This window comes from Oryza sativa, chromosome 6 (assembly GCF_034140825.1).
Source record: "Oryza sativa Japonica Group chromosome 6, ASM3414082v1".
NCBI lineage: Eukaryota > Viridiplantae > Streptophyta > Magnoliopsida > Poales > Poaceae > Oryza > Oryza sativa.
The window spans coordinates 27132441-27408801 of record NC_089040.1 but is presented as its reverse complement, the minus strand read 5'-3'; the positions used below and the strand labels follow the sequence as shown (position 1 = coordinate 27408801).

General features: G+C 42.4%; 26 protein-coding genes, 2 long non-coding RNA genes and 2 other non-coding genes across 38 annotated transcripts; 18 read left to right on the top strand and 12 right to left on the bottom strand.

The window, feature by feature from the left end:
* Positions 1-6833: 6833 nt before the first annotated feature.
* Positions 6834-15553, bottom strand: LOC4341679 (transcription initiation factor TFIID subunit 5). Its single transcript, XM_015788606.3, has 19 exons — positions 15327-15553; positions 14385-14466; positions 13779-13857; positions 13582-13679; positions 13398-13454; positions 12727-12814; positions 12508-12617; positions 12224-12325; positions 11818-11969; positions 10907-11017; positions 10762-10831; positions 10632-10671; positions 10054-10218; positions 9876-9952; positions 8440-8556; positions 8036-8301; positions 7421-7516; positions 7271-7337; positions 6834-7178 (listed from the first exon to the last, which is right to left on the bottom strand). The coding sequence occupies exons 1-19, from the start codon at positions 15458-15460 to the stop codon at positions 7125-7127; spliced, it is 1965 nt and encodes a 654-aa protein (XP_015644092.1). The 5' UTR covers positions 15461-15553; the 3' UTR covers positions 6834-7124.
* A 17698-nt stretch (positions 15554-33251) lies between these two features.
* Positions 33252-34853, top strand: LOC4341678 (WRKY transcription factor WRKY28-like). The gene is made up of 3 exons (XM_015786092.3): positions 33252-33479; positions 33587-34009; positions 34091-34853. Exons 1-3 carry the CDS (start codon positions 33336-33338, stop codon positions 34535-34537), a joined length of 1014 nt encoding a protein of 337 aa, XP_015641578.2. The 5' UTR covers positions 33252-33335; the 3' UTR covers positions 34538-34853.
* Positions 34854-40801: 5948 nt separating this feature from the next.
* TRNAS-AGA (transfer RNA serine (anticodon AGA)) lies at positions 40802-40883 on the bottom strand. The gene has a single exon. It is a non-coding gene; the product is annotated as a tRNA-Ser (tRNA).
* A 5546-nt stretch (positions 40884-46429) lies between these two features.
* LOC4341675 (protein POLAR LOCALIZATION DURING ASYMMETRIC DIVISION AND REDISTRIBUTION) lies at positions 46430-48322 on the top strand. The gene is made up of 4 exons (XM_015785849.3): positions 46430-46770; positions 47013-47485; positions 47561-47856; positions 47973-48322. Coding segments are annotated over exons 1-4 (1059 nt in total). The 5' UTR covers positions 46430-46481; the 3' UTR covers positions 47974-48322.
* A 2534-nt stretch (positions 48323-50856) lies between these two features.
* LOC136351149 (uncharacterized) lies at positions 50857-56694 on the top strand. The gene has a single exon (XM_026026319.2). The coding sequence runs from the start codon at positions 51131-51133 to the stop codon at positions 51677-51679; it is 549 nt and encodes a 182-aa protein (XP_025882104.1). The 5' UTR covers positions 50857-51130; the 3' UTR covers positions 51680-56694.
* A 4619-nt stretch (positions 56695-61313) lies between these two features.
* Positions 61314-73140, top strand: LOC136356927 (uncharacterized). The gene is made up of 2 exons (XR_010741950.1): positions 61314-61567; positions 72515-73140. It is a non-coding gene; the product is annotated as an uncharacterized lncRNA (long non-coding RNA).
* LOC4341670 (uncharacterized) lies at positions 69475-71669 on the top strand. Its single transcript, XR_010741948.1, has 2 exons — positions 69475-70538; positions 70618-71669. It is a non-coding gene; the product is annotated as an uncharacterized protein (transcript).
* Positions 73141-75262: 2122 nt separating the features above from the next.
* Positions 75263-76462, top strand: LOC136356925 (uncharacterized). The gene is made up of 2 exons (XR_010741949.1): positions 75263-75617; positions 75799-76462. It is a non-coding gene; the product is annotated as an uncharacterized lncRNA (long non-coding RNA).
* Positions 76463-83025: 6563 nt separating this feature from the next.
* Positions 83026-88546, top strand: LOC4341667 (lysosomal Pro-X carboxypeptidase). 2 transcript variants are annotated; one of them, XR_001546367.3, is made up of 10 exons: positions 83026-83558; positions 83635-83815; positions 84737-84870; positions 86028-86140; positions 86856-86979; positions 87174-87329; positions 87403-87555; positions 87662-87741; positions 87812-87910; positions 87986-88474. XR_001546367.3 is itself a non-coding variant. In NM_001421667.1 (10 exons), the coding sequence occupies exons 1-10, from the start codon at positions 83067-83069 to the stop codon at positions 88120-88122; spliced, it is 1620 nt and encodes a 539-aa protein (NP_001408596.1). In that variant the 5' UTR covers positions 83053-83066; the 3' UTR covers positions 88123-88546. The 2 variants fall into 2 exon arrangements, 1 of the variants encoding a protein (NP_001408596.1); NM_001421667.1 differs by having other exon boundaries at positions 83053-83558; positions 87861-87910; positions 87986-88546.
* A 65-nt stretch (positions 88547-88611) lies between these two features.
* On the bottom strand, positions 88612-94181 carry LOC4341665 (two-component response regulator ORR25). 2 transcript variants are annotated; one of them, XM_066311170.1, is made up of 6 exons: positions 93974-94112; positions 93720-93872; positions 91927-92277; positions 91755-91831; positions 90224-91541; positions 88612-89602 (listed from the first exon to the last, which is right to left on the bottom strand). In XM_066311170.1, exons 1-6 carry the CDS (start codon positions 94095-94097, stop codon positions 89553-89555), a joined length of 2073 nt encoding a protein of 690 aa, XP_066167267.1. In that variant the 5' UTR covers positions 94098-94112; the 3' UTR covers positions 88612-89552. The 2 variants fall into 2 exon arrangements, with proteins under 2 accessions (XP_066167267.1, NP_001408597.1); NM_001421668.1 differs by lacking the exon at positions 88612-89602 and having other exon boundaries at positions 90039-91541; positions 93974-94181.
* A 5942-nt stretch (positions 94182-100123) lies between these two features.
* LOC4341664 (large ribosomal subunit protein bL35c) lies at positions 100124-102135 on the bottom strand. Its single transcript, XM_015786148.2, has 3 exons — positions 101840-102135; positions 101640-101756; positions 100124-100363 (listed from the first exon to the last, which is right to left on the bottom strand). Exons 1-3 carry the CDS (start codon positions 102083-102085, stop codon positions 100286-100288), a joined length of 441 nt encoding a protein of 146 aa, XP_015641634.1. The 5' UTR covers positions 102086-102135; the 3' UTR covers positions 100124-100285.
* Positions 102136-105514: 3379 nt separating this feature from the next.
* Positions 105515-109474, top strand: LOC4341663 (homogentisate geranylgeranyltransferase, chloroplastic-like). Of its 2 annotated transcripts, none has more exons than XM_066311169.1 (14): positions 105515-105845; positions 105958-106014; positions 106875-106917; positions 107011-107194; positions 107276-107359; positions 107509-107583; positions 107671-107754; positions 107859-107948; positions 108051-108152; positions 108232-108327; positions 108449-108520; positions 108622-108717; positions 108829-108933; positions 109069-109426. In XM_066311169.1, the coding sequence occupies exons 1-14, from the start codon at positions 105761-105763 to the stop codon at positions 109069-109071; spliced, it is 1176 nt and encodes a 391-aa protein (XP_066167266.1). In that variant the 5' UTR covers positions 105515-105760; the 3' UTR covers positions 109072-109426. The 2 variants fall into 2 exon arrangements, with proteins under 2 accessions (XP_066167266.1, NP_001408594.1); NM_001421665.1 differs by having other exon boundaries at positions 105548-105845; positions 109030-109474.
* Positions 109475-117027: 7553 nt separating this feature from the next.
* Positions 117028-123299, top strand: LOC4341662 (uncharacterized). The gene is made up of 5 exons (XM_015788869.3): positions 117028-117643; positions 119404-119484; positions 120172-120234; positions 120348-120407; positions 122698-123299. The coding sequence occupies exons 1-5, from the start codon at positions 117209-117211 to the stop codon at positions 122863-122865; spliced, it is 807 nt and encodes a 268-aa protein (XP_015644355.1). The 5' UTR covers positions 117028-117208; the 3' UTR covers positions 122866-123299.
* Positions 123300-130076: 6777 nt separating this feature from the next.
* Positions 130077-133365, top strand: LOC4341661 (homeobox protein knotted-1-like 11). Of its 3 annotated transcripts, none has more exon segments than NM_001402899.1 (6): positions 130077-130476; positions 131532-131652; positions 132115-132305; positions 132380-132511; positions 132596-132732; positions 132833-133365. In NM_001402899.1, coding segments are annotated over 6 exon segments (936 nt in total). In that variant the 5' UTR covers positions 130077-130125; the 3' UTR covers positions 132837-133365.
* A 629-nt stretch (positions 133366-133994) lies between these two features.
* Positions 133995-136747, bottom strand: LOC4341660 (ATP synthase subunit O, mitochondrial). Its single transcript, XM_015787525.3, has 6 exons — positions 136561-136747; positions 136250-136306; positions 135499-135742; positions 134968-135080; positions 134445-134531; positions 133995-134363 (listed from the first exon to the last, which is right to left on the bottom strand). Exons 1-6 carry the CDS (start codon positions 136615-136617, stop codon positions 134244-134246), a joined length of 678 nt encoding a protein of 225 aa, XP_015643011.1. The 5' UTR covers positions 136618-136747; the 3' UTR covers positions 133995-134243.
* Positions 136748-139635: 2888 nt separating this feature from the next.
* Positions 139636-145539, bottom strand: LOC4341659 (uncharacterized). The gene is made up of 9 exons (XM_015787524.2): positions 142976-145539; positions 142735-142883; positions 142588-142656; positions 142353-142505; positions 142116-142279; positions 141852-141999; positions 140736-140858; positions 140559-140646; positions 139636-140425 (listed from the first exon to the last, which is right to left on the bottom strand). Exons 1-9 carry the CDS (start codon positions 145248-145250, stop codon positions 140256-140258), a joined length of 3339 nt encoding a protein of 1112 aa, XP_015643010.1. The 5' UTR covers positions 145251-145539; the 3' UTR covers positions 139636-140255.
* Positions 145540-159198: 13659 nt separating this feature from the next.
* On the bottom strand, positions 159199-159864 carry LOC4341658 (uncharacterized). Its single transcript, XM_015787526.3, has one exon. The coding sequence runs from the start codon at positions 159774-159776 to the stop codon at positions 159468-159470; it is 309 nt and encodes a 102-aa protein (XP_015643012.1). The 5' UTR covers positions 159777-159864; the 3' UTR covers positions 159199-159467.
* A 6017-nt stretch (positions 159865-165881) lies between these two features.
* Positions 165882-168973, top strand: LOC4341657 (uncharacterized methyltransferase At2g41040, chloroplastic). The gene is made up of 7 exons (NM_001428231.1): positions 165882-166117; positions 166816-166916; positions 167002-167224; positions 167420-167613; positions 167989-168100; positions 168266-168379; positions 168463-168973. Exons 1-7 carry the CDS (start codon positions 165962-165964, stop codon positions 168598-168600), a joined length of 1038 nt encoding a protein of 345 aa, NP_001415160.1. The 5' UTR covers positions 165882-165961; the 3' UTR covers positions 168601-168973.
* Positions 168974-170240: 1267 nt separating this feature from the next.
* LOC9266475 (transcription initiation factor TFIID subunit 1-like) lies at positions 170241-185288 on the top strand. Of its 3 annotated transcripts, none has more exons than XM_015787779.3 (21): positions 170241-170512; positions 171675-171787; positions 172749-172811; positions 172897-172939; positions 173104-173355; positions 173475-173584; positions 174009-174174; positions 174745-175750; positions 176483-176685; positions 176867-177104; positions 177372-177708; positions 178696-178902; positions 179028-179120; positions 179422-179628; positions 180555-180758; positions 181192-181675; positions 181767-181942; positions 182045-182164; positions 182734-182787; positions 182875-183828; positions 184320-185288. In XM_015787779.3, exons 1-21 carry the CDS (start codon positions 170461-170463, stop codon positions 184668-184670), a joined length of 5433 nt encoding a protein of 1810 aa, XP_015643265.1. In that variant the 5' UTR covers positions 170241-170460; the 3' UTR covers positions 184671-185288. The 3 variants fall into 3 exon arrangements, with proteins under 3 accessions (XP_015643265.1, XP_015643266.1, XP_015643264.1); XM_015787780.3 differs by having other exon boundaries at positions 174006-174174; positions 182740-182787; XM_015787778.3 differs by having other exon boundaries at positions 174006-174174.
* Positions 185289-185868: 580 nt separating this feature from the next.
* Positions 185869-189438, top strand: LOC4341654 (uncharacterized). Its single transcript, XM_015786469.3, has 8 exons — positions 185869-186090; positions 186183-186313; positions 186444-186646; positions 187004-187288; positions 187389-187447; positions 187552-187588; positions 187679-187750; positions 188459-189438. Exons 1-8 carry the CDS (start codon positions 186003-186005, stop codon positions 189234-189236), a joined length of 1653 nt encoding a protein of 550 aa, XP_015641955.1. The 5' UTR covers positions 185869-186002; the 3' UTR covers positions 189237-189438.
* An 8407-nt stretch (positions 189439-197845) lies between these two features.
* Positions 197846-198842, top strand: LOC4341653 (uncharacterized). The gene has a single exon (XM_015787236.3). It carries the CDS (start codon positions 197927-197929, stop codon positions 198641-198643), a length of 717 nt encoding a protein of 238 aa, XP_015642722.1. The 5' UTR covers positions 197846-197926; the 3' UTR covers positions 198644-198842.
* Positions 198843-199694: 852 nt separating this feature from the next.
* LOC9270869 (isoleucine--tRNA ligase, cytoplasmic) lies at positions 199695-212078 on the bottom strand. The gene is made up of 27 exons (XM_015788356.3): positions 211313-212078; positions 210854-210919; positions 210630-210773; positions 209687-209883; positions 208856-209018; positions 208426-208539; positions 207898-207995; positions 207257-207335; positions 206785-206943; positions 206520-206609; positions 205376-205509; positions 204627-204786; positions 204390-204473; positions 204087-204299; positions 203853-203978; positions 203074-203211; positions 202885-202988; positions 202404-202467; positions 201982-202070; positions 201765-201906; positions 201299-201362; positions 201147-201214; positions 200778-200900; positions 200630-200695; positions 200337-200442; positions 200132-200223; positions 199695-200056 (listed from the first exon to the last, which is right to left on the bottom strand). The coding sequence occupies exons 1-27, from the start codon at positions 211844-211846 to the stop codon at positions 199955-199957; spliced, it is 3519 nt and encodes a 1172-aa protein (XP_015643842.1). The 5' UTR covers positions 211847-212078; the 3' UTR covers positions 199695-199954.
* Positions 212079-215606: 3528 nt separating this feature from the next.
* Positions 215607-217146, top strand: LOC107275651 (uncharacterized). Its single transcript, XM_066311771.1, has 5 exons — positions 215607-215708; positions 216314-216406; positions 216519-216704; positions 216822-216941; positions 217051-217146. Exons 1-5 carry the CDS (start codon positions 215607-215609, stop codon positions 217144-217146), a joined length of 597 nt encoding a protein of 198 aa, XP_066167868.1.
* A 3711-nt stretch (positions 217147-220857) lies between these two features.
* Positions 220858-222123, top strand: LOC136357127 (uncharacterized). The gene has a single exon (XM_066311902.1). The coding sequence runs from the start codon at positions 220858-220860 to the stop codon at positions 222121-222123; it is 1266 nt and encodes a 421-aa protein (XP_066167999.1).
* Positions 222124-225996: 3873 nt separating this feature from the next.
* Positions 225997-228912, top strand: LOC9268424 (protein OS-9 homolog). Its single transcript, NM_001424253.1, has 8 exons — positions 225997-226168; positions 226571-226647; positions 227044-227244; positions 227355-227426; positions 227675-227790; positions 227877-227943; positions 228023-228129; positions 228209-228912. Exons 1-8 carry the CDS (start codon positions 226069-226071, stop codon positions 228363-228365), a joined length of 897 nt encoding a protein of 298 aa, NP_001411182.1. The 5' UTR covers positions 225997-226068; the 3' UTR covers positions 228366-228912.
* Positions 228913-230005: 1093 nt separating this feature from the next.
* LOC4341650 (amino acid transporter AVT6E) lies at positions 230006-232186 on the top strand. The gene has a single exon (XM_015788117.3). It carries the CDS (start codon positions 230406-230408, stop codon positions 231864-231866), a length of 1461 nt encoding a protein of 486 aa, XP_015643603.1. The 5' UTR covers positions 230006-230405; the 3' UTR covers positions 231867-232186.
* A 408-nt stretch (positions 232187-232594) lies between these two features.
* On the bottom strand, positions 232595-241175 carry LOC9270402 (U3 small nucleolar RNA-associated protein 21 homolog). Its single transcript, XM_015788116.3, has 19 exons — positions 240894-241175; positions 240489-240516; positions 240309-240409; positions 239740-239943; positions 239396-239639; positions 238902-239077; positions 238451-238533; positions 238292-238364; positions 237604-237669; positions 237481-237523; positions 236560-236699; positions 236209-236421; positions 235818-235902; positions 235447-235741; positions 234189-234444; positions 233849-234062; positions 233387-233598; positions 233090-233245; positions 232595-232862 (listed from the first exon to the last, which is right to left on the bottom strand). The coding sequence occupies exons 1-18, from the start codon at positions 241020-241022 to the stop codon at positions 233096-233098; spliced, it is 2712 nt and encodes a 903-aa protein (XP_015643602.1). The 5' UTR covers positions 241023-241175; the 3' UTR covers positions 232595-232862; positions 233090-233095.
* A 554-nt stretch (positions 241176-241729) lies between these two features.
* On the bottom strand, positions 241730-248295 carry LOC4341648 (protein S-acyltransferase 24). 2 transcript variants are annotated; one of them, XM_015788830.3, is made up of 13 exons: positions 247790-248295; positions 246759-246899; positions 246353-246465; positions 246116-246195; positions 245808-245971; positions 244948-245086; positions 244772-244871; positions 244336-244393; positions 244100-244177; positions 243923-244021; positions 243564-243642; positions 243325-243473; positions 241847-242770 (listed from the first exon to the last, which is right to left on the bottom strand). In XM_015788830.3, the coding sequence occupies exons 1-13, from the start codon at positions 248108-248110 to the stop codon at positions 242342-242344; spliced, it is 1950 nt and encodes a 649-aa protein (XP_015644316.1). In that variant the 5' UTR covers positions 248111-248295; the 3' UTR covers positions 241847-242341. The 2 variants fall into 2 exon arrangements, 1 of the variants encoding a protein (XP_015644316.1); XR_010741956.1 differs by lacking the exon at positions 243564-243642 and having other exon boundaries at positions 241730-242770.
* A 3259-nt stretch (positions 248296-251554) lies between these two features.
* LOC4341646 (uncharacterized) lies at positions 251555-265566 on the bottom strand. Its single transcript, XM_015787728.3, has 7 exons — positions 264848-265566; positions 263641-264771; positions 259569-262367; positions 255651-256796; positions 252581-254243; positions 251970-252076; positions 251555-251879 (listed from the first exon to the last, which is right to left on the bottom strand). The coding sequence occupies exons 1-5, from the start codon at positions 265145-265147 to the stop codon at positions 252606-252608; spliced, it is 7014 nt and encodes a 2337-aa protein (XP_015643214.1). The 5' UTR covers positions 265148-265566; the 3' UTR covers positions 251555-251879; positions 251970-252076; positions 252581-252605.
* A 1019-nt stretch (positions 265567-266585) lies between these two features.
* LOC4341645 (pyrophosphate-energized vacuolar membrane proton pump) lies at positions 266586-272053 on the bottom strand. The gene is made up of 8 exons (XM_015787596.3): positions 271702-272053; positions 269261-269835; positions 268719-269098; positions 268546-268632; positions 268118-268448; positions 267537-267947; positions 267395-267454; positions 266586-267286 (listed from the first exon to the last, which is right to left on the bottom strand). The coding sequence occupies exons 1-8, from the start codon at positions 271997-271999 to the stop codon at positions 267080-267082; spliced, it is 2349 nt and encodes a 782-aa protein (XP_015643082.1). The 5' UTR covers positions 272000-272053; the 3' UTR covers positions 266586-267079.
* Positions 272054-276361: the final 4308 nt, after the last annotated feature.

Sequence of the window (276361 nt, the reverse complement as noted above, 5' to 3'; positions counted from 1 at the left end):
TAGTGTAGCCAACTAGCTTCAACTCATCTATAGCCAATCTAATAGCTCATTTATATAATAATTATCTATAAACATATACTACATCATTAATATATGATCACACCTCTCATACACACGTAACATATTGGAGTCCGTGCTGTAGTTGGCTACAAATCTGTAACCCGTTTTTCTTTAATCTCTTCTCTTCTCTCTTCCACGTGCCAATACAGCAGACTTGTGGCTGCTATTGTACTATCTCTTTAACAGTGGCTGTACCGTACGGCCGGCTGTGCTTAATTTGGCGTGTACTAATAAACCACGACAAACGTCAGACTCTGAGAGTTCGAGCGGTTCGATCGATGCAACGTGTGGATGCAGTGCCAATGGTAGGGCCAATATTGCAATGCAAACAGCGGCTGGCAGGAGTGGGTCACCTGCATTTGCCGTGCTCAACAGGATGGTTTTTCTGATCTGCAACAAAAGGATAAGGAGGAGTAGTAGAAAAAAGACAAGCTGATCATGGTAGATCAGCATATGCATGGCTGGCCAAGAACAGTTTATAGTAGAAATGGTGAGAAGGAGTGTGATATATGGTCAGGGGCAGATCCAACATGGGTGCAGGGGGACTTGAGTCCCCCTACACCCACAAAACCTATAAATACTTCCCGGAGCACCACTTCGATTTTTTTTTATCATGAATGATAAACTAAAGATTCCTATATAGCTGGAGGTTGAAGAAACTGTGCAATTGAGTCCCCTAATTTTTTTTCCTAGATCCGCCTAATATGGTCTGCATATATAAGTGCCAACCCATTGATCCCAGTTCATTGGGGCGGTGAAACATGCATGCAGTGGTGCACAGTTATTTTTTTTAGATAATGAAACATGTACAAATTAATTACTGTGTTGGACTAAGGCTTCATGTTATTCATGATGTGCAGAGTGGTAGCTGCTACTGTCTAAACTATGCAGTCAAAACGTTAAAGGTTTGACCAAGTTTAAACGTTAAATTACTGTGTTCGTTTGGGGTTGGAAATCCTTCGCGGCACATAAAAGAAACAACAAATTAGTATTAGCTAAAAATTTTAAAAGATAACTTTTCTATAATTTTTTTAAAAAAGTTAAAGGTTTGACCATTTTTGGTTGTGTTCGTTTTGAGGTTGGAAACCCTTCCCACAACACATGAAACGGAACGATAGGTTAGTATTAGCTTAAAAAACTTTAAAAATAGATTAATATGATTATCTTTAAAGCAACTTTCCTATTAATTTTTTATGATAAAACGCAACGCCAAGCAAATTAAGAAGCGTGTGCGCGGAAAAATGAGTGTGTGTTCGTAATGTGGGGGTTGGAAACCCATCTCTCTACACGGAAAACGGAGCAGTCCATTAGCATGTGATTAATTAAGTATTAGCTAAACTTTTTTTAAAAAAATAGATCAATTTGATTTTTTAAACAACTTTTGTATATAATTTTTTTACAAAAGACACACCGTTTAGTAGTTTGAAAAGCGTGCACGTGGAATAGGAGAGAGAGGGGTTGGGAACCCCCTCATCCGAACACACAGCAGTAGAAGTTGAAAAAGGTGTACTGTTGAATTGGAACCTCTGTCCAAACCCACATGCATTATACAATAATGTATGATACATTTTTACTAAGTTTTGAATATAAGAGGAAGACCAGACCGCACCGCAAAGTAATGTTTTCACAATAATCAAGTAGAAAATATTTTGCATCATAACAGCAAATATCTGGCACAGTCATTATAGGTTGGGGGCACAGTAGGTGGACCACTCGGGTTTAAATCATGATACTCGTGAATATTAAACCGCGAATATTACACGCGTACACAATAGCATTTTCAGCCTGAGTTTACTAGGCTTGAAATATGCGGTTGAATGTTTTTTATGGGTGTATTCGTGGATATGTGAGGTGCGCACACGTAGTGGTATATATACATGTGTACGTATGAGACATCTTTCATGTAATCGCACAATCATTAACTCCGAGCATATGCAGATTCAGCATTCCAATTAAATGTATATATGTTCTTGTAATAATCAAATAACATTTTTTTAATTCATTTGGATGTACAAACCAATAGAGACCATATTCACACGAGTATACGTTCTTACACACTTAAAAATACATCAAAAGTTCAAAGCCCTTCAGAGTGCAGCAGGCATATAATATCTACACATTCACCGCATATATATATCTATAGATATTAACAGCTCGTAGGGTAGCGTTTTTCTCCGATTTTACATTTTTTTTGTCCTCCTCTCAAAACGTGACACGTAGTTTTTTTTTCGCCTGCGGCTCCTCGGTGGGGAATCCCCAGCCAGTTCCTCCGGTTACTAGTGTATATATACACTCCTTACCTACACAAGAATATTGTCAAAGGCATCACACTCTTTAAAGAGGCATGCAAATATCAACTTAACATGTGCATATGTATATATGTATATTCCTAGAATTGAGAAGTACCAAACCTCATGGACTAAAGTTCTGCTTGTTACCACACTCCTCCGGATGGAAAAGGACATCACTGTCAGTTTTGCATCCAGCACAACAGAACAAACTAAACAAGACTTTATGATTGCAACCTTAACAATCTTATCAAAATTTGGTGATTCCAAAAACTTCTTCACAAATCTATACCAAAATTTGATAGGTGTCAAACCAAGTACAACAACTTCACATTTTACCCTTTTCAATCTTTTTTAATGAACCGATACTTAGGCGGTATGAAGTTTCATTGAATAAAGCAGGAGTAAATTAAAAAACTATAATGCTGAAAGATTATAGTCAGGAAAAGGAAACAAAAACACCTCCACCACGCACTGACGTCACCTTTTTCCTACACAACCAAGGGAAGGACTAGCACTGAACCCGACCGCCACTACAACTGTACCCCCAACACTGACTCAAAACAGCTAAGCAAAGACTCCTAGACATCGCTGGAACAAGACGCTGAAGAGGGAGAGGGCGAGAGAGAAGAAAGACCCCTCTCCCTTGCGTAGACCCGCCAACTCGTCATCATCCAAGGGCTTCACACTAACTATCCGAGAGCAGTTCTGGCGATAGAGAGGCCACCTAGACGACGTCTCTAGGAAGAAAAATGACGAAGAGCACTGCCGCCGTCCGTCAATGTTTCAGTGAGATCCAAGACAAGACTTTCACCCTATGGCCCCACTAGGAAGGGGAAGGGACGTCTCTACAATGCCCCCATTAGAGGAAATAGCGCCCAAAGCACCGTCATTGTCGCCCTAGTAAGACCAGGCTAGGCTTTCACCTACTGCCTACCCCCTAACAAACCGTATATGTTGCTCAACTCCTCCATCACCAACCATCCATTGTCAGTCCATGGACTCCGCTACACCGACCCCCCCCAACCCCGCGCAGCTAGCATTCGGCAGCGTGACACACGCTGTCACTAGCCCACTGCTACCGTTGGTGCGCTGGCGTTCCTACCGCCACCGTCAACTAGGCCGGCCTCCCTGCCACCCGCGCTGACTTCCCACTGCTGGTTGGACCAGCCTCCCTAGGCCTTGTTTATTTTCAAACTTTTTCTTCAAACTTTCAACTTTTTCATCACATCAAAACTTTTCTACACACGTAACTTCTAACTTTTCCATCACATCGTTCCAATTTCAACCAGACTTCTAATTTTAGCATGAACTAAACACACCCTTAGTGTTGCCCGTGCCGACCTTCCGTCGCAGTTGGCCGTGCTGGCCTCCCTACCATGTCATCGCAAGTGATGACCTCCTGCGCCAGATCTAGCCGCGTCGGCCTCCCTGTCGTCACCCACGTTTTGCTAAATTTTAATTTTTACCAAGGAATGAGAAGGTTTATGTTTTTAGCAATTAACTGAACAAGCCCTAGGTGCACAACCGCTTTCCTGCATCATTAATACACATGTGATGGCGCTTGAGAGTTGAGATGAGGTGCAGATCTGTGTAGTGACAGTCCAATCATCAATATCCTAGAGTACCATGCAGTGGTCCACTCTCACTAGTGCTAAACTCTCCTTGGAGTAACCTGCTTGGTGGTAGTCAGTGTTCCAGGCTTTCAGAGTTCAGACCACCATGCATGGGCAATCTTGTCGGGTGCACTGTGCATCGTTTCAGGAGATCACCAAATTCATCAATCTTACATGGGCAGTAAAACGGAATAGTATTGGCAGTGAAAACTTCATTATTGATTTTCAAGAAAAATCTGTGTACAAGATACCCTGACCCTTTAGCTTAATTTATTGAACACATTTCATGCATGTAACAGTTTACTTGGTCACACTTTACAGTTGCTGGGTTGCAGATTATGCTAGAAATACACTGAATTCCATGCATGTGGCCATGGAAGATAATGTCCCCTGGTCAAGGATGGTTTCTTGACTTATCACTGTCAATGCTACAGATCCTCCACTTGCTAACCTTTTCACTTTCTTAGAAGGTGTCATGCACGAACCTTTTGATTCCTTGCGTCTTTCCAACAAGAATATTGACCCTAAAAGGCATGTTAGAGAAATTCGGGGAGAACTCGGAAAATGGTACAGAGAGCTCGGTAAACCATTTCCATTAGGTAAATTTTACTACAAAACTGTGACTCTACGGTTTTAGCTTCTGGACACGGCAAAAATCAATCTTTCAAAAAAATACTTTCAAAATATAGTTATTTGCTATTAGACACCATAATCACTAAAATATATATTTCTAGTAGAATAGAAGAGAGAAATAGCGTGCAAGGTAAAAATAACCTTGGACCCATCTGTCATATTCTTCCTCTTCCTCCCTACTCTCCCCACCCTTGGCCACTCTACGATACCATCACCGGCCACTCAGCTAGTGTGTCCTCTTCGTCGGCCTTCTTCTTTCTCCATCACCATCGGGTAGTGTTTCAATGTAGATCTGGGAGCTTCGACACCAGTCAGCCCCTTCATCATCGTCAACGCGTTGTAGCATGGTGCTTGACTGCTAGCTGATCAGCGCTAGGCATGGTGAGGGAGGGGAGGGAATATGGAGAAAGAGAGAAGAGAGATGGGAGACCCCTAGCGATGGGGCCAGGTCGCATAACGGCCGACGCAAGCACGACACCACGCGACGAGGCCGAGGCATGGCGGAGGCTGTGGCGGCGTGGTCGTGTGCGCGGAAACGCGGGCTGCTCTGTGCGACGAGGCCTAGCCAGGTGGTGGCCATCGCATGTGCAAGCGGCATTGCGCGGCGGGACCAACCAGAGACCGTGGTCACGTGGGCAGAGGCCAGTGCAGGGGGCTAAGTGCAATGGGCCCAGGGCATGTGGTAGTGGCCGGCGCGAGTATAGGCCAGGCGGGTACGGGCGGTGCAGTGCGACAGGGAGGGCGGCGTTGTGCAATAAGTCCGGGCGGAAGCCAGGCCGGCGTGGACGCTAGTGGTGCCGCGCGGCAGGGGCAGGATGCGCCGTGCGATAGGGGTGAGCTAGGCCGATGTGGGTGGTTCAGTGCGACGGGGCTAGGCCTAGTCGTCGCGGGCATGTGATCGCGAGACACTGACGCGGCGGAGGTCCACGAAGCTTGTCCCGAAACCGTCACCGTGGTCGGAGTGCAGTGAAGGTTGGAGCCATGCCACGGCAGGGCTAGGGAGCCGGTGCCGCGTTGGGGAAGGGAGGGGAGAGGAAGAAAGAGAGAAGGTAGATGGGGGACTGACTTGTGGGGCTAGGGGTATTTCTTACCTCTCACACTATTTCTCTCTCTTATTCAACCGAAAATGTATACTTTTAATGGTTTTGGTGTCCAACGACAAATATCCATATTTCGAAAGTGTCTTTCCGGCCCCAAAGATTGACTTTTGCAGTGTTTTAAATGCTGAAACTACAAAAGTCGTAGTGTTATGTAGGGAAATTTATCTTTCCATTATTATCTAAAGTGTTGCCATTTCCCCATTAATTAGCTAGCTATATGGATGCATAGATATCTTACCAATAGTAATGTTGGTACCTACATCATGTTGGATAATAGATGAATTCTTGTGATGTTGATGAGAAAAGCTTGTGGTCCTGATGAGATGAGATGAACTACGCTATATAGATAGATATATAAAAGCCGGGTTTTAACCTGTTTCTTAAGAAGAAAAAATGGTATTGCAGCGAAGGGTATGCGCAGAAATCACTTGATCCATTACTATTTTCTGATGCTAACCTATTAAGACTTTTTTTCCCTTTGCTCCTGATTGTAAGGTAATATGTAAGAGCAAGTTTAACGGAATAGTCAACTACAAGCTCTAAAAATTGACACATCATCTTATAACTAATCTAATAACCTACACATAAAATAATTTTATATAAATATATATTATATCATTAATAATTGGTCCACCTGTGATACACACTTGTGCTGCATCTGACTTTAAATTTAGAAGCCGCTTTTCTTCTCTCCTCTTCTCATTCTCCACGCTTTCAGCAGCTTATAGCCTTCTTGTACATTTGTACTTGCTCTAAGCCGATTGGTCTTCACTCTTCAGTCTTCACTAATGCAGTTGATAACTAGATATTGTGTTAACCAAGCACTTACCTTACATTGGGTTACACTCCCTCTGTTTCAGATTATTTATCACTAGCATTCAATTATTTCTTCCAAATACATTGTACTTATCATTATCACGCCAAAGCATTTTTAGAGAGCATTTCATCCCTAGCTAAAGAAATAGCTAAAGAAATAGGCCATGTGGGTGTGTTGCTCAACCCTTTTGACACAAGCAGCTAGCCGAAAGGACGCGTCCTAGCCTCCTAGGCCACAAGCCCAAATAGTAAACATGCAGATACAGTAATACAAACAGTAACCATATATATCCACTCCGTATGCTTTCGAAGATCAATAATTCTGACAAAAAAAATTAGCCACGTTGTTTACCTCTTTATAATTCTTCCTTCCAGCAGTACCCATCACCTCCTTTTGGTTTTTCACCGCCAGAAAAAGAATTACATGATTTAAATAAGGCGATTGTTACAACTTACAAAGTCACAAGACAACAAACATTGGAACGAATTACAATACGCGCGTGCTACAGATTAACCTTAAAAGCAGGCTCACTACTCACTAGGCACTAACTTCACTTGAGATAAAACTGAAAGAATGTTTGGTAGTTGTATTCTACAGAACATACAGAAGCTTAGGAGCCAAGTGAGAGAGCACCAGCCGCAAATAAAAGATTTCGCCGAGAAAACTACAACATCAAGAAAGCAGTTTCATTTAAATTGCATACAGTATAACAGCCTTAACTTATGCAACATAATGCATGGACCGAGAGATTCTCACCCGCAGAGTATAAACAGGAGTTGATTTTGTACGGAGAGTTTTGAGCATCCTCAGCCGGTTAGTTGAGCTGTAAGTATATTTTACAAACAAGAGTAAGGCAATGATTTATATGTATAAAGCATCTTTATGAGCAGTTCAAAACTAACTCACGTATCATCTGTCTTAAGGACCTTCGTGCTGGAGGCAACATCCCAGAGTTTCACAGTGCAGTCGGCTGATCCAGATGCAAGCAATGCCCCTTCACAACTACAACAGTGGCAGAACAAGTTAAATAAGAGAGCTCTGCATGACATCACAGGACAGCATATTATAACTTCTCGCTGAAAGGAATAACAAATGAACATACATAAACAGAGTCCAGGAATGTGTATACACCATTTATGGAAAGCGTCCTCCGAATAAAGGCGGCATCAAAATGCAGCCCTTAAGTAGCTTAGGAAGCAAGGCATAATACACATTTACAGGCTCATTCAAACAATAGGTTTCATAAGAAACTAATTGAAACCAACAACTGAGTGGGCTGCAAGGTTGACATGCCTATGCAATAACTCTCTGAAATATGTACTGATATTCTTAGTTTTTTTCAAGAATAAAAATTCAAACCAGATATTCAAGGGGATAACAAACTGTCACTGTCAAAAGGTCTCACAAGATAGCCCTTCAAATTTCTCTCAACAAGGATAAAAGAATCGGTTAAGCCGATTCTTATATGTAAACAATGTGGATTAAAGCTATTATTTACCCGCAGCAACAAACAATGATTACCTGTAAGCAAGTGACCACACACAAGAGCTGTGTCCCCCAAGTGGTGAAACGCACCGACCAGAAGAGAGATCCCACATCATGATGGTTCCATCTTCATCTCCGGAGGCCATGTATCGCCCATCAGGAGACATAGCCAATGATAAAACCATACTCCTATGGCCAATGAACATCCGTATACATTCACCAGTTTGAACATCCCATAATCTTACAGTTTTGTCACTAGAGCCGGTGGCAATGTAGTTACAGTTAACATGCCACTGCACACACTGTCAGCCAAATATTATGTAGTAGATAAAGCTCAGTAAGAATATGCAGGCATCAGCACAAAGCATTAAAGAATAAGCATCTATCCAGCATCAAGTGCTCCAATATAAGCAAATGATTTGAACCAGAAATACACTTACATCAACATCAGAGAGATGTCCAGCCATTATCCGCAAAGGCTGGATTTTATCCATTGACCAAATTCTAGCAGTCCTGTCATGAGAAGCGCTAGCAAAATAATGACCAACTGGGCTAAACTGACAAAAGAAAAAAGCAAATGTATCAACATGTATCATAGCACAATGTTTACAACAACAGAATCAGAAAACTTGGCAGTTGGGACAGTAAAAATTGATCATAAGCTTTTTAACAGGGTGCATAACCCCATAAAACTACTCCATCATGCAGAACATTGAAAATGAAAAACTGGCTAGGGATACATTACAAAAAGGGAGAGCACAAGGGGGTACACGAACCTGTCAAGGGGGTGCAGCACATAAACTTATTAAACGTTCATTTTGGTGCATGAACTTGTCTGGTGCGTGTGAACCAAGGCCAAAAGGGCATGGCAACTTATTACCAAGTTGGATGCTCATTAGGACATGGCGTGCACATGTGAGGAGGGCACATAAACTTATTAAACGTTCATTTTGGTGCATGAACTTGTCTGGTGCGTGTGAACCAAGGCCAAAAGGGCATGGCAACTTATTACCAAGTTGGATGCTCATTAGGACATGGCGTGCACATGTGAGGAGGGCATGATACATGTTATATTTGCAAATAACCTTGTACTTGGTTTCCACTTTGTCCTTCCTTTGTATCCCTTGCATCCTTTATCGGTTTGCTATATGTCTTTCTTTGTTCAATCAGTATGTCTTGTTCTATGTTTTACTCAGTACATGCATATGTATATGGCATAGTCCTAACATGCATGCTTACATGGCATCCTAATCAACACTCAACTCAGCAAGATTAGCCATATTTTGCCCTTTTGACCTTGGTTCACACAAACCTCAAGTTTGTGCACCGGAACGAATGTTTTACAAGTTTGTGTATTATAATGCAACCACCTCGCAAGTTCATGTAATATATTCACACCTCATGCACCAAAATAAGCACTGATGCAATAGCAGGCAATGCATATTGATTGAACAATATAATCTGGAGGCATCCATTGCCACCTAATTTTTTATTTACATATTGAAAACTGAAGGCAGTGGGATCCTTAATAAGGTCTCATTATTTAACAGCAATGGCCAACATACCAAGATGAAACAACAGACTCAAATGGCAAAAGCTTATTTTATGACATGATCTGTGTTTGAAGCTCAGAATAGTTGTACATAGTCTGTCTCAAAAGCTGCAACCAGTAATTCAAAAACTGGTTGTAATGCCTAAGAGATCAGTACACTAGCTTCCATAGATCAGCTCAATTCTGATTTAAGTTATGCGAATCACACAATCATTTTTCTTTTCAATACAAACACAAGGCGTTTAAACAGTTCATGAAAGTAAAAGCACCACAGATATGTTGCACTTGCACATGTGACACAAAAAAAAAAGGTTAATCACATACTTGTACATCCCAAACAGGGTAGTTGTGTCCTTTGTAGCAAACAAGATTAGCATTCAACTTGGTACTCCATAGTCGAACTGTAAGGAATAAAAAATATATATGAAAACGATATGTTCAGTTGAAAAACGAAAAGGAAAACAAACTATATGAAAATAAGCAAAATGTAAGGATGTTTTACTTGTTGAGTCTGAGGATGATGACAAGAGAAAATCTCCGAATGGGCTAAATGCAGCGGAATAAACTGGTCCAGAATGACCTTGGAATAATGTATAAGGTCTTTTTCCATAATCTGATGCTGATGTGCGCTCACCCTGGGAAAGTCCATTCTCTCCTTGTGGACTAGCTGAAAATTAAAGTTTCTTCAATCAGCAAATACCACCATTATATAAAACAAAACACTCTCATGTTAGGACTTAGGATAATTGACATGCTAAGACTATTCAAGAGTCCTGATTCCTGAACAGGTTATGGAATCAAGTATACTGCTATGTCATAACTTAGTGCACTAGTATGACAAAAAATCATTATATGTCGGTAGGTCGAGAAGACATTTTTGAATGACAGATCCACACAAGCATTAATATGGAAAAAATATTTCAGTACTTGTAAGTTGTAACATCAACTAAATGAAATGAATAAAACTATGTTGTTCTGTAAACTTAAGGCAATTATCAAAACATTTCAGCACATAATGGAAGTATTTCAGCATAACACAAGGTGGAATCAAACAACATTAAGTAGTGAAGAACAACTAACATGTTTTCGGCGGTTGGCCAATCTTTGACATATCCCAAACCTGGTGAACACAAAGTTTTATTGTTACAAAAATAATACAGAAATCACATATATAAGAACAAAGTACCAAAAAGGGACAAAAAGGACTAGCCTTCACTGATGAGTCAGAGAATCCACCCACAACCAAAGAGCCGTCATGTGAAATTGATGAGCAATTTAGCCTATGTCCACAGATAATGATCAGAGAAAAGGATGCAAATTGGCAGTGTCAGATATTAAGCCACAAAGAAATTTACCCATTATGAGTATTAAGGAATGTGTAGAAGCTAACAGATGGCAATGCCAGGCTATTCAACTGTGCACGGTTTCGCAAATCCTCAAGAATTGACTGCTCGACTTCAACAGGACTGAAATAAAAGGATAAATATATCTCAGATTCTTACAACCCAAGGTTGAAATACTTCTTCCCAGATAAAAATGTAGATAGATGAGCCACCTAGAAATAAGTTGCATGACTAAGAGGATTGGATGGTCAATTTTGTTGATTTCTTGAAAAGCAAAAAAGGCAACATGCCTTTGTTCAGTGTCTTACAAAAAGTAATTTTGAAGTGTTGAAATGTACTGCAGTTAAGCAAACTGGCAAAGAGTCAGGTCCACATAATCGTCATCAACAATCTAACGAATAAAAATTGGCCGGTGGATACAATTCCACCTTCCATACTATTTGAGTTGGCTTAACCAGGTAATTTTAGAGAGAGAAAAAACTAGCAGAACAAACATTGAGCAGCATGTGTAATGAAGCATGTTGTGTTGAACAATATATGTTGGTCCATAGTGTATGTACAGGACAGCTTTGAATAAGTTCTGGCCTTGTCCTGGATTAGAAATTCATAAAGAAAACAAATGGAATAGTAGGTGCATGAATTGAAGCAAAACATGGTTAATATGGACTGGCATAAAAATGGGAAACATAATCAGAATATCACAGATAGGAAAACGCAACGGGCAAAAAAAAAAGAAAATAAAATTAAAATTAAAATTGTCCTAAGTTGGAATGACGAATCCATTTAAAATAACTTATTATGTCCTGAAAAATCCACAGGATGGAGAATTTTAAAAACTTTAGGTTAGAGACCAGGCTAGATATCAAAGTCAAACGACCAAACTAGATTTTTCCTAAGAGAGATATGAAGGGATTTAAGTGTACATCACTGGAAGTGTAAGCTCTGGTTTCACACGAGGTGCCACCGAAACTATGCTTGTTTCAGATTTATTGGTTTTCCCTGTGGCTCCTGCAATCTTATCTTTTTTGACCTTTTTAACAGAACCTCCCTGCTTTCCACCTTCCGAAGATTTTCTCTGCAGCAAAAATAAGAAGATAAAAATATGAAGCTAAAATACTAAGAAACATCAATTTGGACTCAAAACTGGGAAGCACAGGAACATGCAGAGTGGAGCTAAGCAATGCATATTTTCTATGGACTGCTTAAGGAAGTATAAGACAACAAGCTGCTAATAGCCTGGCCCAAACAAAAAGAAATAGATGGCTCTTCTATCAGTGGCTGAGGATATAGGTAGTAAACTTAACAAATCTTCGATACGATAAAGAGTACCTTATTGTTATCTTCGGCATCTGCATCCTTGCTTTCTGCTTCAGTTTTATCTGATTCTAAAAGTGTTTTCTCCATGCGCTCTTCAACTGAATCTTCAAGCAACTGCATACCAGAATTTAATTTTACAAAAATAAAATGCCTGAGCATAGTTAAAAGTTCAATGAAAATGATAGAATCCCATCAAATAACTGATTGGTGTGGATTGTTTCGATCTGTTGAATCCAAATCATCAACAAATAGATAGAACAGGCAATAGCGGTCAACAAGACTGATGCAGACCATACCCCCCAATGCACCTCCTTCAGATTTATTTGTTTTGCCAAATCCTTCTTTGTTCCAACTAGAGCAACAACATCCGTGTCATCAGAGATTAAAGATGGCTGACCAGGGGATACTGCCAATATTGAACAGGGATAAGTGGCACAGTAGACAAGAGAAGTGTAAACGAGAAAATGCATGACAGAAATTAGGGTATTAATCTGAATGATATTGGGGAATGTTACCGTCAAAAGTTGTGCGTTCATTTATTATTCCAAGAACCACAAGAGCTTGTGTTTTCTGGAGATACTGGAGGAGTAACTCATATGAATACTGCAACCAAATTCAATAATTGGATCACGAGATGTGTTTTTTTTTAAATAACATTGCAGCAGACAAGAAATTTGAAATTATAAAAGCTATCTGGGAGACAAAATATGAAAGCTTTATCTCAGGAAAGTCATTAAACTTTTTTATCTCAAATGGTGGAAGAACATCAAATGTGAAAACTTTAACTCAGGAAGAACATTAAACTTGATCTTGCTGTAACCTTATAACAAGGATAGTTCAAAAACGAAAAGAAAAGAAAAGGTCCACTAGTTCCAGTCAATACAAATCAAAATAATCATATTTTTATTTGACATTAGCTGCCTATCAGGATCAATGAGTAACAGTAAGTAATGACTAACTGACTAAATGGTGCCAATTTTGTGCTCGGTCTCTAACATTGCTAAGCCAATAAATTGAAAAGGGTGGTAAAAAAACAAAAACACCTGGATATATCATCAAAACAACAAATATTAAGCTGTCAAAACGTTTTGTCTTCATAAATTGGTTAAATTATTAAAAGGGTCAACTCAGAATCAAAGTTCAAAGAGATAAATGGAAATACAGCAAATTATTATGTGGATACAACCTCACATAACTTAATTCTGAATTGATTTTTCCTTAAAGATCTGGCCAGTTCCATTTCCTGAAATATACAGCATGCAGAATGATAAGCGCAGTGTATGAATCATGAGAAGATACAACCAAATAAATAAATGAAGATCTTCAATAAGAACAGAATGTTACAATGTAAGAGAACTAAAAGTGTTGACCTCCAAATGTGAAGGAGAAAGAATGCCTTCCAGTTTCTGGAGATCCCTAGAATGCATCAGTTCATGGTCTTCATGGAACGTGTGGAAAAAGGACCGAGCTGCAGGGCCCGCAAGGAAAGAAATTGCCCAGAATAAACTAAAAGAAAACATGACATGACAAAGAGGGTTTATCTAATCTATCTGCCAACTAACAATACCTTCCTGTGTATGTCCCTCTGCCACTAGATCCATGAAGGAATGGATAAACACTGGGTAAAGGACACGGAGTAATTCATGCTACAAAAAAGGGATGAAAATTCAGAAACATAGTATACATATAACCAAATTTAAGAACAGAAATATGCACAAATTGAAATCTAATATTAACATGTCCGTCGGAGGCAAAAATATATTCAGTGTTTATGATATAGTACTCTGTCCCAAAATATAGCAAATTTTAGTTATGAATCTGGACAGGTACTTTAGCTTTGTAAAATGGCCCATATTGTGAATGCATGCAGAGAACACAAAGAGTTGCTAGGAAAGTACTCCATCAGAAGTTAGCATGCAGGCAATAAAGTATAATTCTAGAAGCTTTGGTTTATGACAATATAATCCTAAAAGTGTTCCATCTGAAGCTAGCATGCAAACATGAAAGTAATTATCCATAAATAACATGAAATCACTCATTAAAGAAAGACTATGTAACAAATGGACAGTTAGAAATCACTCATAATTTTAGCTAACGATGTTTGATTGTGAAGCACAATAAAATGTACTGCAAGATCAAAAGGTGAAGTCCAATCTATGTATGTGTAGCACACCTTGTACTGATCGAGAGAACTGTATGCCCATGTTCTTAGTTTACTATAACCATCATAGTATCTTGCCGGATCATTTTCCGACCTATCATTGCAGAAGATAATGCAACCAAAAGGCATTAGTCGGTAGGATTATAAGAAAAATAAACCATAGCCAGAATTATTGTGAAATAATGGATGCCACAACTATTGGAAGCTGACAAAAAAAGACAGAAAAGATGGAAGAATTACTCTCTCCAATCAAAACAAAAGGTGACGTCGCATAATACATACAGTCAAACCACATTACTTATGAACAGAGATATTCTCTAGTATATCTGGTCTTCAATATATGAAAATAGTATGACTAAATTTATCAACAAAGCATACTTCCATAATATTAAAGTTTTCTCAGTATATGACAAGAAAATTTAGTTTTAATTATTGTAATCTGGAAAAAAAAGGTTATAAAGTGGCATCTTAGTGACCCAAAAATCAGTTTAATCACTTGAGGTATTAACTACAATCTAGATATAAGTGCAGTAGAACCATCTACGGACACTACTTAACCCATTATCAAGCATAAGCTGCATACTGCCCTGAAATGTCCTTATCATCATGGGAATTACCAGTAGAGAGTTCATCGTTCAAAATTGGTGTTACTCATTGCTACGTCCACAAAGCAATTCCCAACCCTCAATCAAGCAACTTTTAGCTCTCCAAAAATGCCGCAAACTATTTCCTCGTGCGGAAAAACTCGCACCCGCAACCCAATCACGGGCACGTGTGATATGGCACCTCGATGCCCAAAAGCGAGCTGGACAAAATTGCACAAAATCCACTACCTAGGTTTCCTCGATCCGAGAGGTCCGAGTCGCAACGGGGCAGAGTTAGGGGGGCTCGCCCAGCTAGCTGGCGGAGGAGAGGAGAGGAGATTGGAAAGGGCCCGGCGGCGAGCAGGTGTACCTGGCGAGCGCGACGTCGGAGACGGAGGAGGTGGAGATGCGGTTGCGCTCCTCCTGCAACGCGAGCTCGGTGAGGCGGAACCCCTTCCGCTGCAGGTACTGCTGCACCTTCTTCTCCATCTCCTCGTCCTCCATGGCGCCGACGCGAGGGCGAGGGAGTTCTAGGGTTTAGGGCTCTCGGATCCGTCGCGCGGGAGGGAGACGCGACGCGACTCAGAGCAGCGAGACGGGGGGAGGAGACGAAGTGGAGCGGAGGAGAGAGAGGAATCCGTCGAGGCTGCGTGCTGTCACTGTGGGCCGAGTTCAGGCCCAACTACAACCCCCATTATATCTATTTTAAGTTCACTTTAAGCCCTCAATTCTTCCTCTATATGAAATCACATACCTTAACCGTAAAACCGGGTATAACGCCTCCCTCAACATATAAAACCAGTATAAATCAACTCATTTCGGTGATTTTGAAAGCGGATAAGTTTACCGTGGTTAGACTTGCTAACTCGATGCTTGCGCCCCATGTGTCAGTTACATTCATTTCTCCTTTCCAACCTCTCCCTCTCCTCTCTTCCTCTCTCTCTCTCCTTGCAGGCAGCAGCGGAGGCGAGACAAGCCAAATGACGCATGTGTTATGTTCCATGTTCCTAAGTGTTGCGGCGTTCGATGGCAGCTTCGAGGCAGCGGCGAAGGTGCTCGCGTTCGTCGCTGGAGGTGACGGCCTGATGGGGTTGTCGTCGAGGTGGCGAATATAGTACTCCTGCAAAGATTTCGTCAATCGGTCAGCAAGACGATGGCCCTAATGGCTGTCATTCCTGAGGCAGTGCTGTGGCTGTAGCTAGCTGCCATGAAGGGGCGGACCCAAGCCCTGGGCAAGCTGGTCCACGGCCTAGGGCCTAGGATAAAAGGCCCAATGAGATATATGCATTTTTATAAGGAATAAGTCTATTTTGCCTCCTTTCAGCCATGTAAACTTTGTGTTGGGCCAAAATTCCCATGGGGCGGCCCAGGCCTTGACCCATTTCTAGGTCCGCCCCTGCTGCCATGCAGCTATAGAAAATACCAGCCGAACAGACCCGATGACGACGGTGTGTTAGCACACATGCGTTTCTCTTTCTACAGCTAACAACAGCAAAACAGAACACTACACATGCCTAATAGACTTATTCCTTTGAAGTCGGAATAAGTTCACTTTGGGTCCCTCTATTTGTTGCCCAGTCCGATTTTCGTCCCTTGGTCGCAAAACCAGGTACGAAGGGTCCCCCAAGTTATAAAACCGTGCAAAAGAGGTCCCTCGGCAGTATTGTGCCCGGTTTTGGATGACGTGGCGCCTACGTGACTCCCTTTGACTAGGTTCTCGTCCCACGTGGCATTGACGTGGCGCTTACGTGGCAATTGGATTTCGGGAAAATAATTAAAAACCGTGGGACCCACATGTCAGCTACACAAAAAAAATTAAAAAAAGGTGGGACCCATGTGGTCCCACATGTCAGTCTCCCTCTTCTCTCTATCCCCTCTCTCTCTCCCCTACACGGCAAGCAGAAGGACGAGCAGCAGCGGCCAGCGGGCGGTGGACGGAGCGACGGCGACGGGCGGTGGGCGGAGGGATGGCGGGCGGCGGGCAGAGGGCAGAGCAGAGGGGCGGCGGGTGGAGGCGGAGAGATGACGGGCGGCGGGCGGCGTGACGAGAACGCTGCGAGGGAGGAGGCGAGCTCGTCGGGGAGGCCGGTGGAAGAAGAGGCGGCGCGAGTCGGCCAACGGGAGGGAGGGAGAGGAGCGGCGGTGCGTGGGGGTCGGCAGCCGATGGGAGGGCGAAAGAGTAGCGGCGGCTCGCCGACCTCTCCACGCTAGTCGGCATCCCCGTCTACTCCCTCTACAATCCGGTGATGCTCGACGGCGGGGAGCCGTGGGTAGGGCTCGACGGCGACGGGCGGAGGAAGAGGTGCACAGCGGACGGCGGCCAGCGACCGTCTCCGCCCCCTAGCTGCACCTGCGAGTGAGCCCTAGTGGACGGGGAGGGGTCGGCGGTAGGGGGGAGAGGCGTCGACGGTGGTGGAGGGGCAGAGATGGCCGCATCGATGTCGAGAACGGGCGAGCGAGGCGGGGCGGCGAGTCGCCGCTCCTCTTCCGCCCTCCCACCGCCATGGCACCGTCGCTCCGCCCACCGCCGGCCACCACTCCACTTCCACTAGCGGTCCCTCTGCTCCGCCCGCCGCCCGCCGTCCTTTCGCCCACCGCCCGCCACCCCTCTGCCCTCCGCCCGCCACCCCCTCTGCGCCGCCGCCCTTCCATCCACCGCCCGCCGCCCCTCTGCCCTCCGCCCGTCGCCCCGCCGCTCACCGCCCGCCGCCCGCCACCCCCTCTGCGCTGCTGCCCTTGCACCCACCGCCCACCGCCCGCCGCCCCTCCGCCCGCCGCCCGCCGCCCGCCGCCCGCCGTCACTCCGCCCGCCACCCCTTCTGCGCCGCCGCTTGCCCTTCTTGCTGTGTACGGGAGAGGGAGAAAGGGAGGATAGAGAGAAGGAGGCTGACATGTGGGACCACATGGGTCCCACCTTTTTTATTATTTTGTGTAGCTGACAGGTGGGTCCCACGGTTTTTTATTATTTTCCAAGGATCCAATTGTCAGGTAAGCGCCACGTCAATGCCACGTGGGACGAGGACCTAGTCAAAGGGAGCCACGTAGACGCCACGTCATCCAAAACCGGGCGCAATACTGCCGAGGGACCTTTTTTTGCACGGTTTTGTAACTTGGGGGACCCTTCGTATCCGGTTTTGCGACCAAGGGACGAAAATCGGACTGAGCAACAAATAGAGGGACCCAAAGTGAACTTATTCCTTTGAAGTCGGACGAAAAATTTTCGTTTTATTTCGTTCAAAAGAATTCCTTTCAAGTCCAGAACGGCCTTAGGAACTGGGCCGTTGAAATTAATGGGCCTCCGTGTTGTTCGGCCTCCCAACAATTCACGTGCTTTTGACTTGTTTGATGGGCCTCATGTTTGGGCCGGCGAAAAAATGGTGCTTGACAGGCCGAGCGAGCGGTAGCCGTCAGGCGAGCCGCCCCCCTCCGCCGCCGTCGCCGCCGCCGCCGCTCCACGACGCGCGCGTGCCGGCGGCCGCCGAATTTACCGGGAGGCGGCTTCAGTGCGCGCCTGCACGCGCGCGGCTGGATCCGATCGCCGAGTCTGACCCGCAACCCCCCCGGTGCGTCCATGCGCGGGTGACCACGACGGCCACCGCCGCCGCCGCCGCCGCCGCACCGGACGGCTGCTTCGACCATGACCAGCAGCATCTGATCTGTTCTGCTTATTGCCGGTAATGGGATCCCATCTGATTCTGGTCTGATCTACTGCTGCTAGTGGTTTTGCCACTCGTTTTCGACGTGACGCGCATGAACTCGCGTGAGATAAAAGTATGTGTCAGTTCCGCTGATGATAAGTGATATAACCCCAGAACTCACGAAGTTCCGATTTCAATTTGATTTGGTAATTTCGAAAACAATAGCCACTACTTTGGAAGACAAAAGCTAGCAGCTGCAGCTGACCGATCGACCAAGCTAGAGTATGGCTTAAGCTTCCATTGCCATTTAATTACAGCGAATGCGATGGAAGAAGGTGGTTGTGTTCACCTGTGTGAACCAGAAAAACATCAAGTTTTTTTAAGATAATAGATATAAGTTCGATATATCTAATTATGTTCTTTCATTTTGTTCAAAACAGCAATCTATCCAATAACCTAATTAAACGAATCTGGGATGGAAGAAGAGAATGTGTCAATTAACATCGATCGAACCAGAACTCTCTGGAATTGAATGGGCAAAAAGCTAAGCCATTTGTTTGCAATCTGTCGGTGCTCGTGGGCGGCGTGAGTTTTGACTTTGACGTCGAAAAGTCACTTGCGCCAGCTTGGTCGTCGCGGTTGACCATGGCCCGTGGACCACTCGCAAAGTCATCTGATCAAAATGTGGCTGGATTTTTTTTTCGTTCTTCTTTCCTTCCAGATATGTCGTCCATGCATGCGTTACATGCGTACGTGGGCTAGCTAGCGTTGACCCGTGCCAAACTGATAATAGGCTGGCCGGTCCAACGTTGAAACTTGAACACATAGTGCATCAACATGGGAAACGTTGACATGGCCGCAAGAAATTAATTCAGCTCATGGAAAGAAAGGCTTTTGTAGTAGTAGTAGTAATGCGAGGGAAAGTGTATTTATCCCTCGAAAGGACGTCCCTTTGTCTTCGTGTGTCGTCTAAAAAATAACTACTCTTTGAAGTTTATAAATATTTAATAAGAAAGATAAGCATATCCCACTTAATGCTCATTCTGTTTTTTTTCATAGATGACACTGGTAACTTTTAGACACACGTTTGATAAATCGTTTTAATCTTTTTTTTTTTGCAAATGCGTAATGTCGACGGGTGATTCCCGTAGACCGGATATAGAGGGTATTGGGGTACATTGGTACAAGGGTCCACGTAATACGACATCAAGCAAACAAAAGACGAAGATTATACTGGTTCAGGCCCCCTAATAGGTAATAGCCCTAATCCAGTTGATGTGGGATTATATGATGGAAAACACAGGTTACAAAGGGAACAATGGAACTCGATGGATCCGGCGAGATCGTAGTCAAGCTGGTTCGACTAGATCCCCGGCGATTTGGCTCCTGCAGGCTCCGACTTTGGAGGCTGTGGGGGTTGTGTTGGCTCTGAGATTTGATGCCCTAGGTCCTCCTCAAGAGGTCCCTTTTATATCGCAGGTCAGGCGGTTTCCAAGTAGAACTCGGAGACATCAGACCCTACACGATACATTGACGACCCAGTCTTGTCTGAGTAGGACTCTTTTCGTCCGTAGACTCCGTGAAGGATTTCCTTAGTGTATGCAGAGAGTATCCGTATGCGCGTGGGCATGCCATACCGATATGTGACGTATATCGAAGGGTAAAGGGTATACCTAACCCGCAACCCTAACACGTAAGATATAAATATGCTTAAAGTTGATAAAATAACTGACAATAAATTAAGTAATAATTATTATTTTTAATAAGATGAATGATTAATCGTGTGTCTAAAAGTTAACGGTATCATCTATAAAAAAACGAAGTTAGTTACTCACTCAACAAAACATATAAGTAAGTTTAAGTTTAACTTATAAAATTAGAAATAGATTTGACTATAAATTAGGTTAAAGTTAAATTTACTTTTTTATAGGTCGAATTTTGAAGGTTAACATATCACATACTCCCTCCGTCCCATAATATAATGTATTTTGATTTGATAGGATGTGACACATCCTAGTATTATAAATCTGGACAGTACTAGGATGTGTCACATCTCACCAAAATCCCTTATATTTAGAGATGGAGAGAGTATTAAAATATTTTGATGATTTTCTACATGAAATATACAAAATGAGATAAAAAGTCCATATCCATCACCATGCCAGTTGCACAACACATGCTGCAGGTACGAGGCATATATGGAAATGTTTGACATGAACACACACATATGGCGCCATATTTCTAGCAACTCCGCACAATAAAGTCCATACATCTTTAATGCGGTAATTGATCAAATCCATGTCAACCCCGTCCAGGCAGCAAACGTAGGGTACGGTGCAGAGCGCCAAAATTAGTCAGGTTTGAGAAAGCTTCTCATGGTTTGACCTAACTAATTTCGCCGATCAGTTATTCGTCTTCAGTAGATTCACTCTACAATTTACCGAGACTAATTTTGACCGTGTCACAGACGAACCGAGCTACTACAGCTTTTATTAGCCAGTATATTTGAGTTGAACAGTGCCGGCCGGTAATATGGCAATATGACTCACATGTCAAAACAACGACGAGAGGCTGGAGTTTATAGCGCTTTAATGAGATAAAAATGAGAGAGAAGAGCAGCGGGCTATAGATCTGTAACCAGCTACAGCACGGACTTCAAGACGTAGTGTGTATAACAGGTGAGACCATATATCAATAGTATAGTAAGCAACTATTGTATAAATTGACTATTAGATTGACTATAGATAAATTGGAGTTAGTAGTGGGCTATACTATTAAACTTGATCTGACTGAGATTTGTTCCTCCTAATTAATGTAGGGCAGACATGAGGGATCTTTTTCATTTTTGCGGTCGATTCTTTAAAAAAAAATCTGGTGGATTACCCAATTGACACGTACTCATTCGGTTTGAGCAAATTAAGTACTACTCCATGTGGTAGAATCCTAATCAATTAAACAATTATGCTTAACTAGGAATCTTAATTCTAATGATCCACACGTACCTAAACCAGGGGCAGTTGTGTTTTATTAAAATTTCTCCCTGTCTGCTCAACTGAAAACGTGATAAACGGGCACGAGATTAAAGTACTACAGTAAAGTAGTATGGCGCGTGCAGCAGCTGGCATGTGGAGCACAGGTTCCACGCGCATGATCAGAGAGATTAGACAAGAACCTTCAGGTACATGTTGGTCATTTGATATGATTGGTAGTACTACTACCATGGTACTAGTTCAGCACCATTCATCGTACTGTTCGGTTGTTTAGCCCTTCCTAAAATTAAATGTAGGGTCTGTGAGTTTATAACGGTCCATATTTGCCAAGCCGGGCTCATCCTTTAAGTTGTTTCTCCATTTAAGGTCGAGTGAAGAGTTTATTTGTTGTAAGCTAGAGACAACTAATTCTTCGGCTAAGAACAAGATTAATGCCCTGTTTGGAGAGTTTAAAATTCCGAGAAGCAGCTGGTTGGTAGTTAGCTTCTAAGAATCCGGAAAATATGGGTTTACCAGCTTCTGGCTTCCAATTCATTTCCTGGATTCTACAACTACAGCTTCTCAGAATCTGTACCAAAAGCTGTACTGTTTGGGGAGCTTTTGATTTTGGGACAAGCTATTGCAACTAGCAGCTCCCACAAACAAGCCATAAGTCGGACTCAACACAGCCATGCCGGAGGAGCCACCGCTAATTCAAGTCAAAAATTAGGGCCTGCTTGGCACAGCTCCAGCTCCAGCTCCATCCCTCCTGAAGCTGGAGTCCAGCCTCCACTCCCTCCTGAAGCTGGAGTCCAGCCTCCACCAGAACTAGGAGTGGAGTTAGGTGGAGCTCTCTCACAAAATGTACTAGAGTTGTGGAGGCAGCTCCACAACTCCACTCCAGATTTAACTCCTGGAGTTATATTTAGAAGTTGGAGCTGTACCAAACATGCCTTTAGACAATGAAGGAGGAGGTCTTGTTTTTAGATGGTATTTATTGGGTGCGTTTTTCAACAAAAATATAGGTTGTTATGGAGTAAAATCTCGAAATATGGGTGACATGGATGGTTTATACAATTTTACCAACGAATTGATTATTAGTGCTACTCTGAATCAAAAATGATATGGCGTCAGTTTGACCTATACGACCGATCGATGGTCAAAGTCGTCACAAGTCCACCAACAAACTACAACAAAAACACAAAGGAAAAAACACACACAGACGACGTACATACGCTATATGAATTCTGTAGCGACAAGTGCACGTACATTTACCAGTACGTTCCATGACTTTCTCTCTCTTATCTGTCTACGTCCGTATAAACAGAAATACCTCGAGTGATACGTACACCTTGATCGAGCTTGCATTTCACGTACGTACAGCAAGTCCGATCAGACCGATCGATTGGTCGTCGTCGCCGTCGACTTTGATTAGTTAATTCACTAAAAAAAATGACATGTCAACTCAACGCTCGCGCGAGCTACTAACAGATGAAGCACGCATGCACACGAGCGCACAGGAGGAATAAGAAGATCGAAGCCCACGACGGCGACGGATTAACGACCGCCGGAGACGACGACGACGACGACGACGACGGCGTCCGGCCGCTACTGCTGCTTAGGAAAAATAAGGCCCAACCTGAATCAGATACCGTTTTCAAAAACTCGGTTTTTTCGTTAGCATATTTTTTAAACTGCTAAACGGTAATATTATCTTATAAAAAATTATTGATATAAACGTTATTTTAAAATATCAAATAAATATATTTTTAAGTTTTAAGTAATCAAAGCTGCTATTGTGCTAATATTTTTTTTTGTTTTACGTGACCTTAGTAAGTAGTAGTTTTGGACGGATTTGAGGGTACTAACTACTTTCTCTCCTCCTCTCCTCCGTACTATAAAAAAAATTAACTTCTAATTACGAATTTGATCGAACAAGTGTAGTAAGAAGCTGGTCTTTTACGAAGGGAGATGAGGTGGGCAAGTCATGAATTCGCTTCGGAAAAGGACGGGGGACAACGATGGAGGTTCTCACCGGTCGTGTGAACGCGTGCCTAGCCAGGCAGGCACGGTCGCGGCCATTTTTTCTCACTGGACGGAGAAAATGCTAAGCAATAATTCATTATAGTCACTTGGCTAGGGGCACATGACCATGATGGTCACCAGTGGCTCGATCTGAAGTTGTGTGTGGTAGCTAGTGATTGGCTTTGAAGATCGGTTATGTCATACTTTTATACTCCCTCTCTACTCGTAAAGAAAGTTATTTTGGACAGCGACATGGTCCACAAAACACAACTTTAACTTCTTGTTTCTATAAAAATATTTATTGAAAAGTGATATATGTATACTTTTATGAAAGTATTTTTCAAGACAAATCTATTCATATAATTTTTATATTTTCAAACTCAACAACTTGAGAGTTATTCATGATTTATATTCTCAAGGTTTTGACTTAAACATTATCCTAAATGACTTACTTTACGAATATAGAGGGAGTACAAGCTAAAATAAACAGATTTGCTAATAACATTCGAGACAAAAGTCAGATAAAAATTATAAATCAATGATCTTGAAAATTCGTGGTCGATGATTTTATGCCTCGTGGCTTCCTTTTCTAAGTTCAACAAAGACTGTTCTAGTATTTGGATGTTTGGCTGAGCCTATCAACCGCGCCTAAAATAAGGTGAGTGAGTAGGTTACGATCAATTATTATAATCTTGGAAATGGATTCTTTTGATTTTTTTTCAAAGAAACTTTTGGATAATTTTTTTTCATAAATTCATATTGTTTAGCAATTTGAGAAACATGTTCATTATAAACGAGGAAAAATAACCACGAATATTAGGGAATGACCTAATATCAAATAATTAGAAGAGATGAGACTTCAAACCCAGATCGTCTAGCCCACCACCTTGTAGAGTTAGTCGGAAGACCCCCGGGCGTTTCTCATAAATGAGCAAGGATGAGGACAATTTCATCGAGCTTACCAACGAAGTCGAGAACAATGACAGTTGGTGGCAATGCCACCACTGAAGCCGTGGAGCATGGAGACTCGGTAGATTTACCTCGTACCGTACCGTGGACTACTCATACGTACTCCTAACAGACAACTCTACGCATGTTCTAGAGGAGAGAGCGAATGTGGACCATCGAGAATAGTTCCGACGAAAATGAAAAAAATAGAGAAAATGGAATGCACCACTAAGAGAAAAGGGGATATATATGTATTTCAAAATAATGTGTATATATAATGAAGACGTGATAGAAAGATTAACTTATTTCAATTCCGATGCTAAAACAAAAATAACAAAAAAATATTGCCTTTCAAATTTTAAGCAAGGCTATGAAAAAACTTGGCTTTTAGAAGATCTGCCGCTTAGATTTTTCTGCTGATCATGGAGTAAGTTGGTGAAATAGCTACTACAAATCTGGGTGGCATGCAGGACCGGATCAGGAATATATCTTTGCGTTGATTAATTGATCGAGTCATCCTAGCTGGATTTCGTGATCTTGATAGTCCGGGTGATACACATGTACGCCCACGGGGATTAATTTCCACGCTGAAAACGATAGTCCAACGCGAGCAACTTTCGATTAATTACCAAAGAGCTGAGCTAGCCGCCATGGTCAGGTCAAGGCATTGGAGTGTTTCTTGTTTCTTCTTTCTCTCCGTCCTTTTCCATTTCTCCTTAATTTCCACGGCACCTTCTTTGGCTGACCTTTGGTTTCATCGGTGGTGATGGTCCTAAACAAGCTAATTTACTCCAGTATAATCGTGCTGCACTTGACTCGGGAGAGCTACACGTCTTCTAGAACTTTTTGTGCATCAAAATAAGTAGGCTTAAGGCTATATTTAATTGGGACTATTTGTTGGATTATGGCTGTGGATTATTGATCTGAGTATATCAAAAATTAAATATTCTTAATAAGGAAACAAATAGCTTAAAACAAATTATCTAAACAACACAATATAATAGAAGATTTTTGGGGGAAAACATAATTTTTAAAGCACGGAACAAATAACCCGTTTCAATAATTCGATAAATAAAGTAAATAGAAACCGACTTAATTTTTTTTAGGGGGGGGGGGGAAACAGACTTAATTGACGAAGTGACTAGGAATTCATTACATTTTAGGCGATTGTTCTATCTAGAACTTACATCCTCTAGAAACCAGTAACTTGATCAATTGACCAGTGATACTGCAATATATATACTCCCTCTATCCCCAAAAGACTCAATTTTTAAGTTTTCGTGTCCAACATTTAACCGTTCATCTTATATAAATTTTTTTAATTACTATTTTTATTATTGTTAGATGATAAAACATGAATAATACTTTATGCATGACTTATCTTTTATTTTTTTAAAAAAAATATTTTAAATAAGATAGACGGTTAAACGTTAGATACAGAAACCCAGGAATTGAGTTTTTTTTTTTACCGGAGGAAGTACGCATTATTATCGTTTTCTCTGACCTTGTCGCATTGTCAAATTAATGGTCCGGTCTTACGGAGCACTATCAGAAAAAGTACCGTTGAGTACATGAGTTACTACCCAAGAAAAACAGGTAGTATTGCACCTAGCTAAACGTACAGATGCAGGAATATACTCGTTTTACAGTTTTACTCAGACCCGCACGTGCCTAATTACTCGATTATATTGTCAAGTATGAGTGGTTAGTGGCAGGCAGATCGTAGACAAGAATGTCACCGGTGTTGAAATTGCCGGGTGAAACCATGGGCCGAAGGAACTGGGATAAAACCTTCGGCGAGAGTCTAGTAAAAACTGATAGTGTAACTAGTCAACTTTTTTTTTCGTCTCGTATTTTACAGACGAAATCTATAATTTATTTTGTTATTAGTTTACGTCTAATATTTCAAATGTGTGTCTATATACTTTAAAAACTTTACACATATAAAACTGAACACACCCTATATTAGTATGAGTAAACTGCTAGACAGTGTATATGTAACAGGTAGAATATCGTAGTTGTTACGAAAGTGAGCGTATGTAGCTATGTTCAAGTCTGATATTTAGCACAGTTGTTCATATTTATGACTAATTGATTTGTTATTTTACATGTGATAATTTTTGAACTACTACCTTTCAATTTTTCTTTCACAATATCTTGCATCAAAATTCATGTTTATGTAATATATCCAACTTGCAGTTACACTGTTACAGTGCACTTACACTCTATTACATATCACTTACACTCAGTTACACTCAGTTACAGCTTATCAAAATTAGATTCTACAATAGTTTTTGGGACTATCTAGAGAACTGTCGAACTTTTAAATCTAACTATAGTATAATTACAATATAATTTCGTATATAAGTATAATGTAACTCGTATATAAATATTAACATAATATATGTAACACTATATCTAAATTATATAGAGATGATAATGTAGTTACAGTTCAGTTACATAATAGTTACAATGTAGTTACACTGTAGTTACATTACAATTATATTGTAACTAGAGTGTAACTGGAGTATAACTAAAATATAACTCATCTAACTTCTAAAATCCATGCAACACATCAAGTAGCAAGCATGCACGCCTTCCAGGATGGAGGTCCTGGTTTCGAGCCCCTGCAAGCGCACACGCGCCGATTTTTTTTTCCAAATCTCACACGAATCACGGCGCAGATCGCACGGTCAAAAAATCAAAAACACGAATCACGACGCGGATCGCACGGTCGAAAAATCGAAAGTTTTCAGCCTCAAAAACTGTCAACAGCTAGCTAGCAAAACCGATAGTTTTTTCCTCTAGATTTATGATTTATGATAATTTATTTATTTTAAACATGTTATATCTATTGGTTGAAAATTCTGTAAGATTCAAAGTTATATACATCGAAAGTAAGTAGTCCATTATTATTTTAGTGGTAGAATGGTGGTTCGTAAATTGTAAGTTTGCATCGGAAAAGTGATTGGAATAACTGGTGATCGATGATATGTCAGCGGCGGTCGCAAAAGGATTGCACGTCAATATATTAGAAGAAATGAGTGTTTGATACACACCGCAATCAGTCAGACCGACTTATGCCAAGAAAAGAAAGACAGAACAAGAACAAAAACCAAGGAAAAGGAAGAGACTACTACGGTGACTAAACGCGACTCTAAATAGTAAGAAGGGGGTAGAGCCACACTACCCTCCCAAGAAAACTTCAAAAGTAGCAACGCCAGCTAACGACCAAATATAGTCCTCGGAGAGGATACACTCTAGAACTACTGAGACCGAAGAGAGGGTATAGTGCAAAGTCTACTTTTCCGGAGGTGAGTTATTCTGGCGATTCAAGCGAAATTACCACGAAAGAAAAGTAGAGCAGGTAGGTAAGAGCATCTCCAACAACTTTTACATCCCATTCTCTAAACCAAAATTTAGGCATTTTGAACGAAAATCGCACTCCAACAGTCTCTCCATCCCACTCTCCAACTATCCGGATGGCCAAATTACTTTCCTCACTAGCCAAACTTAGCCAGCCTACTCCACTTGCCATCTGTGGGTCCCACCACCTTCCATACCCTTTTCCTCTGTTGGGGAGCAATGTGGCCAAGAAGGAGAGCCGATGGTGCAACCTCATCGGTGACCGAGGGCGTGGCAACGGCGCCGCATCGGTGGCCTCCCGCCGATGGTCGAGGCAGTGGCGCCTTGTAGTGCAAGCCGGAGAAGCATGCAGGACCACCGCCATTGTCCGTCGGTCCAGCGTCGCCGTCGCCCTTGCCGACGCGAGCAAGAGGGCCCACGCCGCCATCTGCCTGAATCCGCGCCGCCACCCGAATCCGGCTAATACTTTGCGGGCTTCCGCCAGTGACCTCTTGGGGAACAAACAAGCAAGTGGTGCCGTACGTGCAGTCGCCGCGTTCGCTCACAGCTTTCTGATTTGATTTTGATATATGCAGTTAGTTTGTGCCCAGTTTTCTGCACTGGACTACTTGGTGGGCGTGGCGGCTGGTGCACTCCTCGCCGAGTGCAGCCACTCCGTCCACCACCCGACCTCGCCTCATCGCTGTGCCTGCTGGATTCCGCCCCGCTGTGCGACTCCGCCCCGCACGGATTTGGCCGGCGGCGTGGATTCGGGGCCGCACGGCCTCCGCACCCCGGGTCGTCGTCGAGGTCCCCGTTGCCGAGGTCGTCGTCGCGAGCCGCCGCCACCGCCATCGTCTACGCCGTCTCCTCGAATCCACGGCGCCCGTCGTTGCCTCCACGTTGTCTCTGGTGGTGTGGAGTGGGTGGAGAGAGAGAGAGAAAGAGGGGGGAGGAGAAAAGAAAAATTAGAGAGGAGGGGTGAATAAGAATAGTAGGGAGGCTGACACATGGGACCTACTGTCATACACTTAAAATGGATAGCGTAGATGGAGAGGCGGTTGAAGTGGGTAACGAGTTTTGACTGGCTATATGGGTGTTTGGAGAATCTAATTTGGAGAGATTGTTGGAGATGCTTTAAGTACTACTCCCTCCGTCTCAAAATAAGTGCAGTTTTGCACTATTTATGTTTAACGTTTGACCGTTCGTTTTATTTGAAATTTTTTTATGATTAGTATTTTTATTGTTATTAGATGATAAAACATGAATAATACTTTATATGTGACTAAATATTTTTAAATTTTTCATAAATTTTTTAAATAAGACGAATGGTCAAACGTTGGGTACGGATATCCACGGCTGTACTTGTTTTGAGATGGAGGTAGTAGTATTTTTACCTGTCATAGAGGGTTGGGGGTAAATCTAAATTTACCCGTGTACGGCACGAGAATTCCATAGAGGAGGAGAATGACGGCCCCCAACCCCCATTGAGTCTCCTTTATGGAACAAAATAATAATAATGATTCCAAGCCTCACGACTCACGTCACGCGACAGGTGTACCACTCGTACCTTCTCGTTGGAGAGCTTTTTTTTTTTCAAAGCTCTGGCGCACGTGACGGATGGCGGGCCGGCCGGACGGACGCCGGGACCGCACCAGCAGCAGCAACAGCAGGACTAGTTCGATTTGACGAACCGGACGACCAAAAAAAAAAAAGGCACCCACCCACCCACCACGCGACGCACGGCCACTCGGACAGCAGCCGCCGCCGCCGCGAGACGGCGAGAGGAGAGAGCGAGTCAAGGTCCAGGACCGACAAGTAGTAGTAGTCGCCTCGCCTCGGTGGTGTGGTGGCCGGCCATTCCGGGAAACCAACGGCCCAAGTCCCCCGACTCGCGTCGCGGCTGGCGGCAATCGGCATCGCCTTTTTTTTTTTTCCGCTGCGACGTGACCGCGCGCCCCCAGCCGCTGACGCTGCGAGCAGGGCCCCACCACCCACCTTTCGATCCGGTCTCGCGGCGACTGCGTCCGTCCTTCGTCCTGGTAGCTCTCTCTTCGACTCTTCCCCTCCTCCTGCCACGTGGAGCGCGCACGTGTTCCACGAGCCAACCGCTACCTGCTCTGCTTTTGTGGGCTGGGTGCTCATTCAGGAAACTCCAAATTACGCAATCCATAAGAGTATCTCCAATACTCTCATATAGTTATATATATTTTCTTCGTTCTATAAAAAAAACAACCTTATATCTGATATTGATATATTTTAATACTATAGTTATGGGGATTTATGGTATATATTATGATATATCTACATTCGATCCTAGGTTGATACTTTTTCATGGATAAAGTAGTCTTCAATTAATTTGGCAAACCAAATTCATTGTTCATTTCAATGGTCTCCCCATCTACCTTATATACTTTGAGTTTATGATAGCGGCGACACTCGAGCTTGCGGGGCTGGAGGCGGCGACAACGGAGCAGAGCAGGAGGCGCACGGAGGCGGTGTTAGACGACGACGGCAGCAGCGGAATACGATAATGACGAGGCGAGCAGGAGGCCACGCAACGGCGGAGTTCCGCTCGCTGTGCATCACTAGTGGGAAGAAAGAGAAGAAGGCAATGGGATCTGCATGGCAAGTGAAGTAGGCTAACCAAGTTTGACAAGTGAGGGAAGGAGTTTAGATAAAGAGTGGGATGGAAAGGCCTTTGGAGGATTTTTTTTGTCTATAATAATTATTATTTTGGTTGGAGAGTAGGATGGGATGCTCTATCTTCCTAAAAATATCATCGAATAAGTGTCTTTTTTTCTAGAAATATCATCGCCGTTTGGTTTTCATTGATAGCCCTTCATTCTGTAAAAAAAAATCATTTTATTCCTTCGAATTACTGAAAGCTGATGAAAACTTCTGCTCTTTCGTTCAGCTTTAGAAAAAGGTAATTACAGTAAGAATATGGTAAAATTCGAAGATGTTCGGTATAAAAAAAACATTTCCGTTTCCATGTTCATATGTTTTACCATTTTTATTTTGGTTTTCATCGGTAACTATTCTCGGCCGGTAAAAATGAAAAACGAGCGTCCGATGATTAGGAATTTCCGTAAGCTTATCACCCCAGTGCCACCAACATAGTCCTACTGTAGTACTTTACCAGTCCATTTGCATGGATTCCTCCAACTAACTGCATATGCTAAACGTGAGAAATGTGAAGATAATGCTGTTGATAGATTAATTCGACCATGCATCTCATCCATGGATCACACACTAACTACTAGGACTACTGGCATCTTGCTTGCTACTACTACTAACCAAAAAGGTTCCCTCGCAACAAGGACACCACCAGAATCTGTATGCATGGCGGCCGTCGCTGGCCAGCACACAGTTTCGGCGAGGCCAGTTCACATGTGACGAAAAATGTGGCTCACAATGCAAATCTGGACAGCATCTTCCATCCCTAATTAGGGTCCTGTGTTGACTAATTAATGGTTTTTTACAAATTGCAATCAGTATTTGGTCAAGACAAGAGGAGTTACAGAGTTAGTAGTACAATGCATCTTCCCCGGGGAGATTTAATGCGCAAATGAGCCTTGAATTTAAAATCTACGACTTTCTTCTAGATTCAGAATTCTGAAGTAGTAGTGCAGACCAATTTTGCCACTTTTGGTTTCGTCCAGTCGAATTCAAGAGAAGAAACCTGTTGAAACAATCCTAGTACCAGTTTCCTCCTCTGCTCCTGATCCATACCTTACCTTTTTTATTTTAGTAGTTTCAACAAACTTTCAACCTACAGCCATACCAAACAAGTAACTAAAACAGTTTAAAAATGGTTTACGGATAAAGTCCATGGCAGCCATTGACTAGTAGTAGTACAAACGCACAAACATACGCATTTGCACCCATCTTTCCACAAAGAAATGAGCAAAAATTTTAAGAAAAGATCAACAAAACTGACCTGGTCTCCGTGATTTCTCTATACTCACCATCGCTGCCAAGTTGCCTAGCTTCCATCGAACATGCGATCGAGAAGAGATCAAGCCAAATTTGTTCTTGGCAACCGGCAGCCTGCACAAGAGGTCCAAGTCTTTCTTTCTTTTGCTGTTCTTGTTGTCAATTGAAAGTCTCGGTGCGTGCTGGGTCCAGATCCAATGAACATTTGGAGAAATTGGGGCTAGGCAAAATCCAAATGCGAGGTTCTAACCGATTCTTTCCTTCCGTGGGAAATCTGTAATCGGATTTGCGAATCGCATGCAGCCCAGATATTCTTGACACAGTTTGAAAGTTTGCTCAAAATGATTTTGAACATGTAAGTTCTGTTCATTAGTGCTAAACTGGTCCTAGAATACAGTGTTTTCTTAATATAAAAACTTATTACACTGTACTAACATTTCTATAAAAAAAAAGAGAAGAACTTTTTCTCAGAGACAGCATCAATAAGACAAAAAAAAGTTACATGGGAAAAAGAGAAAACACAACTAAAAAGAGAAAAACACATATTACCACAATTAACTATTCTCTCTGTTCCTGAAGACATACTTCATTTTTTTCATATTTTAAGTCGTTTTAGTTTTTTCTAATTAAACTTTTTTAAGTTTGATGAATTTTGAAGAAAAATATAGCAATGTTTTCAATATAAAACAAATATGCTATCAAAATATATTTAATATTTAATGAAACTAATTTTATTTTGTAGATGTTGCTAATTTTCTCTGTAAACTTAATTAAATCTTAAAAATAATGGCAAATAAATGACTTGTAATATAGAACGGGAGAGTATCTTTTTTTAAGCTAAGGATCGAGAGCAGAGTGAAAGTAAAATAATAGGGCCGGAGTAATAATTACCAGCTGGTTCATCCCAAAAGGTAGTAGTGAAGGAGTCAACAAATGAATCCAAATTAGCTAGCCTAAATTCTTTCAAGGAGGGCCAAATTGTAACCCTCCTGGTTGTTGGCATGTGGTGTTTTTCCTTGACCCTGCTTGCAGATGCAACCAGCCAGCCAGAAGACTCTTCTATCCTCTTAATTTGACAGAATAATCCCAGATCTAATAAAAAACACAGTTTAATCCTCCTTATTTTCTAAAATGAAAATAGTAGTACTACTACTAATTATCATCACAAATGACATGATTGATGCTACCTTTAGTCTTTAGACCCTAATTATCCTCCACATGCTGAAATGAAAACCACACTGACATTAAAAAAATAAACAATTGATGCCTTTTCCGGAGCAGAAATGGTAGTAGTACTACTAGTAGTAGTATTCTACTGTCAAGACCAAGACGGCGACAATGGCTAAGATGCTTCCTCCTCCGAGCCAGTCAGTCCCCTCTCGCCCACCTTCTTGGCTATATATTCCTCCTCGTCGTCGCCATGGCACCTTCACTAGCTCATGCGCATTTCGGCTCTCGCCTTCTTCGCCTTCTTCTCCTCCTCCTCCTGTTCTTGATTTTCAGTATATTCAATTCATGGATTCGTGGATTGAGCAGACTTCCCTGAGCTTGGACCTCAACGTCGGCCTGCCGTCGACGGCGAGGAGATCATCGGCTCCGGCGGCGCCGATTAAGGTTCTCGTGGAGGAGAACTTCTTGTCCTTCAAGAAGGATCACGAGGTGCGTGGAGAGATTGACAGCTGCGACGACATCGATGAGAATTTGATTGGGAATATTGAAAAAAAGTTTGATTAATTAGTTGTTCGATCTTGTGTCCATCGATCCAGGTTGAGGCGCTGGAGGCGGAGCTCCGGCGAGCGAGCGAGGAGAACAAGAAGCTGACCGAGATGCTTCGGGCGGTGGTGGCCAAGTACACCGAGCTGCAGGGACAGGTCAACGACATGATGTCGGCGGCGGCGGCGGCGGCGGTCAACGCCGGGAACCACCAGTCGTCGACGTCGGAGGGCGGCTCGGTGTCGCCATCGAGGAAGCGGATCCGTAGCGTCGACAGCCTCGACGACGCCGCCCACCACCGCAAGCCATCCCCTCCGTTCGTCGCCGCCGCCGCAGCCGCGGCCTACGCCTCCCCCGACCAGATGGAGTGCACGTCGGCGGCCGCCGCCGCCGCCGCGAAGCGCGTCGTCCGCGAGGACTGCAAGCCCAAGGTCTCCAAGCGCTTCGTCCACGCCGACCCCTCCGACCTCAGCCTCGTAAGCAACGAAACAATTAGATTAATCCATTGATGAGGTCTCCTCGTAATTAACCAACAATTGGTTTTGTAAAACCTTCAGGTGGTGAAGGATGGGTATCAATGGCGGAAGTACGGGCAGAAGGTGACGAAGGACAACCCGTGCCCGCGAGCCTACTTCAGGTGCTCGTTCGCGCCGGCGTGCCCGGTGAAGAAGAAGGTGCAGCGCAGCGCCGACGACAACACCGTCCTCGTCGCCACGTACGAGGGCGAGCACAACCACGCCCAGCCGCCGCACCACGACGCCGGCAGCAAGACCGCCGCCGCCGCCAAGCACTCACAGCACCAGCCGCCACCGAGCGCCGCCGCCGCCGTCGTCCGGCAGCAGCAAGAGCAGGCGGCGGCGGCCGGGCCGTCGACGGAGGTGGCGGCGAGGAAGAACCTGGCCGAGCAGATGGCGGCGACGCTGACGAGGGACCCCGGGTTCAAGGCGGCGCTCGTCACGGCGCTCTCCGGCCGGATCCTCGAGCTCTCGCCGACCAAGAACTGATCCATCGTTAGAACGCCGATGAACTTTGCTCGATTTAGCTGAGATCGATCGATCAATTTACACGGTAAAATTTTAGAGTTGATCGATTTGCATGGCTTTGATCGGAGTTAGGCTAGAGAGAGAGAGGATTAACTGTGTATATTTAGTGATTGATTTTAATTAGCTCGCTCTACACGTGCCAAGGTGGCAGTTTAAGCAAAACGTACGATAATTCGTTGCAATTTGTAATTCAGCTAGAAGATTAGTGTATTCATGGAGATCTATTCAGAGTCTCCCAGATATATATATAGAGAGAGAGATAGTAGCATTGATGTTATCGCATGTTGTTGCGATTGAACGAAAAATTAAGAAGCTAGCACATGCAAATACTTAAATTGGAAGAGGAGACTCTAGATATGAATGAGGACGAAATGTAATCAACATTTGCCGGAATAATTATGTAAGTGAAACCAAACTGAATCAGGATATAGTGTTCAATAATGTTTTAAATTTAGGCTTAGGCCTTCTTTGTTTAGGCTTATAAGCCAACTTATAAGTCGAAAAGTCTAAGCCAAAACAAACAAGCAGCTTTTTTATTTGGCTTTTTTGAAGCCATAAGCCACTCTAACACTATTAAGCCAAAAACTAGGTTGGATAATCTTTTTTGGCTTATATGAGATAGATGTATGACTCCACCACTAAACTTAGGACATTAAATCCACTGGCTTATAAATCATATAAGCCAATAAGTTGACTTAAAAGTCTAGGCCAATAAACCTAAGCCTAAATAAAGAGGGCCTTAGTCTATCAATTAATTAGCTTCCGGCCATTTTGATGCATTTAAAAAAAATATGAAAATAATCAGCCTGTGATTAATAATTAGCCTTCAAATTCCAGTAAATTCCCAAGTGAAATGTTGGATGCATGCATGAAATTATCAAGCATAACTCTCCGGCTACATGGGTGGGATTAGGATAGGTACGATGCGGTGGCCGTTTACGTGCACGGTGGACTAGTCGACGACGAGACGAAGACCAAAAGACGGATCACACGACTACAAAAACTAGCTACAGTAATTAATTACTTGCTCGTACAGACTAATTTACGTGCTGACATGGCAGGAGGAGTGGGCCCCACGTCTGGTTGAGGCGGCGAGGGAGAGAGCCTAGTCCCGGCGTTTATTAGTCAAACACGTGCGGGCGGCGGTCCGGTCAACCGTCAACTCGTCCACGCTGGCTGCTCCTGTACTTCCATCCATGCAGCTTCGATTTTCTTTCTTTTTTTTTTTAGGGAGCTTACGGGGTTGTTTGTTTTGCTCCCAAAGTTTGCCAAAGGTTACCACACATCATGTTAGGCAAGTTTGACTAAGTTAGCATATTGTTTGGTTCATAGCCATACTTGTGGCACGATTCCTTCTCATCTATTTGGACCCCACATGTCATCAACTCAACAAAGTGTGGCACAATCCAATTTTGCTAGCTAAGGTGTGGCTCACTTTTTGTAAGCCACAACTTAGACAAGTATAGCACAAAAAGTATGGTGAATGGTGGCAAACTTAGTATAGCATCTAAACAGCCCCTAGATCTCCTTGCTATCCTGCTAACGTTCGGATTCGGTTTAAACTACATAAAAAGTTTTCCAATAAGGTTTTATTTTGCACACCATTTTTTAGAAAAAAAATGTAGGTATTGTTAACTTCAGAAATACATGGAATCTTCAAAGATGACTATATTTCTAAAACCATTTTAAAGAAAATATAAAATTTTAGATCACTGTTCAAACTTTAGATCCATCGTGGATATGAAATATGGCGCTATATGTTAAGTGGGACTTGAATTTTTATCAGAAATTTCAGACCGGAGATTAAAAAAACATGAATATTATGAAATGACCTAATATCATATAATTAGAAGGGATGAGGGTTTGAATCCGAATCGTTTGGCCCACCACCTTGTGGAGCTAGCCGAAAGTCCGACCGGAGATTTAATTTCTGCTAACAAAAATAGTGGAAAGATAGGAAACAAGACAAAAATTAAGCCAAGAAGAAGGAGCCTAATTAATCCAGACAGAAATAAATCTGCAGGCCAACCTAGCTAGCTGCAGGCCCTCTTCCTCGCTGTCACGAGTTGGTCTTCTCCTTGCTACTTTTTACTACTGCTCCCTCCGTTTCACAATATAAGTTATTATAACATTTCTTACATTAATATTAATGTTAATGAATCTAAATAGATATATATGTCTATATTCATTAACATCAATATAAATATAAAATATGCTATAATAACTTACATTGTGAAACGGAGGAAGTAGCTAGTAGCTGCACGCAACCAGCCAGTGGAAACCAACGCAGTGATGAGAAGCTTCTTCTCCGATTCAGTCGTCGTCGCAGTGAGCTCGTCGCAATCCGCGGGAGATCCATCCATGCATGCATCTGTGATCTCTGTGTGGTGGACTGAATGTCTGAAACACTCAAACACACATACACTTCCGTAGTTTCGTCTGTAACTTTCAGTTCTTCTCCCCACTACTCCTGAATCCAGATATCCAGCTTGACCAAGATGGCCGTGAACGTCACATCGAACGATTGCATCCAGTCGTCCACGGATTAATTAGCTACTACTACTCGCAGTCACCAAGCTGGACGCCAAGATCGATCAATTAATCCAACAAGTCTGAAGGTTCGTGTGTGTGACAGTGACGAGCCTGGAATAATAATCTGACTGATACATCCATGCAGATTATTGGGAATTTACCAGCTTTCCTCCTCGTCGATCTTCTACTAGTAGTATCATTGCATCAGCTTGGTAAATTAGCATCAGTCAGAGAAACGACCAGATCTAGCTATCTAACGAATCAAACGGAGTGAAATAATGCATGTGCGATATAGCCTATTTCCTTTAATCTCATATGGCTACCTTACTAGGACTAGTATAATTACCTACTTAACTTTGGTAACACTAAAACTTTGAAAGTATGTAGTATACGAGTTCGTTTTGGACACGCAGCTTAAGTCAAGGGCACACACGCATACAGCTGTAAATAAACAGTTTGCAGTGGTTAGTAACACACCTGCAAAAACTGCAATTAACCTTAGTTAATTGTAGAGCTTTGGCACTGAAGTGCTCGGAGTAGCTAGTACTTTCAGTGTATTGCTTACTCGCCAAATTTCTCTGAATTTTTTCTCGGTGACCATTGACCAACAGGGCAATATTTAAAGCATGCGTGAAAGCAGATAAGGAAAACGAGAGTTAAATTAAGGTTACCCAATCCAGAGGGCATGGAAATGGGATGACTGAAGCGACGGTTGTTTACTCCTAATTTTGGTCTGAGAATATTCTCGCATACATGCATGTAGACAGTCGGGTAGTGCTGTTGAATTTCCACACTCTGCTAGCTTAGCTTCTGCGCTTGATCTTCAGTTATTAGCTGCCAAAACTTGACAGAATTTTGTTAGGTTTGTTCTTCTGAAGAAAGAATACTGCGCAGTGACTACAGCTAGCCAAGCTAGCATGCATGTACGTAGGACAGTTTATTTTAATGTCATTTTCAACCTTACAAAATATTAGTAAAGTTATTAAAAAAGTGGCTATATTTAGTTTGCTGCTAAATTTTGATAACTATATAAGAAATCCTATCAAAACTATGCCAAATTTTAGGGTAAGGTTGAAAATAACAATAAAGTGAACAAGCCCATATTGACTGCTACTTAATTTTATTTGGGGCCATCGGGGCAGTGTCCAGATAATTCTAGAGTGACCTTGTGAATTGTGAATGTTCGTCCACGTCGGTCTCGTTTGATTTATGTTGTTGAATGGATTATATATGTATTTAATTATATATTTATAGATAAATTTGGAATAAAGTTGACAAATAGAACATCAATTAAGTGGTCCAAGGCTGCGTTCTTCATTTCAATTTCCCAACCTCGCTCTCCCGCTTACCACGTGCAGTCGTGCACGCTTCCCTATCTGCTAAACGATGCGTGGTTATTTTCTATAGAAAAGCTGCTTTAAAAATTCACATTAATTCATTTTTGAAGTTTTTTTAAGCTAATAATTAATTAATCATACACTAATCCATTGCTCCGTTTTCCGTATCGGAGGCGAGGGTTCCCAACCCTCACCTAAGGACACAACCTAAGTACTCCCTCCGTCCCACAATATAAAGGATTTTGAGTTTTTACTTGCAACGTTTGTCACTCGTCTTATTCAATTTTTTTTGCAAATATAAAAAATAGAAAGTTATGCTTAAAATATTGTGGATAATAAAGTAAGTTACAAATAAAATAATTAATAATTTTAAAATTTTTTGAATAAGACGAGATGTCAAACGTTGTAAGCAAAAACTCAAAATCTCTTATATTATGAGACGGAGGGAGTAATACAGTAGAAGACTTATTTTGAGAAAACATACTTATGTAAGAGTTGGTCATATAATTCATTTAAGACAATAACTTAACTTCAAATTAGTTTAGGTGTTTTTTAATGATATTTTCTTTACGTTCATCCTCTACGTTAAAAAATACAAGTATTTATACCCGTTTTCTGAATATATCTGTACATCCATTCCCTCCATTCACATACATTTCTAGGAATACAAACAAACTTTTATATTTTTTAAACAGATGAAGTAGTTTTTAAACCGCCAAGGATGATAGAAGTATAAAAGCCAAGGATAACAGCATAAAAGCCGTACCCTACAATTATTTTCTGTTGCTTATGTCATTGTTTATATTCCATGAAAAATAACTCACCGTATGTATATGCCTTCTAATCGGAAAAAGAAAAAGTTTTTTCATGCTATCAGGTTAACAGCTCGTGGAAATTGAATAGGCTAGCTGTTGATTTTTACCCCCTTGGTATCATAATATAGTAAACCAAGATTAGATGCGATACATTATAATTCTACGAATCTGAATATAAGTCTATTTAAATTTTATAGTGTTAGAATGTGTTCTATCCGATTATAGATTGCTACTCCCTCGGTTTTAAAATGTTTGACACCGTTGACTTTCTAGTATATGTTTGACCGTTCGTCTTATTAAAAAAATTTAAGTAATTATTTATTCTTTTCATATCATTTGATTTGTTGTTAAATATACTTTCATGTACACATATAATTTCACATATTTCACAATTTTTTTAATAAGACGAATGGTTAAATACGCACTAAAACGTTAACGGTGTTAAATATTTCGAAACGGATGGAGTATATTATAAAACGGAGGATCGGAGGAACTAGTTTCTTAGCTTACTGTGTTCGTCTTTGGCCGCATGCATGCAGAAAGAACGTGTTCGCTGGTCGTTCCATCTCGCGATTTCTCCGTCCTCCGTCGTCGTCGTCGCCGCGCGATCTGCCCGTGGATTTGTTCCAAGGAATCCTGGGGGGGATTCGCGCGCGGACGTACGTGCGGCGAGGTGGAGGCATGGAAGGAGGAGGGGATGGGTGTTTCGGTCGGGGTACGTGGGGGCCATGTGCTAAGAGGTTGAACCCGTGAGCGTGAGTGTGTGACATGACATGCAAATTGCAATGTGATTGACATTTCTGATGGTACAGAGAGAAAATGCGTTCGTATAGGAGAATAGGCCAAGTCCAGATCGAGGTTGCTAATTAACGGGCGATCGAACACCCCTAGCGCGCCCCCTCTTCTCCATGGGTTTCTTTTTTTTTTTACCGTATTATTTTTTTATTTTAGTAAATTTGTTCACCTAAAGTTTATACACCTCGAGATTACACATCTAAAGTTTAGAGATCTAAAGTTTATAAATCAAAAGTTTATATATCCGATTTAAATTTGAATTTGAATTCAAATATTTTTTTATATATAGTATTTCTATACATCTAAAGTTTATAGACCCAAAGTTTATAAGTCAAAAGTTTACATACCTGATTTAAATTTGAATTTGAATTCAAATATTAGTTTATAGACCCAAAGATTGTAAGTCAAAAGTTTACATACCCGTTTCAAATTTTTTATATATAGTATTTCTATACATAAAATTTTTCAACTTTGTGTTTTTTATTTTTAAAAAATTTATAGTGTAGTAGAAAGAGAAGGAGAGGAGGAAGAGAGCTTTGTATAGGGGGGATTGGGGGGGGGTGTTGTTATTAGTTTACACGGCCCAACAGTTTTGGTTTGAGCCTATTAACCCTTGGAAGGCCGAAAGGAAAGGCCTGATAAAGTTTGAGCCCAGTGACTAGTAAGGTGTTGAAAGCCCCAAATCCCAAAAGACAATTAGGCGGAAACGCTGCATATAACAGGACTACTGGAGAAGATAAAAAAACCGTGGTCGGCAGGATTCGAACCTGCGCGGGCAGAGCCCACATGATTTCTAGTCATGCCCGATAACCACTCCGGCACGACCACCTGCCGATGCTTACGTCTTCCAGATGAAACAACTTAACGATTGTTAGTACTACTTACTTACCATTTTTACAATGTTGAAGTCCAATTTTAAAAATTTTAGTACTAATAAATTTATTGATACTTTACTTTAAATACAATAGAATTGTATGTATATATATTTGTCTTACAAAATAATATAATAAACTAAAAATATTATATTTATTTTTTTAGTTTATTATATTATTTTGTAAGACAAATATATATAAAAAAAGGATAATGGCAACACAGGCACACGGCAGACAGAGGAGGAGCAAGCAACCAGCGTGTTTTATAAGATGGTGGGCTATCTGATCTGGGTTTAAAATCTTGCTCCTCTAACTATTTCATATTATGTTTTTTTTTAACCAGCGTGCTTTGTGTTGTGATCTTATCCGCATCTACTAAGCTCCAGCCTCCAGGTAGCCAGCAGGTCCCTGTTCTTCCTAGTTGTCACTCACGCCCACACCGGATGACGGGGGATTCCCTTCGCCCTCGTTTCGTCTCTCTTGTCGTCTCATCCGCGAAGCTAACCAACACACTCAGCTTCTTGTTGTTGTCGCATTGCTCGACCCCTGCGCTCCGTGTGCCTCTCGTTCTCGTGGCGTAAAGCCGCAAACGAACCAAAACCAGCCCAACCGAAAAAACCAGCCCAACACAACAATCCTGTGCTCTGGAAAGCAGCAAGCTGGCAAGCAGCAGCCTTCTATTCCCTCGGTTCTATCTATTCTTAAATAAGTTTATTTTTCAAAATAAAAAAAGAATATCTTCGCTTTATTAAATCCCAACATATTATATGCTACTTCCATAAACTTCGATTCAATAATTAAAAATAATAAATTTATTAGAACAAACGTGACAAACTAACAATAAAAATATTATGGGATGAGTTAACGAGAACATAATGACTATACATACGATCCTGTCTATTCGACCTACATATAAACTTGTTTTTTTTAGCTAAGCCTAGGTGAATGACAATGAGCTCCATGATTGGCTGATTCGGCACGGTCATATGTGTTCCGGATGTATATATTGTATAGTCCGATATTAGTTGTTAAAGGGCAATATATCAAATATATAAGTGGGGGAACCCTCATTTTATTAGCTAATTTTTTGGGTGGTAAAGACTCTTTGCTATACTAGTACATTATATAACATAACTCTAATATAACTCTAATGATAATAAGGCAGAAAAGCTAGAGAGAATCTGGAGCGGTTGATCCATCCTGTTCGTTTGCAGCAGAAGCTTATTCCGCAGGACCGGCCGCCGGCGGTCGGCAGCTCGATCGGCAACAGCAAGACGACAACCGCGGGTAGCAGGCCATTTCGACGCCATACTGATGAGCAATGATTCGTAATACTACTAATTAATCTAGCAGCATGATACGGAGCATCAACGTTAAGTAAGATGAGCAGCATCCATCAAGAAGAAGGAAGCGTCTCCTCCACTGCCGAGTGACACCACGCTCTTGTCCTGTACCACTATCGCTACTTAATGCCTAATCCTCCTCCTGTCGTACAAGTACCACGAAACAGAATATAAACAATAAAGACAAGTTTTTTTTAAAAAAAATTGTCTGAAGATTAATTAAGAGTTAGTGAGATGACGCAGAGAAGAGCATCAACAGTTGCCGACGGAGGAAGGAGAGGGGCGGTCAAATGGGCCGGCTTCTCATGATAACGACGATTAATTGCGTACTATTTGCGTCCTATCCAGCATTCATTCCTTCATTCGCCTCCGGGGTCCTGATTTTTATCCTGCTATTTGTTCGTGGAGCTTGAGATTTAGGCTGTGTTTAGTTCACACTAAAATTATAATTATAAGTTTAATTAAAATTGGAACGATGTGACAGAAAAGTTGGAAGTTTATATGTGTAGAAAAATTTTGATGTGATAGAAAAATTTAAAGTTTGAAGAAAAATTTTACAACTAAACACGGCTTAAAAGACAAGTTAAAGATTTTAGAGAAGTATAGTCATATGGTTGCGTCTACAGATGATTATACCTCGTAATGCTTATTACAGAAAAATAATTATAAATAAATCTTTTATACATGAATTATGGATAACTTAAAAAAAATAAATTTCACAAAACTACAAATACAATAGCCGAAATATCGTAAAACCATATATATTTAAAGTGATGTATAAAAATATATAGATTTAGTAATAAATTTATCACAAAACTAGAAGTTTAAGGTTAAGTATAGTAATATTATAGATTTTATAATAAAATTACCACAAAAATATAGATTTTGGGACTTAAATCCTTATTGTTAGTGTTATGTTTGAGTTATAAATGTACAATTTTTTTTGATTAAATTGATACTAAACCTATAAATTTATGATAAATTTGTTATTAAATCTGTAGTTTTGTGATACTCCACCTTTAATCTATTGGTCTATAATAAATTTCGTATTAAATAGGTAGTTTTGTGATACACAATCCTAAATTTATAGTTTTGGGATAATTTAATCAAAATTGGGTAGTTTTGTGAAATTTACTCTTACATAAATAAACTATAATAAAAGAAATCAAAATAACTATAAATTTAAAATTTGACTACGGCTAACAAATCTAAGACCTGGTTTACTTCCCAAATTTTTTTTTCCAAAAACATCACATCAAATATTTGGACATATATATGAAGCATAAAATATAGATTTTAAAAAAACTAATTGCATAGTTAGGGGGAAATCACGAGACGGATTTTCAAGCCTAATTAGTCCATGATTAGCCATAAGTGCTATAGTAACCCGTATGTGCTAATGACGAATTAATTTAGTTTTTTCATTCGTATATGAAAACCCCTTCCAATATTCGGTCAAACATCCGATGTGATACTAAAAACAATTTCTTTTCGCCAACTAAGAGCATCTCCAACAGCCTCCTTATTCCCCTCACCAAGTTAAATTTTGGCAATTTTGGCTCAATTTCACCCTCCAACAGACTGGCTATCCGGATGGCCAAGCCATCTGGCTGGCCAAAGTCCTCCTCCCACTGGCCAAATTTGGCCAGCCAAAATAGCCTAGCCAATTGTGGGTCCCACGCCGACAGCATTCCTCTCCCCCTTTCTCTCTCCGCTACCATCGTCGTCGAGATGCCATTGCTGCAGTTGAAGTCATCGTTGCCGGACGCCGCCGCCGTCGGCACCAGCGCCGTCACCGTCGTCAGTTGTCGTTGCGCTGTCGCCAGATCTGCTGTTGCCGGGTGCCGCCGTCGTCGCGCCGTCGCCAGCCGTCGTCTCTGAGGTGGCCGTTGGCGGACGCCGCCGTCGTCGCCGTCATCCGCGCCGTCGCCAGCCGTCGACGACGCTGTCGCCAGCATAGTCGCCAGATCCATCGCCAGCCGAGGTTGCCGTCCGCTACCGTCGTCTCCGAGGTCAGCCCGAGCGGCGGTGGCGGCGGATGGGGATGGGGCGGCGGCGGCGGAGAGGACCAACTCTCACCTGCTGCGAGCTGAGCGGAGGGGCTTGGGAAAAGGGGGAAAAAGATGAGGAGGAAGAAATGGTTGTAGAGACTGACACGTGGGTCCCACTGTCATAGGCTTAGAATAGAGAGGATGAATGGAGAGGTTGTTGGAGTAAATAAGAGTTTGACTGGCTAAATTAGATGGAGAGTTGGCCAAATAGATATTTGGAGAGTTAGTTTTGGAGAGACTGTTGGAGATGCTCTAAACAAGCTCTAAAAGCATCTCCAACAGCATGGCTATTTTTGCTCTCCAAATATCCTATTTAGCAAATTGCCAAAAATTTAGAGAGCCAAATTTGAGTTTCACTCCAACAGTCTCTCCATTTCAATATCCAATTTAACAGTGGGTACCATATGTCATTCTCTCCCTTCCCTTCTTTTCTTTTCTTTCTCTTCTCGTTTTCTCCCCCTCCTCTCACTCTCGATTCCCCTTCCTCCTTCTCTCCTACCGACTCCGGGAGGGAGCCACGCTAGGCGGCGATGGGCACGGCGACGGCGGTCGGATCAGGGCGGCGGTCGGCGCGGCGACGGTGGAGGGCGGTGATGCGGAGGAGGCGGGAGCAAGGGGGCGCCGGAAGGAGTCGATGCGGGGCGACGGTTGGCGGAGGCAGCCACGGCACAATGACGGCGACGGCGAGGTGGCGACCCGGCCGGACAGGGACGGAGTGAGGAGGCGGCTTCGGGGCCTGCGACCCGTGCTAGGGAGGGAGGCGGCCTCGTGGGCGGCGCTCGGCTTGGCGCGGTGGCGGCCCGGAGCAGGATGAAGTCGGCGTCGACGGCAGCTTCGGTGGCCTTCGGCCAAGGGAAGACGGAGGCGGTGGGTGGCGGAGACCGGAGAGAGCAGAGCAGCGGACCGGCGGCGCTGCTGTGAGTGAAGACGAACGGCGGTGCGGCGGCGCCACCAGTTCCCCCGAGGCCGATGCAAAAGGAGAAGGGGAACGGCGGTAGGGATTGCGGCGGTGGCGGCGACGGCGGCGGCGGAGGCGGCGGACGGCGGTAGGGACGGCGGCGGGCGGCAGCAGGGATGGCGCCGGCGCCAGGCCGCCAGTGGCGTGCTCACGAGTGCGGAGAGAGGAGATGGGGAAAAAAGCGTGGGGCCCACGATTTGGCAAGGCAACTCTAGCTGGCTAAAGTTGGCCAGCCTGGGGAGGAGTTTAGCCAGCCGTTTAGTAAGTCTGTTGGAGCCCGTTTTTTGCTCAAAATTACCAAAATTTAAATTGGAGAGTGAGATGACAACTCTGTTGGAGATGCTCTAATGCTCGCTTTTTGCTTCTAGCTAGTGTTCATTTTCTACTGTCATAAACAGGCCTTCGCTTGGTGTGTCAGGCAAGTGATGGAGATGCCTACATGGCTCCATGTTTTCGTGGCTCCTGCTTCCACCTCGGCGCCTCCAGCGCTCGACAGTGGCAGGGGACCCCGGAAACACGACGCGTGCAGCCTCCCAGCAAGCAAGCTTGCGTGCTTTGCCAGCCATCAACTCCCATTGGCCAAACCATAATTCGCCGGATTATGGCCAACTATGTTTTTTTTCTTTAAAACTCAGATTTTAAAACCACGGCGACATCGTAAACTTGGACAGAAAATTTCTATGCCTGGGGTCCTACCAATAGAGTCGGATGGTGGGTCATGGATGGAAATTTGGAATGGAACAGACAAACAAATCTGAAACCTCAGAATACCCAGCATTTCAAATCACCAAATTGCAACACCGGACCTACACAAAAAAAAATAATCATCAAACCTGATCCCCATCTTTTCTTCCGGGAATATAATTCCATCTCGGAAATATAAAAATCATCGATAGATATATCCTCTCTTCCATTTTTTTTAAATATAAACGATGATATCATGTGTGATTCCCTGGAGGGGGAGAGCTAATAATGGTGCCGTCCCATCTAATCGGGCTCATCGTGGCCGTCGTCGATTCGAGGATGGACGGCGGGATCGGGGGTCCAGTTCGCTGTCGGGTGGGGCCCACGGTGAGCTCGCCACGACGACCACGATCCACGCCACCCGCTCCAATTTGAAAACCCGCTTTGGCTTGGCTTCGTCTTCTCTGTCTCCTCTGCTTTTGCGCTGCTCGCTCGCCTCATCGGGCGCCGCGCGCGCCATGGCATCCGAGGTGGTGAGGAGGAGGAGGAGGATCGCGGACTACCTCAACGACGGCGAGGAGCTCGGGATCGAGGGGTCGCCGGCGGTGACGCCGCGGTCCCCCGCGCTCGCGGCGGCGAGGTCGCTGCTGCCGAGGTTTAGGTGGGCCCGGGCGGCGAGTAGGATTGGGAGGAAGGGGAAGGCGGAGAAGGAGGGGGTGGTGGTGGTGGAGGAGGAGATTGCGGTGGAGAAGAACGGCGAGCCCGTCGCCGCCGCCGCCGCCGCCGCCACCGTCGCCTCTACCTCAGGTGCGCCATCGGTCGAGCTCGTCGCTGTTCGATAAATCGCAGTTTCTATTGGGTTTCTTTGGGGATTTCCTCGTCGAATCATCTCGCGTTGGCTGTTCGATTCGTTACCTGTGCGAGATTGCGATCGTATTGGCTGGATAGAGCCCTGAAATTTCGGTAGCAAAAGATAATGATACGTAGCAATCACGCGATTCTGGAGGTAATTTCAATTGATTTCTCCCCTTTTTCTTCTTTGCAATTAGTGTTCGACAACGAGAGCCACACGAGGACTCCCGACCTCGGCGTTGGCCTGAGCCTGGTGTTCCTCCTCGCCAAGACATCCGACGAGTTCAACAAGATGGCGAAGGTTCGCGCGGAGATGGAGACGCTGCTGAGAGAGATCAAAGAGCAGGTGAGGCAGAGCAGCAGCGGAGGGGTTGGTGACGACGACGCATCGAAACCCCGCTGCAACCTCGAGTCCGCCGCGTCGAGCTGCCTCACGGACACGAACGAGAACGAGAGGGCGAGCGCGCGCATGATGGAGGATCAGGCCACCTCGTCGTCCAACCACATGGAGGAGGAGGAAGTGAGCTGCGAGAAATCAGCGGAGGAGTACGAGTGCTGCTTCCCGAGGATGGATGTGCTCGAGGAGGAGTTCCATGCCGAGCTCGATCTTCTCCAGGTTAACTATGGTTCAGATGTTCAGCTGTTCTTGCCTGAAGAACATGATGCAGAGGTATGCTTCTGTGAACAGAATGTTGCAGTGAGATTGATTTGAGCTGCGTCTAATTTGTGTTTGATTGCGATTCAGCAACCGGATGAGATCACTGAATGCCGGGAAGAATTCAATGATGATGTTGGGAGAGAAGATGAAGTAGTGGAGGACGAAGACTACGACGATGAAGCTGAATACAATGGTGTCAATGCCGTCGAGCTTGAGAGGAGGCTGCACGAGCTCCTCCATCAGAGGAACCAGGAGCGGATCGAAGAGCTGGAACTCGCGCTGAAACGCGCGGAGAAGAAGCTCGTCGAGAAGGAGATGGAGGTGTCCATGTGGAAGGACACAGCGAAGCTCGCGCTGCGACAGGACAGTAGTACTATGTTGTGGTAAGCACGTCGAATTATCGACCTTCCCCCTCCACTGGAAATCACTGCTAAAGATGTGTGTTCTTCGTGTTGCTTGCCCTGATGATTGTATCTGTTTGCTTTGTTTGTTTCTGCAGACATGGTGATTGCAAAGCTGGCATGCTTCATGTGCGCAATACTGCAATTTGTACATGATTTAGGATTATTGCTTCATGGGGCACACACGCAGACACGCTGGAGCGTGGCACTTGCGACGTATTTTTGTAGAGTTTTACGCCAGTTATAGTGAACAGTTCATACCGAAGTTTAGTGTTAGCCTTTCTTAGGTGATCTCTAAGCAAGTTTGTTGTTTCGGGTTTGGGGCAAATGCAGTTCAATTAGTCTGACTGATGTCCGGTTCTATATTTGTTTGTACCATGTGTACGTCTCTTCGTATTTGAGAATTCAGATGGCAATTTGGTTGCCTGTTTTTAGGCTTTTAGCAACATTTTGCTCATGTTACATTTTTTCCCCTCTGGTTAGTAAAGTTGGTTTACTAGAAGATCATTCCAAACCATTTTTATGAAAACTCATCCTTAATCAAGGTGATCCAAACAACAACTAAGATAAATCGGGAACACTACCAAGTTACACTCTCCCCGCGTCGTCTACGCGCGGGTGACACGGGAAAAACCCTAGCCAACCATCGCCCGCCCTCCTCCTCATCTGCGCTGTCGTCGGAGCATGCCACCCAAAAACCGGGCGGCCTGCTAGGAAGGCAGTGGCAGGGCCATAACCCGGTGATGCTCGGTCTCTAGCGCGCGAGAAAAGAAGGGAAACTAAACCAACGCGGTGCACCCCGGTGATTGAGCCCATGGATCCGAGGGCGACGCCACTGGATCAGACCTCCCCGTGGCGGGATCCAGACACCTTGGGATGGATCTGGGCGAGCGGGGCGGTGGGGTGAAAGGGCGACATGGCTGGCGGTGGTGGGAGGCCGACGTGGTGTAGTGCGCAGTCGGCAAAGGCGAGAGGCCGATGTAGCATGGAGGTTGCAGCGGGAGCAAGCCATGCGCGACCACCCACGGGAACCAGTGCGGTGGTTCGCGTGACCGGTGGCACAACAGGGGAACTGCATGGCGCCGATGGTAGACAGAGCTGCCACGACACGGGTGCGAGGCTGGACGGTGCTATGGCAAGACCAAAGGCGACAGGGGACAGCGGGGCGAGGTGACGACGATGTGGGCTGGCGGTCTGAGGTAGCGGTGATACGGGCAATCCGACCAAGGTGGCGGTGATATAGGCAGTCAGCCGAGGCAGCGACGACAGTGGTGCTTTAAGGTGAGCGTTGCAGGCCCCCGACGAGCTCCGATCTAGCTGACAGTCCTCTTGTGGTGACGGCACAAGATGCCCTTGTTGGGGCGGGCTAGTGTGGGGGATAGGGTATCCATTCTTTTCTCTCACCCTCTTCATATCCAACGCAACTATGTGTATGGACTTGGAGCGCGCCGAATGTTGAGCTCCTCCTTGATGGTCGGCTGGCACATTGGCTACACATCAAAGGTGTAGTTGGTGGTGGCCACTGTTTTTGGCAGATAACCTTGACATAAGAGGACAGAAAGATCACAAGTGAAAGCACAGCCCTTTGGGCTAGCAACGGCGACGACTGCAGGCATCACTTTTCCTATTTGGGAGTGTTGTTTGCTTGAAGTTCGTGTCATGTGATGGATTTATTTAGGTGAAAACCACGTCCTGTCATCTCAGAGCAGGTGGTGGGAGCACTCTCGGTGCCACATTCTTCCTGAATACGCCATTTAGAATATCCATTCCCTTTGGGATATCGTAGTTTGCTTTGATCTTCGGTGGTGGATTTTGGTCGTAGATGCGTGGTGTGACTGTGTGTTTTTTCTTTCCTGGCCATAGCCTCTTAGGGCTGTAGACTTGTAGTCTTGTTACTGCTACATTGATACGAAACATCGCACTATCCTGTAAATGTTGTTTTTTTAAGAAAAAAGGAACACCGACCATTTTGATTACTTTTACTAAAGATGTTGAATATATCTTTTCTATGCCAGACCTGATCACACAGTTCAACACGTTGTTTGTAGCGTGACTCTAACCTCACATGCAAGGCGTCTTGCATGTATTGCATGCTGGGGCGATGCGTGTGGTATCTTCAGCAAACCGTGAATTTGGGGGCAATACATTCACTTGAATATTATTGCACGTATTACTACATTGCTTCGATTTTTTTTTGTTTTATCCTATATAATGGATCGATTAAAGAAAAATGCTATACCCAAGACTATTATGTCCGACTCTTGTACGACCGTAATGCATGCAAGTGCATGCCATCGATCTAGGACCAACCCATGCTGTTGCCTCACGCCGTCATGCGCCGAGCTGTTCTACCGTTTAGTCGTATACCGGTTGAATAAATAAGTCGGACATATGGCAAGGTTATTTATTGATTAAACCCAACATCTACATAAACCACATAAACCTTTTTCAAAATAGCGCACATGGACATGCACTACATGAATGCATTCTTTCTCCACACACGCCTGACATAGGGGGTGTTTAGATCCCACTCCAAAATTTTACATGCTGTCACATCAAACATTTAACACATGCATGAAGTATTAAATATAGGCTAAAAAAATAACTAATTACACAGATTGCGACTAGTTTGAGAGATGGATCTTTTAAGCCTAATTGCTCCATGATTTAATAATGTTGTGCTATAGTAAACATTTGCTAATGACGTATTAATTAAGCTTAATAAAATCATCTCACGGTTTACTGATGGATTATGTAATTAGTTTTTTATTAATACCCAAACAACCATACAATACTCTATATAATATATATAATATCAGATGTGACATGCCAACGCCGCTTATCCCCCGTATTGTCCATCGAAGCATAGGCACACCGCACACGTGTACACCGGACGTGCACGGACAGTGTTTGGATGGGCCGAGTCGCCGAGACCGATCTTTCCGTCCCCATTTATTTCCCTCCATCGATCTCCCCATCTCCATCCCCATCCCCATTCCCCACCGCCGAACTCGGCCCGTTCTCTCAAAAAAAAAAAAAAAACTCGGCTGGGTTCTTCTCAGTTCTCTCCTCTCCTCTCGTCTCGTCCTCCGCCTCTAGCGAGAACTGAGACGGTGAAGGGGTGGATACTGGAGACTGGAAAATCCATGAATCCATCCAGAGTCGGATTGGTTTCTCGCTCTTTCCCTCCCTCCTGATCTTATTTCAAACCATTCAGTTTTTGTTGCGATTTTGCTGCTTGGGTGGTGGTGGAGCAATGGAAGGGTTTCTGCATCGCCGGAAACCAACCACGACGATGACGACGACGAGGAGGAGGAGGAAGATGCCGTTGCTTCCGGCGAGTCTCCCGAGCAGCGGCGGCCGCCTCGGATCTCCGCCATCCCCCCCGCCGAGCTGCGCCTCGCCGGCGTTGGCACGGAGGCCACCGCTTCGGCAGCCGCAGATGCCGCGGGCGCATGCGGCGGCGGGGGATGGGGGACCCCGTGCGTCGGCTTCCTGCTCGGGGGCTTGGCCCGGGCAACGAAATCTGACCGCCATTGATGGTTTTCCCCCACCATTTGGTCGCCATTTTACTGTACATTGCCTGCGCCGATCTCCATCCATCCCGCGAGCATCCTCGCTCGCTGGCCAGTATCTGTACTTTGTCTGGAATTTGCTTGCGTTAACCCTAGCTTCTCTTCTAGATCTGGAAACTGCCTTTTGTCACATTTTATTTCCCCCAAAATGTGGGGGTTCAAGTTCAGCTGAACCCCATGCTCAGCGAGTCGCGAGGCGATTGCAACATCGGCCATTTCATCTCCGCTAGCGGTGGCTGATGATGGCATTCGCTCCAAAAAACCGCGGCTCGTTTGAAGAGTTGCAAATAGTTTACACCCCTGGATCTAAACACACCCTGAATTCCCCGCGGCGATGAGGAATGAGGCCGGTTTAGCTCCGGCGCCTCTCCTGATCGGTGGCGGCCGCCTCGGATTTCCGCTTTTCGGGGGCCAATCCCCAGCCGCGTCGCGCACGCCGTGCGGCATTGGTCTGGAGGCCACTGCTTTGGCAGCTGCCGATGTCGCGGCGCCTGCGGCGGTGGAGGATGGGGACCGTGCGTGGCGGTATCCGCGTTGGCTTCCTGCCCAGGGTTGGCCGAGCAACGCAAAATCTGAGCCGCAATTGTTGGATTTTTCACTAGCCCGTGCGTTGCAATGGAAAAAAAAAACAAATTGAGTTTCTAGCTTATTTAGTATAAGCACAGCAATACTTCTATGATGATTTTCCTTATTGAACAAGTAGGTGATTTCGAAATTCAAAAGAACCAACGGTGAAATGGAAAGGGCTCTTTGGAGGGTGGCGTGATAATATTGTGGGTAAACATTTTAAGTAGGATTGATTTAGTCGCCATTTTGTTGCACATTGCTACCCCTCTTTCTCCTCCCTCTCTTTCTCCGCGTGCTTGCGTGAGAGAGAAAGCTGGTACTACTTACTCTGCTTAGAGCAAGTTTAATAGTATAGCTAACTACTACTCCCTCCGTTTCACAATGCAAGTCATTTTAGTATTTCCCACATTCATATTGATGTTGATGAATCTAGACATATATATCTATCTAGATTCATTAACATCAATATGCATGTGGGAAATACTAGAATGACTTACATTGTGAAACGGAGGAAGTACTATCTTCATGGGTGTGTGTTTTGAGCTCGAGCTGAGCTTTGACTGCCCTACTTCCAAGTTCCAACCGGTCTCTGCATCAGTTCCCCACCTGTATGGTGCTGCCTCTGCTGCTCCATTGCCTTGGATTCGTAGCAGCCAAGGCTGGGAACCTTCAGTGGAGTCTGATGCGGCTTCCGCGTCGGGATTTGGTGGGTAGATGCGCGATCTGATCTGATCTCTGAATATCTGATGGATGGATGGATGGATGTGTGGTGGTGATGGATTTTATTTGCTAGTTGCTCCTGCTATTGCGCTTGCTGTTGTGGCCGACACAATCTCCTCTTGCTCGTCTCTGTATATAGTGTGCTCTGCTGCCTGTGTTCCTCTGGGGATTCTTAAACTTGGGTCAGAATTCCTGGCAGATGTGCAATATTACAATAATTTCCAGTTCACTTCGTATTGTGGTAATGAGCAGTGATGATCACAAAAGCATGCTTGCTGTTGGACATTCAAGGTGGCCATCTGATGCCAAAGTACCTGGACCAACTTCTCCAGAATGTTGGAAACATGGAATGGAATGTGAGAGTGTGGATGAGGGGCGATGATGATCAGCCTTTTCTGACAAGCATGCCTTTGAAAAATCAAGGCAGCTGAGGGTGTCAATTAGACTTGATCCTATCATCTCTTGTGACCTATTCACTCACTAATGTTAGGTGGTTCTTGCACCTAGGATGGTCATTCTGTTAATGATAACCAAGGAAGGTCCACTTACATTAGGATGAGTAGATTGTGGAGCAAGATATATAGGGGTTGGGTCTGTATGATTGATCAAAGGCAAATCTGAGCCCACTTAGGCCTCTTTTGGAGTGGAGGATTTTTTTGGAGCATTTTCACGGGAATTGAACTATTTTCTGTGAATATCCTGTGTTTCAAAGGAGGATATTTTTGGAGCATTTTCATGGGAATCGAACTATAGTGGGGATGAAAACGGTCGGGAAAGTTGTGTCATCTGTTGTCGTTGTCAACAATTCGATGGGAAAACTCATCTATTTATCTTGTCTAAATTTTTATGTTCTGATCTAATATTGTTGGGCTTGAAGCTTGAGCGATAGCCAAGCAGCCATTGCAGGCCTGCAGCGTGGTTCTGGCTTCAGTGGCTTCGGTGATTTGTACTGTACTTTCCCTACCTACTTTTTTTCTTCAGCATCTCGTTTTCTCTTGTAAATTCTACAGTGTGCCTGCCCCTAGTGCGATTCTCAAATAGTTACGGTTGAAAATTTGTTCAAACCCCATAGTTTCGAATTTGAGAAAAGCTTTTGTTTTAGATCTGATCAAATTTCATTGTTTTTTATTAACAAGTGCACTATATTGCAGTTGTGCAAACTCATGTTTCTTACGTGCCCTGAAAATTTTAAGCTTATTTTTTTCGCGGGCAATCCGGCTGAAATTTTTGTTGAAACCGTACTGTTTTAAATTTGTTAAAACCTTTTGCTTCAGATTTAATCAAATTTCATTGTTTTTAATTAATACATGCGAATTTGCAGTGTTACCCAATCTTATGTTTTTTTTCTCTAATAATTTAAAGACGCAGTCTACCTCCGTTTCCTACTGCGTGTCTGCGGGCAGATCCCGCATTACTCCAGATCCCGTTGCAACGCATGGGACAGTACTTGTCTCGGGAAAGGAAAAAGTACACCGAAGGTCCCTCAACTTGTCATCGAGTTACAAAATCGTCCTTGAACCGCAAAACCAGATACAACTCATCCCCCATCTTGCATCCCCCCGATCCATCCACCGGTGCTACCCCTACCTCCGCGCGGCGATGCTGCGGCCGGCTTGGGATGTTCCCCCTGGAGCCGCCGCCGCAGCGGATCCGGCGGTGGTGCGGGTTGGTGCGGGTTAGGGATCCGTTGGTCGTGGGGGCGCGGTGCGGCCTCCCGTCGTTGGAGTGGCGGGTGGCCTCGCTGCCACGGCGAGATCTGAGCCACCACCGCGGCAATGGAGGATTCGTACGTGTTTGTTTCAGTTGCAGTTTTGATTTGGTTTGGTATGCTTGCCATCACCATCACCAGATTTCGATTTGTTTCAGTTGCATTTTCTCCTCCTTCCAGTTTCTCCTCTCCTCTCCTCGCAGTGTACGCTTGCGTGTGTGTACAGTTCCACGCTCTACACACGCTGAGCTAGAAGAGAAGAGCACTGGGGAAAAAAAACTATGGGTTAATTGGATCAATTGCAAATTATAACTACTTGCCACTGTTTGATATATCCGTAATCTCATCTTTCTCTCTCACAACACCCTCTCTGAACAAAGTGGCAACTCACTTGTGTTCCAAGGGATCTTATTCGGGGCCGCCTCCTCCGCCATGCCCGTATGGCTGCTTGGATGCTCATCCATGGCTGTGCAGGCGGTGGTGGGGGCAGGGAACCGAAGATTAGAGCAAGTTTAATAGTACAGCCAACTAATGTCTATAAGCCACATCTGTCTCAACCTTGTTGGAAACGTGGCGAGAAAATTGCACATCTACCATCAGAAAAGAGTGGATTCGTTGGAAACCTGGGAATGCAGAATGCCATCCTCCTCCGCCGCCGCCACCACCAACACCACCCCTTCTCCTCCTTCCATTCTCTCCTCTCCTTACTGTGTTCTCTCGCGGGCGTGCGTGTACAGTTCGACGCACTACTGCAAACTGAGCTATAAGGGCAAGCAGAAAATAAGGGGAAATTTAACTATTTGCTATTGGATCCATGCCATTGTAACTATCTGCCACTCTTTGACAGAACTGTAATATGTCTATCTCGCAACACCCCCTTTGACAAAGTGGCAACTCACTCACATGTGTTCAAGGGATCTTTGGGGCCGCCTTTGGCACGCTCATGGCTGCCAGGATGCTCATCCATGGCCCGTTCGGCGGTGTTGGGGGCCGGGAACCGTAGGTTGGTGGTGTCTGATGTGGCTTCGATGCCGTGGTGACGGGTAGGGTTTGGTCGTCAGAATTCTGAGGCCTGAGCTCCTTTTAGTGATGAATGGCTGGTTTGGACTTTCGATCTCGAATTTGTGAAGCTCGCTGTTTCCACTGGCTTGAGCTCTCCTTGGCATTCAGCTGCTGTTGCTGTGATGATCTGATATATACTGTTGTTGCTGCTGCTGCTGCTGGTTGCTACCCTCGTGTGGTGGAGACACCTCCTGCTCACAGGTCGAGGAGGGGGGGGGATGGGGTGTCTGCGTGCCTAGGCTTGATGTTGGGAGTGCCATGGTATGTTGCCGGAAATCGCGGCAAGAACATTTGACAGCCATTGGGAGCTCCCTCGCTGCCTGAGGTCCATGGCGCCCCTGGTCCCTGATCTCCATCCCGTGAGCAGTGGTGCCATAGTACTGCTGCATACTCGCTGGTGAGCATCCATACGTGCATCCTCTGTCATCCCTCTGTACCCACACCTTTCTCTCTTTGCCTTAACCTTTAACTTCTCTAGATCTGTGCATGCGTGATCACAGTTCGCTATACGCAAACTCCAAACCCTAAACCAAATCTGCCCTTCTGTAACATATTCACCTGCTAATGTTAGGTGGTTCTTGCACCTAGGATGGTCATTCTGATAAATGATAACCAGGCAGATCCATTTACATCAGTTGAGGGACATAAAATAGACTTATTCCGTGTCAGTTTCCTGCCTGGGGCTGGTCGGGCAATGTGAAATCTGAGCCGCTGTTATGGATTTTTCACTCTTTAGTCACCATTTTGCTCTATACACTGCCATCCCCCCTCACTCTCGCTGCGCGCTTGCGCGCGAGAGAGAGCTTGCGAGCTGATCTCGTTGGCAATGTACGTACATTCTGCTTATATTTTGGAATGGAGGGAGTATATATGTATGGTTTTCTCATCTGTGTGTCTCTAGAATGTTGGAAACATGGAAAGGAATGTGGATGAAGGGCAATGATGATCAACCTTTTCTGACAATCCTGCCATTGAAGAATCAAGGCAGCTGTGGGTGTCAATTGGACCTGATCCTATCATCTCTGGCAACCTATCCACTCACTAATGTTAGGTGGTTCTTGCACCTAGGATGGTCATTCTGTTAATGATAACCAGGGCAAATCCACTTACATTATGATGGATAGATGGTGGAGCAAGATATGTGGCTGTTGGATCTTTACGGTTGAGTAAAGGCGAATCTGAGCCCAATTAGGCCTCCTATATAATGGCGGATTTTTGTAGGATTTTCACGGGTATTGAACTAATTCATGGGAAAATCCTGTGTTCCAAAGGAACCCTTGTTACTAGGATGTGTCACATCCGGTCAAAGTACCTTATTTTTTGGGACGGATGGAGTACCTTTTCTATGTGAATAGTGTGTCTATGCCAGCATTTTCTTCTTCACTTCCCTGTTACAATGGACTTGGTCTTGTTCCAACGGAATGCAATGATGATGGTGATGATGTTAAACCTTTTCTGAGGCAGTTGTGGTTTTAAAGAACCAACTCTCACCTCTCTTGGAGTCAGTTCAACCATTCACTAGTGTTAGAGCAAGTTTAATAGTATAGCCAACTACTAGCTCCAAATAGTATATAGTCAATTTAATAGCCAATTTATACAACAGTTACCTATAAACTTATACTCCTACACAAGTAATACATGGTCCCACCTGTCATACATATATTACACCTAGTCTGTGCTGCAGCTGGCTACAAATCTGTTGCCCGCTGCTCTTATCTCTCCTCATTTATCTTCTCGATATGCGTTTATAGTTGGCTTATAGTCTGCTATTGTACCTGCTCTTAGTGGTTCTGTGCCTAGGATGGTCACTCCGATGACTGATGAGTGACAAGCAGTGCAGCTCCACTTATATTAGTATGAGTAGATTGTGGAGCACGAGGTTTGAGGAGGAAAGGCGAAACTGAGCCCGTTCAATGCCATTACACTATTCATATTGCTACTGTGCTGGTAAATTTAACATAGCACTTCTCTGTTATTTTTTGAAGCTAATTGCCAACTTACAAGTGGTCAGTTTGCTGTGTTGGAAAATTAGCTACATGCTGATTTAAAGCTGAAGTTAATGAGTATTGAGTACTTAATGCTGCCTATCACTCACTTCCATGGTGAATTGTTTGAATGAGAACTCTTAATCATTTGCCCAGATGATCAGTGAGCCACTCATCTGTGGACACGGGGGACATTGGATGGTGACTCTCACGAGCCCTGTGCAATTGCCACGTGCATGCTCCCGCCGTAAAGGACTACAGGTACATGGCTAGCGGTGATCTCCACCCCATGAGCAGCTGTTCTGGTATCCCGCTGCTTCCTTCCGCTGAATCCTCGCTCGCTCGCAGGTGAGCACCCATACAGTACGTGTTCACATGCACTTTTTCATCCCTCGTCCATGATTATTTTTGGGGAATAAACTGTGTTATTAGTACTGAGGAGAAAAACAACTTCTAGATCTAGAAGAGAAGGTTCACGCCATCCAAACCCAAAATCATAAACTAAATTAGCGCTTCTGCGCTGAAATACTCTTCTCCAAGAGTATTTGTTTTGAGCTCCAGCTGAGTTTTGACAGCCCTACTTCCAACCGGTCTCTGTGTCAGTTCTCACCTCCAGGGTGCCGCCTCTGCTGCTCCATTGCCTTGGATTCATAGCAGCAAAGGCTGGGAATCCACGGTGGAGTCTGGTGTGGCTTCCGTGTCAGGATTTAGCGGGTAGTTGCGAGATCTGATCTGATCTGATCTTAAAATCTGATGGATGGATTGGTATGGTGCTGATGGTTTTGATTTACTAGTTGCTACTCCTGCTGTCACCACTGTAATCTCCTCTTGCTCATCTCTACATATGGTGTGTTCTGCTGCCTGTGTTCCTTGTGGGATTCTGAAACCTCCAGAATGTTGGAAACATGGAATGGAATGTGGGAATGTGGATGAGGGGCAATGATGTTCAACCATCCACTAATGTTAGTGATTCTGTGCCTAGGATGGTCACTCTGATGACTGACGAGTGATAACCAGTGCAGCTACACTTACATTAGTATGAGTAGATTGTGCAGCAAGAGATGTGAAAATCGGGTTTTGTACGATGGAGGAAAGGTGAAACTGAGCTCACTCTGCCATGGTGATTTTTTGAATGGGAGCTCTGAATCATTTGTTCCCTTCTAGTTCTGATTGTATCTGTTGACCTGTGTGAAATTGAATTGTTTTGGATTTCTTGCTTTATTTCCTTTTAGCATTTACTGAAGGTTGGCTTCACATCTTTGTGTAATAGTGTTACAATTGCCCTACATCACATGTTTGATTTGTTTGCGTGCTATGGAAATCAGCATTTGGTCATGGATAAAGGGACCATATAATGCCTTGTTTGAACTTAGTTCATGTATTTTTGGTATATGCTGTGATAACCTGGGTGAACAAATGGCAACAGTTCCTTTTGTTGACACTAATGCAGTGCTTCAAATTGATTTCTCAGCAAAACACTTTACCTTTTGTTTTGTTGCATTTCCTTTCTATGTTACCTGTTGAATGGCTGTGATGAATTTGGCTGCCCCTTTGTCGGTGTTGGGAGATCTATTAACACCTCCTGAGTTGGTTCCTTGCTAAATTGATCAGCTGGTCGCCAAACTAGGAGGGCTTGCTTTGCGGCAGGTTACCAGTTTGCGGCTATTTGCTGGCGGTGGCGGTGGTGGTGGCGGACTGAGGTTTTTATTACTTCTATGATCTAATTCTATCATGAACATGCCAATCCCATTAGATGGTTCATGCACATAGATATATATATATATATATAGAGAGAGATTGAGACAGATTCTATTGCATTGTTCTGCTACAGTGGCATGATCCAACTTTGGTGATTCATAATGGGGGTGAAATCTGAGCCATTCCGTAAAGATTTTCTAATTTAAATTTCTAGTGTATATTGATTTCCTCGTTGTTTGTTTGTTGCACTTGCTTGTCTGAAAGTTGTACTATTTGCCTGCTGGTACTTTTGGGAAATGCTCCAGAAGGCATATTTATTTTCTGTTCTTTCAGACAACCCTCTTTTTTGTTTTGTTATTTTTTTTTGTCACTGATTGATGGCCTGAAAAATTGTGTCATCTGTTGTCGTTGTCAACAATTCGATGGGAAAACTCATCTATTTATCGTCTGAATTTTTATGTTCTGATCTAATTTTGCTGGGCTTGAAGCTTGAATGTCTTCGATGATTTATATTGCACTTTCACTACTTTTTTATTCAGCGACTCGTTTCTCTTGTAAATTCTACAGTGTGCCTGCCGCTCGTGTGATTCTCAAATAATTACGGTTGGAAATATTTTCAAACAGCAAGTTTCGAATTTGCTGAAATCTTTTGTTTCAGATCTGCTCAAATTTCATTGTTTTCAATTAACATGTGTACTACTCCCTCCGTCACTTAATATAAGGTATTTTGATATTTTTGCTTGCACTGTTTGACAATTCGTCTAATTCAAAAAGTTTTGGAATTTTATTTGTGACTTACTTTATTATCTAAAGCACAACTTTTTGTTTTTTATATTTGCACAATTTTTTTAAATAAGACGTGTGCATAAACAGGACAACAAAATATCAAAATCCCTTGTATTAAGGGATGGAGGGAGTAATATTTTGCAGTTGTGCGCAAACTCATATTTTTTCTTGCCCTTAAAATTTTAAGCTTACTTTTCTTGTGGGCAATCCGGCTGAAAATTTGTTGAAACCGTACAGTTTCGAATTTGTTAAAACCTTTTGCTCCAGATTTAATCAAATTCCATTGTTTTCAACCAATACATGCGAATTTGCAGTGTTACTCAATCTTATGTATTTTTTTCTCTACTAATTTAAAGTTGCAGTGTTCCTCCTCCCTCCTACTGCGTGTCTGCGTGCAGATCCCGCATTACTCCAGATTCTGTTGCAACGCATGGGCACATTACGGGCCGTTGCAACGCATGGGCACATTACGGCCTGTTTGGCACAGCTCCAGCTCTAACTCCACCCCTCTGGAGCTGGAGCTCAGCCAAATAATTTCAGCTCCACTAAAACTAGGAGTGGAGTTGGTTGGAGCTCTCTCACAAAAAAATGTACTAGAGCTGTGGAGCTTGGTTTAGGTAGCTCATAACTCTACTTCAGACTCAACTCCTAGAGTTATATCTAGGAGTTGGAGCTGTACCAAACAGGCCCGTAAACAGGCCCGTAGTCTCGGGAAAATGCAAAGCTAATGCTTTGAGTTTTGATCCAACGCGGTCATGATTTGGCTTTGAGCCCACAAGCGGCCCAACAGGCTGGACCACCGGCCCAGATGATAAGTTGAGGGACCTTCGCTGTACTTTTTTCCTCGGGAAAATGCATAGCTTGTTTTGATCCAACGCATTCATGGGCTCGTTTTGAGGCCACAAGCGGCCCAACAGGCTGAACCACCAGCCCAGATGGGCCACCGCCTGGGATTCCTCTCCCACATGCCCTCTCCGCTCGCCACGTGCACCGCTCCCATCGTGTACAGGTATCTTCCCTTCCCTTCCCGAGTTTTCCCGTACAAAAACTTCTCTCTGCCGGCGACCCCGGTGTAAGGCTGTGTTTAGTTTCACGCTAAAATTTCTCTCCGTCTCGTCTCCTACTCCCTCTTCTCTTCTCCCCCAACCTCACTCTTCTCCTCTACAATCCCTAGGCCGCCGCTGCCGGTGGACGGCGGCGGAGAGCTGACTAGCCGAGCCGAGCAGATCAGCAGAGAGCGACGCCGCTCGCCGCGCCTGCGGTGGCCTATGCATCATCATGCATGGCATGGCATGGATCGATGGATCGAACCTGGGACCTTCTGTTTGTGGGGAAGGTGGCGATGAGGACGGATGCGGCGGCGGCGGTATCGGCACCCCCCGATCCACCGGTGCTACCCCCTTCCTCCGTGCGGCGACGCTGCGGCTTGGGATGCTCCCCCCCCTTGGTGGTGGAGCAGCCGCCGCGGCGAGCTCGGTGGTGGGGGGTTTTGGGATCCGTTGGGTCGTGGGGTGGGGTGGGGTGCGGTGCGGCGACCGCGCCGAGCCCACGCTGAGATCTGAGCCACCACCGCGGCGATGGATGGATGATTCGTAAGTTTGTTTCAGTTGCGCTTTTGATTTGGTGTGCTCGCCATCACCATATTTCTGATTTGTTTCAGTCTCTCCTCTCCTCTGCTCTCCTCTCCTGAACCCATTTTTGACAATGGCACCATGCCAAGATTTCTCCACACAAGAACAGGCAAGGGGGAATTTTAACTATTTGCCACTATTTGGCAGATCTCTCTCTCTCTCTCTCTCTCATTGTCAAATCTCTCTCTCTTACACACACACAAAACATCCTCTCTGAACAAAGTGGCAACTCACTTGTGTTCAAGGGATCTTCTTCGGGGCCGCCTCCACCCACGCTCGCGCGTGGCTGCTTGGATGCTCATCCATGGCTATGCGGGTGGTGCTGGGGGCAGGGAACCGTAGATTAGAGCAAGTATAATAGTACAGCAGGCTATCAGCCAAATCTGGCGAGAAAATTGCATATCTACTCGCTAGAATGGCATCACTTTTAACTGGCATTCGATGTAATGCCATTCGCCGCCGCCGCCGCCTTCTTCTCCTCCTTCCAATCTCTCCTCTGATCTTCTCTTCACTGTGTACGCTTGCGTGTATCAGTTTGACGCTCTACAAACTGAGCTATAAGGGCAAGCAGAAATTATGGGGAAATTTAACTATTTGCCATTGGATCCATGCCATTGTAACTGGAGTATTTGCTACTCTTCGACACTTCGGGGCCGCCTCCACCATGCGGCTGGTTGCCTGGATGCTCATCCATGGCCGTGCGGCGGCGTTGGGGGCCGGGAACCGTAGGTTGGTATTGTCTGGTGTGGCATCAGTGCCATGGTGACGGTAGGGTTTGGTCGTCGGACCTTGAGGCCTGAGCTCATGTCAGTGATGAATGGCTATTTTGGACTTTCGGTCTCGATTTTGCGAAGTTCGCTGGTACTGCTGGCTTGAGCTCAGTGGCAAATCTGTTATCAGTGGCAAATAGTTAATTATTCCGGGAACTAAACACGGCCTTAATCGCAAATTTCTCTCTTCGGAGACTCGTCTCGTCTCCTCTTCCCTCTTCTCTTCTCCCCCAACCTCACTCTTCTCTATAATCCCTAGGCCGCCGTGGCCGGTGGGCGGCGGCGGCGGAGAGCTGACTAGCCGAGCCTAGCAGGGCAGAGCGACGCCGCCCGCCGCGCCTGCGGTGGCCTATGCATCATCATGCATGACATGACATGGATCGATCGATCGAACCTGGGACCTTGTGTTGTGGGGAAGGTGGCGATGAGGACGGATGCGGCGCCGGCGCCGCTGCCCCCGCCCCCCGATCCACCGGTGCTACCCCTGCCTCCGCGCAGCGACGCTGCGGCTTGGGATGCTCCCCCCTGGTGGAGAAGCAGGCACCGTGGCGAGCTCGATGGGTGGGGGGTTTGGGATCCGTTGGGTCGTTGGGGTCGGAGTGCCGCGGCGGGGCAGCCACGGGGAGATCTGAGCCACCACCGCGGGCGATGAATGGATGATTCGTACGTTTGTTTCAGTTGCGCTTTTGATTTGGTTTTTGGTTTGGTGTGCTCGCCTTCACCATTACCATGGAAATCACGAGACGAATCTTGTTGAGCCTAATTGCACAGTTTGCACATAAGATTTCTGATTTGTTTCAGTCTCTCTGCTCTGCTCCCCTCTCCTTTTGAACCCATTTTTGACAATGGCACAATGTCAAGATTTCCCCACAAGAACAAGGGGGAAATTTAACTGTGGGTTAATTGGATCCAATGCCATTATAACTACAGATCCGTAATCTCATCTCTCTCTCTCTCTCTCACACACACACACCCCCTCTATGAACAAAGTGGCAACTCACTTGTGTTCAAGGGATTTTCTTCGGTGCCGCCTCCACCCACGCTCGCGCGTGGCTGCTTGGATGCTCGTCCATGGCTGTGCGGCCGTGGTGGGGGCCGGGAATCGTAGATTAGAGCAAGTATAATAGTACAGACTATAAGCCACATCTATCTCGGGATCTTTGTTGGAAATGTGGCGAGAAAATTGCATATCTACCATTGCAAAAGAGTGGATTCGCTGGAATGGCATCACTTTAACTGGCATTCGATGTAATGCCATTCGCCGTCGTCGCCGCCGCCGCCTTCTCTTCCTTCCAATCTCTCCTATGATCCTCTCCTCATTGCGTGTATCAGTTTGACGCTCTACAAACTGAGCTATAAGGGCAAGCAGAAATCATGGGGAAATTTATCTATTTGCCACTATTTTGACACTTCGGAGCCGCCTCCACCATGCGTGCGGTTGCCTGGATGCTCATCCATGGCCGTTCCTCGGTGATGGGGGCCAGGAACCGTAGGTTGGTATTGTCTGATGTGGCATCTGTGCCATGGCATGAGCTCCTGTCAGTGATGAATGGCTATTTTGGACTTTCGGTCTCGATTTTGCAAAGTTCGCTGCTAACGCTAGCTTGAGCTCTAGTTTGCGGTTCAAGGACGATTTTGTAGCTCGATGACAAGTTGAGGGACCTTCGGTGTACTTTTTCCTATCGGACTCGTCTGTCTCGTCTCCTCTTCCTTCTCCCCCACCACCACTCCCAATCTCACTCTTCTCCTCTAATCGCTAGGCCGCCGCGGCGGGTGGGTGGCAGAGAGCTGACTAACCGCGAGCCGAGCGACGCTGCTCGCCGCACCCGTGGTGGCCTATGCATCATCATGCATGGCATGGATCGATCGATCGAACCCTTAGACCTTGTGGGAATGGTGGTGATGAGGACTGATGCGGCGGCGGCGGCATCGGCCCCCCGATCCACCGGTGCTACCCCTGCCTCCGCGCGGCGACGCTGTGGCTTGGGATGCTCCCCCCTAGTGGAGGAGCAGCCGCCGCGGCGAGCTTGGTGGGGTGGGGGTTTTGGGATCCGTTGGCTCGTGGGGTGGGGTGCGGTGCGGTGCGGCTACCGCGCCGAGCCCACGCTGAGATCTGAGCCACCACCGCGCGATGGATGGATGATTCGTACGTTTGTTTCAGTTGAGCTTTTGATTTGGTTTTTGGTTTGGTGTGCTCGCCTTCACCATTACCATCACCAGATTTCTGATTTGCTTCAGTCTGGGCCGCCTCCACACACGCTCGCGCGTGGCTGCTTGGATGCTCATCCATGGCTGTGCGGCCGTGGTGGGGGGCTGGAACCCTAGATCAGAGCAGGTTTAATAGTACAGCAGACTAATGGCTATCAGCCAAATCTGGTGAGAAAATTGCACATCTACCATCGCAAGAGTTGATTTGCTGGAATGGCATCACTTTAACTGGCATTCGATGTAATGCCATTCACTGTCGTCGCCGCCGCCGCCGCCGCCTTCTCCTCCTTCCAATCTCTCCTCTGATACTCTCCTCACTGTGTACGCTTGTGTGCGTGCGTGTATCAGTTGGACGCTCTACAAACTGAGCTATAAGGGCAAGCAGAAATCATGGGGAAATTTAACTATTTGCCATTGGATCCATGCCATTGTAACTATTTGCCACTATTTTGACACTCCGGGGCCGCCTCCACCACGCGTGCGCCGTGCGGTTGCCTGGATTCTCATCCATGGCCGTGCGGCGGCGTTGGGGGCTGGGAACCGTAGGTTGGTATTGTCTGGTGTGGCATCGGTGCCATGGTGACAGGTAGGGTTTGGTCATCGGACCTTGAGGCCTGAGCTCCTGTCAGTGATGAATGGCTATTTTGGACTTTCAATCTCGATTTTGTGAAGTTTCGCTGTTACCGCTGGCTTGAGCTCTCCTCGTCATTCAGCTACTGCTGCTGTAACGATCTTATATATATATATATATATATATATATATATATATATATATATATATATATATATATATATATATATATATATATAGACACACACACATGTATATACTTTGTTGTTGTTGCTGCTGCTGCTACCATTGTGTGGTGGAGGCACCTCCTCATGGGGGGGGGGGGGGTGTTGTCTGCCTGGGCTTGACGCTGGGAGTGCCATGGTATGTTTCCGGAAATCGCTGCGAGAACATCTGTCAACCATTGGGGGCTCCCTTGCTGCCTGAGCTCCATGGCACCCCTGTCCCCCCATCTCCATCCCGCGAGCTGCTGTGCCATTGTCCTGCTGCTTCCGCCGCATACTCTCTGGTGAGCATCCGTAGTGCATCCTCTTTCTAATCCCTCTCTACCCACGCCTTTCTCTCTGTCTTAAAGCTTAGCTTCTCTTCTAGATCTGGAAGTTTGGAAGCTTTTCTCTGGGCCTTAACCTTAGTACGAGTAACAGACAGTTTGTTCCCCCTAAAAGTTGGGTGTTCGGAATGGCGGCGATGAGGAAGGAGGCTGTTTGCTCCGGTGCTTCTCGTGAGCGGTGGTGGCTGACTTTGATCTCCGCTTTCTCAGAGCCATTCCTTGATGCTTCGCATGTGGTGCTCCATATTGGCATGGAGGCCACCGCTTTGGCAGCCGCTGATGTTGAGGTGCCTGTGGCAGAAGGGGTGGGGACTGTTGAGGCTGTATCCGCGTTGGCTTTCTGCCTCCGGGTTAGTTGGGCAACGTGAAATCTGAGCTGCCATTGATGGATTTTTCACAATTTGGTCATGAATGTGTACATTGCCATCCCTTCTCTCCCCTCCCTCCTCCGTCTCCGTGCAACCTCACGTGAGAAAGCTCACGAGTCTGATCTTGTGGGCATGTATGTATGCATATATATATGTATGGTTACAGTTCAGTACATGCAAACTCCAAACCGTAAACCAAATTGGCCATTCTGTAACCTATTCACCTGCTAATGTTAGGTGGTTCTTGTGCCTAGGATGGTCATTCCGATAAATGATAACCAGGGCAGATCCATTTACATTAGTTGAGGGACCTAAAGTGAACTTATTCCTTGTCAGTTTCCTTCCCAATTGATGGATTTTAAACTATTTGGTCGCCATTTTACTCTACACTGCCATTCCTCCTCTTCCTCACTCTCCTCGCCGCAGAGAGAGCTTGCGAGCTGATCTCGTTGGCAGTACGTACGCACTTAGTTATTCTGCTTGTATTTTGGAACGGTGGGAGTATATATGTATGGTTTTATCATCTGTGTCTAGAATTTTGGAAACATGAAATGGTTAGTGGAAGAAGGGCAATGATGATCAACCTTTTCTGACAATCCTGCCATTGAACAATCAAGGCAGCTGTGGGTGTCAATTGGACCTGGTCCTATCATCTCTGGCAACCTATCCACTCACTAATGTTAGGTGGTTCTTGCAACTAGGATGGTCATTCTGTTAATGATAGCCAGGGCAAATCCACTTACATTACGATGCGTAGATTGTGGTGCAAGATATGTGGCGGTTGGGTCTGTATGACTGAGTAAAGGCGAATCTGAGCCTACTTGGGCCTCCTATAGAGTGGAGGATTTACATGGTTGTTGAACTAATTCCTGGGAAAATCCTGTGTTCCAAAGGAGCCCTGGTTACTTTCTCTCTGTGAACTGTGTTTCTATGCCAGCATTTTCTTCTTCACTTCCCTGTTACAATGGACCCGGACTTGTTCCGACGGAATGCAATGATGATGATGATGTTAAACCTTTTCCAAGGCAGCTCACAGAGAAGTGAAGACTAACAGTTTCTTTGGTTGCTTGCAATGTTTGTTCCAAACTAATTTTGAGAAAAACACTACTTTTTTTTTATTGCTCGGCTGTGATGAATTTTTGGCCCTTTGGTGTTGGGAGATCTATTAACACCTCCTGAGTTGGTTCTTTGTTCAATTGATCGGCTAGCCTCCAACTAGGAGGCTTGCTTTGCAGCAAGTTACCATATTGCGTGCTAGCGGTGGCAGTGGAGGTGGTTTTCTCATGAACAATCTCATTCTGTGATCATGCAGAGGGAGGTGAACTCAATACATTTGGAATACTAGTGCTGTGCCCGTGCTTTGCAACGGGATTGAGAGGAAAACGGACGAATGGTTTTATGGGGTTCAGTCATATATGTGGCGGTTTTTTTGGTGGGTTGATTTTTCAGGCAGCGATGTGAGATCTGAGCTGCCGCATGATAGTTTTTTCCTGTTTCAGAATCAGTTGCAATTTTTTATTTGGTTTGGTATGCTTGCCATCCATTCTTGCTGGATGTGTGGGAAAGTTCCTCAAGCATGTGAGAGTTTACACGTTGGCTATAGTTCCTTTACTTTTCACATATATGTGCAAACTAGTTCAGCATTCCGTTCAGCTTTTACCTGGTAAATTCACCATGCCCAGTGACATGGTTCTCAATTTTGTGATGTTCAATAATTTCATGGAACAATGCAATTTGTGATGTTATGGACCAAAGCAGTTGCATCGTATTCTATTTGATGTAAATACTCTGTTATGCATTTGCTGTGATGAGTACTAGCCTTGTTTTCAAGTCTATATTTTGTTTCTATGTCGTCTATTCATGAGTTTTCTCAGGTAAAGGAATGTTAACTGTTTGTTCAGTTAGCTTGTTTTTTCATACTTCCACAACACAACATACTTTTGTGCAACCATATTTTATTGTTTGTTGTTCTTTTCTTTAGTTTCTGATGATTTGCCTGCTCCTTGGAGATCGTTTGGTGTCTTCTTGGTTACTAGGTAATATGTTCAGTTAGCTGTCACACTAGGAGGCCTTGCTCCCCTGCAAGTTACCAGTTGCAGCTATTTGTTGTTTGTACATGCTATAATGAATGATTCTACTCATTTGTTGATTTAGAGAGGACGGAGGGAGTAAATACATGTTGCCAGAACGAAGGCATTTGCAACTGTTTGGGAATTGATGGTTTGGTTAATCTTAGCCATTCAAGTACATTTCCTTTGTTTTTAACCATGTACTTTTACTTTATTCAGGGGACATTCAGCATAATCTGCAGTATCTATCCTTTTTGTAGCCTCTATAAACATGTGCTTGCTTCTTTTTTTTCTGTTTCTAGCCTATTCCGTTGTTTTGTCCTCCAACTCCCAGCTTTCACCTGGAGTGGATATATTCATCAATTCTCTTAGCACTTTTTTGTATTACTTTTTCCTACTTGCCCTTCTGCTGGAAATGATGAATTTGACTCATTAAGAGGCACACTCAGCAGGATGAACATCAATCGAACTGATTTATCATTTTGAAGCTGCTGTGCACAACACACTATCAATTATTGAAGGATGCCAATGAAGAACTTAGTATCATTTTAATAGGGAAGAAACATTTGATGATAGGATAGAGTTGAAGACGACTTGACGTGGGTGGTGGGGGTGTACACCCATACCTCCCAGTCTCCCTCTCCGAAAATCGGATAGTTTGATTTTGCAGGCAGCCATTTGAACGCGGAAAGTTGCATGGGATGACAATGGTATGGTTACTGTTAATTGCTCCATCCGTTTTCAAATAATTGTTGCCATTGGCTTGACACCTTCAAACTTTCACAAATAATAATTTTGAAAATATTTAGTTACGTTATCTAAGAATAGCACTTTATTAATTGTATGTTCACAAGGCTTTGTATATGTATTAATAAGACCCATCTACGATTAGAGTTTGGATGGAGAAAGTCAATTGTGACAATTATTTGAAAACGGAGGGAGTATTAAAAGTTTTCAACTCTTTTTGCATCCCCTATATTTATCTGTAGGATAGGAAGTTGGTTGATGTAGTGTAGTGTCAAGAGACAGAATATGAAGCTGAAATGGGATAACCACAACACATCACTTATCCGATATACCTCTTATGATATCAAATGTTAGGAATTATGTTACCTATTTGTGATCTTAGCTAACACTGGGACTTTCCATTTTCAGAATTTACCTTTCCATGCATACAGACAGAAGATTGGGTGCAAGAAAAGTGAAATACCCCATAGCATATTTGGTTGATTGAATAGTAGACAAATGGTTGGATCTTAGATGCTACTGGAAATGCACATCAGAACTCCATTGCGGTGATTGTTGAGTTGAGTGCTTTAGTTCTGTAGCAGCACTTGCTATTGTGTGGGTTGGCAAGGTTATTTCATGGGTTCTTCAATTTTGGCTTATTTGAATGGCCAGAGGCAAAATCTGAGTACTCCATTCATTTATTTAATTGAATCTTACTGCCCATTTCACTTATTTCTGTCAGTAACCAGTTACTACCTACTACTATCGTAACAGTAGCTCTCAAGATTTTGCCCTTTTATTTTTGTATATTTTGATTAGGAAAAAAATTGTGCACATATGCCATTCATTTATTTGAGCTCATTTCAGGAACTTGCTATTTGAAGCATGTTTTTGTTGGTTCTTCAAGTTTCTGTTTGTGTACCTCTGCATGTTTATTTTTTGCTTTTCTCTAGAGCAGACATTTCTGGTGTGCTGAATTGCTTTTCTTCTCACATATATTTGCAAATTTGTTCATTATCCTGTTCTTATGCCTAATAAATGACACCATGGCGGTGACCAGGTACTCAATTTTGTTCACAAGGTAGATGCTACCTTAGCTTATATTTAGTTATGTTATGGAACACTAAAGTGTGTGTGATGCTATGGTCCAAAGCAGTGGCATCTTCCTTCGGTTTGATTAATTACTATGTTATGCAGTTGCCCTGTGAGTGATAGCCTGGTTTTCAAGTTTGTATGTTTCGTTGTATGTAGTCTATTCATAACTTTTATCTCAAGGAATGTTAATTGTTTGTTTGGTAGTTGTAGTGTGATCATTATTTTCATTGTTTCATACTTTCAGAACATACTTCTGTGCATCCAAATTTCGTTGTTTGTTATTTTTTATTTCTTGAATAGCTGTGATGATTTGCGTGCCCTTTGGAGATCGTTTGGTATCTTCTCGGTTCCTTGGTGATATGTTCAGCTAGCTGTCATACTAGGAGGCCTTGCTCGGTTGCTCCCCAGCAAGTTACCGGTTGAGCTGTTTCTTGTCAGTACATGCTATAATGAATGATTCTACTCATTTGTTCATGTGCAGAGTGACGGATGGAGTACTATTACATGTTGCCGGAACCATAGGCATTTGTAACTGTTGGGAATTGACAGCCGGGTTAATCTGAGCCATTCAAGTACACTTCCTCTTTATCATCCCTCTCTCTCTACCCGCACATTTTGTCGAATTTGCGTTAACCCTATCTTCTCTTCTAGATCTACTAATAACAGAGTTTATTCCCCGAAAAACTTGGGGTCAACTGAATCCCATGCTCAGCGAGCCGCGAGGTGAAGTGCTACATCAGCCATTCTCTCCCTCTAGCAGTTGGTGATGATCACATTCGCTCAAAACCGCGGCTTCTTTGAAGAGTTGCAAATAGTTAAATTCCCCACGGTGATGAGGAATGAGGCCGTTTGGCTAGGGTGCCTCTCCCGAGCAGCGGTGGCCACCTCAGATTTCAGCTTCTCGGGGCCATTACCCGCCACCTAGCGTGCGCTGAGCAGCATTGGTGTGGAGGCCATCGACTTTGGCAGCCACAAATGCCGGTGGTGCCTGTGGCAGTGGGTGTTGGGGACTCTGCAATTATATCCGCATTGGCTTCCTGCCTGGGATTACCGAGCAATGCGAAATCTGACCTGCCGTTGTTGGATTTTTCACTATTTAGTTGCCATTTTGTTGCACATTGCCATTCCTCTTCTCCCTCTCTCTGACTGCATGAGTACGTATGTACTCTGCTTAGAGCAAGTTTAATAGTACTAGCTAAATGCTCGTGCGTTACAACAGAATTCTAAAAGAGAACTTCATTTTTCTAAAACCATTCCCCATTGTCGACTCACGAGACTATAGATGCATCAATAAAATTTTATTGGTTAGCTCGCATGACAAAATGATTCCTAATCATGATCCTAACTTAAAGTTGCTATTAAATTTTCTAATGGATTTTTTGCGATTTCGATAGCCTGGTTTTCTTGAATGGCTGTGATGATTTGGCTGCCCCCTCGAGATCATCTGGTATCTTCTTGGTTCCTTGGTAATATGTTCAGCTAGCTGTCATACTAGGTGGCCTTGCTCCCCAGCAAGTTACCAGTTGCAGCTATTTCTTGTCTGTACATGATGTAACGAATGATTCTACTCATTTGTTCATGTACGGAGTTACGGAGGGAGTACTATCAACATGTTGCCCAGAACCATAGGCATTTGTAACAATTGGGAATTGACAGTTGGGCTAATCTGAGCCATTCAAGTATATTTCCTTTGTTTTCAACCATGTTTTACCTCCTTACTTTCTTATGGCTGTGCTTGTAATGATCTGAGTCTGGTATTCTGGTATTGTTTCTGTTTGGTGAGAAATTAATATTACTATACAAACAATTTTTTTTTAGATTCGTTGATCTCATTTTGACTTCCATTTAGGCCACTCAGTTGTCATTTGCATGTCGCCCTGTTCATATACAGTAGCATATGCGAGATGTTGGAACTCTTTCAAGTTTTGCTTTTGCTGAGGCATTTAACTTTTTGCCACTTTTAAGATGTGGCAATTAAGAATTTGTTACTCACAATCTATGACAGACATTGTGGATCCAGTAGCAAATCCTTAATTGCCACTTGTAAATAGTTAAATATCTCTTCATTTCTATGTAGTTTATTCATTCCTTTTTTTCTTAAGGAATGGAATGTTGACTATTTATTAACTTAGCTGTAGTGTGATCATTATTATTGTCCTTTCATACTTTAAGGATATACTCCTGTTCATCCATATTTTGATGTTTGTTACTTCTTTAGTTCTTGAATGGCTGTGATGATTTGGCTACCCCTTGAAGATGATTTGACATCTTCTCGCTGTTTGTTACTTCTTTAGTTCTTGAATGGTTGTGATGATTTGGCTACCCCTTGAAGATTTGACATCTTCTCGTTCTTGGCCATGTACATCAGTCTTGGATGTAGAGGCCATGTTTTAATCCATTATCTAAAATAAATATCTTGTTGGTTCATTAGCAGTATGTTCAGTTAGCTGTCATACTAGGAGGCCTTGCTGCCCAGCAAGGTACCAGTTGCAGGCTTGCAGCCATTTCTTGATAGTACATGCTAATCTACTCATTTGTTCATGTACAGAGAGACGGAGGGAGTATTTACATTTTGCCGGAGCCACAGGCACATTAAACTGTTTGGAATTGGCAATCGGGTTAATCTGAGCCATTCAAGTCATTTCCTTTGTTTTCATCCATGCTTTGCCCCAATGGTATTTGTTCTTTACAGTTTTACCAGCAGGCGCCTTAATAAGCACGAAGTCTTGGCAAAATGTTTGTTGGTAATGGCCCCAGGGACGAACCCATCGACTTGTGTGAATTGCTTTGCGAATCTTCGGCTTCAGCTTATTACGGATGTAACTTCAACATCATCTGTTAGTCCCTCGTTAGCTTTGGCTAATTGTTTCTTTTTCTGGGGAGGGAATTTTGTGGCTAAATTTGGAGGTTTTGCTCCATGATATGCAACCAGTTTTCTGACAAATTGTTGTTGCTAATGCCACATGATGAAATCAGCAGGCATTGCCAGTGGTGCACGCTGGAATGAACGGTTGTAATTTTTATGTCATTATTATCTTGTTTTAGTTGCAACAGTTTGAAATTTTTGTAGTTAGCACTTCTATCTCTTCTCTCATTTTCACTTAACAATAATCTATGCTCGTTATGTAGCAAACTTAGATTTAATGATGGTGCAATGGAATTAACGTTTTAACATTGTCTTGACTTGTCCGCAACGGAATACTTTGCGCTTGTGATTATCAGAATGGAGGAAGCATAATAATCAAAATGCACTCGGTGTAGTACTACCTCTGTGTACCTCTGTGACGCCGTTGACTTTTTTTCACATGTTTTACCATTCGTCTTATTCAAAAAATTTACGTAATTATAATTTATTTTGTTATGTGTTGTTTTATCACTCATAGTACTTGATTTATATCTTATATATTTGCATAAAATTTTTAAATAAGACGAATGGTCAAAGATATAAGAAAAAATCAACGGTGTCATCGGGAGTATTCTTATGAACTTTGAAGTTAAATACAACAATGCGCGTTCGGTTTAGACCAATTTCTTGTAATAAGATTTACAATGTCATCACATTTAATTAATATTAAACTAGGATATAAAAGTCAGTTCTTTTATGTAGTCTAGCACGGCAGCTTGCGGAGTGTTCTTCTTTCTTTTTTTTAAAGAAACTCAAAATATATTCCACTACAATGACTTAAATCGTTCACTGCCACTCGAGATATCATTCGTTCACTGCCATTTGAGAGATATGGACTCTACATTTTAGGGAAAATTAGTTCGATGACACCAAAAAAAATCGATTTTAGAAATATGTACATTTAAATACCACTAAAAGATATAATCATGTAAATTATATCATTGTCTATTTCTCTTAACATTTTTCAGGTTTCTCTCGTTTCCCAATGCAATACTCGAGGGCAAAAGAAAGTTCATGGTGTGGAGGCACAGAATAGACAGGAATCCTAATTTATACGCGTGCCAGGGTTATGTCACGTGTGGTTTTTGATCACGTGATGTTAAGCTCGGGACAGGGTGGGGTAGAGGGGAAGGGCTAGCTATTGGAGAGGGAAAGTGGGGACTGAGCTTAGATTGGCTTTGGAGGTGATGGACTTGCGGATAAGGGTGGGGCGAGGCGGAGGTGGCGGTGCTATCGAAGGCATAGGGTCGGCAGCGGACGATGGGCCGACATTGGCGGTGGTGGCAAAGGGAGGCAAAGGAGAGAGGGAGAAGGCAAAGCCAATACATTGATACTTTTTGGCGGTGGCGAGGCTAGGTGGTGGCGGTGGAAGCAGAAGAGGGAGGTATTGGAGTTGAGAGCTAGATCTGGCGTCGTCAAAAGAGGGCGAAGGGAATCCGCTAGAGGAATGATGTTATTGGAGGTAGTAAGGTGCTTAGTTTATTGCTGCACCATTTCTTTCATTGGAGTTCGCTGGAGGAAGGCTGGAGGAAGGAGAAGGGGCTTTGTTGGAGGGCTCTTGTCGTCACTTGTTTGTGTTGTTAGGTGGTGAGAGATAGAGGGAGAAAGAGTAAGGTGGAGAGCGGGAGGGAAAGAGATTGTGCCCTATCTACCACTTTCTTGCTCACATGGTAGGAAACGTGTAAAACATCTAAAGTGGTATATTTTTAAATATTGTAATATTTCAATTGAGTGTTTTTGGGAATAAGGGCATATACAAAGGTAGAGTCAGAAATGAGCTCTACGTTATCTAGAGACTAGCATCCTACAACAGTTAGAGATAATATGGTCTCTAATCATTAATGTATCAAAATACTTTTTCTTACTCTTCTTTCCTTTCTTTCATCACCATGCAACAAAATTTGCTCTAATAAATGTTAAGAGTCGATTCTGAGCCGTTGTCATGCATAACAATCATACTCCTTTATCTTTCTTCTATGTCATACTCCTTTATCTTTCTTCTATGTCATCGAATCTACTTGCATGACAATAGAGAGCGTCATCGAATTTAATTGCATGACAATAGAAAGAGACCACTAATAAAGACCGTTGTACATGCCCCCTAAGTATTGGAATCTTTTGATGGTTTATTTTTGGAAATCGACATCTATTAATGTCACACAACCAATTTTCCTTAAATTTCAACCAAAATGCATTAACTTGAATCCACCCGTGGTTCTATGCCACCGAGTCGGGCTCAATCTGCTGCCTCCACTGTAATCGGCGCTAATCCTGTCCGTTGGATCTATTCCTCACAGCCCTCCTGACGCGACGCGTGGACAGGGCTGACGTCACCGCATCGTCTTCCTCCCGAAACCCCACACAAAACCCTCCGCCGCGGACTCCACCGCCGCTCACTCATCATTAGTTTAAGTGTGAGGCCACCGCGAGCGGCGGCGCCGGCGACGGCGAGTACTCGACCTCGCCGCTCCGTCCGTCCTGCTCGCGGCGGCCGATGACCGCACCACCCGATCGAGACCGCGGCCATCTCGGGAACACCGGCGGCGATGAGGAGGCCCCGGCCCTTGGCGCGGACGCGTCTCCCCGAGCGGCGGCCGCGCGCGTCGGAACCCTCCGCCTTCGCGGGGCCATCCCTCCCCCCGTCCGCGCCGCCACGGGGCGCATCGGCGTTGGGGGATCGGGGACCGTGGGGGCGGTGGGGAGGCGATGCCGCGGCTTCCGGTAAGGGGAGGGCGGGTCGGCCAAGGTGAGATCTGAGCCGCCTCGCCATGGATTTTCTTTCGATTTCGTTTTTAGCCACGTTTTCGAGATTCGGTCATCACCACCACAATCTCTCTTCCTCGTCCTTCTCCCTCACGGCCTCTATGGCGCACCGTGTGCTGTGTGCTTGTGTGTTTATACCCTAACCGACCCAATGTCAAGTGCAGTTGCTTGCTGACGACGAGAAATTGGAGATTATGCCATTGTTAAAAGGGGTTTCGCAGGAATTCCTTCCCACAGCTTGCCGACGATCAATCCGCCGAGAGGCCGCAGCGTCCGGATTCCCATCTCTAAGGTGAGCCGCCGCCGTGCAGTGAAGGCAATTGGAACCTAGGGTGGTGTCCGGATCGGCTGTGGACTCTTGGGGGTTTTGGTCGTCGTCGTGAGCTTGAGCCGACTTGGCTCGTTAGAGCAGGTACAATTGGAGGAGAGAGAGAGAGAGAAGAAGAAGAAGAAGAAAATCAGGCTGTAGATCTGGCTATACTATTATACTTGCTCTTAGTGTTGGTGATCGCATCAGCATATGCTGTATTTGTGGCAGGGTACTACGTATGGTCCGCAATGAACACAGAGGGCGATGACGATCGACCTTGGCTGAAATAAGCATGCCTTCAAGCAATTGAGGCTGCTGTGGGTATTAAATTGGACCCTCCCTCTACCCCCTTTGAGCCTTTCTAGTCATGTGCTAATGCCAGTGGCTTTGTCCTTGGATGGTCATTCGTTTCGAATGATAACCAGGGTAGCTCCACTACCGCTAGAACTGATAGGTCTGGTGATAAGGGATGGTGGGGGTTGGGTTATTTGATTGATCAAAGGCGAAGCTGAGCCCAATGAAGGTGCTCGATGCAGTTGTGTTCCTCAAGCATTTGTATTCTTCGCATTGGCTACAGTTCCTTTTTCTTTTCATGCACTAGTGCTATGCCCGTGCTTTGCAACGGGATTTGGAGTAATACGGACGAATGGTTTTATGGGGTTCAGTTCTATCTATCCGGAGAAACGCCTAGGGGTCTTCCGGCTAACTCCACAAGGTGGTGGGCTAGACGACCTGGGTTCGAAGCCTCACCCCTTATAATTATTTGATATTAGGTCCTTCCCTAATATTTCCGTTTTGTTCTATCTGGTTTTCTTGGTGATTGATTTTCACATGGAAAGGGTCATTCCATTCTGCATATACCTACTAAATGTCAGCAAATGCAACATTGATATCTGAAGCAGTGGCATAGTATTTCACTTTATTACCACCTCGTTTTGCGTGAAACACTTAATCTTTATCTTTGGCCCTGTTTAGTTCCAAAGTTTTTTTTCCAAACTTCCAACTTACCATCACATCAAACCTTTTATACACACAACTTTTCAGTCACATCGTTCCAATTTAAACCAAACTTTCAAACTTCAGTGTGAACTAAACACAGCCTTCATCTTCAGGAGATTCAAACACCACCTTAAATGTCAGAAAATGCCATGTTGTTATTTTTAATTTCTTGAATGGCTGTGATGATTTTGCTGCCCATTGGAGATCATTCGGCATCTTCTTGGTTCCTTGGTAATATGTTCAAGGCAAATTTTGCTACAGGACATGCCTATGTCAATTAGCTGTGATACTAGGAGGCCTTGCTCCCCAGCAAGTTACCAGTTGCAGCTATTTCTTCTCAGTACATGCTATAACGAATGATTCTACTCATCATTTTGTTCATGTACAAAGTGGACGGAGGGAGTACTTACATGTTGCCGGAACCACGGGCATTCAGAACTGTTGGAATTGCCATTTAGGTTAATCTGAGCCATTCAAATATATTTCTTTTCTTTTCAATCATTATTTTACCCAAAAGCAGTCTTTAGTTTTCCTGGTTGTACTTGTATGGATCCGAGTTGTCTGGATTCATAAATCTCATTTTGCCTTTCATGTATGCCACTGAATTCGCACTTGCACGTTGCCTTGATCTTATCCAGTGGCGAAAGGCAAAAAATCTCCCCTCTTGTTTTGATATTTGAGTTTGTAAATTTATTTTATTTTCTGTATTCCACGGAATTTGCACAAACGCGTTGCATCATTTTGTTTTCCTGGCTAGATTTAGAGCAGAAAGGATTCACCCATTGGAGGTACCAACCGTTTGAATTCTCAATACTAATTTCCAATGGGTGCATTGAGCATTGTCACATGCCTGTGCTGATATCCCTACCGACCAAAAAATAGTCGTCTTTGTGTATTATTTATCTTCAGTCTTTATCAGCACTTCAGCGCAACTTATTTCCTTTTGTTTTATTCGTGTTATCTTCTCCCACAACCGACATTTTACAGTGCTCTGGCAAATTAGCAAGCATGTCTCGCGATGGCAGTTTGCTACTTTTTACCCATTGCAATATCCTGTTGGTAATCAGCTCAATGGTATTTTAGTTCTTACTTTTTTACCAGCAGGCACTTTAATGAGCACGAAGTCTTCCCAGAATGAATAAATCATAAATGGGGGGATGTTATGGTACCAGGGCAATACTTGTAGTCTAACTTGCTTACTGCACGGTGATGACAATACTTGCTCATAGGAGCTTAATTGTTTCTTTTTTCTAAAATTAAGTAATGTAACACTAATAAAGGAATGTTAACTGTTTATTCAGTTAGCTTTAGCGTGATCTTTCTTTTTGTTGTTTCATACTTTCACAGCATACTTCTGTGGATGCATATTTCATTGTTTGTTATTTTTTTATTTCTTGAATGGCTATGATGATTTGGCTGCCCATTGGAGATCATTTGGCATCTTCTCGGTTCCTTGGTAATATGTTCAATTAGCTGTCATGCTAGGAGGCCTTGCTCCCCAGCAAGTTACCAGTTGCAGCTATTTCTTGTCAGTACATGCTATAATGAATGATTCTACTCATTTGTTCATGTACACTGGGATGGAGGGAGTAGTTACATGTTGCCAGAACCAAGGGCATTTGTAACTGTTTGGAATTGACAGTTGTTAATCTGAGCCATTCAAGTACATTTCCTTTGTTTTCAACCATGTTTTACTCAAAACAGTCCTTAGTTTCTTACGGTTGTAACCACACAGGCATTTGGAACTGGTGGCTGTGATGATTTGACTGCCCCTTGGAGATCATTTGGCATCTCCTTGGTTCCTTGGTAATATGTTCAATCGGCTGTCATACTAGGAGGCCTTGCTCCCCAGCAAGTTACCGGTTGCAGCTATTTCTTGTTAGTACATGTTAAATGATTCTACTCATTTGTTCATGTACTGAGGGACGGAGGTAGTATGTACATGTTGCCAGAACCGTGGGCATTTGTAACTGTTGGGAATTGACAGTTTGGGTTAACCTGAGCCATTCTAGTACATTTTCTTTGTTTTCAACCATGTTTTGCCCAAAACAGTCCTTAGTTTCTTATGGTTGTATTGTATCTGTATAGATCCATGTCTGGTATTTTTCTGTTTGCTGAGAAGCTAATAATTGTATAGAACTGATTTTTTCGGATTCATAAAACACATTTTTACTTTCATTTATGCCACTGAATTTGCACTTACATGTTGCGCTGACCCAATCAAGTGGCATGTATGAGATGATGTAACAAGTCCGTGGCGAAAGGCAAAAATCTCCCCTCTTATTTTGATAGTTTGCAAGTTTTAGTTTCTTTTATTCTCTGTATTTGTATTGACGCTTATTATACATACACATCGCATTGTTTTGTTTTCCTGGCAGACTTCGAACAGAAAGGATTCATGCAAATTGGAGGTACCAACCATCTAAATCCTCATAATAATTATCACGGGATAAAATGCTTTGAGCATTGTCACATGTCTGTGCTGATTTCCCTACTTAGACAGGTTACAAACAAGGCCACCATCTTGTATATACATAGTTCCAAAGAACAAAATAAGCCTTCCTTTTATGTATTATTTATCTTCGGCCTTTACCAGCACTTTTTTTCTTGTTTTGTTTTATTGTTGTTGTCTTCTCCCAACAACCGGCATTATGGTTTTGGCAGTGAACTATTTGCCAATGCAATATTTGTGATGTAATAGTGATCTGACGTGCCTTGTATATTAATCTGATAGCTCTACCCTTCATATTTGCCTTAAGAGTGAAAAGCCTATTTGATCTTTGCTGCTAAATCCGTGCACTTGTTGGAGTTTACTGTGGAACTGATTATAGGGTTTCAACTCTTTCATGGGTGACACTATATAGTGGATCTGTTATCTTATCGCTATCATATTCCTTCAGTGTTTATCGGTAAAAGTGCATCACTCATTTGATCCACTATTGCACTCATTTGATCAACTATTCTGCTGTACTGCTGCATTGTACAAGCCACTGCTGTGGCACAGCATTGTCTGCTTAGTGCTTTCATGCACTCACATGATCAGTTGGGGACTCTCCGACGCCTAGATTTCCAGATCTTGTGCAGGACCGCAGCGAGTGATTGAAAAATCACTGAGCTTTTTGCAAGGTCAGTTTGAGTATCTTGTTGCCTTGTGATGACTGACACTGTCTGTGCGTTCGTCAACTGGGTAGATTTTGGTGGTAACCATCACTAGTGGACATGGTGGTAACCTGCTTCTTTTGACCGTTTGCAGCAGAGTGTTCTGACACGACTGATCAAGGGGCGCCCTGTAGCACGGGAATGATGTACGGTTGCAACTAATGACGTGCGAGTTGTCACCGTCTACGCTCGTTCCTTGGGACGTTAGTAGATTTTTTATTCCCTCCGTCCCAAAATAAGTGCAGTTTTGCACTATTCACGTTCAACGTTTGACTGTTCGTTTTATTTGAATTTTTTATGATTAGTATTTTTATTGCTATTAGATGATAAAACGTGAATAGTACTCTATGTATGACTAAATATTTTCAAATTTTTTTCAAATAAGACGGACGATCAAACGTTGGGCACGGATATCCATGACTGCACTTATTTTGGGACGGAGTTAGTAAGAAACATGGTATAAATACAATTGTTCATAACGAATCGCACTTATCTTAATAAATACTCCCTCCGTCCCAAAATATAAGAACCTCCCATCCTAGGTTCTTAAATGTCCCATCCTAAGTTAGCATCTTCATAAGATTGGTCCGATATATATTGAGATTGATAAGTTACCACGCTCGCTCATTGGGATGTGGGTAAATTTTGTTCCTTTTTATGAGAAACACAATATAAATGCAACCGCTCACAATGCACGCATACTCATCCTTATAAATAAATATGCATATTCTTACTCTTATAAACACCTTCGAAAGACTAGTTTGAAAGATTGACGATGCCACTATGGATGTCTCGCTACTAACAGGTATATTGTTTACCTTTGAAAAAAATTAACTAATCATAAATATGAGCATGCATTTATGTCAAGTTTAGAATTTAAACTTGGATGGGTTGTTTTTCATCGTAGAAAACCTAATCAATTGAGGTGCATTTGTTACGTTTACTTGGCAGTAGATTTTGTTTCTGAAGCTGACGCTAGAGCACGGGAGAGTAGGGAAAGGGCAAAACATTTAGCCGTGCAGAAGTTCATGGCAACGTAGATTGCCGCTATGATGGAGCTCTGAGCTGTCTCCTTTTTGCAGCTGAAGGTCAAATCTTGGGATCATTGACACCAGTTGTGGGCCCAAACAAAGCCCAACTAGTCCACGGCCACATGATGGGCTCAAACAATACCCTCATCAGCCTGCCCCGTCGGCAGATTCCTGTCACTAAGATGCTTGATTGCACTGAGATGTCTCTATCTGATCTCTACAGGAGAATTGCAAGTTTTCGAATGCATGTATTTTATTTAGTACATGAAAAGGGTCCAATTTAAGCAGGAATTTACATGTTCCTTTTGACCACATACGAGACAAATGGAACATTTTTCATCAAACAAACTCGTGAGGTCATTCTGGCTCACTCCACTGATAACCTGCAAACGCTTTTCCATCAAACAAAGAAAGAAAAAAAGCTTTTTTGAAAAGACACTGCATCTACTACGTATAAGAGGCAAGATGAGCCTTGTGCAAGCAATCAATCAGCCCAATACCATTATAATTCCTATGTTTCCACACACTACACGCATTGGATGAAATATTCCAAACGCCTTTGACGCGTGATGCTTAGCCTAGCTTTGCAGCTGATTTGGATTGGACAACATGAATGGACCCATGACTGAATATGATCAACTGGATTTGCTTAGGATAATGATATATACACAAAAGAGATCATTTTGTCATTTGAGAGAGAGAGAGAGAGAGAGAGAGAGAGAGAGAGACCATTTAATTACTTTATTTTCCCCACATTTCGGGGGATTATCCTCGAGGTAATCCACATGTGCAAGCTTCAACAGGCAAACAATCTGTCCATGTCACTCTAGAAGCCAATTTTCTCTCTTGTTGATTGTTTCTAGACTCTAGAGCGTCCGGTTGCGTTAGGAATGATGCAGCCGGTCTGCATCGGCACCTTGTGTGTGGACGATATCCGGACTTGTGTACTAGTAGAGAGCGTGTTTCTTTAATAAAGGCAAATGGGGTTCCATGCCTCGAAATAATTTTCAGCCTTTCGATCTTAGGTGCTCTTTTTAAAATGTAAGAATTTTTATAGTATGCTATATAGATTAGTTTATTTTCTGTAATTTTATCCATGTTTTGTGTCTGAGTTTCCTTGCATTCCAAAAGAGGCTTAGGAGCAAATGCGTTTAAGATCAACTACCATAAACATTCTCTCATTTTCTCTGTCCATCCCAGAATATAGTTACTCCTACCTTTGAAACTATGCAAGCACGAAGATTAATAAAGTAGGTAAAGTGATGTGGCGAATGGTTGTAATTGGTTGAGATAAGAAAATGATGAAGAAATTAATTGGCGATTGTTGTGATCAGTTGAAATTAATAAGAAAAAATAGTCATATTTTGAACAAATTTAAATGCTAGAGGTAGCTGTATCTTTTGATGCAGGGACACATTGTATTGCTGATACATGTTGTAATAGCCGAGTCTCCTACGAGGCTACGATATTGTCCACAAGACCACAAACCAAATGACAATATCCTAGAGCTCAGACGTAACACGCTATGATCCAAAGTCGTTGGACCCAAAGTCCGTCAATTTAAATGACAATTAATCTTTAGTATATATTCTTGTTCAAATCGGAAGGAGAAACACATAAGAATTTTTCGGCTAACTTCATAAGGTGGTGGGCTAGACGATCTGGGTTCGAAGTATCACCCCTTCTAATTATTTGATATTAAGTTATTTCCTAGTATTCGCCTTTTTTTTTAAGGATAAAACTCACGAAAGCATCAGAACGATTTGCATGCAATATATGCAAGGCCGGACACAGATTCCACAAAATACGTACTACCATACTCCGACGTCTTACCTGCCGTTTGGGGCACCGACATGTGGGCCCGACATGGCAGAGCATCTCTGCTCCTTTAATAAACCCCCACACGAGCGAGTGAGACGGACGAGCTGCAAAAATGGCGGCACCCGCCTCGCCACTCCACCCTCTCGCCGCCATAGCAGCAGCTCTCCTCCTCCTCCTCGTCGCAGCCCCCTCTGCAGCAGCTGCAGCTAGCCCCGTCTTCCCCGGAGTCCCTCCCCTGCAGCTGCAAGCTCTGCAGCAGCGGCGGCCGGCGAGCTCCGCCGGCGGCAGCAGGTATGTCGTCGCCGCGGCGGCGGCGGCGGCCGGAGGGAACGGCACAGCGGCGGCGGCGAAGCCGTTCACGGCGCACTACTTCCCGCAGGAGCTGGACCACTTCACCTTCACGCCCAACGCGTCGGCCGTCTTCTACCAGAAGTACCTCGTCAACGACACCTTCTGGCGGCGGAGCGCCGCCGCCGGCGAGACGCCGGCCGGGCCGATATTCGTGTACACCGGCAACGAGGGCGACATCGAGTGGTTCGCCACCAACACCGGCTTCATGTTCGACATCGCGCCCAGCTTCGGCGCCCTGCTCGTCTTCATCGAGGCAAGCAATCACACATCACTAATCACACTGAATTAACACCGTACTTACGGTTGATGAGCATGATTTGAGCAAGCAGCATCGATTCTACGGGGAGTCGAAGCCGTTCGGCAACGAGTCGAACAGCTCGCCGGAGAAGCTGGGGTACCTGACGTCGACGCAAGCGCTCGCCGACTTCGCCGTCCTCATCACCAGCCTCAAGCACAACCTCTCCGCCGTCTCCTCCCCCGTCGTCGTCTTCGGTGGCTCCTACGGCGGCAGTAAGTCACCAATAATTAAATTAACTATTACGTATTGAGATGCACTATCAGTGCAGTGGTAATTGGTGTGTGGTTTCAATTCTAATGCCTCACGTTCAATCCTCAACATGCTCATAATTTCCTTTTAAAAAATGTTTGTTCTAATTTCTTTTTAGAGAAAATGTTTGATCCAAATCTCATTGTAATTAATTAACTATTACGTCTCATAATAGATGTTCCTCAGAATATAACAATTTCTAACTATAAATCTAAACAAATGTGAATTCTATTGTTTCTAAAAATAAATCTAAACAAATGTGAAAATGAATCTAAACAAATGTGAGTCCCATTCCTCATAATATAACAATCTCTGACAATGAATCTAAACGAATGTGAGTCCCATTATTTCTAATTATAAATCTAAACAAATGTGAGTTCCATTATTTCTAAAAATGAATTTAAAAAAAATGTCAGTCCCATTATTTCCGCTACTAATTTGCTTATCCAAACGATTTATTAGTAAAAACAATAATTTATGGATAAAACATTTTTACACGTGTCCTTAGCACGATTCAAGATAAAATGTTGTAAAATAAATTCTGATGGAAAACCACGAAATTAACTTAAAATTAAGTTTTAAAATTTAAATTTAGACTTACAAGTAAGTATAAGCATAAACGGAACGACGAGGCTTTGTATTTACATGCATAGTTAAAAGTTACTATTAAGGAACTTAGCATGTGTCATGTGTTTTTTGTTTTGTTCGTTGCGGCGTGGATCTGGATCTCTTAGATTATAAACACACGGATGATTCATAAAGTTACCATAATTGTTGTACTGCGTGTCTGACATTGGCCGTCGTGGGGTTTTGTTCGTATTAGGATTAGCGAGATTAGGATGAACTAATCCTTTTTTTTTTGTTGTTTTGCTTGTTGTTTGCAGTGTTGGCTTCATGGTTCAGGCTAAAGTATCCCCATGTCACCATTGGCGCCGTCGCGTCCTCTGCTCCGATCCTGCAGTTCGACTACATAACTCCATGGAGCAGCTTCTACGAGGCCGTCTCGCAAGATTACAAGGTACTAATGATGATATTTGCTCCGGTCCAACAAAAAAATACCTCGAGGTACTGGTACCTCACAGTATCAAATCATTTTCGATCGTTGAATCTAACAATGTCAATCCTGCCCAGCTAGATCCAATGATTGAAAACGATTTGGCACTGTGAGGTATCGGTATTTTTTTTAACCAAATCAAATCTTACTAATGAAAACTAGTTATGCGTTTTGTAACCAAAATTAATATTTATGTTCAAGGACAGGTTTATTTTGGGATGCATAATTTCATAGAACTGTTTAAGGAAATTGTGCATTAGATGTTGAAAGTCAACTACTGACCGACCGGTGCCAGTTTGTCTGGAAATCTGACGAAAGAAAAATATCTAGGTGTGGCCCACTGTCATTGTCACTGGACCGTTGTCACGTACAGTAAAAATCGTCATCTTTTGACCTGTCAGTCACAGCATGCAGTACATCTACTGTAACTGACAGTACGTGTTGGCTTGAAGTTGGTAAGCATGGCAGCCATGTCTCCTCCTGCAGCTGATTGCCTACACTACAAGTCCAATGATGAATGATCATTGAGCATTTGCCGGTATAGTTAGTTAGTAGTTGATGGATTTGTTATGATGGACTATTAGCCTCTGCACTGTTCATGTACATTCAGCTTAAATGCTGGATTGAAATGGCAACCTGATTCAGGTAGACAAGGCCCTGAAGACCATGCAACCTGCATGGCTGATTGTGATTATACTGTTTAATTAGCTAGATTGCGACGCTTGAGTGACCACGCCATAGGCTTATCAAGAGTACAGACATGGTTGCTGCTTTTTAAGGGCCCAAATGCCCAATGAAATGTGGAGAGGGCTGATGAGTGATCTATTAGAAAGTTTGTCGAGAAATCGTACTTTTGAAAGTGTGGTATGAATAATCCACAAATAATCCACGGATACGGACATTAAGAACAGGACCTTAAAGTCGCTTTCTTGGCGACTGGCTATAAATCTTCTCTTCGATTTGTCAAAAATGTATTTCATAGAAGCAACCACTTGACTGAGCTGTTTACTCTTTTTTTTACCAGATCTATTTTTTTTCCGAGTAAGATTTGGCATCTTTGTGTGACTGACCATCGATTAATCTTTTTGTAAACTGACTATAACTTGCAACTGATATTGCAGTCTGAAAGCTTCAATTGCTTCAGTGTTATCAAGGCAGCTTGGGATTTGATAGATGAGAGGGGATCCACTGATGCAGGGCTCTTACAGCTCAGCAAAACCTTCAGAGCCTGCAAGTAAGTTTATTGCTGGTTTAATACACTACCTAGGTGGTGTTCTTTTCTCCTAAAGATAAAGATGAAAAATAAGATTAAGTGTTTTACGTAAAACGAGGTGGTATTAACATATGATTAATTGAGTTTTAATTACTACAAACTTAAAAAATAGATTAATATGATATTTTAGAGCAACTTTCATATAGAAAGTTTTCGCACGAAACGCACCATTTAGTAGTTTGAAAAACGTGCCACGAATATCCAAAATTTTATCCACGTCTTATAGTCTTATTAGATATAAAGGAAAACAGAAAATTGAGATCATTGTAATTATTATATTCCAGATGTGTGCAGTGCAAGTGATCAACCAAACAATACCAAGAAAAGAAAAATAGCATGCAGATTCAGAAAAGGATAATATACACACACAAATTCAAGTAATTATGCTTCATTGTCGTGATGTGTAAGAAACTATATAAATTTACAGGTGGCATAAAACTTATCCATTTTTAAGAAGGCAATAAGGATTGCCTAATATATTGATAGATAAGATACCAGACAGAACAGGTTTATGTAAAAAAATGACATAGACCTTATCAGTTATATATATGACAGCCATGATCATTCTTTGATTAAAGGTCATCTTCCCAACTTCTGAATAGATGAAGAATGACATTGATTGGATTTACACTAACCTGAGTTCACAATATTGCCTTTTTCCTCCCTCAAATTTTAGGACTGTGAAATCGGTTTACTCGTTCAGAAACTGGCTATGGACAGCATTTGTGTACACAGCCATGGTGGACTATCCAACCCCGGCCAATTTCCTGATGAATCTGCCTGCCTATCCTATCAAGGAGGTTGCCATCTCTACCTATGTTCTGCAAACAATGTCCAAATCTCCTCTCTACATTTCAACCAAATGCATAACCAAGATTGTGTCAGAAACACCAAACTGAGCTGAGCAGAAACCATGCCTGTTCTTCTGTCTCACTGAACATATAATTCCCAGGGAATTTCAGTTCTCAGTAAATTTCTCATGAAATTTCTACAGATGTGCAAGATCATCCACGGCTTCCCTGCAGGAGCAGACATCGTTGACAAAGCTTTCGCAGCGGCGAGTCTGTACTACAATTACACAGGAGATCAAACATGCTTCCAGTTAGAGGATGGAGAAGACCCCCATGGCCTCAGTGGTTGGGGATGGCAGGTGATTGATACAATGCCACTGACAATACTGAGATAGATACTAGTTGTGTTTTCTGAAGCAACTTCTCTTGCAGGCCTGCACAGAAATGGTCATGCCGATGACGATATCGAACGAGAGCATGTTCCCTCCATTCACCTTCACTTATGAGGGGAAATCTGATGACTGTTTCCAGAGCTACGGTGTTCGTCCGAGACCACACTGGATCACCACTGAATATGGTGGAAATGTGAGTGTTGTTTCAGGTTTGCAGTTTCAGATATGAACAGGTAGTAGCAACATTGATAGGTTTTCGAAGTGTTTCACCTGGTGTTGCATTCCACATTTTGATACAGAGAATTGACCTGGTGCTCAAGAGGTTTGGGAGCAACATCATCTTCTCCAACGGAATGCGAGACCCATGGAGCCGTGGCGGGTATGCCTGAAAGATTTCACCATTTGATCATTCATGTTATAAGTTTCAGTAATTCAGATAAACTTTTCAGCTGTAGCAAACCATAATGTATTTATCCCTCCCTACTGCTTTGCAATCAGGGTGCTCAAGAACATATCATCTAGTATCATTGCCCTTGTCACGGAGAAAGGTAAACAAGATTCTGAAGATAACGTGTAAAGTCAAAATATTTTCAGACAGACTTATGCTGATACCATTTGTACAGGAGCTCATCATTTGGACTTCAGATCAGCAACTAAAGATGATCCAGATTGGGTTGTAGAACAACGAAGACAAGAAGTTAAGATCATACAGGGATGGATAGATCAGTACAACGAGGACCTTGCACAGATATCAAAATGAGAAGATGCAGTTACTGCGACAGACAATCGAAACATGAGACTGTCTACACAGTAATCAACTGTTTTTGGCTACATGGAAAAAATAAGGAAAAGGAATTTTTCTTTCTTGCAGGCTGTTAGACAGAAAATTAAATTAAGGTAACATACAGTGGAAACTCAATAAGTCACTCAGAAAGGTTGTAAGCGGCTAACCCGCGAAACCCACTTATAGGCCAAAATAAGCCACAAACTCGTTTATTTTGACCTATAAGTGGGTTCGCGGCTTACCCACTTACACCCAGTCAGAATCAGAAATTGTGACACCCAAATATTCCATGGTTCCATTTATCTCCCAGTAAATAATTGGTTCTATATCTGCACAGTAAATGGTCATGCATGTAAAACAAGCGTTATCTCTATAATTCTAAGAAAGGAACAGTATTGCCAGATGTATTCCCGAAAAAAAAAAAGTATTGCCAGATAAAAACTGGATAAAGCGCACCATTTCGAATAATTCATGAAAATTATTCCATTTAACCATCTAACACATCAATCAGAACACGTTCAACCTGACAAAACTTCAATGTGTTTTTTTATGATCTCAAAAACCACGACGAAGCTAAAATCTTTTGTTGAGCTGACTACTCTAGATGGAAATGGGGCTTTTTCTGAAGATGACCTGCTTCTAACTAGCCTATTACAATTGGCACAATTTTGCACACACAATGTGCAACAGCCATGGATTAAATCAGCAGCTAGCCTATGCAGATACAGAACATATCTCACATAGTCAGGACTAAGGAACAAAATCCTGGTCTCCATCTACGACAGCATCATAACCTTCCATGAAATCCTGCAGTGAGAAAATAAGTTCCATTCAGATGCACTTCTCAGCGAATTCCAAGTGTAAAGTGCAAGCCGAAACGAAATATACTTCAAAGATGCCCAATGTTTCAATATTATAAGCATGAACCAACGGTATGAATCAAGCAGTGTAGTGAATACTGGCTACAGGTATGTGAAGAAAAATCGAAACCAGAGAGAAAAGAAGAATAAAACGAGCTGCCGATCTGCAGGAAAAAGGAGAGTATCTTACATCATTAAACAGCTCAGCAACAATGTCATCCAAGGTGTCTGTCCCTTCTGGACCATTTGTTCCTGTGATGAAACCATTGTTTTCATCTTTTTTTTTAGATAATGGATTATAAAAAACCCGGCCTCTACACCTTGTGAGGGTGTACACAGCCTAAAAGTCACAAACACGAGTACATAAGACTCTCCCGTTACATGGGTAAAGCATAAATAAGTTTTAAAGATGGATAACAAGCAAGAGGAACTAAAAGCTAAGCTTCAATCCTTCTTCTAAAGTTCCACCCAAAAGTAGAGAAGAGCTCCATCATACGCTTCTCTAAAAGCTTGCACTTCGCGATTACTTCAATGCCTTCGTCTTCTTTAAGAAGCAAAGACCAAAGCCTTGACAACTGAGTTGCTTTGAAAATTACCTACAAAAAAGATACGTGGTTGTAGCCATTAAAGACTAAGTCATTTCTACTGAGCCACAAAGCCCAACAACTCGCCGCTATGCCTACCCAAGTTTGTCTTTTAAGCTTAGGTTCAAAACCTCTTAACCAATTTCCAAACAAGTGTGAACTATTACGGGGTTGCTTGACTCCAAAAGTAAGATAGATCGCATTCCAAATGTATCTAGCCATTATGCAATCAAAGAAGAGATGTTGAATTGACTCATTAGAGTTACAAAAGCTACAAAGCAAGCTACCCTTCCATCTTCTTTTAACAAGATTATCTTTTGTTAGAATCACCCCCTTTTCAATATACCAAAGGAAAATTTTAATTTTTAAAGGAATCCTTAGCTTCCAAATTAAAGATTTCCTATGTATTACACCATTAAGCATAAGGGCTTTATACATGGAGTTAACATAAAACAACCCTTTTTTATTGCTCTTGCAAAAGAATTGGTCTTGCTTATCATTCAAATTGACACTCACCACCTTTGAAACAATTTCAAGCCAATCTTCCAAGTTTTTCCCTACAATTGCTCTTCTAAAAGAAACATTCAAAGGGACCCTTCCTAACACATCGGCCACTACCAAGTTTTTCCCTACCATTGTTTTCATCTAGTTGATCAAAAAGATCTTGCTGATCAACTGTGTCATCGAGCACAGGGAGAAGAATGCCATCTTCATCCCCACCATTCAGCATCTGAGCCGGCATCTCAGGGCTGTCGAGATGAAAGTCAGGAAATGTAGAACCGAAGCTTGAATCAGTTGGTGTTGAAGAACTGATGTTCGAGTCACTACCAAGTGAGAAGTTGTCATGCATCATCTCTGCTGGGCTTGTGTCGTTTCCTATGTTGAATGACCCCATCTGATCATCGAAATCTGACAGTGATATGGTGCTCATGATTGGTGACATTTGACCATGTAGTTCATCTCCAAACATCGGTTCCTGGCCACTGGAGGCTGCAAAGCTTGAGAGCTGGTTGATATTGGCGATGTTCGCCTGCGACGGGCGGAAAGATGTCCCATCATTGTGACCAAGATCAGGAAACATCGATGGTGCTGTAGGTTGCCAGTATTTGCTACAGTTTGCAAGGTCCGGAAATTGGTAATCATTGCCAATTGTGCTGAAGTGGTTTGTAGAAGATTGATTCATCTGAACCAAAGGCTGATTATTCACTTCAGGGTACTGCACTGGAAACTGATTTGTTGGCGCCAAAAACTCACCATTTGACTGCACTGGAAACTGGTTTGCAGGCACCGAAAACCCACCATTTGACTGCACTTGATACTGATTTGCAGGCGCCGAAAACCCACAATTTGACTGCACTGGAAACTGATTTGCAAGAGCTGAAAACCCAAACTTTGACTGTACTTGAAACTGATTTGCAGGCGCCGAAACCCCATTATTTGACTTGTTTGCAGACGAGTTGCCAGAATGGCAAGATGGAGAGCCATTGCTTGTCTCCCACATACTCTTACAGAACATGCCAGCATATGAGCTACCAGAATCGTCTGTATCCAACACCAAGCCATTTGATATGTTTGCAAATGAGCTCCCAGATGGGCCAGATGGGAAGCACTTTCTTGCATTTGATGAGTTCTGCAGTGGCTGAAACACAGGATTGTTGCCCGGGCTTCCACCATGGCCAACTGTCCCCATGGCCATGTTTCTCTGGCTGTTCTTGAGCTGAACTGAGTGAGTGGGCAGAAAGCCATTTGTTGCCAATGCAGATGCAGAATTCATCCTTGCAAATGGATTGCTCGAGCTTGAGGAGGCAATGGCTGGGGTTAGACGGTATCTCCCATTTTCACAGTAATTTTTCAGAGCATCCAGTTCATTCATATACTTCCATTTTTCAGGAAATTGATCAGGATCCATGCCTGTTTGAGTGCTGATCCTTTTCAGGTATAACCGATACTTCTGAAACCAAGAAAGGCAAACACATGGTTGAGATGTGTCCATACTCATTGGAAAACAATAAAAAAATCACAAAAAAATTGATTACTAGTTGTGTGCACACATTAAAAGAAGATATGAAAGGTTTATGTATGGAACACTTTCGATCAGAAAAGAGTAATCCAAATATCTTTAATTATAGAAACATAGAAATTAAACATAAGTGTAGATATAAACCTGAAGATGACTTGCAATATTCTCTCTGGTCATGTAGTCCACTTTCATCATCCGCAATATCTTCCTTGGAACAGCACCTACATTCACATAATCAAAATATTTATTGCTTAAGACAAATTGAAAAAAAGAAAAAGATTGTTTGATAACTGAGACATGATGCATGAGCTCTTACGATCAACTCCAAGCTCATGGACGGCAATGACAAAGTCCCGGTGCAGCTCAGGTGTCCAGACAACCCTTTGTCTCTTCAGAGTTGAATCCATGTTCTCTTTGTTCTCACCATAATTATCTCCATCATTTCTCATCTTCCTTGTGTACTTCCTCTTGGTCCGCGTCGCGCCAACCAGCTCACCGCCGTCGTTGTAACCGCCATTGTGGTTCCTTATGTCAAGCTTTCTCTTCCTCCACACATGTTGCCATATGTTCTGGATGTCTTTGAGGCTCACTGGTTTCACCAAGTAGTCACATGCCCCATGGGTCACGCCCTTCATCATAGTTTCAAGCTCCCCATTTGCGGATTGCACTGCACAGCGTATAGTCAGCAATCAGAATTTGTTTCAATAAACTGGGCATCATGAACTGTTGCCTGTGGATCCGGATCAGGAAAAAAAATGTGGCGTAGATGATGCTAGTTATATATGGACTCTGTTCTTTTGAATATATTTAAGGTATTACACATGTTTTTCCCATCTTTTATTGTAAGCAAATATTTCACACGTGCTAGACAATGACATGCTACAGTTATGGTCACTTTTATGTTCGACGGTTTCAAATGATATAGGTTTTACTATTTTGCACATTAAATAGAAAAAATAGGACAATACATGTAACACGATTACACGAATGCAGATTCGACAATAACACCAACAAAAGAACAACTATATCAAACCATAAAACGACAAGGGAATATTCCATTCACTGAAATTCTGTTATATGTTCAGATTAATCTAAAGATCAAGCACATAATAGACATGTGACCATTTTTGTCTAACCTACCATCTATCATCCCAAGTATGAATTAAGTCAATAAATTTATAGGATCTCACGTGCTATCTAAGTACAACAAACTATTCAATTTATCTACTTGAAAGTAGTACCACCAACAAAAGAATAACTACTACAGACCCTAAAACAACAGTAGAATATTCCATCCACCGAAATTCCGTTACATGTTCGGATTATTATTGATGAATCTAAAACCCAAGCACATAATATACACGTGGCCATTTTTCTCTAACCTACCATCTATCAGCCCAAGTATGGGTGAAGTTAATAAGTTTATATGATCTCACGTGCTATCCAATGTACAACGAACCATTCAATATATCTACTTGCAAATAGTAACGCCTACAAAAGAACAAGTACAATGGACCATAAAACGACAACATAATATTCCATCCACCGAAATTCCGCTATACATATGTTTGGATTATTGTTGATGAATCTAAAGACCAAGCACATAATAGACAAATGGCCATTTTTCTCTAACCTACTATCTACCAACCCAAGTATGAATGAAGTCAATAATTTTACAGAATATCAAGTACTATTCAATGTACGACAAACCATTTGATTTATCTACTTATCTACTTGGAAGTAGTAACGCCAACAAAACAACAACTATAACGGATCATAAAACAACGACATAATATCCCCACTGAAATTCCGTTACATGTTCAGATTATTATTGATGAATGTGAAGACCAAGCACATAATAGACATGTGACCACTTTTCTCCAACCTAGTACCATCTATCAGCCCAAGTATGAGTGTGAAGTCAATAAATATACAGGATCTCACGTGGTATCCAATGTATAACAAACAACCATTCAACAGATCTACTTGAAAGCAACACTTCCTACTTCTTTAGACATCTACTTCCAAGAGAAAAGGGACAAATACCAAGAAAGGGAAGCCATGACATGCATGAAAAATGGAAAGTTGGTGTGAAGGAAGGGGTTTTACTGATGACGGGGAGATCCATCTCAAGGCCGATGAGCTCGAGAAGCTTGAAGCCGTCCATGTCCAGCATGTGCACGTCGCTAATCACCAGGTCGAAATCCCCCGGCCTCTCCCGGAGCATCCGTAGCGCTGTCGCCGCGTCCCTCGTCATCGTCGCTACATCCCGGCCACCGCAGAAATCAAGCAAACAACAAGAAAAAAATATATACAAAAAAAAGATCTAACTAAACAACTCGGCTAACAAGCCAAGAACTCACGTTGGTACTTGCACCGGCGAAGCAACGCCTCCAGGAGCATGAGGCAAACGGGGCTATCGTCGACGGCAAGCACGCGCAAACCCTCTGGGAATTTTCTGGCGGCCGTCGCCTGCGTCGCCGCCATGTTCGTCCCTTGGATCCCCTTGGTAAAAAAAAAAACAAACACGATCAGCAACAAGAAAACCCCAATCTGGACGAACGACTGACCACCAAAATCTCCCTCCCCCTCCGCACCCCCAGCAAGAACCCACCAAAACCAATACAAGAACACCAAGAAACCCTCCTAGAACCCCCACCTTTCAGATCTTTTCCGATGGGTTCCCTCGAATGCTGGCTCAAAACAGCACAAGAAGCTGCAACTCGAGGTCAGAGAGGGATGGGTGCAACAGCGAGGGGGAGGGCGTCATTTATATCGACGAGGAGAGGAGAGGATCAGGACAGTAGATGGGGGTGGAATTCACGCGCTCCCTCGCAGAGAAATTTGGAAGGTATTTTGGCCTGTGTGCGTGCAAATCCCTAGCTTTAAATTCCTGACTATTGTTGCATGCATGTTTCTTCTTCCGCTGCCACTAACACTTCACTGGTTGATGTTCTATTGGACTGTTCTTCCCACTTTTGCGAGAGCCTTGATGCGAGGAGTAAATGTGTGTGCACCGAATATTGGTAAATGTTTAAATGCCCTTTTTCTATGGGCTACAGTTGAAAACCACATCTGGTTTTGCTGGTTTTCATAAATGATGAAGCTAGGTGTATAATATAAAAATCATTTATTGTATTTGTTGAATTATATATGTTGTTCATAGCACGATGGTAAGATCCCAACGAGTGAGGCCGCTGACGAGGGCTCAATCACTACTGGCTCACGCAAAAAAAAAAGGTCCATCGCTATGTGTTTTCCGTGGTCGTGGCATGTAGCTAAGGTGATAGGGTGCATCTAACCGGCTTTTAGGGATTTTTTTTTTATCTTAAAGCAATGTATTTAGAACGTCTCTTCCCTTGGGTTTAATTTTTTTATATACATTTTACTAGTGTGGTTTTATGTTTCTCTTTGGTGAATTTTGGGTTTAAGCAAAATTACTTTCTGTCGGTCCCAATAACATGTCACTTTCTTTGACTTTCAATAGTTTGTCGTTATTTAGATATGATTGCCAAATAATGGTAAATAGTTAAATGCTCTTACTCCATGTGTGCTATAGTTGAAAACCATCTCTAGTGTGGCTGGCTTTCAATTAATTCATTGGTGACAATGATGGTACTAGTGTATATTATTTGAAACTTTTGTTGTATTTGTTACGCTATAAATACAGCAAAATGATGATACTAGCACTATGATACTAACAAAATGATTATTTAAAGCTTCCGTTGTATTTGTTGGATAATAAATGTTACTCACACTAGCACGGTGGCAAGGTCTATGATAAGTAATTCCGCTTGAATCAGAGATTTGTTAAATACAAGTAGAAGCATGTTGTTATAATTTAATGTTCTCGTGTTTGCATTGCTGTAGAATAAAGAGTAAATGTGGTCAATACATTTTTCAATAGCATGCCATTATTATTTGATTATTTTGAATGTTCTATTTAGTGAATCTATGATTCGAGAGGAATCAATTTCCATAGAAGTAGGAGCATGTGGTTGATATTTAATGATTTTTCGATGAGCTTATTGTATAATAAACAATGCTAATGTAGTTTTAGATTTATCTATTAGATTATGAGTGTTACATAAGTTTTTGTTCATTTATTTAGCAAATACAGGTTCCAAGTTGAATGACTTTAGCTAGTATTTAGAGGTTTTGTGATATAGAGATTAAGGGCATGTTTGGTTATAACCTAACCTTGTCATAACTCATTTTTTTACAAGTGTGACTTGCCACACAAACTCACGAAGTGTGACCATTGTTTTATTAGCCATAAGGGTGAGAATGTTTTGCTATGAATTTTGTGTGTATGACATTTGAAGTAACAAAATGTGGCTTGCCATAATTACAATAATAAATCAAACACTAACCCAATAAATTGTAACACACCTAAGGCTTAGGGAATGTGTGGCATACAACCAAAGAAGCCCTCAAAGAATGATATTCTTCTACTATAAAAAAAATATAGATATCACTGTGGCATGGCATGAAGCCGTGAATACGTCAATAAATAAACGATTTTCGTGCTAAACTGAACACGAGATGTTTATTTGTATTCCAATAAAAGCACGTAGATTTCAATTGGTGAGCACACAGTTTCACATAGAAGAGTTCAAATAAATGACTTGTTTTTTTACTTCTCAAGTCTTGCATATATTATTTAATGCAATTAAATCAAATGTTATTTAGTCACCGGTATAATAGGGATTGTCCTTTTGTGGTTTATTTCAGCTGGCCTTGCATGGTCAATCACCCGTGTTTGTACTTTTTAATACTAATTGCTTTCAATATGAACAGGAATTTTCTCTGTCAAAAGGGGAAAAAAAACTTGCAAAATGTTGTAAAGAACTAGACCGTGCAAAATTTTTGAACATGTTGGCATGAAAAATTGTTTATGCTTACTTGATCTAACTTGGGACCTTGATATTCATAAAGAAATACAAATAAGAGACACAAAATTACAAGTTGATGAAATGAGACAGAAGCAGGTTTGCAAGACCTAGGAGATCTTATTTTGCATTCTGGTTCGCTTTGAGCTAGGGCAGTGTGCCTATCACGTTGTTGTGGTCGCTCTGGTTATCTTGGACCTGCGATAAAGATAGCAATGTGCATTCTCTTAGAGGACATGTAAATTGTGTTTTGAAGCACACAACGACATGTATTAGACTTCCAATGAAGTTACCCCTTGATTCACAGTATGACACTTTGAGGACTAAAGTACTTAAATGGACTATACATAACCAGTAAGTTATTGGTATTTTCTTACAAGAAAATAATAATAACAATGTTTCTTTTCAGGTCCTTAATTCTGAAAAAAAAATGGTGATACATGTAGAACTAATGTTGGGAAGGATAAGAAAGCTGCCTATCTCAAATTTAGTGTAAGGTAAGATTTAAGTATATAAGATGTAGTAAGAATCAGGAAGAGCAAACCTCAAGGGGGAAACCCCAAACCTCTATAAAGTATAATGGATACTAAAAAAGTGCACAAAACAGTGGATTTACATTTCAACAAAACACCCATTGCACTCATTTACAGAAAAAGTGCACAAAAACAGTGGATTTATTGATGAAATGTAATTTAATGTTTTCATGTTGGTGTTGCTCTATAATATATTATAAAGAGTAAATTTCACAAAATCCCAAGATTTAGGGCATTCGTAATGCAAACCCCCCCCCCCCCATTATTGTGATTTGTTTTAAGGAATCACATGTTTTGGGGTAAAAATATTTCAAAAAACCACGGTTTTATGTAAAATACTCGTGTTTTGTAGTTATACATGGTATTATTTATGCATGTATTCACATATTAATATGCTATAAATACAATGCCCATCTATCTATTTTGCCTCCTTTCTCACTCACACTATATGAATGCAAATAACATAATCCCCATTAATAACGCCATGTCAACCACTTATATACATACACAAACGGTCATACTATTGACAACCAACTATTGTTAAAATTATGGCCAATGTGTGTACATAGTAAAAAAAAGTACCATACGAGTTTTTTTAACAATTATTATATAGCCCAATGTACTATCTAAGTTTGTGCCTGTGATTTTTTTTTAAAAAAAAACATGATGCCCCATAACCAAGCGTTTGTTGGAACAAATTACAAAACCTAGGGTATTATGCTAAAAATGTCCCAAAACCTAGGGTTTAGTGAAATTTACTCTATAATTTTTTTTGTTAGTGCATTTTTTGGATTTCTTCAATGGATCTTGGGATTCGAGTAGAATGACTTTCTAGGTTCAATAACTATAGTCATTATTTGATGGCTTTGCATGTTCTAGTTTGCAAATCTCTGGTTTGCACGGAATTACTTTCCGCGGAAATAGGATCTTGTTGTTGTAATTTAATGGTTTTGTGATGACATTGTTGTATTACAAATGTTGCTAGTGTAGTTTCGGGTTTCTCCTACAAATCTCATGATTCGAGCAGAATGACTTGTCATAAGTTTTTCATTTATCCTATTATTATAATTTGACAATTTTCCATATTCTATTTAGCGAATCTCTAACTTGAGTGGAATTACTTTACATAGAAGTACTAGCATGTTATTAATTTAATGGTTTTCACATTAGCATTGCTATATAAATAACGAGTAAGTTCACAAAATCCCTGGTTTTGAGGCATCCGTGATGCAAAACCCTATTTATTCTTATTTGTTTCAAGGAACCCCATGTTTTGGGGGCAAGATGTTTCAAGAAACACTAGGTTTATGTTTTAAAAAAAAACTCACTTCCAATGTTATGCATTACATTATTTAGATATATATTCACATTAATATGCTCTAAATACACGTCCATTCTTTCTGCTTCATCTCCTTTCTCACTCGCACTCTATGATTGAAAAATCATAACATAATCCACACTAATAATGCCATGTCTACCATTTATATATACAAATGTTCATACTATCGACAACCAATGATTGTTGAAAAATATGCCAATGTGTATACATAGTAAAATGTCTCATATATTTTTTTAAACAATTATTATACAGCCAAATGGACAATCAATGTTTGTGCTTATGTCTTTTAAAACATGTTGCCTCAAAATTCGGGGCTTGTTGAAACAAATTACAAGACCAAGGGTATTTGTTTCTAATGCCCCCAAAACATGAGGTTTTGTGAAATTTGCTCTATAACAAAAGTTGTTGGTGTAGTTTTGGGTTTCTCTAGCAAATCTTGGATTCTAGCGGGGTGGCTTTTTATAAGTTTCAATAGCCTATAGTTATTATTTGATGGTTTTGCATGTTCTATTTTGAGAATCTTTGATTCAAAGGAACTACTTTCCGTAGAAGTTGGAACTTCTTATTGTAATTTAATTATTTCTACCATGACATTCTTGTATAATAAATGTCACTAGTGTGGTTCGGGTTTCTCTAGCGAATCTTAGGATTTGAGCAGAATGATTTTCTATATGTTTTTCAATAGTCTGGTGTTATTTTTTTACAGTTGTGCACATTTTGTAGTGAATCTATCATTCGGGCAGCATTACTTTCCATAGAAGTAGGAGGATGTGGTTGATATTTAATGGTTTTGGGATGAGTTTGTTGTATAATAAACGTTGCTACTGTGGTTTTAGATTTCTATTGGAATCATGGATTCGAGTAGAATGACTTTCCATAGGTTGCAGTAGGTTATCAATGTTTGTTTTTGAACTTTTCTTTAGTGAATATCAACTCCAAGTGGAATGACTTTAGTTAATGCACAATTCGTTTTTCGCTTTTCCTTCAAACGGTTGCCTCTCTGTGGTGGCCTGGTGGGGGTCCACCAACAACTAAACTTAAACAAATCTTATTCTATTTTGATCCTCCCTTATTTCAATGTTATTAATCAATTGCTATATGCATGGAAGTCAATAAAAATGTATGTGCATACCACATATGCAGATTGAGGACATGATAGACTATAACCTAACCGTGTCATAACTCAATTTGTCACCAGTGTGGATTGCCAACGGGGTGGCATTGTTTAGCTAGGAATTGTGTGTATGGAATTTGAGCGCATGGAGTACTAAAATATGGATTGCCACAATTGCAACAACTAATCAAACACTAACTCAGTAGATTTGGGCAATGGGTGGCGCCATGCCGCCATACAACCAAACAAACCAATAAATAAACGGTCTTCTTGCTAAATTAAAAAAAAATACATAGATGTCACTTTGGCATCGTGTGAACGAGTCAATAAATAAACGGTCTCCTTGCTAAATTAAGCAAAAGATGTTTATTTTATAGTCCAAAAAATGCTTAGATGTCCATTTAGGTGAGTTCGCAGTTTCACACAGAAGAGCTCAAATAAACGACTTTTTTCACTTCTTAAGCCTGCACATATTACTTAATGCAAATTAAATCAGATGCTATTAGTCACAGGTATAATGGGAGACGCCTTGCATAGTCAACCACTCATGTTCTTACTCCTTAATAGTTGCTTTCATTATCAGTTGGAATTTTCTTTGTCAAAAGGGGAAAAAGGACTTGTAAATAACTAGCTCGTGCAAGTGCAACTCATTTTTGAACATGTTGGCATGAATAATTGTTTGTGCTTGCTTGGTATGACTTGGGACCTTGGTATTCAGAAAAGAAATACAAAGAAGATACACAAAATTACAATTTGATGAAACGAAACAGAAGCATGTTTGCAAGACCTAGGAGATCTCATTCTGCATTCCTGTTCACTTTGAGGTAGGGCAGTGCGCCCGTCACGTTGTTGTAGTCGCTCTTGTTAACTTGGATCTGCGAGAAAGATAACAATGTTCTCTTAGAGGGCGGTAGACAATGACAAGTTTTAGACTTCCAGTGAAGTTGTCCTTGATTTATGATGACACTTTTAGGACTTCAGAAGCTACTAAAATAGACTACACCCCCAGCAAATCATTGTTATTTTCTTATTGTAATAATGTTTCTTTTCAGCCGCTTAATTACCAAACATTGGTGATACAAGTAGAACAGATGTTGGGCCTACAAGAAAGCTTCCTATCTCAAATTTAGTGTAGGGTGTGCTTTACTTTAAGGATCCGAGAGGTAAGAAATGGGAAGACTGAACTTCAGGGGGGAAAGACCAAACCTCTATAAAATAATATGGAGACTCAGTTACAGAAGAAGTGTACAAAAATAGTGGACTTCATTTCGACAAAACACTCCAATGCAAAATGTGTATGATGCATTTGCACATTATTATTAGAACAGAAAAATGTAAAGGACACATACCAATCATGGATTGATATCAAGGGGAGATTGGGATAGATGAGCAATTAAATTATCAATTGCTGGTATGTACTTTTGCGTGTGCACACTAATTATAACACTCAACCTACTGAGCTTCTAATATTACAACAAAGTTTATGGCTGTTAATTATGTTGTCAGATCCCCAATAATCAAATGGATAAGACATTCGACAATCTTTTAACTTCCCAAAAAATACTCAAAGAGCATGGCATATTATTATTCAGCAATTTAAAAATATGCTAATATTAAGTAGGACTTAGCACAATAGCACATAGACATAAAGAAGTGGCTTCTAAAAATATTTTTTGTTGTAAGAACTAATAGTGGACCATGAACTCTGAAAAAAAATGAGTGAAATTACTAATTAGTTATCGCGAACAGCAGAGCTGAACACATCAAAGTTTAGAAAGAAGCTACAAATGCCACTCATTTGATTCCCATACAATCTAGAATGCACAGATATGTGACCCACAATCAGATTCAGCCACATAGGTACTAGGAGACAGCTATGCATATTGCCCCGAAATTCACAAATAGAACATCCCAAATTCGGCGCATTCCATAGCACCATGAGCTGAACCACACTCACTCAGTCACTCTCACAGTCTCACTTAGCAATTTAGCATTCCACAGCTCACATTGCAATCCAATCCAAAATTAAGCATAGGAACACCAGCAAATTCCATGGCTAGATAAGCTGGACAACTAGTAGACCAGAATTTGAGCTGCACTGTATCTGGATTGCAGGGTGGTGGGGGGAGAAGAGAAGAAGAAGAAGCATACCATCTTGGATAGCCTCTTCCTGCGCTTGGTGTTCTTCTTGCTGAGAAGGTGCTGCTTCCCGGCGCGCCGCCGCACGATCTTCCCCCTCCCCGTCACCCGGAACCGCTTCGCCGACGCCTGAAAAAAAATTCCCACAGAAATCAATCAGCCCCAGCAGCAGCAATCCACACCAGAACAGCACCAACCAAGCCGCGCCGTACCTTGTGGGTCTTCATCTTGTACCCCTTCCCCGCCGCGACGACGGCGGAGGCGGACGACGGCCTGCGACGGAGCGGCGACGCCGCCGCCGCCGACGCGGGGGAGACCGCGACGGCCGCCAGCGGCGCGCCGAAGAACGACTTGGCGGGGAACGCGAGGGCGCCGGGGTGGAGCTTCCTGGGGGCGCCCCCCTGCTGCTGCAGCAGAGGCGGGAGCGCGACGCGCGCGAGGGAGAGGGACATGGCCATGGCTCGAGGGCACTTTGCTCACGCTTCGGCTTGCGGTGGATTGGATGGGCGAGCGCGAGCCGCGAGCGGATGGAGAGGATAGCGTCGCCACTGCCCACTGGGGGGTAGCGCGGGAGGTGGGCCGTGTAGGCTGTGGGCCGCGCGCGCTACGGGAGAAAAAGGAATAAGTTCATCTGGTGTCTCTTAACTTGTCAACCAATGCGTCGTTTAATTGTCAAAACCGGTGGTTTGGTTTTAGCTTGCGTGGTTTATTTGACTGGTTTTTCATATAACGTGGTATTTACGTGGCAATTTGATCTGAAAAAAAAAACCTATAAAACCCACATGTCAGCTTCACACACACAATAATAAAAAAGAATAGTGGGGCCCACATAAACCCCTGGTCTCAATCCCTTCCTCTTCTTCCTCCTCTCTCCCCATCTCCCATGTCTTCATCTCTCTCCCCTCTCATCCCTCCTCTTGCCGGCGGAGAAACGGACGGCTTGAAGACGCAGCCTCCTCCACTCTCGCCCCCCATGGGCCTACTACAGGCATCCGCCACCCCTCTCCTCGTCGCCCGCCACGCCTGCCTCCACCGCCTCCGGATGTTCCTGCCGTCGCCGCCGCTTCCCCCTCGCCTCGACCTCCGGTGGCCGTTCTCCAGCACCGCCTTTTGCCCCCGCGCCTTCCTCAGAAACGGTTGCCGCTCTTGCCTTCGCCGGGCCCCCGTCCTCCTCAGTGACACGCGGCCACCTCCCCGTCTCCGTTGCTTCCTCCAACACACGCGCCACGTGACTGCAAGGGTATCGCCCATGAGCTGCACGTCGGCAGCAGCTTAGAGCCATTCCCTAGCCATGTAGCTGCATCCATGGCGCTGACAGTCTGGTCCCGCATGTGGCTCCTCTTGCTCAGATGCACCTGCGACCAGCGGCAGAGGAAGCAGGCACGGTGGCTGTCGGCGGTAAGCCCATGGGGACGGGAGTGGAGGAGGTCGCGCCTCCACGCCGTCCGCATCTCCGTCGGTGAGAGGAGGGAGGAGAGGGGAGAGAGGTGAAGATAGGTGAGATGGGGGAGAGAGGAGGTCAGGAGGAAGAAGAGGAGGGGATTGAGAATAACATGCAGGGCCCACATGGGTCCCACCATTTTTTATTATTGTGTATGTGAAGCTAACATATGGTTCCCACGGGTTTTACTATTTTTTCGGATCAAATTGCCACGTAAGGGCCACGTCAATGCCGCGTTAGATGAAGACCGAGTCAAATTAGCCACGTAGGCACCACGTCAGCTAAAACCGCCGTCCAAACCTCCTTATGACCTATATTGCACCGGTTTTGATAATTAAGGGACCTATTATATCTGATTTTCTGGTTGAAAGACGAAAATCGGATTCGTCGATAAGTTAAGGGACCTCAGATGAACTTATTCCGGGAGAAAACGAGAAAGAAACAAGTCCACATATCGCCTCTCAGTTTTCGTGGAGTTTAATTGACATCCCTAAACCGTAATACCAAAAATCTTCACCCCTTATACAGACGAAACCGGCCAAGCCAAGTTCCATGACAGTACGGATGGTTGGTTTTGGGCTGACGTCATATCTTAGTCAGCAAAAAGAAAATTAAAAAACATGTGGTCCACATGTAAGTGGACCTCCTCCTCTCCTCAACTATCCCCTCTCTTCCCCATCTCTCCACCTCTCCCCTCTCTTTCCCAGGAGCTCAATGGAGGAGAGAGTGGCAGCGACTGGCAAGCCCGTCCGCGGGAGACAGCGCGGCGGTGGGAGGTCGGTGATGAGAGGGCTCTTGTGGACCATGGCAGCAAAAGGAGAAGAGGAGGGAGATGAGGGAGTCGGCGAGCTCTAGCTCACCGACAGTCCATGGGAAGGTGGCGGTGAGCAGTCGAAGAGGATAGAGGGCAATGGTAGTCTGCGATGACGGAGGAGAGGACCCGATGCCCCGGTAACTCCGCCTCGGGTGCTCCTGTACGTGGTCCTGTGACACTGGGGATGGGCTCTTCCCTACCGCTAGGAGTGGGGCTTACCGTCGCTGCCTGATTATGTCGAGAGTGAGAGGAGGAGCCGCTAGGTTGAGGAAGGGATGCCACGGTGGTGGCGATGGAAATCAAGCTCGAGCGGTGGTGTCGTTGCCATGTCCTAGTTCCAGCCCCAAGCCACTCACGCTGCCCGACTCGCTAGGTAACTCCTATCATGCCTCCTGCGGCAGGAAGCGCTCCACATCGAGTCAGCAACGGTAGCTCAGCCCGATTCCTTTTTGTCGCTTCTCGCCTACCCGACAGCTCGACGGAGGCGGCGAGCTGATGAGGTTGAAGGTGAAAGGGGAAGAGCCAACCTGGATGACGAGCTCCTCCTCCTATTCGGAAGCTGAGGAAGTCCCTGCTCTATACGGATGTTTCTACTTCGGTTTGGCCTCTGTCACCACCATGGCAGACCCATCGCCGCACTAGACCTCCTCGCCTTGAGCTGCTTCCTCATCACCGCTCCTGGTTAGCCCCCACTTCTCAATCACCGCTCTCTAGCAACGTGCTCGATGCATCAAGCTCCAAGAACCAAAGGGAGATGGAGAGAAAATGGAGATGAGGGAGGGAGAAAATGGGAGGAGAGCGAGGATTATATGTGGGGGCTCACTTTTATTTTTTTTCACGTATACGCCTAGTCAGCATGAGTGGACCGAGTCAACTTGTTATGTCAATGAAACCAACCATCTATACTGACGGATGATCTTAATTAATCCGGTTTTGCAAGTTGGGGTTGAAGATTTCTAGTATTGCAGTCTAAGGATGCCGTTTAAACTCGACGTGAAGGTGATGGATGGCAAGCAAACTTATTCCAAACGAGAACCAAAATTGCTAAAAAAAAAACTGTCGCAAGTTTTATAGGAAAAAACTTTCAAGTGTAACTATAGTATAGTTATAGTGTAACTATAATGTAAATTCACTATAGTTACATTGTACTCCCTCCGTCCCATAAAACAAATCTAGGACTAGATGTGACATATTTTAGTACGATGAATCTGGACAGATATATATCCAGATTCATAGTACTAGGATATGTCACATCCGGTATTAGGTTGGTTTTTTATGGGACGGATGGAGTAATTTGTAACTACAATATAACTGTAACTACATTGTAATCTCTATATAAGTTAGATATAAAGTTGCGTATATTATTTTAATACTTATATACAAGTTAATATTATAGTTACAGTGGAATTATATTACAATTGTAGTATAGTTAGATTTGAAAGTTTTTCCTAAATAACTTGCGGCGGTTTTTTAGACGCGCGTTTTCGCGGCCCAATGGGCTGACTGCCCGGCTAACTCCCGTGGACCATGGCCTGGTTTCCAACGCGTGAGTTGTAGTGCAGCACAGGCAGGCGGCGTGGGATAGCTGCCTGCCTGCGTCGTCATCACTGCTGGCTGATGCGCAGTGCGGCTAGCATAGCTGGTTCGGTTACATGCACGCCATGCATGCGTGCATTAATCAGCAGCAGAAAAGCTTGCGTCCCCCAACTCATCGATCCCCACTCCACACATCTCCCTTCCATCGATCGATAGATCAGCTAATCCCTCGCATAAATCCTCGATCCGGCCGGCCGGCGGCTTAATTCCTAGGTTTTCCTCCTCTTCAGTTCTTCCTCATCTAGTCCGTCCGTCCGTTGTCTTCTTCCAAGATCCCAGACGATGCAAGCCTCATCGGCGGCGGCGGCGGCGGCGTGCTCGGCTATCAAGCCGGCGGCGCATCAGCACACCGTGCAAGTCCAGGAAGGTAACCGGCCGCCGCCAGCTGACACACAACTCTTTTATACTGTCTTTTGTTAGTCTTGTTCTTTGATTACTTCGGTTTGATTTGAGGATTTTCTTTAACTTGGGTGCTGCAGATAAGAGGGGATCGGAATTCAGGGCTCGGTTTGGAACGAGGAAACTGTCCTGGGGAGGTATACAGAGATTCGTGTTTTCGTTCTATATTTAGTATGTTTTTTCAATAAAAATCAACATTCCAGGCATCCGGGTTGGGTTGTTCGTAGATCAAATCCAGCTAGCCTAGATGCACCACAAATAGAAGAAGATGGGGGATAAAGCATAAAACCTTAAAACATTTGAACTGCATGCGCATGATAATTGCAGGATCAAACATGTATTCAAGTTTTTCACTATGAAGAAAAAGATTGTACATTTGGGTTCCTAGTTCTCCGGAAGAGTTTCAGGATCTTGCGATCCTTTTAATTGTATAGGGCGGATCTAGCATGAAGGCGGTAGAGTCTCGAGCCTCCACTACTTACGTGAGGACCATGGGAGCCCCTGCGAAGCCCCCACTAAAATTATTGGGTTTGTTGGAACCATGACACCCTATATTTGCAAAATTTGAGATATGCCACCCGTATCTCAATGACATGTAAGACCCACATGAGTCAATGACATGTGGGTCAGGGTGGCATATCACAAATTTTGTAAAATTTGTGTGGCATGGTTCAAATTGTCCCAAAATTTGCAAATATAGGGCATTACTGATTAATATGTCCTCAATTTTTCAGCCACTAAGTTTTAGAAGAATTCGAAGGTGCATATTTCTGAAATGAAGTTTATCCTAATTAACAAATTCATAGTTGTGTCCTTTTCAGTAACTGTATTTTTTTTCCTCTTCTTTTAGGAGAAATAAAATACCTTGTTGATAAAATGGATGAATAATTTAGAGATGTTAGTGTGCACTTTCCCCCATGAAACATAAGTTGTTAAAATATAATTTTGTCCAAAGTGACTAATGTACTAAACACTTGTCCTCAATTACACATTACAGGTAAATTGTCGGTGGAAAATTCTGCTCTACACCAGTGTCAAAGGCAAGCACTCTCGTAAATCTGGGGTTAATATTTTCGATAGCCCACTATGACAACTTCACAAGTAAAACTAAGTGCAATTTTAAATGCTACCAGTCTCACAAGAAGCATAAGGAGGCAAAAAAGACAACATTCTCCAGTCCTCCAAGTGAGATGCTATGCCATTGCTGGTGATCAGCACGAATCCATCGCCACTGAGTTTGAAGAAATTTGCAAAGAAGTTCCCCAGAAACTGGGAGCTTTTTATCGGTTTTGCCGACCCCACACAATTTTTGGCACTGTGAGTTTCATTCAATTTTGTATGGCAGTTTCGGATGCATGTTGTCTAGCTACTGCTTATTGTTCTTGGATTGTTTGTCAGATAATAGGAATCACTTCAGTTTCTCTCCTGCCAATGAGGAGCCTAGATGATTTTACTATGAAAGCATTATGGGGATTTCTTGAGGTATCATACATAAATTTTGTAATGAATGCTGTGCTCAAGAGATGTTTTAAATTAAATTCCTGATGAACCCTGTGCTCAACAGATGCTTAAAGTTATCTTCTTAATGGTCTATAGATATACAACAGCCATTTATTTTTCCTTATGTGCAGGCTTTATCCTCTTCTTTATGTATGAATATCTATGTTGTAGGCCTGAATCAACTATATGACATCCAGATTGATAAGGTGATTTTTTACTTGCTGTTTGAAAACATTTTCTTCTATCATGTGATATGTAGTATCATTGTGATTAAATCATACTTCTTTTTGGAGGTCAATAAGCCCAGCCTTCCGTTGGCGTCAGGAGAATTTTCAGTGGCAACTGGAGCAGTGTTAGTACTCACGTCCTTGATCATGGTATATTAGGTTCAACGCCAGGAATAAAGAATCAATTATTCTAGTTTGAATAAAACAGGTTTTATGTCAATACACCTTCCTCACATTTTGTTTCCTTTTGCTAGAGCATTGCCATTGGAATCAGATCCAAATCAGCTCCTTTGTTATGTGCTTTGTTTATCAGTTTCTTTCTTGGAAGTGCATACTCTGTTGATGTAAGTAGTTTTTACCGAGCTTTGTAAGTACAAATGGTGTTCCATGATCCCATCTAACATATAAATACTTGTATTTTCAATCCATCATACTCTTTTTTTCAGGCTCCGTTACTCCGGTGGAAAAGGAACGCGTTTCTCGCTGCATCTTGTATACTATTTGTAAGAGCTGTCTTAGTTCAGCTAGCTTTCTTTGCACATATGCAGGTAGTACAAAACATTGTTTACATCTCAAGTTCAAATTCCTTATTTCCCTTTGGTTAGTATTGAATTCTTCTTGTAACAGCAACATGTTCTGAAGAGGCCCTTGGCACCAACAAAGTCGGTGGTTTTCGCAACATTATTCATGTGTTGCTTTTCTTCAGTTATAGCTTTATTCAAGGTAAATGCCCAATTATGTTGACTATATGTTCACGTGAGATCACAATGGCTTTTCTTCAGTCATAGCCTTATTTCATCCATCTCTTCAAATATCATCACTGGGACCTTTTCTGAATTTTCAGGATATTCCAGATATTGATGGTGACAGACATTTTGGCGTCGAATCCCTGAGCGTACGTTTGGGTCCAGAAAGAGTAAGAACATATCCAATTCTACCACTGGAAAACAAAATAATGGTTCTACATGTCATTCCAGATTTAAAAATGGTGTAAAATCCTATTTTTATCTGATTTAGGTGTATTGGCTCTGCATAAACATACTATTAACAGCATATGGGGCTGCCATTTTGGCTGGAGCATCATCTACAAATCTATGTCAAATGATTATCACCGTGAGTGAATTCTTCACTTCTGAAAAGAAGAAGAAAAATTGTTCATTTCAAAAAAAAATTTCCCCAGTTTGAAAGTTGAGAAGTCCTTTTGCTGTTGCATTGATAATCCAGGTTTTCGGCCATGGCCTGCTTGCCTTTGCACTTTGGCAGAGAGCACAGCACTGTGACGTTGAAAACAAGGCGTGGATCACATCATTTTACATGTTCATTTGGAAGGTGATTAATGATAGTGTTCTAGTTTATACGATGAATTTTGTTAACCAATTAAACATTGGTAATGTTAATCATTTGCATTGTTTGTATTCCTTGCAGTTGTTCTACGCTGAGTATTTCCTTATACCATTTGTGCAGTGAGCACTATATACACAAGGGCAAGAAATTTTTGACCATGCACATGAGCAATTATATGAAACTTGCTACTGTGATGGCAGTCTGTATCCAATGCTTTGGAGTGTGCTGCAATATATGCAAATGTGGATAAAGGCAATTAGGAGCATACAGTTTAGAGCATATACTGTACCTATGTAGCTGCTGACCTTTGAGTAACTGTTGTTTGGAGAAGCCATCTCGTATCATTGGGTTTTTTTTCTTTGTTGGGCTATCTGGCTGGTGAGCTGCATGTCAAAGAGGAAGAAATACTGACGGTGGGTGATTTGAAATGCTTCCCAGTATTCATGTGTCAAAAGATATCACAATGGCAAATTGTCAAGCCTGAGGGAGGTGGCTCAAGAGATACTACTCCATCCCAAAATATAGGGTGTGTTTAGTTCACGCTAAAATTGAAAGTTTGATTGAAATTAGAATGATGTGATGAAAAAGTTAGAAGTTTATGTGTGTAGGAAAGTTTTGATGTGATGAAAAAGTTGGAAGTTTGAAGAAAAAGTTGGGAATTAAACCAGGCCATACTTTTGTAGTTTTTTAACAAATATTAAGGAAAGTGGTAATGGGGGAATTTTGAACATTTCATTGCTACAAACTTAAAATTTAAGTGTTAGAAATAGCTATATTTTGGAGAGGATGGAGTAGTACTTATTAGTGGATATGTGCAAATTGGAATTAGCATCTCGAATTGATCATAAGTTGGATGACTTTTTCAACTATTCGGTGTAAAAAATTTGAAGGGAAAAGTTTTGTTGGTTTTAACTCGGAAACAGTAAGTGACTTGAAAAACAAAACTACTAGAAAGATGTAACCAATCAAGTTCTTTCATTTGAATCTAAGGCCGTGTTTAGTTCCAAAACAATTCTTCAAACTTCCAATTTTTTCATCACATCAAAATTTTCCTACACACAAACTTTCAACTTTTTCATCACATCATTCCAATTTTAACTAAACTTCTAATTTTAGTGTGAACTAAACACAGCCTAAGAAATAAGGGTGCGCTAGTTCCAGTGGGCAACTTCTCCCGCCACATCGTTTTTCACGCGCACGTTTCCCAAGCTGTTAAATGGTGTGTTTTTTTAAAAAAAATTTATAAATAAAAGTTGCTTAAAAAATTCATATTGATCCATTTTTTGAAAAAAATAGCTAATACTTAATTAATCACGTGCTAATGGCCTGCTCCGTTTTCCATGCCGGAGGGATTATTCCCCGTCCCTCACTCTCGATCGGGGCCTAAGAGCAACTCCAACAGAGTGGCTAAATGGCTCTCCAAGCTAAATTATAGCTAAGATAGAAAAAAAAAATCTCCAACAGACTCTCCAATTGACTAGCCAAGCCATCCGGCTGGCTAAAAATCCTATGGAACTGGCCAAATGTGGCCAGCCACACCCGCTAGCTAACTGTGGGCCCCACGCACTATCCCTCCCACATGTCTCGCTCTCCTCTTCCTTCGCTCTCGCCTCCCGCACAGCCCATCGCCACTGCCTCCGTCCCCGGCCACAACCGCCGCCGTCGCCTCCGTCCGTGTCCACATCCGGCACCGCCGCCTCCGTCCCCGGCCACAACCGGCACCGCCGCGTCCACTGCCGCCTCCGTCCCCAGCCACAACCGGCGTCGCCGCCTCCGTCCCCGACCAAGTCCGGCGCCGCTGCATCCACCCCCGCCTCCGTCCCAGCCACAACCGGCGTCACCGCTTCCGTCCCCGGCCACATGCGGCACCGCCGTCCGCCGCCGCCTCCGTCCCCAGCCACAACCGGCGTCGCCGCCTCTGTCCCTGACCAAGTCCGGCGCTGCCGCATCCACCGCGGCCTCCGTCCCCAACCACAACCGGCGTCGCTCCCTCCGTCGCGTCCCTCCGCCGGCGCTGCCCCTCCGCCGCGTCGTCGTCCACTGCCGAGGCCGCCGTGTCGTCATCCCCCTCCCCTCTCCTCTCCTCTCGCCTCGCCTCCCCACCCATGGTGGCCACGCTCCTCCGCCGTGCGCTCCACCTCCACCGCGTGCTCCCCTGTCCCCTCCCCTTCCTGCGCCGGTGCCCTCCTACTCCCCGTCAGCGTCCTCCCCCGCCTGGCCGCCCACCGATCGATTGATATGTGCCTCCGTTGCTCTGCCTCCTCCAGGGCCGCCGCGCTCTCGCCATCCACCCAGCCACCGCCGCCGCCGCCGACGAGCTCGCCTGCTCCGCCCTCCGCTGCTGGCCCGCTTGGCCTACCAAATACACGCCCAGGCATGCCGACGCGGCCTGCCTGCAACCTGTTCGACGAAATGGCGCACAAGGATGCCGCCTCCTACACAGCCATGAGTAATAGAGGCTGACGTGCGGGTCCCAGTGTCATAGGCTCATAATGGGGAGTGTAGATGGAGAGGTTGTTGGAGTGAGGAATAAGTTTGGCTTGCCAAATCAATTGGAGAGCTAGCTATATAGATGTTTGGAGAGTCCAATTTAGAGAGACTGTTGGAGATGCTCTAAGTAAGTTGGTGTGAAATGGAATGGAGAAGGCCCAAGGTTCTGAAGTTGGTTCTGATTTCTGAGAATCAGGCTTATGCCATTCTGGTTGGGATTACCCACAAAACAAGTATACAGTCCCTTCTGTTGTCCGGGCATACGTCCCTCTCAATAGAGTGGACCAACAACATACACACCGGTTTTAGGGCATGTTTGGAGCAGCTTCTAGCAGCCGCAGCTTCTCACATAATCTCCAGCTTCTCTAAACAGTTTAGATTGTCACCTAGATTCTTAGAATCTGTAGTTGTATAATACAGAAAATGTACTAGAATCCAAAAGCTGGAAAACCCAGCTTCTTCAAATTCTCAAAAGCTGACTACCAACGAGCATATTCTCAAAATCTTAAACTCCCTTAAGCAGCGCCTTAGACTGGCAGGAAGGCTTTTGCCTCATCTCAAATTTCAACTTGGCCAACCTTGGAAACAAAAAAACATGGCGTAAAATGCAACTACCTTGATTATATATACTCCCTCCGTCCCAAAATAAGTATAGTTTTGCACTATTCACGTTTAACGTTTGACCGTTCGTCTTGTTTGAAATTTTTTTATGATTAGTATTTTTATTGCTATTAAATAATAAAACATGAATAATACTTTATGTGTGACTAAATATTTTTAAATTTTTTATAAATTTTTCAAATAAAACGGACGGTCAAATGTTGGGCATGGATATCCATGGCTACACTTATTTTGGGACAGAGGTAGTAGTATCTTGTCAAGTGGCAATATTTTTTAGATAAAGAAATAGTTCGGAATTAGTACTATCACAGTCACAATAAGTCATAATGACATCGTGTCAAAAAAAAAGTCACAGTAATGACATTTGCCCGGCATGCACCAATCCTCCTATACATGTAAATATTTTTCTTTCCTTAGTCATTCGTTTTTCACTTTCGCCGTTGTACAGGAGTAAATATCACGTACGGGAAGCTGGTGCATTTATTAGTGGCCATCCAATCAATCAGCCAAGTTTTTTTCAAAAATTACAACTGACGGTATCTTATGTCATTTCCAACCCAATAATTAAGATGATGTCCATAGCATTAGCTGCCACCTAGAATGAAAAATAATGTGGCAAGTGAATAAATGAGGAAAGAGAATGAAATCATGTCTTGCATAAGACATGGTTTTTACACAACATCCAAGACATCATCTGAGATAGGTGGTATTAAATTTAAGTATGAAATAATGGTGTTTGTATTGGAAGAGAATTGTCTAATACTAGTTTTTTTTTTGATGATATGAAATTTATGGAAACTATTTATAGTATCTTTGATTAGAAATGGCCATAGATTTGCCGATCACTGTTCTTTAGAGTATGCACGTACGTACACAAAAGCACATGCGTGGTCATGATGCATGGCTCCCACAATTTTCAAACATTGTCTTGTACAATAATATTCCGAGATTGTGAAGTGGTCGTTGATTGTGTACACGACGATCTCTCGGTGGCCATAAAAATTTTAAATTAATCCAGATGTTTTTATTATTGCTTTCTATATTCAATCTTAGCTTTTAAACCACTCAGTATAAAAGTTACTCCATCCTTCACATAATATAAGAAGTTTTAAGATTGAACACGGTTACTAATAAAGTAGGTAGAAGTAAGTGGTGGAGGGTTGTGATACTGGAGATATGTGAGAAAAGTGAATGGTGGAGGGTTATGATTGGTTGTGAAGAGAATGTTGGTGAAGAAGTTATATTTTGGGATAAATCCTGAGGGCTAAAAATTGTTATATTTAGGACGGAGGGAGTACTATTTTGTCCTAAAAAGACAAATCCTAACTATGAACCTAGATATACTTGTCTAAGTTCGTAGTTAGAGATATAGGACAAAGAGATATATATGCTAGGAATACTTTTAGTTGCATTGTTTTTATTCTTTTTAATGGTAGAGACCCTAAACACGGCCCCAAACAATTCTTTTAGGGTAGAGGTTAAAACTTCAAATCCAACAAGATCCCTATTAGACATAAGGGAGGCACCCAAATCACTCACCCAAAATCCCTAATAAGTCTTAGGGGCCAACTCCAGCCCCGGCCCCATCCACAATTGGAAGGAACGGTGTAATATCCCACCAAGCGAGAGTTTGATGGTGGTGATGATAGTAATGGTGAAGTTTGAGCTCTCGGATGCTTTTTTTTTATTTTGATGGAATACGTTGGATTCTATAAGTTATTTGTTATTTAGGATATGCCATTTCCACGGTTAAAAAATTTGGCATTTGGAGCCTCTATGTGTTAGTAATTCTCACTCTGCTGTTTAATGTGTCTTCTACCAGTAGGAGTGTAGGACAGTAGGATCACTACGGTTTAATTTTAGTTGTGGTGTTTTAGGGCATGTTCGATAGAGCTCCAACTCCTAAATTTTATCTGAAGTGGAGTTGTGGAGCTATCTAAACCCAATTCCATTTCTTTAGTTTATTTTGTGAGAGCTACACCTAGCTCCGCTCCTATTTTAGGTGGAGCTAGAGCTGGAGCTATGCTGAACAGGCTCTCGGTATAAGCAGTTCACCGCGGTTCAGTGATACGGTTGTATTCTTTTTGTTTAGTTTTCGATCGGACTTCATGTTTAGTCCAGAATCTTGGTGAATGCTTTGATCTGTTAAATAGTATAATCTTGATTATGCACTACATTAAACATTAAATTTTGAATTTGAATTTAAATTGTGAATTTAAATACTGTTGAATTATATGAATTAGAAATATTTATTTTTGAATTGTTGTGGGCTAAACTAATCATAAATATAGAGTGTATATTGAAATAAATGAGAAAATAAATAGGGGCTAATAAATGGAGACTACTGCCACTGTTGGGAACCCATCTTTGTCACCGGTTGGGAACCTACTGTTGTCCCGGTTGGTATCTTTAGTCCCGGGTGAAATAACCGGGACTAAAGATCCGGTTGGTAACTCCAACCGGGACTAAAGAGGAAAACAACGGCAATCTCGGTTGCCACCTTTTCTTTTCTTTTTTCATTGTTTTTTGCTAGATGATTTTTCCTTCAATTTTCTCCCAAATCGGATGGGATGCATATCCCAATCAAACCCCAAATCCTCAAATCAAAGCATAACATCTCAAATCATATATTCACATCATAAATCCTAAAAATATAGCACAAATCAAATATATCTCAGATTGAATCCATACACTGAATCATAAATTCTCAAAAAAAGAAATTATACATCTCAAACGAGTCCACGGCCGCCGCCGCCTGCAGCCAGTAGTGTGCACAAGTTGAGGACATTGTTTGGACCGAAGAAATGAGAGCAGCCCTATTTAAATTATAGGAGTTTTAAAATAGAAATTATCGCTGAAGATACTCTAATACTGTACAAACATGATCAATTTTTTTTTAAAAAAAATACAGCTCCACACGCCTAATTTCAGGGCAAACGGCAAGTCCTGAACCATAATAACAGTCGCTTCGACCGGCAACTATCCGGAGTTAGCTGTGCGGGGAGAATACCCTCCACGTACATACGCGAGAGTCGCGTCGAGACCGCTCTGCAGTGCTGGACACCACACACTAGCACTGTCACGACAACACGGCATGCACAGTGGGGTACATCACCAAGCTATAGTACTTAGTACTACTAGTAGTAGAAAGTATCAAAAAGCTAAAAATCGAGAACTGGAGAAGAAGCCGCTCAAATCGTATGTACCACACGTACTGTATGATAGGCCACCCGTTTTTAAATATTCGGTCCGTTTTCAAGTATTTATCATTGTTCGTATTTAGATTTTATCACTTGCCATTTTGTTCAAGAAATTATAAATACTTGAAAGACATGGTATCATCGAAGTGTTGCATTCTAAACATGAGTTTTAAGCTTTCCTTAATCGTAGTTTAATTAGTTTAAAACATTGGTGGTTAAGCTTAAAATCGTGGTGCCCAACCGTGACATGTATTTGGGAATAGTGGGAGTAATTGTCAGGGAAGCCTTTTATTTTCAAACATTGACTACTCGTCTTTTTTAAAAATATATATATGCTTAAAAGATGACAAATTACTGCATCAAATAGTATTGTAAGCATGAAACTTTGGTGAATTATATTCATGAATCAAAAAAAACGCGAATATTAGGAAAATATCTAATATCAAATAATTAGAAGGAGTGAGGCTTCGAATCCAGGTCGTCTAGCCCACCACCTTTTGGAGCTAGACGGAAGACCCCTGGGCGTTTCTCATAGTCATGAATCCTATATCACATCTATCTGTCCCACGGCATAAAGGATTTTGGCAATACAAATAGATAGCCAAAATACCTTATATTTCATAACGAAGTTAATAATTGCTAGTTTGTCTAACAGTATTGTGTTACTATCTTTGTCTCAACATATTATCATTCAAATTTTGTTTCAAAATATGACAACTTCCCCATCTACTCGTTGACATTCGCAACTATATCTTATTTAATTTCTTTACCTACTTATTCATTAAAACCAATCACAACCATACATCATTTAATTTCACCTCTCCTTTTAACTAATGTAAAAAAGTATGTAAATTTTTTGAAGTGCTTATATAGTTATATTTTAGGATGGGCGGAATGGTTTATAGCTATAAACTCCACAAAAAATACATAGGAGTAGCAACAAACACACACGTTTAATCAGCCGAAATCCCACATGAAAACAGAGCGTCTTATCTTATCTGCATCCAACTGTACTCCAGCATGATCCACAACACCACTCACCTCATGATTTTCGTTGTATTCGTTCCAGTCCCAAAACCAGCGAGATGGATGCACAAGCAACCGGTCACTGGTTGGTCTCTACCGTACCGAAGTCGACAGGAACAGAAGCAGTTATTATATCCAAGAGAAAGAGAAAAATAAAATCTTGACACGAACAAAAACCCGACTCGCCGCACGTCTCCGGAAAACGATTTTTTTTTCGAAACAAAGAAAAAATGGGGAAACAAATCCAGTGGCATTTTTCTTTTTTTTTTTTCGCCGCCACCGGCAGCCGCTTTTATAGCACACACCCGTCACCACACGGAAACCCCAGCCAAGGCTACTGCCACCTTACCTTGCGTACTACGCCTCACTTTTACCAAACTGACCCCTGCACCTCCACTCACCGACAGATGGGACCCACTAAAGGATAGAAACGTCCTTTCCTATCCGGCACAGTGCGCGAAAGGGCGGAAAGGGTTCACTGGGCCCCACTGCGTCCAAGGTTTGGCGTCCCGCCACCACCCACGCACGCGGGGTACCCGGTCACTGACGTATGGGGCCCGGCTGGTGGGCCCCACGTGTAAGTGGGGGTGGGATGGGAGAGGAAGGAAGGGTCTCGCGGCGCGTCGTGTGCCATGTACAGGTGGTGGTGAGTAGTACTAGTGGTGGGAATGGATTATTTTATTGGCCATATGTGGGCTTTTATTCCGCGCGTTTAAAAACCCGGACGCCACGCCGTGGGCTCGGTTCGCCTCCACGCCCCCCTCATTTCCTCCTCGCTCCTCCCCCACCATTCCCACATCTCTCCCTCGCCTTCCTCCTCTCTCTCTCTCCACATCTCCCTCTCGCTTCCACGCCTCCTCCGCTTTGGCGGCTTCTTCTCTAGGGTTCGTCTCGACTCGACTCGTCGAAGGGAAGCTGCTCCCATGACCGCGGCCGACGCTGAGGCGTGCGCGGTGGCCGCGGCGGCGGACATCATCTGCTCGCTCCGCGGGGCCGACCTCGCCGGGTGGACGCCGCCGTGGGGGACGGCTGCCGCGAAGGGGAAGGAGGTGGTGGTGGAGGAGGAGGAGGAGGAGCTGGCGTGGCCGACGGTGGCACGGGGGAAGCGGTCGCGGTCGTCGCGGCGCCGCTCGCCGTCGGGGTCGGGGTCGGCGGCGACCAAGGGGAGGTGGGCCAGGGGTAGCCCGGCGTCTCCCCTCGACTACAGCGGCGGCTCCGGCTCCGGCTCCGGCTCCGCCGCGTCGACGAGCGGCGGCGAGGACGGGGCCTTCTGCTCTCCACCGCCACCACCGCCGCCGGTGGTGACGGCGGCGGCGGCGACTACGCCCACGGCCGCGCCCACCCCTTCTCCGGCCAAGGTACGTACTCCCAGCCGCGCGCGCGTGCATCCCTATCTCTCTCTCCTGTTTGTTCCTTCCCCCGCACAGCTCGCGCTCGCGGTTGGGCTGCTTCGCTTTCCGTTCCTCGTCTGGGTTTTTTTTGACGAAACTACCCCTCCGTGTCAGCAACGAGAGGAGGATGATGGATGGATGACTTCTCGATGAAACATCGCTTTTCCTCTCTCTCCCACTAGTCCCACCGGCTTTTCGTTCGCGTGACCTTTTTTCTTAATCCCACCTTCGCAGCTTCGCTGCCTACCCATTCTTTCACCTCCAACCTTTTCACCCAGGTCATTTCGGTAAAAACTCCATGGCTATTAGTACTTCACCCACCTCGCAGATCTCCTCGTCCTCTTCTTCTCCGAACAATTTCGGGATCTCCACCTCCGTGCTACTACTGCTACTCTCGAGCTCTGCGTTGTACCAGTAGCACTATGACTCTACGGGTGCTTGTACAGTTCACACTTTGAATTCGGGGAATTTTTTTTCTTTTGGGGTGGATTTGTACTACCATGTCATAGCGTGTCTGTTTGGTGCGGTTGACTCCTACCTTGCGGAGGGGGGCAGCCGCGGCAATTCACAAGGGTAGGTGGGTTCCGGTTCGGCTCCCACTCCCAAGTCTCCAACCACGAGCCGCGGCTTACCGCTTTTGCCCAATCTGCCCATTCGCCTCGAGCCTAACTTCCGGGGGCAATCCGGTCATTTCGCCCGCCCTTATCCTGGACCTGACCTCCTCTATCGCGTTCGTTGCCGTGGGAAGTGAGGAGTCAAACCGACGCGGCGCTCTCCGTTGGAAGAGAAAGAGAGAGGGGTGGGGTGGCGCCGCCACGTGGCGGCTGCCCATTGGCCGCCTCGCGCGCGCCGTGTGGGCGCGGCGCGGGACACGCATGCATGCGTGGGTGTGCGAATGCGAATGCGAAACACGTCGTGGCCACTTGGCTGGCGCCACGTGGGCGCGTGGCGTTTCAGGTTCTTTTCTCTCTCTTTGCTCGCGGACGTGTCCTGGTGGGATGGGCCCCACCTCACACTGTGGTGGGATTTCCGATCCTAGCGGGAAAAGGAGGCAAACGGATACTCAATTTTAAGTGAGTAAACTGAATTTCATATGGGCTTATTTCTTTATTCTTTTTCCCTGCGAGGGAAGGAACCTCGTGCGGGGCCCACCTGTCATCGTCATGTACAGGTGAGGTGAGAGCCCATGCTTCCATTACTGGACAATAGGTGCAGAAATTAGGAGCACACGCACCGTTGGTTAATTAATCGTGGATAAGATGGCAAGATGAGCAGTTTGTTTGTTTGTGCGTGCGTGTTGTTGATCTCTCCTATCATGTCGAAATGTGCTTCATGCGGGTAGGGCAACAATGAGGGGCAGTTTTGTGGGATCTTGGTAGGAGTTAGTTAGGTGATGTTTTCCCCCATTAGAGCCAAGCTTAAGCTAAGCTAGACTCTCTCATCTAATTCCCTTCCTACCACCTGGAAAACAATATTCTTTTGGGTGGAACATGCGTTGCCTGTTGCTTTCTTTTTCTACGGTCGCCTCCTTAATGCAGCAGCAGCAGCAGCGTTGGTTGGACTGTAGTTGGTTGGCTCTAGTGGCCCGTGTTGTGTTGTTTGATCCTACCAGCAGCGCGTTACTAGCTACTTCCAGTACAGTATTCGCTGGGTGTGTGATGATGAGTGCTAGTAGTAGTAGTATAACTGTATAACTAATGGCGTGCGTGCTCTTCTCTCGCTTACAGGTGGGCCCTGCCGGACGGCGCCAGCTGATCCTACCGACCCCGCCTCCCCGGCCCGCCGGACAGCGACCACGGAAGAAGATGGTAAGCTACTGCAGTCACTCACTCAGTGTCACACATATGACCCGGCACTTAGCACAGGAAAAGCGCATTTTGTTTAGTGACGAGTGGTACAAGAAAGCAGTCAGGTTTTGTTTTGTTTCACCTTTGCATTTTTCTGCAGTAAAAGCACGGTAGATAGATAGAGCAGCAGCTTTGGGTCTGGGCTTTGATGAATGAAGTTACTACGAGTACTCCCAAGTTACAGCTTACTACTAGCAGTACACCCCCATCATTTGCGCGATTGCACAGGTCCGGCACAGGTCCGGCAAAAGAAAGTCTTTGGCCTACACAGTAGTCTCAGAGCAGTAGAGTCAGTGACTCAGCCAGTCGCGTGCAGGAGATGGTAGGCTGTTCAAATGGCCGGAGTTTTTCTTTTTAAAAAAATGTTTTCTAGTTGCGGAGTCGGTCACCCAGTCTAGAATAAAGCGGCAGCTGGTGCGGCCACTGCCACCGGAAAGAGAGCGTGGTGAGGGAGGCAAAAGTGGTATCCTAAGGACAAAGGCTGCCTGCCCGAAAAGATCCACGCTCATCATCACCAGATGGTCCTGTGACGAAACGAGATCGAATTTTGATGGCAGTAGTAGAAAAAGAAGGATCGCGTTTGTTTCTTGGCTTTTATTACGGCTTGATTTGGCCTAAACTTGGTTTTCTTGTCGGTATGGTGTGCAGAGGCTGCCGGAGATTCAGCAGCTGGTGCGGTCGCTGACGGTGGAGAACGATGGCCTTCGCGAGGTTGATTAGTTCTTCTTTCCCCTTTACGTGATTTTCACTTCTCACTTGGATTATGCTGTTAATTTAGCTCGAATTCTTATCCGTTTCTTGTTTATATTCTCGTCCGAAAACAGGAGATGGTGGCGTTGCAGAGAGCTTGCACGGCGTTGTCCAAGGAAAACTGCAAGCTAGAGGTCAGTGGCATATGCTGCTATCTAACCAAATCTTCTCCTCTTTCTCTTTTGTGCACATGTGGCGTGCAATCGCTTCCAGGTTGGGGCGCTGAGTGCGCAATCATCATAAAACCCAAATAAAAATTCTGCATGTTTGATCAGTTGGTATAGCTTAAAGCATAAGTGATAGAACTTTCCAACTTGCTAAAAGTAGAGTTCCCCTGAGCCTCCCAATGGAGAACTAGTGGTCCCCTGGCATTGTGAATGCATGCTGTCCTTCGATATTTTCTCTCTCTTCCTTGGTGTGTGCTTTACTTCGTCGTCCTAGGCTCTTCCTGGCTTCCTAGGAGAAGAGTGCTATGTGTGTGGCTTGGTTTGGTTTGGTGGCGATCTTCACTCCACATCCCTCTCAACCACCGTTTGTCCTTTGAAAACGGATGACAACCGGTGCTGATGATAAGCCTTTCGCAGGTTTAGATGTCGATTTCCATGCTTTCTTTTTTTGACCATACACGAACTGCCCGGGGTTAGCTTTGCCGCATGAGCACGTATTTGTTTTGCGCGGTGAAAGGTGCGGTGTCACTGCATGTGTGGCCGGAGTGCCGGACAGGATCACTGGCACACTTGCAGTATCTCTCTTCTCTTGAGCTGCTTAGAAGATAGTGGTAGTACCACGGTAGTGGCAAGTAGCCAAGGACCAGTGAAAGAAATATAGTACGGGATATAAATGACACATCCTATACTGGACAGATCAGACTAGATTTTTTTATTTTGGGGCGAGAGAAGTAAATACTAGGGCTATTGTTAGTCCGCAGGACGCGTGTCGTGTTGTGAAAGGGTGTCATTCTGAGGAGAGTGACACCTTAGCCAAATGGTCACACGGTATGGGACCTGGAGGTGGCGATAGACGTTCGTTATCTTATCTGAAACTGAACCGTGGATCGTCCGGACTTGGCCATGCGTCTCAGCGTCTGTCGTGTTAATTTAGGGTAAGTTGGATTTTTCTAGTCTTATAGGAAGCTCTTTGTCAGTTAGGCTGGGTGGAGCCTGCATGTGGCCGCTGCTTGCTTCTGGAGCTGTCTCAACACATGCGCTGCTTAGCTCCTCCTATCTCGATGTATGGAAGCTCCGGTTAGCTTCTACTAATACAATATTGTTTGTACCTTCTACTAGTACTGCATCTCAAGAGTCATGGTTAGTGACAAGTTCGTGTACTATATATAGTTAGTAACTTATAACAATAGTTTGCCACTGTGAGGTGGTAGCCGAGCTGTCAATTTTACGGTAAAGGTATAGGAGTGTCAGTGAGGATTTTAGTTGATTGCCTTCTTGACTTTCGCATTCGGGATGAAGTGCAAGCAAGTGGGAGGAGCTCGAATTCTTATCCTGTTTATCCATCTCAATAATCTCAAGTTCTCAACCACCTCTTCACCCATCAAGCTGCTTGCACGTTTGGAAGGGCTAGGAAAGTGACGTCCCCCAAAAAAACCCTTTGGCATTTGGCAAGGTAGAGTTGGTGATAGATGCAGTTCAGCTACTGCACTTTGTCTGCGCAATTGATGCAGTTACAAGGTGTTCTACTGACTGTTCATGCATGCTTCGTTTTCAACCAGCCGTACATGTCTGGAATCTTTCCCCCAATAAAGAACGCCATGTTGCCAGGCCATGACCTTAATCTATGCACACCAACCCGGATCCTGGACATGGTAATCCCGTGGCCTTCTTTAATGCCCTTAGTTCTTGCGTGCCACACTGCCACTGCACTGGTTCTGTGCTCCACAATCACATTAAAAATACAGACAGTGTACTAACCAGCCAGAATGGTTGGGCAAAGCTCTCCCCATTTCATTTGGTCCGGTTAACCTGTACTGCACCGTTGTTGTGCAGTGTCATCTCTAGAGCCTCGTGGTGGCTGAGTGGTCCATGCATGTTTTCTCTCTCTCCCGTGTGTCTTTCGTCTCCTCTGGCATAAAGCACATCTAGCTAGGTCCAGCCATGGTAATGGCCAACATTTTGGATCTTCTTAGTCCTGTTTCAGGTTGTTTATGCTTGGTCATGGACTCATGGTGGTTGTTCATTGTCCATTTTCTCTTATGCCTCCCATTTCACCTCCACAGAGATGTCTCTTTTACCAAAATATAAGAACTACGCTAGGTAGATTGTGACTACAACCCAAATTTCCTTTCCAAGTCTACTCTGTTGGGCTCATGGATTCATAAGAGATTTGCCTTCTGCAGTCATCTGAAATTATGTTTCATAAAACCTTTTTTTTCTGAAATGTATAATAACAATCTTTTCCTCTATTTTGCAGACAAGGTTAGAGAAATCAAGCAAACGAAACGGAACGAAATCCGAGGGGCAGCAAGCAAGGCCGCAGCCTGATGAGCCCGCAGCCAAGCAGGAATCTCAAAACGGCTTCGTGCTGCCTGACCTCAACCTCCCAGTGGAGGACATGGCTGCTGATGGATCAGCTCCTTGATGCATGAACGGCTCCAGATTATTACCGCGGCGTCGCTAACCAGACAAAAGAATTTTAATTGTATATAGAGGAAGCTGGGCTACAAGGGGCTCTGATCGCTCGCTCACTCAAGATGAAGCTAAAGGAGATAATTAAGGACCATACCTTATGCTTGTTTGATAAGTTGTTCAGATTTACTAGAGTTTAGCACCAGTGTCATATGATCCTCCAATCTTACTAATGCCATTTTAGGAGCAGAAAGGAGGATCGGTTTACCTTGCTTTGTCTGATAGAGTTATAGTAGTTTTTATTTACCCTGGCCTTGTGTGTCGATGAGGCAGAGGGAAGATTTTACTTTAGTAGTACAAGCTCCGGACAGTGTAGCTTGGTTGTTCATCTAAGCACTGTAAGTTAGGGAAGAACTATCTCAATGTTCTTTTGTTTATTCTGTTCAATGTTGGTGTGAATCTTTGGCTGTTTGTAGAGTCCTACTGTCTTGTTCACGGCTGATTACAAAACGGGTTGCATCTGTCACATTAGCTGCACAGCTCAGCTCATGGTACTCTCGGAAATGTCCCTAGCACTACTCCATTCATCCTAAAGTAAGTGCACTCGAAATGTCCCTAGCACTCCTGAGACACTACTCCATTCATCCTAAAGGAAGTGCAGGGAGTGAGTAGATAAGTGTTTGTCTCTCCTAAACTAGAGGAGTGTATTTTGGGACGAAGTAGATAAGTGTTTGCCCAGATATATGGCTAAAAATAATTATATTTTAGACTGAAATATATTATTATTATTTTATATGAGCACGGTTTCACCATTGGTGTATTGGTGATAAGTGCATAACTACACTCCAAATTTTAATCCACAATATTTTTAGTTAGGCCGAGTTTAGTTCTAAATTTTTTTTTCAAACTTCCAACTTTTCTATCACATCAAAACTTTTCTACACACACAAACTTTTAACTTTTCTGTCACATCGTTCCAATTTCAACCAAAATTTCAATTTTAGCGTGAACTAAACACACTCTTAGTTAAAGTTATACTTTCTTTTCCAAGAAAAAAAGAGCATGGTCAGGTGCAAATCATTGTGAACGTTGAATTCAACTGTTCACTGATTCCAACTGCAGATGTGAACGTGTCGCTTGATCTAATATAGTAGGAGGGGGAAAAAAGAGGAAAACTTGTATTTGCGCTAAAAGGAAAGAAAAAAAATGATGTTGATTAAGGCAAATCTCCGATGTAGCCTCCATATCCATATCCTGGCTACTGACGGTCAAGTGAACTGTGAGCTTACTGCATCACTCTCAAAAAGACAAAAAGAAAAACGAGCCAAGGCCCATATCCACTCAACCGGGTGAAGGCCAAAAATGGAAATGAACAAGTTTACTGTACATCCCTCATTTGCCGTCGAGTTTGCAATTCATCCCTGCAACGCAATACCAAATAGAATGTGTCCCTCAACTTCTAAAACCAGTGCAAATACGATCCGAAGATGGTTTTGATGATGGTTTCAGCTGACGTGACAACTACGTGGTGTTGACGTGGCACTTAAAGTCAGAAAAAAAATCCGTGAGGCAACATGTAAGCACCCCTTCTCTTTCCCCTTTCTTCTCTCTTCTGGTCTTCCCTTTCTTCTCATCGCACGAACGCCCACTTGGACCCTATCCGTCGTTCGTGCGGTGAGAAGAAAGGTAAAACCAGGAGGGAGAAGAAAGGGAAAGAGAAGGGGTGGTTAGTAGGGCTGTCAACGAGCCGAGCTTGAGCGAGCTCGCTTGCCTAGGCTCGAGCTCAATACAAGCTAGAGCCGAGCCTATAAAATGTTCGAGCTTTTAAACAGGCTCGGTTCGAGCTAGATCAAGCTCGAGCTCGACTACCGAGCTTGATTTTTAATTAGAACAATGTATATTTTAAAGAATATTCTTTTAAAAATAATTAATTTATGGTTTATCATATTAGTAGAAGAGGAAAAGGAATAAAATAAATATATGATGCCAATACAAGGCATACAAATAACATATTTCATCTACCAATTTATTAAATAGCAATAAAAAATCATATATTACTAGGCTTATTAGAAGCTCGAGCTCGGCTCGACAAAGCTCGCGAGCTTTGGGACAGGCTCAGGCTCGGCTCGTTTGGAGCTCGAGCCGAGCTCAAATCGAGCATAGGACGAGTCGAGCTCGAGCAGCTCGCGAGCCTCGAGCTTTTTTTAACAGCCCTAGTAGTTAGATGTGGTCCCACGATATTTTTCTTACTTTAAGTGTCACATCAGCTGAAACCACCGTCCAAATGGCCTTAAGATCTTGTTTGCACATTGGTTTTAAGAGTTAAGAAACACATTATATCTGGTATTGCGATGCAGGGACTGATTTCAGATTCGGCGATAAATTGAGAGATCTAAAGTGAACTTATATTCCAAACGAAAAAGGGAACAACTTAAGGCCGTCATAGCACACCAGGCCTATGAAGAAGGCATGCATGTTATGTGGGCCATGTAAGCGACGGGATACAGATTCATGGTCCGGCCCATTTACACCCCGCCTAGGCTGATTGGCATTTCAGTCCAAGTATACTAATCCCCTCCCAACCCCTCTCTCCCGTTTTCCGCGTACACGCTTTTTTAATTGTTAAACGGTACTCTCTCCGACCCCCTAATATAAGAGATTTTGACATTTTGTTTGCACTGTTTGATCACTCGTCTTATTCAAAAAAATTGTGCAAATATAAAAAATAAAAAGTTGTGCTTAAAGTACTTTAGACAATAAAATAAGTCAAAAAAATAAATAATAATTCTAAAATTTTTCGAATAAGACGAATGGTTAAACAGTGCAAGCAAAATGTCCCTTATATTAAGGGATGGAGGGAGTAAGTTTTTTTTGCAAAAAAAATTCTATATGAAAGTTGCTTAAAACAATCAAACTAATCCTTTTTAAAAAAAATAGCTAATACTTAATTAAGCACGTGTTAATGGACCGCTCCGTTTTCTGTGCAGACTGTTCCAAGTTCCCAACCGGGAATAGCGAACACAGCCTAAAGCCTAAATGGTATTAACATGGAAGCTTTAGGCGTTCGTGAAATTTGTTTAAAAAAAGTACATGCCCGAAATACTGATAAAGATGGTTTTTCTTTAAAAATATGCTTGGAATTGTACCCATGATAATCCATACTCCCTTCGTTCCACTCCATGCATGCTGCAAATCATTCTAGTTGTCATAACTTAAACTTCTTTAGCTACGACTGAGTTTAGAGAAAAAATACAGTGACATCTACAATAACAAATAAATACACTATCAAGTTAGAAATTTGTAAGGTGTGTTTAATAAAAAAATTCTTCATTAAACTCGATCGAAGTTAGAAATTTATAACTTATGAAAAAAACTAAAATGACTTCCAATGTGAAATGGAGGGGTAGATTCTAATTTAGTAACAATGTGCCGCTCCTTTCACAGTGTGAAATTCACACTAGATATAATAAAAATAATGGCTTCGTTGTCTCGTAACTAATTATTAGATTTGTTTTTTCCAATAATAGTGTCACGTTCTTACGATATCATAAGTGAAGATCACAAAGTGTAGGTGTCCTATAGTAAATTTTATTTGCTAAGATTGTAATCTACTGATAGTGTACCCTTAGGCTCATTTGAAACAAAGTAATTTTGTGATTGGATTCGAAGAACTTTTTTATGGTCCTTTGAACAAAGGAATGTCTCTCTCAAATTTATTTGAAAATTCTTAGGTTTCATAAATCAATACAATCTTTTAGAGGGAAAATCCTTTATGTAATCTCTTTTTTTCTTATATTCATATATATTCCCTCGCTCCATCTAGATCCTATTATTTTCATGTATTTTTATATCCATAGGATTTCAAGTGACAAGGCACCCGAATCATATGTTTTCTCTGCATGTTTGCAAATCAAAAGTCTTCCGCTACCAACTGTTACGGTATACCCCCTCCGTCCCATTTTAAGTGCAACCATAAATTTCTATGCCCAACTTTGATCGTCTATCTTATTTAAAAAAAAATAAACTTAGCATTTTTGTTGTTATGAGATGATAAAATATGAATAGTATTTTATACGTGACTTAAGTTTTAAATTTTTTTAAAAAAAATTTAAATAAGACAGGCGGTCGAAACTGTGCACGAAAAATTATGGCTGCACATTAACGTGACGGAGGGAGTACTAGTTCTTATCGGTATATTTGCAAATCCACCCCTATATACGACATATACTTAATTATAAAATCCGGCCAAATGGCTCATCATTAAGGACATCACCAATGTATATGGCAAAAGTGGTCTATATAGATGGGACCCATATAAATAAACTTTAACTATAGCAATCCTCACAATGTATATGGATACAATGTAATATTAGGAGAAGAGAGAGAAGTAGAGATAGATAATATTATTTATGTCATATGGGTAGTCCATATGCATATGGATACCTTTTGCTATTTTCTTTATATGGACTAGTTGCATAATGTTACTAAGTGGCTGAATAAAATAGTTTATTCCCTATAGACCACTTCTGTAGTACATTGTGGATGTCCTAAGCATCATGGCATGGCGATCTCCACAGAAATCGGCGGTGACGCGTCCATGTCCTATTGGACAGGCAGGGCGTTTATTGTGCGAGAGGTGGGGCCCACTCGCGTGGTCCATCTTTCGTTCCTCGTCGCTGTCCCTGCTTTTTCCTTCCGGTCACGGAAAATATCACATTTCCATTCCCACTGCCATCCACTGTGCTTTTTACCCTCAAGTAGATAGCGGCAAAGATTCAGACCAACTTGTTAAAAGAAACAAAAGTGGACAAGTCCACTGTATGAAAAGTTTGTTAGTTCTTATTCCCTCCGTTTTATAATAGATAATGCCGTTGACTTTTTCTCACATATTTGACCATTCATTTTATTCAAAAATTTTATGCAAATGTATAAGATATAAATCACATTTAAAGTACTATAAGTAATAAAACAACTCATAACAAAATAAATTATAATTACGTAAATTTTTTGAATAAGACGAATGGTCAAACATGTGATAAAAAGTCAACAGCGTCATCTATTAAAAACGGAGATAGTATTATTGTCTATTAGTACTTGTTAGCCACATCTAAAATTTAAATTGTGATTTTGGTTTTAAAGCTGATTTTGAGTTTTCTCGTCTTACCATATTTTTCAGCCTTAGGTTTTGTCCCGAAAAATTGTTTGTTGGTTTATTAGTCACATCGAAAAAAAACTTAGAGCTATTGTTTTCATCATCTGATTGTTGGTTTATTAGTCACATCCAAATATTAAATTTTGAATTTAATTTTACAGTTGATTTTGAATTTTATTATCATGGTATATTTCCTAGCCTCAACTTTTATGGCATAAATAATACTGTACATGTATAAGGGTTATATTCATAATTTTAGTTGCTTTGTTTATCTTCTTTTCAGTCTTATCAACTGTGGCTCAACAGATCATATATCAACATATCTTGCCCCAGTGTTTACACATGTTTAATAATCTTGAAATCATAAGCTGTTATTTTTCAAAGAAGAAAACACAAGCTGTTGGAGCTTGGGTTAATTTGTGCAGGTGTTCAGGCACATCTCTGATCTATATACTGAAGAGCTGTGTTTGTGAGATGTGGACGCCACTATTAAGTTTGAGAAGGAAATAAAATAAGTCTGATGATACCGTAGTGCCCTAACGCCCAGCAACCATGAATCATCAATCGGTTGGTTAACTGGAAATTTCAGCGCTTAATTGGGAATCATCATCGTCGTACTATACAGTTCATTCTCTGTATTATTTATTGAGAAAATGATGCGTCCTTCGCTGATGTGAGAGATTTTACTATAGAAACCACCTTCACGTTCAAAGTCACTGCAGAGGGTACGATAGTTTATAATTTTTATATGAATAAGTGCAATTCCAATATTTATTTATTTTCTCAAAATAACACCGTTGCAAAGTCCTTACAGCGCCGAAATAAATTTTGGAGAAATCACGTACACCGTGCACGCGAATTTATTTTGAAACCGTCTTAGTTTTACCATAAAATCTCTTAGGAGTACTACATAAAATGCATACCAGCGAAGTAAGCATAGTTAAACTGATTAGATTTTTAGGTTGGAATATGTCTAATCAGATTGTGCTCGTATTAACTATTAATTATTCTTTCAGTGGTAGAGGATAACAAAACATTCATGGTAACTTCATCAATACCAGGATATCCCAGTCCAGCTATTCAAATGTACTCTCTCCGTCCAAAAAAAAGCGAATATAGGACTGAATGTGATACATTCTAGTACGGACATAAATAAATCCAAATTTGTAGTACTAGGTCGTATCTAATACTAGTTGATTTTTTACGAGAATGGTGAGTACTTATAGGAGAGTAGGATGTAATATGTGACTTCGTGAAGGTGGGTGCCCGCGCTGTGAGCGTCTAATGCACACCTTCACTCCGTGGGGTAATAGTTCCAATCCCGTTCAAGCATGAGCTACTAGAACATATCCCCGTAAATACGTGTGAGTGTGGTGTGTGCACGCCTGATCCTATACTCGAAATAAAGGATTTTTTCAATTTCTAGGCACAACTAAGTAGTACTAGTAACGCTAATAAAACGAACTACAACTCATATGTCGCTTGACTTTTTTTTTTTGTCAAACTTTTTTATATTTGATCAAATATATAGAAAAAATATAGTAGCATTTTCAACACAAAACAAATATATTATCAAACTATATTCAATGTTAATTTAACAAAACTAAATTTACATTTTAGATATTGTTAAATCCTTCAACAAATTTAAGCAAACTTAATGAAGTTTATAACTTAGAAAAAAAAATCAAACAACTTATATTAAGAAACCGATCGAGTAATTTACACGGAGTCTAGATTCCTCCCCCAAAATTTGATTTTTGATTTTTTTTTCTTTATTTTTCTGATAGAGGGAGGAGTACGGTGCAATTTACTCCTGCGATTTGCAAATGAGTCACGTGCACGCGCAAAACTGAAATGGGCTCCTCCTATTCCCATCGCTCCTCTACGGTCCCCTCCCACTCCCGAAGAAGATCCTCTGACTTACTTCCCTCTAACTCTGAGTCACCGATATATGGGCCCATTAAATAGAGGGCCCATATGTTAGTGACACAAGTTAGAGGAGCCTCCCGACTCACTCCCTCCCTCCCTCCCAACTGCTACAACAACAAGTCCTCGTCCTCGTCCTCGTCTTCGTCTTCCTCCTCCACCTCGCGCGCTGCAGCAGCAGCAGCGGTGCGCGTGATGGCGTTCCACTACCAGGACCACGCGCTGGCGATGGACGCCGCGGCTGCGGCGGCGGAGACGGGCGGCCACCACCACCCTGGGTTCGTCGGGGCGGGAGGAGTTGTGGGGGGAGGAGGAGGAGGAGGGTGGGAGCGGGAGAAGGCCGCCATCGCGGCGCACCCGCTGTACGAGCGGCTGCTGGAGGCGCACGTCGCGTGCCTCCGCGTCGCCACCCCCGTCGACCAGCTGCCCCGCATCGACGCGCAGATTGCGGCGCGCCCCCCGCCGCTGGCCGCCGCCACGGCCGCAGCGGCGGCCGCGGCGCCCGGAGGGGCGCCGTCCGGCGGCGAGGAGCTCGACCTCTTCATGGTGAGGGCTAAATTATTATTAGTAGTAGTAGTAGTAGTAGCGCCAATCAAATCCCCCCCTCTCTTTCTCCAGGGCGTTTTACTCTTATTTTTGCCAAGCTATGAGGTTTGCGTGGTGTGTCTCTGTATCGCTTTTGCGATCAAATTCTCCTCGCGTGAGAGTTTCTTGTACGATTGGTATGTGAAATATTATTCTGGATGAGCGATATCGAAAATTGGGGCTGGAAAGGGAAATGAAATTGGCTTTTTTTTTTTGAAACCGAAGCCAGGATAAGCTGGTGTTATATTAAGGAGGAGAGAGTATTTACAAGAAATTGGCTAGTGGAATTAGGAGTGAAATTTGGAAGGAAAAAAATAATTCTCGAAAACTCAAGCTTCATTTCATTAAGAAGCAGCAGAAGTATGTACAGTACAAGTGTACAACAGAGCGGTCCACAAAGAAGGAACCCTGTAGAAAAAACATCACCAAAATTTTGACTTTTGGAAGGGTTGGATTGATTTTGTCGGAGTAGCAATGGTTCCGACCATCGTTTTTGAAATATAGTCCTTTGAATTGAATATGCTAAAATTCATCACTTATTTCTCATTCCTTGGTGTTTGTTTGCATCCCTAGTTGGCTAGTTGTTGAAGAAGCTCTAAGTTATACTTCCATTATCTAGTCCTTGTTTGATTTAGATTATTGAGTGTATTATTGCTGTGGATTATGTCCTTCGTCATAGGGATACATTAAATATTTCAATAAATAAACTTAACAAATAGGTTAAAACAAGTGGTCTAAGTAAGTAATATACTAGAAGAAAGATTTTTTGAGAAAATACTTCTTTTGAAGCATGGAGCAAATAATCCGTTTTCAGTAATCCGGTGAATAAGCTAAAGGGAACATGGTATCAATTAATATTGTTTCTTGCATACAATTTCTGTTAGCTAAGTTTATGATCAGTTGCCTCTTTTTTAAAAAGTCATTTTGTTTATCAGGTACTCTTCTTTGCTTGGAAATGACAATCTTCCTAAGGCAATTTTTTTTACTTAATAAAAAAATGTTTTTTTTTCTTGCAGACCCATTATGTATTGCTCCTTTGTTCGTTCAAGGAACAACTACAGCAACATGTGCGTGTTCATGCAATGGAAGCAGTAATGGCTTGCTGGGAACTTGAACAAACTTTACAGAGCCTTACAGGTAGCACAAAAAAATCTAGTTGATATTATTCAACATGAGAATAGTGGACTCCTGATTTTAGGAAGAGAAACTTAAAGTTATTATTTCTCTCTGTTTAATTCATGCTGATGTGCACCATTGTGCTACCTTTCGTCCATTTTTTTCCTTCTCCGATATAAACTTGACCTCAAAGTTTACTCCTTTGTAGGTACAAAAAAGTACAAACTAATTCCACCTTTTCAACCATCATAATCACATAGCATTTAACTAGCTTCCTTCACTCTACCAAATATAGTTTACATTCTTCAATCGGAATTGAGATATACCTGTGGTTGAACCTGCAGAAAATAATGAGTGTTCTGTTTGGGAGAACTTTAGTGATGGACATAGGACTACTCTCCTAATGGCAAAAGGGAATACAGAAGTAAAATTTGACCAATAATCTGGTGTTTTGCCAATCCTCAGTTGTGACTCTTACTGCAGGGGCATCTCCTCGTGAAGGTTCTGGAGCAACTATGTCTGATGACGAAGACAATCAGGTTGATAGTGAGAGCAACATGTTTGATGGAAATGATGGATCAGATGGTATGGGCTTTGGCCCCTTAATGCTGACGGAGGGCGAGAGATCATTAGTTGAGCGTGTACGGCAAGAGCTGAAACATGAGCTTAAACAGGTAAGATTATGGCCTGAATTTTTAGTCGTTTGTATGTTGTTGTATAAACTTTAAACGAAATTTCAAATTTCCAGGGGTACAGAGAAAAGCTTGTGGACATTAGGGAAGAGATACTCCGAAAGCGAAGAGCTGGAAAACTCCCAGGAGATACAGCGTCTACTTTGAAAGCATGGTGGCAGGCTCACTCTAAATGGCCATACCCAACTGTATGTCAGCTCACAGATACCATTATCAGGCCTTCCTGCATTTCCTTTTCTACCACTGATGCTCATGTTTCTTAACCTTTATAGGAGGAGGACAAGGCTCGCTTGGTGCAGGAAACAGGGTTGCAACTAAAACAGATCAATAATTGGTTTATCAACCAACGTAAACGGAACTGGCACAGCAATCCTGCTTCATCCTCATCAGACAAAAGCAAGAGAAAAAGGTATCGTGTCGTGGACTTCTAACAGAAATTCCTTTTACATATTTTTGGTTTCCATTTTCCTGTCTCTGTCTGTTTATGCCTAGAAAAAGAAGCAATGCAGGTGATGGCAAGGCCGAGCAATCTTGGTAGAACGTGGTTGGAGAAGAAGTATATATATGTAAATAATGCATCCATTGTGAAGAATGCCAGTATATTTATTGCTCCCAAGATGGCGATTCGGACAGAAGCTTCCTGGGGCTAATTTATACGAAAGAAATTATGTCATGTTATAATTTTAGTCATGTGAAGCTATAGTGCGTATATATAGTGACTTACCAGAGAGTAGTTTTTATGTTTGCTGTTGGCTAGTGTGCATTTGTAGTTGGGACGTGCTGGCTGTCTCTCTACAGCTCGGTACAACCATGTATTTATAACGTGTTGTGAAGCATATGTTGTAAAATCGTGGAATGGGAGTGTTCTGCGATCCCCATATGTTGTTGTAATGTTGTATATTGATGACCATGCTGCAACGGCAGCATGTTTGTAACTCGTTATATCCTCAGGCTCTTGTGTTGTTACAAATTACAGAACTATATTGTCTTTAACGAGCATCTCCTGTTGAATTAATAATAGCCAGACAGTCAGATTTTTGTTGGATATTTGGATAGGAACTTTCTTAAATTGAGATTCCTCGTCCTTTTCATTTCTGTGATGATCCTGAGGTCGAACCGGTTGATGATTGCTGTTCAGAAGATTTTTTTTTTCATTTTGCAAGTGTGAACTGCAACTGTGAGCGTGGAATGGCGAGTAGCCATCACCGAGGGCGACTTGTATTTAAATTGGGTTCAGAGAAGTTTTCAACCAAAATCTTTGTAGTAATATCGAATTTTCGGTGATGTTATCGATTGAGGTTATCTGTAGTCTGAAAGTCCCATGTTCACTTTGAAAATTAGGGTCTTTGAAAGGCAAGTATATGCCATGATAAACTTCCAATATGGTTGGTGGTAATCTTCAATGGCAGTTTTATGTTTAACATGTACTGTTGAGGCACACTCGAGACTCCTGAACTGCGCTCAGAGAAGTCCAGAACACAAGCAACAGAGAGAGCGTTTGGGTTGGTTTTGATGTGAATCGGTAGAGAGCCGTGTGTTATTTTGGACAATAGTTATTGCAGGACTTTCCAGTCTCATCGAAAGGCCGTTCTCGCATGGAAAATGACAAGGAAAATATTTCGGCCTTTTACATGTTCTGTGATTATATAAGGAACATGGCACTGCACGAACTAAACAGAATAATGCCAATCACTTGAAAATTACAAACTTCACAGAATTTCCCTTCATTTTGGTGCATAACTTTCTTAGTAGCAAAGAAATTGACATAAAATTGTTCAGCAGGCTTCTGGCACACAAAACAAGATAAAACAGAGTGTTGTTCTCTTGTAAACGAAGATTTATTTCAAGACCATATCAAAGTAACAGACATGAGGATGCCTTCAGCAGCAAAACAACTGCATCTTTCGATCCAAAAGGCAGTTAGATATCAAGGGGTTGCCTCAAGAACATCTCCATTTGCTTCGCCCTAGTCTTGATCGACATATCAAACACCTTCTGCCCAAATTGAATAACTAGCCCTCCCATGATGCTGTAGTCAATCTGCAGGCAACAAATAATTGAGTGCATGTCCTTTGAATATCACTTGACAGACTATAGGCAACTGATGAACCAAGGAATTACCTTCTGTTCAATCAAGATAGTTTTGTTCTTCCCAAGAATATCTTGCAAGGTCTCCTTAAGTTCCTTCTCCTCTTTTTCGGGGAGTGGCTAACAGCAGAAAACCAGAAAGTCAGCAAGAGAAACCAGCTAACTACAGTACAAGGAACTATAATAGAAGCTGCAGTACGTACAAATCCATAAATATCTTGACCAATTGATGTAAGCTAGCATAAAGAATTCTAGAAGCTGATTCTTCAACATTTTGTAGAGTGATTACGATAGCAACAGTTGCTCAGTATTGTATGTTGTATCTCCATGAGGTATATCCTCATTGGAAAAAAGAAGGGGTTATTTTTCATGTGACAATTTATTTAACGAGAAGGAAAAGAGGAGTGAAAAGTGTCTCGAATTTCTAGTGTGGCTTATATTTGGGAAAGCGTTGAAAGGTTAAAATACATATATTTGAAATCAGAGGGTATAATATAACAACCAGACACTGTCAGGAAAAAAGAAAGGAGATCAAAGGCTTCAGACATCAACTTACAATAACTGTCCTGACAAGGACCTTCACCTCCCCCTTATGTGCCATGGTCAAATCAACAAATCTCTCAGCAATGCGATCAATGTGCTTCAGTCTGCCATTGTCGGCGAGCACAGCTTCACAGGAAGGAAAAAAAACCTTAGGTGCTAACCAAAAGAGTACATATGGAAAAAGAACTCCGTGTCATCTATTAATGATACTGAGTACATGAATTAAAAACAAGGTTCTAGGAAAGCGTTGATCAGATAGTTAGCCCTTTCAAAATAAAAAACTGTAATTATTGTAGCAGATCAAACTAAAACTACAAATATTGTTGGCTCACATTGAAATTATAATAACTGAAGGTAGCAAACCGTTGATATACAAAATGGCATTGGAATAAAAATTTCTGAAAATAATCAGATGCATTTGGGGTTTGGGCTTGTCCTCAAGCTACCTCTATAACGAGTTGGTTTACTATCAACTGCAACAAAGTTATCATAAACAAATACAATAAACTTCATTAGACATAACATGTGTGGACCAGAAGTATACCCAAGAAATTCTTTGTGACATCTGAAAAACCAGCTTCAGCGAAAATTTCAGTTATTGCCTTCACCCTGGTCTCTTTGGGCACTGACAAGTCCTTAATGAATTGAGAAAACAATGGACTCTTCTTGGATGCCTCTACAACATCGCGAATCTCAGTTTCAACTTTGTCCAGCAAGTTAGCTTTGGCCGCTGTAAGGAACAGAGCACTAGCATAGTTGCCGGTGCCACCATACAGAGCTTCTGGAACCTATTGTGGCAAAACAAACACAACAAATAAGATTAACATGAGTATCTCAGGGCAAAATAAGAACTACTCAAACTGCCAAAAGTAACCCATAAACTGAAATGGAAAAGCACTAATCGAAAACAGGCAGAAATCATGTTGAGATAATAAAAAACAAGAACAATGCATATACAAAATCATCTACCAGTTGAATATACCGCGAGCAAATTTTCCTTCGATGAAACACAGTCTCTACCAGTATTGCATCATCACATTTCCTAACAGGGAGAGGATTCATAGCCATAACACCACAACGGCACAAAAATAAAAGACACGAATCATTTTCCACAGGCAGCAGTACAAACAAATTGCACATTTTCTCATGTCACAGAACCAGGCTAACCAGAGAAGCTTTCACCAATGACGTGTATAACTATTAACATTCCCCCCTGTTCCCTAGCAGTATCAAAACTACATCGGCATCACACGAAAAAATGTGAGCAATCCAACGAGATGCCCGTTCCAGGTTACCTTGATATCCTTCCCGGTCGGCTTTGCCACCTGCGACGCGAAGCCCCTTGAGCCCTCCTGCATCATCACAACCAATCACATCAATCTCAACAACAACAACCAACCAACGCGATCCAGGCAGGCGCCGCATAGCCAACAAAAAAAATAAAAAAAATCCCCCACAAAAAAAACACCGAAAATCCCAGCGAGAAATGGATGACCTAGATCGAGCGTGGGATTCATGCGCCACGCATCTAAATCGAAGGGGGGGGGCGGGGGGCTCCCCTAAACTGGAATGAAATCGAAGGGTGCGAAGAGGGGGAGGGGAAGACCTGGGAGAGGTGGGCGCGGAGGAGGGGGAGGCCGGATCTGAGGTGCCGCGCCGCCATTCCTGCCCCTCGGTTCGTCCCCTCTGCGGCAGCGGTGGAAGGCGGAGGCGAAACCCTCGGTGCGGCGGAGGAGGAGGAGGAGGAGATCGAGGTGAGGAGAGGAGGGGAAAGAAAATTATGGAGGCGATGCGGAAGAGGAGAGACGGAGCTAGCTAGGGGTCGCAACTTGCAACCACTACGGAAGAGAGTGGTTCTTGGGCCGTTTAGGCCCAGTGTCGCAATTGAGAGAAACTGTTATGGGCCTCATTTGGGTGGGCCAGAATCCCCGTTTGGTCGTTGTACCCATCGATCGCCCCCAAGAATCTTGGGCTGGTTTCAGCTCTCACCTGTCCATTTACGGCCAGTTTGGTTATGGAATTATTTTCGAGGATCACCAACAGTATACCTATCTCAATCCCAAAACTGATTTTGAAGAATTTTAGTCTAAAAACCAGCTATAACAGATCCCCTACTTTCCTACCTGAGTTTTGGTGTTCCCTTCTCCCGATTACTCGCTCCGTTTATATGCGGGCGCGAAACTCGCTCACAATCTCGCACTCCCACCTCTCTCCTCCCGTTGCCGCGCGTGGGAGATAGCGATCTTTCTACGCGTGAAAGGAAAAAAAAAACGGAATTTACTGTTGGTAGTTTAACAGAATGGCCCACTTTTAAGCTTTGGGGATTGAATTTAAAGCTATCTGTTGGAGGGAGGAGTTTTTTCACTTACTATTTTCAGTTTAGGAAACCTATAAACAATTTTTTGGAGAAATATTATAGGTAATCTGTTGGTGATATGTCTATTATTTGCTTGGATAATGTGGGAGTTTTAGAAGGGATTGGAAAGGAGAGTTTAAGGGTGAACTCCCACCTTTTCAATAACTGTGTAGGGTAGTTAATTGGGAGATAATTATACTTTCTAAGTATGACAAGATAAATATGAGTCGTGCATCATCACTTAAAATTTAATTCTTATCCATACTCCCCATTATTTCCACCTCTACTACTAAACAAAGGACTGGGAGTAAAAATGAAACTCCCATGATCAATCTCTTTTAGAGCTTTAGTAGACCTAACTCGTATAGTTAAATTTAATCGTTGGAGTTCTGTCAAATAGATCCAAACAATTTTAGATCCACCTAAAAAGGGAGTGGAGCTTACTAGAGTGCTCTCATAAAATGAACTAGAGAGATGGAGTTAGGTTTAGTCTGCTCCACAACTGTAGATCTAACTCCTAAAGTTAAATTTAGCAGTTGGAGCAATGGTAAACACACCTGAAATGGTTTCTGAACTCCACCTCAAAAGAAAACAGAGCAGGCTGCAGTGATATGAGAAAACAAACTAGAAGTGTGGAGCGATGGTTCGAGCTGCTCAACAACTACACTATAGACTCTTCTTAGAGTTATATTTAGTAATTGGATTCCTACCAAACAAGCTCATGGTTCACACCTTCATTTAAAATTTCGTAATCTAAAATTGAGAACTCTCCTAAACTAGTTTTTTTATCGATAAATTTGTCATCTTGCTTAGAGGCTTGTTTGTTTTGGCCCCCCAAAATAAAATAAAATTGCAAATATCAGGTTAGCCACTGTTATTACAAATTTAGGAATGGATTATTATGTGAAATTTTGTAAACTTTGACATGAGTGCTTTTATTTATACTTATATATTATTTATGTGGTGTACCGGTAAACGGCAAATATATGGCTAATATGATGTACATTTGTGTGTTTATAATGATAAGTGTGTATGTGTACATACGAGCGTATGTTTTTATGCTACGGTTCAGGGGGGAAAAAGAAGTGGAATGGCATGTACTATGAATTTCCATACAGCATATGCACCTCCATTTTTCCTAACCATGCGTAGGGAAAGCGCTAGTTTTATGTGCATAATGTACACCGAGAAAAACAAAAGGGGGTCAAATCAATTGCAGAAAGATGAAAGAACACATGCTTCGGCGCTGATCCGATCGATCGATTGATCGATCGGTCTGGGGGATTGGGATGGATCATGGATATATGCATGAACAAGGGACCCCGATGGGTGTTTGCGGCGGTTTAGCTGGACAGGATCCCGGCTTGCCGGGAAGATCGATAAAATACAAGAGGGAGAGGATTGCAACTAGTGCAACAACCAACGTAGATCAATTGGACGACTGCTTCGTTGCGAGTCGCGAGACTGGATCTCGGCCTCTCCATTCGTTCCCGATCCTACTGATCTACTCACTGCTAGTACTACTACTATGGCGTCGTTGAGATTGGAGGGTAAAGTGTACAACCCACGTCGCCGTGGAGATCGGTGAGCAAAGTGTGGAGACCTATTTGGTTTGTTGTGTTCTGGAGGGGTCACATGTTTTACCCTACAGCGTATATGTCTATGCTAAAATTTAGGAATAGATCTTTAAAACTTGAATTTAAAATCGATTTTAAGGTTTTAATCATAGTTCTTTTTCAATATTGATATTGAAACCATTAAGAACAAATATATAAAAATCATTTTATCGTTAATAGATCGTTTGTGGTATTATCGGCAATTAGCCCACTGATCGATGACAGCCGGAGATTCTTTTCGGCTAACTGTTGTGCGTGATGGCGCACGCGTCGTGCACATACGCGTTCCATGCCCGATTCGGGGAGCGAAATCGACCGCCGCTTCAGTCACGACGGGCGCGCCGCGTCCACCGAATTTGCCATCACGTGTCGCCGTCAGTCACCACATGGCCAATCCGTCATCTATACCCTCTGTACGTGCCGCGCCAACAGAGAGATGAAGTCCACAGCGCAAACAGTATCCAGATGATCCACTAGACGACAACCATGGCAGATTCAGGTAACGAATAAATCGCAACCATGAATCCAGAAACAACCATGGCGGATTCTAGGTAACGAGAGATTGTTGCCACGAATCCAAAACCAGCTCTTTCTTCTAATATTTCTAATATTTTGACGTGCAATCTTTTCACGTGTTCGCGAAAGGAAATATCCAAAACCAGCTCATTTCAAGCATAGAAGCAGCGGCAAAACTCTGGCAAGAGAGCAATAAATCTCTGCAACAATAGTCTTATAACTATCTTCAGCAAAACTGCAACACATCATACATGATGACTTGTGACTGTTACAAGAGTACTTAACAAATCGGTATATCTCACAAACCACAAAAAAGAAAAACAGACATCTTATTACAAGCAAGGACCTCACTCTGTGTTCCAAGACTTGCAAAGACCAACCAAGCTTAATTACCCTTCAACATCAGTTTACATTCCGACCGACCGACCGATTGACTCCCAAATAACTCAATTATTACCCAGGAAAAGGGGGAGAAAAAGAAAAAAGGAAAACATATTGGGCTCCCTATAACTGACTCTAGACTAATAACTTATTAAACGCACCTCTAAGCAAAAGGTATAAATGAAAGAATATGGATCTGAGACCGTCCATTGCGATGCTTCTGGACACACGGCTGGTAACTTTTTTTGATTACAAGATATGAAACAATGAAGAGGTATGAACAGATAGATCCTAGGGACATAAATGAAGGCATATTTATATCAGTGCTGAATTCCTAAATACGCGATCTGGCAGTAGAGAACTTGTCCACCGATGCCCCAGAAGTTTGTTGCCGGCCATTCTGTTACAATATCCCATCCCAGGTTGTTCACCTCAGGGTTGCACCTTATGGGATGCAGCCATGGAGCGTAACCTACCAGCAATCTCCGTAAAGGTTGGCCGTTCGGATGGTTCTGTCGACCAACATTGCTCCATTAGTGATCTCCACTCTGGATCACAAGAGTCAGGTACTGCTGGTCGTAGAGTGTTGCTCACAATGCCACCTGCCAAGAGTAGAAAATTTTACACCAAGCTTGGCAATCAAATCATCTTTGTCCATCTATATTGCACGTATAATTCCTACGACAGTATCAGATAAGGATCATGTAAAATCTGAAATGGGAAATCAAGACCAACCTATAATAACACCATAATGCAGATCTGCGTATGGTTCTTCTCCTGTTAAGAGTTCCCAGAGAACAATCCCAAAGGAGAACACATCAACCTGAGGCACCAAGGCAACGTTAATGTTAGTTTAATATGGACATGAATGTAGCAGGTCAAATGATAATATGACACAATCAATATGTAGACCTTTTCGGAGACCAAGCTGCTACTTCCATTCAGAAGTTCTGGAGCCATCCATGGAAGAGTCCCCCTCACACCACCAGAGATGAGGGTCTGACATTTTACTTTTGAAAGTCCAAGATCACCAACCTACATCATCGAAGAAAATTATTACAAAATAGCTAAATATATAGGGGAAAGGACACCAGTCACCTAATTATATTTTCAAAAGGTCACTTTGTTGGCACAAGTAAAATGAAATTTGCTGGAAGTTTGCATCAGCAATATATCAGTCCAGCCACATTTGCAAATGCCTGGTGACATTTCAAGGTGTTAAAAGCAAATGCTGCTAAGTGTTTCATAGAAAATTCAACAAAGAACGCTAGTCGATCAACTAAAAGAATACTCCCTCCGTCCCAATATAAGTGCAAACCTAGTACTGATGTGACATATCCTAGGGCTAGGAATCTGGATAGACAATGATGTGACATATCCTAGGATTACGAATCTGGACAGTTGCCTATCCAGATTCCTAGTCATAGGGTATGTCACATCCGTACTAGGTTGCAATTATATTGGGACGGAGGGAGTACAAACTAAGATGACAAACAAGCAGGCTCAAGAATTTGTACAGAGAGGTCTTTGCTAGAAAGCAGATGTTTATAATCTCAAGTTATATCAAGTAGTTAAACTTTTAGAAACTTCCTCTTATCAGATCGTGTACCCATGCCACCATTTGTGTCTTACTAACATATAATAAAACAAATATCAGAGCTGCTCCATCATCCTATCATACATATGTCATGCTCCATGAAGCTGCAGCGGAAGATGCCCAAGCGGCAGCAGGTTCCAACCAAGCAGATATAATCATTCAGTACTAACAGCAATTCTGTACCAGGCAAACTAGATATCTATCTGGATCAGAACAGCGGACACCATATGCTCCTAAGAAGTAAATTTACAAGAATGTGGGATAATAATGCTAAAAATTACCATGAGTACCCAGTTTAAAAGGACAATATAGGACATACTGCCTAAATTACCTAATATCAAGTACCACAAATATTACAGATAAGGGAAATCATAATAATTTAGCAACACGATGTAGCAATCTAATAAAAACAAATGGAGCCTGCTGCTTACCTTGCATATTGGACGCTGAGGATCCCTTAAATTAACAAGCAAATTGTCACTTTTCAGGTCAAAGTGCACTATGTTTTTGTTATGCAAATATTCCATTCCGAAAGCAGTATCCATGGCAATTATCAATCTCTTACGCTTATCCAGGGTCCTGCACAGATAATTTGATTCAATCAACACCATGCAAGACCACCAATTTTATGTGCATTAGACATTAGGATGTAACAGATCAAAGCAGAAGATAACTCTGGGTGTAAAGGGACATACTTGGCATTCTTCAGCAAAGCTGTTCTGAGTGAACCATTAACCATGTATTCAGTAACAGTGGCAATTGATCCCCCAGGTCCATCAAGAACAACACCATAAAAGGCCACGACATTTGGGTGGTGTAGATCAGCAAGTTTAGATGCTTCATTCCAAAAGTCATTCCGCTGCAGTAATCCAGGATATATCAATGCAAAGACAGCATAGCCAAACATAACAATCTGAAGTGTGAGAACTAACCATCTTGTCTTGCTCTGATGGCTTCCCAGCAAAACATCTGTCATTGATTCTTTTAATAGCAACATCAGATCCCCTCCATTTACCATGATATACGGTTCCAAAAGTTCCAGAACCAAGTTCTTGGAGCTCTTCAAGGTCATTATTCTTTATAATCTGCAACATAAACATTTGATTGGTAACAGAACTAACTATCAAAGATTTGCACGATTAAAAAGCTATAGTTCACGAAAGTAACCTGCAGACGTCCAAGATCATCAGTAGCTGGAAAACCTGAAATCCAATCTGCTGGTCTGCTCTTGTTAACCTGCATGATTCTCTTGCTTAGCATTAAGGATGACATGAATAAGGACACATCTGAGAAAGTAAGAAATTATATATTAACCTCATTGGCGTGTGCTTCAGCATCTACTTTACCAGTGACAGCACCAACTCCATCATTCACCACAGGAGGCTGAGGCTCTGATGACTTTGTATTAGATGTAGGTAAACTGTCCTCGACACTTACCAAATCTGGGCTGGTCATATCATCACCTGGATTGATGCGATATGCAGAAATAAGATTCACAACTTACAAGTACATATATTGACAAGGTTTTATCAGGAAATATGGTTAAGCAGACAACCTTTGATGAATCGACCATGCTCTGTATGGGCGTCCTTGTGATCTGATTGTTGGTGGAGAGCAACATCTTCAGCCGGAATATTCAGATCTGGCCCTTTGCAATTTAATAAAGAGTTGTGAGAATGTGGATCCTTCGGGCTGATGTTTTCCCTGCTTGCTACCCTCTTAGGTCTCGGTGGCAAAGCATGTGTATTTGTCACTACTTTCCAGGGGTCGTCATTGCCAAATTGCTGGCCTTGTAAGCCAGACTCTTGGATTTGGTCCACATTGGGAGCATGATTTACCAATGCTGCTGCAGGTACCTGAGCATTAGCATTTGGAGCTACTTCATGTGGAACATCCTTGCGCTCACTTAATGGATTTACAGCAGAATTTGCATAGACAAGATCAACACCATAAGCCGATGGAGGCACTCCACCAGGCCCAACCGTAGCTACAACATAACTCGAGTAGGGACCCCCGATGCTCATCATATGTGGCATATGGCTCACATTGGTGTGCTGAACATTGTGCAAATAAGAGCTGGCAATGGAAGGTGATGGTGCTGGTTCAGTTGGAAGGACTACCTTAGGTTCACTGACATCAAAAAAGGTGTTGGTGTTGCTCTGACTAACTTCTCTTGCTCGAGTATCTGGGAACCCCTGAGAGTTTTCTGGTATGGCATTCTGGGGTACACCATTCTCAGGAGGCATCACTGGCTTTCTTTGTTCAGTAGAGGCAGAACTGGCCTCACTAGGGCTCAAGCGGAGCGAATCCATCATCCTGTCCACATTAGCCATATAAGTCGGCACAGCAGCAGGTGCCACTGGGGACACATTATCACGGCGCGTCAGTCCATCCTCACGATGCCTTGCATTGCCACTTAGGCTACCCTCACCTGTAAGCTGATTGTTTGGACTATTTTGCTTGACGGGATATTGTGCCATTCCTTGGCCTGAAGGCAATTGCTGCTGCTGCGGTGGCAGCGGCTGCTGCATAATGTGTTGATGAGAGCTTGAGATATCAGAATGAGCCGAACCTGGAGAAACTACTCTGTCCTTCTCATTTGGAATCACAGGGATCTGGTTAAATCCATAGGTTGAAGGCAACTGCTGTGGTGGAACTTGCTGCTGCTGATGAACATACACATGCTGATGCAAGCCAGATGGGTCAATGAGCACTGTGTTCGGAATCCCTTCAACCTGCTGCGCATACATCATCTCCCTCTCATGCGGCACGGGATGCATATGGGTGTACCCATAAGCCCCCATCGGAACTGGCACCGCCCTCTCCGGCATCATAATCCTTGCCACGTCTTCTGGCCGCAGGCTCATGTATACCGGCACCGTCTCGGGGCCAGGCCCTCCATGCATATCGCTACCGTAGTCATTCACCACTGGATCTGAGTGAGCATGAGGAAGTGCCTTCAAGCACATATTGCAGTCTTCCAGCCTTCCCCCATTTCCTGGCATCGCCTGATTCAGACCCTGCATGGCCTCCCTATGATCGTTCATGAACACAGGCGGCAACGGTGGTAGCTGCGACAGCGGCTGCCGGTACCTCGCTGCTTCCGGCTGTGGATTCGCCTGCGGTGGAGCCCTCACTTCAGCAGCAATCTCCTGTGGCTTCACAGGGACAGGAGCCGGAGCAGCGGCATTGCTGAACACATCGACAAGCGGTGGCGGCGCCGCCACACCAAACGCCGATCTCGCGGCATCATTCGAGCAAGTAGAGGTGGGGGAGAGCGCGGTCGGAGAACCGCCGCCGCCGCCACCACCCGAAGTCGGCGCCGGCGGAGGCGGCCCGCCATCGGAGTTCTGCGTCGACGAGAGGCTCGCGACGCTGTCCTTGCGCACAATACCGTTCACCGCCTCCAGATACCGGAGCCCGGCATCGAATCCCCCGCCCTCCGCCTCCTCCCCGCCGCCACCGCCCGCCGCGTCGGAGATGGGGAAGATGAACACCCTCAGCTTGGGGCTCGCGCCGGCCAGCTTGTCATACTCCTCGATCATGTTGTCGAGATCCTCCGGCGAGGACACGGAGATGAGCGCGTCGAGGCCCTCGTCGGGGAGCTGGTACTTCACCGCGAAGCTCGCCCCCGTGGCGCCCCCGTACGCCTCGGCGAGCCTCCCGAACAGCTCCCCGAGCGCCACCCCGCGCGGCACCGACACGATCCGGGTGTCGCCGCCGGCGTACCGCAGCGTCCCGTCGCCCGGGCGCGGGAGGATGCGGCCGCCGAGGCTGCACAGCAGCTTCATCCTCTCCCCCGCGCCGCCGCCCGCGTCCTCGGCGGCCATCGGCGGCGGGCGCGGGGCCGTCCAGTCCGTCCCACCACCACCACCTCCTCCCCCTCCTCCTCCTCCTCCTCGGGCTGGATCTAGCCTAGGGTTTTGGAGGGGGCGAATCGGGGGAGGGAGAAGCCCACGCGATTGCGGGCGAGCGGATCCGAGAGGGGGGAGGGGAGCGAGCTGCTCGATGCTCTCCTCCTCCTCGGCGGAGTCGCTGCTGCTGCTTGCGAGGTTAGGGAATTTTTTTGCGTAGTAGTATTTGTTGTTGCGGAGGTGGAGGCGAAGGGGGGAGAGGAGTGGAGGGAGGGAGGGAAGGGGGAAGGGGAGGGGAGGAGTAGACTAGACTGGGGGACGGTGCGTTTGTACTCAAAAACCCTTGGCTCGCTTCGGTTGCTCGTTTTCTTTGTTATATTATTTTATTATTTTTGGAAAAAAAATGGGTTGTCACTTATCGGCGTCGGTTTTTCTTAGGTTAATTTGGAGGTTTCTATTTGGTTGTTTGGGGGTTTTCTTAGCTTGATTTTTTGCTTTTGGATGGCTGGAGAAGATTGGTTTTTCGTTTAAAAGTTGGGAAAATTTTGTGTGTATGGGTTATAGGTTATTGTAGAAGAAGGTATGTGTTACGGTTGGTATTTGGGTTAAAACAGATATGTGCTACAACAGAGAGCTTTATGTTTCTGGTAAAAAAACAGAGAGCTTTATGTGGTAAGACAGTAATAGTGATCTTTATCTGGCAAGATGTTATTGTCTATCGTCAATGCCTCAATAGCGATTTAATGTTATGCAATATCTTAGTAATGGCGTAATAAACATATCTACAAGATATGGTTTACGTGTGTACTCGAAAAGATAAGCATCCAATGCATATCGTATAGATAGAATCAACGGATACGGCCAAGACTATAAGTCAATGTTTCTACGCACTAAACCATGATATGAGCGTCAAAGATATCTGACGTCAACAAGATTGTTGTGAGATAATAGCTCTTCTCGGGAATATCGAAAGATATAGCATCATGATCCGTGTATTCTATACTTTCGGTTGGTTTTTACATACTAATGATTTGAATCTATTCTTCATTAATATTTAAGATCAGTGACAGACAATTATGCATTCATGGGTAAGAAAAATATTTTTACTACCATAAAGAGAGACCTAAAATGAGCCACTTCGTCGCCTCTTTTGAAGTCTTGAAATTATTGTGTTTGTCATATAAGAAAAAAAGGTACACCATCTATTTTGGTGGGATGAAATTTTAATGGCCTAGCTTACTGCAAATACATATGGACAACAATTGTATATTTATAAATAGTCATAGAGTTGTATGGTGAATATAACTCAATTTCAAATAACTTGTTGAATTGCATGTGAAATTTGATCTATTTATTTGGGGGAAAAAAACTGTACCCTTGAGGGAAGAAGTCCATCATAATCATGAATGCGTCTATCTAAACCTACTGTGGCCAGAGTATTTAGCATCGTCATGTAAAGATAAAATTGATAACAACTTATAAGTCTTCCTTTTAGGCAACTTTGCTTGTCTCAATGTGTTTCCAACTTGTACATTTTTATTGTTTCCTTTTCCACAATATATTTCAGTGGAGTGCATGGACAACCCATCACCACTTCCATGCTGGTAGTATTATCAGATTCTTGCATTGCTTATGCATTTGCTCAAACACAGTCCCATGCATTCTTACACACAAAGCCACTACTTACTAGTTTGGCACCACTACACCCAACATTTACCAAGGTTGAAAGTTAAAAACTCTAGAAAATCAGAGTGGTGTTGCTAAAAACACAAAGAGAGCAACTATACATGATTATACATATATTATTGTTTTTTACTGGCATACAGGTATTATTTTACTCAGCCATAGTGGTGGCTGCCTGTCTATAACAAAAACCACAGATCTACTCCAGTCACACAAGAACAAAATTGAAGAGCCTCGACCTGACCTTAGGTGGCATACATTTACTGGCACCCCCTCATTAAAAGGACAACTGGGCCTACAGGAATGCACCCCAGCAGAATCTTAAAGTAGTTCAGTTCATTAATAGGATGCTTTAGGTTGTAATTGGAGCACCTGATCCCTCCTAGTACCATGACAGAAGGGGGAGTGCTTTGCTTTAGCCTTTAGCATCATCCTCCTGCAGAAGTAGCATCCTAGGAGAGTATGCCATCCTCTTTTCATCCATAGAACACATGATTCTCCAAGCTTTCCATAGAAGTGGAACTATTTCTTACTAATATTTATGCATTTTGCGACTAAAATGAAAAAGGAAAACGAACGCGAAATACTTATAAGTTCATTATAAAAATGATCGCGTCTTCGCTCTTATAGGTATTTCTTTTATGTGCTAAAACTAAGTGTTTTTTTATGTGAAAAGAAGGCAGTTCCAAGCATTATGGTGGATTAATCTTGCTGGTCCCGACAGAAGAAAGATGAAACCTAAGAAACTGTCCAACTAGGACGGCAAAGCGAGTGTTAAACAAAATGGAAGAAGATGGGAGAAGGACGTCGCCATGGGTGGCACAGCGTGGGGCCTCCGGAGCTCGTGTCCCCAATCAGGGGTGTTGGTGTCCGCCCCAACATCTCCATTGGGCAAGAGGATACTCCACTTTATCAAGTCCTTTGCCAGCTTCCTCACAGGTGGTGTAATCATCAGCATTGATCATCTTTAACCACCACCTAGTAGCCAATACTCAAATACAGTACCTGCTATCTGTGTGGAGAGATGGGTGAGTGGTAGTAGGAGAAATTTGAGCAAGCTGCAGTTAGATGTAGGACAGAGTACAGTAGCTATCTACTATGTGGACAGATGAATGAGAGTAGTAGGATAAATTTGAGGAATAAGCGGTTATCTATAGTATTTGTCATGAATTTCCTTTGATTAACGTGTAACGCGCAAAAAAAATCAGCTGAAAATGACGGAGGTAGTAAAATTTTAGAGTTCAGATAAATCTAACTATGGTGATGATTTAATATGAAAATTCTATTTTGAATCTCCATGATTTCAATAAAATTGTACCGTAGGTTTTTCAAAGAACCTGAACAACTGACCGGGTTGCTGTACTATAAATCCCATGCTGGTCATTTTAAAATATCCATAGTTTATAACAAGATGATTGAGTTAAGCTCCGATGGAATCTCCTTTGTATTAGAGTTGTTTGCATGCATATCTCGATTAATTAGAAATGAATCTTGTAACTTAACGTAAGGTAAGGTTATTCTACATACAGGGGAGATTGTCACCAGGTGATTCCAAGTAATCTACTCCCTCCGTCCTATAATATAAGGGATTTTGAGTTTTTCTTGTATTGCTTGATCACTCGTCTTATTTAAAAAATTTTAGAATTATTATTTTTTTTGACTTACTTTATTATCCAAATTACTTTAAGCATAACTTTTCGTTTTTTATATTAGCACAAATTTTTTGAATAAGACGAGTGGTCAAACAATGCAGACCGGTCATCTTACCTGTCGTGAACTGTGATCTGACATCTATTTCAAAGAGGACAATAATTTCCATGTTCTAGGTATGGGCCAAGAAAAAAAACACGCACACTTTTGATTACTGAATAATTAAACCACCTCGCAAGTGAGATATTTTAGCTTTATGAGATACTAGTTTGCTGTCGTGCATGGAATAAAGAGGGATGTGATTGTGAAAGAGTGAAGCAAGGATTTCGTCCCCACGTTGAACCCTTAATCAAGGGCAAGAGGGTGTCCAAATTAGTTGATGATCTGATCCCGGGGAAAAGTTCATCCTTAAACCGTGATTATTTTAGCATGGTTTAAGACTTTAAGCTAATTGGAGACGAATGCTGATGAAAAGAAAAGAAATACTATACCTAAGCGTCTTGATGCATTCAGTTTTGGATGCACCCTGTACTTTTTTTTTTTACTCGTCTCCGACGCACACGGCAAGCTGTTTCTGCGTGTTCTTCTTGTCACATAGCCTGGGATTTGCTGTGACCAGGAGGGAGCATAGTCACCACCAGCCAGCCTCACTGTCACACACTGTTTTGCTTAAGATTCCTTGTACCCTGCACTTTATTGGAATCCAGGTCCAGTTAAGTGACAGTCAAAATGGTAACAGTGTTGAGCTGCCTGACCACCTGCCAGCAAACACACCTTGATCCTGTCACACAGCAAAACGGCTTCCGAAGAGGCATCCTTTGTAGGATTCCAATCGTACATAAAACAAATTATTTGACATTTCGAAACAGAGGATTGGAGCTTTCTACATTTCGAAACAGAAAATTCTTTAGAAATGGCTTAATGCATGTATATCTTAGAAAAAAAATCAGTAGAAAACATATCCTATGTAGACAAACTTATATGTGTATCGTGCATATCAGTAACAAATATCACCAAAACTTTTAGACAAAAACTTCCAATAATATTTTACCTACATGTATGTAAAGTTTTAACTTAAATTCATTATATTTTAGTAGCACCTCAAAATTACAGTTGTAATAGTATAAATCTATTAGAATTTTATTTTTTTTATCTCTCTATGTATAAATTTGAAGGCGAGACTTTACACATAGACGTAACATGATTTTAAGTACATGTTCACTTTTTCTTTACTATTTCGGTAATATTTGTTAGTTAGTTTGAACGGTATGCATACGAAAGCTTATGTGCATGACATAAGTTCCTAAGTTAGTAAGAGCTAGCTCTAACCTCTTTAAAGTTTCTCTAACTCTATCTCTCCTCTCATACAAATTTTTATGTTTCTTCTATTGTCTGTCTAAATGATTATTTTCGTGTTTTAAAATATTTTATGTTACACAAGTACTTTTATTAAAATCCTATATTTTTTTCATTTTTCTGTGTTTTTCACCATTCCATTATTTAAAAGGGATCTCAGTGTGCTCTTCGATTCTTCGAGAAACGCACATGGGTCTTCCGGCTAGCTCCACAAGGTGGTGGGCTAGACGACCTGGTTTCGAAGCCTCACCCCTTCTAATTATTGATTAGGTCCTTCCCTGATGTACGTGTTTTCTGTGCTCTTCGATTCTTCTGTTATCCCATTTACCACTTTCGGTCGTCTGAATTTACACCCTCAACTGTTTTCAGTGGGTATGTCGTCGTAAAAGATCGTGTTAATCTAGGGGAAAAAACATCTTTCACGCATAACCTACTAATAAAGAAGATTAGTAGTAGTAAAGAAGATTACTGGTTCACTCCCAAAGCACATGGCCCCAAATCCCCAGCCTGTGGGGAAGCAAGAGGGCACAGATATCCTCAAGCTCAGTCACAGGATCACAGACAGACTCACAGTGTTAGCCTCCTCTCCGTAGCAGATTGGCAGATGAGCAGGACGATAGGACTAGCAGTAGCTAGTGCAGGTGGTGTTTGGTTCTCGGAGAAGGTGGGTGGGATGCAGGGGGCGAGACCACTCCCTAGTTTGATTCATGGGTGGGATGATCCTAGTTTTTATTTGGTGCAAGCGATAAGGAAGAAAAGGGTTGGATGTTGCCTGAAGCCATCGTCAACCCATCGTCAAAGTGCTTGACACACCCCATACATCGAACAAAATAATGATATAACCGTGAATTCATAACTGGTAGTAGGTTATTATATTTAGGATAATATGAGTATTTTAGCGGTAAAAAATTACCTTTTATAAGTAATAGTATTAGATTATTATATTTAGGATAACTTATTCTATTTTGGAACAAATGCTTAAGAGCTTACGATGCATGCCCATTATAATAACATACTATCTTCGTCCCAAAATAAGTTTATTTTTCACGCATCTCATACATACTAATACAAAACCAGAATACTAGAATACTGTCACGCCCTGAAGTTTCCCTCTTTGCTTTAAAATTCATAAAATAAATCGTCCGAAGAAATGATTTAATTTAACCTAGAGATGAATCCCTAAATTAATAAATGCAAATAATAATTGGAATCGGTATGTGGAATTTTTCTTGAGTTCTACATGTCGAAATGTGCTAACAAGATTTTTAATGGAATTTTCAGAGCTCTAGAAATAATTTTAACCAATTAAAATCGAGCACAAGCAATATTTAAATCCCTGGAAAATCCCCTTTTTCCTTTTCTCTTCTTTTTCTTCCTTTTTCCTTCCTTTTTTTCCTCTTATTGGGCCGTAGGCCCACTTCCTCCCGCGCCCTTCCTCCTTGCTGGGCTGGCCCACTCCCTCCCTCCTCTCTCCGGGTCACCGACAGGTGGGGCCCACCTGTCGGCCCCTTCTTCCACCTCCAGCCGACGGTGGCAATCACCGCCGAAACCGCCGCGCCGCCGCCGCTTTCCCCGCTCCTCCCGCACCCACTCCGTGCCCCACGCCCCTCCCCACATTGTCGCGACGCCGCCCTCGCCTTCCCGCCCGCGCCGCGCGCCCACAAGGGGCGGATTCGAATTTTGAATCCCCCCAGCTCTCTCTCCCCACTCCCCCACGTCGGTGAGAAATCCGGCCGCCTCCCAGCCTCGTCCGTCCCTCCCGAGCCCATATAAACCATCCCCGCATTCTCCTCCTCATTTTTCCTTTTTCCATCGGCCGCTCCCGAGCTCTCCACCGCGCCCGCACCGTGCGCCCACCCGCAGCCGCCATCTCCACTGCTCCGGCCGCCTCTAGCAGCCGCTAGGGCCGCCGCCGCACCACGCCGCCACTGTCGTCGGGTTCGCGCGGCCGAGGTCCGCCTCGTCCACCCCTCATCCGTCACAATCCGTCGCCGAAGATCATCCGTCACAATCCGTCGCCGAGGTTTCCGCTTGCCGTGGACTCCCTCTCTCCCTCTAACCTCTCTCTTTTCCTCTCTTAGGGTGTCCCGGAGCTCGGCCGCTGTTCGCCGTCGCCCTCCGGTCGCTCGCCGTCGCCGTTCGTCGTCGCCTCCTCCCGCGCCGTCCGAACCCCGGTGAGGCACCCCTCCCCCGTTTTTCCCCTTCCTCTCCCTCCTAGCGCCGAGCCGGCGCCGCCGTCGCGCCGCCGCGTCGCCGGTCGCCGCCGTCGGTGGCCGCTTGCCGCCGCCCCTCCATGGCCAGCCGGCTTGGAGCCAAGCCGAGCCCGGCAGACACCACCCCCCCCTTTGGAGCCGCTGCCGGTGGGGTCCGCCTGCCAACCACTCCCTCTCTCTCTCCCATTGAGTCACTGACCCGTGGGTCCCGTTTGTCGGCGCCGCCCCACCCCCCCCCCTCGATGATGTCAGCATGGACCTTTATTGCGCAATAAAATCCGTTAAGGCCTTTTCTTTTATAGTAAAAACACATTTAATCTTCTAAAATTCATATCTAATTCATCCGAACTCCGTTTAAGTCCATTCAAGTCTCAGTAAATTCATAAAAATGCATAGAATCCATTAAAAATGGTTTTGTTTCCTGTTTCAGTAGTCTTATAGCATGTTTTGCTTGTGTGCTTTGTTTGTCGCGTAGATCTCGGCCGTTTCGTCGCTCTACGGTTTCTCGAAGACGTTGTTGTGGTCTCATCAGTGTGAGAACAAGGCAAGTCATGCATTACAATTGATCATATTGTACCCAATTTATAAATGTCCCGCATTTCTATTAAATGTTGCATTCTTTTACAATATCATGTGGGATGGGTCTTACTACTCAGCCATATATTGTTTACTTCCTCCGGTTCCATATTAATTGACGTTTTGGAGAAGGTTGAGGTCAAACTTTTATAAATTTGACCATCAATAACTTTAAAAATATTTAGTTTGAAGGAACTAGAACAACATATATAGATTTGTCTTTTAAAGTACTATAATAAAATAAAAGTAAACATGCATTTATTTATTATATATATTATAATAGAAAAATAAGATCAAATATGTATTTGTAGACCGTGTCATTGTCCAAAACGTCAACTAAAATGGAACCGGAGAGAGTATCATCTATTTTCATCAACTCCGATGTAATAAGTGCGCATGTATTATGAGTGTGTATTTGGATTGTGTTTTAAAATAATTCTTAAAAATAAATTTATTTTAAATAAACAAGAGGAGAAAATGATTTTATTATTGTGAGACGGAGGGAATAACCGCGAGAAATTCAGGTGTTTTATCCAGTTGGAAGCGAGAGGGGGAGAGAGGCCACATGGGCCACATGCCCAGGAATCCAGCTAGCCGGACACCCAGGTGGCTTGCACCCTCTTGCAGTCGCGCGGCCTTCTGCTTCTTTACAGGTTTTGCCGGTACTCGCGCGCGCCCCGGAACTCGCGTCGCGTCGCGTCGCCCACCACTTCTTCCCCCCGTCTCGCCTCGCGGCGCGTCACCACCTCGCCACCACCACCGCGTCGCGTCGCGTACTACTCGCGTGGCGCGCCTCTTATTCTATGCGTATAAGAGCAAGTATTAGTACAGTGGACTACTCATAGCAAGTTTAATAATAGTATAGCCCACTACTAACTCCAAATCATTTATAGACAATATAATAGTCAATTCATGCAATATTTGCTTATTATACTATTAATATCTAGTCCCACCTATCATACGCACATTACGTATTGCAGTCCGTGCTACAGATGGCTACAGATATGTAACTTGCTGCTCTTCTCTCTTCCTTTATCTTTTTAAAATATGTTTATAGTTGGCTTATAGCCTGCTATTGTACCTGCTCTAACTTCAAATCATCTATAGCCAAGTTAATAGTTGATTCATATAATATATAATAGTTACATATAAATATATATTACACTATTAATATATAGTCCCACCTTTTTATACACATAAAACATTTTGAAATCCGTGTTGCAGCTAGCTACAAATTTGTAACCTAATTTCCTTCTTAGGGCACCCGCAATGGTTATCTATAGGCTCTCTACAAGAGATCCATGTCAACATATTTTCTTACTTGGAAGATATTAAATGAAGAGAGAGAGCAAAACTATCTACTAACCTGGAGATAGTCTATAGAGAAAAACGAGGCAATGCATTAGAGAGCTATAGATACCGATGTAGACATACTATTGAGGTGATTTACTATTAATCTAGTCTATTGCTGAGATGTACATGTTTTATAGAGAGCAACTTACTTTACCATTGCGGGTGCTCTTACTCTTCTCTAAGGCCCTCTTATCACATTCACTTGTATTTATAGCTAACTTGTAGTCTGTTATTGTACTCGTTCTAAGGCCATGTTTAGATCCCACTCTAAATTTTTTCACCCTGTCACATCGAACATTTAAACACCTGCATGAAGTATTAATTATAGGCTAAAAAATAATTGCACGTATTGCGACTAATTTGTGAGACGGATCTTTTAAACCTAATTGCTCCATCATTTGATAATATGGTGCTACAGTAAACATTTGCTAATGACAGATTAATTAGACTTAATAAATTCGTCTCGCGGTTTACTGACGGATTATATATAATTAGTTTTTTTATTAGTGTCCGAACACCCCATACGATACGCTATATAATATCTAATATGACACGTTAAAACTTTTACACCTGATCTAAACACCCCCTAAATCACCTCACCTATGTACCACTGTACTATCCACCGCTCCCATGTCGGCATTCCGTTCTTTCAGCTGCGATTTCCTCTCTCTTTTTTTGTTATCTTCTCCGTGGGTTTCTCCGCTCTTCTCACATGGATCTTTGACCGGGGAAAAGTGATGGATGGATGCTGTGCATTTTGTTTGGTCACTTGTCCATTCAGGTTTTGTTTGGATCTAGTCTTAGATCGTGGAGATCATCCAGTGGCAGTACTAGTACTTTGTTACTGTATGTATTATTCAGGATGGATTGCACATTTGATTAGTATTTGCATGGGCAGAAGGAATCAGGCAACAGTTTAAGAACACAGGATGCAATCACATTTGGCAAAGGCTTTTTAGCTGAAGATTGGATACTCCTCTCAATCTGTCGCCTCAAACAAGCAGCAATGTATGCATCGCACGTGAGGTCAATGGGAGGGGAGATTGATGTCACGTGGCAAGCCAGAAAAGAATGGGCATGTTCACTTTGATTTCATTTTCAACCTTACCAAATTTTAGGAAAGTTGCTAAAAAAAGTGACTACATTTAGTTTGCTGTCAAATTTTAGTAACTATATAAGAAATTTTGGCAAACTATGTTAAAATTTTGGTAATGCCAAAATTTAGTAAGGTTTTTTTTTTGCAACAAAGTGAACAGGCCCAAAGAAAACGTCTTCGTACATTTCGCTTGGTCGACATGGCGAGCACAGGAGCGAAACTTCAGTAAATTCATTATCCATCATAGCACAAGTATCAATAAAAAAAATAACTAAAATAACTTTTTTTATCAAATTCCAGTGTAGATATTACTTATTTTTTCTACTTTTAATGTACTTGTTTCATACTGCCACAAACTTCAATATAATAATTATTTAAAAATAAATTTACTTTAGAACAAATCAGAGAAGAAAAATGGTGTTATTTTAGGACCAAGTATGTCCGATGTGGTTAGGCAGCTGTGACACATACGGATGTTTCTAGCTGCAACCATGACTGTATTTAATTGGACCAGTGGCTCAGTACTCCTCCCATACCTGCCACACCAGACATTTCCGCACCTAATTTGCTTTTGGTTACTAGGGCTACATTTGCTGCAACCTTTTCTTCAATCTTGTCTCTTTGCTTGCCTTGCGTACTTGGCTAGTAGTTGGTCGTCTTCTGTTTTTTTATGGGAGAAAAGAGGCCCATGAATGTTCTTGGATCACGATAGGCCGTTCTAAGTCTACAAGCCTGGTAGTGAGGCTGGTAGGCCCAATAAATTCGGCCCATTGAATGGCCCAATCCTGACATGAAGGCGAGAATCAGTGGGCTCCGTGTGCAGGTAATCAGATTCTGGAAGTGAGCCTCACCATCAAAGGCCGTGTGTCTGTGGCCCTTTTAAGCTGTTGCTGGTTTGCGACGGGAAAAAGTCCACTTAGACTCCCTTAATTGTTCACCGAATCTAATTCATGAGCCTTAACTGAAAAAACGGGTAGAACGACTCCCCGAATTATAGAAACGAGTGTATTTTCACTCCTCCAGAGGTTTTGGAGGGCGGTTTTTACTGACGTGGTGGTGCTAACCCGATTTTTATTACACATGGCGCTTATGTGGCATTAGAATTTAAAAAATATCCGTGGGACCCATATGTCATTCAAACACAAAATATATTGTGGGACCTACCAACATGTGGGGCCCACATGTAATCCTTTCTCCTTCCTTTCTTCCTCCTCCCTTCCTCCTCCCTTCTCTCTCTTTTCTCTCCCCCTTTTTTCTTCCCCCTTCGAATGAGCAGCAGCAGCAGGTTCAGCCCACCACCACCCACCACATTACCCGCAATGTCTCCTGCCGCGCCCGCCCCAGCGAGCTCCTCGCCATCGTCGACCCCAGCGGCGCCGCCAAAGTCCACCCTTCTCAAGATCCTCACCGGCCGCCTCCACCCCTCCCCGCCTCCCGACCTGCTCCTCCTCAACGGCGTCCCCGCCACCACCGCCAACCACCGCCCCCGTCACCCGGCGCGACGTCCTCTTCCCGCTCCTCACCATCCGCGACACGCTCTGCTTCAGCTCCAGCACCCGCCTCTCCCCCAAGCACATCGACGCCTGCGTCGACACTGGAGCTGACATGGGTGGAGGCGGAGGAGAAAGAGGCGCACTCGCCTCGACACCGTGCCGCCTCGGCGTCGTCCGCCGTGCACCGCCGCTCGGTCGTGCCGCCCCTTCCGCCGCCGCTGCACGCAGTCGTGTGCCGTCGTCGGCCTTTCTCTCTCAAATCCCGTCGCCGTCGCCCTTCCCGTGTCCCTAGCGACTGCCCCGAGTCGCCGCCCTAGCCGCTCGTGCCTTCTTCCCCCCTTTCACCGCACCGCTTCTTCCGCCGCGCTACCGTCGCCGGTGACTCTCGGTCTTCACGCCGTCGTGTGTGCGTCGCAGTGGTGGAGTGGCTCGACCAAACCAACCGTGCGAGCCGCGTATCGCTCCTTGCGCGCAGCCATGTCGGCACTCCGGCGAGCTTCGCCGCCGCCGCCGGTCGCCATCGTGTCTCCTCTCCCCAATCCAAGCCGGTGAATGGATTGCCCATCTTCTCCTCTACCCTCCAGTGCTAGCACTTTCCCCCGGATCGCCGCCGTGAGCCGTCCGATCCGGCGCCCCCTCCTTCTCTCCTCTCGTCTTGCCACCGTGGCTGCCCACGTGGCGTTGACCGACCCTGCCCATGTCCAGTCAGCCGGTCAGCCCTCCTCTCTCTCTCTCTCCCGTGCTTGTGGGCTCTCCACGTAAGCGGCACGTCGACGACACATGGGACGAAAACCGGGTCAACACCACCACGTAACTGTCACGTCAGCCAAAACCGCTTGCAAAATCACCCAGTAAGTTAAATTACACCTGTTTTAATAGTTTAAGGAATCATCTTATCTGGTTTTCTGGTTAAGGGTACAAATTAGATTCGCTCGATATTTAAGGGAGTCAATTGGACTTTTTTCCTTTGCGACGCTGCTAGGCCCGTAAGGCTATACGACATCAAAAGTTACAGTACGCATTGCGCTTTAGGACTTTCTTTCTTCATCTTAAAAATCGAATTATTGACATATATTATATGTTTCATGCTTCGAAACATATATTTTCTTAAAGAAAATTTTTCTACTACATTACTACATTAACTATCACTATTGCCTCTTTCTCCTAGTAGTTGTAAGTAGTAGTGCTAGTTATTTTTGGCTATTATCTAAAAAAAAGTTATTTTTGGCTGCCCTGGCGGCCTGTTTTTTCTTTCCTGTTTTGTTCCAGAACATGAACAATGTTAGTTAGATCATGTTTTGTCACTTGAAAGCTTCCGATAGCTGGAGTTATATATTACTTCCTCCATTTCACAATGTAAAACTTTGAAGCATTGCTTATATTAATATAGATATTAATGAATCTAGATATATATAGTGTTTAGATTCATTAATATCTATATGAATATGGACAATGCTAGAAAATCTTACATTATGAAATGAAGGGAGTATATCAGAAGCTTTTCAAATATAACTAGTGTCTACATACCCACAAATCCATTGGTCATACTCGTGACAAAATGCAGAATGCAATCTTTTATTGATCGGTGGAGCTGAAGAAGCAAAGCAAACACCTTGTGACGAGTTAGATGGGATCAAATTGCACACGGACCGCACCGGGTACTTCGGGTACTTCTATAGTTAGGACTTGTTCTTTCCTCCAATAAAAGTTGGACAAAAATTTAGATATCCGTGACACGTTTCATGTGAAACTTTCTATATAAAAATTACTCTAAAATATCAGATAAATATAATATCAGATAAATATATGTTTTAAGTTTGTAATAGATAAAACTCAATTAACCCTATGTTAATAGCATATCGTTTTATGTAAAATACTTAATCTCCATCTGCATGAGTTTCAAAAACCACCTTAGTCCAATGTAGCAGCAGCAGCTCGCGCACACGTGCACGCGCCAATTCGAGTGGCGAGTACTGCGCATTTGACCGTCCAAAAGCGTCCGCTAGCTTGATCCACGCACAACAGTCACGTTACAAAAGGGGTGGCACTCGTAGACTGGACAGTGCAAGTGTGGACCAGACCGTGTGGTGGCAATGGCATATTGGCATCTGCAACGGGCAAGACGGCGAGGCAAACGGCTACCTCCACTCAACTCGCCTCCTCGCCTTCCCCATCGCATCGGATCCACCAAATCCTTCTCGGTTTGACCCAGCACGCGCATCCGGTCCAAGTCCAACCAACTGGCTGCGCAGCCTGCAACGCAGCAACGTCCATTTCTCTCTTTTTTTCTCATAAATCCCCTTAATTTTTCCCCTTTCTCCAAAGGCGCCAAATTTTGCAGAAAAATCCAAACCCCGGCTCAATCCCCAAATTTCGTCGTCATATCCCCCGGCGAAAAAGACCAATGCGCACGCGGGAATGGGAGTACACTCCTACTGCGCCACCAAACTCGCCTCGCACACGCGCGGGCCCACATGTCATTCACCGATTCACGAGTCCAAAACTACCGCGGTAAAAGGAGGGAGAGATTTTTTTTCAAGACTAAAATCGCCCCAATTCTGGGATACATCACCAATTTTTCACAAACATCTCGATATGTATCGAATTACATAGGAAACCATGTGTCGAAACCATGGGAACATTTCCTCTAAGCTAATAGTGTAGTAATAATCTCACAATTTTTGATGCTGTAGTTTAATCATGAGTACACAGTTTAATCTCTCTATAGTGAAGAAGAGTTAGGGCGTGGAGGAGGAGACAGGTGGGGTACAGTTCATGAGATGGCGATGGCCGTCGACCGCCGCGCCGGCGCCGCCACCGGCGAGGGCGGGAGCCGGGAGGAGAAGTTCTTGTACCGGAAGGCCGCGGCGGCGTCGTCTGCGGCGTCGTCGTCGCCGTCGCCATCGTCGAAGTTGAGCGCGTAGCTGAGCGGGTCGTACCCGAACTCCCCCGCGGCCACCCGCCGCCTCCACCTCAGCTTCTCCCCGCTCCGCCGCTCCCCCGGCGAGCCGAAGCAGCAGCACACCGTCGTCCTCAGTCTGTGCCTTAGCGACGACGGCGACGTCGGCGGCGATGCCTCCATCGAGCTAGCTCTCGCCGTAGTAGTGGATTGGGATCACTGGTGATTTTTTGAGATGAATTTTCCGATGATGAGATGGTGGTTTTGGTTTGGGTGGAGAGACGAAGGGTGCGGCTAAATAGGGACGGGCCTCTGACGGCGTGAACTGGGAAGTGACGGCGGCTAGCTACTACTCCCTCCGTCTCCGTCCCAAAATAAGTGCAGTTTTACACTATTCACGTTTAACATTTGACCGTTCATCTTATTTGAAAATTTTTTATGATTAATATTTTTATTGCTATTAAATGATAAAACATGAATAGTACTTTATACGTGACTAAATATTTTCAAATTTTTCATAAATGTTTTAAATAAGACGGATGGTCAAATGTTGGACACAGATATCTACGGCTACACTTGGTTTGAGACGGAGGTAGTACGGAGTACGCGGTGGGGGAAGCGCCGTTACGCGTGCAGTTAGACGTGGGGGCCGTTTGGGGATTTTGCTTAGCGTAGGCGGGTTGCGGATGACGACGTGGGGCCCACGGCTCAGCGGGACCAGCAACGGATCGATGATGATTGATGATAACGGTCGGTCGTGCAGGCAGCCTGTCGCGGATGACAGGTCAGGGCTAATACGATCATTATGCTGTTGCAGATTAGCATGAGCACATATGTGATGAACTATTAGGGCACCCAGAATTGTTATCTATAGACTCTCTACAATATATCTATGTCAGCATATTTTCTTAATTGGAAAAGATTAAATGAAGAGGGAGAGCAACGCTATCTACTAATCTTTAGATAGTCTATAGAGAAAAACGAGGCAATGGATTAGAGAGCTATAGATATACATGTAAACATACCATTGAAGTGGTTTACTATTAATCTAGTCTATTGCTGAGATATACATGTTTTATAGATAGCACATTATTTTACTGTTGCCGGTGCTCTTAGCGATTCTACAAATCTGTAAATACAATGAACTGATTGTGAAAATTCAGGCTACTTCTAAGATGTGAAGAAGATTGTACTGGCCTACTGCTATTAATTACTCTCTCCATTTCAAAAGAAATTAATCTAAGATGAGCCACATTTTTATATAGGTTGATTTTGATTTTTTTTGGAACGAAACAAGTAAACTTATTTTTTCCATTGGCAGTCACACCAGTTTGCAATCTTGGTCTCCTCCTGGGCTACGCAATCGCGTCAAACGTATTAGACTCCGTACCACCTTAATTAAGACCCCTTCCCCAAATAGGAGTATAATAATACCCCAACTAATCATCGCCATATCTCCGTGCAAAACCGGATAAGAATTCCACACAGCCGAAAGAGCAAAATAAGCTCACATGGCGGCCGATGGCGTGCGTTCGTCCAGCTCCTCCAAAGACCCACAGATACGCATAGAACGCGATAGCCGACTGATTAAGATTCTCTTCAGTCAAATGAACAAATGCACAGTAACTTTGTCATATGAACTTAAATATTATCGGGTTTATATATCAATAATAAAGTCACGTGACTTCGATTACAGAGGATCCTCGTCCTAAGCGACACCCCGAAAGCGGCCCCCTCCGCCCGGGCCGCGTTAAGGCGAAAAAAAAGCAAGCAAAAAAGAGATTAGAAAAACGTTTATGAACGCGAGGCGAACCCGATGCTAGCCCGAAGATATCGGCGGGCGGCGGCAGCACGGGCGGACGAGAAGGCGAGGGGATCAAAGGGGAAAAGCCTGGATAGCCTCTCCACGTCTGCTTTTCGCGACGGCGACCGCCGCCAGCTCGAGTGGTAGCTAGTGGTCGGCTCGGACGAAAGGATCGGAATCAGCTGCTGCTTTGTTGGCTGTTTGCTCGTCAAGTGGCCTCGCTGAGGTGCGGGGTGCAGTGGATCGGAGTGGATAGGGCGAAATGTCCTGCGGTTACTGTCGGTTTTGGTTCCCGCGATGCAGGGATGCAGGCTGTTTCGAGCGCACGTAGCACACCGGATTTGTATGGCTGCAACGGATGGTCTTTGGATTAGGTAGAGGGAAAAAAGCAAACCGAGTCCCTTTGTAGTGTTTTGTGTAATTAAATTTCTCGATCGATATGTTCATGATTGTAACATTGTTGACGAGTAATCCAATAGAGCTCGTTTATATGCTTATATGTTAAATTTTATAAATTTTAATTTTATAGTTGATTTTGTGGATTTTTATTATGGTTTATTTTACAATAATCGCTAATAACATGTATATACTAATTTTACTAAATTAATTTTAACTTACTAATAAACGGTGGTTTATATAAGCATAAATATAAGGGAAACAATAAAGCCGATATTTTTATTTGGGTGCAGCCGTGGAGGCATCTTTGATAATCGGACCGATGAATGGCCAAATGAACAATTGAAGATACCTCTGAGAACGACCAAATAGGTTATGATCCCGTCAGCTCTCCATGAAATGAGAGCTCTGACTGCAGAGTCTTAACGAAAATAATAATGCTACTAATTCGCAGATGGAGTAAAGCCTGACGCCTAAGGGGGAGTTTGGATGGGTTAATCCGTCACATCGGATGTTTAATATTAATTATAAGTATTAAACGTAAACTAATGATAAAATCTATTTTATAACCCTAGACTAATTCGCAAAATAAATCTATTGAGCCTAATTAATTCATGATTAGCCTATGTGATGCTACAGTAAACATTCTCTAATTATAGATTATTTAGACTTAAAACATTTGTCTCGTGGATTAGCTCTTATTTATTATGCAATTAGTTTTGTAAGTAGTTTATGTTTAATACTGTAAATTAGTGTCCAAACATTCAATGTGACATAGACTAAAGTTTGGTCCCTGAATCAAAACACCCCTCTAAGATAGTGTCATAGTGCACTAGTGCTACATGACCGAATTATCTACTACGAAGTACAAGCGAGAGATAAGGATCAGATTCACAATCAATCACTTTTCTCCTGCGAGATAAGCTACTATAAGTTGCGCCACATCTCGATGCCAAAACGAACGGTGGATGATGTCGTAGCCACGCATGCTATATGAATGGATAGATATATACCTTCCCTTCCTCCCGCAGGAAAGAACTAGCATCACTGGTTCACTGTCTCACTCATCAAAAGCTTAATTATGTAACACTCAAAAGTGCCCATTCGAGAAATACACGTAATCAAACGATTTGTTTAACCTGACGATTTTCTCCTTGACCCATGAGGACATGAGTCACGTCGCACCATTAAGCTCCAAAAAATATGAGACAAAATTGCTGACAGGATCACAGGATTGGGTTCAGTCTCGATTTGCCGATCGAACCCTTGGAAGCTGTGGGCTAATCACAGGTGCATGTGGCACACAGTAAATTGCACTAAAACAGAGGGCTAACTTGTCACGTATCGCAACTTGCAACGTACAGTACCCTTTTGTCGGAAAAAGTTAACCTAAATTTAGATGCGATGTAAACTAATACAATAATCTAAATATATATTTTTTTAAATTCATTGTACTCTACTGTGTCATAACAAATTCTAGTTTATTTGTTTTTCCTTTTTGCGCAGGAAGTAAGTTCTCAGAGCAAGTTTAACAGATGAACTCACTATCACTTATCAGTCTATCTTAGAGGGGCGAATGCCTTTTTCTCGTGAAAGGGAGATGCCTAATCGTATCGGTTACTGTGTGATAGTCTGACAACCATATGGCGTCCCATGAGAACAAGGATAAATCAGCTATAAACTTATCTTAAAAAAGAGAAAAAATGCGTTAGCTCTCGTATAGTAAGAGTTAACTCTATACGTGTTTTAAGATAAACACATTGAATGTATAAGTAAGAGAAATAGTGAAGAGAAGAAAATTTAAAGGTAACTTAATCTATTATATATATATATATAGTAAATTTGTTTGGTGCTCCATGGTGCCCGGGCACCATTGTTGAAATTGAGTATATACCTAATTCAAATGCAATTAAAACTTTTTCAATTACTTAGGTATTAACATTAACTACTTTACTAACAAGTTTAAAGCAAGTTTGAACTGAATTTGAACTTGTTTTTGTTAGATGTTGATTCTAGGTATATAGCATCCATACATATAATTAGTTAGGTATGTAATCATGGATTGTGAAATAAAGTTAAATTTGAGTTGTTTTGTTGATAAGTATAGGTATGAATCAAATTATTATAACTAGGTATATACTCACAATTTGAAAATTTTGAAAAATTTGAGTGATTTTGTGCATTAGATACCATGGTGCCCGGGCACCATGGTGCCCCATATGAGTGTCCTATATATATATATATATATATATATATATATATATATATATATATATATATATATATATATATATATATATATATATATATATATATATATATATATATATATATATATATATATATATATATATATATATATATATATATATATATATATATACAGTGACTGGAAAGTATCAACGGCCAGGCGATAATTACGATAAGTTGATGGCTGCAAGCAGTTGGCCTGCTGCCGGATTGCTTTCGATCAATGTCGCTAGACGCTGCACCTGATTAAGGGTATTCCCAACCCAATTACTATGATAGTGTCCAAAGTATTAAATAAGTTGTCACCTAGAACAAAAAAAATGATGTGGCAAGTGAATAAATGAAGAAAGAGAAGGAAACCATGTCTTATGTAAGACATGGTTTCTACACAACATTCAAGATATCATGCGAGATAATAGTGTTGTTTGCATTGAAAGAGTAGTCTCTAGTACTAGTTTCTTGATGATGTGGAGTTTATGAAAACCATGTCTAGTGTTATGGGTTGGGACTGCTCTAATGACGTGTATAGACGAAATCTCCGAAAGCAAATGTATCATGACAGTTATAAATATGAGAGTTTTCTTGCAAAATCATGTAAAGTTATAAATCCTGCGAAATTTTCCTCAACTATTAACAACTGCCATACGTTGCAACAAACTTATCATCTTCGTTTCAAAATAAACTTACAGTACTTAATAAAAATGTGACACAATCTAGTACAACGAATCTGAGCATCTCTATCCCCATACAATGTTAGCTATAACTACAAGAGGAGGACCAAGACAACGGAGAGAGATCCCATATCAAAACTTCAACTCAATATCCAGTTGAATTAGCCAGAGAAAAGCTTTCCCAAATCTTGTAACTTTGCAAATAAGAGATCCAAAGATGAACACGACAGGAGTAGAATGTTACATTTCCGAGCGATCGATCTAAACCTATATGAACCACATGTTTCATTATTTTTCTTCCAACCACGGACTCACATCTGTACACATGCTCCCTGGCTGAATCCAGAAAGGGGTTGGACATTTCTATGCTATTGGAAGTTTGGAACTCAGGCTCCGGTTGCTCGATCTCATCGTCGTGGGCAATCAACGATGTTTCTCTGTCAGACATATAGAAGAGAAAGCTCTCATTTTTGCATGCACATTTCTCAAGCGACCAGACATCATGTTTTTTTAAAAAATATAAAAAATATTTTAAAATACATCAATTTATATTAAAATTTAAAATAGTAAAATACTTCACTAATCGTATGTTACACTGTAAACTTAGCCAGGTATCGTAAGCGCGTGGTAATTGGAGTTGAGACCTGAGACGTGGCATCTGGCACGCGAATGAGTCACGTAAATTGGCCTTGTTTAGTTGGGGAAAATTTTTAGGTTTGGTTATCACATCGGATATACAGACACACATTTGAAGTATTAAATGTTGTCTAATAACAAAACAAATTACAGATTCCGCTAGAAAACCGCGAGATGAATTTATTAAGCCTAATTATTCCATCATTAGCAAATGTTTACTGTAGCATCACATTGTCAAATCATGACGCAATTAGACTTAAAAGATTCGTCTTGCAATTTACACGTAATTTGTATATTTTTTCCTACATTTAATCCTCTATGCATTTGTTCAAACGCTCGATGTTACAGCGTGAATTTTTTTATTTTGGAAACTTAAACAGGGCCATACGAGAAGGAAAAAAAAAATCCGCGACCCATCGGAGCAAAAACCACACCGGCACCGGCACCGCGCGAACGGCCGCGGCTCGCGCCACGCCGACGCTCTCCCGCCACAACCGCGGGTTTCCCCCCCCCCCCCCCCCCACCGAACTTACCTAAGCGTCGCCTCTCGTCTTTTTTCCCGTGCAACGTTGCAAGTGAAATCATCAATCGTGCGTGCGCTGCGCCCGACCATGGAGCTCGCGGTCAGAGCAGCCGCCGCGGCCTCCTGCTCCTCCGGCGCCTCGCTCCAGCTCCCGCGGGCCCGAGCCCCGCTCCGCCTCCTTGGCCACCGCCGCCTCCCCGCTCGCCGGGTGGCTGTCGAGGCCGCCGCGATCGCCGTCGAGCCGGTGAGTTTTAAGTCATTTGATGTTGCCGCCCCTTTGCCTGACAGGTGTTCGGCGTTATGCGGACCTGGCAGCAGGTCAGCTACTAGGTGGTCTGGAGCTAGTGGAAATCTCGCAGCGATTCTTTTTTTTTTCTTGCGCACTGAGGCGATTTCTTGCCTCTGCTGTAAATGGTTAGCTGTTTCTATCTCTTCTTTGCTATAAGTGCATAGGAGGCCATATATCTGCAAAGAAGCTTCGTAGAATACTGACAAGATACATTATCTGTGGATGATCAGCTGAGAAGTTACATGGACTTATGGACCTATAAGTTTTTTGAGACTTGAGACTAGTGACCACTTGGGTAAATTGGGTTTCGGGTACATGCTGATGATGACTAGCAGTAACGGGGCACCTACATATACCATGGTGGTTTTGACTTCTGCTTATTCAAGGTGCCCACGTATGCTGGGGCAGAGATGGGCTTGTCAATAATCACATTGCGTCTGAATGTCTGATGTTTCTCATTAGACCCTGCCCTGCTGTTTGTGTGTTATATCTTGGACTTTTGGAGTTCCAACCTGACAATAACGATAGCCTTTTTCGTTCTGTGTGAAACTAAAGAATTTGGCTGTAGCTTCTTTGAAGCAAAGGCTGGAATGAATTCCATTATTAAAAAAAAAACTGAAGAATTGATTGTCTCTGTGTTTTACACTTAATAGGAAAACAAAGTACCGCAGAGTAACAATTCAGAAGCCGAGGTGTTTGCATGCCCTGTTTGCTATGAGCCATTGATAAGGAAAGGCCCATCGGGCATAAACTTGTACGTACAATTTCATTTCTACATTATGTTTTGCATGTTTTGTTAGATTGGCATTTATGATATGTTCCTTTTATGCATGCTCCAGGCCATCAATTTATAGGTCTGGGTTCAAATGTTCAAAGTGCAACAAGTCATTCACCAGCAAAGATATCTTCTTGGATCTCACTGTCACTTCTGGAACAAAAGAATATAGTGAATTGAAGCCAGCTAGAACTGAGCTGTTCAGGAGCCCACTCGTCTCATTTCTTTATGAAAGAGGGTGGCGTCAAAATTTCAATCGAAGTGGATTCCCTGGACTTGACGAAGAGGTTCATTTCTAGGACATTCCCTTCGTTGTTTGATATCTCGGCGTTACTAAATAACAAAGTCTAGCCAACGTGACCTGTGGTGTAATATATTTCTGTTTCAATAAGTAAAGAAGCAATGTTAATTCACCAAGTGTTTACTATAGAACATAATCATTTCTTATGTATGTTTTTCTGATCTGTTGTTGGTTTCATCAGTTTCAAATGGCTCAAGATTATTTCCAATCAGTTGCTGGTGGTGTACTTCTTGATGTAAGCTGTGGCAGTGGCTTGTTCACAAGAAAATTTGCAAAATCTGGATCGTACTCAGCTGTGATTGCTTTGGACTTCTCCGAGAATATGCTTTGCCAGTGTTATGAATTTATTCAGCAAGATGATACTCTTGTAAACACGTGAGCTCTCTTCTTCATGTCTCTGAATTTCGTTAATATCCTTTCTGCTTTTCGTGTGAGTACAAAAAATTACAGCATATGTCACACAAATGAAACAAGACATAACCTTAACCACTTCTAACATAAATATATTATCAATTAAGCATTTTGCAGAGCATCACTTTGTCTGTTTGAAGTTACTAGTTTATGTAGTTTAATTTAATCTATGCATCAATTACCAGGCAACACAAAAATTACGTGATTAACATCCAAATGAACTGCAATTGACACAGAATTCTATTTTCTCCATCTGGTGCTTTTTAAGACAAATACTCCAATCTTTATTTAGTTCATGCCAGGTGCACAACTAACTGTTTTCCTCTTATGCTTACACAGAAATCTTGCTCTTGTAAGGGCAGATATTTCGAGACTCCCTTTTGCTTCATCTTCAATTGATGCCATTCATGCTGGAGCTGCTATCCACTGCTGGCCCTCCCCTTCGAATGCGGTTAGTATCTGTCCAATTTGCTCTCATGATTAAGGTGACTAATTTGGTCTGTATAGCAGTATTGGAGTCTCCAGATTTATGATAATGAATTGTTCTGTAAAACTGTCATCACTTTAAACTGCTTTCACCTGAATCTCTGTTCTTCTGCTCCTGTTTAATTATCAGGTGGCTGAAATAAGTCGAGTCCTGAGGCCTGGTGGTGTCTTTGTAGCAACAACCTTCTTATCTTCTCCCAGGAACAATCCCTTCTCTGTTGAAGCGTTGCGGCCACTGAGACAGGTAACTTTTTCTACTTATTTTCTGCTTATCTAACCCTATGAGCTTATGCAGTCATACTCACATTGCTGCTTTATATACTGCAGATTGTTGGACCAGTTAACACCAGCTACAATTACTTCACCGAAGGAGAGCTCGAAGACTTGTGCAAATCCTGCGGTCTTGTTAATTACAGCAGCAAGGTCCAGAGGTCGTTCATCATGTTTTCTGGGCAGAAGCCGTAGCCTAAAATTACATCAAAACCTTTGTAGCCAAAGTATAGCTGTCAATTCTACAAAAGTCTTTGTAAAATGCCATTCACCGATACCTGCATAGATTAGACCCAGCAGAAGTTTTTGCTTGGAATTCCTCTCCCTGTTATGAAGATATAGTTGTCACATGTATACTGTGCTTCAGTACAGTGATGTACCACAGCCAGGGTGTATTTCACACCTGGAAGAAAAAAAAAACGTTCTAGTACTATTTTCCCAACTTGTATAGGGCCTCTTTTGGAATGGAGGATTTTTTCAGGAATTGAACTATAATTCCTGTGGAATTCCTATAAGATTCCTACGTTCGAAAGGGCCTTAAATGATTTATTTAGGCCCATAAACTTTCAATCTAGGGTTTATAAGTTTGCAAAATTTATATTAGTACTACCTCCGTCCCAAAATAAGTGCAGACATGAGTTTCCGCGCCCAACTTTGATCGTCTGTCTTATTTGAAATTTTTTTATAATTAACAATTTTGTTGTTATAAGATGATAAAATATGAATAGTACTTTACTCGTGACTTATGTTTTTATTTTTTTTTTCAAATTTTTTTCAAATAAGACGAATGGTCAAAGTTGGGCGCTGAAAATTATGGCTACACTTATTTTGGGACAGAGGGAGTAGTTCACTACAAGTCCAATCTGCCAAAAGGTTACATCAACATGTTATGTGTGAATAGCGACCAGAGTTGAGTTGTGGGACTGGGGACAATCAGAAGACGGGGGCGTCTAAGTGTCTACTCCCTCCGTTCCTACAATATAAAGGATTTTGAGTTTTTGCTTGTAACGTTTGACCATTCGTCTTATTCTATTTTTTTTTCAAATATAAAAAACGAAAAGTTGTGCTTAAAGTACTGTGGATAATAAAGTAAGTCACAAATAAAATAAATAATAATTTCAAAATTTTTTGAATAAAACGAGTGGTCAAACGTTACAAGCAAAAAAAACTTTAAATCCCTTATATTATGGGACGGAGGGAGTAACTATTAGCCATGTTTAGATTTGGTGTTTAACTATTAGTCACTCATATATAAATAACAGCTCTCATGTGTCTTTGACATAGGGGTCCAGTGACAAGTGACAGATAGTTAATTGTCACAAAGTGGTAAATATTTAAATCTCTCCCAGAAAAGGGCTGGAGAGAGGTGATCCGTCCGCCCATGGGCTGCTATAAAAAGAGTGACGGCCCATCTAGTGGGAAGATTGGGCCCTCCAATCTAACGTCGGTTCCCACCGCGTAAACGGCCCAGATCTCACGCCAGCCCGGCCCGCCTGCGCCCGCACCCCCCACCCGCGCCGCCCCCGATCCGCACCCCGCATTCGGCAACCGAGCCCTCTCCTCTCACCGATACCTCCGCCGCTCTCGCGATCCCCCTCCCCCCCCCACCCTTCCTCCCCGCCCCTCCGCCGCCACCCTCCTCGCCGCCGCCGCCGCCTTCGTGCAGGACCCCGGCGCCGCCGTCGACGCGGACGACGCTGTCCCCGCCGCCATCGCGCTTTGAGATTCGTGCGACTGACGTTGGAGGCCCGTACGTGGCGCGGATCGAGGGGAATCGCCCCCCCCCCCGGTCCCTGGCTGGACTCCACCTCTCCGCGACGCGCTCCTCTCCTGGCGAATTTTTTGTTTATTTATATTTGGGAGTAATTGGCTGCGCTCAGCTCCGGTCCAGCGCCCGGCGAATTCCACCGTTAGCGTCGCTAGGGTTTCGGTGGCCTGCGCGCCCGGCGGTGGGGGGGGGGGGGTCTGGCGGTCTAGGGTTTGCGGCCGCGGCTTGCGCCGTCGCGGCGCGGAGGCGTCCTCGTCGTTGTTGTTGGTGGGGCGGTGGCGGAAGCCATGGGCGACGGCGAGCGCCGCGAGGACGAGAACCCGACCACCAGTGCCGCAGGTAAGCTCGATTCCACGGAGCTTGTTGCCTTTTGGTTTGGTTTCTGTGGTCCCGCGACGCGAGCTTCGATCCCCGGGTGGGACTGTCTAGGGTTGTGAATTGCTGCGACGAGGAGGCAGGGTTTTGATGCGATTCGGTCCGCGCGCTTGTGTACTTTTGTGTTTTTTCTGTGGCCAGGCTTACACATTACGCTGTAAATTCGGTGCCTGGTAATGAAGGTTGGATTTGATGAGCTGCAGATTTGCTGTCTGGTGTCCTATATATATATGATTAGATGATCATTTTTTTTTGAAAGTTTAGGAGGGGTTTGGACAAAAGCTGTTTCTTTCAGCAAGCTCCCCGTGCTGTCTTATCAATTGTCATGAACTTTCTAAGCCCTGAAGGAATACCAGCATGCTAGTATCTTTTACTATATAAATAGTTATGTATTCTTTCCGTTTTGAATTGTGACTGGATAGCCAACCAATCTGGGTAAAACGAGATGCCCAAGATCATGCAACTATTGCCACAACTGATTACTATATATATATATTCATTTTAGAGAGCAGAATTCCATGTCCAGTTGTACTCCAGTTTCCTCATCTAAATATGGAATTCATAATACATATAGTAATGATGAATTAAAAAAGATCCTTTAGCTGGATAAGGGCATACTTTAGCCAAGTGAATTTTCAATGCAGCATGCATGGTGCTCATTCCTGTGTCTACTAGGGAAGTGAAGCTGTAGAATGAAACAACGGACTGTCTAAGATTCTCAATTGCCAAAAGATCACATGAACCCTCTGAGAATCGTTTATGGCTGCAAAGCAACATTCTTCTGTTTATACATGTTGCATTACAAGAGTTTAGCATCATTCTGCGAGCCTTTTTTATCAGTCTTTCTAAGTTCCGAATTTGACTTTGTTGATGAGATGTCAATTCTTTAAAATCTGAATTCATAATAACACCATCTGTTTTTGTGGACAATAATTTTAGGATGTGAGTTGCAGTGTGGGGATGGACAAAATTGCTTTTAAGTTTTAATTGTTTTGTCCTTTTCTTCTACAATCTGGATTATTGATTTGCCATAATAATTGATGAGTGTTGATTAGACTTGATCAATTAGTACTGAGTTAATTGATCCAACCAGTTATGCTGTTGCTATTTTTGTTATCCTTTGCAGATGACGATGATGATGAGGATTATGATGAACCTGGTGGAGGGAATCACTTCTTGGGCTTCATGTTCGGCAATGTTGATGATTCTGGTGACTTGGATGCTGACTATCTCGACGAGGTAGTTGAACAATTTTTGAAATGGTGGAATATCCTTTTTTTGTTACATGTTTTTTTAATAAAAAAATATCATGCTGCCTCTAGCAGATATACTGCAGAATATGCATGTTAGTTAGCATTTCTGTGTGGATACCCTGTGATTTCTCCTAGATGATATAGTCCAGTAAAGAACTTGTTAGGTGGGAGGCAATTTTTTATTTGCCACTGAATGATTCACACAATTCCTTTACACTGAGATGTGGACAGAGTGTGCAAATTAAAGGATTGGGTAAATTTACAGCAGTGTAGGAGGAATATATGCAAAATAAAAAGTTTGCTCAATGTAATATTGATGTACTCCCTCCGTCCCAAATTATAAGGCCTATATTTTTTTACACGGTCTACAATGACATACTCTGACCATTAATTTATTTCATATTATGTTATCAAACAACTATAAAATAAGTATCACAATAAAGTATTTTAAAATACAAATATAATGATATAACATGCATCATACTTAGCATAGATATAGCTAGTGTAATTATTAGTCAAAATTTATTGAGTTTGATTTTCCTTGATACAAGGACGCCCTATAATTTGGGACGTAGGGATTATTGTTTTGGCAGTATGGATGTAGTCCTTTCATCTCACCACTCACCATCATAAGTTAATTTCTTGGCACTACAGCAGCATGGACCTACCTCTAATGGCGGTCCATTCACTACATTTTATTTAACATGAGTCCTTTATTTTTTTCCCTGAACATTTAACTTTTATATATTTTTCTAATTAGAGTTACCAATTTCTTGATAGGATCCAACATAAGTACTGAGCATCTTATACCCCACAAACTAATAATGTGTCAGTATTGATTTTGTTACCACACGTCCACACCATTGGATAGAGTTAGTATTGTATACAATGAAATAAGTTATAGCCGCATTTCTGTTGTATCACTTCTATTTTCCTTGATTTACCAGGATGCAAAGGAGCACCTTTTTGCACTGGCGGACAAGCTTGGCCCATCTTTGAAAGACATTGATGTATGCTATCTTATAATCATTGTTAAGTTAATTTGACTTATATTTTCCTTGTCAAACAAGTTAATACTGTCGTTTTCTTATATAGCTGATCAAGCCTTCTGCAGCACCAACTGATCCTTCTGAGCAAGGTAAATCGCAAGTTCGTAACTCTATAATGCATATTTTTATTGTTTCTTCGCCTAACCCTGTTTATAACAATTCATTATTTTCTGCCCTTTCTGGCAGCTCCAGTTTCTGTTCTATACCAAATCATATAAAATAATTGATGCCTGATCCTTTTACTGTCCTGTAGACTATGATGCAAAAGCAGAAGATGCTGTTGATTATGAAGATATTGATGAAGAATATGATGGACCTGAAGTTGAAGCAGCTACAGAGGAGGACCATTTGCTATCCAAAAAAGATTACTTCTCTTCAAATGCAGTTTATGCTTCGGTCAATAGTAAAGTTTCAGTGTTTGATGAGGAGAACTACGATGAGGATGAAGAACCACCAAATGATAATGATTTGCCTAGTGATAATATTGTGCAAAACTGCACTTCAGGTAATAATGGAGTGCATCCCTAACTGTACTTTACCTTCATTGTTCTGGTATTAGAACTTGTTCCACTTCTTCTCTCTCCTTTCACTGACACTTCTCTCCCTTTATCTATTTAATTGTAGCTTCAGCTGAGCAACTGGATATGGCACCGTCAAATGACAACCTTGCTGTTGAAAAGATGTCTAGTTCGTTATCAGAACCAGAAGAAAGTTTTGAAAGTGAAGCTTTTCAGGTATTTTTGCTGTTTTTTCTTTTTGTAGAACTGTTTCCATCCCTCTTGAACAAAACTGGATAGCCGCATGGCATGTATAGTTGGAATTATTGTCAAACCAGAATTTAGTTCATGGTTAATTGTTTTTGAGTATCTCTCCTGTCACATAAAAAAATCAGTTTAGGTTTGGGAAATGTTTGATGAGACAGGAGTTTTCTGTGGACCTTGCTTACACTCATTTTGGGAAAATTATCATGGGTTCTGTAAAATATTTTTATTGCTAGAAGACATTGGAAGTGTGCTGATGGATGGGGCTGAGTTTAAATTTTCAGTCATACACCAGTCCCTTGCATTTGCAAATTACTCACACTTATTTCTATTCATAATCCTATAGTTGTTTCAAATGATCTCTTAGCCTTATCTGCCTACTTTTCTATTGAAGCAGAAAGAAATGGTTGCTGAAGAGCAACTTGAGTCTAAAACTGCAACTTCCCTCCCAGTTTTATGCATAGAGGATGGGAGTGTTATATTGAAGTTCTCTGAAATTTTTGGAGCCCAGGAGCCTGTAAGAAAAGCCAAAATGGACCGCCATAAGCGCCCAGTGAATAAAGGTATTCTTCATACTGATCAAGAGATAAATAATCTACAGAAGACCCTCATGAATACCAAGGCCCATCGTAAGATGTGGCAGTCGTATCTTGTGGGTGATTTGAGGGACATCACCTAACAATCTAAAATTACTTAATTTGCCCAGTGAATAAAGGTATTCTTTGTACTGATCATGAGATGAAAAATCTACAGAAGATCCCCATGAATACCAAGGCCCATCGTACGATGTGGCAGTCGTATCTTGTGGGTGATTTGAGGGACATCACCTGACAATCTAAAATTACTTAATGTTCAACCTATTTCTATTGTTTGATATGAAATTAATTTAGTTTTTACCAACCATATGGATTGTATATATCTGTCTGTATGGTCTATAATCTAGATAATTTTATGTGACATAGAGTCTCTAATTTAATGATAAGCTAGTTCTGAAACAATGGCATTTCTGACCAGTTATAGGGCTTAATAGCTTTTGTGGCCATTGCTCCTGGACAATACATTTCAGAGCTCCAGATTACTAATATATCTATAGTCTTATCATGCTTCTTTTGTTTGTTGATAATTACTTTCAGAGCTCCAGATTACAAATTTCACAGATATTGTTGAAGAAGACGAGGAGGTATTTCTACGCAGCACTATTCAAAATTTGTCAGCTTTGAAGCATATCAAGACGAACGATAATTTTGTTGAGAGTGACAGTGATGAGTCAACTTCAGATGTTGCCTTAAGACTGAAAGACTCGTGCCTTTCCGAACAACCGATGAAAGATAAAGATATTCCTACTGCTGTACAATCTCCAGTTTTCCCTGATTTTTATCCACTCGAGCATGAAAATTGGGAAAATGATATTGTTTGGGGCAATTCACCAACAACCGCAATTCAGCCTTGCTTAACAAGCTGTGCAATATCCAAAGAAAGCTTGGATGACCACAATGAAGACCAGGCCGAGGGTTATGTCTCTGGGTGTTGGGATGTACAGAATAAATTTCATAGTTCTTCAGTAATGGCAGATCCTTTTGGGCATACAGAAATACCTGATTCAACTAGTTACCGTTCCCCTGAGAACAGCTATTCTCCATTAAGAAAGGAGACTGCTCAGGAGAATAACAGCTTAGATGAACCAAATAACATAACTCAACCGGTTAAAATCGACACCACACGGCATTTAAACAAGCTCTCTTTACTGAACAAGGAGTTGTTAGAAGGATCTTGGTTGGATAACATAGTTTGGGATCCCAGTGAGGATGTACCAAAGCCCAAGCTAATCTTTGACCTTAAAGATGATCACATGCTTTTTGAAATATTAGATGAAAAGAATGGGGATCACCTCCGCTCTCATGCTCGTGCCATGATTGTTACTCGGCCAATGAAAACTTCAGCAGTGGAAAATGTTGACCATAACAATCAAGCAATTGCATTGAGTGGGAGATTCAACATTTCCAACGACAAATTTTATTCTAACAGGAAAATGTCGCAGCAAGCTAGATCTCATGCTAAAAAGCGTGCTACAATGGGCTTAAAGTTGGTACATTCTGTTCCTGCTCAGAAGCTCCAGACCATGAAGCCAAAGTTGAGCATGTAAGTTTTTCTTCCTCTGCATGACTCTATGAATCTTGCATTCATTTTCAGTTATTTTATTGAAGTGATAATATTGTAAATCTGAGCTTTATTCAGGTGCCTGCATAGCCAAAATATTTTTTTCACGTATTATTCTTCAATAACAGAACTGTGGTAATCTGTCTTTGATTAAACATACTTGCTTGAGAGAACAACTGCCAGTCCTGTTGTCTTGAGGAAATGTTTTCGTAGACATGGAACTGGCATCTGGCTATGTTCGTGAAGATAACCTTTTTTGCCTTGGATTTTCGGTTATTGTAATTGGCGCAGCTGTACACTGTCATGATCGATCATCAGAGAGCATAAGATACATTTTCTTGATTATAGTTGAATATATGTTCCTTTTAGGACCAATTGTTGGATACTATTGGGGAAAAAAGATTGCTTTAGAACTTCAAAGTTCAGCCAGGTTATAGTTCTGGGAACATGCATTTTTTACCAAAGAAAATGCACAAGTTTTCCAGTGGAAAGCTTTGTGTTCAATATTGATTGACTTTGTCTACATTTACTGCACTGCAGATTTCTATGCTCTGGTAGCATCAGCTATTCAAAGCTTTTTGGTCTTAATCGTATTCAACTAGTTGTATTTGGGGTTTTTAGTTGTCGTGTACTTCAACTACTGAACTTTGTTGTTTTCTGTTCTTTGTTGACTTTAAGTCGCTAAATTTTGTCTTTTGATCAACTTTTGTGCAGCAAAGAAATCGCAAACTTCCATAGACCAAAAGCTAAGTGGTATCCACATGAAAATAAACTTACTGCTAGATTTCAAGGAGATGAGTGCAGTCATGGGCCAATGACTGCTATTGTGATGACTTTGGGAGGAAAAGGAGTCAAATTTCTGGTCAATGCAGAGGAAACTCCACTTTCTGTAAAATCAAAAGCTTCCAAAAAGCTTGGTGCGTCATGGTCCCACTGTTCATTACTTTCCTTTAATGTGAACATCCTTGCTATACTTATATTTACTTGCAGATCAGTTGCCTGCCAATACCGCTGGGCAATTTGAAGTCCAGAAGAGATGAACAAATGATGAACGCTTCTTTTAATAGTTACTTATAATGGTATAACTGTTCTATGCAGAATTTAAACCTTCTGAGAAGATCAAATTGTTCTGTTCTGGAAAAGAGCTTCAGGATGACATCTCCTTGGCTATGCAAAATGTGCGACCAAACTCTATTCTGCATGTTGTTCGCACTGAAATACATTTATGGCCAAAAGCACAGAGATTGCCTGGTGAGAATAAGCCTCTACGTCCTCCTGGTGCATTCAGGAAAAAATCTGACTTGTCTGTTAAGGATGGACATGTATTTTTGATGGAGTAAGTACTTTTACTTTTTCTCATATCATGGGAGTATAATAGTTATCGTAAACTTATCCACATGCAAATTCTAAATGTTGCAGTTTTCTTTAAAAAGCACTGCTAGTTTAGCCAAGTAGTGAATACTGTGTTTCTTTGTTAGCACGTGCAACTTTGCTATTGATTATGTGAAGTTGGTTTATAATCTACTTTTAATTATTTGGATAATTTATTTCTTTTGTTCATTAGTGGTACCACATGCATTATTATTTATTCCTTCCAATGCAGATACTGTGAGGAGAGGCCTTTGCTTCTTGCAAATGCAGGAATGGCTGCACGACTGTGCACGTATTACCAGAAGACTTCACCTTCTGACCAAACAGCTACATCCCTGCGAAGCAACAGTGATGGACTGGGTACAATGCTTGCTATTGATCCCGCTGACAAATCTCCTTTTCTGGGGAACATTCGTTCTGGCTCCCACCAATCATGTCTTGAGACAAATATGTACAGAGCACCTGTATTTCCTCATAAGGTTGCGACGACAGATTATCTTTTAGTTCGTTCACCCAAAGGGATGCTTTCTCTTCGTCGCATTGACAAGTTGTATGCTGTTGGCCAACAGGTAAGGTCTGATGGTGAAGCATTGCAATCTATATATGTACTTGCAATGTTACTTTTTTCTTAACCAGTGTTTGCCCTAAGATATTCTATGGAAAATCTTTCAAGATGCATTTGCTGGAAGCGCTGTTATTCTTAAATATTTGTTGTATTACCTTGAATTTAATGTAGGTGAAAAAGTCAGTCTCCTGGATTTATCACAGATTGACTAGAAGGGCAACTAATTTCAAAGTACTTTAGTGGGGTAATTATGTTCATTTATTGGGTTGGACATGTAAAATGCTGGAAACTTTCTCCACCATTAGTTTTATTTTATTTTAGTTTATTCATTTAATTTTTTGGTGAATTGCATTTGTGCAAAGAGAGGACTGTAGTTTATGTAGGTATTGAAGAGAGGAGCCTGTTTGTACTTCCTTTTGGAAAATAGCTGTGCAGATTATGTTATATTGGTAGGAACATGTGCTGATAAATATTATCTTTAGTTTTTGTATGGATATTCATCTTATTATTTGAAATCTTATCTAAAGTTCAGTCTTTATACTGTTGTTTTACTCTTCTTTTTTTTTTAATAGATTGTTTCAGTTCTTGGATTAGCATATTTTAGCTTTAGCTTCACTGTCATGTGTTGCACTTTCTGAAAATATTGCAATTCTTGCAGTGTTGGCATTATCTTCATTTGTTTCTTTAATTCTTCTCTTTCTTGCTAGTTTGTACGATCTATTATTTCTATGTAACATGACTTGAAAAATCACATTTTGTTTTTTTGCAGAATATAATTTGAAAATAAGCTGTTTTCTATTGTATTTACTTTCTCAATGACTGGAATGTGAATCACAATTTTCATTGCCCCTTTATATCTGTCATAGCTATAGTATTACACTAAAAAAACATATTCGCACGTTTTCTCTTGCATGGCATCATTTCAGCATATCTGTTTGTAGTGACTTTTAACTTGTCATCCATAAAATAACAGATTTTATTCTCCTGGCAGGAACCTCATATGGAAGTATTTTCACCTGGGACAAAAAATATGCAGAATTATATTCTGAATCGGATTCTTGTGTATGTATATCGTGAGTTCCGTGCTAGGGAGAAGCCTGGTATTATTCCTCAGATTCGAGCTGATGAATTACCTATTCAGCCTCCTATAACAGAGGCTATTGTGAGGAAACGGTTAAAGCATTGCGCGGATTTAAGGGTTAAAATCTATCACTCATGTTATTATTACTCTTGTAGCTCCTTCTGTTTCTCTGGTGCTTTGACTTTCGATGTTGGGTGTTTGGTTTAACCAAAATTAATGCTGTCCTTCATTGATTTTTACAGAAAGGACCAAAGGGACATTTGTTCTATATTCAGAGACCTGATTTTCGGATTCCATCGGAGGAAGAACTGAGAAGATTATTGACACCTGAAAATGTGAGTTTCCCAAAATTACTTCCATCACTTGTATCGATAATGCCTTGTATGTTACATTTGTGACTTTTGATGCATTAATCAGTCATCACATTGCATTGGCCGTATGACAGTTGCCAGCATGTGAAATACTTGCTTCAAATTTTAATATCATGCTATACCACTGAGCAAATTGTTTGTGCATGTAGGTTATTAAATTTTGTTCATTTTTAGTTTAATAATTGTTTAATAGTCATAATGTTGCAATCTTAGACTACTGCCATGGCTTCCTACCGAGTTTATTTTGTCTTGAACCCTTCATCAGGTCTGCTGTTATGAGAGTATGCAAGCTGGCCAGTATCGTCTCAAGCACTTAGGAATTGAGAAGCTTACTCAGCCTGTGGGACTTGCATCTGCCATGAATCAGCTTCCTGATGAAGCTATTGAGCTTGCTGCTGCAGCTCATATTGAGAGGGAATTGCAAATCACTAGCTGGAATCTTACCAGCAATTTTGTTGCTTGTACAAACCAGGTACTGACCTATATTCTTTCAATGATCACATTGATCCATCATGTCTTGTTTTCTCTGTGACAATTTATATACCTAAAACCAGCTATTGTCGATGTGAACTAAAGAGTAAAAATTGATGTATTCTAGACAGACTTAGGATAACCTTCATCATCACTCTTTACTGAATTAACATTGTAGAGAAAGGGACTCAGGGTACCATCTTGTAGTACCTGTGGGATATATATTCTATCTTTGTGGAAATTAATTAAATTTGTATGTGTATTTCACATTCTCTGATTTTGACTGTGTAAGATTGATAAAGTGGTTTGACTGGTTTCTAAATTTGATGTACATCGCTCTATTTGAGTTGCATTTGGGTGCTGAGAATTGGACTGCCACTGTTGGGTGTAACACATACTGCATGGAAATCCACACAAACCATAATTCAAACATTCATTATTCTTACATATGAAAATTGTTCATGTCCAGTGGACATGGTTACCCAACTAGTATGAGCTAGACTAGGTGGGAAAAAAATGAGTGAGCGGAGAGAAATCAAGGGAGGGTACAAAGATTTAGATTCACCGAGGGAGTAGAGAGACCCTTGGAGTAAGGAGCACAAAGAACAGAGAGGGAGGAAGGGGATGATGGGAGATAGGTCCAGTAGGGAAAGTGGGAGGAGAGGGTTGAGAAAACAGATAAATCAGGTGATACCCTTCCTGGCCAAATTTAAATTTATTGCCTGTGCCCATGTTATTGGATAGCCTATTGTTTTGATAGAGGATACCCAGTTGCAACTCTGGCTAGGTGGGTAATGTATGTTGAACACGTGCATTTGTATCATCTCTTTTGTATATAGAACTTAAATGCACAGGCATATGGTTCCTTGTGTGTTGATTATGTTTTTCCTTGACTTGCTCAAATCTAATGCCATCGGGTGTATGCAGGACAAGGAAAATATAGAGAGATTAGAAATTACTGGTGTTGGTGATCCATCTGGCCGTGGGCTAGGATTTAGCTATGTACGAGTAACTCCAAAAGCACCTGTATCCAATTCAACACATAAGAAGAAGTCAGCTGCTGCAAAAGGCACCACTGTGACTGGAACAGATGCTGATCTCCGCAGGTTGAGCATGGATGCAGCTCGAGAGGTACCATCAGCCCTCACAATCTTAGCAGTATGATGCACAAAAATACATTTCCTGGGGTTCCAGGCACTGAGATGCCTTAGTATCATCATGGAACATGCTTTAGTGTGAACATATAATTATCTCAGATGTTTATTTTATTAACTGGGGTATGATGAAGAATCACATGGATCCCTGTAATAACAAAATATTAATTGCCTTCATACCATGTAAAACAAACACATTTTGTCAAAATACCAACTGCCGCGAGAATTACAAGTGGGACCTACTGCGAGTCTGCACATGCCATTGACACACTCGGTCATAATTTAGATACCTGTATTTTTTTTTTGTTGGCATGGAAGAATATACCCCATGCTTGCATTTCAGCCATGCTGTTTTTATGTTCTTTTACACTTTATTCACTGAGATTTGACACTGATATTGTTGTAAATAGTTGCTACTCAAATTTGGCGTTCCAGAAGAGCAAATTGACAAGTTAACAAGGTGGCATCGGATCGCGATGGTGAGGAAGCTTTCAAGTGAACAAGCTGCATCGGGTGTTACAATGGATGAAATTCCAGTTAGTAAGTTTGCACGGGGACAAAGGATGTCTTTTCTGCAGCTTCAGCAGCAAACTAAAGAGAAATGTCAGGAAATTTGGGACAGACAAATTCAGTCACTTTCAGCTATGGACGGCAATGAAAATGGCAGTGACACAGAAGCTAACAGTGATCTTGACTCATTTGCTGGGGATCTTGAAAATTTGCTAGACGCAGAAGAATTTGATGATGAAGATGTTGGTAATACAGACATAAGAAGCGATAAAATGGATGGAATGAGAGGGCTTAAAATGAGAAGGTGTCATACTCAATCCCAAATTAATGAGGAAATTCAAGATGATGTAGCAGAGGCTGCTCTAGTAGAAAAACTGCTTGAAGGTGATTAACTACCAATTTAGTCATATATGTTGCTTTTCAGATACCAAATTTGGTAACTAGTATTTATAATTGATTGCCTACTGTGTTGCAGAGAGTGATAGTGATATGAAGAGGAAGAAGCAGCCTGTGGAAACTACAAATTATAGCACTCCTATGTATAATCAGGGCAATAAAATGAAGCAGGGTAAGGCTGGCCAAATGATTAAATCGTCTGTATATGCCGGTGCATTAACCCCAAAAGAGAGCATACCAAGAGAAGCCAAGGAGGTACAAGAAATTCTGTCCTAAACTCTAAACCTACTCATTGTTTTTCCGTACTAGAAGAAACAATCTCTAAAATAACAGAGTGAGCCATGCCATTGCGTGCAGGTTGAAAATTTTGCTGAAGGAAGTTTACCCTCAAAACTAAGAACAAAGACAGGATTTGATGCAAATGATGATATTATTCTAGTAAAAAGGAAAAATATCCCAGGAAAGGATGGGTTCAAGGTAAGCCAGATAACTGTGATTTCTATAATAGCTTTCTTTAACTATTGGAGGTTACTGAATTTTATCTTCGTATTGAATACTGGGGGTTTACCGGAAGCTGTATTACACCTTTTTTTTTGTTTACTTGAATTTTGCGATATACTGTAACTATTTTAAGGTTGGGTGAAATAAATATTACTTACAAATAAAAAAGGGGATAGGGTGGTCTTGCCTACTAACACCCTGAATTCGAAACCCTCTCAGAGGTTTTGTACATGTGGCATGCTGACCCAAGCTGTCGTATGATCTAGAAGTGTATAACTTAGTTTGTATACAAATGTATAAAAAGTTGACACAGTAAGTTAAATAGAATGACCAAAGTCCAAATTTGTACTCTTGTGAAAGATTATGTTGTTGCACAGTTTATTTTTTGCTACCATGCCTGCAAAGGATTATTAAATGTTAACGCTGCTGTTGAGGAATTTATGGTTCATATGTTGAATTTCTCAACTTCTTTTAATAGGAGTAGCTTTAATATAATGCTGATTCTATCTTGCTACTGTGATTCTTATTTGGCATCTTATTTTAAGGAAAAGAGACAGGGTGCAAGGGGAGACACTCTTGTATGTGGAGCTTGTGGTCAGGTACAGATAGTAGAATGTGTTCTTGCATAAATTGTTACAAGTACATGGTTATGTTTCCTGACTTTGTATGCCACTTTTTTTTTATAGCTCGGGCACATGCGGACCAACAAACTGTGCCCCAAGTACGGGGAGGACCCTGAAACATCCGAAATGGATGTCAATTCCATCAGGTCTCATCCTCCTGATATTGTGAGTAATGCTCAAATAAAAACATCAAACAAGAGGTTGGTAGCAAAAGTTTCGTCTGAAGCTTTTGAAACTGAAGGACCTGAAAGTATTGAAAAGGCTAAACCTGTCCCTGTAAAATTCAAATGTGGAGCACCTGAGAAGTCATTGGATAGGAACATGTCAATCTCAGCTTCTTTGGTTTCTGATAAACGTATGATGGATGCTACAGATTCGAAATCAACTGGAAAGGTTAATAAGATTAAAATATCTAACAAGATAAAATATGATGATTATCCTCCTGATACTCCTAAGCCATCTGTTGTAATAAGGCCTCCTGCTGAAGTGGAGAAGGATCTACCTCGTAAGAAAATTATTATCAAGCAGCCCAAGGTGCTTGGAGATCAGCAAAGACCTACTGAACTTAGGAGTGGTCAGGAGCCCAGAAAGACAAGGAAAATTGTTGAATTGTCAAGCTTTGAGAAGAGAGACAGAGAGGATGATAATGGTTTTTCTGGACAACCTATTCAGATCAATTCCTCACATGATAGGGGGTGGGGTCTGGTGGGAAAAAGAAGCAAAGGAATAATGGAAAGTAGTGAATCCTGGAGAGCTTTTGAGGAGCAACGAGAGAGACAAGAACAGAGACTAATTGAAGCTAGGATATATGATGCAAGGAGAGAGGATGAGCTCCAGAAGGCAAAGAAGAAAAACAAGAAAAAGAAAAAACATGAATTTCGAGATGATGACCTACTTGATCCTAGGCCATACAAAAATGACAGAAGGGTACCTGAAAGAGGTCGAGCGGCAAAGAGACGTACCCCAGCTGATATGACAGAATACACACCACCAGCTAAGCGGCACAGAGGAGGAGAGGTACTTGTTCTCAACCCTGTTTTAATAGGATTATGCATTGTTTTAGCAATGTTGGTATGTTAGACCTTTTTGTAATTCCGCCACCAGAGATACCTGTTTCTGCAACTTATTGTTTGTAGAAATTGAGAAAGGGCAAAATAATTGTATGATAGCCTTTCAACCAGCGTCGTGCTTGGTTTTGTTATTCACCTTTAGAGAGTTGGGACTAGTTTTTCTCAACTAAACTGTCCCATTGTGTTGTGCGTTCTCAACAAAATAGTTTGTTTTGATCAATATTCAGTTTGATCATCCCCGTCAACATCATCATCTTTATTAATTCTCTTTTGGCACGTTCATCTTTAGTTTTTTAACATATAGACACCCGCATTTTGCTACAAGGGATGTGATACCCATTTGTGAGATATAGGTCGGATAATGCAGATAATCCATTGTTGTTTTTTTTGCAAGACTATGAATTTAAACTTAATTTATTTGTTTGCATACTGATGCAGGTTGAGCTCTCCAACATATTGGAAAAAATAGTTGACCACTTGCGGACAATGAGCTGTTCATTCCTTTTCCGTAAACCGGTGACGAAGAAAGAGGCTCCTGATTACTTTGACATAATTGAGCGTCCAATGGATCTTGGTACTATAAGGGACAAGGTGCGAAAGATGGAGTATAAAAATAGGGAGGATTTTAGGCATGATGTGGCTCAGATAGCACTGAATGCACATACATACAATCTTAACCGCCATCCCCACATCCCTCCGCTTGCTGATGAGCTCTTGGAGTTGTGTGATTATCTTCTTGAGGAAAGCGCGGATGTGCTAGATGATGCGGAATACGCGATCGAGGACTAGTGCACACTAACCAGATATGGCATTTAGATCTTGCTATATTCTAACTTAGATGCTGTAATGCTGACCTGTAGGAGGGGGGAAGAGCACCTGTAGAATTTTTCATTTTAGGCTCTGGCTATGGTATACCTGGGATCCCCAATTCCAACTATTTTGCCTCTTGTTGGTATTGGGAGTTGGGAGTTGGAATGTACACAAACTCTAGGTTAGACATTGAGGGCCCACTGTAACTATTGGCCTCTTGCTGTAAAAATGTAGCGATGTAATTTTTTGTCCATATCCATGGCCTTGGGTGTCTCAAATTCTGATGTTGTAGCATTACATCCTATGTGAATGGCATCTAACCATGAGTCAAAGGTGCAACACGTCAAAGCATGTGCTAAAGGTTGTACCCGGTCTAACCTGATTGGTGAAGGTCCCTTCAAATCCTGCATGATTAGAGGCTTACCATGCAACTATGCGAAGTCAAAACCTGTAATTGTAACTGTAACGTGAGAGATGGTGTACCGGCAGTACAAGTTGTTTGAGTTGCTGCCAGATGATGATGTATTTGATGTTGCATGCTTTGAATGAGTATTCACCGCTCAACGATATCATTGGATGGTGCAGTTCATAGTTTCATACCTTTGGTTTTTGGTTTGTGATGTTGTAGCAACAGAACAACAAGTAATCATCCATTAAACAATCAAGTCCCTTTCTCCTACTTGCTGAATGTACTGATGGCTCAAGAGGAGTTGAGTTTAGAGTATAGAATTTTTAAGATGCTGACCTGCCAAGTAAACTATACAACAATTCCCTAGCTCTGAAGCACCTGCTCCAGATGCTCTTAGCTGAAAGAAAATCTTTGAAGTGTACGAGGGCTGTCTGGACCGTCCGATCATGACAACGAACGACGGCTTAGTCCAAGCCAATTTCATAATGGCCCAGATACTCAATTTTTGCATGGTCAGATCACATCTAATATAATAGTACAAAAAACAACTAAAACGTGTACTAGCATCTAGCAGTACGAACCAGCAAACTGGCATGCATTTGTCTACTCCAAAAGAGCACCGCTTAACGCGGGACGCGGCTGCTCACGACTAAACCATTTTTATAATTTTATTCTCTTGCTTTTAGTAAAAAAATAATGGCAGTAGTAGACGAAGACCTGGCAAGTCCTTGGGCTTAAATCTCACGAGCATATGACCAATTGACCATATCTATGCACGCGACAACCAAAACATTACAATTCCACGAGTCCGCGACCTGTTCTACTCACGTCACCCCGCATCCCTGATCAAACAAAGCATTTGCTCGGGAGCTTGAGCTCGAGCTCCGTAGGCCGGAGCAGCCATGGTGTCGTCGTCGTCGTCGTCGCCTCGCCGGCGAGCTCTCCTCCTGCTGTTCGTCTTCGCGTCGTCGTTCTTTGCCAGCGCTGCAGGTGAGAGGGTTCTTGAGTAGTTTTGTTTCTTTGATGAAATGGAAGGCGTGGAGATTGATCGATCGATCGATGGTGGCGTGCCGTGTTTGCAGCGGCGGTGTCGCGGACGAACTCGTCGTCGGCGTTCGTGCTGGCGGCGGCGCAGACGCGGCGGAAGGATCCACTCCGCGGGCTGAGGTACTACACCGGCGGCTGGAACATCAGCGACAAGCACTACCTCGCCGTGAGCTCCTCATTTCCGTGATAAATTTCAGCTCGCAATGCGATCACCTTGGTGTTCTACTGTTCTTCCTGCCTGGTTCTTGATGCTGACGCCGTCGAGTTTTGCTATGCTTGTCGCCGCGCGCGCGCAGTCGGTCGGGTTCAGCGCGGCGCCGGTGTTCGTTGTCGCGGCCGTCTGGTTCGCCTCCCTCGCGCTCGCCGCGTTCGTCGCCTGCTGCTGCCGCTGCTGCTGCTCTGGCGCCGGCGGCGGCAACGGCAACGGCGGTTACTCCTACTCCCGCGCCATCTTCGCCGTCTCCCTCGCGCTCCTCCTCGTCTTCACCGCCGTCGCCATGTAAAACCATTTCTCCTCTCCAAGCCATTTCATATTACAAAGTACAAAACTGTTCAGATTTTTTTTCTAGTATAAGTTTGATCAAATTTATACAAAAAGTTTAGCAACATCTGCTTCATTAAAACTAGCATTAAATATATTTGTTTTGCATTAGAAATGATACTATATCTCTTTATAAATTTAGTCAAATCTAAATATATTTTGATAATATATTTGTTTGTGGAAATGCTACTATATCTTTTTATAAATTTAGTTAAATTTAAATAAGTTTGATAAATAAAATCAAAACGACCTATAATACGAAACGGACGGAGTAATTTCTAATTTTGGACGCCGCCGCCGTCGCTGTGGGTGCAGAATCGGGTGCATCGTGCTGTACGACGGGCAGGGGAAGTTCCACGGGAGCACGACGGCGACGCTGCGGTTCGTCGTCAACCAGTCGGACGGCGCGGTGGCGAGCCTGCGCGGCTTCAGCGGTTTCATCGAGGCGGCGAAGGCGGCCGCCGTGGAGAAGGCCACCCTCCCCGCCGACCTCCAGGGGAAGGTCGACGACGTCGTGCGCCGGGTGGACGCCTCCGCCGACGACCTCGCCGCGCGCACCACCACTAACTCCCGCAAGATCCGCACCGCGCTGGAGACCATGTATGTGTGAGATTTTCTTGGTGGACGCCATGACCTCGTCACTTCCATCATCAAGAAGATCTCGTTTGACATTCTGTTTGCCTTCTTCTCGTGATCGCAGAAGGACAATCCTCATCGTTGTTGCCGCCGTGATGCTGGCCTTGGCGTTTCTTGGGCTTGGTGAGCATAAAGATTTCTTTGCTGGTTTTGGTGAATTTTGTCAAATTCGTTTGTTTCTGTATTCGAGTAAATAATTGACAAATTCTTGTTCGATTTTGGTGCAGTGTTCTCCCTGTGCGGGCTGAAATCACTAGTATACACGTAAGTACAACATCACAGAACGTACATAGACTTGTATATAGTACAAAATTTTTTTTTACTGCAAGTTTGTAACCTTCAGTTCTTCTGCAGCTTGGTGATTTTTGGATGGATTCTAGTTACTGCAACATTCATACTGTCCGGCACTTTTCTTCTCTTGCACAAGTAAGTTGTTCTCCCTTGTTACTGTCTTGTTAAATATATTGCTTGATTAAATATAATTTGAAAAAAAGGTGAGATTTTGATATTCTAAAATGGATTGAGTAAATTTAGTCGGCAAAAAAAAACAAATTTACTGAAGTGGAATATTCTGCTTCTGAAAAGTTAAAATTTTTTTGTATGAACCAGACGTACTGGAACACTTTGCATCTCAGTCTTTACATTGACTAGTTACATGCTTGTATGTTATAATGGGTCAACCCCATATAATTAGGGGTAGATTAGGAGTCGGTATGTCGGTGTGTTAATAGGCTAGGTCTATATAATTAGAGATAAATGATACTCTTTCGGTTCTAAAATATAGTAACTTTTAGTTTTTAGAATTCGTTTCAAAATATAACAACTTCTTCATTAACATTCTCTTCTCAACCAATCACAATACTCCACCGTTCAATTTTCCCACATACCTTCATTTCTTCTCCAATCACAACACTTCTCCATTTAGTTCTATCAACTTTCTTAATAACTACGTCTAACTTTTAAAATATTTATATTCTGAAACGTAGGGGGAGTATTACTTTTCACGTACGCACTGAACACGTTAGGACGGTGGGATGAGAGGAGAACGACTATATTTTAAGATAGCAGATATCAGTTAAATCTGAATCATTAAGACACTAACACGAGCTCTGCTCTGCTTCGTCGTGCTCGCAGCGCGGTGGGCGACACGTGCGTGGCCATGGACGAGTGGGTGCTCCACCCGCAGGGCCACACGGCGCTCGACGACATCCTCCCCTGCGTCGACGCCGCCGCGACGTCGGACGCGCTCCGCCGGAGCAAGGAGGTCAACTACCAGATCGTCTCCGTGCTCAACAACCTCCTCGCCACCGTCGCCAACGCCAACGTCCCCGCGTCGTCGCCGCCGTCGCCGCCGGCCAGCTACCGCCAGTCCGGGACCCCCGTGCCGCTCCTCTGCAACCCCTACAACGGCGACCTCTCCGACCGCGCCTGCGCCGCCGGCGAGGTCGCCGCCGCCGACGCGCCGCGGGCGTGGCGGGGCTACGTGTGCCGCGCCACGGGGGCGGCGCCGTCGTCGGAGGTGTGCGCCACCACCGGCCGCCTCACGCCGACGATGTACGACCAGATGGTCGCCGCCGCCAACGCCAGCGCCGGGCTGACCCAGTACGGCCCCGTCCTCGCCGACCTCGCCGACTGCTCGTACGTGCGGCGCGCGTTCCAGGCGGTGACGGCGGCGCACTGCCCGGGGCTGCGGCGGCACAGCGGCAGGGTGTACCAGGCGCTGCTCGCCGTGTCCGTCGCCGTGGCGGCCGCCGTGGCCGCGTGGGTGGCGCACTCACAGGAGCGGCGGCGGCGGAGCGAGACGAGGCGGTTCCAGGTGTCGCCGTACAGGTTCCCCATCGAGGAGAAGTCGCTGCTCAAGAGCCCCCGGCGGCCGTACCGGCGAGGCGACAGCGGCAGGATGGCGAGGTAGAAGAAGACATCGCCATGGATGGATGGATGGATGGTACAGTGTCGAACACCTTGGGACGCTGCCACGCGTGTTGAGCAGTTTAGGATGTGTTTAGTGCTTCGATGATTATTATATTGTACTGATTAATGATCTCCATCGACCATACAGGTTATACATTGTACAGCTTGAAATGATTTCGTGAAAGAAGTGTGTAGTTTGAGAAAATGCAATATCGTGCTCGCCCACGTCGAGAAGCACTGCCTCTTTGGTTTCTAACATTTCGCCGATCCTATTCATTAGCCCTAGACAACAAAACACAACAGGGTATCCGATTGATCTGGCGCCCATTGCGATGATCGGAAAGCAGCACACCATGGATCACACGTAGAATTGAATCATTAGCCCAAAACATCGCAAAAACTACGGGAATCAGCAACAAAAAATAAAAAGAATGCAGACGTGAACTATGGATAGTGGCAAATGATCTCCACCTAAAAAATAAAAAATAAAAAATAAAGGCGTCCTCTCCTCGCAGTCGTGCCGCGGAAGATTGGACCGGATCATGGCGGCGGCGGCCGCCGGAGACGGCCTCAGAAACTGCAGGACCCACACATCAAAACCCTATCGCCGGCAGCAGGGGACACCACGCGTCGAGATCGATCGAGACCAACTCGCACCCGAAAAATGGCGAAAGAGAATCAAACAGAAGCAGAGAGCTCAAAATCGAACGCACATGGCGACGGCACTTCGCCGATCGCCACCGCCGCGCGGTCCTATACGGAGAGCCCGCTCGATCGGCCGCCGGAAACCTAACCCCGCCCCCGTTCGCGCGCTCCCATGGAGATGGCGGAGGAGAAGGGGAAAGCTTCTCCAGATCGAGGAAGGCGGCGGTGGAGGTGCGAAAATTTGGACTCGACTGACTTGTGGGCCTCGAGCTTTTCGGCGTTCTCGCCAAATGGCGTGGGCTCTATTGCTTTGGATCAATCTAGACGTGGGCCGTAGCTGGCAGGACTTGGCCCTTTTCGCGTTCGTGTGATCACGGGACAACGCTGGGCTCGTTGACGAAAGACGGGAAACCCGTGACATTCGGGCCTGTTTTTTAAGAGCTCCAACTCCTAAATTTTGTTTCAGGAGAGTTGGGTTTTGGAGTGAAATTGTGGAGCAGGTCTATACTCTACTCTATCTCTCTAGCTTATTTTATGATAACACTCTACCCAGTTTCGCTTAGAAAAGGTGGGAGCTAGAGCTGGAGTTGTGCTAAATAGACCCTTCCCATGTCAGACTCTTAGCAACTCCTCTCTTTGTCTTCGAATATAACAACATAATTTGTTCCAAAATATAATAACTTCTCCGTCAACATTTTTTTCTCAACCAATTATAACACTTCACCATTCAATTTTTCACCTACATCCACTTCTTAATCAATCATAATCTTTTATCATTTAACTCTAACTACTTTCTTAATGACCGTTTCGAACTTTAAAAATTCTTACATTCTTGGACGGGGTAATACCGTTTTTTTTCAGTAGCTTTCTCTTTACATAATATAATAATGATAGATATAACGATTTCTTTATCCTTTTAATTAATGGTATGCCTGAAAATGCGTAGCAACCGTAGCATTTTATAAGAAGAAAAAAATGCATTGCTTTTTAGGGGGAAGGGAAACGAACATTCGTGGTAATGTACGCTCAACACGCATGTAAACTGGACGGCAGGATGCATCATAGCGGCAAAGGCGGCATGCAGCAGCAGCAGCTAGGGCCCTTTGTGGATGAAAGAAATGAAAACCCCAACCCCCACCCATATCCAGGAGATGTAGCGAGCATGGATAATCTGATAATGCTAGAGGCCAGATTAGGGACCTTAATTAGGGACGGGCCTTCCACCATAAATTAATACATGTGTCGCTCAATAGTTGACGGAAATGCAGCTGTACGTTAGGAGTATATATAACATATCCACAACCACAGACACCATAACACTCCATATTTCTCCATCTCATGAGACAAGACCGGCCACTTGTACTAGTAACCAGGTTCCATAATTCTTCTTGACGCTTTAAATAGTAACACGATCTTCGAAATATGTGTTTAAATATATTTTTCTATTATAATATATATATAATAAATTAATACGTTTTTATTTTTATTATAATACTCATAAGATAAAGAGTGAATTGTACTTTAAGCCACTTTTGTTTACCTAAGTTTCATTTAATTTGGATCACCCTCTATCTAATCTTCTCACTTTGAACTAGTTTTATTTTTTTTACCATTTTTCATTTTGGACTGTGCAAACTCTCTTCGCGAGCACAACAACAGAATCAAACACACTCTCATGGCAACAATATTCCCTATTTACGTGCAATTCACATCTTTATTAAATGAGAGGTTTGATGTTGCTATACAAAAGTGTTAGGGTGGTCTACCGTAAAAAAAAAATAACCATTCAAAAAAAAATGGTGGTCTAAAGCACAACAAAGGTAAAATAACCAAGCCTAATGTGAAAAGATTGGATAGAGGGTAATCCAAAATAAAACTTAGGTAATAAAAGGTGATTCAAAATGCAGTTTACCCTAAGATGATAAATCTATATATGATATTGGTTTAGTGCCTTTAATAAACTAAACTAGCTGTGTGGCCCGCGCAATTGCGCGGCTAGCACCTAAACAAAATCATATATTTTTAGTATGATTTTACTTAAAATTTATTAAATAGCTATCTCATTGTCTTAAGAGTTTGAAAGACCAAACCTTATCATTCCCGTGTTTCTAATTATATAGTTTTTTAAAAGTCACACCAGTTGCTACCCCTTATGACATCTCCTTCTTTATTTGCTTGTTCGATCTACCACTATTTCTATTCATTCTTCTTGGAACCTTTAAAAATTGGATCTTATAGTTTTTAGAGTTTTTTTTGTCACGTTGGGTTTCGTTTTTATAATTTTTAGGCGTCCCGTCAAACGTTGCTATTATACTCCTCTATGGTCCGTCCACTATCTCTTCTCTTTATTGTCATTGAGATTTTAAAAATCGAACATAATTATTGTTTGGGTTCATTTTTACTTTCTAGAAGTCCCGCCAAACCGTCAGCGGCTTTGCCATTGTATTTCTCTACGGCTCGCCCGCTGTCTCCCTTCTTTATTATCATTGAGATTTTAAAATCAAACATGATTATCATTGTTTTTTTTACTTTTTAGAAGTTCCGAACCTTTAAAAATTGAACCTTGTAGTTTTTAGAGTATATTGTCTTGTTGGGTTTTATTTTTTATAATTTTTAGAAGTCTCGTCACACGATGCCACTATGCTCCTCTATGGCCCGTATGCCGCCTACTCTTTATTGTCATTGTGATTTTAAAAATTGAACATAACTATCGTTGGAATTCATTTTTTATTTCCTAGAAGTCCCGTCAACCGTTGGCGGCTCTGCAACTATACTCCTGTACACCCCGCCCACTGCTTCTCCTTTTTATTATCATTGAGATTTTAAAAATCGAATATGATTATCATTGGGGTTTTTTTTTTTACTTTTTAGAAGTCCCAGCAATCACCTTGTTCGTTTGCTTCACGGCCTTTCTACCGTCCCTTGTTTTAATCGTTATTAGTATTCTATTTGGTGTTTTATTAACAGTTTTTATATGTTGTATCAACCGCCACCACTCTACTCTATTATAGGCCTGTTACTTAATTTATCTCGTCATGTCTTTTAGATGGTCTTTTCTTTCAATAGTCTTTATTTTTATCATAAACTTTAGCTATTTATAAATTGTATTCCAAATTGAAAACTTATTTTTCATTTTGTAATTTTAGAATTTTTTTTTCAAATTTTAATTAATATCGTATTGTGTTCTTTTAATATTTTTATTTTTTATTTTCAAGAGAAAAGCCCGTGCGCTGCAACGGGTGACAACTATTTTAGTCTTAATTCACTGTGAGAATTCGCTTGGATCTATATATTTCTATAAAATCATAAGCTGTGGTTAGGAGTCTGTTTGTCTAAAGTCAGCATGCGAATTTTTTTATACGACTCCTATATTTCCAAAAGCGGACGAACTTAAAAATCAACTCAAAGGATATATATTTTTTCAAAAGCGAACAAATTTATAAACCGACTCATACACGGATGACATACCAAAATACCGACAAAAGAACATCTTAAATTTTTTATAATAGTAGAGGTTTCTTTTAAAAAAATAGTAGAAGTAGAAGAGAAGAGAAGATTACGGACAAAAAGTCCTTTTTCGAGGCAATCGTACAGGAATCGGACCTTTTTATTTTTTTATACGGTAGAAGTTTTTTTTTCTCTTTTTTTTATTTTTTCTTGCCTTTTTTTCTCCACAGATAGTCGGACTTTTTTTATGGAGTCGGACGTTTTTTTTTACATAGAAGTTCTTTTTCTCCTTTTTTTCTGTTTTTTTATACCGGCAAAAACATCTTCAATTTTTAATAGTACAGATTTCAGTTGTTTCAAAATTGTATTCCTACTTGAACTCTCTTTTAATTTTTCTAATTTTGGATATTATTTATTTTTTATTCTGAATTTTAATTAATCACATATTGGGTTCTTATGTGGATTCTTCTTTCAATATTATTTTTTTTAATTCCGAATTTCAGCTAATTTTAAATTGTACTCCTATTTGAACTCTTTTTTTTTTTTGCTAATTTCGGATTTTATTTTTATTTTTATTCCCAATTTTAATTAATCTCGTATTGTGTTCTTATATGGACTCTTCTTTTAATATTTCATATTTTTAATTCCGAATTTTAGCTATTTTAAAATTGTATTCCTACTTGGACTATCCTTTTTTTTTTAATTTTAGATTTTATTTTATTTTTATTTCGAATTTTGATTAATCTCTCGTATTGGGTTTCTTATATGGAAACTTCTTTTAATATTGCTTATTTTTAATTTCGAATTTCAGCTATTTTTAAACTGTATTTCTACTTGGACTCTATTTTTTTTTCTAATTTCGGATTTTATTTTATTTTTTATTTTGAATTTTGATTAATCTCGTATTGGGTTCTTATATGGACTCTTATTTAAATATTGCTTATTTTTAATTTTGAATTTCAGCTATTTTTAGATTGTATTTCTACTTGGTCTTTCCTTTTCTTTTTTTTTTCTTTTTCTTCGATTAATGTAGGAATTTCTAGCCCCTACAGCGAACGTGGTGCCTCCTTTCAAAGTTGTTTTAATAATATAATAGATAGATAGATAGATAGATAGATATAGATATAGATAGATAGATAGTTATTGATAGTTGAAATTATAAAAAGGTATCTTAACTTTATTTAAATCGTAAACAATTATGGAACCGGAGGAAGTACGTCCGGTGGGCTAGCCGTGTGGGCCGGGGCCGGGCCGCCGGCCAGCGTTCGCGACAGCAAGTGCGCGGGCGCAATGATCCTCTGGGAAGCCACCGCGCGCGACGCCCCCGCCTTAATTTTGACGCGCCTACGCACAATACAACACGTACGCCGCCGAAGCCGTACGTCGCGCGACTCTCGCGGCACGCAAGTCTCGCTCGCGCGCGGGTTGTTGGTAGATGCGCATGGGTGGCAGGATTTGGCGCTGATCGATCACTCGAAACACGGGGGCTCACGGTGCGCGACGCGTACCTGCAGCTATAAGCTAGCCACGGGCACGGACCTTAGGTGTGTGGGTGGGAGACGACAGGACAGGCACGCTAGTAGGCTTAATTCATCTCACGCGTCATCGCTTGACTGCATGCGCCAAGTGAGGGGCCTTCAGAGCTTGTACTGCTATCATGAAAAATTCTAAGGAAAAATTAGACCGTCTTTAGTTCACCCCCAACTACCTAAAACTTTCAACTTTTCATCACATCACATCACATCCAAAACTTTCCTACACACATAAATTTCCAACTTTTTTTTTTAAACTTTCAACTTTCCCCAAACTTCTAACTTTTTTCAGGAACTAAACACAGCCTTAATAACATTCATACAAAATGTACATATCAGTTCGTAGCATTTTAGTACAAACTCAACTCACACGTTGAGATACACAGATTTTTTTTATTTCTTAATGTGTAGGTCAAATTTAAACTTGATTTTTAGTGGAGTGCTAAATACAACTATACTCTATATTATCTTCTTTTAAAAAAATTAAGTTTGTAACATTATTTACATTGGATTTAAAAGAAGAAAAATACATGAATGACGGAATCCACTATTTTTTTTTGCGGGGAAAAGGGAATATATTACTCCTCACAATCAATGTGTGAGATGAAATTACAACTATTCTTAGGCCAAAATTTAGACATAGACTCACATCGTGCCTTATTTGCTAAGGTATGGCTTACACGATTTTGGTTACGATGGCCCTTGACAATTCTAATCTCCCTATTTCCAGCTAACAAGTCTTTCACCTCTCGGACAAGAAAAGCCAGGTCTGATTTATCCTTTTCCTGTGATTTGATCATGTGAATAGCCACCAGGCAATAAGTTTCTACGATCAACGGCCAAAGAGTCCATTGCAAAGCCAGAGCTATTCCACTACCCTTTAATATACGATCATACAAAAGTCGCAACCTATATGTGTTGTTAACATTTACTAACACTAGTACGTAGCACTAGGGTGCTGTTTGACTCTCGAATTCTACTAGTATCTTTTATTATTCTGTTTAGAGTATATATAGCCTCGAGAAAATAGTACAAAGTACTACGCAATTTTCAGAATTATGAAACTCAGAAAGGTAAGATCTTTTTCAGACATCACGCATACAAAAACAAGCTTGCAGTAGAGCGGTAGTAGCATTTGTTTGACGCAGCTAGGATCACCCTAAGATTCCAACCACTCCCTGTTTACCACCACACACAAACTTTGTTTACTGCACACTTAATTGCCCTTTTACCCATGCCTAATGACCTAATCTTGTGACCTTTTTGAACGCTCATAGCCGAGCTATAGCTACAAGACAGACAAGAAAAAGGTCCACATGGAGAGATTCCAAAGACTTGCTCAGTTTAAATTTCTCCCCCTATACATGCTACTCCATAAATCCCAAAATATAAAAAAATTAAGTTGAATTTGACAAATCCTAAAACCATGAGTCTATACAGTCTCTTGAGATATACTCCCTCCGGACTGATAATACTTGTCGTTTTGAATAAGGGTGAGGTCAAACTTTAGAATATTTGATTATCAATCATTTTTAAAATATTTATCTTTCAAATATGGTGACTACATGTATAGATTAGTCTTAAAATGTATTTTAATAAGATCATATATTTGTTAATATTTTTATACATATTATAATAGAAAATAATGGCCGAAGTTTTTTTTTTTTGAGACTATGCCATTGTCCAAAACGATAATTATTATCAACCCGGAGGGAGTAGTACTAGGATGGTATAATAATACTGTAGTAGTATCAGCAAATAATACTACATCCTTTCATGTAATTTATGGCCTCTCTCTGTGATTTTATTACTGCCAATCCGACGTGAACGTGTAGTAACAGCAACAGTAGTAACAAACATGCAGTCCCTACCATCTTCTGAACCTGCCACACTTTGTCACCGCTTTATTCGCGTCCTTTCAGCATTTACGTATGCTACCTGACCATACCATGCCATGCGTGGTCCACATAACACATCGGCCATCATCCTGCCTCCATATCGACTCTCAAGTAGTGACATTATTACAACCAAAAAGAAAAGAAAAGAAAATCTCAACTGAATAGATGAGATTAATTTAGGTCTTAAATGAAACCATCACGAACTTGAACCATAAAGGCCAATGCAACTAATGCAAGTGCTCATTTAATTAACAAATACTCCTACTAACAAACATCTCTGCACTGATACGCGGTAGAAGCGAAAGCCATCAGATATCGTATAGTACTCCCCTTTTTGCAGGGGCATGCATGTGATGAGCGATTTGCATCGGATCAGGCTGACAGCTTTGGCGTTTTTGTGTCTCCTTTTGGCTTAAGATCTACTACTTCTACACCTCGATCGATCGCTGCTGTCCAGTGTACCAGAGTTCAAATGGCCTATTTGAGAAAGGTTACAGTGTAACAAAGTTTAAATGACCTATTTAAGATAGTCTAAAATTCTGAGAAGTTGCTTGTTAGTAACTACTCCCTCCGTTTCACAATGTAAGTCATTCTAGCATTTCCCACATTCATATTAATGTTAGTAAATCTATATAGATTTATACGTTTAGATTCATTAATGTCAATATGAATGTGAAAAATGCTAGAATAACTTACATTGTGAAACGGAGTAAGTAGTTCTTTTTGTCAAAATCTGCGTGAAAAGTTAGATTGTTTGGTGAAGTTTCTGATTATGTAAGAAGCCGCAGGCCTGCACCTAACAGAGGCTCCCCGAAACCGGTCCAAAGACCCAAACGGTTGTGTTGGATCTTGTAGTCTTGTCAAGAAACCGGCCAAGCCCCATGAAACTCCAAATAGTATAAAAAAAAAGTCAAGATTTGCCTTAAAGATATAAATACGAGCCCAATTTATTTAGTAGCTGCCATTGCAACGATGTGCAGTAATAAACTAGTAATAGTAGTATAGCATGTGAGCCGAGCCGTGCAGCTGCAGCTGCATGCTTCTTCCTCCTTCGCTATATATGCAGCTGAGCTGCACACACGATGAGCAGTAGTAGTAGTAGTATAATTTGGTAGTAGTGAGCAAGTGAAACTGCAAGTGAGCTAAGGTGCAAGAAGAGAGAGGTGGAGATGGATTGGTACGCGTGGCTGGCGAAGACCGGGTTGGCGCCGGCGCTGGCGTACGAGTACGGCCGCCTCTTCAACCAGAACGAGCTGGAGCGCGGCGACGCCGCGCACTTCGACCACGACCTCCTCAAGAGCATGGGCATCGCCGTCGCCAAGCACCGCCTCGAGATCCTCAAGCTCGCCAAGAAGGACTCCTCCTCCGCCGCCGACGCAGGCGGTGGCGACTCCTCGTCGTCGTCGTACGCGCAGCTGATCGCGCGCAAGGCCGGGAGGTGCATCGCGCGGTGCGCGCGGCGGCTGGCGCGACCGCGGGGTGTCGGTGGAGGGAGGGGGTCGTCGGTGACCGTGGTGCCGAGGATATGCAGCGGCGACGACGCCGTCCGCGTGGGGGCAGTGCAGGCGGCGGCGACGAGGAGGAGGAGGAGCGTCAAGAAGATGGTGCTCATGATCACCGACGGCGGCGCCACCGCCGCGAGGGGCGGCGTCGGCTTCGCCGCCGGCCGGTTCTCGGGGTCGCAGAAGGCGAGCCTGATGTTCCACGACTGCTACGAGGAGGAGGACGACGACTACGACCACGAGGAGGAAGCGCGGTGCGGCGACGGAGCCGAGGGCGGCGACGAGGATGCCGAGGAGGAACGGTGCTCCGACGGCGGCGGCGGCGGCGGCACCGACGTCGAGATCAAGTGGGACTCCATGTTCCAGGACCTGAAGCCGACGTGATTGAGTTGAGGCAATTTGATTAATTCGCGAGTTTGTGTGTAGCTTTTTGTGAGAGAATTTTTACATCTCTCTTTGTGGTGCGAGAGCTTAATTAGGATGGTAATGTGTACGTGTCTATTTGCCATGAGTTTAGACGATAATAATATCGAGCGCAAATGTTTTGAGTGAGATTAATTGAAGGTCAAAGGAATTTAGTGTACGCGATTGATCGAATACCCACTGCATAACTATGAATTATTTTTTCAATTTTTTTTAGCACAAGGCAGGATCTCTGTCGATCAAGTAAAGTTAACAACTGATGAATTCTCTCTCGTTCCCGGCAATTGGCTGCAAGCCTGCAATGTGCTACATGCATGATTTATTACGTTACATATTCATGGCTGTTAACGTTTGTTCATCGCAAGATTATGCGAAAAGTAACCGCTGAATTACAAGGACTTGTCTAACAAACATTCGCATGATTTGTGTTCCTCATGAGCTTAAATAGAACTTCAGGATGACCGACAAAGGCATAAGCTTGTCCCCTCTTAACCAGTTAACATTGCACAGCAGACATCGTTAGTACTCCTATATAATGATGTCCGTCGATGTAAAGGCGCTATTATTTTAGACTAAAAAGGGAAAATGCCATGGCATGGACTTGGATGACACCAATCTGTTGGAAGAAAATAGTATAGCTCGAAATATAGCAGCAGTTGGGGGTACAATCGTTGGGTGACCACTGACCATTGCCTACTTGGTCAGGCTCTCTAGCCAGCGCATGTTCAAATGGCAGGCCAGTATCACTGGCAAAGCTACTGAAAATGACGGTTATGAATTATGATGCTGTCCAACAGAACGGCCAGTCACGTCAATGCTTGACAGAGAGAAGGGCCCCACGAGGGTACGAGGATATATCCAGCTTGGTAACAACAGACAGGCATAGACGGCACAGGATTCCCTTCAAAGAATGACATAAAACGGAGGTGAAATAGTTTGGACAAGTTCGATGAATTTCTCCAAAATATTCCCACTTCACACACGTCAACTCATATTGGTGTAGTAAAGACAATTAACTGAATGCTTTAACCGCTATTGGCACAATTAAATAATCGGTGTGTAGCCACATGAACACGGGTGTATCAGTATTCAGTACAGCATACACGAGTTTTCGATTAGACCATTCAATATGATAGTACCCCTTTCATTCTTTCATGGCAGATGAAACCACATACATTGCTTTGTGGGCACAAATAGAATAGGGCCCGGGGTAAAATGATTGCAGTAAAAAAAAAGATAAATCACTCAAAATTGGGATGCTTGAAAGAAAAATCAAGAACGAGTAGCCAGGTAGAAATCTCCTGTACTAAGAAAAACATGTTTTCCCAGCTGGAGATCAATTGGTGGGAAGCCTTCAATGAAATCCACCGTAATCTGTAAGAACAAAGGCAATTTAAGGCATGAAGAACAAGTATTCTGAAAAAAGTTCAGTAGAAGTTGTAGATTTACCTTGCCATTCCCAGCCTGGAATTCATTCTTCAATCTGGAAATAGACCTTGACAGTAAATATACTTTTAATGCATCAAAATGCTCACGGTTGCCTGTTCCATCAAAGTAGACACTTATGTTACCATGCAGAATATAACAAAGAGAATGCCAAGACATTAACAACGAAAATAGACAAGTACACCCTATCAGATAAGGTTGTATTTACCAGCGGCATGGACAAGGAGATCATCTGTGACCACTGGAGAAACCCTTGCAATGTAAATGACAAACGACATGTCTTGTACATTGTGAGACTCCTCACAGATCATTACCTGCCAAACCAGACAAATGACAATGAGATTAAATGTTTTATATCCATTTCAACTCGTGTCAACACCAATTGGTGGTGATGATAGTGCATATAACTTGGTGTTCATGTAAGAAAAATCAAATCCTCCAATTGATAGAGATAAAAGTCAGTTAACAGTAAACTGAAACAGGGAGAATATCCAAACTCACTGCATCTGGTGGCGCCGCCATCTTTGGAATTAGTGGATTGCCAAGAGCATCCCTTATATACTGATCCTGAACAGAATTACAGTAGCTTTCATTAAGGATGTTCTGATTTATGAAACAAGAACCAATTACTTATGCCAATTTAGCTGACCTGTGACTGCACAATCTCTACTAGAGTATTCTTGCCATCGTCCATAGGTTTGTAATATACATCAACTAAGTCTGTCGGCTCAAGTTGCGCTGTCTTTCGTAACTTCTGGATTCTGTTCACAACCTGGACAGAAATGCTCAAGAATTATTAGCCCAGATCATGAACATCAAACTTATGACTGACAACAGAGAAAACGTATGCAATCAAACAGCCGCTGGAAGTTCATAGCAACATGAAGTCAGACATGACATAGGTCAGGTAAAGATTACCAAATTCAGGCATCAACCAGTGCAAAAATACTACTAACACATAATTCTCAGTACTCCAGGGTGTCATACCCAGGAGTACACAAATCATATAGTTAATTACCTCTCGAGCAACTCCAGCTTCAAACAATGATTGATCAGCTCGAAGATCCAAAACGACTAACACATCACCTACATGAAAAAAAAAGTAATGATAATATGACAAAATAGACAGATAGCATACAAACTACTCATATGGAAACATATTTGACATACCATCTCCCGCAGCATCAATTTCATTCTCTGCCACATTTGCAGGACGTTTAAATTGCCGGATCACCTAGAGGGTAAAATGTTTCAGAGAATTAAAGATGCAGCAGGTTGGAAAAATAAGTCCACTAAATGCAAACCTGTGCAAACTAAAGTGTAGCATCATGTCATTCATCATGATGATCAGAAATAATGCCCCCAAAATAAAACAAATGTCAAATCTAATTTTTAGAATAGGTGTGCTTGCAAACCATTTGCTAGACAGATATGATCTGGAAATGCCAAAGCAGAACTTGGAAATGATGTGTTTGTATTTTACAATATATGTAAAAAGCAAATCAATATAATCTTACTAACATATCATTCTGAGAACATATACTAGCACAATTACCAAATATTAATCTTCAAAACTGACATGCAAGCAATCATTTAAACCTTTAAATTAACATCCATCAGAAGCATGGAATGTTACCTTAATATCGTCTAACTTCAAGCAATGACCAAAGAATGAAATTTCTCCACTTTGTTCAAAGGCTAAGATCTGTTCCTGTGTCATTTTCTTCACTTCATTTGACACTTTGCCCATGTCCTTTCCCAGTCTTTTTCCTAGCACACTAAGAAAATAACACAAGTGCTGAGCAGTAGATAAAAAAAAATGCAAAGTTTCTCACGCTATTAGGTACACATACCTAAAATTGGGTTCTGCCCGGAGAGAAGCATACAACATGGGATCATTACATGGAGTGACAGTCTTAACATTCATTTCTTCCATGACATACTGTATATTGGAAAGTAAAGTATGTCAAGACTCAACACTGAAGAAACATGTCCATTTATAAAATAAACACTAAGTGGCAAATATTGAAGATGAATTGATCAATCTCGTATTCTCATTGCTCAATAATCAAGATTATCAACTCCTAGAAATATGGGCAAGCAGATTCCTTGGCAAATATTGATCTCAGGAAGGGACATGCCAACAGTGAGAAAGCAATGAATATGGAACATAAAAGTGTACAGGAGACTTTGGTTACAACTAATTGCAAATGCAGTCATATAATTCCATAACAGATGACTTATAGGCACTGCTGACAAGTACTTATAAACAAACCTCTTTTAGCTTTCCCGTTATGTCTTCAAGAAATTCATTGTCAGGATGAACAATCACCATCTCCCTGAAACTCAGATTGGTTAAGCCATATGGCAAAATTGAAGATAATATACAGAACAAGCTTTTATATCATGAAGCAAAAGGAATACCAGAAACAACACATATAAAAATATAAAGACCATCTGGTTTTCAACTTCAACCATCTTAAAAACATAATTATTGAAAATAGCATACGTACTTTTACGCCCATATACACAAAAAGATGAAGAAAGAATGTAAAACCGAACTAAACACCTAAAACACTTCGATGTTATGACAACCAAAAAGATTCCTAAAATTTCATGGCCATCGATTATCATTTCATTACAACAAAATGTGTATCACATGTCAATATATTATACAACGTGAAATTTTCAATTTCCTAAACGAAATATCTCTAGATTAAATCATTAGGAAACAAATCATGAGACTATGAACATACTTCAGTGGTGTTTTCAAGGCTTTGTTATGCCGTTCACGAATATTGCGGGCAAGATCAATGATGGTCATCATTCTGTTTACACTTTGCTCAACACGCTCATCTCTCTGATCATGAAGCAAAAAAAATCAACATGAAGTCACAAGTAATACGGGTGGAATAAAGCATAGTACAGGTTTAGATAAGAATTACCTCCCCAGTTGTGGAAGGGAAACTGCAGAAATGAATACTATCCTCTGGTTTAGTTGACACCTTTCGTAGGTTTTGATAGAGAGTTTCAGTAAAGAAGGGTGTAAATGGAGCCATCGCCACACAAGTTGTTACAAGTGCCTGCATTCATGATTAACAAAATGTCTTTGTGAAATACTACAAAGTACCAGCAAAACATACAATCTAATTAGGATTTTTTTAATGCATAGAGTACCCCCAAAATATTACGTAATAGATGCTAAGGAGCAAGAAAAGATCATTTCAGGAGGAGTTGGGAACTTCTCCGCCCCGCGTGGATACCAAGGCGACGCATTAGCGCATGATTAATTAGGTATTAGCTAAAAAACTTGAAAATAGACTTATATGATTTTTTTAAAGCAACTTCCCTATAAAAAATATTTGAAAAAAACGCACCGTTTAACAGTTCGGGAATTGTGCACGTGAAAAAAAAGGGAGTAGAAGTTGGGAAAGGGTAGCGTCCAACTCAGCCTGAAGCTATTTCACTTATCAAAATTAAGAAAAAAAAAAGAGAAGTTTAATAGCAACAAGATTATCTGCCAACTGGATAAGCATTATACGTCCAGAAATAAAGGGGAGGTACATAAAAGATGATGAAGACTCCTTTTGGAGTTCTCAGAGGCAGGAAGACATGAAAATGTGAACATGAGATATTGAGATACATACAGCATTGATATTTTTATTCTCATCAATCCATAAAACAAACTTAAGTAGAAACAGTGCACTGCACAATATATACTTACATGGTAGAGCGTCGAAAGAGATACTCTGCAGTCTTCTTCCCCAGTACGTCCTTTTAACCGTTTACGGTTGAAACGCACATATATATTAGTAAGATTGTCGATGTATTTAACCAAATATGGCACAACCTGCAGAGGTAAATAAGATAAAACTTTACATCAAGTAACCATAACATGAAAATAAAAATTGATACATCTAGCAAACAAATATTCTAAGAGATCTGTTAAACATTCAACCGTGTAAAGCCGATATGCGTCCATCTCCTGGTGAACAAAACTGACTAGACTTTCAGTTGCAGAGTTTATCCAGTGATCTAGAACATTTGATGACTTCAGAAGTGAGGCTTGATCTATTGGAGAAAATGCTGAGAATCCCTCAATTTCAAGTCTCTTGGCATTTTGTACAAGAAATCTATACGCATTATACCACGGCAGGAAGACATCTTTCACCTGTTCAATTTTAAACAACACAAATTTGAAGCAATGTTATTTTCCTCAGAAAGACAGATAGTATCCAATATACTGAGAAAGGACACTTACAACACCAAAAACACCACTCCTTTTGAACCGTAGAGACTCCGCTCGTACAACTGGAGAATTTATCAAATACAGTCTCAAAGCATCCTGGAAATAAAAGAAAACAATAAATTAAATTGCAAATTCTAACTCAGACATACCATGCAATTGCAAGCCTCAAGTCATTGCATGTGTCTTCAGACAGAAAATGATACAGAATATACAATAAAGCATTCATATCTTTAAAAATATGCCACATACCGCTCCGTATTCATCGATGACTTCTACAGGTGAAGGGTAATTCTTTTTACTCTTGCTCATTTTCTTACCATCCTCAGCTAATACAAGACCATTGCATATCAGATTTTTAAATGCAGGTTTCCCAAATAAAGCTGTTGATAACACCATCAAAGTATAGAACCTGCAGGATGACATCAAACCATAAATATGATAGATATAATTAATGAATATGCATATAACAAAGCATCATACACATTTTAGAACACAATACACAAGGATTCCACTAATATCATTAGCAGGAACTGAATTTAGTTTTTGCCCACCAAAATCTCATAAAGTAAACGTGATAAAAGCACAAGCATTACAGAATTCTTTTAATCAACACCAGATCATTGCTACCAGTTAACCCAGATAAAACATAAAATAGCATAGGATACTGTTTTTTCTCCCAAAAAGTGTAAAATATTATTGAAGAAAGAAAAAACTGCTATCAAAACTACTACAGACAATCCATGGTCAACCATAATAATTCATGAATAACATCACATGCCTTCTGAACAAGCAAAAATGAATTCAAGGTAAGTGTAACTAATTGTTCCACTTTCATCATTCATGATCTGTATAGGTATGTTACAAGAATACATGGTACATAATCATGAAATATCATCCAAGGTCATAAATGAACTGCAAAAGAAGAAAATGCACCCTAAAATTATTAGTAACAGACACAAGTATAAAACAGCTGTGAAATTTCATGAAGTGAAACAAACCATCCGCGTGTTTGATCCAATCCCTCTGCCACAAAGTTGCCAGGAAAGTTCTTCTCAAACAATTCACGGTTCTCAAATGGATAATGAATGTAGGCATATGGCATGGAACCACTCTCAAACCAGCAGTCAAAAACCTGAAGACATCACAGCAGTGTTAAGTAAGAAACATTTAAAAGAACTGATATACACAAGCATTCATATCTATAGCAGTTCAGACTTCAGAGGCAAAAACGTTCACATACATCACATGTATAACAATGCAACTAAACAAGCAGAAATAGCGAGTGACCTTATGGCATTCAGCAGTTAGCTACTCCCTTTGTTTCCATTTACTTGGTCATTATAGCATTCTTTTTTTTTTTGTCAAAATACTTGTCGTTCTCACATTCCAAAGCATTTTTAGATACGTCTTTCCCTTCCTACCTTTCATCAATGCAGTCATACTAGTACTAGCACTCCTCACAAGGAATTTTAATGCTTGCTTTGGGAAAGATGATTAGGATGTAAGAATTAACGATGGTAGCAATGTAATATGCTACAGCTTCTAGTTTAGTGTGAGATTTGCTAGAGCGACAAGTAAATTGAAATGGAGGGACTATTTGTACATAAACTCAAAGACTTCTAAATGAACTTGAGTCCTACAGAGTAGAAACAACCTAAGCAAAAACAAGGTACTATTTAATGCTACATCAATTTATTAGCCAATAATAAGACAAATTGGTGCAATCAGACACAAGGATTTCTCACCAAAACAGTTTCACTGATCCTAAAAAGAAAAGGTAATTCAAGGAATTAACTGGTACAAACATAACTAAAGAATATTGGTGACAAAAACTGTGATATATTTCAAATTTCACTCATATTAGAGATCACTAACAGTGACGCAGGAGTAGCACTCACATGCCATCAGGTCTATTATCTCAAATGGGCAACAATTAGACAAATGTGTGCACTGCCACAAGCCCTAAAAAATATTTCAAGGACTTCGACCAATATGGTTTAATCCTATTTCATAAGAAAAATCAAGAATAGTACTAAAACATAACTGCCAAATTGCATCCATATTTAGAGGTCACTAGAAACGATATTTACTGCAATAGTAGGAATCCTAGTTGTAGGTATAAAATACAAAGCAATGACTTACATCCTCAACTCGTTTGAGCACCCCATACTCCGGACCTCTGCTAGAGGGAATCGTGATACCATCAACATAGTGTCGGTGAAGATCATTAACCTGGTCATATAATTTCAGAAAATAATTTGTTCAGGACATGCAGAAATAGCAATTGATTATTGAAGGGACCAAAAGCAATGTTGACCAAGCAAAAGAGAACCATATGAGAATATAATTACTGTTTTCTAAAAAAAATATTTGCAAGAGTGGATCATAGCATAGTAGAGATATCAACCTTGACACCAGATAACCGTTCAAGTTTCTCAATGGAATCCATAACAACAATTTCTTCACCATCTTGGCTGATCCACAGCGGTAGTGGAGTCCCCCAGAATCTACTTCTGCTAACAGCCCAATCCCTAGCACCTTCTAGCCAATTATGGAACCGCTTTTCCTGCATACATTTGTTGTTAACAAATATATCAAGTTAAATATACCAGCTGATAACGTAAACTCAACGCTCGCAACAGCTGCTAACGTAAACTCTGCAAGTTTCATATTACCAGTTCAATTATAGACATTCGATGCAAATATTGCAAACAATAAATGGTAAGACATGAAACAGAACTATCATAGAAAATAAGCTATCAATGTCATTGATGGCAAATCTAGGTGATATGCAACAAAAACCAGTGCAAACCTTATCCAATTTTGTAATAGAGCATTAGCTAATTACTTTGTGTGACAAACAAGAAAAGATAGAGTACCTTAACATAATCTGGAACCCAATAGGTCTGCTTGTTACATTCCAGCAACTGGTCCCTAATCTTTTCAACCTTCACAAACCTACAGAAAAGCTCTTTCAGGCATACATTTCTCAAATAAAAACAGGTAATGGAACAGGAAAACAACAATGACCATAAAAGACAGATGAACAAAACCAACAAATAGGAACCACAAAGATTCAAAAGAAAGCCACATTCGTTCATCTAGATGGAATTAAAACATGATGAAGTTAAATTGAAGTAACTTCTACTATCTCCGTCCCAAAATATGAGTTTTGGGGTTGTACACGGGTATTAAGAAAGCAGGTGAAATTAAATGGAGAGAAGGTTGTGATTGGTTGAAAAAAAGGAAGTAGGTGGAGAAATTAAAAGGTGGAAGGTTGTGATTGATTTAAAAAGATAATGTAGGTGCAAAAGTTGTTATATTTTGGGACAAATTTTGAATGTTAGAAGTTGTTATATGTTGGGGCGGAGGGTACATCATGTACATGTGTTACAAGTATAAGATGGACTGCATTACCATTTGTGCTAAACAACCAGATGGATAGAGAATTATATATAACTCAAAGGGTAAAGAAGACACCGACTAACAAATTTGCATGGTAGCAGCAGTAGATGCTTACCAGCTTGGGACAGCCCGGTAAATAAGAGGAGTGCCCGAGCGCCAGCAAAATGGATAAGAGTGTTCAATGCTCCCTTTACTGACAAGTCTTCCTTTATCCTGTTCACAAAGTTTATAATCTTCAGAATGACATCCTCAGGGATATAAAACTATCCAACATATGCAATAAATATGCTGCTATAATATCAACCAAAACTGCTTATGAGTTATGATTTACGAAGGTGCAATCCACAGAGTGCAGACATACATTGAGAAACTTTATGCTATACATCTGATTTCCTTTTGTGTGCACCCACTTCAAGGTCATCCAGACAATTAACATGATAATGCATAAAATGCACATACAGGTCCTGACATTATTCCGGTACATACTAGCATGAGAATCTATATAATGCAATGTCCTACGGCACTAATTTATTAATCAAATCCAAAATCTATAGATAATAGTCCACATAAACAAGTAGGCAACTAAAATGTAAATGTGTTACATACAGTAAATGGTCCAAGGAATACTGAAACAACAGCTTACCTTAACAGAGTTGATGATATCCCTGTCAGCCTCTTTGACATATCGCCCACTGAACTCAGATATCTTTTCAATGAAGCAGCCATCATCATCAACGGCGACAACAAGCCCACTGGCCTGGATATGAAACAGACATCAGGAAAAAAACTGGAGTAAATAAAAACAAATCCGCATGACTAACCCACCATAAACTCCCTCCTCTAAACTCACACTCCCTTTCCCAATTGTTGCCAAAAAAGCCCTTAGATAATTTAATAAAGCTTGACACAGAAAATATATAAAAGTACATATTCTAGACTACAACACAAAGTAATGGAAATATGGAGAATATGCATATTTAGTAGATTGATAGGTCAACTGTCTCAACCTCCAAGGTCTTGGCAGCATGATAGTTAGTTTAAATACCCAAACAGTAAAGGAGAATTTTTCCAACCTCAATGATACCAGCAGCAAGACAAACACGGTGGTCATCTTCACCAAAAGCAGGAGCACAATGGACAACACCAGTTCCACTATCATCAGTTACGTAGTTATCCGCTATCACCCTAAAGGCAGTCTCTTGGAGCTCCAAGAAAAAATCGAACAGAGGTTTGTATCTGCAAGTAGGAAAAGTAACAGTTAAAAACAGGAAGCGCCCCAGATATATACTCCAAATTTGGCTATGGCAGTATGGCATGTTCCGTATTGTTCTATTAACATCTAGAAAACAAGTATCAGGAGTAATCAACTAAGCTTTTTTTTAAAACTGAAAAACAGCAGGGGAGGGCCCGTGGTTAAGATTTTATTAATATAACAACAGACAAAAGCCAAAAAAAAAAAGAAGGAAAATTGCAGATTTTGGATCCAATCCTCTAGTGTATACCAACTAAGCATTACTGATATTACCGCACAAAACAAAGTTCACCAATTATAAAACTAAACTACACAAGTGGTACACATTGTTTGAGTAGCAACCAAAATGATCTCTCCAAAAGCATAGAGATATATAAACGTTGCATGAAAAATTCAAATAACAAGTGATGTGGATTATTCAGCCCTGCCCAGAAAAAAGCAAGTCCAACAAAACCAAACATGGTTAACAACTTAAGGAAAAGCATCATCTCACACACATAACTCCGATATCTACTTTCAGAAACTGTTCACTAGTTCAGTGAAATGCTTCCTAGCACAGATAGTGTTAACATGCATTTAACTTTCATAATGTCATGGGAAACTAATAATAAACTATGAAAGTATTATATGATTAGGAAGACAGAGCACTCACTTTAGGCCTACTAAGGATGATCCTGGAAACTTTGCCAATAATTCATATGCTTCAGTATCCAATCCACCCTGAACAACTTCAGCAGTGCCTCCCTTAGAAGGTGCTTGCTTCTTTCCAGATGATTTAGCCTTGGCTGGCAATTGCCCAAGCCTAGATTCAGCAACAACATACACTGCTCCAGTTGACTTGTCCTTAACCTGTTCGCAACACAGTACACATCCTCAACAGAAGAAAACATCAACTTACAAGCAGAGAAGGGTGACAGTTGTATAGTTTTTTTCTGACTAAATGAATGGGGTGGTCTAGACATGGAGCAGAATAGGAAACAATAGTCGATAATGTCTTTCTTCTACAATCAATTTGATCGATTTATCACAAAAAAAGAAATAAGTAATGCAAGAATGCATCATTAAGTTAAACAAAAAGGGTCTAAAATGTTTTTTCGCAAACAGTAAGAACAGGGCAGTTGCAGCTGCTAGATTGACTGGTACATGGTTCTCTATACTGATAAATATGGATTAACCGGATGCAGCAATTAAATTATTTGCGGGAACTGGGAAACTACTATAAGATCCCAGGAGATATCCACTAAAATAAGGACAAGCATCATGTATGTGCAGCAAAATGATTATAGGATAAACAAGACAGCCACTTAATGCAATATAACACAGAAACCAATGATCTATTGTGTATAGCATTATGTATGCATTAGTTTACATAACATCCAGAGTTCAAAACTTCTGCACATTTTGGATTTACTAGCGAGAAGATTCCTCAAGAGTATTTCACTGGTTTTTTTGCTTAATATATCATCAGTGAAAGTTCTGTTCCTTGTAAAATCAAGTTTTGTATGTATGATGTTAACAGTGGGTAAACTTGACAGCTATAGTCTAAAGTTAAAGAATGGAAAAATAGCCCAAGGAAATAAAGGAGAAGTACTAACCTTGACATACACAAGATTGGCATTGACACACAAGGCTAAGTTGCTTGGAAGTGTCCAGGGAGTTGTAGTCCATGCAACAAGTGCTGCATTGTCCGCATCACCGATAATAGGGAAAGACACCATGATTGCTGGATCTGGGACAGTCTATGGCATCATAAAAAGAAGTTACTACAAATTGCATAGAAAATTTATGAGCTACGACATGAACAAAGTCAATAACCAACCCTATAGTCAAGTGCGGCCTCAAAGTTTGATAGTGCAGTCTTGCATCCTGTACTGTAAGGCATCACCTGGGACAAGAACAAGAGCCCAGGACACTTTAACTTTCAAGAAATTCCTCATAAAAATAAATCCATTAACAGAAACAACAGATAAAAACCAATCAATTATTTCATGTAATCACAATAGCATTATCTACAAAATGAAAAGCCACTTCCATGTAACCTAAACTCTGCTATTCATTCTTCTCATTGAGACATACCAGAACAATTCCATTCTCCACACATATAAATTCCAAATTCTAATAAAAAATACAGTTAACCATTGCATACTTCTGAATACCATAAAATTTCAGGTTCCCTACCGCCTCAGCTTGTCCACTTTGTAGCAACTAAATCATAATAAATATGCAAAGCAAACCCCGAGACTCAAAACCTAATCAGGCGTGAGATCAGAAATTTAACCTTGAAACCCTTGTAGACGAGGTCTTTCTCCCAGAGCTGCGAGAAAACCCACCAAACGGACTCCATGAAATTTATGTCCATGGTTTTGTAGTCGTCTTTGAAGTCGATCCACCTCCCCGTGCGCGTGACGACGGCCTCCCATTCGGCGACATACTTGGTGACGATGCCGCGGCAGGTCTCGTTGTACTTGCCGATACCGAGGTCGAACACCTGCTGCCGGTTGGTGATGCCGAGCTGCTTGTCGATCTCGAACTCGACGGGGAGGCCATGGCAGTCCCACCCGAAGCGGCGGGAGACGTGGCGGCCGCGCATCGACTGGTGGCGGGTGACCACGTCCTTGATTGTGCCCGCGAGGATGTGGCCATAGTGCGGGAGGCCGGTGGCGAACGGGGGCCCGTCGTAGAAGATGAACTCCTCGCCGCCCTTCGTGCGGCGGAGCTGCTCGTGGAAGGCGTCGAGCTCCGACCACAGCTTGAGCACGCGCTCCTCCTCCGCGGGGAAGGAGAAGTCCTTCCCCTCGCAGACGTCCTCCATGGCCTCCGCTCCTGAGGCCGCGACCCCGGCGGCGAATGGGGCTAGGGTTTCGGGTGAGGCGGCGACCGCGGCGAATGGGGCTAGGGTTTCGGGTGATGAGGCGGCGGCGGCGGCGGCGGCGGGGGGGTAAGGGGAGGAGGGGCTTGGAACAAGAGAGGGGGAAGGGTTTAGAGCTGGAAGTTCACGTGCTGCGTGCGTGCTTCTCCTTCTCTTCGCTAGAAGGGAAATTTTCATTTCGACACCTCTATTTGTCGCATTTGTACAAATTGCTCTATTTTTATCGTGTTCAGTTTTTGCTAACTCAAACATGCCGTGGCATTGACGAGAAAATGGATATTTGGCCACGTTCAAAAAGCGGCTTAGTTGGAATGCCATCCTAAAAACGTGTTTCACTAAAATGCTAATATGAAACACGCAATCATAGCCACTTTGTCATTTTCTCTATTTTCGTCATTTTCAATTCCATTTTCGCTAGAATTCAGCTTGATGAGACCAAATTGCCCCTGCTCGTCGGCTGAAAGGGGATCGAGATCGAGCGCGGCGAGGTGGTCTTCGTTGCTGACAAGGGCGTCGACGATGGTGTGGGACGGGGCGAGGCCGAGCTTGGCGGCGAGTGCGTGCAGCTGGCGGCCCTCGAGGAGAGCCGAGAGGAAGGCCGCTGCAGGAGCGCCCGGTGTACGAGGTCCACGCGGCGGGATCGCGCGAGTGAGCGTTGGAGGCGGACGAACGAGGAGTGCGAGGTGGCGTCCCGATGGTGGGTCCACGTGGCCGGAGCAGAGGAGGCGGCGAGCGAGAGCATGGCGGCGGCGGCGGCGACGACGCGCAGCATAGGCATGGCAAGGTCCACCGCCACTTGCAACTCACCGGAGCTCGACAAGATTGGGGCCGCGGGCGGTGGCAGTGGGCAACGTAACGGTGGCGCCGCATGGTGGAGGCGGTCGGTGGGGACGGCTTGAAGGGAGCGGAGGAGGTGGAGGTAGTGGGAGATTGGGGCGGTGGTGACGACTTCGTCGGTGGAGCCAGTGAGGAAGGCCGCCGCTGAGAGCCACCACGGCCTTGGGCAGCCGCATCCACAGCCGGACGGCGGCGCCCTCTACCAACCACTTCTTCGACGATGGGCACGGGCAACGGCGCGACCTCCGGTGCCCACCGCCGCCACCTTCCCCGACAATGACGAGCTTCGACTGAGTTGATAAGGGGCAATTTTATCTCATCACCTAGTAGATGAGAGAAAATCTTTTCGAAAATGAATAAAATGGCAAAAATGCCAAAGTGGCGGTAGACGCACGCTTCATATTGGCATTTTATCGAATCGCATTTTCGGGATGGCATTCTAGCGAAACCGTGTTTTGAACATGGCTAAATATCCATTTTCTCTGGCATTGACAATCCCAAATTTTCGTAAGTAACAACATAAACATGTCTCAAATACTGTAACACGTCATATGATACCAAAATTTACCAGAATTCGGTAATACCAAGTTTTAGCATATTTTGCTGGTACCAAATTATACAGTAGCATTAGATGTATTTAGGTTGATCTCTTCTCAAACTTTTATTATGATAGAAGTTTCTGAGTTACAATGTAGCATTGGTAAAATAATCTTTAGTTTATCATGTTGTATAGTTATATCTTATCAATTGTTGGCATTAAAAAAATGGCGGGGTTAGTTTTGGCATCAAACTGAACACACCCTATATTAGCAAAAGGGTGCCCTTTCACTTGGATATTTTACTAACAGCCCATATCACTACAGAATCGTGCATATCGAACTCCTCAAAATTGCAAGAAATAACGGCACAGTGATGCGCGATACCATCATCTCAAGTCCACAGGATATTAGGATGGACGATTTTTAGACCATGTTGGATTTGGATTAAGTATGGTGACGTATATCACGATAAAACAATGGTTAACGGTGAACAATTAGTACTGTGCTAGCTGCTTTAGAAAATGGCATTTTGGGCTATGTGTCAGTACTATAATCCAGCTCGACTTTTTATGAGTTTTTGTTTTTCCAAGTCATTTTCATTCGTGTTGTCACCTTGAAACGAGACAGAATGGCTAATCTTGTTTGAACTCTCCGTATATACATTGCAAATACAATAGGAGCAGTGCATGGTGTTTCGTTTCATTCATGCACCATTTCACACATTGTATTTGATATTTGCATCAGATTGCTACGAAGCTAAGAACAATCGCTGCATTCCTACATCTACGCGCGGTTAGCTCGCCGGCGTCGCCTGCGGCGGCTTCTTGATGGTCTTATCGCTATTGTGAACCATCAGCATCTCCTGCACCGCCGCGGAGAGCAGCGACTAGGGCCGGTTCAACATTTTAAAGGGCCCTAGGCGAACTTCACATTATAGACCCTTTAGAAGTTAAGAAGTTAAGGCTATTTTTTAACTTGTAATATCTATAAAGCATCTATACTATAGTAACAGAAATAAACATTTCTAACATGTTAAATAATAAATCAAACAGTTTGCAAGTTGCAATATAACAATTTGTTCTCGATAAATAATATCGATAGTATGATTGATAACTTAAAAAACACACAGTAGAAACAAAGTACTATGACCTAAAATCAGTGAGGGAAAAATGTATATAATCAAGGGCCTAGGCCTAATGAAAACTGATCCACCATATACCTTAATTTAATTAGCTTATGGACTTATGGTGCACTGAATGGTTGTATAATCTCTTGAACGGTTGAACCCAGAACGGTAGAACCCTAAGTCCCTAATCTTGGTAATTTAACGGGGAACAAAAAATAAATTAGAAGAACCGATCAATTCTAATCAGTGAGAAGGATCGATGGATTGGATCATCAATTCTAATCAGTGAGAAGGATCAATTCTAGCCTATTGGGCTAAATATCTATACAGGATCCCCCCATTTTAGCTTGGCCCTAGGCCATCGTCCTTATGGCCCTACTCCAGAGCTGGCCCTGGCCAGCGACGCCGCGCTCGGCGGCTGCTGCTGCAAGCCGTGAATAGCACCCGCCGCCGCCGCGTGCTCCACCTCCATGCCGAGCCGAGCAACCGATCACGTTCCTCCTCCTATCTCGCCCAAAATCTCACCTCGCTTCGCTGCTCTGAGCACGTCTGCGCTGCAATGGCGGCGACAGAAACATATACGTAGGCGCGCGCGCGGCCATCGGCTGCCGCACGCGGCGCCGCGCCCAGATACGGCGGTTCAGCGGTGGATTATCCGTTTTCGCGGGCGGATGGATCAGGGCGCGCGGCGTTGCGGCCGGTGGCGCGCGCGCGCGCTCACGCGGAGGCGTGCCGGAAGTTGGCTGCGGACGAACACTCTGCACGCGGCGCGGCGCGTCGCCCGAACAGCAAAACCGCATTCACGTTAATTACCGTTCTTTCATCACCGAGCTAATCCATCCGCTCCACGTTAATTAAGTTGGGTTTCAAACACGTGACGCGTCCCTGAAGGGAAAACGGGTTTACCCTGGGTTGAGAAGGCCAAATTGCAGGGAAAAAACAACAGCCGCGATTAACAGGTTAAAGGAGCTCTAAAGCAGTTAATGTGGCACTGTATGCGTGTCGCCGACCGCCGCTGACAACATGTAACCTCCTTGTAACCTTTTCACCCCCTCTGCTCGACCAACGACTTGATAGCCACGAAACTTTGAAAATAAGAACAGCCCTTGCCTTGAGACGGTCACGTACGTCACGCAGCCCACGCTCTTCTTGGAAGCATCTCGCCATGAGTGCCATCGCCGCCGGCCGCCGTCGCGTCACCATGCCGTACTACGCGCTGTTCGGCGAGGTGGTCATGGATGGGATCGTCCGTGTGGAACCCATGGGAGGGTTCGACGGTACAGCCACTGCCTACTATCTTCAGGTACATACGAATAATAATCGATCCCTTTCTTTCCGTTCCAGGATGAACTCCCTGTGTGCCATGTCGTCGTTGGTAGTGGTACTGATTCGTGGTAGTTTTGGGGCTGATCAAAGTGTTAGTTTGTTTTAAAAAAAGATTTGGTGTTTGATCTGTCTTAGGAGCTGTTTGGTTGGGCTGATTTTGGCCCGTTGCATCTCTTTCTTTCCACAGGCCTAGTAGAAAAAAAAATACGAAGCGCGTGTTAAAAAAAAAGTTGCGAAGAACACCCTGGCCAGCTGCTTGGATTCGCCGCGTTTTTCTGATGGATTACTTATCTTTAGCAGAAAAAAAAATTGTTCACTTGTTCATATGAATGGTAGTAGTAGTTTAATGTATTGTGTGCTGTGGGACGTAGGATTCTGGTGGATTCCGTTACTTATATTTAGTACCAAAAATTTAGCAGTTTAACAAAAAAATAATCAACACACTCACATATTCAACCTTCTTTGATCTAGCTGTTAAGCTAATTAACTGGAACCATTTCTATTTTGCATTCTCCAATAAAACATCCTCCTTATAGGTTAACAGTTAATTAGGTGGTAATATTTGTTTCATTTGATCTGCAGTTGACATGCGACGTCTGCCGTGGGGAGACTGCCAAGGAGATCTGTCTGTTCCCAGATCACCCCTGCCCTCACCATCTAGGTCAGATGGCATTCGTGATGTGCTATCCGACCTGTGACATACTGTATGGATGCATTTTCTTCTTTCATTTCCATCTGTTAGTTGTGGTTTCTAAATTTTTGCTTCCATCTGTTTGTTTGAATGTAGTGCAAGGACTGTGGCTCCCTGGGCTCAGTCTCCCTCATACCCGGCAAGGGGAAAGCCCTCACCCCTGATTCCAAGAACATGGTGATGTTAATCCATTGCGATGGACACATCCCTATCGCTTTCAGCCCGGCACCCTACTGGATTGCCAACAAGGTGAAGTTCAGCACTTTAGCTCCAGAAATTTTGGTTTGGCTGTGTGCGTCCGATTAGACATAGAGGCCGGGTTTATCTCATTTTCTTAAAAAAAAAAGCTCCAGAAATTTTGATGAAATCCATTGTTCACTGATGTTTCTCTGTTGACAGGTCAATGGGGATCAGCATGAGTTGCACTTCTCCAAGGATGGGTTCGAGGGCTACGGCGACAATGATGAGCTGATTCTCACCAGTGCCAAGTTCACCGTCGAGAGGCTGAAGAAGGCCGAGGTGCCTTAAGTACATCTGAGGTAAGTACATATTCAGCGGATGGTTTCCCCAAATGTGCAATTTCTTTTGCATTTTTCCTAATTCATCTCCTTTTTTGTCATTGGTGCAGAAAATGTCATTCAAATGGCATATCAAGGCTAAAGACAGGGCAAATCATAGACTATCACAAGTGGTCATTGAGAATAATTTTTTGTGCTTCCACTGAGCATTTGTGAGAGGCTGGAAAGCGATGTTATCTGGATGATGAATGATATCTGTCCTTTCTTTTGGTGTTTGTCATATGCTTTCAGATCTAAAAACTTCGTCTAAAAAAATAACTTCTAAAGATGAATCTAAACAAATGCTTGTCCAGATTCATCTCTAAAAATTAGTTTTTTTAAGGACGGAGGGATACTCCACATGCCTTTGTTTCTCGGTTTCTGTACACATATAAACCACTACCATCACACTCCCCTCGTTTCGCAGCCGTCTGGTAAGGCCGACAGAAAAGGCCCATCCTTCCATCTCGACTTCGGTTTGGTTTAGTTTCCAACTTTTTCTTCAAACTTCCACTTTTTCATTACATTAAAACTTTCCTACACACATAAACTTTCAACTTTTCCATCACATCGTTCCAATATCAATCAAACTTTCAATTTTTGTGTGAACTAAACACACCCTTCGATTATAGATTTGACCTGGTAGAATCCTCAAACAAAAGGCAGGTATTAGCAAGATACTAGTATAACTGAATAAACGTTCTCCATTCTACTATCCTGCATAGTAACTGACTATATGACAATTGACAGTCGAAATTGGAAGCCACACGATCAAAAACGAAGGATGAAAGGTAGAGCCAGGTATCTTGCAAATTTGATAGGTGTTGTCTACTGTATTGAATACATCAGGCTTGTTGTTTGTTCATATGTGCCAATTTCTCATAATCTTCATAAATTCCGGCCGGCATCGCCCAGTGGAAAAGAAAAAAAAAACAATCCAGTCCATTTCCTTGTACTATGGCCCGTTTGGCAATTGCTAGACCCAAGTGCCTTCTTGAACGCCACAGCTAGCCTACACAGACGCAAAGAAGAATATACACAAATACATAGAAACAAATTACAGCTTAAAGCTGTTAAACTGAAAACCACTAAGGAGACCATAAATTTTATTATGAGAAATTTTACCGTCCTTAAAAAAATATTTGAGGTACCTAAATTCTACTTAAAATTTTTGGTAATACCTAGTATCTAAAGGTACTAAATTTTACACTAGACAATACAATATGGTACCTCTGGTATCTTCTCAAGAATGATAAAATTACTCTTTTATTATAGGTACCGTAAAATTTTGCAACTCATGTTGTTAGTACTCCTGGTTAACTTCAACGTAGAACAACAATCACGTAAATACTAGAGATTAACTATATAATCTTAAAGATGAAAAAGCCTTAGGAATAACAAGTTTATATGTTATATAGTTCCAATAGAAATTCGGCAGAATATTTGAACAATTTAGACATGAACATAAATGTTAATAACAAAGACAATATAGTTACATCGCGGGAATGGAAAAACATAGGAATAGGAAAAACATAGCATTTTGATAGGAATACAAGTATAAAACAGAGGATTGCAAAATACAGGAAAAACATAGAAACGGCCATTTGATTAGGCCGCAGGAAAAATACAGGAATTCGAGGAGAGATAAAAACTCAAAGGACTCACAAAAGATCATCGAAGCAGTCGAGTCTGAAGAGGAAGCGGGGAGGGTGCTGTCGGTCGGGAGCAGGAAGGGCGCGAGGGGGAGCGGGCAGTCGGGACTGGGGCAGATTGGCAGGAGGAAAGCGTGGCCGGCGACGGCGTAGTCGCTCAAGAGGAGGGCAGGAACGCGGCACGGGGGAGGCGGGGGGGATTCAGTGCTTGCTGGCAAAATTTAATAATAGTTTGATCCTATCAGATTTTTGATAGCCGTTCAAGAAATTTAGTTCAAAGTCTTTTCAAAAATTGGTAGCAGTCTTTATGAAAAAAAAAACTTTCAAAACTACCCGACTTGGGTACCATAGCATTGGTATTTTGGTAACATTATGTTTAATTGGTTATCCTATCAAAACTTAATAACATTAAAATTTAATAGAGTTTAAAGTGGCAATAAAATGAACAAAGTCTTTAACTATTTATCACAAATATGCCAGTCATTATTTATGTGACATGTCATGCAGGTAAGATCACGATCAAACAATACTTTAGACCGGATGATGTGGAAAACCAAGTTTAATAAACTCGATGCACGCCTAGTTTGTAAATTTAGGTAAAACCCTGTTATAAATTTAAGAACTGATAACGCAATTTACTCTGTTCACTTTTTACGGTAACCGTACCTACATCTAATCATACGTGCTAATTACATGGCACCATGCTATCTCTCATCGTTTGCCTTATATAAAATCAACATTAACTAAAAATTAAATTTTAAAACTTAATTTTAAAGTTGATGTTGATTTTTTTATCGAAATTTATTTTTCAGCATTGGTTTTTAAATCGTTAAGAACATACGTAGAAAACTTTTACTCACAAATTATTACAATTTTGCTTGTATGGCGTATCATCCGTACATGCCCAAACGATAAGGGGGCTAATTGTACCTGCGGCTAATGTGTGCATTCAGCCTAGCTACCTCTCCTGTCGAATACTCGAATCACGTTCGTGCATCATTGTAACACGCGAAAATTCAGTATCCGACCTCTTTGGGACTGTTTGATAAGTCACTCGTAACTCATTTCATCCGATCCTAAACATCGTCCTATTTCCATTTTCCCTTTCCTAATCATTATTTTACCGGTTCTAAAAAAACTCTCGGAGTATGATGTTTTATTTATAGAGTGGACTGAAATACTATTTTTCTTCTTACTATTTTGTTTTGCATAAGGCTATGTTGGGAAGTGAGTTTTGATTTTGCTATATTCTGAGCATACTTCTCGAACTATTAAACAATACGTTTTTTCTAAAAAAAATACATGTAGGTGTTTATTAAAAAACCAAATATTTTTTAAAAATATATAATAATTGTTATTTAGTTAATCAACATATTTGTCCTCAGCTCTATCGAACTGAGCTTGGATTTGGAGGGAATAATAATCGGAGTGAGGTGCGGGAGCGAGAGTCTTTCCATGATGACATGCGTGTAACAACTTGGGTCAACGTGGCTTTCTTCTGGCTCACTCGTACTCCCTCCGTTTTTAAAAAGATGATATCATTAACTTTTAACTACATATTTAATTATTTATCTTTTTCCAAAACTTTATAATTACATAATTTTTTTTAATAATAAGAACGTTAAATGTGTGATAAAAACTCAACAACGTCATCTATCTAACAACGATTGACCCCGCCGTGGGCGCCTGTGCTGGCCGTCGATGGTCCGTACTAGCATCGTATCCACCGGCAGTCAAGACATGATCTATTGATCTCCGAGTCCAGTTTGGTTTGGAGAAAATTGATAGAGAGTATATATGGGTCTGGGAGCTTTGGATGTTCATATTCCAGTACCTGACGAATCGAATTTTGAGTCCGAGTCGGAATTGGGAACACATCTGTCCAGCCAATGAATACAATCGTGCAGTCTCATTGGTACGTGTACCCAACCAAGTGACACCAATCGTTGATCTTAAGAGAAGTTTAATATTATAGCCCACTATTAGCTCCAATTTATCTATAGTCAATCTAATAGCCAATTTATATAATAGTTGATTACTTTACTACTAATATATGGTCCCACCTATCATATACACATTATGTCTTGGAATCCGTGCTGTAGCTGGCTACATATCTGTAGCATGCTGCTCTTCTCTCTCATCTTTTATCTCATTAAAATATATTTACAGCTGGCTAATAGCCTGCTATTGTACCTGCTCTAATTTGTCTGCTGCTGCCATCTCATCATGGCTGGAAAAAAGAGGCAGAACAAAAAGAGAGGAGACGTGTCGAAGCCATCGCAACGACGGCAAGCAAATCAGCGCAGTAACGCACTACCCGCGGAACAGAAACCCAAAGAGGACCTGATCAGCAAGCTCCCCGATGACATCCTCGTGCCCATCCTGTCCATGTGCCCCTACGCCGACGCCGAGCGAGCCGCCGCGGTTTCACGGCGGTGGCAGCATCTCCACACCCGGCTCCCCAACGTTCGGTTCAGCATGTCCGTGCAGGGGCTTCTCGCGCCTCTTGGCGAGTCGAGCAAACCGCGCGTGCAGAGCATGGCGCGCACGCTTCAGCGGCGCTGCTGCGGCGGCGGCGACACCGTGAAAACGCTTCACATTGGTTACCGGAAGGACGTCCCGTTCGAGTGCAGGTACGCGGAGGAGTTCGTCGCGCTGGCCAACGCGACGAGGCTGGAGCTGGGCGTGCAGTGCGCGAGGGGGCTCCCCGACGAGGACGCCGGCGAGTGGTCGCTCGAGCTGCCGCCGGCGACCGCCGAGCTGCAGCTGCGGCTGTACTGGTACGCGGTGCGGCCGCCCGGCCTGCACGGCCCCGGCGTCGCCTCCCTCCGGTGGCTCGCGCGGAACGGCCTGGCGGTGCTACGCCCGGAGTCGTTCCTCTCCGGCGGCGGCGTCGTCTTCCCGGCGCTGGAGGAGCTGCACATCGTCAAGTGCACGCTTCCGGCCGGCGGCGGCATCGACATCACGTCCGCCGCCATGCCGCGGCTGAGGCGCCTCATCGTCACCGACGTCGCCGTGATGAGCGCCGCCACCAAGGCCGGGATCGCCGTGCTCGCCGACGAGCTGGCGGAGCTCCGCGTCTCGTGTCGCTGCGACACCGAGCCCATGGCGACGTCCGACCCCGCCGCCTACCACCTGAAGCCGCGGTTCCGCGCCCTCTTCACCCGCTACTCGTGCGTCCGCGTGCGCGCGCCCAGGCTGCGCGTGTTCGAGTGGCGCTGCTGCTTCGCCGACGAGGTGCGCGTGGAGAGCGTCGGCCGCCTCTCGGACGTCGCGGTGGAGCTCGCCGCCGGCCGGCTGCCGAGGCTGTGGGACGAGGAGAGCAAGTCTCTGTCGGTAGAAGACTGCGACAAGCTGATGAAAGGCATCCTACGTGGGCTCCTGCCTGGACTGCGGCCGCGCAGCTGGGATTGGGTTCAGAGGAAATGCGTCAAGCGCGATGAAAGGTGGCTTAGCTTTGAGATCTCAAGTGCCCCAAAGTATGATACTTAACTGATTACTGATGATAAATAATATATATTACTCCATCCATCCATAAATATTTAACGCTGTTTCGTCTTAATAAAAAACTTTTGTGAAATATATAAAACTATATGTATACGTAAAAGTATATTTAACAATGAATCAAATTATAGGAAAGGAACTAATAATTATTTAAAATTTTTTAATAAGACAAACTGTTCAACATGTTTAAGAAAGTCAACGGTGCCAAATATTTAGATACGAAGAGGATATTATTATTGTGTAGAGCACTTGTTTGTGCCGAGTCACCCTTCAATCTAACCTTGTTTTTCATGTACCACACGTTGCTTAAGATACAGGTGGGCAGAATTTAAACGTAAATATTCGTAGAATGATACAATTATCACCACATATTGATCTATTTTATCAATTTTTTACATGACTAATTAGATGATATGAAAAACGAAAAACAATCCAATGCTTGTAAACTTTTTTCGTGACTAGGCTCTCTTCGGCAGTGGAAAAAGGAAAGAAAGTTTGTTTCGTTTTCCACGAGTATGTTTCCCGAACTACTAAACGGTGTGTTTTGTAAAAAAATTATATAGGAAAGTTGCTTTTAAAAAATCATATGAATCTATTTTTAAAATTTAAAATAATTAATACTGAATTAATCATACACTAATGACCTATCTCGTTTTGCGTATCTTCTCAATCTTGCAATCTTCTCATCTCTCGATTAAATCATCACATGTTAGAGCCCACAAGATCGAAGAGCTAATCTCCTTATGGCCCCTAACATTGTAGGCCACAAGCCCGCCATACGGGCTGCTATTTTAATTGAGTGTTCGATGATAGAGGTTGAAAACCCTTCATCCCTTCACGCAAAATTGAGTGGTGGATTAGCGCATGCCTAATTAAGTACAAGCTAAAAAACTTTAAAATAGATTAATATATATTTTTAAAAAATAACTTTCCTATATAAAAGTTTTACTAAAACACATCATTTAATAGTTTAAAAAGTGTGCGCATGAAAAATGAGGGAGTGAAAGTTATCAGTCTAAACAATAACTGTCATCAAACTTAACATATACTACTCCGTCCTCTAAAAAAACGAATTCCTAGCTACCAACCTGGACACACATGTCCAGGTTCGTAGGTAGGATTAGTCTATTTCTTGGGACAGATGGGGTATTGGCTAGTAGAGGGTCCAATTTAACTACTCCAAACTGTCAACTGTCGTCAAAAATCTAATCGGATCAAACCGCCTACCGCGTTGCTACGAATCATGGACAGGGTCATCAACCATTGTTGTACAACATCAATACATACAACTCTATCGTCACCCGGTATCTCCACTGCTTAGTCGCCAATGCCTCGAATACCATGACGTTTGCCAGCATCAGGTTGAACGTGGTCACCCCGTCCGCCGCTATCGCCGCGCGGGCCGACATCGCCACGGCGCACGCCGAGTCACGTTGGAGGCGGGCCAGCACGAGGGACCTATAGCTATGGTGTTGTCCCTGCTCCTTCGGCAAGAAGTCTCGGGAGTAGAGTCGCAGAGCTAGCCCCTCCTCATGCTCCCCCACAACCTCTGTGGACATGACGGCGGATTGGTGGACCGACAGAGCAGTACACATTGTGTCGACGGGTGGTACCGCAACTACGGTATTTGGATGGTATGAGGATCGTTGGTACTAGGGTATATGTGATTGAGGTAAAAGAGATGGAGACATGGATTTTTATACAGGTTCGAGCCCCTTATCTTACAGGTAATAGCCCTACATCCTGTTGACCGGAGCCGGCGTTGCTCTTATTCATCTGAATCACACAAGTACAATATTTGGGATAACATATCTAACTGTCGTCGACTTGGCGGCTAGATAACCAACTCGTAGACGACAACAGGGTAGTCTTCCTCCTCGAATCCGTACTCGGTGAGATCAGAGATGGCACTAGATCCCTCTTGCCGGCTTCTGTAGGCACCGGATTGGGTTTGTCTAGGCTAAACTCTGATGTCGAGATCTGACAGCGTATTGGTTTGTATTGGCTTGTGGCTTTGTGGCGTGTCCCCTCTCCTCCTAGGGGGGCTTGTATTTATACCCAGCCCCTTTGTCCAAGTAGAACTAAGTAGATAAATATGGATACGATCTGAGTAGTCCTTGTCGTTTTCATATAGAACTCTACTCGTCATTCCTTATCCGGAACTCCTTCTATATACGAGGTTTGTTTCCGTATAAGATATGGTATGTGATGGGCCCTGCCGAGTTTAGTCGACTACTATTAGGTATGTGGTATCCATAACTATGACACATTGTACATGGGAAAGTGATTTCATCCCTCGAGGGGATATCCCTCGTTTCATTTATGCCACCTAAATAGTTATAAAATTTTTTGACAAAAATGGTAAGATAGATTAATATAAAATATATCACTCCACAAATATGTAAGACTAAATTCAACTTCTACAAATTGTAAAAAAACAACAAATATAGCTGCAAATGTACTATAACTATTTTTAGCTTATTTTGTTCTTTTTGTTGCAAATACAATAGGAGCAGTGCACGGTGTTTCATTTCATCCATGCACCATTTCACATACTGTATTTGATATATATTTGCATCAGATTGCTACGAAGCTAAGAACAATTGCTACATTCCTACATATCTACGCGCGGTTAGCTCGCCGGCGGCCGGCGGCCAGCGTCGAGCTCGCCGGGCGGCGGACGGGGTTGCCCGTCGATGCGCTCTAGGTAGAACCGGCTCGGCATCCACACGCTCCTGCGCCACCGGGCGTACTCGCTGAACAGCCACCCGCCGCGCCCGCACGCCCGGGGCGCCACGGCCTCGCTGGTGGCGGCAATGGCGCCGCCGCCGCCGCAATGCGACCGCATCCACGATTGGCCGGGAGCGCACTGGTGCAGCGCGCAGCGTAGCCCCGGCGGGAGGCGCGCGCAGCAGCAGGTCAGGACCTTCCTCTTCTCCTCCGGCGACGGTGGCGCGCCCCGCCTCAGCATGCTCCTGGCGACCCTCTTCGCCGGCGGCTGCCACGCCCGCGCCGCGCGCTTCGGCGCTGGCGCCGTGGCCTCCCCCCTGTCCACGCTTCCGCCGCTTCCGCCGCGGCGCTCGCCGGTGACGGGCGGGAGGCGCGGCGTCGCCCGCGGCGGCTTCTTGATGGCCTTATTGCTCTTCTGCACCATCAGCATCTCCTGCACCGCCGCGGAGAGCAGCGACGACGTCCCGCCACCCATCGCACCGGGCGCGCGCTGCAAGCCGTGAACACCACCCGCCGCCGCCGCCACGCGCTCGACCTCCATGGCGAACTGGCAAACGATCAAGCTCCTCCTCCTCCTCCTCCTCCTCCTCCTCCTCCTATCTCGCGCAAAACCTTTCCTCGCTGCTGCTCTGAGCCTCTCCGAGCGTCTGCAATGGCGGTGACAGAAGCGGGCGCCGCACTAAACATATAGGCGCTCCCTCCGCCCGCGCGCGCGCGCCCGCGGCCATCGGCTGTCGCACGCGGCGCCGCGCCCGCCCGCCAGCCCGCTTGGCGCCACGGATGGATGAGGACGCGCGGCGTTGCGGCCGGTGGCGCGCGCGCGCTCACGCGGAGGCGCGCCGGAAGTTGGCTGCGGACGAACGAACGCACGCGCGCGGCGTGGCGCGTCGCGTCGCGTCGCCCGAACAGCAAAACCGTCGCATTCCGCCACGGGCAGAATTAGCGCGGCGCGGGCGGGGTGGTTAGTTTGCGCGCTAATTACAGTTTTTTTCATCGAACTAATCCATCCGCGTTAATTAAGTTGGGCTTCCATCGTGTAGCGCTTCCCTGTAGGGAAAACGGCTTTCCTATACGGCGTGTATACGGGGTGAGAAGGCGGAAACAGCGAATACGTCTTCGAGGTCTAAGACTGAAAAACGCCACCACCAACAACACGCGAACGCTGAAGAGATAAGTCGAGAGAACCCTGCGCCGTCGCCGACGATGGGGCTCGCCGGCGGGGCGCGCGTGGTGCTCTTCGTCGTGGCGGCGGCGGCGGCTGCGGCTCTGACTGCCGCCGCCGATCAGATCTTCACCAGTTCAGGTAATCGCGTCGGAGTCTCGGCAAGAAATCAAGATCCGTCGTGCGCCCCCCATGGACTGTCCCTCTCTTCATGTCATTCTCGATCCAAATTCACCACTTGCTCGATGCGATTTCTCGGCGTATATTGATGGAATACTTGTCGATTTCATTATTCATTTTGTTCGATTATGATTGCCTGCTGCTTGCTTCACGGTGGCCATGTTCATTTACTGCCTAGATCTAGAATTCTGTAGTTGAAGGCTGTTCTTTGTGTGCTTGTATGATCTGAAATTGCTAATAACTGATGATTTGCTGGACCTAACTCCATTTGGCCATGATCTATTTATTTTCTTACTTTTCGATCTCTAATTGCTGCAAGAGGAAAAACAAAGCAGAATTGCACTGAATTGTTGCCGATGTCAGGTGCGCCGTTTGGGCGGAATTCGCGTGAGCCGAGGTACCATGTTGAGTTCCATCCTGTCGATGCGCCATTTAATCCAGTAAGTTTTTGCTAAATTTTCCTCTGTTTTACAGTTACAGGAATAATCAGCTTTATTTAGTTGTCACAAATTCTGCACACTCGGTGATCATGTGTACATCTTTTAGAACCGAAGCTAGCAAGATCTGAACAATCCTCATACCTGCTAATGTAGCCTACTAGCCTTGGTGTTGGTAATATAAAGGCATTGTCTAAACTGTAGTGAGATTTAGTGATTAGCTGTGATAAATAAACGATTCCGATCTAAGCAATGTTGATTATGTTTGTTGTAAATCATGTGTTTTTCATTCCATTCTCATCAAAAATTTCAGTTATTTTCAGCAATTGTCGCTCTTTACTTTATTCCAAGAACACTTCCTGTTATCACAATCAAAGACTTCTATGGTGTACTATGCAGGAGAATGGCCAGGAATCTGTACCAATGACTAGCCACGTGGGGAAACATTATACATGCTTCCTACCTGTTGAGGAAACAAAAACCATGAAGTCGATAATCCCACAAAACGCAACCAATGTTATCATAGAAAGTGAACGGAGAGTTAAGCCAAAGGATCCAGATGAATTGCTGGAAATTCTCAAGGATCAGTGCTTCTACAGGGTGAGATAGAACTCTTTCTTTATGCGGTCAGTAGAACTGCATGTGTTCCACTGCCTGATTTTATATTGACTGAACAAAAACTGATTATTGCTATTACTATTTTGACACAGCATGAAGGTTGGTGGTCTTATGAATTTTGCTACTACGGGAAAATCCGACAAGTCCACGTAGAGGGCGAGAAGGTAAGCTGCCCCATCCTGTTTATTTTCTTTGCTCAGATCAGTCATTGTATTTTATCCTCTTTATGCACTATCTAAAAAATATCTGAGATGCGTCAATCCAAGAGTTGCTAGTTTTTACAGGAGAGACAAGTTCTGGCCACAGTTACACACTACATTATGAAAAATAAAATATTTTATCTTTGACAATAAATGCAGCCGACAGTTTCTAGAGCACTTGAATTGCCACGTAAAGTTTGTGTTGTTTGCAGGTTATTCAAGAATATGTTCTGGGTGAATATGATGCTGATGCAACTGATGCTTACTATGAAAATCAAACATCTGACTCTGCTGATGAAGATGATAACCTGATAGACACCTCTAAGAGGTAATATACGAATATAAGGATATATAAAGCAAATTATATCTGTAAGCTAAACCCACTTGAATGAATCTCTTTTCTTCATGTTTCAGGTATCATGTCCACCTGTACACAAATGGGACTGTCTGCGATCTCACTGATATGCCCCGGGAAACAGAGGTATGAAAAAAAAAAACGTTTTGTTTCTATGTCATATTAAGTAGTATGTTTGACTGCACTTGCTACTTTCTTTCTACAGGTTAGATTTGTATGTTCAGAACCCACTGTAGTGATTAGTTCAATTAAGGAGATCTCTTCCTGCAAATATGTTTTAACAGTTCAAAGCCCAATGCTTTGCAAGAATCCGTAAGTTTCAATATTCTTTTCTCTCAATTGTCTTTACGCCATTTCATGTTTTGAGCTCATTTTCCTGTTCTGCTTGCAGGCTATTTCAGCAAGAAAAACGTACCCTCTCCATTCACTGCAACGAGTTGCTAGCTGAAGCTGAAGCCACTGTGGATGATGACTCTCTTCCAAAAGAAGCTCAGATCATCATCCCAGATCCAGATGGATTGCATAATTATGCAGCTTATGCTACTTGATTATGCATCATTGTTATAGCATCAGACAGTGAAGAAAATCATCTTCCGGGTGCAACGGCAATTTGGCAATGCTAACAATGGTATAGGTTGTTCGCGGAGCATATTATCCATTCATGTGAAGCAGGTTTGAGATCATCAGACTAACATTGATCATGAGGAACATTACGGGCGATGAGTGCTTCTGTACTAGTGCAAACGAAGTACTAAATTTCAGTGTCAAACTGTAGACAGTAACATTTTCTTGATATATGTTTATAGAAGAAAATCTTGTGATGCGGAAAAGTGCATGTGCAAACATCGTTTCATTGCGAGATTATGGTATTGCTCTGAAGTGAAGAAATATCATGTGCATTGAGAGCAAAGGTGTTCCCTTTTTTCTTGAGTGCAGATGACGGCAAGTCGGCAACACAAGACAGGGGATTTGCTTAATGTAAGATGTTCATACTAAGTCAAGGGATTTGCTTTAATGTTAAGTTGTCACACTAAGCCAAAAAGCATGTACTCCAATTTCAATGCTATGATAAAGAGCAAATTTGCTTTTGCGATTATGTTATTTGAGAATAGTACAATTTGCAAAATAAAGGTGATAAGAGGACTTCAAAATGCCATTAGAAAGCATACAGAACTAAACAAACTATTCTCCAAGAAACTTCGATCTGTACTTTAGTCAACTGTAGAATGGTTCAATGAATTGACTTGGCCTACTATACATTTTCTAGTCAAACCAAACATCGATAAGATCTTCGGTGAACACCATTAGTCAACACAGGATTTGGTTAAGCGTTGTACAAGTGGCGAAATTGCCTATGCTTACCAAAATGGCATGATCCAATTATCCTAAATTGAATTACTCCATCTACCCTAAAATATAACAACCCATATAGATTCGTTGTAATGTAGATGAAGATTAAGTACCAACATAAAAATTATTAGCACACGATTAATTGAGTTTTAATTATTTTAAATTAAAAATAGTTTTATATGATATTCTAAAGCAAATTTTCACATTAAATGTACTAAAGTACTTAGCATTTTGAAAATCATGCTAACAAAAACCGAGCTAAAACTTGCATCTTAATCAGAACTGAACGAGCCTGATGTGTCCCATTTTATATTAATTGCTATATTTTGGGATGGAGGAAATAATAAAATTATTTTGTGTGATATATATAAAATCCATCTAAATTTGAGGACGTGCAGTTCAGGGCTAGTAGTGAATATTCCACGCTGACAGACAGGTGGGCCACGCGGTAGGCAGTACTAGCCACTGAGTGGGACCCACCAGCAACCGCTGGCCAATCAGATCGAAGGGATGTATCCACGCCTCCCATGTGGCCGGACCGCGCGAGTTGCAGATCCCCAAATGTTACTCAAGCACATACCCACACCCACTGATTGCGTGGACCCCACGATCCTATGGGCCCACATGTCATTTGCTAATCTAGTGGGTACATTGAATCGCTGGGTTGGTGGAGCTAACTGTACTCGGAATTAACGTAAATTGACTATCCTCTTTAGTTTATCGGATACTTTTATGAGAGAGAAGGAAGAACAGAGAGAGAGAGAGAGAGGAGGGAGAAGAAAAAAAATAATCGAAAATAAAATAAAATAAAGAGAGAGATAGAACCCCAGATCTCTCCACAGTTTCAACGCCTCAAATCTCTCAACTCTCGTCCCAATCCTTAGGTACACGCCTCCCTCTCTTTCCTCCAATTTTTGTTCGGAGGGAGGACGAATTTCAGTTCTTGTTTCTGTTTCGATCTCCAACCAAATCTGGCCCAAGAAAATTTGAGTTTCTTGTGTGGTAGATGCCACCAATGTGTGCCAAGCCCCTCTGAGATCTCACCGGCTGATCAGCTGATGTAGTTTGCAGTCGAATTTTGTTCCGTTTTTGGGGGCAAGATTGTGTTCTTGGAGCTGTAGATTGGTTATACATTTTTTTTTCCATTTCTTGGCTCAGTTTTGTCCATTCGACGAGGAATTTCTCGTCGTGTTTGTTGTTGATTGATTGATCCAATCTTTGATGCGCCAAGAAGCAAGATGAACACGAATTACTCGTCCCTCCCATTGACCTCCATCGAGCTCCAATCCAACCAGCGCACATCCGAGGTCGCCAATGGCGTCGGCTACAACGGCCACGCCAAGATCTCCAAGCAAGATTCGTTCCTGGTCGACGGCGATGCCGCCGCCGGCGGCGGCGGCGGCGAGAACGACGACCTGCCGCTCATCGGCGACGGCCCCGCCGGGCCACCCGAGGGCTCCGGCGTGCCCGCCGCGGTGTTCAACCTCGCCACCTCCATCATCGGCGCCGGCATTATGGCCCTCCCGGCCACCATGAAGGTTCTCGGCGTCGCCGTCGGCCTCGTCTCCATCCTGGTCATGGGGATCCTCTCCGAGGTCACCATTGAGCTGCTCGTGAGGTTCGCCGTGTACTGCCGCGCGCTGTCCTACGGCGAGGTGGTGCACAAGGCGCTCGGCCGTCCGGCGAGCATCGTGGCGCAGATGTGCGTCATCATCAACAATGCCGGCGTGCTCATCGTGTACCTCATCATCATCGGAGATGTGATGTCAGGGTCACTGAAGCACATTGGTGTCATGGATCAGTTGATCGGGCATGGCGAGTGGGATAACCGGAGGCTGCTGATCTTGGTGGTTCTTGTGATCTTTCTCTCCCCGTTGTGCGCGCTCGAGAAGATCGATTCGTTGAGCTTGTCGTCTGCTGCATCGGTCGCGCTTGCTGTCGTGTTTGTGGTTGTGTCATGCATCATTGCGCTGGTGAAGGTTGTTGAGGGTAAGATCAGTATGCCGAGGATGGGGCCGGATTTTAGCTCGAGGGCAGCAATGCTGGATTTGCTCGTCGTGATACCGATCATGACGAACGCCTACATCTGCCATTTCAATGTTCAGCCAATCTACAATGAGCTCAAGGAGAAGACACCTCACAACATGTACAAGATTGGGAGGATCACCACTGTGCTATGTGTTGTGGTATATGCACTGACTGCGGTCTCAGGGTACCTCTTGTTCGGCGAAGACACTGAATCTGATGTGCTCACCAACTTTGACAAGGATCTCGGGATCAGATTCAGCTCAATCCTCAACTTCATTGTCAGGATTGGGTATGTCATCCATCTGGTTCTCGTCTTCCCGGTTGTCCACTTCTCGCTTAGGCAGACGGTGGACTCGTTGATCTTTGGCGAGTTAGCGCCCCATAGCAGGAAAAAGATGCTCACCTTGACAGTGGTGCTCTTGGCACTCATCTATCTTGGCTCGACGATGATACCAAACATCTGGGTGGCCTTCAAGTTCACCGGTGCGACGACGGGGTTGGCACTGGGGTTCATTTTCCCGGCCCTTATTGCATTGAGATTGGACAAGGAAGGCAAGTCTTTAGGTAAGGGTGAGAGGCTCCTGTCAATTGTGATGCTTGGTTTGGCCATGGTTGTTAGCATTATTGGAGTAATTGGAAATGTATACAGCCTGAGGAGCAAGTCTGCATGATCTATCATGATGAACAATTTAGTAGGGTTAGTGCATTGCCATGGCAGTCATACAGACTGTATTAGCATGGTCAGATACAGAAGACAGCAGAGGTACTACTTGAGCAAAGCTCAGATACATTTTGTTTACCTTTAGAGGTGCAGGAGCATTTCTTGAAGGTTTTTGTTTTTGGGAGCTTGGACTAGATTGACAGATTCTTTGATGTATTTGCATTTATTGGTAAGGCAGCACAAGATGATAAGAAGCTGGTTGTGTTGTACTGCGAGGTTGTTGCCTGTCTACTACATGAAAAGAAAAGAAACGATATGTTTGGCACTTGAGTTTTCAGGCGTTTTTCATAAATGTTCGGGAGTAGTGGAGTATAGAGCCTGGAGATCATTTTCACCGTTGAAACCGTAGGCCAGAAAATTACTGGTTTAATTTGCAGTCGCTTGAATGTAATGAAATTCTCCCCCATAACCTAAGATAAATGCTGAGTTGCACACATTTTTATGTTTTTTTTGGAAGTACAAGCCCTCTTAATAACCAAAGTAAACAACGAAGCGTCGACCGAAATGTCCGAAATATTGTACTCTTGAGATCTCTCCAAATTAGTTGTATGGATACGAAAACTGAGCATCATGTAGGTTAGAGAATAGAGAGATCCTATCAGGGCCATCGCCATTGTTCTCGAGAAATCAAAAGTCTGTCACGATAGTTTTGCTGAATGCTATAGCACCCACCAAAAATTAAAATATCAATCATGACATTCCTTTTCTTTTTTGTTGCAAAACGGTGTCGATACATCAGTAATTCAATATGTTACAAAAGAATGCAACAATAAATAACAGAACTACAAAATTGTTGTCTCATGATCCTGAAGTACTGCTGGTGCATATCGTTGTTAACAGCACGCAGACGCCTTGTAGCTTTACCCTGAATCCCTGAGTCCATGACAGACGGTATGGTAAGACAGAAGAGAATGGTACAGCAGCCACAAAGAAGCCCCACACCAACCTGCGAGTGACAAGGAAATAATCGAGTTATGGAAGATAAACTGCAGAAGAAACCGCCTTTCGCTACTACTAGATAAACATAATGCTGGCAGGCCGGTATCTGAAAATATTTTAGCACCAACTAATTAATACAAAATAGTAAATCTTTTGGCAAAAGCAAAGATCAAAACAAGCAGTATCGGTGAAAGAGACGAAACCATTTGGCATATCAAATGAAAAAGAAATCACCTGCTACTAAAACTGTGAGTTGCTGAGGAATGTAACCATGCATCGTGCACTCTGAAACACTTTGTCTATCTTCTGCCAAACTAAGCTCTGGACATCTAGAAGCTTCTTCACTTTGTCCTGAAGCATTGAGTGACGCCGTATCGTTTCACCATGTATCTGCTTCCAGGAAAGGCAAAAATCAAGTTTAGGAAAAAAAATACATACCATATATACCCTGTGAGAAATTTTCATAACAGAGTTTTTTTATTCTTTTACAAAAATAACAGAACAGAGTGAACAATATATAACAGTGTATACCTTCAAAAACAATTTGAGAACAGCCTGAACAAACTCAAAGTTATTCCTGCAGGAAAGCTCATGTATGAAGTAGTCCAACAGCAATGAAATGGATTGAAGTTCAGGTCTCTGCTCCAAATTTTGTGGCTCATCATCGATTAACTGTAGCACTCGTAGTTCCATATCTAAAGATGATGGTGATAAGCCTTTTAGGTAGTCAGTAAATGCCGAATCTGTAAAACAGATCAAGAGTCAGCATCTCAACCATGACAAGCATCAGCAGCACAGGCCACAACACTAACAAATATCTCCCGGTTTTGACCATGCTTCTGTCGGCAAAATATGGCACTACATAACGACTTAATAGAAGCAGCAAGTGAAGTATGTGAAGCAACAGTATGGACAGCATCTCCTTGTAGTCTAATCAATGAGCTAAACCATGAAATAAGGTAAACTTGAGCAAATATGCCTATAAACACTCACAATTCTTTGTATCTCCACAGGATTGTAACAGCCGACTAAAGTGAGAGGAGAGGTCAGCCATTTTTTTGTGACTTGTGTCCTCAGTACTGCTGTCTGTTTCTTTACTGTTCGCCGCAGGCTCAAATAATATCTCCCCCGAAAGGGATGGAACTGTGGGCAAGAAAAAAGGCGCCTTCTCAGGTTTCTTTGGTGGCTCAATTGGTTTATTCCGAACCTGAAGACGCAGAAATATGATGAGAACTTATTTAGTTGTTCCTTTAAACAAAAAAAAACATTATAATTCAAAGTAGCATAGTGATGCAGGTTACACAATTGTCACTTGCAATGTAAAAAAGTATACCTTTATAATGTCAAGATTCGCCAGACTTTGCCATTGACTCTTGGGAAGCAAAGAGAGGGTGATCATATTTGGTATTTGGTGATCCATTATAACATAAGGTTTAACTTTACTTTCTTTTGAATCTTCTGAACTATGAATGGGCTCTTCCTCAGATTTTTCTGTTGATGAAACAGTGGGCAAACGCACATTTCTGACATGTTTACCACTTGAATAATTATCAACATTTGTTGATGGTGAGAACAAAGCTTGATTAACCCTGTCAAAATTAGAAAGAAACACAGCGGATTGTATATCAGAAAGAATAAAATACAGAACACTGCATACTATATATGTTATTCATAATAGTATAATATTATGGAGTAGAAGGGAACAGCTATAAGCTACCACATTCAAGTGGTTCTAACCACAGTGCCGACATTCAAGCAGGCCAACGTATTTTCAAGTGAATATTACGAGAAATTATGCCACTAAGAGAAGTCCAGTTATCAACTGTGCCACTTTTTTCCATTGGTCCATTTGGGAACTTCTCGCTTTGCCATTTTCACCCCACCCCATCTGGACAAGGGGTTTTGACCAGCTATGGCATGCTAGCTGCTGAGGACCGGAGGTGACAGGAAGGGGCTGCCACTAGAGGCACAATGGTTGGTACTTGAGGAAGGGAATAAGACAAGGGGTAGAATGGCACTTTGGAGGCTCTGAACAGACAGAACTTGATGGGGATGGTAGAATGGTACTTGAAGGCTCTGAACAGACACGCAGACAGAATTTGATGGGATGTCAATACTGAGGTGGTTTGTTAGTGGCAAAAACAAGAATGGGAAGACACCATTGGGAAGAAAGTACTTTGTTGGAAAACAATGTGCAATTGGTTAAGTTGGCCCCACATGATGTGCTAAAAAACCAGCACACTGGAGACTGACTTACGAGAGCAAATTTTCTCAACGCTGTGCTGATAATATTTCAAAAACAAAGGTAGATCTTCCAGGATGAACCTCATCCTCTTTTGTACTCTGAGGTGGTTTGATTGTTTACTTGCAACTGATGGTACATAATTTCAGTACCATGTCATCAACTACAGGATGGACAGATAAAATTGTTTATTTGCCAAATGAGCCATGTCATGATTTTGCGGGAGTAATAACAGATGGAAAGCTTATCTAATATTTTGCTAAATGATATCTCCAAAATTAACTTAGATCTGCATAAAAGGTCTACAAAACGAACATGGTGAGCACAAGTAAATGCAAAAGAAGCTTACCAAAGATAGACACCATTTTGATCAACATGGGTGGTTGCCAACACATCCATATTAGGAGACATAGAGAGAGATGTTATAGATACATCGACATGCATTGCATCAATCTGCCTTGCTAAACTGATATCCCATATTCTAAGAGTCCCATCCATACTCGATGAGATGAGCCATTTTCCATCCTCACTGAAACACAAATCAGTAACACGGTCCGTATGGCCTTCGAATCTACGGACCATTTTCATTGCTACTGTATCAAACAATATAAGCACCATATCATCTGCTACAGTAGCAAGAAGACCTGACATAAAATAGCATAAGACTGTTAATTGGGCATAGAATTATACACGAGAATAATCAAATATGTTAAATACTACCATTTGCCCGGTGGTATGCAATCTTGGTGACAGATTTACCAATATCCAGTCTGGATTTTAGCTTGCAACTTTTAAAATCCCAAACCTGCAAGAGGGGACAATCCTATAGGTAAGTAATATTGTCATGGATAAAAGTTCACATTATACTTGTAAAGATAAGTTCAAACATATGCAGACAAATAGCTGGTGTTTGCAGCAATATGCAATTCCTTATGGTAGGACTAGAAGATCAGCATTAAGAATCAAATTACCCAGCTGAGGACATAAAGATGAAACAAAGTGCACAACACCACTCTGTAAAATGTGCAGTAAAAGGCTGTTTGTAGTTTGTATAATTACTTAGCATGCCACAGGATTTACAATAGAATTAAAAAGCAAGAGAGCATGGAACCTTAATATCACCACCGTATCCAGCACTAATAAGAGAGCCATTTGTAGCATCACACGCTAATCCAACAACTTCTCCGTCATGTGCACGCTTAATTGCCAACGATGTATCAATATAACTGCCACGACTAATCCCCGATTGCAGGTTAAATTTTTCGATCCAGCCACCTTCAGTGCCCAAGAAAGTAAAATTTCCACATGCACTTATTGCACAAGCCTGTCAGAAAAAGATTAAAAAACAAAATAATGGAACACTTGTAAACTCCAACTTGTGAAAGCTAATTCAAAGAAAGGTCACATTGATCTAGTCTAAAATGAAAATTCCATACATGCAATTTAAGAAAACATGCATTACCTTAATTGGTGACTTGCTGCCTGATGACGGTGTCAGAATATGCTCCCCAATGACAAAGTTCTGTAGACGCCATACATACGCTTGTGGAGTATCCGTATGGCAGGTAACAACGTTACACCAATCACGTGAGCGTATCTCAGCTGATAACAGAAGCAGAAGGTTTCTCAGCTTAAGTTATAGTTTTTTTTTTCATACAGGCAAAAATATAAAAAGAAAAGGGTGCAAATCAGCAACTAGTTTACAATGCACAGCTGCCAAACATAATGAAACACTTTGTTACACAAGCGCTAAGCAAATGACCAGATCAAAGATGTTGGAGGACATAGTTTCTGGGTGCCATTTTCATTCCACAAACATAAAAAGCATTTATTAAAATATTCACATTGCAATGTCCTAATAGATTATGAATACTGACAGGCAATATTAAAAGGCCCCAATTGGAAAATCTTCAGAGGTCACACTTTCATTGACTTTGACAAAGGTCATAGCAGCAGTAAAATCAGATAGTTCTGAAGAACTAAAAGAAACTGCACTATGAAATGGGGGTCGTCTGTTGTACAATAGGCATCCTACATCTTACTACAAAAGTTTATCCACTTCTTCAACTCTTATTTCTGTTGCCGCTGCTCTCCACATGTGCTCCTTTGTAATGGCATGTTTATAATTTCCAGAATGTAGTTGTTTCCATTGGAATACAAGCAATTTCTCTACCAAGGAGAAAAAAGGGTGCACTTCCCTGTCTGATGCTACTTTCAATGGCCATAGTACTGGTAGAATATTTATTGGTAGCATAAAAATAGAAAACAGTATCATTACTGCCAGTGACTTGTATTTATTCAGAAAAACAGAAGTGGAAGAACAGTATCCCTATATATGTCATTAGTAAAAGCAACAGAAGTATTGCAAAGACCAAAAGAGTACCACAATCAAATGCAATAACTGGTTTCAGCTTGATCTCTTCCTCCTGCATGACAGAGAAGTTTTAACATCTTAGAGAAGGAAAAACAAATAGGTAGGGAATAAATGTAGTAATCAAATCCATACCTTTAATCCAAGCTTTTTTGCCCTTTTTGACACATGTCTTTGAGAAAGTTCTCTGCTTTGTTGATCCTGTCAACAAATAGTTGTGTCAATAGAATTAAATAGTGAGCTAAGCTAACGTTTCCTTTTTCTCAAAGAGGCAAGGCATCCTGATAAGAACGTAAACATGCAGGATTCAGCGAAAACCAAACGCATCTGATGAATAGTATTTCCATAGTTCACTCAACACCTCAACAGAAAGAAAAACAAGGAAGAATGTCGGAAGTGATAGGAATTGAAGTTTCATTTATGCTCTCACTGCTATGCTCATATTGTTGTCACACAGAAATATCCACCTTACTAATGCAGGCTAGGATAAATTCAATTTTTTTAGAAGAAAATGGGAGCAGACCAGTTAATAATAAAATAATAGTTATAAAGGTGTAAGTCCGCTGAAACAATAGTATGCCTAAAACATGAATAAACTTATAAAAGGTCACATGCCTTAGCATGGTTGATCAGAATAGAACCATTATACAGTTTTATTAGACCAGAGAGTATTGAAGAAATGACAAATAACAGACTCAGCATCCTAATTGATGTAAAAACGTACACCTAGAATGTTAATCATGATGTATCACTGCCATGTTCCTAATAAGTTCCTCGAAAGTAGGAGATGTGCTTCATATAAAAGTTAAAGACAGTGAGTTACCTGGACAACTGAAAAAAGGCGAAAGGCACGATCTTGACCAGCAGATAAGATGCATTTTCCATTGCCGTAGAATCTATCGACAGAAGTATGGTTACTACTAATAAAATATCCAACTGATTTTTTTTAAAAAAAGCAAGACATGATTGAAACACTTGTCACCTAATGCACCGTGGTGGAGCACTATGGCCACTTCGAAATCGTAACAAACGAGCATCTCCATCATTAGTATCAAATATCCACATCTGGTAAACAGCATATTAGATTACTGGACTATCAAGATAAACTGATATAACGTTTTGCAGCTGATAAAACTTTATTTGACATGGTAATGCCAATTCCAGACCAGTATAAATTTCATCTTTCCTGGCTAGTTTGTTTCTAGTGAGGATCCTGGAATACCTCACTAATAAAAGGCTAACACTGAAATACCATAGACATTCAGGAGAGTACAACTGGTTGGTGCAGCACAAAGGCACGATTTTAATGCGCTGAATCATTCTCACCGCTACTAAGTGTACAGTTGATGCCCCACATCTGGTTAAGTACTAGCTGCATGCAGCTTTGGACCTTTGCATGTTTCTGTACAACAGCTTTTAAGCTTGACACTTACCTTTATTGAATTATCAGAAGCCGAGCTCATCAAAATAGGCTCATTCGCGAAAAAATGAAGTGAAACTATAGAAGCATCATGGGCCTCCCGGATAACAGAATGAAGGCGCCTTTTCTCAAGATTCCATATACTAATAACACCTGACGATCCTCCAGAGGCCAGAAGAGGTTGCCCATCTGGTAAAAGAATATATGAAACACTTCAGCTCATGTATGAAATCTGTATCATAGAAAAAAAATGCAACAGCAGCATTTCCTGAACTGAATCTAACATATAATTATTAGGTGGTGCCAAAACTGCCAGTCCCATCTTAATATGACAAGCTTTCTAACAAGTCATTTGAGTATTCACAGTCAAGAACAGATTACAGGACTAAACCGACAGGCAAGGAAAAATGAATATATCAGGATTTTGATTGGACATTTCCATTCTTGTAATAATCTGGTGAAAAATGTTAATAAAGGTTCTAATTTACAACAAGTCGATCAAAACACCTGTTCGAAATGACAATGCAGTCACAGCACCACGAATTTGATGATTGAAAGACATCAACTCTTCATCATATCGTATATTATGAACATGAATTGTTCCATCAGAACATCCGACTGCAACAACATCAAGGGCAGGTGAAGAAACACAACAACATACTGATGAGTTCCAACCCTTAAACTCATAAAGTTTCTTCTTAGTGCTGATATTCCAAAGCTGCAAGGGACCCTCTTCGCTTCCAATGATGACCTAACGTAAGACCAGATTAGATTTATTACCAGAAATGGAATTGAATGCACAATAAATTTGACCTCTAAACTATCTCCAAAGCAAAGGAAACTCCACTTGCCTTATTTAGATAAGTATCAGGATGCATAATGCAAGTTGGTGTAAACTTGTCTCCCAATGATATGTTCCCAACAGGCTCACTATTTGGCTCTGATCCTCTGAAGGACCATATAAATACATTCCCCTTAATATCTGCACTTAGAATGTATTCTCCAAATGGGTATAATATATTGATCTTTTCTTCATGTTTGCTCCAAGTAACCACCTGATTGAAAGAGATCCAGTTAGAACATAAAAAAGAATTGTCTGATTGAGAGGAATCCTGTAGCAGTTGATGGGCATAAAATGTAGCATTTGGATATCCTTTTTGGGAGTTTGAAAGAACCATTTCATTCAGAAACTATTCAAATTTCCAGTTTCAAATATTATAGGAGCACATTATCTGACTATCTCCAAAATGTAGCAACCTCAAGTGAACCAGTAATAATATTTAGATAAGAACACCAAGCCCCTGCTTTTACCAGTAATAATATGAATGGTTGCCTCAATCGCCTAAACAAGTAACTAGTACTAGTAGTAACTAACACGATAATGCAAGATCTGCTATTGCAAGCACAGTAACGCCCTCACCTGATCAGTTCGTTTGAAAACAGCGATATCACTTCCATACGCAGCAAATGTATAATCCTTGTACGATGCAAGAGCACGGATCTTCTTGGGCAATTGAGGTCCTTCGATCACATAAAACCATAAGGAAAAAAGCTATACATGAAGAATCTTCACATAGCCCAAAAAAAAAAACAGACTTACCAGAAAGGACCAAATTCAGTTTAGCACACTGCAAAACAAGAAATAAGTCCAGTTAGTTTCTAAAAATGAGTTAGCTACATCAGAAAACTATGCAAGGTGAGAGAGGCTAGCGTTAAAGCTCATATGTACAATGAAGCAGCTCGATTGAATCGAGGTAGTAGTGAGCAAATCGCATTGAGCTAATACCACAATCAGTAACTAGCCCCTGAGCTCGAACCATGACTTAAATACACAATCACCGCTCCAAAGCATCTCAAATCACGCGTTCTAACTTGTACCAGATCAACTCGCTCCACCAAGCTCCCCGTAAGCTACTCCGATTTGAGACGCGAGCACACAAGGCCAAGGGTGGACGGTGGTAGGGCGGCGTGGGGGTGGGAGACGAGCGGGGAGAAAGCAGCTCACGTTGTAGACGTGGAAGGCCTTGCCGACGCTGACGGCGACGAAGGTCTCGGTGCCGAGGCGCTGCACGGAGAAGGGCACGCCGCCGGCCGTGATGTACCCGATGGCGCGGAACGGCTCGAAGATCCCCATCTCCCTCTCTCTCTCTCTCCCACCGCGGCGGCGGCGGTTACTTCTCCGGCGGCTGCTGCTGCTGACGATGCTTGTCGAGGGTTTGGCCGCTCAGCTTGGGTGGGGGTGCGCCGCCGGCGAGGGTTTTAGAGGTGGGGGTTTTGGAGCGGCGGCGGGAGAAGGAAGGGTGGACGCTGTCTGGGTAGGTCAGTGTTGTTGCGTTGCGTGATGATGAGGTAGGATGGGCCGGGCCGGGTGATCTGGACCACGAGGGCATCTGGGTCCTGGAGGCTGGAGCTGGACCGAGCCCAAGTTGCGAGTTCTAAAGTTTCTTTCTTTTTATTTGTTTTTCAGTTTTAGATTAGATAGGCAGAGATATTTCAGTTTTCAATACAGGGAAAATTCTGCATGAACTTGAAATTCTTGTGTATTTTAAATTTAAGAATTTATTTATAAGTGTCGGTAACATGGAAGCAGGGAAGAGTTGCAAACTTCTTTGGTCCTCTCCGGCCACAGCCAGCCATCCACTGGTGGGGACAAGCCGACAAGGCCATCCTTCTCTTAAAAATCATGAGGTACCATACTCCTCACTCCTGAACTGAATGTTCATGGGCTAAAAAGTGATTAACTCGAGATACTCAGATACAAGCTGCAAGCAATGTCGTACTGCCAGTGCCAGATACGTTAAATGGGGAATAACTGGAAAAAAAAAACTATTACTCTCTCTGTTCCAAAAATATGCATATCGTCCGTATACATTTAAAAACCATGCACAAGTACCTATATTTTCGAACGGATGCATCATCCATTCGTAGGTCCTACGAGAGTTCATAACACGTCAAGAGTTCAGATATTTGTTTTGTTATTACAACTTTCTGGACTGTCAGTACAGCTATAGATCACAACAAGAGTATCTAAATTCAGAATTTGCTAATAAATTTACAATTATCTTAGTTTACAACTACATTTTCCCACAGATGTAAGATCCAGAAGCTAAAATGCTGGAGTTATATTGACACCAAGGGACACAGCAATGAAGATGTTTCATGCTGCTGCATCTGCACAAAATTGTTGCCCTCTTTTCAGGAGCGACAAGACATTTCTGAACTGCGGATCAGCGGATATTCATGAGCACCTTGCTACCTTCATCTCCTATGTATTCACCACAAAAAATACTGGATCTAATAGATCTGAATTTTCACACAGCTAGCACCCCAACAATATTAACGTAAGCTAGCGAAACCTATGTGGTATGTCACAAGCAGCTAAATAAATAATGGAGCCTCAGCATGAACACATACAATCTACAGAGAGCACACACATGATCTGCATATAACAAATCACAATGGGAGAAGAGACCGGACATACTGCCGGGAAGCACTGTTTCGTCCAAGGCCCAGCCCTAGGCCCAATGGTGTTCTATCGGTCTTCTTACTGTGGTCACAACACTGAGATGAACTTACTTGACTGTGAGATTTTGAGTGAGCATGTGATTCAGCACAAGAATGGCCAGTGCCGTTACCATGGTGGGAAGGGCCCTCGCCATTCTGAGAGACTGCGTTTGTCATCTGTATCATTCCCATTTCCTCATCAGTGTGTGACGTATGATCAAGACGTTCAATGTCCTCATTGTATCCATTTAACAAGAATTCTGAGCAGTTCTTGCGCGCTCCATGGTCAAATGGGTTTCTGAATCTTCCACCTGGACCTCTTAGATAACTGTATCTCATGGAATTTGCCATCTCGTTTGTTGTAATGTTCTTCGCTATCTGCATGGGAGATGGAAGTAAGGCATGAACACGTCATAAAACAGAACAGAAAAAATGCTCCTCAAGTCCTCGTGTCCATTCTGAAAAAGTTATAGCTACCAGATGGAAAGATCTGTCGTATACAGAAACATCACAGAAAACTAATTAATAGATCAAATAAGCCAGATAATACCTGGCATCTACTGACTTCAACTCTATCTTGTAATTGGAATATCAGTTTTGCTACTGAATTATGTATCACAGCAATTTCATTGCCTAAAATTCAATGTTACTTCTACTGTATCCAAACTTTATAGGGGATACACACATGAACTATATAATTATGACATGTTCATTTGACAAATCCAGCAAGGCTTCATAAATTTCTGGGGCAAACCCTCATAAAATCAGCAGAGAAGTTTCTATATGAAACTTTGTATTACAGAACATTTACTGATGGTTGTAAAGACAATAAACATGCTTCCTGGTTTTTTTCATTATCAGGTCAAAAATAGGTTGGTTTCTCATGAGAAAAAAAAAGATCAAGTAGCAAGCTAAATTCAACCTTTACATACCTGAGATGCCTGGACTACTGCTAGAACTGCAACACCGAAGAAAAGGAAGAGGTCCATTATGAAAAAGGAAAGTGCCCCAGTATGGTTAAAAGCAGAATAGCTGAGCCAAGGAATAAAGGATGCTGGAGAAGCCGGATCTCTTACCATCCCTGTGACAAAAACAGCATTGAGGCTTATGGAAATTTTTTTTCACTCCAAATTATTAAGGACAGAACCACAAAGGACTTAGCAGACAATACTTATAATGGCAGCAGAACCAGTAATGATCATTGCAAAAACTTCTAGAGTGATGAACATGAAGAATTCCCATTTGTTCTTCTGCAGTTACAGTGCACTATAGATCAGACCAAAGGACAAGAAGGTATCCGGCAGGGAAAAACATTCAAACGAAAAGCTACCAAAAAAGAGAGATTGTATTGTAGAGCACAGAGCTCTTCATAATGTTATAGCAACTTTCTTAAGATATACATAGCAACATAATCTTCTGCATTAAAAGTTCAGCATTTTAAGACATAAGTTATCCATTTCATCTCCAGAAGAGATGACAACCATGTTTGATCACTACTCAACACAGTGATACCCAAAAGAACGTAAGTACCTTGCCAATGCAATTAGATACCCAAGGACAGTGATGGTCAAACTGCTCAACACAGCGATCACATGTAGAACAATGCTTCGAACGAACAGGTCTCACAATCTGTAGAATAACCCTTGGAATCAGAGGCCCAAATATCAACCTAGCAAAGAGAAAACTAATCGACAATGCTGTACTTACTTTGCATGTTATACAAAGCTGTGACCAGTTACCAGACAGAAGTGCGGGATTGTCTAACTCCAACTTCAACAAAGGTTCCTAAAGGAATAAATACTCATGATTAGGATTGTGAAATTTTGGATATATTGTTTGGCTTTAAGTCTGGAAATGAATCAAACAAGATTCACACGAGTCCAAAGAGAAGATAAATGTGCCTGTAGAAAGCTATATTAACTAAGCTAATATTTCAAACTTACATCATCCCTTTGATTTTGTGAATCTCGTATATTTGCTTTGATGTAGCCAGGATCTTTCCTGCAGATAGCATAGGCCAATGTCATGATGCAGCTAAAGGATAATCAATAAATGCTGCATATCTCATCTGGCGATCATGGGGGTAGGTAACAGAAGAATAGCAGGCTATTTACACACAGTAAAATGCTCAACAGATAAAGAATGCAAGAACAGAAGGGCATAACCATATAAGTAAAACATCTACCACATTTCTGATAAGCAGGTCAGCTGATGTAAAATGCGTCAACATGAAAAAATATATAATGAATTGTGTTACTATATTGAAATTTGTGAAGCAGTATCTAACAAGAATCAACATGCTGGCAATATGTCCCCATGCTATCTTGAGTTTTCAACTTTTAATACTAACTGCCAACTAATCTTCATTTTCGTAAGTACCTGCTACATTTATAGAACATGACTAGGCCAGCAGTTGCAAGGAAAACTCCTGACCATGCAAACAGCCCAAATGGTGCTGTCATATCCATGATATATTGACCTGAAAGAATGAAATGTAGTAAATACTGCATCGTGGGAGATCAAATGGAGTGAGCGACATTGGAAATGGTACTTACCTGATATAACAGAGTGTATATATGTAGCAAGCAAGCCAACAATAATACACCAAAGTACAGGAGCTAGCCCCAGTTTCGATAGCTTTCCAAAATTGGTATTCCCATCACATCCTCTATCATATACCCTTTTAGCATTGTCCTGCAAGCAATCATCAAATCAAGTCTTGTTTCTGTCTAAATAAACAAGCATCATCAAAAGGATCATCTTCCAGTAGATTCTCTCTTGAAATACCAGTAATATTCTTTCACCTCAAGGTCAATATGACCACTCTTATGACATTAGCTAGATTAACAATAATGAATTAGTGAAAAGGATATTAATCTACATGTGCAATCACAAAAAGTCAGGAAATCATTTCGGTTCCCAAACTCACAACGAATCTATAATAAAAATATATAAGAGCATATAAGCATCAGCAAAGTCACAACAAAGAGTAGCATTTTGCCTCCTTGGTTACATAGTTTTATGTCTTATGCTAGTTTATGACATTTCTGGTCAATAATATCATTTCCATGTGTAGAAGTCATAGAATTTTGCAGCTTCTTGTACTGAATCTACAGGGAAACTACAAAGTTCAGAAAGCTTATGTATGCAATTATGCATAATCAGTGAATTACACCAATAACACCTCATCATGGAGACATGAAACTCAGCTCTAAAGAATTTATAAGTCAGAAGGAATATAAAACCTAAAATGATGAAGAAAAATGTTTCCTATTAGTAAACATCATTACGCAAATCATATTAAGTAACTTGGCAGAATCTCTAGTAGATGAACTGTTAATGGCTTAATGCATTGGGCTCTACAAAAGAATGGCTATAATACAAAAACAGAAATGCCATGGTTCATGTTACTTACAAGAAAAAATGCAACTTGCCGATGACTCTTATCAGCAGCAAGCTGTGCTGGAGTTAGACCAGTCTTATCCTTCACCATCAAGTCATCCTTTTTGCCAGCCTGAACTAGCACAGTGCATGCCTCCAGGTTCCCCCTAATAGCAGCCCAATGTAAAGGGGTACAACCTAGGGGCAGCATTGTAGTAAAGAAGTAAATCTCATGCTCTGAAGTGTACTGATATAATTGGAGATATGGCTAAGCCATTGGTTTACACTGTTATGTGCACAGCAGTACAGGTAATAATGGAAATAGATAAATTTAGCACATGCCTTCTTTATCCTGCCGCCCCCTATAAGCATCCAAATACAAAAGGAGACGTATAGAATCCGCAAATCCCTTGTAAGCAGCCCTACAAGGTAATATGCCAAAAAAAAACAGAGAGAGAGAGAAAGAAATATAAGGGGCACTGAAGGTTTATGGGGACATGCATTACTAAGTGCACTGGTAGAAACTACTACTCCAGTGCAACATAAGATAATGATAAATGTAGAGAACAAGGTACAAACCAGTGCAGTGGGCTTCTTCCATCATTATCAGGGACATCTGGATCAGCATTCCACTTCGCAACAATATGATAAATAAATGCTGTCTGGCCATACTGCGCTGCAACATGTGTTGCCTGCAAACAGCAGTATAGAGTTTTTAACAAATTCACTGCCATAGACAAAAGTTGTTGATTCTTGCTTTTCATTTTACCTAGAGAATTCATAGGTTAAATTTATTTATTTATTTATTTATTTATTTATATACTGGAAATCCCTGATCCCCTAGTGTGGATACAACAGTTAACTTGGCAAACAAATATCCAACAATACTTAGTTGTCTTTCAGAATCATGAACCAACATTGGACAACCAAAGCAACAAACCAGGAAAACAGGGACCAAAATACAGAAGGGAAGTCAAATTCAGACCTGATAACCGTATAAATCAGCAACATCCACCTTAGCTCCTTCTTTCAGAAGAAGCTCAGCAACTTGGATGTGTCCACGTACAGCACTCCAGTGAAGTGCTGTTTGCCCAGTGTGGTCCACAGCATTTACATCTGCTCCATGCTGTTCAAAGACCAAGCACAAAATCATAGTCCGGTCAAACAAAATTATATGTGCAGAATGCGCTCACTGAATAGCATAGTGATACTTCGTCTACATGCAGAGAATAACATACTCTGACTACATACCACAATCAAGATAAATTCCTGGTACCATCAAAGTATGCATGTTATGTGCGAGTTTATTCATGCACTTAGTAGGCACACAATTAGTAACCTTTCTTATTCAGACTATACTGAGCCTACCATACACTCATGATCTTAAGATTAAAAGGAAAAGAAGACTTAAACGGAAACACCTCAAGGGCGCTGCACAGGCCAGCTGAATTCTCATCTGCTTTATCCAGCAGTAAGCATGTCCACATTCTCAATGATCCAATGGAAAAAATAAACATACATCCATATGAAAATTCAGGGATAAACCAAAGCACAGTCTCACTAGTTCCATTTCTATTCAAGCCTACAACATACAAAATGAGATACTGAAAAACTGGCATCATCTCCAGGTCATATAAACATCCGAAACCTACTAAAAGCACATCAATTTCCAGCTATAACAGCTTGCAGCAGTCCCAAACCCTCCATATTCACCTAATGCAGTTGGCCACCAACAAAATTGTTCACAAACCTGGAGTAATTCAACCACAGGCACTGGTAATTTGGTATCCAAAACACCAGCCAATGAGCTAAAAGTGAATACACCTAGCCAACACAGTATAACAACAAACAGTCCACGGTTCAAAAACATATAAAATTGCGGCTCATAAAGTGCATTGGTTGATGACGCATCCTACCAAACCCCCACCCAAATCCCTCGCTAGCTAGCAAACAACGACTACACGAAGGCCAGCCAAATCGCGAGACGCTCGGGCGGGAAGCAGGAGGGGGGAAAACCTCGAGGATGTACTGCGCGGCGGCGACGCGGTTGTTGAGGGCGGCCCACTGGAGCGCGTGGTAGCCGAGGCCGTCGGGCTCCGTGACCGGGTGGCCCTCCCCCTCCACTAGCCGCTGCAGCTTCTCCAGATCGCCGTACGCCGCCGCCGTGTACACGTCGTTCTTCAGCGAGTCGTCCTCCGCCGCAGGGGCCGGCCCCTCCCCCTCCTCGCCGTCGGCAGCGGCGGCGGGGGATGGGGATGGGGACGCGGGCGCCACGGGGGCGGCGGAGGCGGCCATCGTGGTGGTGGTGTCCTCGAGCACCTCGATCTCCGACGCCATGGGGGTGGGGATCGGAGTTGGGGAGTGTTTGACTGGGTGGGTGTTTTGGGGGGGATTCGTTGGGGTTTCGCAAGTTGGGTTTGGGTTTGGTTTGGGTGGAAGCGGAGAACGAGGGGGAAGGAGAGAGGCGGAGGCGGCGGAGACGAAGGTTGGTGGTGAAACGGGAAACTCCACTGTGATTGGCTGAAAAAAAGAAGGAAAATCCCCACAGTGACTGCAAGTTTAGCACATCACCGTTGGATGCATAATGGAAAGGGTGGAACAGGGTGGGTATTCGGTGTCGGTTTTTCGGTCATTTTGATTCAATGTAAAAATATCAGGACCGATAAATTCAATCTCGGTCTCGGTTCTGACCGAAATTTAACAACGTTTTTATATATGCAAAGAAATAATGGAAATTTTCAACACAAAAATAAAAATAAAAAAACCGTAAGCACGTATGAGTAAAGACTTTTATTATGTTGCATGCCTAGAAGAAGTATGGATATGAAAATTAGAGTTTAATCCTATTGAACTTAGTGGATTGTAGGTTGCATTTAGACATATTTTGTTAATTCGGTTTTTTCGTCTATTCACTTAAGGAGACTAACCAAATTGACCGAACAAAATTTGGTATTTCACCCAATTTCTCGGTCTCAATCTCAGTCTTTTCAGTTCGGTCTTTTTCTGCACAACTCTAGAGTGGATAATGAGCGACTCTCCTTGTCCTAACCTTAACAGCAGTAAAAGTCTTACTTGGCTAGGAGTTAACGAGCTACTCCCTCCTCTGGTTTCATAATTTTTAATGATTTAGATAAGGTTTAATTTAAATTTTTATAACTTAAAAATATTCAGTTTAAAGACAAATACAGTATTATAATAAAAATAAACACACATTTAGGTATAGTGAAAGACATATTTTGAAAACTATATCTTTGTCTAAAACATTAATAATTATTGCCGATGTTTGAGATCGTAACTACGATATTTTGCATACTGTAGGGATCGTTGTTACCAGGGTATATACGAGATTGAAGTAAAAGAGACGGAGACAATGATTTTTATACAGATTCAGGCCTCTTATCTGATAGGTAATAGCGTTACTTCTGTTGGCTGAAGCCGGTGTTGCTCTTATTCATCATAATCACACTAGTACAATATTTGGAATAACACATCTAACCGTTGTCGACTTGGAGACCTGAAATGAAACTTCTATATATGTGTTCTTATCAAAACTTCTATATATGTGTTCTTATCAATCTATAAGTAAAGACTGAAAAATAAACTTTAATAAAAAAACTCTTAAAATCAACTTTAAATTTAAGATTAAAAATTTTAAATTTGGCTGGCGAGTATAGGCATAAGCCAAAAGATGCAGTGATCACCTCATGCACGGCTGCACGATGGATCCATCGCCTTGGAGTCCACCATTCCACGGTGACAAAACACGGCAAGTCCGCAGCAGGCTGGCTTGGATGGATCGGATGGCATTCCGTTCCATCGATTACGCGTTCAACAGCTCCGATGAAACCATGAACGACAACCAGCGAGAGAAAAAAAATATATCAGGAAATCGATTTCGCACCTGGAATCGGGACAAGTCATTCTTCGTTCGCGTGATCGCGTCTCTTTAGCGGTACACGATAGTATTATACACGATTATTGTGGACTGACCCAGTCGGCCGCCTCGTGGAATCAAACCAGTACGACCGACGTCGTGGACTTGGCAGTCAGTACGCTGCCGATTCCACACCCAGTTTCCTATCTAAGGGCAATCACAGTGTGTCACCGATTTTTGCCATTGCTCGTATGCCACGTAGATAAAGAACCTCGTAAGCTTCATACTTCACAGTGCAAATACTAGTAGTGGGTCTCACCGGTGACAAACTTTTTACTTTTTATCTCTCTCCTTTTTCTTCTCACCCAAATGAGTACTAGTACTATTAGCTTCTCTCCACACAAATGAGTAGCTTCTTCCAAGAACCCGGTGGCAAACTTTGGACACAAAAACTTTTTTTTGGGCCCAGAAGCAAACGTGGCGTGTGCTTTTTCCTTTGCAGACTAGGGAGGGCGAGGCTGAACGTCACGTAAGTCCACCGTGAACGCCCTAATCACATAGTACATTTTTCGCCCCCTGTTTTCCTTTCTGCCATTCCATTGGCAGTTCGGTTCTTTGGGACAAAAGTTACTCCCTCCATTTTAGGTTATTAGATGTTTTTACTTTGGTTAAAGTCAAACTACTTTAAGTTTGACTAAGTTTGTAGAAAAAAGTAGTAACATTTTTAACACATAACAAATTTATTATGAAAATATATTCAATTATTGACTTGATGAAACTAACTTAGTACTATATTTGTCTATAAACTTAGTCAAACTTGAAACAGTTTGACTTTGACCAAAGTCAAAACGTCTTATAACCTAAAACGGAGGGAGTAATTGACAGCCTGAAAGGAAAGGAGTAATTGACAAGAAATTACACGAACCAATTAAAAGCTGCTCCGAGAGAAAACTTGTTGTAGTATCGACAGACATGTACTCCCTCCGTCTCATAAAAAACCATTCTAGTACTGGATATGACATATTTTAGTGCTACGAATCTGATTCTGGATAAATGTATGTCCAGATTCGTAGCAATAGAATGTGTCACATCCAGTCATAGATTCGTTTTTTCTGGAACGAAAGGAGTATGTATGGATCATTAGCCATTACAGCGATTCGCACCGATGATGTTGTTTTGTGGATTCTCTTTTACTCCCTCCGTCCCAAAATGTAAGAATATTTTGGGTGAATGTGACATATTCTAGTACTATAAATCTGGACATAAAAACTGTTCAGATTCATAATATTAGAATGTGTCACATCATCCAATATCTTTTATATTTTAGCACGGTGGAGTAGCTTGATGGTCTCGGTCAAGGCATGGAATATGGGCTTCGTATCTTGCTCTTCGGCCTTGTTTAGTTTGCGAAAAAGAAATTTTTTGGTGTCACATCAGACATTTGACCGGATGCCGGAAGGAGTTTTTTGATACGAATGAAAAAACTAATTTCATAACTTGCCTGGAAACCATGAGACGAATTTATTAAGCTTAATTAATCCGTCATTAGTATACGTGGGTTACTCTAATATTTATGGCTAATCATGGAATAATTAGGCTTAAAAAGATTCGTCTCGCGATTTCTATGCAAATTGTGCAATTAGCTTTTTTAATCTATATTTAATGTTCCATGCATGTGTCCAAAGATTCGATGTGACGTTTTTAAGAAAAAAATTTGGGAACTAAACAAGGCCTTCATCTCATCCTCTGTTGCCATACGTACGTTAGGCCTTTGACATTTTGTCCTCAGGTTAAATCATGCTTGGCCACAAAAAGGAAATAATGCTGTGGAGCCTCCATGTTCATTATTAAGGCCTCGAAATCACCACGCTAATCAGAGTAAGGCATTAATCTAGAACAAAGCATGATGACCAGATTACAACCATGTATGCTGATAGATGAAAATGTACGAGTACGTTGTCCATCAGAAATAATTCCACAGCAGCTACAATTACTTTCAAATGGTTCGTGTAATTGTACGGGAAAACCAGCTGGTTAACATTTGGTACGGAGTATATGTATTCACTATTCAGCATACAACCTAACACAAGTCCTCAGCATACTATGGAACAGCGAGGCTTCGTTTGTACAATATGCAGCAGAAAGGCTTGCACGCACAGAGATAAACAATCTATTCATCATAGAGCCTTGACAGTACCATGTAGACATGTAGTTAAGATCCTTGATCGGCAACTGAAGAAAACAGAGCACCATTGTCACGCATGATCACTAATTTACATGTGTACATGATATTAATGGCAAAAGATTATTCCATTAACTTACACTCTGGGCTGATGGGCTGTCCGGTTAATATCTTCCTGCTATATACTGTCCCAGCAACTGATCAGCTAGCTCCTCAATTTTCTTTTCTCTCTCTGTCGAAACTAATGCTGCATGAGATTATCAAACAATTGGTGAGTGGCTATTGGTAATGAATAACTGCAACGTAGTATAGCAATTAGTTACTTCGTTCCAAACACGCACAAGAACTGCAGGTTGTCACATTGTCAATGGAAAATAACACAGCTAATCTCAGTAAAAGCTTACAAACTCAATAATTCAATATGATGGATGTTAATACAAGAGATCAAAGTTCATCTATTTTTTTATTCTAACAAAATTCATCTATGATTGCACAAAGAAAACACAAGGCATATAGTATCAAGTATTAAATTGGGTACAAATAATGTCCTAGTCCAAAAGAGATGTTGCTGCCTCGTAAGGCCGTCATAAGAAATAAACAATGGTACGTAGATGTTTCGCATTGTCTTATACACAAAAAAAAAAAAAACTTCCTGCTGCTGTTGTTTTCTTATACAAAATTCTTAGCTTGAGCTATTGCATGGCCTACAGTGGAAGCATGAGGTATAAAAACAGCAGAGTATCCGGTGTACCTTTGTTTTCAGCGGATGTTAGAAGTTAGGTACAACTTGGTGAAATGATCTCCGTACGCCCATTTCTATCTGTAATTTGTATATGCGGAATGTGCTTGATATTGATCCAGTCATCTCCTGACTTGCATCTTTCTTTAAACCTATTCAAGCATGTTATAAGTGTCAGGCTCTGCAAATTTGTGAGCCGCCGGATGCATGGATGCAAAGCTTCCATCCAGTAGGTCTCCACTATGAGCTCAGTGAGACAGGACATCTCTCCCAACCATTCTGGAAGCAATTCAATATCCTCGCATCTCCGTATCTCAAGCTTCTGGAGGGACTTCCAGCCCAGGATGCACTTTGGCACTGGACAACTATCAACACATTTGTCTATTGTTAGTTCTGTGATGTTTAGAAGCTCGAGGTGCGGAATGCTCTTCCATCTTTCGGAAGATAGACCACTGGTGTTCTTGATTTCCATCCTGGATGTTGATCCAGGGATTGATGTCCCCATGACTTGCTTGAACGATGGGAACAGGAACGAACCCAATATTCTACGGTAATTAAATTTATCGAAATATATTTCCCCTGATATGATGTAATGGGTGCTCCTCGGGATGGATGGTTGGAATCTTAAATTCTCACATAATTCCATTTCCAAATGCTGAAGACCCGGGAATAAATTTTTGTCACCCTCTCCTCCTTGCACGGATATTTGTAACCCTTTGTTTATTATTTTGGTCATGACAATCTTTTGGAGCTTCCTAAGTGGTTGGCTACACTCGATGCAAACCGGTTTGTTAGACTTTTGGCTTTCTATCTGTGAAAGATGCAGCTCCTCAAGGTTCTGTAACTGATGCAAAACGACACACTCAAATTTCACGGTGAAGAGATACAACTGTCGGAGGTTCTCTAACTGAACAAGGTGGAGATGTTCAAATTGTTTTTTACAGAGTTCCAGCTTTGTGATGCTCTGTAACCGCTCAAGATGGAGATGTCCAAATTCCACACTGGAGAATTTCAGCTCTTTGAGGTTCTGTAACTGATCAATATGGAGCCGTTCAAATCGCTCTTCAGAGAGTTTCAACTCTGTAATGTTCTGTAACCGTTCAAGGTGGAGATGTTGAAATTCCACACCGGAGACTTTCAGCTCTCTGAGGTTCTGTAACTGATCGATGTGGAGATGTCCAAATTTTAGGCCAGAGAGAGACAATTCTATGAGGTTCTGCAGACCATTCAGGTGGAGATGCGCAAATTGCACTCTGGAGAGAAACAGCTCTTTGAGGTTCTGAAACTGATCAAGGTGTAGATATTCAAATTGCATGCCAACTATCTTCAATTGCACAAGATTTGGGAGTAAAGACATCCAACGAGGGAAATCAACACCAGCATAGTTCTTTATGCAAAGTATTTCAAGGCTATCATGAGGCTGGAGCTTTTCAAAAACAGCCCTATTCTGCATCCCTCTCTCAGAAGAGGCGTATTTATCGCTGGAATCAGCATAGGCATATGACCACTCCAAACTCAACGAGGATAACTCCTTTTTTGTCTGTAATTCTAAGTTCTCCATCTCCCTCAAGCCAATCATACATTCCAGACCACCAATATGCAGATCGATAAATTGAGAACTAGTAACTTGCTGAAGAAGCATTATATAGCTTGGAGTCAAGTACATCAAAGGGACCTACAATTAGGAAAAAAAGAAGATATAAATGATGGTGAACTTGCCGTAATGATGTAAGCTTGACCTGCATCTAAGTTAGTTTATACATACTCTCTCCATTTCAAATTACATGTCGTTTTTCTTTGTCTTAAAGTCAAATATTCCTAACTTTAGCCATCAATTTCTAGAAATTTACATAGTTTAATTAACAACATGCGAAATATGCATTACTCATATGAGAGTTTCTCATAGTGAATCTTAAACTATATATCTTTCTAGAACTTGATGGTTAACATTAAGAATGTTTTGACTATGGATAGAACTAAAACGAAAAGTAATTTAAAATGAAGGGAGTAGGTGTAAATGACCTCCAATGGTTAATGTTAACATACACACAGAATGGTTGGAAACATTATTAATCAATAAATGAGTTGAAGTTGAATCACCATAGAGATATATCATGGTAGTTTGCATATAAATAGTTTGTACATCTAGCATAGGATACCCAATGTATGCTAGTCACTCCAATCACAAATTAAATACTTTACCATTTTGGTTATATGATTGGTCAAATCTTATAAGACTCCAAGTATCTAAACCAAAAAACTAAAGCAGATGTGTGCCATCGGGAACTGGACCACACGTTGGGGTTGACACCATGATTATATACATAGTTAATCATAGTTGTGATGAAATAAAGTCCTAAGGTGTAAATAAGAACAATGGTTGTGAACAAGTGTTTGAGTGGGCGTAGTGCAGAGCAACCACGATCTAACACCAAGGAGGCGTAGTTAGACTGGAGGTAGCTTGAGGTTGGCTTAGGCCGGTGCAACCGGTCATGTAATGATGTTTTTACTATGCCATTGAGTTTGCACTGATTCATGGTTTGTCATCAACTTTGTCCCTTCTATAATATACTACCAAGTTTATCCATAGTTTCTTTAATATGCCATATACCAAATACCTTCTAAAAGAAAGCCTAAAATGCCCTAATATACGTGTAAGAGTTGACAATTGGTTGACCACTGGAAGATTCAAAAAGCTGTGAATTTTTTTTATCTAGCCTACTAGCACATAATAGAAGTTTGTGCACACGTTTTAAAATTTTTGCATTACTATTTTTTTATAAGGCAAATTTTGATACAAGGCGTTGTAACTTCGTAGTTTTAGCTGAAGGACACTGTAAGTGAAGTTTTGGGGGAAGACGCTCTCAAGTTGGATATTTGATGGTGGACACTGCCCCTATTAAAATAATCATTTCTGGTTGGATAGGAAAAAAATCATGTGAATTGTTAGAAATACCCTTGGTCCCACATGTCAACTCTCCCATATCTCTTCTCTCTATCCCCTCCATCCACAGTTCCACACTGCTCCACCGATGGAATTGCACCTCTACAAAATAATTTACCGATCCAGAGTCGGAGTTACCTCATTCATATCAATTGTTTTGATATGTTTAATCTTTTCTTTATCCTCTCTAGATGTGCACCGTTCACGCAGTTTGTAGTTGCACTTGTTGAGCACCAACCGTTCCAAGGCAGTCAGGCGTTGGATGGATTGTGGCAAATATTCCAGTTTGCTTGCTTGAATATCTAGCTTCTGCAGGAAAGTTAGTTCTCCCAACCACTCCGGTAATACAGAAAAGTTCCAGCAGTTCGTTATCTCAAGTTTCCTGAGGCAGTGGCAGTTTTTGATAGGTTCTGGCAAGGTGATTAGATCGATGCAGGAATCAATAGTCAAATACAACAGATTTACACAGCCTTGAAGAAATTTCACGATATCAGATGATGAGCCAGAGTCATTTATTTTCAGTGCGATCAAGGCCAAGTTTGAGCTTCCGATGAACTGTTCAAATGATAATAGTATGCTGTAGCTTTTCTCGAGGGTACACTCCCGACTTCTAGGGAAACCTGGAACAAATCTCATCCTGGGACAATTTGCAATGAGAAGAACCTGGAGATTAGGGAAAACTTCTTCGCTTCGTGAAAGCTGATGGTCATTGTGACCTGTTAGTAGTAGTGTAGTGGTTAACCATTCCTCTAGGTTCTTCATAGTACTAAGTTCAAGTTCTCTCAATTTCCTGAATGGTTTCTCAGTGCCGTAAACATGACCGTCCACTTTTCTGACGCTAGGCATATCTGAGATGTGCAATACTTCCAGATTTGCTAATTGGCCAAGTGGAGGAAGACATTGACAGTTTGCGATGTTAGACAGTTTAACAGTCACAAGATTTGGAAGGGAAGAATTTATATTCATCATCCAATAGCAAAATTCATCACCCCGATAGCCTTCTATTTCAATTGTTTCCAGGTCGTGGTGGGGTCGGAGTTTTTGGAGAACTGCCTTGTCCTCAGCCATGCTTGAATCCTCAATGAAATTGCTTCTGGACCACACCAAACGAACTTGCTGATACTTCGCCAACTCTTGGACTTCACCCAGTGATCCCTTCAAATTCTCAAGATTTTTAATGACCAGGCTGCTACTTTGTCCGTCATAGTGTTTATACAGTAATGGAATGTTACTTGAGCAGAATATTCCTCCTTCCTCAATTGGTTTTACGGAAAAAGTGCCCACCTGCATTTTTAGACATAGGCATAATCTGTAAACACAACTACCATTTTTTTAAATCCCAAACGAACATTGCTAGTAAGTATAATAGCAGCCACAGCTATCTGCTGTAAAAAGCACATCAATTTGATAGCTTATGCACCTGCGCAGGCATTACATTATATGTTTCTTTTTATGTGACCACCCGCATGGAAGGCTGGAAGCTTGCATGTATTTGTAATACGTGTGCATCCTCAAAGCAGCACGCTTGAGCTTTAGCCAGGTTATATAGATCGATTATGCATGAGACCAGTATCAACGCTTCAACTATCCGCAAATCTCCGGAGCAGTGATGGCAGAGCCATCTTTGTGTTTGTTATTGGGTAATTTAAATCCATTCTTTTTAATACCTATACTAATTATACACTCTGAGAAGGCTCCCCTGTCAAGTAGAAAGACGGAGCACTAATTACTTTTTAAATCCTATTATCATAGCTGAAGATTGTAGGGATAATTCATATTGAAATAATAATATGCCATCAAAAATACCATGATGCAATGGACTTGGTAGACAGGATGGAAACTATTGGACATTGCAACATACTAGCAAAAGACACAAGTAAACTAGTAGAGATGCAGTGCACTTGGATGGATTCAGTAGATTGTAATTGACTTGAAATAGCGAATAACACTAGCAGCATGCTCAATTACACTAACGTATTAGCAAAGAAGGAATACTAGTAGATATGTTTGTAGCAGAATGCCATACTTAGTGGGATGTAACAGCCAGCAGATTGCATCAGCCTTGAAGCACTAGATATGCATGATAGGATGTCCAAAGAAGCTACCAGCTAGAATAATAGCCAAGCTGGCCCAAATAGCAGTGGCATATCAACTCCACTAGTCTAGAAGTAGTGACATGATGAACAATAAGCTGTGTGCTGGAGAGCAGCAGCAGCAAGCAGTGCAGCGAGTAAACAAGAATGAAGATGATGGACTTAGGCCTTGTGTTCTGTTTACATGGTGGAAAAAATACCATCCTAATGGGCCTTCACACCTAGGCCTCGGGTCACGGTCCAGGTGGCCCAAGGCCTAGGTCCGCCCCTGTCTCGCGGGGAGTTCTCGAGGAATATTCCTGTTAGATCCAGGTCCAAAGCGCCCGGCAAAATCGAGCTGATCATCTCGACCCACTTCGACGGGCGCACGGTGTGAACCGTGCGCCGCTACTTCACTCGCCCGCCCGACGTCTGCCTACCCGCACGCCAATCATCGTCGCCTGCTTGTCAGTCACCGCTGCAGCTTCTCTTGACCGTCGGTCGTCGCTAGTCGTCCGCCTGCTCGCCCACTTCTCCGACCATCACCGAGCTCCTCCGTGGCTCGCGTACCCAGCCGCCGGCTGCCGCTCCTTCGCCTGCTCGCCGCCAACCCGCGAGCACTCCTCCGCTTGCTTATCGCCCGCATGCTTGCGCTCCTCGGCCGCGCTCGCCGCCCGCCTGCTAGGAGCCCGCGCTGCACCTCTGCCTGCTTGCTCGTGAGCCAGCGTCAGCCACTCCTCCGCCTTCTCGTCGCAGGCTTGCTCGCGAGCCGTGCCCACCCGCTGTCGCGAGCCCACGCCGCACACGCTCCTCTGCCTGGTCGCCACTCCTACGCCCACTTGGCAATTGTTGACGGTGGCTGCAAACGGTGTCCATCCCATCCCTCTCTCATCCGTTCAACCAAACAAAAAACTAGGATAAGCCCATCCCGTGAACTAAACAGATGAGTGGATGATTCCAACCCCAAAACCAGGGATGGCTTCATCCCATCCCACTTAGTCATGAAACCAAACACATGCTCCCGCCGCCGGTGAGAGAAGGAGAAAGGAAAGGGGTGCGGTGAAAAAAAAGGTAGGCCAGAGGGTTACCGCGCGCGTGCGAAGTGGGATGGCGCCGTCCGCCAGATTTTCGCGGATGAGATCGTCCCGAATATTGGAGGAATATTCTCTTTTTGGAACCATCCTATCCCTCTTAATCTCTCAACCAAACACTTGGTTTTGGGGATCATCCCATCCCATCCCGGGATATCCCTCCAACCAAACACTACCTAAGAGAACCATCCTATCCCACCCATCCCAAAACCAAACCTAAAAAAGGTCCAACCTATCCTGATCCATCCCACCCTTGCAACCAAATATATCCCTCTATTAGGGGGAAGGTTAGAATTAGTTCATGGGAATTAAATGGTAGGAATCATGTCCTGTTAGGTTTCGTGGGATGGGGTGATCCTCCATTCCCCGTCCCCGTCCCCGTCCCCTACAGAGACCCGCATAGGGTTCAAGTTTAATTTTCGGTCCAAGTTTAATTTGTTTACTTATCTTATGTGATTAATCTTGTGTTTTTATCATATGTATTAGTGGGTATAAGTTGCTATATTAATATAAAGTGTGAATATATGTGTTGCATTGCATATAGAATTTCACATCTATATATTGTTTTAAGCAGGGATGTAGACCCTACGGGGATTAATTCCCGCGGAGATAGGAACAAGTTTTCCCCATTGTATTTCGCGGGAGCAGGGATGGGGATGCATTCCTCGACGGGGAATTCCTATTTGCCATATCTAGCCGGAATAAAGAAATCCGGTGCTCTCATATCATGTTAATTTTAGTGAATTGGGGATTTTCAACAGTGCATTGATTTAGCCCTAAATAGCATATATATTATGTACACAAGAGAAGGGAAAGTATTCTAATACCCTTGACATCTACTAGACTTAACAGTAAATTTGCTTGGTACTGCTAGAAACAAAGAAACTACATACCTTTCCAATATTGATATACGGAACCTGAGAATCAATTCTACCTACAAAGTCCACAATATTATCATAGTTAGAACATTCTTCTAGTCCATATTGATGAGATGGCGGTAAATTTATTTTCTCCAAGTTGGCAATGCATGACTGTGGCAGACCATAGATGCTCTCCAGGGAATCATGTTCACTAACTGTGCTCTCTTCCTCTAAATACTTCGAATTGTAAAACAATGGGTCAGTGATAGTCAACTCGTCCAAGTGGGTGCTTAGAAGTTCTGTCCATTGGCGAAGTTGATCTCGTGAGCCTTCGATATGCAGTTTTGATTTCAATCTAGGGATCGACTTCTGCATAGCATGTTCGTGTGGAGGGATCGCAGTACCTTGTCCTGAATGTGAGCATCCTTCAGTATACTGATCATATGGACGTGATGGAAAACTTGAAGTATCTTCCTTGTCTACAGGCAGACTGAGACTGCTATCTTTGACGAAGTACTCTTTGCTCTTTGGGGGAGTGGGATGCAGTTTCAGGTCATGGCAACTTCCAATTTGTAGGTAATCAAGTTCGGGGAGCGCTGCACTTGTGACCTCCAAACAACCATGAGACAGTTTTGGTGACAACTGGGACTCTTCTGGCACTAGTGAAATGTGGGACAATGCTGAGGCCAATGTTTTCTTTGCCCTTGCTCCTCCAATAGATAATAATAGAGCGTCAAACCAATTCTTTACCTTGCCCTTTTCAGTGGATGGGCCTCTAGAAAGTTCCTCACTTCTTCTCACTTCGTTTTTACGAAAAGAACAGCCAGGTAATGTGTTGAACTCTTGTCCTGTTTCTGTCATCTCTTCATCGCAGCCATGACTTGATTCCACCATCTGTACTTCTGTGTGTGTACAGATATCATAAAATAAATGTACCGTGGCCTCATTTGGTAGTCCTACCAGTGTCAGTCTTCTTAGCTTATTGCATGGCCCAATTCGTGCATCATGAAGCTGGGGCATATTATAGATTTCTAGCTCTTGTAGATTTGGTAAATTACCAAGTACAGGGATATGGTCGCATCTCTCGATATGAGACAATATAAGTTTCACCAGGTTTGGGAGCGTACCATATATCTTGTTAAGCCGGGGCATATTATTAATTTCTAGCTCTTTTAAATTTGGTAATTGACTAATTGGGATATAGTTACAACCATTGATATCAGAGAATACAAGTTTCACCAAGTCTGGGAGTGTATCATTTATCTTGTTAATCCAATCAGGAAATTCGGTGCAAATGTAACCTTTTATAGAGAGGGACTGTAAATTCCTATGAGGCCTCAAATTACCCAGCACTGCTCGTTGTTTAACAGAAGATACCATACCAGATAAAGACCATTCGAAACCCAACGAATGAAACTGTCGCATCCTGTCCAGTTCAAGCTGCTTCGCTTCCTCTGAAAACACCACATTCTCTAGGCACTTGATATTGAGTTGACGATGTGTAACATCAAGGATTTGCTGGAGGATCAAAATATTGCTGCACCTCCCATCATCTTGCAGGCGTACATTAAAATTGGGCAGTGTCAGAAGGTCCACCATTCTTGCAATACCTTGCTCCGAGTAGAGAGTGAATCCTCCAATGGACAGGTACTTCAGACGAAACAAGCCTTGGGTGATGATATCTTCCTGCAGCATACCCAACTCTAACTCTTTAATGGGATCTTGTGAACTTTGGTCTTCTGCAGAGGTACCTGGTGCCTCAGAATCACTTTTTGCGCCAACCCCCGAGATGTTGAGGTACTCTAATGTACCAAACTTCCATCGTGGAATCAACTTCAAAAAGTTTTGAAGTTTAGAACAGCCTGAAAGATTCAAACACCGGAGTTCACGGAGTTCAGTTGAAGACTCAGGGAGGGCAGGCAGTTTAGCACAACCCGATAAATCCAAAACCTCCAACATCGAGCAGCCAGCGTCGTGCTCTACAAATTCAGGAAGATCCTCAAGAGAGGTACAACCAGAGAAATTCAAAAAAAGAAGCTTCCTCATGTGCTTAAATAATCCAGTAGGCAGTTCTTGCAGCTTGGGGCAAAATGACATATTTAGATGTACCATGTTTGGCAGATAATGATCAGGCTGCTTCTCAAGTTTTTCTTCGAGGAACGACAGCTTTACAAGTTGAGAACAATGTGATACATTAAGGAATGAAAGTTTTTGAAGCCCACCAGACTGTGAACTGAATAAAGGAAGTGATTCTAGACTTGTACAGTCTGATAGGTTCAGGTGTTGGAGCTCTTTATGTTTGTGAATGCCATCTGGTAGTTTTTTCAGTTTTGAGCAGCCATGTAGATCCAAATACTGTAGCTTGAGAAACTCACAAATGTAGGAAGGGAGCTCAACAAGGTCAATGTTTGTTGACAGGGTCAATGCTTGCAGGTGATGTAGTTTACTCAACGATTTAGGTAATGTGCCACTTAGGCCTGAAACATTCAAGTACTTCAATAGACTCAAATGACTGATCGAGTCTGGTAGTTCATTGATGGTGCATGCACTGAAATCTAAGATGCGCAAGAATTTAGTTTCTGAATAATTCTTGGGAGATTTCCTGCAATCCTTGAAATGAAGCGCTCTTGCTGTATTGGGCAATATGGGATCTCGGGAAAATTCACTCAAATTCAAGAGGTACATGTAGCGGCAGCAATTTTTAGTGTTGGAGCTACTGCAGTCACTGGCATGAAAGATACATACTTCATCAGCTGCAATTACACTTGCAAGATCGTGAACTATATCATGCATCTTGAGTACATTTTGAGGCTCAGTATATCGTGCAGACATCTGAAAAATTAAGTTTAGTCACTTGACAGAGTAGGATAAATAAAACAGCAAGACAGACACATTCTTTCTATGCATGATAACGAATGCATTTTATATGGTGTGAAACTAACCAAACTCAGCACATAAAATGGTTAGAAGCTTATCCGGAGTTCAAATTCAATTTGGCCGTCGTTTCTTAATACTAGATGCGTACGACCAAGGTGCAGCCGTCTACAACAGGCATTTCTTCTTCTTCTTTTTCATTACACGGGCACACACCACTCCACCAGCACACCACACTCACGGACACAAACCACATCTGACACCTCCATGAATACACCCCTTAACACATACTCAAAGAGACAAAGACTAGCGTCAACTCCCTAGCCTCAATAAAATCCTATTGAATGTGCGCCCACATGTACATAATACTTAACCTGATGGGTGGTGTTACTCATGACTCCATCACCAAACCACTGCTGCTTGCATTTGATGCATCAAATTTATGTGCTACTCATTTAATCTCAGTACAAATAGCTATGAAAAAACTGAAAAAAAAAATAGTAACATTGGTACAATATTCATCTAACATTTCGCAAGATTTTTAAATCCAAATATCATAGCATGTCAACAAAAAGACAATATTCCAATTATCCAATTAGTTTCAGGATTAAATTTGGATTGAACTTGTTGGTGCATGCATATGTTTTATTCTGATTTCAAGCTTTAGGCTTTTTTCATGACTTTGGGCCCAAAATTTTAGCCCAATGGTGGAAGATCTGGCTAGGCTGCCCATGAATAAGTCTATTCAACAGAAGTAGACTGCCAAAGCTAAGCATTTTTTGTGTCCTGTGTGCATCCACCACCATGTTGTGGACACCTCCACAGCAACCAAAGTGAAAGGAGGGAGCGTCAAGCTTATCAATTCCATTTCAATATTAGCCAGAGTAGTTGGTATTTATCATTCCACTAACAAAAATAGTATGCAACAAGTGATGCGTCTTTCCATTCTAAATATTGGTCAAATTTCAATTGGGTATTGACCATTGACATACCACTAGTTTCGGTACCATTCCGAGCAAAAGTGATCCTTCCATTGAATTCCGCTTACTCGATTCCTTCAAATTACATTTATCTATAAACTCATTTTTCTCTATCATATTTGTTCCGATTACCACCATTTTTACATATAATATCATGTGAAATTTTGATAAAATATTGTATAATAATACTATTTGGAAATCAATCGAATGGGAAAAAAGAGAGAAAAAGAGTTGCGGCTGAGGAAGCATACCGCAGTTGCCGCGTTCACATTCTGCAAAAAGGACATTTCAATGAGTTCTTGCAAGCAGTACTCTGCGTATTGTTCTGTCGGGATGGATTCTGGGGGCTGAATGAATCCAAGAGCAATCCATTGCTGAATCAAACTGCTCTTCTGTATGTGGGAGCCCTTGGGGAAGACTGACAAATATGCAAAGCACAACCTCAGAGAACAAGGCATGCTGTAATAACTAAGCTTCAAGTTGGCTATAACTCCGTTATCTGGAAAACGATCATCTTTTTCGGCCCATATATTACTATGTAGGTTTTGTTCCCACTCAGTCGGACGCATTCTTCCTAGAAAGTAACCAAGGGATTTTACAGCTAATGGCAAACCTTGGCATTTCTCCACTATTGTCTCCCGCATCGCTTCCACGTAGGGAGGCACTGGTGTCGGTACTCGTGCTTTTTTCCTGAACAAGGTCCAGCAGTCTTCGTTTGGTAGAAGACCCAATTCAATTTGCAAATCTTTGTTCATTCGGTCAGCAACCTTCTTGCTACGTGTAGTCACAATAACCTTGCTACCTTTCTTGCAGAGTCTAAGCATTGCCTCTAACTCATCCAGCTTAAAATTATTTTCTTCCCAGAGATCATCCAAAACAATAAGACATCGTTTTTCCGTGAGGATAGACTCCACAGCAACATTATGAATTCCAGAATCACCATATTGGAGCGTATGGCTATTACATTGCTGTTTGATAGATAAACTGATTGCATTAAGATCAAATTTCTCAGACACATAAACCCATGCTAGCATCTCAAAAGCTATCTGTGTTGTGCAGTCACTAAAAGCCATTTGAGCAAGAGTGGTTTTACCTAATCCTCCAAGTCCATATATAGGAATAATGGAGTGTTCTTCATCTGATAGCAGCAGATCCATTATTCTCCCTTTCTCCGCGATCCTTCCGACAGTATCCTCACTGCTGTATCTTCTAGGCTCTAAATGCCGACTGATATAAGAATCCTGCTCCTCTGTGGCACCATCTACCTTAAAGCTGGTGAGATCCATTTCTTTCTTTATTCCTTCAAGTCTTCTCCTCATCTTCTTCATCTCCCTTGGCAAGTTATATCGTGACTTCAATTTTTCAGGAAAGCTCGACCATTCCTGTCAGTTAGCAAACACAAAGTTAGACTGAAAAATCGCATTTAAACGAGAAATCATGATCAGGAAGGATGCTGACATGTCTGAGAGAACCATCATGGCCATCGTTGGAGCTCGATTCATAAACGGCCAGCCTATCCTCTATGTCATAGGCTACGGCCTTGAGTTTCTTCAGCAAGTCGCGAACGCTGCCATCCGTCTGCGATTTCCTCTCCGCATCGTTCAGCTTCGCTTGGAGGCTGCTCAGCATGCTCTTGATGGCTTCTAGATCATCTCTGAAGGTCACCTGAGACATGATCGTGTTCCAAATCGGAGAGCCCAGCTTCCCCGATAGTTCCTTGATCACCGCGGAGGCGATAATCTCTCCGAACCCAACCATGGCGGCAAAACAGGAACGAGGAAAGCAAGTCAACGCGCACCGGAAGTCTCCCCACCCCCCCCCCCCCCCCTTCCCTCAGGCTCCAAGCCCTTCTAAGCTAGCGTCTCGGATTCACCACGCACTGAGTCACTGACCTCTCTCCGCCTTGCCCCTCGAGCAGCCGCTCCTCTAGGCTTGTTCCGCGGCTGGGTGGGCTGCCGGGGAGACGACGGCGGAGGCTCACCGGCGAAGATGGCCGGAGGGAAGGTGTGGGCGTGCGGCGGCGCTTGGGAGAATGGTGGCTGGGAAGGGATGCCCGGCACCGGCGACGCCGTCCGCACGATGAAGTTGTTTGATTTTGAGATGAATGGGGATCGATTTCTGATGGGAAGCTCTTCTTCATCAAGTGAAGAAGTTGTTTGAATTTTGAGATGAATGGTGAGGAGTCGATTAGTTGCTGCGATTAATATCCGAGTCGCCGGCAGAAAATCACTACTCCAGTATGGACTATGGAGTACTACTATTTATTCTTATTTTTATTGATGGTAGTGCTGATGATTGGCAACCAGGGTCTTCGATTCCGACGAAATCCGGTAAGATTTCGCGAAATTTTGATGTTTTGACGAGGCTCGAAAGTAAAAACCGTATGAGATTTTGAGAAGTTTCATTTAAATTCAAATTTGAATTGATAAAAAAAGAATAAATCAAATAAAATCTTATAAATATTATGATATTCATAGAACCTATTGGGATATAAATTTTCGAAAAAAATAATGTATTATGTGTATTTACTGAAACTTACATCAGGAAAGAAAAGAATAAAAAATTAAACCGAAAAGCAGCAGTATTTGACAAGAACTCCATCCGAAATTTCGATGATTTCGATCGGAATTTCGCCAAAACCGACCAGTTTTTGAGAATTTGTCGGCAAATTTAGAGAATTTGTATTCAAATTTTGGTTTATGAAATTTGTTCGGAATTTATTGGTTTTTCACCGAATTTCGCGAAATTTCAAATTCCGCCAGTGGCCAAAACGAAAGGGTCTATCGGAATCGTAAACCCTGTTGGCAATATGAATGATAGAGTGTAGATGTAATTCCTCGTTTCAAAATAAATTTCTAACAAACCTATCAAAAAAAATGTGACACTATCTATCATATCCAGAAATTTAGATTTATTTATTTAGGATAAAGAAAATATAAGATACTGCCTCCATTTCATATTATTACCTCCGTTTCATATTATAAAACTTTCTAGCATTGCCCACATTCATATAGTTATTAATGGATCTAGGCACACATATATATTTAGATTCATTACCATATATATGAATGTGAGTCTGCTAGAAAGTCTTATAATATGAAACGAACGAAGCAAGAAAGGAGGAAAATATAGTATACAAAATAATACTATAATTCTCTATCTTAAAACAAAAGCAAGCACACGCACTACTACGTCATTTTAGCTAAAGTATTTTACTTCAATAATTCAAGACAACTCAAACTTAGTTGGCACACATGTACTCCACCCCCTATCACTAGAGTTGTTTTCTTTTTTGTACAAGATCATCCTAACATTCCCACAAGGACATAAAGAAACAGCAGAACCTTCCCGGGAAAATTTCACTGAGACAGGTGCATTCCGTGCACGTACAATAATCATCACCATCATCGTATCATCCAACCTACAGGAAAACGCAAATTCAAGGTACTCTTGTCCAAACCTGTAGGTGGCCAGTGATTTGCTCCCATCGGCTACAACTACCAGACTCAAAAAAACTAGACACAGGTATGATGCTAATAAGCTTAGCATGATCGACTGATGGACAGACAGTAATAACAAATAGGAAACGGAGGGAACTATATGTGTCAACTCGATGAACTCTATAATATATGGATGATTTCCAGCGCCCTCCTGGCAAAAATAACGTCCTCGTAAATCTATCGTCACCATCTAAAACCACTTGAAGAGGATGCCTCCATGGGTGGCGAAGAACGGGGCAAACACGAGCGACTCGACAGCCATCAGCTTGATGAGGATGTTGAGCGAGGGGCCTGAGGTGTCCTTGAGAGGATCCCCAATGGTGTCGCCGATCACAGCAGCCTTGTGGCAGTCTGAGCCTTTCGGGCCCAGGGTCCTTGCATGCTCAGATGCACCAGCCTAAAACCAGGGAGAACGAGAGTTATAATGTTTGGCGAATATGGGAGGGGAAAAAAACTGCTTGACGTCAAGTGTTGCTGTGATGGAAGATGGCTGATAAGTTCTTACCTCAATGTACTTCTTTGCGTTGTCCCAGGCACCACCAGTGTTTGATGCAGAGATGGCAATCTGAAAGGAAGCAACATGGTTATGAATGCAATATGGCAAGAGTAAGTGATGAGAGTGTGGCTGTGAAAAAGAATGTGCGAACCTGAACACCAGAAACGAGAGCACCAGCAAGTAGTCCTGAGAGGGTCTCGACACCAAAGAAGATCCCAACAATGAGAGGGCTGAGCATGACAAGAGCACCTGGGGGAATCATCTCCTTGATGGATGCATCAGTGGAGATCTTCACACAGGTTGCGTAGTCAGGCTTGGTTGTGCCCTCCATGAGCCCAGGGATGGAGTTGAACTGCCTACGGACTTCCTCCACCATCTTGAGCGCTGCGCTGCCAACACTCTTCATGGTCATAGCAGAGAACCAGTATGGGAGCATAGCACCAACAATCAGTCCAATGAAAACTTTAGGTGTCAGAACATCGACAGTGGAGATGGCGGCACGGCTCACAAAGGCACCAAAGAGGGCAAGAGACACCAAGGCTGCCGAGCCAATGGCGAAACCCTACAAGTACAATCATGGAGATGGGAATTAACTTTAAAATTGTGACATTTGTAACAAAAGGAAAAATATTTACAAGTGCAAACACAATTTTAAATTTTTAATTGACTTCAGAGTGGAAATGAAGCATAAAAACAACATAAAAACACTTTCGACAAGATAAGCAGTTTTACCTTCCCGATGGCAGCAGTGGTGTTTCCTGCAGCATCCAGAGCATCAGTTCTCTCACGAATTCTGTGACTCATGCCAGCCATCTCAGCAATTCCTCCAGCATTGTCACTGATAGGGCCATAGGCATCAATGGCAAGACCAGTTGCAATTGTGCTAAGCATTCCAAGGGCAGCCACAGCTACACCGTACATTGCGGCAAGGCTGAAGCTGAGGAAAATACTAAAAGCAATAGCAAAAATAGGAATAATGACAGATTTGTATCCCAGAGCAAGGCCAAAGATGACATTAGTAGCAGCTCCGGTTCTGCAGGAATCAGCAACGTCTTGGACAGGGCTGGACAAGGGAAATTCAAGGTGTGAGGGACATGAGGGACTAGAAGCAAATATATAAGATTACAGACAACATTGAATATGATCAGACTTATAAGCACCTGTAGGCGTTGCTTGTGTAATACTCTGTCACAAATCCGATGATTAGTCCAGCCCAAAGACCAACCGCCACACACAAGAAAAGTTGCCTATCAAAATCAGGGAAATGAGGTCAATGATTTTAACAATGAAGTTCTAAGTAAAAGATGGAATTCCAATTTAAATATGGGCATACCAGTTATACACAGTCTTCTGGGCACCAAAGTTGAATATTGTGAAGGAATATGGGAGGCCTAACCAACTGACAAGTGCAATGCCAACCGTCATCACAACGGTGGAAATTATAAGTTGCTTCTTGAGGGCAGGCTCAATTTCATCAACAGCCTTGATCTCAAAAAAATCAGTGGCGAAAAGTGTGGTTATCAGACAAGCAATGATACCAACTGAGCTAATCAGGAGCGGGTACAGCATAGGAGTGAATTCATGGTTAATTCCAAAAGAAGAGATTGAAGCAACGACAAGAGCAGCACAAGATGACTCAGCATAGGAACCAAAGAGATCTGACCCCATTCCAGCAATATCTCCAACATTGTCACCAACATTATCTGCAATGACCTGCAAAAGGAGGAAGAAATGATCATTCTTGCATGCACATAAATTCCTATCGATGTTTTAATGCTTTGCTCAATAACACAAATCATTATGAAAAGAACAAAACAAATTATTTCAAGTAATATTAAGAAACAAGTTTTTAAAGCGTCAGGAAAGAATTCTTACAGCTGGGTTTCTTGGGTCATCTTCAGGGATATTCCTTTCTACTTTCCCAACTAGGTCAGCACCAACATCAGCAGCTTTCGTGTAAATACCGCCACCTACACGGCCAAATAGGGCCATAGAAGAACCACCAAGACCATACCCAGTGATAGCCTCAAAAAGACCTTCCCAGTCATCACCATAATAAATTCCGAACAAGTTGATGGCAATGTAAAGAACAACAAGGCCACTTGCAGCAAGCAGGAAACCCATGACAGCACCAGAGCGGAAAGCAGTAATGAATGCCTTCCCAACACCCTTCCTTGCCTCAAGGGTTGTCCTGGCATTTGCATAAGTTGCAATCTTCATTCCAAGGAAACCAGATACAAGAGAGGTGACTGCACCAAGCACAAAGGCAACAGTACTGAAGATAGCATTTGCAAGGGCAGGCTTGCACATCCTATCCTTGCTGTAGTGGCAAGGTTGACTCTTTGTGCTGAATCCCTCAACAGATCCAAGGAAGAGGAAGATCAGGACCGCGAAAATGCCCATGAATAGTCCAACATACTTGTATTCAGTGAAGAGGAAAGAAGTTGCTCCTGTTTACAGTTTAAAAAAAACAGTATTTAGATCATAGACGCATACAAATATACAACAATTAGTCAATGACAAGAAAAGGTTAGCGATAACAATAATAATAGCTGAAACATAAAACACCAAAGCTAGCAACGCATAAATATGTTTATAATTAGAACTGAACCTGTTTTTCTAATTGTAGTGTTTGACTGGACTCCATAAACATGAGCACCAAAATATGGTAACAAAGGCTAAATTAAATAGTGAAATAGATGGGACTTTGGTCACTGGTCAGTAACCCAATATCTCAAATATCCAACCAATTGAAACCAACAAAAATGTATTTGATTAAACAAAGTTCCAATCCTAGAAAGTTTCCACAAAACCAGATTCACAAATTACAAACCATGCAAACTATTAGCATATCTAGCATTTCCTGTGAAACAGATCATATGCATAGCAGGACTCCACAAGTAAGGCACACTAACTGCAAGCCCTATAGTCTTCTAAGAAAGAAATGTTGACCAAACAAATATTTCCAAAAATACGTTTGAACTTTACTAGAAAAGGACAGAACCTAACACTTTCACAATATTAAAACTCACCCAAGCATCGCTAGAGATGAAACCTGCCAAGAAAGCAGGCGCCTAACATAGGACAAACTACATAAATCACCACCTCTCAGCCTGCAACTGTCCTTGAATTATAACCTTACATGTAAGGTTTATGATTAATGAATGGACCACAAGATCGTCCCGTCCATGTGCGCCGCATCTAGGATTCCTTCCAAGCTAGGTGGATACAGTCAAAATGAAACTATTTTCTCCCTGCTTCAATAATGCAGGTGCGCAGAAAAATCGTTATCTTCTTATCCTCCTAAGAGCAATAAGTAGGACCACTGGTCCAATAACTTGTCCTCCTCCATCAGTAAATTCTCCTATCCCCACAGCATGGCCACCGCAGGGCTTTACGTGAGGGCCTCTAAGAACTGAGCAATTCAAGTTCTGATCTACCCCACTAAAAATATCTCCCCAATAAAATATCTCAGCAGACGCAACAAACGAACTTAATTGACCCGCGATTAGCACGCACTGACTAAGAATTATTATAACATGTGCTGTGTAAAGTGGGAACATGATTGTTTAATGTTTCTGTAGATCCAACTAACAATGTAACAGTTCACATCTAGCATACTAGCATAGTTGTAGTTTCGAAAATACTATGCATACGATTTCTGCGTACGATTCTAGTATGATTTCTAACTGATGGTGAACGCCGTGCGTGCATCACTAGAAAACAGGAGACAAACGTTACGGGCTTTCGCTGGAAATCGTTAGTCGTACAAGTATCGTACGTGAAAAATCGTATGTGTAGCAGCTCTCGTTATAGTTTAGGCACACAGTAAATTCAATCAAACTCAGAGAGGAATCTCATGATTCCACACAATAGAATACTACTTTAGCCACAGTAAATTCGATAGAACTCAGAGGAATCTCATGATTTCACACAATAAATAAAGTAACACAAGCTCACAAGCACTACTGCTAGACACGCAACTCCGCTTGATTAAAAGCAGCGCCATCTTAACCTGAGCTTTATAATCTCTTCACAGCAATATAAAAATATAAATCCTGTGCTGCAAATTCCCCACAATTATATCAATCTTGTGCTGCAAATTCCCCATAATTGATGCTCGGATAAGCTACTTTTGAACATGTTCACGCCACAAGCAACCAAAAAAAAACAACTAAATTAGCAAAAATTAGCGCCAGTAACCGCTGCGACGGCACGAGATCTACACAACTACGCGCGTGCTCAGATCCACCCAAAAAAGGCCAAAAAAAAAAACACGAACAGCACACGGGGGTGAGTCAGTCCCCCTCCCTCACCTTCGGAGATGGCGTGCTGGATCTCGGAGCACTTCTCGACGACGTTGTGCTCGTTGAGCCCCTCCTCCTCCTCGATGAGGTACTCGCTGGCGGCGCCGCCGTCCTTCCCGGCGGCCGCGCCGGGGGACCCCTCCCCGCCGCGCCGCTCCGCGGTCATCTTCACCTTGGACACCAGCACCCACTGCACCACCGCGAACGCGATGCCGACCACGGCCGCCGCCGGGACCAGCACCTGCGTCGCCAGGTCCGGCAGTATCGCCGCCATTGCTACCTGCGAGATCCTCGCGCTAGGATTCATGTACTCTCCTCTTCTCGGAGGAGGATTCGACGCGAAGAGGAGGAGGAGAGGAGAGGAGAGGAGGTGGGAGGAGGCGGGGTTTTATAAGGAGAGGAAGGGGGAGAAGAAGTGTACTGTAGTAGTACTACTCCTACGGTGGGGAAGGTGGAGGGTATTTTCGTAATTTTTCAGTCGTTCGGATTCTTGACTAATTTGACTGTATTTTTTAGTGGGTGATTTCTCGTGTTTATCCGGATGAAACGGAGCAATTCGGGGGTTATAATTTAAGCTATTTGATTCAACGGAAATTCATATAAATTTTAGACGATTTTATTTCTATAGGAATTTTTTCTATAAAACTCTTTGAATCAAAGGAATGAACCCTATGGAATCCTATGAAATTTCTATGAAATGACTCTTTCAATATAAGTTTTGGAGGAATTTTAACAAGAGGTAGAACCTCATGAAAAAAATCATTTGAGTCTTTATCTCTTCTCAAATTCCGGTATTTTTCCTGTTTTTCCTGTGTTTTACAATCCTCTGTTTTCCACTTACATTCTATCAGAATCTTATGTTTTTCCTATTTCTCTGTTTTTTTATTCATGTGATTCAAAGGGGCCCTAGTAGTACCAGTAGTACTTTTTATAAACAGTACTAGTACTAAGTGAGTATGGTTTTATCGTAGTGATACGTAGTGTTGTTTTGAGTTGAAGCACGTACGATAGGTTTGTGGGTTTATCGTATCAGCAATGAACATTTGTATGACCTTATTTTGGCATAAACGCGTAATAAGATCACTGGTCTCTCGTAAATAATTTAATTAATCGTATTGCATCAGAATTACTTTGTTTCTCAACTTCTTTAACTTTTCAATATCAATTGAGTTGGTTGGTTTGAACTCCTGCCGTTCAAACAAACCTTGTACTACGTCTCACCTAATCTGACGTGTATTAGCGTGTAGGAATACTGTTTTTTTTTACCGTGTTTTAGGATAAGGAAGTGGATAATGGATAAACACACCGGCAAAGCTCTTCCTTCTTTCCCGGAGATTTCTCCCTATTTTTTTTCTCTCGAATGACACTTAACGAAAATATTTTACTACGAGAGATTACGAGACGAAGACATCGGAGTACGTGCAGAAAGCTTGGTTAATTTCTCTCGTACACCAACTCGTTGAATAATTCGGCCTAATAGCCTAAAGAATGGGAGATAATCATCGTTGATCGAGGTGATCTTCTGGCCGGTGATGACTCATCACTGACTCGACTCGATCATGAGTTAGTTTAATGGTGAAATTGACCGGTTACAGACATCTGGTTTGAATAACGAACATCTTTATTTTTTCTCATCAACCTAAATCCGCACACGGGACACACGGCACGGTACAATTTTGACTCGCATTGTTCGTGCCGATTTCGCGTTAATTACAGTAGTAGCAGTACACCATCTCCGTTTTAAAATATAAAAGTTTCTAAAATTAGACGTGGATACTTAAAAAAATAAAATTAAATATGAGAAGAATGTAATTGTTAAGAGGAGAAAGTAGATGAGTATTTAAATGGTGAAATATTATAATTTGTTGAGACGAGAATTTAAGTGAAGAAGTTATTATATTTCAGAACAAATTTTGAATATTTTGGCATGAGGGAGTAGCTAGACAGTAGTAGAACTAGTGTAGGAGTATAGTCTTAAGAAAACGATAGTACTAATATGTCGTGATATATTAAGACCCTCTTTGTTTAGGCTTATAAGCCAACTTATAAGTCGAAAAGTCTAAGCCTAAACAAACAAGCAGCTTTTCCGTTTGGCTTTTTTGAAGCCATAAGCCACTCTAACACTATTAAGCCAAAAGCTAGGTTGAAGAAGCTTTTTTGGCTTATGTGAGGTAGATGTATGACTCAACCACTAAACTTAGGACATTAAATCCACCGGCTTATAAATCATATAAGCCAATAAACTAACTTAAAAGTCTAGACCAATAAGTCTAAGCCTAAATAAAGAGGACCTAAATGTAAATTAGTTCCGGGATCGACAGATAAAAAGAAGCATAAATGATGGACGAGGTGAGCCGGCAGAGCGAATTAATTCCACGTGGAACTTCACCCTTCAATAGTAATTCCATCCATTATCCACTATAGTAGATATCGCTTTTGCAAAAGTTAGCTGATGCACGGCATGCACGCTGATGTAGCGGCACTTATCTGAGATGATTGAAATGTCAAAACCAGACCTTTGTTAAGTAGATTAAGCTATTGTAAAATCTAGTACAGGTAACTAGTAAATGTACTGCAGATGATGGTTATAAGTATTATATTCTTTTGACACCAGTGATTAACCATTCATCCCTATTATCTATAAGCAATGCCTCTAAGTTGATGCAATTTTCAGAGAGAGAAGAAGAACTGAAAGCTTTCACCACCTCCTATTGCAGCTTTAGTAAGAGTAAAAGGCATCTTTCAATTATAAAGAGTGGAAATTACTGTCACCACCACCAGTAGGTCGAGTAAAAAGCATTTTTCAAAAAAAAAAAAGTGGAACAATTACTGTCACCACCACCAATAGACTTTAGCAAGAGTAAAAAGAGCGTAATTAATATCTGATTTAATCTGTATGGACATGGAGCCCAAAAGATGATGCATGCATGGTCCCTGGTGATAGCTTGCCTTACAACTCTGCACACACCTACAATATGATTGCATTAGCATGCAGCCACCAGATGGATGCTTTCATGGAGCAATGTGCATGCATGCATATTTGGTTGTTGTTATACTATACTACTCCTACTCAATTATTTGGACTCTTTGAAGCATCTCACAAATCAATGTCGGTGCTAGAGACGTGTAACACTGAATATATTTTGGAATCCACTTGGAGAGCTTTGCTGCAGTTCACACAACCATGGATCCATCAATTATAGCTGGATTTGGATTAACTATTCCTAGCTAGTTGAATAGTTAAATCAAAGAAGCTATGTATGCAAAATTAACAAAGGCCGGGTTTAGTTCCAAACTTTTTCTTCAAGCTTTCAACTTTTCCATTACATCAAAATTTTTCTACACACACAAACTTTCAACTTTTCTGTCACATTATTTCAATTTCAACCAAACTTTCAATTTAGCGTGAACTAAACACACCCAAAAGGTGTGAGAGATGTGCAAGATCAAGCTCAAATGGTATCCTATACAACAGAGCATGTGCTTAGCTTAATTTAATCGTGTCTTGTTATGTAACCACGCACACTAGTACTGTACTGTACTGTACTGGACAGCAATTTATTTGAGTATTAGTAGCTAGGAAGCAGGGGGATCAGTGGTTGTTAAGGGGAAGTAGTGAGAAGAGATGAAATTAAAGGATGTAATCACATGCTGCATGCTGCTGGTGAGGAGTAATTATTTTACAAAGGCTGTCATTGGTTTGGTTTGAAGGAAACATCACTTGCATAGCTGGAATTGAAGCAGTCGTCCTAATATTAGGTAGATCTAGGTCCAGATGGACCAGATTTATGACAATTTCTTTATACACATTAAGATACAAAATACAGGCATGCTGCAATTATACATGACAAATAATAAGGCACCAAAATAGCAACCTTTACTTCTCTTATACAGAAAGATAATATGACACCCACATATATCCAAACCAAAATAAATGCCAATTAACCATCTCCAACCTTGCGAAAAAGAAACGCTTAACTCAAACTGCTCAATGAAATCGATCGGCACATGTTCATTAATATCAGTGATAGTTTTGTTGCTAATGACAGCAGGGGCAGATCTACGGTTCTAGGACCGATGTCAGGCTACATCAACGACTTTCGACAAAATATATAACAAAACTGCTTATTCATATGTTATAATATAATTAGCATACTATGACACCGATAGGCACGTTATGATATCAACGAATCGATTTTTCCGCCACTTAATGACAGGCAAAAACACTACAGATAAAACAAAGTACAATGAAGCTTTCAAACAACCTACTGGCGAGCAAAAAACGTTTTCTAAAATGATAACACAAAAATTTGTGATGCAGATGGCAGTACCAATGAATTCAGAAATACAGTTGGCACTGAGTTGTAACTTGTAATGTTCGACAACAAACAACAATTCGAATGCGACTCGGTGGCGAATTTGAAACAATAGATCCAGCCAACAAAGAACAATTCCTGTAGTATAGTGCAGCTAGCTGTGCAAAAGCTTTGCTCCATAAATGCATATTGGAACACTTCACATGTAGTTGGGTGCAAGGAAAATTGGATCAAGAAGAAGATCCCATTTCTCATGTGAGCATATGCCTTGTGACTTGTGAGATGCTAGTTAAGTAGTAACATGTACCATCTCATAGATTAACACAAAGTAAAGCATATGGTTCACACTTATG

Coding starts and splice junctions, on each gene's coding strand:
- LOC107275651 (XM_066311771.1), top strand. CDS start 215,607: ATGCCGTACTACGCGCTGTTCGGCGAGGTGGTCATGGATGGGATCGTC. Junction 216,705..216,821: donor CTTTAGCTCCAGAAATTTTG/GTTTGGCTGTGT, acceptor CTCTGTTGACAG/GTCAATGGGGATCAGCATGA. Junction 216,942..217,050: donor AGAGGCTGAAGAAGGCCGAG/GTGCCTTAAGTA, acceptor TCATTGGTGCAG/AAAATGTCATTCAAATGGCA.
- LOC4341658 (XM_015787526.3), bottom strand. CDS start 159,776: ATGGAGGCATCGCCGCCGACGTCGCCGTCGTCGCTAAGGCACAGACTG.
- LOC4341660 (XM_015787525.3), bottom strand. CDS start 136,617: ATGGCGGCGCGGCACCTCAGATCCGGCCTCCCCCTCCTCCGCGCCCAC. Junction 134,532..134,967: donor TCCTTGTCAGGACAGTTATT/GTAAGTTGATGT, acceptor TTCTGCTGTTAG/CCACTCCCCGAAAAAGAGGA. Junction 134,364..134,444: donor CTATCTTGATTGAACAGAAG/GTAATTCCTTGG, acceptor TGTTGCCTGCAG/ATTGACTACAGCATCATGGG.
- LOC4341653 (XM_015787236.3), top strand. CDS start 197,927: ATGGATTGGTACGCGTGGCTGGCGAAGACCGGGTTGGCGCCGGCGCTG.
- LOC4341667 (NM_001421667.1), top strand. CDS start 83,067: ATGGCGGCACCCGCCTCGCCACTCCACCCTCTCGCCGCCATAGCAGCA. Junction 83,816..84,736: donor CGGTGGCTCCTACGGCGGCA/GTAAGTCACCAA, acceptor TGTTGTTTGCAG/TGTTGGCTTCATGGTTCAGG. Junction 87,742..87,860: donor GACCCATGGAGCCGTGGCGG/GTATGCCTGAAA, acceptor CTTTGCAATCAG/GGTGCTCAAGAACATATCAT.
- LOC136351149 (XM_026026319.2), top strand. CDS start 51,131: ATGGAAGGGTTTCTGCATCGCCGGAAACCAACCACGACGATGACGACG.
- LOC4341648 (XM_015788830.3), bottom strand. CDS start 248,110: ATGGCGTCGGAGATCGAGGTGCTCGAGGACACCACCACCACGATGGCC. Junction 244,022..244,099: donor AGCTTTGTATAACATGCAAA/GTAAGTACAGCA, acceptor GTTATTCTACAG/ATTGTGAGACCTGTTCGTTC. Junction 243,643..243,922: donor TATCTAATTGCATTGGCAAG/GTACTTACGTTC, acceptor CTGTAACTGCAG/AAGAACAAATGGGAATTCTT.
- LOC9270869 (XM_015788356.3), bottom strand. CDS start 211,846: ATGGAGGACGTCTGCGAGGGGAAGGACTTCTCCTTCCCCGCGGAGGAG. Junction 201,363..201,764: donor TGAAGTTAGACGATATTAAG/GTAACATTCCAT, acceptor TTTACCCTCTAG/GTGATCCGGCAATTTAAACG. Junction 200,443..200,629: donor TGGCGGCGCCACCAGATGCA/GTGAGTTTGGAT, acceptor CTGGTTTGGCAG/GTAATGATCTGTGAGGAGTC.
- LOC4341645 (XM_015787596.3), bottom strand. CDS start 271,999: ATGAATCCTAGCGCGAGGATCTCGCAGGTAGCAATGGCGGCGATACTG. Junction 269,836..271,701: donor CCAGCACGCCATCTCCGAAG/GTGAGGGAGGGG, acceptor AACTGTAAACAG/GAGCAACTTCTTTCCTCTTC. Junction 269,099..269,260: donor ATGACCCAAGAAACCCAGCT/GTAAGAATTCTT, acceptor CTCCTTTTGCAG/GTCATTGCAGATAATGTTGG.
- LOC4341664 (XM_015786148.2), bottom strand. CDS start 102,085: ATGGCCATGTCCCTCTCCCTCGCGCGCGTCGCGCTCCCGCCTCTGCTG. Junction 101,757..101,839: donor ACAAGATGAAGACCCACAAG/GTACGGCGCGGC, acceptor ATTTTTTTTCAG/GCGTCGGCGAAGCGGTTCCG. Junction 100,364..101,639: donor GGAAGAGGCTATCCAAGATG/GTATGCTTCTTC, acceptor TCTTTCTCGCAG/ATCCAAGTTAACAAGAGCGA.
- LOC4341646 (XM_015787728.3), bottom strand. CDS start 265,147: ATGGTTGGGTTCGGAGAGATTATCGCCTCCGCGGTGATCAAGGAACTA. Junction 264,772..264,847: donor ATGATGGTTCTCTCAGACAT/GTCAGCATCCTT, acceptor GCTAACTGACAG/GAATGGTCGAGCTTTCCTGA. Junction 254,244..255,650: donor AAACAATTGATATGAATGAG/GTAACTCCGACT, acceptor TCCTAATTGTAG/GTCCCTTTGATGTACTTGAC.
- LOC4341662 (XM_015788869.3), top strand. CDS start 117,209: ATGACCGCGGCCGACGCTGAGGCGTGCGCGGTGGCCGCGGCGGCGGAC. Junction 120,235..120,347: donor AGAACGATGGCCTTCGCGAG/GTTGATTAGTTC, acceptor GTCCGAAAACAG/GAGATGGTGGCGTTGCAGAG. Junction 120,408..122,697: donor AGGAAAACTGCAAGCTAGAG/GTCAGTGGCATA, acceptor TCTATTTTGCAG/ACAAGGTTAGAGAAATCAAG.
- LOC4341679 (XM_015788606.3), bottom strand. CDS start 15,460: ATGGAGGACGAGGAGATGGAGAAGAAGGTGCAGCAGTACCTGCAGCGG. Junction 14,467..15,326: donor TCCGACGTCGCGCTCGCCAG/GTACACCTGCTC, acceptor CTGCAATGATAG/GTCGGAAAATGATCCGGCAA. Junction 12,326..12,507: donor TGAAGGAGGTGCATTGGGGG/GTATGGTCTGCA, acceptor TCTGGTATGCAG/TTGCTTGAAGATTCAGTTGA.
- LOC4341665 (NM_001421668.1), bottom strand. CDS start 94,097: ATGGCGGCGACGCAGGCGACGGCCGCCAGAAAATTCCCAGAGGGTTTG. Junction 93,873..93,973: donor TCGCCGGTGCAAGTACCAAC/GTGAGTTCTTGG, acceptor GCCGGGATGTAG/CGACGATGACGAGGGACGCG. Junction 92,278..93,719: donor GATGGATCTCCCCGTCATCA/GTAAAACCCCTT, acceptor TACGCTGTGCAG/TGCAATCCGCAAATGGGGAG.
- LOC9270402 (XM_015788116.3), bottom strand. CDS start 241,022: ATGGGGATCTTCGAGCCGTTCCGCGCCATCGGGTACATCACGGCCGGC. Junction 234,445..235,446: donor CAAAATGGTGTCTATCTTTG/GTAAGCTTCTTT, acceptor TAATTTTGACAG/GGTTAATCAAGCTTTGTTCT. Junction 233,599..233,848: donor CTGTGGAGATACAAAGAATT/GTGAGTGTTTAT, acceptor TCTGTTTTACAG/ATTCGGCATTTACTGACTAC.
- LOC4341657 (NM_001428231.1), top strand. CDS start 165,962: ATGGAGCTCGCGGTCAGAGCAGCCGCCGCGGCCTCCTGCTCCTCCGGC. Junction 166,917..167,001: donor GGCCCATCGGGCATAAACTT/GTACGTACAATT, acceptor TGCATGCTCCAG/GCCATCAATTTATAGGTCTG. Junction 168,380..168,462: donor CGTTGCGGCCACTGAGACAG/GTAACTTTTTCT, acceptor TATATACTGCAG/ATTGTTGGACCAGTTAACAC.
- LOC4341654 (XM_015786469.3), top strand. CDS start 186,003: ATGGTGTCGTCGTCGTCGTCGTCGCCTCGCCGGCGAGCTCTCCTCCTG. Junction 186,091..186,182: donor GTTCTTTGCCAGCGCTGCAG/GTGAGAGGGTTC, acceptor CCGTGTTTGCAG/CGGCGGTGTCGCGGACGAAC. Junction 187,448..187,551: donor CTTGGCGTTTCTTGGGCTTG/GTGAGCATAAAG, acceptor ATTTTGGTGCAG/TGTTCTCCCTGTGCGGGCTG.
- LOC136357127 (XM_066311902.1), top strand. CDS start 220,858: ATGGCTGGAAAAAAGAGGCAGAACAAAAAGAGAGGAGACGTGTCGAAG.
- LOC9268424 (NM_001424253.1), top strand. CDS start 226,069: ATGGGGCTCGCCGGCGGGGCGCGCGTGGTGCTCTTCGTCGTGGCGGCG. Junction 226,169..226,570: donor TCAGATCTTCACCAGTTCAG/GTAATCGCGTCG, acceptor TGCCGATGTCAG/GTGCGCCGTTTGGGCGGAAT. Junction 227,791..227,876: donor CTGATAGACACCTCTAAGAG/GTAATATACGAA, acceptor TTCATGTTTCAG/GTATCATGTCCACCTGTACA.
- LOC4341650 (XM_015788117.3), top strand. CDS start 230,406: ATGAACACGAATTACTCGTCCCTCCCATTGACCTCCATCGAGCTCCAA.
- LOC4341675 (XM_015785849.3), top strand. CDS start 46,482: ATGGCATCCGAGGTGGTGAGGAGGAGGAGGAGGATCGCGGACTACCTC. Junction 46,771..47,012: donor CACCGTCGCCTCTACCTCAG/GTGCGCCATCGG, acceptor CTTTGCAATTAG/TGTTCGACAACGAGAGCCAC. Junction 47,486..47,560: donor CTGAAGAACATGATGCAGAG/GTATGCTTCTGT, acceptor ATTGCGATTCAG/CAACCGGATGAGATCACTGA.
- LOC4341663 (NM_001421665.1), top strand. CDS start 105,761: ATGCAAGCCTCATCGGCGGCGGCGGCGGCGGCGTGCTCGGCTATCAAG. Junction 107,360..107,508: donor CATTATGGGGATTTCTTGAG/GTATCATACATA, acceptor CCTTATGTGCAG/GCTTTATCCTCTTCTTTATG. Junction 108,934..109,029: donor TTTACATGTTCATTTGGAAG/GTGATTAATGAT, acceptor TATTCCTTGCAG/TTGTTCTACGCTGAGTATTT.
- LOC4341659 (XM_015787524.2), bottom strand. CDS start 145,250: ATGGCCGCCGAGGACGCGGGCGGCGGCGCGGGGGAGAGGATGAAGCTG. Junction 142,000..142,115: donor GCTTTGCTGAAGAATGCCAA/GTATGTCCCTTT, acceptor TTATCTGTGCAG/GACCCTGGATAAGCGTAAGA. Junction 140,426..140,558: donor GCATTATGGTGTTATTATAG/GTTGGTCTTGAT, acceptor TACTCTTGGCAG/GTGGCATTGTGAGCAACACT.
- LOC9266475 (XM_015787778.3), top strand. CDS start 170,461: ATGGGCGACGGCGAGCGCCGCGAGGACGAGAACCCGACCACCAGTGCC. Junction 178,903..179,027: donor AGCATTGCGCGGATTTAAGG/GTTAAAATCTAT, acceptor TGATTTTTACAG/AAAGGACCAAAGGGACATTT. Junction 182,165..182,733: donor CAGGAAAGGATGGGTTCAAG/GTAAGCCAGATA, acceptor TCTTATTTTAAG/GAAAAGAGACAGGGTGCAAG.
- LOC4341678 (XM_015786092.3), top strand. CDS start 33,336: ATGGATTCGTGGATTGAGCAGACTTCCCTGAGCTTGGACCTCAACGTC. Junction 33,480..33,586: donor CCTTCAAGAAGGATCACGAG/GTGCGTGGAGAG, acceptor CCATCGATCCAG/GTTGAGGCGCTGGAGGCGGA. Junction 34,010..34,090: donor ACCCCTCCGACCTCAGCCTC/GTAAGCAACGAA, acceptor TAAAACCTTCAG/GTGGTGAAGGATGGGTATCA.